This window comes from Balaenoptera physalus (assembly GCF_965194825.1).
Source record: "Balaenoptera physalus genome assembly, chromosome: X".
Classification (NCBI taxonomy): Eukaryota; Metazoa; Chordata; class Mammalia; order Artiodactyla; family Balaenopteridae; genus Balaenoptera; species Balaenoptera physalus.
Genome location: NC_138903.1, coordinates 37,188,975 through 37,442,811, shown reverse-complemented (window position 1 = coordinate 37,442,811; position 253,837 = coordinate 37,188,975). Strand labels below are relative to the sequence as shown.

At 39.8% G+C, this 253,837-nt stretch overlaps 2 protein-coding genes, 2 long non-coding RNA genes and 2 pseudogenes across 17 annotated transcripts; 3 read left to right on the top strand and 3 right to left on the bottom strand.

Annotated features, from left to right (window-relative positions):
- Window positions 1–14,684: 14,684 nt before the first annotated feature.
- On the bottom strand, window positions 14,685–30,438 carry DDX3X (DEAD-box helicase 3 X-linked). Of its 4 annotated transcripts, none has more exons than XM_082446477.1 (17): window positions 30,282–30,438; window positions 27,462–27,519; window positions 25,449–25,496; window positions 23,364–23,496; window positions 22,265–22,423; window positions 22,086–22,200; window positions 21,502–21,637; window positions 20,290–20,375; window positions 19,983–20,081; window positions 19,713–19,873; window positions 19,148–19,292; window positions 18,925–19,069; window positions 18,553–18,734; window positions 18,345–18,462; window positions 17,859–18,012; window positions 17,456–17,595; window positions 14,685–17,255 (listed from the first exon to the last, which is right to left on the bottom strand). In XM_082446477.1, the coding sequence occupies exons 1-17, from the start codon at window positions 30,324–30,326 to the stop codon at window positions 17,176–17,178; spliced, it is 2,004 nt and encodes a 667-aa protein (XP_082302603.1). In that variant the 5' UTR covers window positions 30,327–30,438; the 3' UTR covers window positions 14,685–17,175. The 4 variants fall into 4 exon arrangements, with proteins under 4 accessions (XP_082302603.1, XP_082302604.1, XP_082302605.1 ...); XM_082446478.1 differs by having other exon boundaries at window positions 17,456–17,592; XM_082446479.1 differs by having other exon boundaries at window positions 22,086–22,185.
- On the top strand, window positions 25,503–27,261 carry LOC309652660. The gene is made up of 2 exons (XR_014258862.1): window positions 25,503–26,116; window positions 26,166–27,261. It is a non-coding gene; the product is annotated as an uncharacterized lncRNA (long non-coding RNA).
- A 57,573-nt stretch (window positions 30,439–88,011) lies between the features above and the next one.
- LOC309652630 (GTP-binding nuclear protein Ran-like) lies at window positions 88,012–94,132 on the bottom strand (annotated as a pseudogene). Its single transcript has 2 exons — window positions 88,204–94,132; window positions 88,012–88,090 (listed from the first exon to the last, which is right to left on the bottom strand). The product of its transcript is annotated as a GTP-binding nuclear protein Ran-like (transcript).
- A 153-nt stretch (window positions 94,133–94,285) lies between these two features.
- Window positions 94,286–125,073, top strand: LOC309652641. 2 transcript variants are annotated; one of them, XR_014258835.1, is made up of 3 exons: window positions 94,286–94,664; window positions 96,445–96,549; window positions 117,865–125,073. It is a non-coding gene; the product is annotated as an uncharacterized lncRNA (long non-coding RNA). The 2 variants fall into 2 exon arrangements; XR_014258836.1 differs by having other exon boundaries at window positions 94,286–96,549.
- A 242-nt stretch (window positions 125,074–125,315) lies between these two features.
- Window positions 125,316–245,560, bottom strand: USP9X (ubiquitin specific peptidase 9 X-linked). 8 transcript variants are annotated; one of them, XM_082446323.1, is made up of 47 exons: window positions 244,937–245,559; window positions 243,879–243,925; window positions 242,731–242,931; window positions 214,948–215,201; window positions 210,751–210,896; window positions 208,111–208,190; window positions 205,928–206,040; window positions 204,086–204,304; window positions 201,377–201,492; window positions 200,672–200,923; window positions 200,457–200,595; window positions 197,696–197,848; window positions 196,679–196,783; window positions 192,351–192,557; window positions 190,824–190,960; window positions 189,504–189,652; window positions 183,546–183,633; window positions 180,501–180,843; window positions 178,479–178,574; window positions 177,439–177,650; window positions 175,253–175,493; window positions 174,741–174,890; window positions 173,825–173,945; window positions 166,027–166,157; window positions 165,549–165,827; window positions 161,847–161,972; window positions 160,758–160,883; window positions 159,534–159,700; window positions 154,185–154,293; window positions 153,808–153,954; window positions 153,072–153,218; window positions 152,054–152,276; window positions 149,546–149,766; window positions 146,785–146,975; window positions 143,014–143,187; window positions 140,167–140,308; window positions 138,163–138,916; window positions 137,645–137,768; window positions 136,557–136,782; window positions 135,918–136,047; window positions 133,041–133,226; window positions 132,376–132,596; window positions 132,056–132,144; window positions 128,431–128,587; window positions 127,932–128,192; window positions 127,519–127,614; window positions 125,316–125,688 (listed from the first exon to the last, which is right to left on the bottom strand). In XM_082446323.1, exons 4-47 carry the CDS (start codon window positions 215,041–215,043, stop codon window positions 125,551–125,553), a joined length of 7,728 nt encoding a protein of 2,575 aa, XP_082302449.1. In that variant the 5' UTR covers window positions 215,044–215,201; window positions 242,731–242,931; window positions 243,879–243,925; window positions 244,937–245,559; the 3' UTR covers window positions 125,316–125,550. The 8 variants fall into 8 exon arrangements, with proteins under 8 accessions (XP_082302449.1, XP_082302451.1, XP_082302450.1 ...); XM_082446325.1 differs by lacking the exon at window positions 242,731–242,931; XM_082446324.1 differs by lacking the exon at window positions 243,879–243,925.
- On the top strand, window positions 150,804–152,040 carry LOC309652721 (large ribosomal subunit protein eL33 pseudogene; annotated as a pseudogene). Its single transcript has one exon. The product of its transcript is annotated as a large ribosomal subunit protein eL33 pseudogene (transcript).
- Window positions 245,561–253,837: the final 8,277 nt, after the last annotated feature.

The following is a 253,837-nucleotide window of genomic DNA, read 5'->3' as shown; positions in this document are numbered from 1 at the left end:
GTGAACTTAAAGTGAACAATAAGTTTAGTGAACATCCATCATCTCATAAAGACACAAAAATAAAAGAAAAAGAAAAAATTTTTTGTCCTTGTGATGAGAAAATTCGCCCTTTTAAAGTATACAAGTCAGTGGTTTTCAGTACTTTCACAGTTTTGCAAGTATCACCACTAGCTAATTTTAGAACATTTTCATCACCCCCAAAGGAAATTCCATACCCATTAGTAGTCACTGCCATCCCCCACCTTCCTCCAGCCCCTGGCAACCACTAAGCCACTCTCTGTCTCTATGGATTTGCTTATTCTGGAAAATTTCCTTTAAATAAAATCATATGATATGTGGTCCTCTGTGACTGGCTTCTGCACTCAGCATGATGTTTTTAAGGCTCATCTATGTTGTAGCAGGTGTTAGTACTTCATTCCTTTAAATTGCTGAATGATATTCCACTGTAGGGATAGACCACGTTTTGTTTCCATTTATCTTTTGCTGGATATTTGGGCTGTTTCCACTTTTTGACTATTATGAATAATGCTGCTGTGAACATTCGTGTACAAATTTTTGTGTGGACATAAGTTCTCACTTCTTGTGGGTAGATACCTAGTAGTAGAATTGCTGGGTCGTGGGATAACTCTCTGTTTAACCTTTTGAGAAACCACCAAAGTGTTTTCCCCAGCAGCTGCACCATAGAACAATCCCACCAGCAATGAACGAGGGTTTCCAGTTTTCTCCACATCCTTGCCATATGTATTTTTAACATGCTCCACAGGTATGACACAGTTTGAGCATCCCTGTGCTAAATTCTGGAAGCCCTGCTTGTGTACGTCCTGAGAATTACCTGGGACTACTCCGAGGTGTTGGGTGACCCTGGGTTTGGATGACCTTCTGAGACAGGAGGGAATAGGGCAGGACACAACCTTTAAGAGAATGACATAGCCGTTTAGGATACGACATAAACTGGTTAGAACCGGCTAGGTCCAAAATGGCGGAAGATTCAACTTCCAGTGGACCTTGAGCCTCATTATACCCTCATTGTAAATATATTAGCATATGCTAAATGACACGCCCACAGGCACCATGACAGTTCGGAGGCCGGCCATAAAAGGCCAAAAAGTGGGTGGTGGCCAAATCCTGGAAATCCCCACCCCTTCCCCAAAATAGTTGGAATAATCCACTCATTGGGCCTGTGAAATTACACAGCCCATAAAACTAACCACCTCCACAACCCCCAGGCCTCTCCCTTTCCAAGATGGCCCACACGCTGTCTATGGAGTACGTAACTCTCTCAATAAATCTACTTACCTATCACTTTGCCTCTCGCTGAATTCCTCCTGTGCCGAGACCTAAAGAACCTGAACTTAATGCATTAAGTCCTGAGATGAGGTGTGCGGTTTCAGCTGGGAGATTGTGGGTTCGAGTCCCCCACTAAGCCAGAGACTGTGGGTTCGAATCCCAATCTGGGGTGTGCGGTTTCACTTCCACAGAGATCCCCAAGTGCGGGTGGTGGAAATGCCGTGACTATGAGTGTGAGCATTGCAGCCCAGGTGCTAAAACTAAAGGCCCAAGAAACTGAGTGCTTAGAGATATTTAGGCGGAAGTAGCTGGGCTAGGGGGAGGGCCTGAGACCAAGCCAGTTCCTGACTCAGCCTTTGAGTTGCTGTTTGTGTGTGATTGGGTCACTTAGCCTCCTGGGAGGCCTCTATTATGTAAAAAAAAAAAAATGAGGATGGTATCTGCTCCCCCATCCCCACCCCCACCCCGAGAAGAACGTTGTAAGGTTAAAATTGGTTAATCGAAAGCATACGGGGAGCTTCCCTGGTGGCGCAGTAGTTAAGAATCCACCTGCCAATGCTAGAGGACATGGGTTTGAGCTCTGGTCCGGGAAGATCCCCCATGCCACGGAGCAACTAAGCCCGTGTGCCACAGCTACTGAGCCTGCGCTCCAGAGCCCACGAGCCACAACTCCTGAAGCCCGCGCGCCTAGAGCCCGTGCTCCGCAATAAGAAAAGCCACCGCAATGAGAAGCCCGCGCACCGCAACGAAGAGTAGCCCCGATCGCCGCAACTAGAGAAAGCCCGCGCGCAGCAACGAAGACCCAACGCAGCCAAAAATAAAATATATATATAAATTTTTTTAAAAAAAAGGAAAAAAGAAAGCATATGGTGCAAGTTCTGGTCACTCCTTTGCGTGATTATGCTATTATCTCCGTTTTGTCCTCAGGTGGGAACGCGAGGGCGTGGTCGATGGGCCAGGCAACGCCACAATTTTCTGGACTGACCTAGGTGTTCTGATTCCTTCCCAGTGCCACAGCCATGGTTTAAATCCCCGCCCCCGGGGCTTTAAAGGACTAAAATAAACAGGAAGTTTCCATTTCACCTCGACCTCACTGAGGCTTGGGCGGCGTGTGACTTTTGCTGTCCAGTTCCTTATCTCTCTGGAAGGACCTGTCAGGCTGAGCTGTGGCTCCTTTGTACTCACAGCAAAGCGTCAGCTTTTTTGTTCGTTTTGGGGTTGTTTTGTTTTGCTTGTTTCTTTGCCTGTATAACTTCCTGTCCAGAAGTGATTCTAGGCCCCCCCCACACACACGCTTTTACAACATCGAGGGGACATGTGCTGAAGTCACAGGGTTAGAATTCATAGCAAAGGCCCCCACCCCAGATCTTGCTGCAAATCCAGACGAAGCTATTTGTGTGGGACGCGGACAGTTGCTACTCAGAAGCTCAGTTCCTGGCAACAGGAAGAGTGAAACCTTAGTCCCTGGAACAACTGAAGGCTGTTTTCTTGCCTTGCCGGGACAGACTCCCTGTGAGGTCGGTCAGAGTCCGTTGAGACCCAGCTTTTCTTTGTCCCTGGGCTTGTCATCGAGTCCCAGGCAGGACTGAGCGAGGGTCACCACGTGTCAGTCAAAGGGCGGAGGAAGGGGTGGGTGACTGCTGTATGCGGGCATCGGGGGTTTTGTTTCGTCTCTGCCATGTAAAGGACAGCAGATCCCTGCAATGGGTCTACGTGGAAATAGTCGTTGAGAATAAACAGCTGTTCACAGCTGACAGCCATCACTGATCAGCCTCCCTTCTCCTGCTTCCTGGAATTGTATTCCTTGGCTGGGAGATGAGCAGATGGTGTAAGTTCATTTGCGGCTATGGAATGAAGGCTTTCCCCTACCCCTTTTTAAATAGAAAAACAAATGGATTCCACATGGGCTGCTGCCCAAGTCTTTGCTAAATTTTATGGAGCCTCTGTATGTTTCTCATGTTGCCTCATCATCCGGATCTCAGTCATAAATAAATAAGCCCATCGGAACGTCTGATACTTTCCTTACCAGAAATCAGATGAGTCACCCAGCTCCTCAGCCTCCCTCTTGCAGAAGCCAGTGAGAGTGGAGCTAAAGGGGACTCTGCCCTGAGGGAAAAGCAGGTGAGGCCTTTGCCCCCTGCCTACTCGGCAGTCTTCTAGCTTTTGGAAAACAGTTCCAGTCCCAGGGGGTGGTGGGGGAACTCTGTTCATGACTGGAAGAGTCAAGACAGCTTCTCCTACGTAGGCTGAGAAAATTCCCAGAGCTCTGAGGAAGAGCGAGCAAGGTCACCCCTGAGGAACCGAGGCCACGCAGGTGCTCGGGCTATGTCCCCAGGGCCATGTCCTAGGGATAGAGGCTGTTTGAGATAAGGCTTTGAACTGGAGGGAGAAATCCATGGGAGAGCTCAGGGCATACCTTCTATTCACTCTAGCTTGCTTAGGGTCAGCCCTCCAACCTCATCCAGCCCCAGGCCAGGATTGGGGGACAGTGAGAATTTGGACTCTGAATGCACCCACACTGACCTTCCAGAAGCTTCGGCTGGAGTCACGTTCCAGACCTTGCTCCTCTGCAGCATCAGTGGATTGGAGCTGCCTTGTTCCTCACCAGGCACACTGCCCACCCAGTTTGATGGGTTGGGGGCCACTGCGTCCCCGGGGGGCAGTTTCTAGCCTGGCACTAGCATCCCCACACCTGGCACTGACAACCCTCAGACTCCAGGGCATCGTCCAGAATGTTGATGGTTGGGAGATGGCTCTGGAAAATGACCAAAGTTTAAAAGTAACTAAACAGTGCCTCCCAACCCACCACTCTGACTCCCTGCCTGGCTGTGTGGAAAGGGGGACAGAGCCTCCTTTTCCAGGAGCTCAATTCATTGGCTAATGATGCAAGGTCAAGATGGAGGGCCTCTCAGCCATCCCTCCGCCATGAGGGCAGCCAGGTCTTTGTCTCTCAGGCTGATGTTCCTCAGTGGTTACAGGGCCAAATAACAGCTCTGCTAGCCTGAGGTTGTCAATGAAGATAAAAGGAGATAATGTGGGGGAACTCTCAGGAGTGCTGGAATGTTCTATATATAGCTTGATCTACCCAAGTGTATACACATGGCAGAATTCACTGTGCTGGTCACTTAGGATTTATGCACTTTGCTGCATATAAATAATATCTCTCAAAAAAGTACTGTTGGAGTGAAAAAGAGCGAAAAATGAGATAATAGATGTGCAAAGGCACTTTGTACCCTGTAAACCATCTGTTTCATAGATTTTTTAAAAAATTTTTTTAAAAAGAGAAGCCACCACAATGAGAAGCCACGCACCACAATGAAGAGTAGCCCCCGCTCGCTGTAACAAAAGACCCAACGCAGACAAAAAAAAAAAAAAAAAGGAAAACATAGAGGAATTCTTTGATAACATGTTGGAGTAGGAAAAAAACTAGGGCTCAATATTCAGAAGTCCTAAAAGAAAAGATTGATGAAACAAACTACACAGAAAAAAAAAAGCTCTCTGCATAGCTGAGAAACAAAACTATGATGTGAAAGTGAAAATACAAATGACAAAGTGTTAAAAAAAATTGGCTACTCGTATAACAAAGAACTAATCTTCCTAATATAGAGAGCTTCTACAAATCCATAAGAAATAGACCACTAACACAAAAGAAAAATAAGCAAGAGATATTTGTGGATAATTCACAGAAAAAGAAATGCAAATAGCCCTTAAACATACGGGAAGGTGTTTAAGCTCACTCAGAAGAGAACTATTCATTAAAACCATACAGGTAAAAAATAGAATCAGTCACACTGGCCAAAATACAAGTTTGTCACTGTGTTCACAGACAAAGCTATGGGAAAAGAAGCACTCTGGTGCATTGCTGGTGGAAGTGCAAATTGATTCAACTCCTGTGGGGAACAACTTGTTCACATGTACCCAAATTTCCATAGACATACTTATGTGTACAAAGTTAATCATTGGTAATAGCAAATGATGGAAAACTACCTATATGGTCATCAATAGGAGGATAGTTGGATAATTATGGTATAGCCACACAATAGAATATTCTGATTATACAAATGTAAAGAAGAATGGACTCTTTCTGTGTAGTGATATGTAAAAATCTCCAGTATATACTGTATAGTAGGAAAAAGATATGGAACAATGTTTATAGTGTGCTTTCATGTAAAATGAGGAGAAAGTATATTCATACATTGCTACTTTTGTATATGGACACTCTGGAAGGATATACAAGTAACTAATATGTGGTTACTAGTTGGGATGGGGCAGGTGGAAATAAAACTTCACTGTATAACTTCATATATCACGTGAAATAAGTGGATGTATTATCTACATAAAACATTAAATAATTAAAAGAGATGATAGCCAAGGCCATAAAGATGGATGAAAGCACTTAGGGAGAGACTGGAGACAGAGGCTGATTAATGACTGAACCCTGGGGCCCTCCAATATTAAAGAGTTGGGAAGGAGGAAGAGGACTCAGCACGAGAGACTGAAGGAGGAGGAAAACCAGGTAAGTGTGAGCTTGTGGGAGCCTTAGGACAAAAGGGTCAACGAGACAGTGCTCAGTGTCAGCGCTGGCTGCTGAAAGGCCTAGTAAGATGAGGAAGAAGAGGTGACTGTGACTTCAGTAAGAGCCACTTCAGTGGAATGATGGAGAAGAAAAGCTGATTAGAGTAAAAGAAAAATACAAGAGGTAAGGAAGTAGATGCAGTGAATTTGAGGTTTTGTGGAGACAGGCCGGGGTGGGGGGGAGAAAAATGGAGTAGCAAGCAGGAGAGGGATATGAGATCAAGAGAGGGCTTTGAGATGGGAGATAATAAAGGAATGATCTGAGAGAGAGGGCAATATGGATGATGCATTAATAGATGAGAGAGTACCACAGCGCTAGGTTCTTGAGAAAGGCACAAATAGAAGATTGGGCCTTAAACAGGAACCCTCCATGCTTCCTTCACTAGGAAGGAAAACATGTGAGAGGAGAAAAAGCATGATAGGGCCAGGGGTGATGATGCTAGTTCCTTTCTTAAGCTTTTAAACGGGGCTGTTACCCAAACATAGCCTTATCTTCTGGTACTACACACCTTTAAAAACACCTTTATTTTGGCTGCTTGATCATTAAAACATAGTAAGCCTGTAGCTATGTCCACCTTACTGACACTACCATTCAAAACAAATCTCATTAGTTGTTTGATCTCCCCTAGTAGATAACACATTCATAGGAACCATCCAGGACTGAGCTTCTGGAAAGCCACAAGACAGGACGATAAACCCAACTTCCCTCTAGAGATAAAACCTGAAGAGTTGTATCCTACCCAAGTCCTAAGCAGGAAATGAATAAGATTACTTGAGTTGCTGTGCTGACAAATTTTAGGAAAAATTTTTTTAATTCTTAAAAGTAATTTTTATTATCATCATTAAATCTAAATTCCTGTCCTCAAGATATTCCTTCTTGTTTGGTAAGAAACCAAAACAATACACTAAAAAAAAAAATAGTGCTAAGTTTCATTTTATATATTTATACCTTATCTCTAAAATTTGGAGGCAACTTATAAATGTCCATGCAAGAAAATGAAAAAAAGCTGGAAAAGAAAAAATGAGTAGGTGAAGATTCAACCAGGGGTATCGTCAGTAAATGCCATAGACCTAGGGCTCGGGGGTGGTGAGGGGGAGGTGGAGAGTGAAATCATGTACAGTTTCCACAGTGTTCCGAAGAGAAAAACATGTTTCTTAGAAGCAAAGCCTATCTGTTACACTAATACCAAGATAAATTTATCCCACAGGTCCTCTTACAAGATAAACTGTTAACACTGTAGATATCTTTGAAATCCACAGAATGAACAGGAGTGTGAATTGCACATGGCAGCTCCTGTGCCCCTTGTGAAAGAGAAGGCTCTGCCTGAGTGTATGCCAACTAAAGAACTCCTACGGGAAGTCTCCACAGTACATTCCAAGGACACAGTTCCTTGATGAAAACTGCCATTAAAATTTTGTGTTATTAAAATTCTGGAACATTATGGTAATTAAGTTTGAAGCATGCTGAGAATTAATATTCAAGTAAGACTCCAAAGTACTCTCAAAATAATGAGTTTTAAGAAGATGAAACTGAAAAGGTGTAAGGTTTCTTCCAAGTTTGGGATTAGCTGAATATTGCAATTTCTGCACAGGCAGTTACTAACTTACTTAATTGGCTATTGGGAGACCTCTGTCTCTCTCCCTAACAGGAACCCTTCCAGAAGGTGCTTACTGGCTCAGAATAGGGATGACTGACAGCATGAAATTTACACTTGCATTTTTATGGTAATCTTCAGCAGGAGGGTTGGTCTGAAATACCCAGGCTGCCATGACTAGCAGCTGGACTCCTTAATATTCCTGCATGAACTTTCTCCACAAAATGTGGCCTTTCATGGAGACACTTGCACCATGGACATGCTCCAAAAGAGAAGCATGATCCTAGGATGAATAAATGGGAGTGTTCCATGTGAAAAGTACCAGATAATCTCCCTGTTGGCTGGATATAAGTTTTAGCACTAATTCAAAAACATACATAGGGCTTCCCTGGTGGCGCAGTGGTTGAGAGTCTGCCTGCCAACGCAGGGGACACAGGTTTGAGCCCTGGTCTGGGAAGATCCCACATGCCGCAGAGCGACTAGGCCCGTGAGCCACAACTACTGAGCCTGCGTGTCTGGAGCCTGTGCTCCGCAACAAGAGAGGCCGTGATAGTGAGAGGCCTGCGCACTGCGATGAAGAGTGGCCCCCACTTGCCGCAACTAGAGAAAGCCCTCGCACAGAAACGAAGACCCAACACAGCCATAAATAAATAAATAAATAAATAAAATTTAAAAAAAAAGATACATGCACCCTGATGTTCATAGCAGCATTATTTACAATTGCCAAGATAGGGAAGCAACCTAAGTGTCCATTAACAGATGAATGGACAAAGAAGATGTGGTACATATATACAATGGAATACTACTCAGCCATAAAAAAGAATGAAATTTTGCCAGTTGCAAAAATATGGATGGACTTGGAGGGCATTATGCTAAGTGAAATTAGTCAGAGAGAGAAAGACAAATAGTGTATGATATCACCTATAGGTAGAATCTAAAAAATAAAACAAACTAGTGAATATAACAAAAAAGAAACAGACTCACAGATATAGAAAACAAACTAGTGGTTACCAGTGGGGAGAGGGAGGAGGGGGCAAGAAAGGGGTAGGGGATTAAGAGGAACAAACTACTATGTATAAAATAAATAAGCTACAAGGATATATTGTACAACACAACCAATATTTTATAATAACTATAAATGGAATAGAACCTTTAAAAAGTGTGAATCACTGTTGTACACCTAAAACATATAATACTGTACATCAATTATACCTCAATTCAAAATATATATATATATGTTTTAGACACAGCATAGTAAAGATGTCAGTTCTCTCCCAAATTGATCTATAAGTTCAGGACAATAACCATCAAAATCCCAGCAAAATTTTTTGTAGATGTAGAAAAGCTTATTCTAAAATTAATATGGAAAGGCAAAAACTAGAATAGCTAAAACAGTTCTGAAAAAGAACGAAGTGGGAGAAATCACTCTAGCCAATTTTAAGACTTACTATATAGCTAGAAACATAATTGAAACTCTGGTATTTGTGGAAGGATAGACACATAGATCAATGAAACAGAACAGAGAGCCCAGAAATAGACCCACACAGGGATAAACAACTGATTTTTGACAAAGTTGCAAAAGCAATTCAATGGAGGAAGGATAGTCTTTTCAACAAATGGAGAAAGAACAATTGGACATTCATAGATAAAAAAGTAAATCTCAATCTAAACCTCACACAGTAAAAACTGAGTCAAAATAGATCATCAATTTAAATGTAAAACAATAAAATTATCAGAAAAAATAGTAGAAAATCTTTAGGACCTAGGACTAAGTGAAGAGTTCTTAGACATGACACCAAAAACAAGACCTACAAAAGGAAATATTGATAAATTGGGCTGCATCAAAATTTTAAACGTTTTAAAAAAATTAAAAGTGTTCTACAAAAGACCCTGTTAAGAAGATGAAGGGACTTCCCTGGTGGCACAGTGGTTAAGAATCCGCCTGCCAATGCAGGGGACACGGGTTCGAGCCCTGGTCCAGGAAGATCCCACGTGCCGCGGAGCCATTAAGCCCGTGCGCCACAACTGCTGAGCCTGCGCTCTAGAGCCCGCGAGCCACAACTACTGAAGCCCGTGCGCCTAGAGCCCACGCTCCACAACAAGAGAAGCCACCACAATGAGAAGCCCGTGCACCACAACGAAGGGTAGCCCCCACTCGCCGCAACTAGAGAAAGCCCGCGCGCAGCAACGAAGACCCAATGCAGCCAAAACTAAATAAATACATTTTAAAAAAATAAATTAATTAAAAAAAAAAAGCCCGTGCGCTCTAGGGCCGGCGTGCCCCAACTATTGAGCCCGCATGCTGCAACAACGGAAGCCCTCACGCCTTTAGAGCCTGTGCTCCACAACAAGAGAAGCACCGAAATGAGAAGCCCACGCATCACAACGAAGAGTAGCCCCCGCTCGCCGCAACTAGAGGAAGCTTGGCGCAGCAACAAAGACCCAACGCAGCTGAAGGAAAAAAAGACAACGAAAAGACGCGCTATAGACTGGGAGAAAATCTTTGCAAATCCAATATCTGACAAAGGACTTGTATCTATGATATATAAAAACTCTCAAAACTCAACAGTGAAAAACAATAATTAAAAAACGGGCAAAAGACACGAACATGTATTTTACCAAAGAGAATATAAAGATGGCAAATAAGCACATGAAAAGATGTTCAACATCACTAGCCATTAGGGAAATGCAGATTAAGGCCACTATGAGATATCACTTCACACCAATTAGAACAGCCAAAATAAAATGTGAAAATACCAAATGCTGGCGAGGACACAGAGAAACTGGATCTCTCATATGCATTGCTGGTGGGAATGTAAAATGGTACAGCCACTCTGGAAAATGGTTTGATGGGTTGTTAAACTAAACATAACTTACCATACAATCTAGCAATTGCACTCCTGGGCATTTATGCCAGAAAAGTGAAAACTTATGTCCACACAAAAACCGGTACACAAATGCTCACAGCAGCTTTAATTTGTAACAGTCAAAAATGGGAAACAAGCCAAATGTCCTTCAATGGCTGAGTGGATAAACAAACCATGGAACATCCATACTACTCAGCAATAAAAAGGAACAAATTATTTGCAAAAACCTGGATGGCTCTCAAGGGCCTAATGCTGAGTGACAAAAAACCCCAGTCTCAAAAGGTCACATACTGAGCAATTCCATTTACACAACAATTTTGAAATGACATTTTAGAGATGGAAAGCAGGTGAGTATTTGCCAGGGGTTGGTGACAGGGTGGGGAGGCAGGAAGGGGACAGGTGTGACTACAAAGAGGTAGCATGAGGGAGATCTTGGTGATGATGGAACACAAATCAACACATGATAAAACTGCATAGAATTATATAAATCCATGTAAAACTGATGACATCTGAATAAGGTCTGTGGATTGTACCACCATCAATTTCCTGGTTTTGATGTTGTGTTACAGTTATGCCGGATGTAACCATTGGGGAAACTTGGGGAAGGGTACTCAGGACTTCTCTGTACTATTTTTGAAACTTCCTGTGAATCTGTAATCATTTTAAACTAAAAAAAATTTTAAAACCTAAGTTTTGGGAGTTCCCTGGCAGTCCAGTGGTTTGGACTCAGCACTTTCACTGCCATGGCCCCCAGTTCAATTCCTGGTCGGGGAATTAAGATCCTGCAAGCCATGCAGTGTGGTGAAAAAAAAAAGAATAAACAAAAACCAAAAAACTAAGTTTTATTAGAATATATATTCTAGGGCTTCCCTGGTGGCGCAGCGGTTAAGAATCCGCCTGCCAATGCAGGGGACACGGGTTTGAGCCCTGGTCCAGGAAGATCCCACATGCCACGGAGCAACTAAGTCCGTGCGCCACAACTACTGAGCCTGCGCTCTACAGCCCATGCTCCGCAACAAGAGAAGCCACTGCAAGGAGAAGCCCGCGCACCGCAACAGATTATCCCCCGCTCGCCACAACTAGAGAAAGCCCACGCACAGCAACGAAGACCCAACGCAGCCAAAAATAAATAAAATTTTTTAAAAAGTATATTCTAATTATATAAAATTTGTTCAATAAGAAGCAACAGAAAATCTTTTAGTCAGAAGCAAGTATTGTCATTATTTTAGCATTCCCTTCTATGTATTTTCAAAATAGTTGAGATCATTCTACACTAATTGTAACCTGCCCTTTCTTCCACCCATTAGAGAAATTATTTTCTCCACATCCGTTATAACTGTAAATGGCAGCTTAATATTCTGAGTACAATACATAAAATTATCTTAAACATTAATATAGCTCCAATTCCAGCTAGAAGGAACAGGGTGAACAAAAACTAAGTCAGAGGCAGAGTGTGGGACGCACCTGGACAACAGCATATTCGGCTACTGTTTAAGGCATGAGAAATAAAAGCTGCAAAGGTAGACTAGTACCACACCATAGGGGCCACTTAATAGACTGCCATTAATTTGGTTGTATTATAATTTGGAATATAGAGATGATTCTGCCATGAACTACCTGAAGCATGATAATGGTATTTGGAACAAATGATAAAGGGTAGAGAACAGTAGACTCCATTCTAATTTTGCTGCATCAGCATTACCTAGGGAGCTTTAGGAACAAAAAAGCAAAAGCAAAACACAAGATCCCTGAGGGAACCCCAGAAATTTTATTAGGACAGTTGCCCCAGAATCACTTCCCAGGTACTTCTGTTGCAACCCAGCTGGGAAACCACAAAAGAAAAACTAGGTTCCAAGAGGACAAGGACTACACCTGAGTTCACTGTTACATTCCCCAATGCCCAATACTCAGCAGACCCCAAATCAGTTTTTGAATGAAACTTAAATCAACCTTTGCCTTGCAAATGTCTACTAAATAACCTATCAGGTGACTGGGTCAGAAGTTGAGGCTCCGAGACCTTTTGGCATACCATTAATCAACTGGTGTTAGGTAAATGAGATGGACTGTTGAAACCCTAGGTGTGGAGTGCACCCATATTAGGATGAGTGGAAAATGAAGAATGAGAATTTCCAGCCCAAGATGGAAGAGGTATTTTTTATTCTACTTTTCTCTTTTAAAAATGTCATCTTCAGTGTTACAAGGAAAAGAGGGGCAACCCCAATTATAAACCATGACTATATCTGCAAAATACAATAAAATCAGAACTGAAACAGGGCATTCATCCACAGAAAACCCAAGTGTCACAGGGCTAACAGGCCCACCTAGTGATCCTTTGAAGAGGAAGGAAATTAGGGATGTGGTTGGGTGCCCAGAGGATAGAGATAACATCAGTACTTTATTCTTCATCCATCCACCAGTTCACTAGCATTTGGGTTGTTTCCACTTTTGGGTTGTGAATAATGCTACGAACATTCACATGCAAGCCTAAGCTGTAGATTCTTTCTCCTGGGTAGAATTCTCCTAGGAGTAGAACTGCTGAATCATATAATTCTGTTTAAAAAAAACCCCAAAACATCCATGTTTAACTTTTGTTTTGAGACACCTCCTCTTAATGTGTTGACCTGTTGTTTCCTCCCATAATAAACGTTTCCATGTCATGAAATTTTCTTCCACAATACAGCTAAACATAGTGCTGTATCAAAATAATCTTATTTCTGGAATTACTCTAAACACAACCCAGTCAGATGTAGGTAGGGAAAATGGAGATAAAAATGAATCAGAAAGAAATGGAGAAGTCACTAGAGGAGAGCCGCATTAGAATCAGACTAAACATGCTGAAAAGTAGACTATAAACTGACATGAGAAGCAGCAGCAAAGCAGTTTAAAACATGCCCAGAATCGTGTTCAATGAGAACAGAAATGTTGAGGAAAAAAAAAAAAATCCCAAACTGAACCCGTAACTGCAGTGAATGAAATCTCTGCAATCTGGTGGAGAGGGGGATTAAGAGCAGTCAACACCCAGATATCTTCAGTTACTGAACTTCAGAATGCACCTGTGACCACTTCAACCAGGTCACTTAAAAAGGGCAAGAAAAAAAGCCATCGGAACAAATTTATATCTAAGCATCAAGACACTGGATATTTTCAAACATGACCCCTGTAAATCGTTTTTTGAAAAATATTATGATGTTGAAATTCAGCTGAGAGATGGAACGAACCCAGGAACACTTTAAAAGTGGGGAAATAATGAATTTATGTATTTAAGTATCTACAGAAATGTTAATAAACTTGGGTAAACATCTGCTAGACTAGAAATAATCTCAAGAATTTAGGCAGTTCCTCCAGAGCAGTTATCTTAAGTGTTCACTCCTCATAATTTACATAAAAGGGCCAGTGAACCACGCTTAGAATCCAATTTCACTCTATTTGAACCACCTTCAGCCATTTGACTCTTTTCCATCTTGCCATTCTAAGGCAACCTCTTTCCACGCTTTCGTTAAGTTGACTCAACTACCTTTCTATCTCCAAAATCAGTATAGCATATTATGCTCCAAAATTCTGCCCTACAAATTTAGGCTTCCTGCTCTGAAATTACAACTGATAAGCTCCGAAAATATAACTATCCAGAACCAAGTATGTCTTTACAATGCAAAAAAGTTCTTAATCATACTGTAAAACTAGAACTCAAAACTGCAACAAAAGGTGAATACATGTACTTTCATTAAGTGAAGCCATACCAAATTGCCAACATTTGACCATTTTTGACCCCCAAAACCAGAATAACCGTTTAATTTGGTTCATCACAACTTGTTAGAAGTTATCCAGTTAAGGCTCTTGTATCATCTCCAGTTAACTGGCAGCAGCTGCCTGCAGCAATGTGTGGTGAAACTGGATGTCAGCAAATAAAACTAAAGGTAGACAAGGCACACCCAGGCCATCTCTATCAACCTGACCCCAAATACATTCTTATCCCTAAGTACTTACCACACTTGTTAGATTACTAATACATTTGATTTTTACCCAATTCATTTTTCCACTGTTCAACCATCCTTTGTATCAAGTGCTTCCAAGAACAGAGATTCCCCCCCCCATAAATTTCAAACTATAATCAATAAGGTGTATAATAAGGACCTTTTAGATTTCCATCTATTACAAAAATCCTTTTTTCACTCTACTCCAAACACACACCATCTTCATCATTTATTAAAATTGCACCAGAGTAATTCTGTATCCAAGAGGCATTTCAAAATCAGCACTGGATGGCAACCCAAAAAATTACATCTTACAACTAACTCTTCAGGCAAGAGCACAACTTTATTTTCACCTCTAATAATAAACCACAATTGACAACAACAAAAGAAACTGTGCAGTTCAACTTTTTATTTTAATAAAATCAGAATATGCACAGCACATGCAGTGCTAGCATCTAAACTAATACAATAAGCAATTACTAAAGCTACAGTGACTTGAGGTTCAATCTTCACATTCAGCAAGTTTAAATCCATCTTATGTGATTTTTGAAACCTTATAACTGAAAATATTGCTTGCTGATAAAACTTGCTCAAATGCTATCACTGAATGTACAAGTCACTGATTATGCCAATACAACAAAGATAACCACATGTTTGAGGATTGCAATGAGCCAGACATTCACTGAAAAAAAAAAAATACACACAACGAAACAAAACTCACACAATATCTGAGAATCTGGACACTTCGTATCAGTGTTTTGAAGTGTTTCATTAATATCTTAAGACAAGTGTATCAAAACCTTGGCATGATTCAATTTAAAGTCGCCAATTTTATTTTTACTAACATCAGAAAGTTATGGCTACACTGCCAATGCCGGGTCTGCTTAATTTGACTTAAGAGTTTAATATGACTTAACATTAAAAGCTCACACTACCCCGAAATATATAATTTCACGCATACGGTGACATTCAACATTCAAGTGCCAGTGTTTTTGTACTGTCTTTTGGTCAAGTTTCTTTAAACTTTCAAAGAATCACTTTTAGGCTTACAAAAATAAATATTTGTCAAAATGTTCAATAAATATTACATAAAACTAGCAGCAAAAAGTATCTAGAAATCTGTCGTGTGCAAATAGTTTTCTTCCCAACTATCATTCCCATGGTCCCAAATAAGTTTTAGAATCTAGTCCCATCCCCTTCCTAGACAAGCTGCGTTCAACAATCTCCAAGAGACAAAATAAGATTGGAAGTATAAGGACACGCACACAAGACATATATATAAAATTCTCTGAATGTGCAATAAAAGAAGTACTTTGTAAAAAGTTATGGGCAAAATGTACAAGGGCCTAAACCTAGACTAATTGAAATAGCACCATAACAAATGACCTCAATACTGTCAAGTGCACCTACTTAATAAAAGTTTTAGAACAAGGCACAATACACTTGAAAATCTATTGCACTTTAGGAAATTTTTGCCATCTTCCTATGCCACTGTAAAAAGATTGAGCGTTTTGATCACCGCATTCTGGCCACAAAATTAGCACAGAATTCAAAGTGGCAGAGGCATTTTAGTGGTGGACAATGCTCATCTTTGGCCAGATTTAGCATAAACAGACTATAAATACAATGGAAACCTATGCAACTAAAACTGACTAAAACTGCACTGTATAGCAGAATTGACACCTTGTGCAGTTATGTACATATTTCCAACCTGTGTGATCTCAAAGATTTCAGTTTGTTACTCTTCTGGAGCCATTTTTACAAAGTCTATAGTAAGCCAGTTTAACATCTCAACGCAGCTTGAACAGAGTAATGTAAATCGGCATTTAAAATAAAGCCTGCTGCATTAATTCTTCCTGTTCATACCCTCTTGACCAAAAAACATCAACACTAGCATGCGTTATTAGACCAAAAATCATCCAGGGCCCTAATGAGGGCTGGTCATTGCTGTGGTCAGCCATTCTACCATTTCAGTTTCATTTATGGCAGGCATTTAAAAAGTCTAAGTAGATGAATTCTCCTAAAAACCTATCTCAAGTTATCAGACCTTTAAACTTTCCCTGTAATAGTATGCCCACATCTGGCTAGCTCATAATTAATGATCTGCCTAAACATTGAAAGAGGAATTGCTGTATTTACTTGCATTAACTTTGAAAACAGTGCTTTGAATGTATGCATGTATTCATACATCACCTCATCATGACTGGAATGGCTTGTTTAAAGACTATCAGGTTCTAAATACCTATCCAGGATAGAGTGAGCAAATCAGAACTTTAACTTAATACAGTTTGCCACATTAGAAACTAATTCCATTAATATGCTTCAAGACGTTTGTTGTTTGTTTTCCCCCAATCTGCAAGTATCAAAAAGCCCTAATGCAGGCTACCGCATAAGTTTTTTCCTTATAATATTTATGGATGAATCGATGATTCCTGTTAAGTTGTATCACACCTGTGTGCCAAGGTTTGATTTTAGCCCAAGTTCAGTATATTTATTTTGTCAAAACAATTGGTATCTTGAGCATTACTGAGCCAACAGGACATCAAAATAAAAAGTTGTCTAAAGTTAAAGGCACAGTACATTAACAAACAAATGATCCTCAGTCACAAAATTATAAATGCAGTTTGGGATGGGGGTTGGGAGGGGAGTTAATCCAAACTACAGCAATGAAGTCTTCAAACCACCTTCTGAACAGGGCTGCTGATTGTTCCTTTCAACTCTTCATGTGACCTTGAGCTCCCTTAAAAAAAAAATTTCAGTGGAGAATCACAGCTGGTAATGTACTGCGAGTTCTTGAAGCTACACAAGGTATAGTCTGGCTAAGTTACATGTGGTTTCCATATTAGCTTGTTTGGCAGGGTGACCTACTGCAAAGCAGGTTCAGTTACCCCACCAGTCAACCCCCTGGGAGTTATAATTTCCTCCATATCCATCACTGTTGTAAAAGCCTCCATAGCCACCTAATGAAAGATTTAAAAAAGAGAAAAATTAATTAAGTCATCCACTATTTAATACAATCTTTCCTTCTTTATTTTTGATGCAAAATTACAGAAAGCAATCTACAGGGCCGAACTTCCCAATATTTTAAATTATGCTTTGAAAAAGATGGAAAAGAAAAAAAACCCCTTCCCAAAGATATGAGGTTAAAAATAAACATTACCTCCACCAAACCCTCTGCTGCTGCCATGGCCGCCTCCACCACTGCGGCTGCTGCTGGCGCGGCTGCTGCCAAAGCTGGAACTGCTGGGACCACTACTCTGTCGATAGTCTCTGGCACCAAATCCTCCACTGAATCTACTACTACAAGGACAAAATGTGTTAGAGTTCACATAAAGATGAAATTTCGACCAGATAACCCAAATCTTGTTAAAACTTCCCAATGACCAATATCTGATTTTCCAATTCAAACAATTCCATCCAGCCCTATCTTCCCTAATAGTGATTTTTAAAAGGCCTTAGCTGTGAAAAGGCTGACACCAACTTAATGTCACTTAAATAACCTTGAAAAGTTAACCTTGGACATAGCACCCATCCCCATCATTATACACCATTTGTTAACTCACCTTTTGGATCGTCCACGACTGCTACCCTTGTAGTGGTGTTCATAAGCCATGTTTTCTAACCAAGATGGCACTTCTTGTTTAGCTTCAACAAGAAGATCCAACAAATCCTTGGTAATATTTATGTTCCTCTCATTAAAGAATGAGGTGGCAAGGCCTAAAACAGTTCCAAAAAGTACATAAATTAAGGTCTTCCAAAAAGTACATAAATTAAGGTCTTCCATAAAGTAGCACAGTATTACTTTCATATTAGAGTACTAAGTAGAATACTAAAAAAACAGCACTATAAAAAAGCGCTACTATTTGCTATTTAACCAACTCAAAGTTCTTTGAACAAACCCTGACTTTTCCTTCCACTTCTGCTAAGATATATCTTAATCGCATTCCTTGAAAATAGGAGTTCTTCTAATAAGATCCTGAAAGTTCTTTGCTGCAAGAACCACACTGAAAATCAGAAACCACCACACCATCAAGTAACCACACACTTACCAAGGTTTCCTACACGTCCTGTACGGCCAATGCGATGTACATATTCTTCAATATCACTGGGCAAGTCAAAATTGATAACATGTTTCACATTTGAAATGTCCAGTCCTCTTGCTGCTACCTAGAAAATAACTTGTTACATATGGTCCATTTAAAAGAAAGCAAATAGTTGAACATGGCGACCTTGAGAATAAGATTATATTATACATACTGCTGTAGCCACTAGAATCGGGCTTTTTCCTGAGCGGAACTGGTGAAGAGCCTCTTCTCTATCTCTCTGAGATCGGTCTCCATGGATACTCGTACAGGCATATCCTTCATGGTACAAGAAATCCTCTAGAGAATCTGCACCCTTTTTGGTCTCCACAAACACTAAGGTCAGTGAATCTTTGCCTGAAGTTAAAATATTACAAGGTTTCTGTCACTAAGAGTGGCTTGGTTCTCTTTGCACTTAATAAACTTGCAAATAGAGGCAATTAAAATAGACCGTTTCAACAGAATGTTTTGGATGAGGAGGAAAAGCAATAAAGGTGATCCAAATGGATTTATTACCTAAACCACCAAAGTGATGCTAAAATTATACCTGTTGCATTTAGAAGGTCAAGCAGAAATGACCGTTTGTCTGACTCTTCCACCCAGACTACTTTCTGTGTGATGTTCTCAGAGGTAGAGCCAACTCTTCCTACGGCCAGAAAGATATACTCATCCAAGAAATCACGAGCAAGCATCTGAAAGAAAAAAAATTTTATTATCTATTGAGATAAACAAATTCCTAACGAAATAAGATTTGCAGCATCAAACAATACCTGTATTTCCTTCGGGAAAGTAGCACTAAACATCATAGTGTGGCGAACTCCCTTTGGTGGCATAGTATCTTGTTCAACGATTCTACGTATTTGAGGCTCAAACCCCATATCCAACATCCGATCAGCTTCATCTAACACCAAGTATCTGCCATGAAAAAAAAAAAATCCAGTTTAGAATTTGAGGACAAAAGACAGTTTTAATACAGCTGTTTCTATAAGCACAATTAATTATTCATTCAGGTAGTTAAATTCCTCACACCACACAATTTGACCCATGTACGTGAGACAAAGCACAGGATGTTTGCCACTAAATAAATGGTCCAAGATAGTACACCCAAATTAGCTCTTATACTTGACTCTGGTCCCAAAGTCTGGTCATTCTCAGACTCTACTAAAATGTCACTGATTTTTCAACATTAAAATTACAATGAGCAAACTTTCTGGAAAAGCTGGAAGACTAAAATAAATCTCTTCTCCATCTTAAAATTTATGGACAAATTCCACAAAACTAATGGCCAGTAATTTTTTAAATTAATGCATTCCACACATTTAAAAATTAACATACTTGCAGAAGTCTAATCCAATCTTCCCTCTTTCCATCATATCCACTAGACGTCCTGGAGTGGCTACTAACAAGTGGCATCCACGTTCTAAGTCTCGAATTTGCTGACCAATATCAGCACCCCCATAAACCACGCAAGGACGAACTCTAGATCGGTATGAAAACTGTAAGCAAAGAAATTTTATCAACTTTAAGGCCAAGATTTTTACGTGGTCATAGAACACTGCATCAGAATCAATGAGAAAGCCGATGATCTCTGAAATGCATACTTACTTTCCTGGCTTCCTCGTAGATCTGTACAGCCAATTCTCTAGTTGGTGCTAACACCAAGGAGATTGGGTATTGTTTGCGGCGCCCATACCGTCCATTTTCCTAAGAAATAATTTATAAGTTAAACTCTTAACATCCTTTTTTAAAGGTTCATTACACATAATTCCCTTCTGTAATTCACGGATTATATGTAAAAACTGTTTCTAATTATATAGGTTAGAATACAAGTCTTACTGTCATTTAGAAAGCTTTCTCAACAGCTACCTACAAGGTTCTACAATCATTTCCCATTTTATACAGAAATATTTACCTTCATGGCCCTCAAAGCCTCGCCTGGACCATCAGAATAAATCTGACTCAAGATGGGCAAAAGAAATGCTGCAGTTTTTCCAGACCCTGTTTAAAAGAAAGCATATTCATTTAACCACAGAAAAACCTGCTTATTATTTTTGAATATATATTGGTAGATGACAGTGTTTTTTTTTAACTGCCCAACAACTTAACAATTAATTAGCAATTTTACTTTATTCCCAAATTAATTTTCTAAAAATTAATGGCTAATTAAAAAAATACCAAGTGACAACTGATCAATCTGTAATAGGAGTTAGCAAACTAAGGCCCAACCTGTATCTTTGTAAATAAAGCTTTACTGGAATATAGCTGTGACCAATAATTTTACATATCATCTATGGCTGCCTTCATACAACAGCAGAGCTGAATAGTTGCAACAGAGACCACATGGTCCATAATCCAAAAAAATATTTTGTTCATTTACAGAAAATGTATACCAAACTCTGGTCACTCACAATGTAGTAGTATTCACTTCTTCGCATTTGTGCAAAGAGAGCAGGAATTCTGTCTCAAAACTGGTGTCAATTTCAATTTTTTTTTTAACACTTCCTTGAAGGTACTGTACATACTGATAATGTATAAAGGATGACATTCTCACTCTTCCATAGGGAAAGAAAGATACCAAATTATTCAAGTGCCATATATTTTTATTGGGAGAATCTTGTCACTCTTTCAAACTGGCCAAACTCACACAGATATAATAAAGCCTGTTCTCAATTCAGAGGCTATAACTACCCCCATTCCCAAAAGATGGGAGGTAAGGACCCTTTTCCCTTGGCCACATTCCCATGGATCGCAAGCTATTCTCTAATCTTATCCTTCTTATCCCAGATACAATAATGTTATAGTGCTAACTTTCCCACCACTGCAATCACAATAACCTACCTATCCCTGTTGCAGCAATATCAGGGTCATGACTTTCTATAGGCTATCCCCAAGACACCCTAATGGAAACACTAGAGGTAATACAGGATCCAAAGGGCTAAGACAAAAGAGATACCATCCAGCTACTCCTTATCTATATCAAAGTATACTAGTCAGGCTACAAACAGGACTCGAGCTTCCTCATGAAACTTAGATACTTCATGCGTATTTTTTTGGTATTGGTTTTATGAGAGCAAGCAGAGTTAAGGTATCCTGGACAACTTTTTACTTTACCAAGTCTGCTTACCTGTTTGGGCACAAGCCATCAAGTCTCTCTTCTCTTTGATAATAGGAATAGCATGCTTTTGCACTGGAGTCGGACGAGTGTAGCGAGTAAGCTCAATGTTTCCCATAATAATTTCTCCCATCTCAACATCACTGAACTGTCAAGAAATTCATCAGGGTTAAATAGGTAGAAATGCTACCTGGAGCCATTTTGCTTCATACAAATACAATGGGGGAAAAAACCCCTATCAACCAACTTGTACTTTAGTTTACAGCTGCTTTAAATAAAAGTTATCGTGTTACATTTTGAGGGGCAGGGGGAAAAAACAACAACAACAACCCCCTAAGCTTAACCTACACTGGAAAAGTTTTGGGTTCCTCCCATGTCTGACCTATTTTCTATTTCAAATTTTAGTAATGGTAACATTGAACTCAATCTCCCCCTTTCCACAAACCAACGAGGCAGGCTTTTAGAGTAACTTTAAAAGATTGTTAACACAAAGCAGGCATGGTCTATATAGGCCTTTAGGAAGCCCATCTCATCTTGATGTGCTGTGAAAATACTTATACTTCCCTCTGTCTTAAAGGTCAAGCAAAAATACTTACACTTTCAATGTGTGGAGGACAGTTGTTGCCTGTTGCCTCAACTGGAATGTCATCGTATTTTTCAAAGTTAATCCCGGTGTTGCCTCCAGAAAAAAGTTCTCTGAAATCAGAAGATCTGTAAGTTTGTTATACTAGCCAATAAGGCTTCATCACAATTAACATACATTTCAAAAACTTACTGTTCCAAGCGTTCACTTGGCGGGAGTGGTTTTGACCAATCATCTTCATCTGATTTGTCACACCAGCGACTATTTCCGCCACGTTCATATTTTCCAAAGCCACCTCTTTCACCACGGCTGCCAATGCTGTCATAGTCACCTCGTCCACGATCATCAAACCTGAACAGCACAAGCAATTAATCAGAATCTTATCATTTAACCATTATCAGATTCCTACCACTACTCTAGAACTGTGCCTGAAGAGAGTTCATTATGACTAATTTCAAGGATGTCAACAGCCCAGCTCAGGCTTACTCTTATTTGACAAATAAGGCCCTCTAACCAGATTGTATCATTTACATATTTTCTAAATTCAGTATCCTTCTTTATTCTTATTACACAGCCTACACAGGCGTCATACATGTTGAAATTGAATCACGTCTTTATACTTGAAACTAATAGAGTATTGTAAATCAACTGTAGTTCAATAAAAACAAACAAACTACGTTTGGGAGGGGCGGGGGGAGAAGAATCAGTCTTATACACATGAAACCAGCATATAACTTACACCTTTAAATGTTCTCATCCAAATATTTCTAGTGGTAGGGAAAAGAGGAAAGTATCACACCAAATATCAATTGTCCCAGTTATATCAGGATGCTACTTAAAGGACAATTCACCTGTGTGACAAACTTTGGATAAAAAGGTAGAAAATAATCCTTACCTGAATTAAGATGTTTTTAGTTTTAGGCCTGTTTTCGAAAAATCAGGACACAGAGGACTAACCACAGCTATTAGGCGCATGAGGTCAGTTCACCACACTTGTGTAATCAAAAATATAAGGTGTTTAAAAATCGTCATATAGAATATCCACGAAAATGTCAACCAAATTAGGCCATTCACTAAAACTCTTTTAAGTAGAATATGTAAAACTAGAGAAATATAAAAATAACTGATTTCATTATGCCAAAAAGCATGTTCTTCTAATTCTTGAATAACAAGTTCAATTTAGTAGACCTCTTACAGTTAATACATAAATATGATTAAACAGACATAATACCAATTTCTAAATTGTTGTATTGTACATGTAAAAAAGGCAAGAAAATAAGAAATCACTCACCTTCCCCTTGATCCACTTCCACGATCACTGAAGAAACTAGACTTCCCTCTTGAATCACTACGGCAACCAAAACTGCTGTATGCATCCTTATCTTTACTAGAACTCCACCCTGAACTGTCTTTATCATAGAATCCTTCAAAACAAAAAAAAAAAAAGCAAACCCATTTTATTATATTATTTAGAAAATGACAATACTTTAAAACATGTTTCCGAATCTGAAGCCCTCTAACTGACTATCCCATCTCTGGACCAGAGGGACAATGGAAATATTCCTACCACGGCACTAGAATATACTGTGCACTAAACAAAGCAATCGACAGTCTGAAAATGTTCTGAATGAATACCACTTCTAAAAGGTCAATAGCTTTGCCTGTAACACAATGATTATGGTATTGTTACATGACCATCACAATTTAACTTCCATTCATTTTATAAGTGTGAATGAGTTTACTAGGAGTTACCATTATTTCAATGTCTCTTAAAAGTGACATTCATTTAAAACATTAAGAATGTCAGTTTACTTGGATTAATACAGTATTTCTTAGTTTCAACAGTAAAAAGTTTAAGAACAGTGCTCTGTTCACATGAAGTACATACTACCAGATGAGAATTAGGAATATATAGAAAAAAGGAAAATCCTCATCCCTACACAACTCAGTGTAGACAGGTTCCTAGGGTACAGCTATAAACATTCAGTAAGAGCGGATGACAAAGGTGTAAATTACCCCAACAGGTAGACGGTTTAAAGACAAGTAGAGGGTTTAACTAGCTTCAGTGACACTTTATTAAACAGTCAGAGATAGTTTATAAGTTAAGTTACTTTCCTTCCACCTCCTGCCTCTACCAGCCAGGTGATCAACAGTCTTAGCTACCAATAAAGAGCTGAGTTAGATTTCTAAGATCTCTTTCAGCTCTAACTCCTATATGATACTGCCTCTCTCCCTGCTGATTCCTGTCATTGCAACAAAGGGAGAAAAGCACTAAATATACATAGGAGTCAATTTCAGCTACTGCATTCTAAGAAATGAGCACCCATGACGATAAAGACTCTACAGTAAATAAAAGCAATGATATGATATCTGTAAAACAGGACTGATGATAAATATCAGATGGTTTGTTATAAAGATTAAATAAGATGGTGTATTAATAGCATTTGATATAGGGTTTATCTTACAGTAGACAAAGTGAATGCTGGCTACAAATAAATACCTATGGAATCCAAAAAAAAAGCAATGATATGATAGCTAAGAAATTATAATACACATTTTATATTCCATGTATTGCCAGGGAAAGTGAAGCTAACACGGACTACCTATGGATATGGAGAAACGACAGCAAACCATGTGCTTCTGTGGACTCTCCACCCTTCCAATCCTGCCTTCCTTATCCACTATCTTCCCTCTTCTTGACCTTCAGTTTTCCTGACCTTCCCCCTTTCCTCCAAATCTCAGATCACCTATTTTATGGAATACACAGCACCCAAACAATTGTCCAATTGTCCCATAATATGAGCCATATACTAGTTCTCTGTCACTTATTTACAAAGTTAATGGGAAAAGACCAGCTGTTGTTGATACCTTTTAGACAAGACCCTTCAAATGAAGCAGTTAAGGCAAGGAGATAAAGCCAGAGAATCACTCCCATCTATTGGGAGCGTGCCCAATGCTTGTTAACTATTCCCCAATAACCCCATCTTCATTTTGGCACCTCTGCAAGACAGAAATAACTGGGTTGTCATCACTATGCAGCAGTTTGGTTTACACAGTAATGGGTGCCCAATCACCTTTTTCAAATTGAAATCATGCTGTGAATGATTACAAACACAGGTTAAGCACAAGACTAGTGAAATTGTACAAAACCATGCCCTTGGCCTCAGAAGAGTTTGACATAGGAAATGCAGTTTTCCACTGTCTGACATTAGATGAGTTTTTCCAAAATGAGTAAACCCTAATATCTGAAATAGTTCTGCCAGTAGCAGAGGTGAGGCACAATGTTTACAGACTTCTCCAGGTGTCTCATTTTCCCTAGGCTCCAACTTCTAAATGCAGCAAGAATTAGGTATACCAAGTTGTTCAAAGGACTTACCTTTAGTAGCTTCTCTGTTCCTTAAGTGAGGAGGAATATAGCGCCCTTCTAAAAGAAATTAACAAAGTTAAACTTCATATTCCATAAAACTTTAAGTTAAAGCTTTTTGGCCAAAATTTGTGCTATTAAAAAACAGTCCTGGAAAGAAATTTTTTAAATCTATAGTCCTCCAGTCTGACTATGTACTTGGAAATTGAGAAGTGGGGGAAAAAAATCTACTTTTATTTTAAATGGGTTATTGCGTTAATAAGTAGAATTTTAAAAGGGAAAGGAGAAACTTTCCCTTTCCCTAGGTTTGACTTGGAACCTAATAGTTGAAATCTACAAATACATAAATTTAACTTGTCACTAGTGGTTAATTTAACACAATATTTTAAAAGGCCTGCTATGATTTCAGAGAATTGTCACAAACTAACAAAAGAGTTACAACGTTAAGTATTACTACAACAACCTAAAAAACATGTAACAAACATTAATAAATCATTTAACATGTAGCAGAAGTGTTACTATAACAACCCAAAAGTAATAAACATGTAACTAGCCACTAAGAGGCTTTTTTGTTTCTACCCTGGTTAAGTTCCAAGACATAGAATACATATGTAACAGGAAAGTTGCAAGAGGGGGAATGATTTCAAGGAACTGTGAATTTTAATTCGAGACTAGCAGAGGTTTAAGGAAAGTCAACTGTTTTTCTGTATGCACAAGAATACAGCCTAGACAATGGATGAGAATCAAAAGCAAATAATGTATATATCCACCAAGTAAAGTCAACTTGCTTTATTACTAGTTAATCTGCAATTTAACTTTTTCACTTCTGGGTTGAATTAATTATTAAAGATCTCTATTAGAATGATCAAGTCCTAAATGATTCTTAGCATGCCAAATAAAGTGAAATTTAAAACAAATACCAAGTAACTGAGCCCAGTGAGGCCCTCCTTGCCTAAAAATGAACACCTGCCCTTTACTATGCAACAAAGAGAGCTTGAAGAAATGGTGCTTTCAGACCTTACATACAGCCGATACACATTTTTTTTCTCTTTTTGGTTAATAGGGTAGGAAGAGACCTGAGCCAAAGCAGGTCTATTGCCAATAATAAACGACCAAGATCCCCTACACCTTAATACTAATCTCTACCAAGTATCCAAAAAACCCTTTTAAGAAAAAAAAAATTAAATAAAACTTCTATATCTAACTTTTCAAAAGAATACAACAATTCAGCATTTAAAATCCTAACCACCACCCCAAGATTCATTATGGCCTTGTTCTATTATTTTTTTTTAAAATATTTATTTATTTGGCCGCACCAGGTCTTAGTTACAACATGCGGGATTCTTTAGTTGTGGCATGCAGGATCTAGTTCCCTGACCAGGGATCGAACCCGGGCCCCCTGCATTGGGAGTGCAGAGTCTTAACCACTGCGCCAGCAGGGAAGTCCCTAGCCTTGTTCTATTATTAAGTCTCATGTTCTTCATGGGAAAGGGATAGCTGTAGCTGAAGAATGTGAATGTTCCCTTTATTCAGTTTAATTCTGGTAGATTCACTCTAATAGTGATATACACATTCCCATCACCTTTAAGCTGGGCTCAGGATTCATAATGGACATAATCAAACCCTTCTAGAGATCATTTGTGTTTTGTATAAGGTCCTTAATGATTGTTTTCATTCAAGAAAACTATTCCGTTTTGTTATAAAAAGACCACAAAGCGGGACTTCCACTGCAAGGGGCATGGGTTGTACCCCTGGTCGGGGAACTAAGATCCTGCATGCTGCGCGGTATGGCCAAAAAGAAAAAAAAAACAAAACAAAAAAACCCCAATGCTACCCACCTAATTCTTTACACAGTAAAAATTGGCAGAGAAATTCTTAAATTTTAAACAAATCCAACGAAATATTAAGGTATTAAAGCTCTAATACTCAGTAACACAGCATTGTAAATCAACTATATTTCAATGAAATAATTTTTTTTTAAAAAGCCCTAATATTCACAGTAAATCCATAAAATGTTTTACTTACTGCTGGCGGTACTTCCTCCACTCTGATTATCAGAAGAGTTCAGGTCTAGGCCAGCAAACTAGAAAAGAGTTAAACTTTGGTTAGCAGCCCATGTGCAGAAATATTACACTAAGAGAAAACTAGTCTTGCTCTCTAGCATTTACTAGCACTAGTTGCCCTGTCTGCCTCACCGGGGATGTGAAACTCTTAAGGAGAATGTGACTAGGAATGTGCTTCGGAGACAATTAGGTTGTAAGCAAATGCAAAATACTTTACTACAGTACTACTGTATATACTGCAGAAGGCACCACACCAAGATGGTGGTGCTATCCAGGAGAAACTGGGTCCAAATTTAAGTCATTCATTCAAAATGAATCTTCCCTGTAACGTTTTCCATAGTAAAAGTTCAAGAAATTTAAATTATTTAAAAATGTCAAATAGTCATTGGATTCATTTTAGCTCCAAACATTTGGAAACAAATGTTTTCAATGCCCCCAGCTTTCTACTTGGAATTATTTTAAACCTACAAAGCACACCTGAAGAATGTCAGAACAAAAATTTTATCGACCATTTCGTAGTTCCTTTATCCCTAAATACTGCACAAATATTTTAAATTAGAGTAGCCCTCTTCAGAACAAAAATTAATATAACCACCACTTACTGAGCACTACTAAGCACAACCCTATGAAGTAGGTACCTACTTGTTCTCCCACTTTCACAGTTAAGTTCAGAACACTTCGGACATAAATGGCACAACTGGCATTTAGTGTCCTTAATGAGTAGGACACATTTTACTGCCTTTATCTCCACGTCTACCCGTCCCTTTACACTGGTAGCTCAAAGCCTCAACATTCTAAAAAAGAGATCTATCTTCGTCGCATTCTGTAATAACTAAGCAAACTATTTACAAGCAATAGGGGGAAAACTATATGTGCCAAAAGCAGTGTTTCATTTTTTTAATGTACCCAGTCACAGCACTATTGCCACCTGTTTGCAAAGGTGATACGCTATACCATAACGTTTAAGTTCTCTGTTAAAAGCTCAAGATTATACTGTCAAATTGCAAGCATCATCAATGGAGGCACCGAAAATTGGAAGCAGATGCTAAATCTTGAAAAAAAAAAATGAGTATGGTAAGGCAGCTCATTTCCTAATTTCTATCAGCAAAAATGCTGTCATGTTTTCTCGGCACTAGTTATCTCAGCAACAGACTGATACTTTAACGCACAATAGGAACAAACTTTCTTTTTGCACTTGTTGCAGTACGTTTTGTTACGGCAAATGTTAAAACTGGGAACAGTCTATGCTCTTGATAAGAGATTTTTTATGTCTCTGCTCCATTTAACATATGACGCGTCAGCAATTTGGAGAATTCAAACTGATTCATTAATGGAAAAAATGCTCCCCCCAAAACAGGTCACTAAGTCCTTAAAAACATATTACACACGACTACATTAAAGTCTACTGACAATTCATTTGCGTCACTCGACTTCGTTTCAGAATTTCGGAGCTCGTGGTAGGCAGAAGTTTACTTAAAGGCAACAAACATCGCACTGAAGAGCTTCTCTGAAGCGCGGTGCCACTGTTGCTGAGGGATGCAGACTTCCTGCCACCTCAGCCCAGAACCTCTCCTCTACCTCTAAACCCTTAGAAGAGGGCGTTCCGGTTAAGACGACAGACCCGGAGCCTCTGACCTATTTCAAAATTTCAGTCCACAAGCAGCAACAAGTCAACAACAAAATTGTTTATTTCTCCCCAAACCACATTCCGGGTGTTTTCCTCTGGCCGAGTCCCTAATCAAACGCCCGCATCAAAGTGGCCTAACCCTGAGGACACTCGTACACTCCGTGGCACCCCCTCCCCCCAAACGACGCGCGGCCCTGGGCTAAATCGCCACACAGTGACTACCGTGAGCATGTGAAGCGGGGCGGCCGCAAACCCCCCTGACGTCTCCCCACCGCGTTCAACCTCGAACTCTAGAGCCCGGCGCCACCGCGCACGCAGCGGCCCATTCTTCCCTCCCTCCCTCCCTCCCTCCCTTCCCCCTCTCCCCTCCTCCCCCCCTCCCCCCCTAATCTTCTGCGTCACAAAACTTTCCACTCCGGAAACGCGGCCTCACGGGCCGTGGCTCCCGGCCTGCGGAAGCCGGGCTGGAGCGAAAAAGGCCTGCGGAAGGAAGCCCGGGAGGAACAAGATGCCCATCCATCCCCGTTTCCGGGCCCTCGGCGGCCCGGCCTCTCCCGCTCGTGGGCCGCAGCGCCGCCCAGCCACCCGACACCACACAAAGGAGGCCGCCGCCATTACCCCGCGCGAAGGCCACCCCCCGCGCCGCCCCCTCCCACATTCCAGGGCCGCGTTCCTCCTCCCGCTCACACGCGCGTGCACACACACACGCCAACGCCGCTCGGCTCTGACGGGAATCCCAGCCGCGCACGCCGCGAGCGCCGGAGCCCTCAGGACCAAAAAGGTCCCCATTCGTGAACCGCCGCGCCACCCCCCCCCCCCGTGGGTCACTAGTCAGTCGAGGTTCGCGCGTGCGCGCCTCCGCGAGAGCGCGCGCCCCCTCCCCCTCCGCCCGCCTGCGCCCGCACACACAAAAGCCGCCATTGTGCTCAGGCCGGGGACAATACCGCGAGCCAAGCAGGGGCCCCAGCGACAGCTACAAGTAGCATTCCTGTCACCTTCCCGTTCCCCCACAGCCCTGGGGCATTCACACTCACCAGCCCGAGGGACCCAGCAAATGGGAACTGAGGATACCAGCTAGCACTGCGCCACAAACCAGGTTAAGTGAGGGGAGGGAATTCATGCGGCAACAACCCTGGTAGGCTCCTTGCGGCTCACCTGCTGGTCCAGCCCGAGCGCATTTTCCACCGCCACATGACTCATCCCTGAAGAGTACCGAGAACTCGGAGTCTTCCGCTGCTGAGCTAATGTGTTTGGCTCACCGCAAAGGCCCTCTCACGGGAGAACTGCGGCTCTGAGGCGCACGGCGCGGCCACGGATCTAATATACCCGCTGGAACGGCTGCTACGTCAGCACGTAAGACGTGTGCCCTCCCTCTCACACCCGCACTCCTCCCGCCGCTACGACTTCTGCCTAGCTACTGCGCTCTCGTTTAGTCCTAACCTCGCGGGATTTCCTAGTCGGTCGCGTCCCCGGCTCGTCGTCCTACCTTGGCAGTGAGAGCGCCAAATGCTGTCCTAGTTCGCTTGAGTTCCACTTCCCCTGTCCTCCGCTATTACCCTAGCCAAGTCTAGGTCTCGAGATCTCGCGAGAATTCCTCACCTCCCGCTTTCCGCCAGCTGGGAAACCTTAAAATCTAATACAGGCCTTTTCCCCCTTTCTTTCCGTAACGTCCCCGGTTTTCGCAGTTCCATTGTTTCTTGGGAGCGCTCTCTCCTTTCTCTCTCAGTCCCCCGGACTTGGAGATGTTGTGAGATTTCTCCAAACTAATTGGCCCTAGCGTTTTCGCGGGCAGACTCCCCGAAATCGGAGTTAGGCCAAGAGAGGCCCAAAGCCCAGGGGGTGGCGGGTCACGTGACTGCAGGTGTCGAACGCGGAGGCCATTTTGTGGAGCAGGAAACTGGTTTTAAATAGAGTGCTCGGAATCGGGGGAGGAGAGGGGAAAGAGGGAGGGAGGAGGCGGGAAGAGGGGGGAGAGGAGGAGGGGAAAAAAGAGGAAGGAGGAGGGAAGAGGGCGGGATGGTGACCAGGGGACGGGGGAGAGGAGTGGAGGGGAGCCGGCGGCGCGCGCAGGTGGTGAGACGCTTTACCGCGCGGTTGCCTAGGCAGCGGGGGCACCGCCTAGGAAAGCCAGAGCCCTTCAGGTTCCCTACAGTCCGCCAACCCCGCGCCCCCCCAAACGAGAGCGCTCTGTCGCGCGCGTCCCCGCCCCCCGCGGTGAGGAAACAATGAGACAGTCACGCGCTGAACTAGAGTGGGTGGTAGCGCACCCTCCTGAGACCCCAGCCCTCCGCCAGCACGACCGCTGAATTAGGCCCCTAGTTTCCTCCTGCGGGGTGTCCAGCGGCTGAGGGCCGATGGCCACCGGCGTGGTGCTGCCTGCCTCAAAGCCAGAGGACCCTGGGGATGGAGAACGGCTCTCCTAGGGAGTCGGGGGTGTTTGTGGCTGGGCGCAATCTGGGCGTGACTAAGGAAGTCTACAGCATTATCGGCCTGGGTTCGGGGTGACCCTCGGGCCACCGCGGTGGATGGGGAATGGGAGGAAATGGGGTTTTGCCATCGGAGGAACCCCTTCTTCTGATCCCCTCCTAAGGAAGTGACCCCTAGTCCCAGCCTCGGTGCTACAGAACCTTAAATAGAAGATGTGTTGACTAGTGGATCCGTGGCTTTAAGCGAGCGGCCTCACAAACGTGGTTCTTAAAAACGTTTTCCCCCCTCTCCTCTGACCCTCAGCCTGACAGAAATAATATACAGAGTTTTCCACCATCCCCCAAAGGATCATTCTGCTGCCAGAATTCAGATAGCTAGTTCTCATTACGTGATCTACCACTTAACTTTTCTCCCTTTCCAATTTTTAAAATTGAAACTGAAATTCTAACGAGATAGGGAGATAATATAACATTTGTGTCCTGGGCAAGTTGCTTAACTGCTTTGGGTCTCAATTTCCTCATCTATAAAAGGAGCTGGACTACATGACCCTGTGAAAGACCCAACTCCTTTTTATAACGAGTATTTTGTAATGCACCCTTTAACCATACTGAAATAACAAATCATAGATAATATAACCTAAACTTAACAACACACACTTTAAAAAAACAGGACCTAACTGGAGAATAAAAGCAATTATAATAAAGCGATGTATTTTATGTGAATGCTCCCACACAAGGACACTGAATGATGATATCTCCCCAGTGCAGTCACAAATGCAAACTGAAAAAGTGTGTTTTCACAACTCAAGTACCGTAAGCAACGTCTCCATTGGTGACCTTATTTTCCAAAATGGCGAATTCTTGGTAATGTTTGAAACAAAACACAATAGTCTTCCCTCAGTTGATACAGTAGTTACATTCCTAGAGAATTCAGTGTATTTATATCGAAACTGGGTAAAAATACTTTTGTTTATATGTAAAATAGTGTTAGTTCTAGGCTTATATCATGATGAACTAGTTTTTCACTTAATGTGAGTATCTGGCGGGTCAATTCTTCGCTGTATGGTACTGTCCAGGATTGTAGAATATCTAGTATGCCTGGTCTCGCTCACTAACTTCCCGTAGCCCTTGCCAGCCATGGCAACAACGAAAAAAACATTTCCACAGTGCCCCCTTGAGAACTATTAAGCTTAATGATCATTAAGATCCGTTTCAGCCCTAAGATTCATGGATTCTTATAGAGCACGGGTGAGGTGTGTTTTTGCTTGGTTTTGCTTCCCTTTCATATAGACCAGGGTAAACATTCTAAAGCTGTGAGTTCCGACAGTTCAAACCGCATATAGCAACGATGGGATGTACCGAGGACCCAGGTTCTGGGCTTTATTTTGCTTTTGAGTAGAGCCGGTTTACAGGGTACTGCCATGGGAGTACCTAAAAAAATTAAAATACATAGCCGTTTCCTATTTTCAGTTACCCCCTGCTCATAGGCTTACTCAGTTCAAACCACCGGGGTGTTTTGTTATTTTGTTATAATTGGAATATCAATTTGGAAAGGAAGCAGGGTAACGTAAAGCTTTGTCTTCAAACACATTCATTCTGAAAAAGATTGGGCGCACTTGAAGTAGCTAAATGAGCCAACTTTCACAGAGCTCCGAATGACGTTACATGCCACTAAGCAGTCATTTGTATATCTTTTCCACAAGGCTCGCCTTTGCAAATTTTATTTGAAGGGACCTAAAAAGAAGAAAAGCTGAAACCAGGGAAACTCTTTTCACATGCTCCTTTTCTTACATTCCCAGGCATTGTTAAGCTGAGCACCCACGTTGAAGCAAATATGCTATTTGCACCACCCCCATTCCCATCTTCACCCCACCCCTCCATCAAGAGCTTACCAGAACCTAGGAACTGTAGATCCTTGAACTAGCAGTTCAAATCACTGCTCTACTGCTTACAAGCTGTGTGACTGGGGGGCAACTTATTTGACATCTTAGGGCCTCAGGTTCCTCGTCTATAAAGTTAGAGTAAAAATATTTTCTGCATGGTTGGGATTCAAGGGCTCATGCATGAAAGGAGTGAGACTTTAGTACATGGTGGATATACTTGCACGTCTATCTCCCCATCGTTTCAACTTCCCCAGCAAGGTGGGTTGCTCTGGCACTGGACTCCCAGAGCACTCGCTGTTCAAGTCTCCCCTGTAACACTCACTGTGTTATACTGCAGTTCTGTGTGAGCCCACGGAGGGAAGGGAACTTGTCCCACCCCAGGACTGTACAAGGTGTGGCACACAGAGGTCCAGTAGATGTTGAAGATGAGTGAATAATGCAGATGCCCGGCCTCTGCAAGTTGTAATGTGGGGCATGTTAACAGGTCTAGATCCATTATTTTGCTTCCACACGTGGCTTTAAGTAAATTTCATCACCACTCTCTGCGACTAAAATAGACTGAAATCACATTATCGTGATGCAAATAATGTGTCCAAGTAGCCTAAAAGCTTGTAGAAAGATAATTATACTAGTCTGCAACTTGAAGAAAAGCAGTAATAAGAGGAATTCCAAGAGACAGAAACCTCAGAGCCTTTAATCAACTTCATGATTGCCAGTCATTTTTCTGCAAGGTCCAGGGAGCCTTCTGGGTTCAACTGACCCACACTTCCCTTTAGTGTGGATAGGGGATAAAGTTCAGGGAGGGCGGAACTCCCCTGTAATCAGAACGATAATTATAGGTGTGGAGGTAAAAGCAGTTGCCTACTGAGTCTCCTTTTATGTTTTAAAGTGTAATTGCCTTTTTGAGTGTTTGTTTGTTTGTTTGTGACTTCAGATACAGCAGGTTAGGCTTCCAATGCCAGGTAATTTACAGTAATTAGGAAGATGTTACTATGAAGGCTGATAAAAGTTCTAAAGAGAAAAGAGGAGTCTTAGGCACTAGGATATTGCTGTACACTTTTATTCTCCAAGGACAAGAGCTGGTACATACAAAACCAGGTTTGTTTTAGACAATTATTATACTCCCAAATAGCAGATCTGGCCTGGAGTCTGCTTTCCTCTCACAAAGATGGCAAGGTGAAAAACAAAATTATATTGGAGGGCATCTTCTCTACCGCTAACGTTGCTAAAAATATTTTCAGACAATAATCCAGTGTCCTTCTGCCTTCGTTCATGCAAAGTGACTGGGCAGTACAAGGAATAAATAACAGGGAAGCCTTGGGTAGAGGCTCTGAACTGGAGGGAATGGGGCAAGGAGGCTGCCTTGCTTTGGGAGAGAAGACAAAGAATCTTGGAAATAACAGCAAAGGGGGTCACATACTTTCAAGATTCCATGCTGTGTCTTAGGTAATAGGGGCATTTTTAGCAGTTTCTCTCTCAGGTGATGTAGAACTTGGCCATGACCTCACAGATACGGCTGAGTAGCAGTCCTTGTGTTGGAATTACAGTTGTCCCTCTGTATCCAGGGGGAATTGGTTCCAGGACCATGCTCAAATACCAAAATCCTCAGATGCTCAAGTCCCTTATATAAAATGGCATAGTATTTGCATATAACCTACACACATCCTCCCGTATACAGGCAGACTTCGGAGGTATTTCGGGTTCGGTTCCAGGGCACCGCGATAAAGCGAATATTGCAATAACACAAGTCACAAATTTTTTACTTTCTCAGTGCATATAAAAGTTATGTTGGGAATTCCCTGGCAGTCCAGTGGTTAGGATTCTGCGCTTTCACTGCTGAGGGCCCGGGTTCAATCCCTGGTCGGTGGTCAGGGAACTAAGATTCTACAAGCCGCGCGGTGCTGCCAAAAAAAAAAAAAGTTATGTTTCCACTATACTTACACTGTAGTGTATTAAGTGTGCAATAGCATTATGTCTAAAAAAACAATGGACATACCTTAATTTGAAAATACTTTATTACTAAAAAATGTTAACCATCATCTGAGCCTTCAGAGAGTCATAATCTTTTTGCAATAGTAACATCAGAGATCACAGATCACCATAACAAATAATGAAAAAGTTAGAAATATTGTGAGAATTACCAAAATATGACACAGAGACACAAAGCGAGCAAATGCTGTTGGAAAAAAGACGCCCATAGACTTGCTCGATGCGGGGTTGCCACAAACCTTCAATTTGTAAAAAACGAAATATCCTGGAAGCACAATAAAAAGAGGTATGCCTGTGCTTTAAACCATCTCTAGATTACTTATAAAACCTAATACAATATAAAGGCTATGTAAGTGGTTGTAAATACAATGTAAATGATATGTAAATAGTTGCTGGCACAGGGCGAATTCAAGTTTTGCCTCGGGAAACTTTATGGAATTTTTTTTCCCAAATGTTTTCCATCCTGGGATACAGAACTCAGATATGGAGGGCCGACTGTACGTACTCTGAGCTTCCTAAAATTAATTCACTCTTTCCCCTACACCTTCCTAAAAATTAATTCACTCTTTCTCCTACACCTTCCTTCTTAGTGATTATTACTGTCATTGTCTTATAGACCTTGAGAGCTGCTAGGTTTAATCATTTTTAAAGTTTTTAAAATCTTTTCAATGTTTTAATTTTTATTTCTCCAAAGACATCTAGTTTTGACTGTAATCTTGTGATTTATCATAAATATATACAGTATTTGGTCTTTGACCCTGTTCCCGGCACAGAGCTCCTAAAACCCTAGGAATTTCCTGTGACGAGAGTGATTAAAGGTCTTTTGTTATGTTAATGAGGTGGCTTTTGGACGGCAGCTAAGGATGGGAGCTGGTTGCCAGAGGAGCCAACCACGTGATTAGAGGGTGGGAACTTTCAATCCCACACCCTCGCCTCTAGGGAGGGGAGAGAGGCTGGGATTGAGTTCAGTCACCAACGGCCAATGATTTAATCCATCATGCCTACATAATGAAACCTCCATAAACACCCAAAAAGATGGGGTTCAAAGAGCTTCCAGGCTGGCGTGGAAGCTCGTGCCCTTTTCCCATAACTTACCCTATGCATCTCTCCCATCTGGCTGTTCCTGAGTTATATCCTTTTATAATAAATTGGTAATCTACTAAGTAAAATGTTTCTCTGAGTTCTGTGAGCTGCTCTAGCAAATTAATTGAACCCAGCGTTGGGGGGTGGAGAGGTTGAAACCTCCATTCTATAGCTGGTTGGTCAGAAGCAGAGGTGACACCTGGATTTGCGATTGGCTTCTGAAGTGGAGGAGGGGCAGTCTAGTGGGGCTGAGCCCCTTAGCCTGTGGGACCTGATTCTCCAGGTAGATAGTGTCAGAATTGAGTTGAGTTGTAGGACACCCAGCTGGTGTCAGAGAATTGCTCGGTGGTATGGGAAAAAACATACATTGTAATTAGAGCCAGAATCCTACTGTCCAACCCAGTGTTCTCTATTAAGAAATATGGAATTGAGTTCTTAGGTAGAACCCCAGACCTTCTATGTATTCTTCCTTCAAATTGGCCATTCTAATGTTATGAAGCAAAAGACAGGGAAGATTCATCCTGGAAATACAGTTTAATTACAGACAGTCTGTGAGTGTCACCAGGCACACAGGGCAGGTGCCCCCTCCTGGGATGTGGAGACCAGAAGGGAAGGTGCTTTGGAACTCTTCTTGACATTCTCTGGGAAGATGAAGAGCTGCATCTTCAACTGTTTCCTGTGTCTATTTAGAAGCACTATTTTAAGTACTTCAGACGTATTAGCTCGTCTAATCCTTACAGCAGCCCTAGAAGGAAGGTACCGTTCCCCCCAGTATACAGATGGGAGGCCCCAGGACTTGCTGTGGTTCACACATAAGGCTAGTGAGGCTAGTGAGTGGTGGGACCGAGTGAAGCCAGGGCCACGCTGTTAACCAAGGCGTCTCAGACCCCTCAAGCTCAGCCAGTCCTAAACAGGATTCCTCATCTCCCAGAATGACTTCCTCCTCTGGTCTTTATCTCGGATAATAGCGTCATCATTTCTCACACCCAAACTTAGCACCTCTGATTTCTTGACTGCGTCTCTTTCTCTCCTCCCCGCTATCCATAAACAGTACCTTCCTCCTTCCCACCTTATGCCTCTCAAATTGGTCTCCTTGTCTCACTGCCAAGTTCAGGCCTTTTTTTACCTCCACATCAGTAGTGAGCACCCTTTTTTTTTTTTTTTTTTTTGCATGAGTGTCAATTTAAGAACAATATACATGTTTATAAGCTGTCTTCTCCTACGTAGAAAAAAAACTGTATATTCACCCTGATAATTCGAGCATTGCTCAAGCCTGCTCTTTTTTGTTTTTTTTTATAAATTTATTTATTTATTTTTGGCTGCATTGGGTCTTTGTTGCTGGGTGCGGGCTTTCTCTAGTTGCGGCGAGCGGGGGCCACTCTTCGTTGTGGTGCGCGGGCTTCTCATTGCAGTGGTCTCTCTTGTTGTGGTGCATGGGCTCCAGGCACGCAGGCTTCAGCAGTTGTGGCTCACGGGCTTAGTTGCTCCACGGCATGTGGGATCTTCCTGGACCAGGGCTCGAACCCGTGTCCCCTGCATTGGCAGGCAGATTCTTAACCACTGTGCCACCAGGGAAGTCCCTCAAGCCTGCTCTTCATTATCCCAGGAACTTCCTCACTGCCTTTCCTGCCTCCCTCTTTCCCCCTTTACCCCACCCTTTACATGTCTGCCAGAGTTTTCTTCTTAAAAGAGTCCTAATGTGCCACTTCCCTCCTCAGAAACTTTTGACACCTCCCTTTGCATCCAAGGTCATTCCCGACCTAGCTCCCATCAAGCTCTCCAATTACATTTTCTCCCTTTCCGCACCATTCCCCACCCCACCTGCGCACCTTGCCCCCCTGCCGCGCGCCCCAGCACCTTCACCGATCAGTACTCTGCACAGACTCAGACTCAGTTTTCTCCACTTCTGTTCCTTCTGTTCACAACGTTCCCTCCACACGAAATGTTCTTCCCCCGTGCTTCCACCTCTCAGATTCCTACCTGAACCTTCACATGCACACACGCACACCCGCCCACACCCATGCAGCCTGCGATGTGTCCACTTGGCTAGGCCATGGTACACAGATATTTGGTCAAATCCAGTCTAGATGTTGCTGTGAAGGTATTTTTCAGATGAGAATAACTTTTAGGTCAGTAGACTTTGAATAAAGCAGGTAACCCTCCATAATGTACGTGGGTCGCATCCAATCAGTTGAAAGCCTTTAGAGAAAAAGACAGAGGTCCCCCAAGAAAGAGGGAATTCTGCTAGCAGAAAAGAAGGCCTTTGGACTCGAGCTGCAATAGCAGCTCCGTCCTGGGTCTCCAGCCTCTCAGCCCACCCTGTAGATTTCAGACTTGGCAGCCCCTACATCACATGAGCCAATTCCCTAAAATCCATCTCTTGATAGACAGAAGTATAGATACACACACACACACACACACACACACACACACACAGAACCCTATTGGTTCTGTTTCTCTGGAAAACCCTGACTAACACACAGTTTCTCCCTGTTCTGTGCTCCTGCAACCCTTTCTCTGTTTCCATTGCTGCCTGTCTTGTGTAATATGCAATCGTACACAGGTCAGTACCTCCGTGGTTACACGTCCACTGAGGGCAGAGACAGTTTCTTTCTTTTTTTTTGGGGGGGGGGTGCAAGTAGTTTATTTTATTTGGAAGCAGAAATGAGACAGTTGGGAGAGGGATGGAGGACATATGACTGTGTGTTACAGAAGTCACGTCTGCAGGCAATGGGGGCCTCTATAGAGGCTTACTTCTACAGAGATCTCTCTGGAGCACACAGAATTCCTCTCTAATTTGCCTGTCAAAAAGACAAGACAGGGACTTCCCTGGCGGTCCAGTGGTTGGGACTTCCCCTTCCAGTGCAGGGGGTGCGGGTTCGATCCCTGGTCGGGGAGCTAGGATCCCACGTGCCTTGCAGCCAAGAAGCCAAGACATAGAACAGAAGCAATATTGTAACAAATTCAATAAAGACTTTAAAAAAAAAAAAAAAAAAAAAAGACAAGACAGAGACACTTTCTTATCTGTACATCTCCATAGAGCCCAGTGCCTCTTAAAGGTCCTGCTTCACCCAGAAAAGAGGTGCCCCAAAGCAGAGACAGGAGAACTGGGGAAACGGAGGGCTTGAACAGTGCAAAAGGGGAGAAAACCAACCCAGAAAGGAAACACATGTGCCAGGGGTTATGAACTCAGATGCCTCGGGGCCACACAGGTCCTGTGGATGAAGGAAGGCAGCCAGATAGCAGACACGGGGTAGGACGTGGTGAACTGGAGGGGCGACCCCACGCAGGGCCAACCAATTATTTCCCTAGGGGAATGCAGGCCCAATGGTGCCAGGTTTTTCAAGAGAAGCTGGCCATCCAGATTTTTGTGTGAAATGCCCCAATTTTTAACTCTTGGCAGCTCATTCAGATTATTTCATGTACTGTGTGTGCCTAGAAGGTTTCAGGGCTATTGGTACTGTTCCATTTGTTAAGCTGGGTTGATGGGTACATGAGGGTTTGTTTTTCTTGATTCTTCTTGCCTCATAGATGTTATAAATATCCCTTTCTGTGCATTCCAAATTAAACTGAAAAATCTGTAAACCCTTTATGTGAGTTCACTTGTGCCAGCAGACCACCCATCTGCATCCTCTGCTGTATGTTAGTTTGTTGTTTTGCAAAACTCGCAGATTAAATGAAGGCTTGTGGTTATATACCTTCTCTTGAATAATGATTGGATTAGTTAAGTGTTACTTTGTGCTGAAAATAGAAAAAGGCAGCAATGCTGTGTCTTCCACAAGAATTGTTCTGTGAAAGGAAAAATGTTGCAGCTCACCAGCTGCCACCCACTCTTTCCTCTCTGGAATGTTTTTGAATCTATCATATGTTACCTTTCATACAACTTGATCTTGAATAGAAGGATATTAATTATACTGCGCAAACCAAACTCTGACTCCGAACATATACATGTTCCTCTTTGCAATTTTGATGAAGTCTGTATGTGTGTGAAATGGGGCACAATTTGTACTCAGCATCTAAGAGAGATATCTAAATACTGGCACCATGGAGATCGCGCTGTCTTTGGTTCCAAAACTGTTCAACCTCTATTTTGAATGAAGCAACCATGACCCACTTACAGCCTGGAACAAGTTACTTCACCATTCTGTGTCTCAGTTACCTCATTGATAAAATAAGGATGATGAGAACCATCTCCTAAGTATCATGTATAGGTGATTGGAAATTATTTTATCTGGGTGGAGGAAGAAAACCACGGAGAGGGGAAAATATTAAATCAAATTATTATTTTAATCATTCTGTTACCAAACCAAACTTGGGTCTGCTCCCCTGCACCAGGTTATGGTGAAGGAAAGTGCAGCGTTTATTGTAAGGAGCCATATAAGTCATCTGGGCCAGCTAGTGCTGAAAAAACCTGAACTCCCTGATGGGTTTCAGGAAAGTATTTTTAAAGGACAGGTGAGGGAGGGAGGTCGCAGGGTATGTGATCTGCTTGTGCACGATTCTCTGATTGGTTGATGGTGAGGTAACAGGGAGGTGTCACAGGGGTTAACATTATCAATTCTTAGGCTCCAGTAGGCCTTGGGGGACTATGTGCTCATGGTCATCACGTAGTTAACATATTCCATTTGGTGGGGAGTTTTCACATCTGTAAAACAACTCAGATATTATTATCTAGGTATCACCTCCCAAAGGCCCCACCTCCTTCAGAGAGGAGCTAAAGCTAAGGATATGGGGGAGGGGCCTGCCCCAGGAAGGCCGCATAGGGTCCTGCTCGCTTACAAAAGATGTTTGTTGAACACCTTGATAAGAGCTGGGGGTGAGGGGGAGACAAATAAGTTTAAAACATGGCCTCTGCCATCACAGAACTGGGGAGACAACACATAAGCACAAAAAGTCATTGACCCGGACTTCCCTGGTGGTGCAGTAGTTAAGAATCCACCTGCCAATGCAGGGAACACGGGATCGAGCCCTGGTCCGGGGAGATCCCACATGCCGCGGAGCAACTAAGCCCGTGCGCCACAACTACTGAGCCTGCGCTCTAGAGCCCGCGAGCTACAGCTACTGAGACCCCGTGCCACAACTACTGAAGCCCACGTGCCTAGAGCCCATGCTCCGCTACAAGAGAAGCCACCACAATGAGAAGCCCGCGCACCGCAACAAAGAGTAGCCTCCACTCACCTCAACTAGAGAAGGCCGGCACGCAGCAACAAAGACCGAATGCAGCCAAAAATAAATAAACAAATTAATTAATTTTAAAAAAAGTCATTGACCCAACATGAGGCAGTATGTGGTAAATACCATCTACACTGTGAGCTCCTCTACTGCAGGGCGTGCATTCTGTTCATCTTGTTAAATGTGGAAGGAATGAATGAGTGGTGCCAAAAGTGCAATAGCTCTTCTAAGGAGGAAGATACCATGGTGGGCTAGGAAGTTCCAGAAGCCTTCAAAGTTGGAGCTTGAGTCAAACCTGGAGACATGGATAGGATTCAGATTATCAGAGTGGAGGGGAAAGGCTGTTTCTGGTGCGGGTAGCTGTGGGGATGAGGGAGAAGACACCTAGTATGTGGAAACTTGTGGGCTGGGGTGTAGGAATGGCCAGGGAATTTTTGGAAACAGTGAGTTTTAGAAACAATTGGAGGGGACGGTTTGTTCGTTCACTCAACAAAACCCACAAAGCAGGAATACAGTGATGAATGAGCAAGACTACAGTCCTTGACGTCATGGAGCTGGCCATCTGTTGACTACGGTGTTTAAATGGGTGTTTAGAAAAATAGGGGGAGATTAAAAGGTAAGTAGAAAAAAGGTAAGAAGAAAAAAAGAAGGGTAGATTGAGGCTGATTGTGGAGAATGAAGCATTTGGACTTTATTTTGTAAGTGGTGGAGAGCAACTAAAGATTTCTAAGCAGGGGAGTGACAGGAGGAAGTACTGCATTTGAGATGTAAATCTATTGTTGTTGCTATCTTAGCTGGCACTGCTATCACAGAATGCCACAGACTGGGTAGCTTATGAACAACACACATTTACTTCTTGTAGGTGCTGGAAGCTGAAGGTTCAAGATCAAGGCACCAGCAGATTTGGTGTATGGTAAGGGTCCACTTTCTGGTTCTTAGAAGAGGCCTTCTCACCATGCCTTCACATGGTGGAAGAGACAAGGGAGCTCTCGGGTTTCTTTTATAAGGGCACTGATCCCATTCATGAGGGCTCCACCCCCAGGACCTAATCACCTCCCAAAGGCCCCACCTCTTAATGCCATCACATTGGGGATTAGGCTTCAACATATGAATTTGGGAGGACACAAACTTTCAGTCTAGAGTGTAAAGGATGGGTTGGGGCAGAGAAGCTGAAGCTGGGCAGCTGGATGTCAAGTGTCCCCATACCAAACTGCGGTAGGAATAAGAAGGGAGAATATAAGGGAGCAACTTCCCCAAGGGAGAATTAAGAGAATGAAGTATTGATTAGACATAAGAACAGAAAGCATTCTCACGTTTTGAGCCTCAAGTATTTGTTATAATGATAATTTGATCAGGCCTTCTACTTAAAAAATTCTTGGGGGAAAACTGTGGCCTAAACCACTGGTTCAATCCTCTCTTCTCACTTAAGAATCACTAGGTTCCTCCCAAATGTGTCACTGGACATACTCTTCTAGGTACCTGGGTAGGGAACATAATACTTTACTTGGAATATAGGCCACTGCATTTCTTCGAAGAGTCAGTGCAAAATGAGGCAGCTTGTCATGTGAGTCAAGTCCTTTAAGCTTCTCGGATGAATGTTGCTATATTAAGACCAAGGACTGTTATGCAACAAGACCCAGCTACACCTTTCCTTGATGCCTGAACTTCTCAGTGAAGACCACCTGTTGAACTAACAGGTGTCATTTTATTTTTGAAAAATGTTCACATCCAGGGGTGAATTCTCCGTTAATCTCATAGGATCTCAGTTTGAGTATTAGTCACTGGGGGATGTAGAAAGAATAGTCTAGAAAATGAACCAGTGGTAATTTTCACGAGAAAAATGCATGGAAATGTTTTTACAAAATACACTATGACCTGTATATAGCTAGAATAATAGTAGGATTTCAACTGGTCCATAAGTGACAGTCCCTCAAAAACTGTATGAAAGAGGCATGCAAGGATCAGCTTTCCCACCTCCCCCGGCCAGAGCACATGCTCTATCTTGGGCTCCCACAGCCTGCTTTCCATCCCTTACCACATGTCGATGGAAGGCATGTGCTCCATGTCCCCATCCCCACTAGACTGTGAACACTTGAGGGGCAACTGTACTTTATTCCTTTTCAGATCACTAGTACCTGGCACTGAACCTGAAACATAGTAGGTGCTCAATAAAAACATTGGATGGATGGATGGTTGGATAGACAGATGGATGAAATATGTACATGCCCTTATTTGGCATGGAATTCAGGGCAGGCCAGGAGATCACTATATATTTTTTTTAACTTTAAAATGAAACCACATCAAAATTTCAAACTTTGCTCTGCCAAAGACCCTGGTAAGAAGAAAAAGAGACAAGTTAACAACTGGGAGAAAATATTTACAAATCATACATCTGACAAAGTACTTGTATCTACAATATAAAGAACTCTCAAAACTTAATGATAATAAATAATCCAATCAGAAAGTAGACAAAAGACATGAACAGATATTTCACTGAAGAGAGTATACAGATGGCAAATGAGCACATGAAAAGTTGTCCAACATCATTATCCATTACAGAAATACACATTAAAACCACAATGAGATAGTACCACACACCTATCAGAATGGCTGGGGGCTTCCCTGGTGGTGCAGTGGTTGGGAATCCGCCTGACAATGCAGGAGACACAGGTTCGAGCCCTGGACTGGGAAGATCCCATGTGCCGCAGAGCAACTAAGCTTATGCACCACAGCTACTGAGCCTGTGCTCTGGAGCCCACGAGCCACAACTACTGAAGCCTGCGAGCCTAGAGCTCGTGCTCCGCAATAAGAGAAGCCACTGCAATGAGAAGCCCGTGCACCGCAACAGAGAATAGCCCCCGCTTGCTTCAACTAGAGAAAGCCCGCACGTAGCAACGAAGACCCAACGCAGCCAAAAATAAATAAATAAATTTACAAAAAAGCTTATGTATCAGGATGGCTGAAATTTAAAAAATCATCACAACACCAAATGCTGGAGAGGATGCAGAGAAACGGAATCTCTCTTATGTTGCTGGTGGGAATGTAAAATGATGCAGCCACTCTGGAAAACAGTTGGGCAGGTCCTTTTAAAACTAAAAATGGGACTTCCGTGGTGGTCCAGTGGTTAAGACTCTGCGCTTCCACTGCAGGGGGCACGGGTTCTATCCCTGGTCAGGGAAGTTCCACATGCTGTGTGGTGTAGCCAAAAATTAAAAAAATAATTTAAAAAATTAAAAAAATAAAAAACTAAAAATGGACTTACCGTACAACCCAGCCCTTGCACTCAGGCATTTTTCCCAGAGAAATGAAAACTTGTTTTCACACAGAAACTTCTACACAAACATCATAGCAGCTTTATTTGTAATAGTCAAAGACTGAAAGCTACCCAAATGTCTTTCAATGGGTGACTGGTTAAACTATGGTACATCCATACCATGGAATACTACTCAACAATAAAAACAACAAACTATTGAATTATGGACTCAATGTTTGTGTCCCCCCCCACCCCGCAAAGTTGATATGTTGAAGTCCTAGTCCCCACCCCCCGCCCCACCCCACGGTGAGATGATGTTTGGAGGTGGGGCCTTTGGGAGGTCATTAGGTTTAGATGAGGTTTTGAGGGTGGGACCCTCATGATGGGATTGGTGCCCTTATAAAAAGAACAAGAGACACCAGAGTGTGCTTGCGCTCCCTGTCCTTCTCTCTCCCTCCCTTCCCTGCCATCCTACACACAGACGAAAGGCCATGTGAGGACATAGCAAGAAGGCAGCTGTCTGCAAGCCAGGAAAAGGGCCTTCACCAAGAACTGAATCTGCCATATCTTGATCTTGGACTTCCAGCCTCCAGAACTGTGAGAAATAAATGTCTATTGTTTAAGCCACCCAGTCTGTTGTATTTTGTTACAGCCACCTAAGCTAAGGCATATTGGACATACCACAACTAGATGGACATATCTTCAGGGAATTATGTTGAGTGAAAAAAAAAAAAGCCAATCTCAAAAGGATACATACTGCATGGTTCCATTTGTGGAACCTTAATGGACCTTAATGGAATAACATAATTCTAGAGATGGAGAATGGCTTAGTATTGCCAGGGGGTTGGGATGGGAGAGGTAAGAGGGATGGGTGTGGCAATAAAGGAATAACCTGAGGGAGCCTTGTGGAGATGGTAGAGCTCAGTGTCTTGATCTCAGTGGTGGTTACACAAAGCTACACATGTGATAGCTTTGCACAGAGCCATACACACACATACACACACACACATGCACACACAAAAATGAGTGCATGTAAAACTCATGAAATCTGAATAAAATCTGTGGATTTTACATTTCCTGATTTTCATTTTGTAGTGTTATGTAATTCCCTGTGAATCTATTAATTATTTCAAAATTAAAAGTTTTTATGCACCTGAAACTAATATAAAATTGTAAGTCAAACTATACTTCAATTTAAAATTTTATTCTAATTTAAAAAAGATTGTTCTCTAAAAAAGAAACCAGTTAGCATTTCTGACTTGCAACTTTGTTTTTTCTTTATGTACTCCCTCTCTTTTAAATACTGCTTCTTATGTGTGATTTGTGAGAACCTTGAGGCAATTAAAATATATCTAGAGGCTTCAAAGGTGTCTTTAAAGATGTAATCCTTTTGTTATTGTTTTGTGGTGGTAAAGGTGGGAGCCGATTTCTTTTAAAGGCCTAATACCAATCCCCTCTCCTTTCCTTTCTTCCTGGTTAGTGAAATCATCATCGCCTTCCTCCTTGGTAAACTTTTCTGACAAATGTTGGGTGAAGTGTTTTCTGAGGATCCTGGAAGATGAATAGAGAGTGTCCAGAAATGTAAACTAGTCAGTAACATACGTGCTGAACTTTCCTCTTGTCATTTCCCCCAAAGGTTTATTGGACAATCATGCTCTTCAGTTAACCTAACTTTAATAGCAGGCTGGGCTCCTTACTTGGTGGTTAATTAACCATCACAAGTTTGTATTATTTCTTGACCTCATCACAAGGACAGCTGGAGAACTGTCTTAGTCCTTTCAGGCTGCTATAACAAAATACCACAGACTGGGTGACATAAACAACAGACATTTATTTCTCACAGTTCTGGAGCCTGGAAGTCCAAGATCAAGGCGCTGGCAGATTCAGTGTCTGGTGAGAACCCATTTCTTAGTTCCTAGAAGATCATCTTCTTGCTGTGTCCTCACTTGACGCAAGGGGCTAGGGAGCTCTCTGGGGTCTCTTTTTACAAGGGCACTAATCCCATTCATAAGGGCTCTGCCCTCATGACCTAATCAGCTCCCAAAGGCCCCAGCTCCTAATTTCATCACCTTGGGAGTTGGGATTTCAACATTAGGAGGAACATTTCTCCTAGGTCCTCCAGTTGAGGGGACGCAGCAGCGGTTGGATGGGGAAGCAGAGAGAAAAGAAAGGCAAGTCCCCTTAGGGAAAATGTTTCTCGAGAAAGATCTGGGAGTCTGTGGCTGTGGGGGTGGGATCAGGCCTCTTCTTGTTCTGCTTCTGGTTTCCCTGCCATCGGCCATTGGGCCTCCAGCCCGACACTGCTGGGGAAGGACTGGAGCCATGTAAACCCTTCCTAGTGGGCTTCTGTCTGCCGGCTTCTCTGGCTGCCTGCTTATACCCTCGTCATGCCCTTGGGAGCCCAAGAGAAACCAGCTGTCACAATCCAGCTCACAAGCAAGCACCTTTGTCACTTCTGAGTCTCTACTCTGTGCGAGGCCCCTTGGCGGTGCTGACAATACGGTTTATGCCGCACAGGGTTTTGAACAAAGCCTTCCAACACACAAAAAAGATTTGTTACATCCTCTGAGATCAAACCAGTAAAAGATCAGAAATGTTTGGTGTTAATATACAGGGCATCCATGAAGTCTGGAAACAAAGACGCTTTTTTTTTTTCCTGATGATGTCCTGATGACATTCTATATTTTTGCTTGTTTCCATCCTGGTTGAATACCCTGTATAATTAGCTAGGGTGTGACTCAATTACAGTGTGAATGGAGCTGTTTTCAGTCCGGCTATTTATAGTATCCCTGTGGGTTACCTGACTCCAAGCTACTCAGTTTCAGGACTTCTAAGTCATAGATTCATTCATTAGGCAGACATTTTTGAGTACCATCTGTGTTTCATGACAGCATTCCAGGTAGAAGGAGGAAAGCAACTCTTGTTGATTACCTACCCTGTGGGGGACGCTGACCCCTGGACAAATTCTTTGTGTCTTATCAGCTCCACTAACGTAATCACGTTTCGTTTGTTCTTCTGAGAGGAGGGAATTGGTGAAGCTGGGATCTCTCAGTCAGCTCGATGACTGTGTTGTCCTGACTGCCTTCATTTGTGTAATTGTTCAACGATGAGTGTGCCAGCCTCGTCATCAAAAACAACAACCCAGTGAAAACTCAGCAAGAAAATGACTGCTCTGCTAAAGTCATTTCCGTAGCTCAAGGAATCTCAGGCAGTGTGCCCAGCTGGTCTTTCTTTACTCAGTTCCTTAAGCCAGTATCTGAAAAACACATGTACTGCTCTATGTCTCCAGAAGGACCCAGTTCTTAGAAAGAGATCCTGGAGAAACATGATTTTAACTAATAGCGGTGAAATTGTAGCAACAGGAAACTGTTTTTCCCGTCAGCTCTGGAACATTGGCCCAGAGTTACTTCCGGGGTTCCACCAAGGCTGCCCTACCAGAATGCTACCAGTAGCTAATGTTACCTTTATTCATTCAAGAGGTTCATGGTTGTTATTACTTAATTTATTTTCCTTAACTGTAATCGCAAGAATTCCAGCCTAGCAAAGGGCCCACGAGTAAGATCTAAGGAGAAACTAATTGAGGTCTAAAAGCTGAGGTATAAATGCTGGGGAGATTCTTGATGTTCCCTTGTGCTTAGCATGTGGAAGGATGAGTCAGCACATCCTCATGGGAGGAGACAGTAGTTTGGAACTGAAATGTTGGTGCACTTTGTAGGAAAGCAAGTTTTGGGCTTAATCTGGGTTCTGATTATCTATTGCTGTGTAAAAGATACCCCAAAACTGAGTGGCTTAAAACAACCATTTATTTATTATTCCACGCAGTTCTGGGGGATGATAACAGGCTCAGCTGTTCGGTGCTTCCTTGAGGTTCTGAGTTTGGTTGCAGTCAGATGATGGATAAGGCTGGACTTATCTGAATCTTATTCACGCACGTCTGGCCCCTGGGCCGGAGTCGCTGGAAAGCAGCTGTGAGCTTCCTTACAGCATGACAGTCTCCAAGTACTAGAGCTTCCTGAAGCCAGCATGGCAGCCGGCTTTTCCCAGAGCACATGTTCCAAGAGACCCAGGTGGCAGCTGCAAGACTTCCTAGGACCTAGCCTCGGAAGTCACGCAGTGTCATTCCACAGCATTCTGTTAGCCAAAAAGCAAGTCCCAGGGTCAGCCGGGATCTGAGAGCATGAATACCAGTCCATTGCAGCACTACGGAGCAGGCGTACTCTCGGTTTCAACCAGTATTAAAGCAGGTCTTATTTGTGAGTGGTGGGATATACATGGTGCCTTCCATGCCTTTCCCAACGCCAGGTACAGCACCCAAGCTCTCAGGCCCTGAGGAGCCATTCTGTAGACGAGGGCACTGGCGGACCCAAGCTTTCTTTCCCTCACCATTCTTTTTTCTCACCGCTATCCATTACCATGCCGCACAAAATAATTCCACCTCAGACTATCTTTTTTCACTTATGTCCTCCCTCACCTTTTACCTAGAGCTTCTTTCCTACTAGTACATAGTTCAGTAACATCTCTCCCTCTTTTAATTCCATGTACTAGCCCAAACCCCACCTAACCACGGCTGATGTTAAACCATAGCAGTTTTAGGGCTATGATTGTACTGAAAAAAGAAAAAGCCATAAATTGTGAACTAAAATTAGACAAAAAGAACCAGTGACTTCAAGTCCTTAAACCCTTTGAAAGTTCCCAGAAGCACCTATTAAAATCTTCCTAAAAGTTAATGGCTTCTTTCCTACTTCCTATTAAGTCTGTTTTTTGTTTTGTTTTTTTTAAAGTACTAGTGATTCAGATGAATAAAACCTGTCCTATTTTCTGTTCTGAAATTGTTTGTTCTTTGTTTTTTTAAAACAATTATTATTGTAAAATGACATTTTGTTCCCTAATAATTTTTAATTATAAGATATGGGTATTTCAGCCATAATATGACTTATATAGAAGTTTGAGGTCTAGCCTAGAAATCTAACGACCATTTTAAACATTGCTTTGTTTTCCTCTGGGAAAAAGCATTCCAAACTTGAAACCACAAACTTCAAAATGGCATTTTGTGGACACGCCCCATTTATTTCTGACCTCTGCCTGCTCATTTGCTTCTTTCCATGGAGTTATATCATGAACTTGGATTTGGTTATATTACATTAAGATACTGAAAAGCAGGGCTTCCCTGGTGGCGCAGTGGTTAAGAATCCGCCTGCCAATGCAGGGGACACGGGTTCGAGCCCTGGTCCGGGAAGATCCCACATGCCACGGCGCAACTAAGCCCGTGTGCCACAACTACTGAGCCTGCGCTCTAGAGCCCGCGCGCCTAGAGCCCGTGCTCTGCAACAAGAGAAGCCACTGCAGCGAGAAGCCTGCGCACTGCAACATAGAGTAGCCTGCGCTCGCCGCAACTATAGAAAGCCTGTGTGCAGCAATAAAGACCCAACGCAGTCAAAAATAAATAAATTAAAAAAAAAAAGATACCGAAAAGCAAAGTTGATAGGGGAATTTTAAAAATATTCTGTCTTGGTTCAGGAACAAGTTGCTCATCTTCATGCCATGCTGTCTCCATCCGTCGAAACCTTTAGCCTTACTGTGAACCAGAGAAGTGCAGGAATTTCCTTTTGGGAACAATTTTCCATTTAAACAGACTGCCAGGGTCTGCAGGGAGCGTGGGTTCGACCCCTGGTCAGGGAACTAATACCCCACATCCCACATGCCGTGCAACGTGACCAAAAAAACAAAAAAAAACAAAATAACTAAACAAAACAAAAAAACGGCCGGTTAACATTGCTGGCCAGTTTTAGGATAGTACTGTCTGGGATGGTGACATCTGGGGTCATTTTCCACATTTATCTGCTTTCCCTCAGCTGTGCCCTTCCAGCTGCTGGTACCCAGAGGTTGAGAAGACAGTGGGAACACTTGTGACAGCAGCAGTGGCCCCAGCAGGAAGGAGGGACAGTAGTAGACCCAGCCTGTCAGGGACCCTGCTACACTCCTCAATAAGCCCAAGGCACAGGACTGAGACCCAAAACTAAAAGCAGAATCCTTCCCACAGGTCCTAGCACAATGTTGTTCACACATTAGGCTCCTGGTAAGTGAACTGACTAAGTGACTTGCAGCCCTCCAGCTAGACAAAAATGTGGATTTGCAACAAATGTTTTTATTTACTTTACAAAGAGAATCACCCTGGGCAATCCTAGAGAAATTAGAAATAGGATTTCAGCTACACACAAGTTTCTGGAATCCCAACATGTCTGTTACATAAAATAAGAAATGCCTTTATGCAGATGTTTGTTAATTATGGATGGTTTTTATTTAGACATACTTATTTTTCCTCAAATTACTCAAAAATTGGTGCATGCCAGGGGGACTTTGGGATGAGCCACAGTTTTTTAAAATTTACTTATTTTTTATTGAAGTACTGTTAACTTACAATATTATATTAGTTTTAGGTATACAACATAGTAATTTGACATTTTTATAGATTATACTCCAATTTTTATAAAATATCGGCTATATTCTCTGTGCTGTACATAACATCCTTGTAACTTATTTATTTTATACCTAGTAGTTTAATCACCTTCACCTATTTTGCCCCTCCCTCCACCCCTCTCCCACCAGTAACCACTACTTTGTTCTCTGTATCTGCATGTCTGTTTCTGTTTTGTTATATTTGTTTGTTTTATTTTTTAGATTCCACATATAAGTGAAAACATACAGTATTTGTCTTTCTCTGTCTGACTTATTTCACTAAGCATGATACCCTCCAGGTCCATCCATGTCGTCACAAATGGCAAAATTTCATTCTTTTTTTGGGGCTGAGTAATATACCACATCTTCTTTATCCATTCATCTGTTGATGGACATTTAGGTTGCTTCCATACCTTGGCAATTGTAAATAATGCTGCTATAAACATTGGGGGTGCAGATATCCTTTTGAGTTAGTCTTTACATTTTCTTCTGATAAATACCCAAGAGAAGAATGCTAGATCATATGGAAGTTCTATTTTTAATTTTTTGAGGAATCTCCATACTGTTTTCCATAGTGGCTGTACCAGTTTACATTCCCACAGTGCACTACAGTTCCTTTTTCTCCACATCCTCTCCAACACTTTTTATTTCTTGCCTTTTTGACAATAGCCAATAGTTCTTAACTGACAGGTAAGAGGCGATATCTCACTGTGGTTTTGATTTACATTTCCCTAATGATTAGTGATGTTGAGCATCTTTTCTTGTGCCTGTTGGCCATCTGTATTTCTTCTTTGGAAAAATGACCATTCAGCTCATCTGCCCATTTTTCTTTTCTTTCTTGCTTTTTTTTTTTTTTTTATTTTGACCATGCCATGTGGCTTGCAGGGATCTTAAATCCCCGACCAGGGATCAAACCTGTGTCCCCTGCAGTGGAAGTGTGGAGACCTAACCACTGGACCGCCAGGGAATTCCCTCATCTGCCCTTTTTTTTTTTTTTTAAACATCTTTATTGGAGTATAATTGCTTTACAATGGTGTGTTAGTTTCTGCTTTATAACAAAGTGCATCAGTTATACATATACATATGTCCCCATATCTCTTCCCTCTTGCGTCTCCCTCCCTCCCACCCTCCCTATCCCACCCCTCTAGGTGGTCACAAAGCACCAAGCTGATCTCCCTGTGCTATGCGACTGCTTCCCACTAGCTATCTATTTTACGTTTGGTAGTGTATATATGTCCATGCCAGTCTCTCACTTCGTCCCAGCTTACCCTTCCCCCTCCCTGTGTCCTCAAGTCCATTCTCTAGTAGGTCTGCATCTTTATTCCCGTCTTGCCCCTAGGTTCTTCATGACCATTTTTTTTTTTTTTTAGATTCCGTATATATGTGTTAGCATACTGTATTTGTTTTTCTCTTTCTGACTTACTTCACTCTGTATGACAGACTCTAGGTCCATCCACCTCACTACAAATAACTCAATTTCGTTTCTTTTTATGGATGAGTAATATTCCATTATATATATGTACCACATCTTCTTTATCCATTCATCTGTTGCTGGACATTTAGGTTGCTTCCATGACCTGGCTATTGTAAATAGTGCTGTAGTGAACATTGGGGTGCATGTGTCTTTTTGAATTATGGCTTTCTCTGGGTATAGGCCCAGTAGTGGGATTGCTGGTTCATATGGTAATTCTATCTTTAGTTTTTTAAGGAACCTCTATACTGTCCTCCATAGTGGCTGTATCAATTTACATTCCCACCAACAGTGCAAGAGGGTTCCCTTTTCTCCACACCCTCTCCAGCATTTATTGTTTGTAGATTTTTTGATGATGGCCATTCTGACTGGTGTGAGGTGATATACCTCATTGTAGTTTTGATTTGCATTTCTCTAATGATTAGTGATGTTGAGCATTCTTTCATGTGTTTGTTGGCAATCTGTATATCTTCTTTGGATAAATGTCTATTTAGGTCTTCTGCCCATTTTTGGATTGGGTTGTTTGATTTTTTTTCTTTTTTTTTTAATAAATAAATTTATTTACTTATTTATTTTTGGCTGCGTTGGGTCTTCGTTGAGGTGCGCAGGCTTCTCATTGCGGTGGCTTCTCTTGTTGCGGAGCACAGGCTCTAGGCACATGGGCTTCAGTAGTTGTGGCACATGGGCTCAGTAGTTGTGGCGCATGGGCTTAGTTGCTCCGCGGCATGTGGGATCTTCCCGGACCAGGGCTCGAACCCATGTCCCCTGCATTGGCAGGCGGATTCTTAACCACTGCGCCACCAGGGAAGTCCCCAGGATATCTTAAGTAGAAAGAAGCAGGTCTTCTTTCTACTTAAGGAAGATCTTGCCCAGATTTAGAGGGATAATATGTGTTTACGTTTGCACCAAAATGTCAACATGGTTATCTCTGGATGCTGGAATCAAGGGTGATTTTAGAGTCTTCTTTGTGCCCTTCTTATTTTCCAATTTTACAATGAATATGGATTACTTATATAATCAGGAAGAAACATATTCTAACAAAAAATGGTTCTGTAAGGCCCCTTGTGCTCCTTTTCTGAACCTCATTTGTGTCGCAAATCCCTTTGAGAATCTAATGAAAATTGTCAAATTTCTCCCCAAAAATGCAAGTACCCATTCTCAGATTTTTTTTTTTTGAGGTATGCTCGGTTATCAATAGTATTTTTAAAAATTAATTAATTAATTAATTAATTTTCAGCTGCATTGGGTCTTTGTTGCTGCACGTGGGCTTTCTCTAGTTGGGGCAAGCGGGAACTACTCTTCGTTGTGATGCATGGGCTTAGTTGCTCCGCGGCACGTGGGATCTTCACAGACCAGGGCTCGAACCCGTGTCCCCTGCATTGGCAGGCAGATTCTTAACCACTGCGCCACCAGGGAAATCCCATCATCAGATTTTACGAAACATTTCTGGGGATTTACCACCTACAGGTTCATAGGTCCCAAGTTAAGAACTGTCCACCCACAGTCTGAGTGGCTTCCACCCTGTGGATTTAGTCACTCCAGTGGTGCCAGGGTCTCCTCAGTCACTCCAAGAGCAGGCTGGGCATGCCCATCAGCCTCCGTGGGTTCATGGACCCAAGCAGGTACTTTGAAAGCGCCCCAGGATAGTCTCTCTGGGCGACATTAACAACTGAGAGGTGTGGGTGGAGAAGATCACAGTGTTCCGGGATCCTGCCCGCGAAGCCAGGGTGCTAAGAGTGGAGCACGCAGGCCCCTTGTGTGGCTTCCTAATGAGCCTTGGCCACTTGATGTTCCCAGGGGATTGGGGACTATGTACTCAGATGACTGTTATTTGGATGCAGCCAACATGATCCTGAGTCTCTGCAAATTAAGAGCAAGGAGTCATCGTTGAGAAACCTGTCTCCATAAAGGAATAAAATGATGAGAGCAAAAAGTAATGACTGAGGACTGGAAAACCATAGTCACCAGGTTACTGTCAGAGATCGGGATTCAGGGATTTGGTGGCTGAAGTGAAGAGGGACATAGAGCTTCAAACCACAATCTCACTGGACTTTGGAGGAAGATCTCGTATGTGGGCCTCACACACAGGCACAGGCTGAGGCTGAGGAAGGCTGTTAAGGCCGGTTTGTGAAGACTTGGATCTCTTGCTCCTGAATCGAAAGCTTGCTGACTGGGGCTTCCCTGGTGGCGCAGTGGTTGAGAATCTGCCTGCCAATGCAGGGGACATGGGTTCGATCGCTGGTCCGGGAAGATCCCACATGCCGCGGAGCAACTAAGCCCGTGCACCACAACTACTGAGCCTGTGCTCTAGAGCCCGTGAGCCACAACTACTGAGCCTGCGTGCCACAACTACTGAAGCCCGTGCGCCTAGAGCCCGTGCTCCGCAACAAGAGAAGCCACCGCAATGAGAAGCCCGCACACCGCAACGAGGAGTAGATCCCACTCGCCGCAACTAGAGAAAGCCCGCAGGCAGCAACAAAGACCGAATGCAGCCAAAAATAAATATAAATAAAATAAATAAATTCATTAAAAAAAAAAAGCTTGCTGATCATCTGGCCAATGAAAAGGCCACAAAAGTTTCTATCCCCAAAAGTGACAAGACCTGAGTCGACTTGCAGAAAGATAACTAGAGAAGGGAGGTCAGAGGAGGCAGTGGGGATGGAGAGATACTTGAGGCCCAGAACACAGAGTATTTGGGATGGATGCGATCAGATGGGGAGGGGAGGAGGAGTCAGAGCCCTTAGGAAAGTCTCCGAGGTGGCTAGCCTGGGGTGACTCCATCCACCGAGACCACAAATACATGAGGCGGAGCTAAGTGGGAGGGCATGATGGTGATGACCTGCTGCGGACTTGTTGATCTGAGGAGCCTGCAGGCATCCGAGTGGAAATTGACCAGTGGGCATTAGCAAATAGGGAGTGGGAGCTAACTAAGTAGCCAGAAGATGTGGCTGCTAAAACAGACACAATATTAGGTTGCATTTATAGCTGCACAGTATTTCGGCAGAGGCTGTTTGCCAGTCAGATCTTAGGTTGAGTGCGCCTCATTTGTGTCACTAGCAGTGGGAAGGGAGTGGGCAGAGTTTCAGACTGACGTTGGTACCCCAGCTCAGAACAGGTCTGGGTGTGGTGAGGGCTGGAGGCGACCAGGATGGTAGAAGAAGTGGAAATCGTGGTCTACACACTACAGAAAACTAGATGTCATTGTCTTCCGGAAAAGGAACTCTGGGTTGAGTGATTAGTGTGTAGCAGGATATGAAAATGGAAGCTTCTACAGACACCAAGAGACAGTAAATGTGAACTTACAGACTGAGGTTCCAAATTGGCATATATCACCATAGACAGATTTACAGAAGAAACGGTTCCTGAACCTGCTCAGTGACTCTGGGGATCAAAGATAGGAAAGGTCTGAGAGTGGGAAGGGGAAAATAGATGAAGAGATTTGAGGTGAAGGGGGGTAGTAGTTGCCGTGTCTGAGACCCCACCTACCCCCTAAAAATGAGAGGTCATATGGGGAAGGAGGTACGTGGGGAGGTGACGCCTTTTAACCCAAAGCTAAATGAGGCGTCTGTCTGAGCCTGTGTCCTCAGCGACCCCCGAAAGCAGAGCCTGAGCAAAGGGGTTCTGTGCGTAGTTGTTTTGTGGAATGGTCCCAAGGAACAGGAATGAGGGACAGGGAAGAGGGAAACAGGGAAGGAGGGAATGCCAGTCCAAGTTCATCATTATTGTAGCGAACTGGGGCCTCATATCACTGGGGACTTTCTGAGGAGCCACGTAAAAGGTGCCTCAGGATTGTCTGCCTGAGGGATTGAAGAAGACAGTATTTATGCCTGGCTCCAAGCCTGAATAGGTCAAGGGTTGCACTTAGGGTGTTTGCACCGGTGTAGAATGCCACAGTGGGTTCCCCCAACCTCCACCCAGCCACAAAGAAGCCCAGGGCCAGAGGAGAGGTGCTACTACAGCAGAGGGACACACTGCTGCCTGGGGCCCTAGGGGGCCCTGTCAGCTCCATACCTGAGAAAGCTAAAGCGGGCTGTAGACTGGGGTCTGTTCCCACCCCGGACATCTAAAGGGCAAATGGCAGGCTCACTGCCTTGGTGGCCAAGACAGGGGAGCGCTGCCATTTTGGATCAGCCTACCCTGTGTTGGGAGAGAGGTTGTCTGGGTGTTTCCTGGGCCCTGAAAGGAGACAGCCTCCTTAGGGTTGTCTTAGAGACTACCCAAGAGGACTTCTGGGGTGGGAAGTGAGGAGACCTCTGCTCAAAGAAGCTGGAGGGTACTGCCCAATGCCCAGGGCAGAGGGAGGCGACGCTCTTGCCTGTGTATCCTTGACTTTGGGAGAGGACCCCAACAGTGAGAGTCTTTGAAAGAGACCATGAACACTCCCGAGGAAGAGAGAATCAGCTCTAGACACCTGCCAGGCCCAGAGAGAGAAGCAGGTCAAGAGACAGCACTCCTCCCCCTACTCCACCCTCCCCCTGAGGAGCTGGAGGTGGGGGAGGGAAGCGGAAGTGCAAGGTGGAGAAACAGACAGGAAGTCAGCCACACAGACTTACTGCTGGAGGGTTTCAACTGGAAGCAGGCCTGAGCTGGGGGAGGGGAGAAGTTATGAAGATTATCTTGGGCTGGATATTCTAATTATGGAGGAAGGGCTGTATTGGTTACTTTGAGGGACTCAAAGGCTCTATGTTACCTAAGACTGAGCTGAAAAGTCATGAGGTCCATTGGAGTATTTATCTAGTAATGGCATTTATTTATTCAGTGTGTTTGTCAGGGTTCCCCAGAGAAACGGAACCAATAGGATGTGTGTATACATGTATATATATAGAGAGAAAGAGATTTATTATTAGGAATCAGCTCATGCTCTTGTGGAGGCTGACAAGTCCCAAGATCGGCAGTCGGCACGCTGGAGACCCACATAGCTGATAATGTAGTCCCAGTTCAAGTGACAGCAGTCTCAAGACCCAGGAAGAGCTGACGTTTCAGTTCCAGTCTGAAAGCTGGAAAAAAACAATGTACCAGTTCAAAGGCAGTCAGGCAGGAGGTGTTCCCGCTTACTCAGCCTTTTTATTCTATTCAGGCCTTCAACTGATTGGAAGAGGCCCACCCACATGCAGGAGGGCAATCTGCTTAGTCTACAGATTCAAATGTTAACCTCATCCAAAAATGCCGTCACAGGGGAATTCCCTGGTGGTCTACTGGTTAGGACTTGGCGCTTTCTCTCACGGGTTTGATTCCTGGTTGGGGAACTAAGATCCCGCAAGCCGTGCAGCATGGCTAAAAAACCAAAACAAACAAAAAACCCCAAAACACCCTCACACATACACCCAGAATAATGTTTGACCAAATATCTGGGCCTCCGTGGTCCAGTCAAGTTGATGCATAAAATAAACCATCGCATTCAGGTGATGTCACTGAATGGATTTTAAAGGAGACTCAATAAAAGTTCGTGTTTTCCTTATATGCAAGTCAAGCATAGACAACATTTCAGTTACATCCTTAGAACTAGCTCAGGACCTCCTGTGGGGCCTGCTGAACCTGACCATGACCCTTGGCTACCCTGTCCCCTTCTGCCTTCCTCCTCTGTCTTGACACATGGTTAGTAGCTGCCTGGCTTTCAGTTTTGGGCTCCGTCCTCTGAACTGCAGGCAACACCCTGTATTTGTAAGCCTAATGAACTCACTGTTAGACGTGGTCTCAGAATCATCCAAAAGATGATTCCCCCCCACTTGTTGAGACTTGCAACACTCTCTTCCAAGACAGGCTGGTGATTTAACATGCAGGCAGGTGTCACCCAGAGAAGTCCCCAAGCTGAATTCTAGCAGCCTAGCTCGTTTGGGATAATCCACAGGAACCATGTCTTCCCCCCCGCCCCGCCCCCCACTTCTCCTACATAGCTCAGAACAAAGGTGTCAAATGGCTTCCTTTGTAGCCTAGTATCTCTGGCACTTGCAAATCCTCTCCAGCGTACACTTTAAGCCATGATCATTTTGGTTTCAACCATTCCAGTTTGGGTGGAGGAAACAAATATTTATGAGACGTGGTCTCTGCCTCCGGGAGAAATAAACCCACAATTACTACACTGTGTTCTGAGGCTGACAATGGAGAGGAACAAACAGCGTGTGCGCATGCGTGAGGGAAGCAGGCGAGGAGAGGAGAAGCCCAGCCAGGACGTGCTTTCAGAAGTCTGGCTTCAGCCTAATCCGGAGGCAGTCTTGGAGCATATGTGATATCTCAGAATCTGTCGTCCTGCCCTGAGGTAACGGAAAGGAGCTTTTATGTGTCTATACCAGTCAGTCCTTGAGATGCCTAACTCTGAGGAACTTCTGGCCTGAGTGGCTCCAATCACCTGAGGGCCAGCAGGTGAAGGCTGCAGGTGTGGACCATTAGCAGCAGCCCCTGGAGCTGTTAGGGAACTGGCCTGAGGAACCGGTTTCAGAGATGGGGGGTGGGGGCGCGGGTCTGGGCGGGGCTCCCAGTTCTTCGCAGTGGACCGACAGTCTGAGTTGGGTTTTCAAGAAGCAGATGGAATTTGCGGGGCAAAGACGCTAGGGAGAGAGGGTTCCAGGCCTGTGCAAAGGCTCAGAGACATGATGTGTCAGCCTGGGTTGAAGGAGAGTACAAAGCAGACGTAAAGGACAGCTGGAGAGGGCTGTGCGTGCAGGAGAGAGAGGCAGGTTGTACGGGCCTTGAATGCCGTGCTGAGGAAGGCGGACTCCATTATGAGAGACAGAGGCAAACTAGAATGGGTTGAGAGGAGCGTGCCTGGGATGGCCCGGAAATGCACGCTGTGTCTTGACTCCGTTGCCAAGGATTGGATTGAGTGTTGGTGAGGCCACACTGGGGGTGAGGGGACAGGTCAGTACCTCCTAGAAACAGCAGCCAAGAGCCGGCCTATCTCCCACCCTCCCTTGAGCCTCCTCTCAGCTCGCCTCTCCCTACTTAGTCTGTAGAATTCCCTTCCCACAGCTGCTCCTCTCTTCTCTTACCTCTTCTCATCATCCCAGCTTCTCTTTTCTTTCTCTCTTTTGCCAAGTAGCTGACAGCCTACCTACAGTGAGCTTGCTGTGCTGGGACCATCCTTGATCCATCTCCTCTTGTTTTTCCTGTGGGTTCCCTGGATTCAGTCCTGTGTTAAATGTGGTGCAACAAGGAAGGCAGTTGGACATATCTATGCATACATTTTTATTTTAAAATGCTGAAAAATTTTTTATAAAAAAAAGTCCATGAAAAATTTCAACATATACCCAAGCAGAGAAAATCCTATAATAAAATCCTTTGTACTCAATCACCCAGTTTCGAAAATTATCAATTCACAGCCAATCTTAACATCTTCTATAGTTTTGCCTACTTCCCCACCCCCAGAACGCTTTGAAGCAAATCCCAGACATCATATCATTTTATCTACAGATTTCTCAATATATATCTCTAAGAGTTAAGGACTTTTATAAAAGAACATAACTACAATACAATTAACACTCCCCATAACAATAATTACACCATATTATCAATTATCTTGTCAATATTCACATTTCCCCAATTGTCTTTTTTTTTTAAAGATTGGGGACTGCTGATTTTTTTTAAATTTATTTATTTTTGGCTGAGTTGGGTCTTCATTGCTATGTGTGGGCTTTCTCTAGTTGTGGTGAGCAGGGGCTACTCTTTGTTGCGGTGCGTGGACTTCTCATTGCGGTGGCTTCTCTTGTTGCGGAGCACGGGCTCTAGGCGCACAGGCTTCAGTAGTTGTAGCACGTGGGCTCAGTAGTTGTGGTGCATGGGCTTAGTTGCTCTGCGGCATGTGGGATCTTCCTGGACCAGAGATCGAACCCGTGTCCTCTGCGTTGGCAGGTGGACCACTGTGCCACCAGGGAAGTCCATCCCCAATTGTCTTGATACGATTTTTTAAAATTATTATTATTTTAATATGATTTTAATAGTTTGTTTGAATCGAGGTACAAATAAATCCATACATTGCATTTGGCTGACATGCTTCTTAAGTCTGTTAATCTATAGGTTTACGCTCCACTCATTTTTTTTTCTTGCAATTTTTTGTCATTGTTGAAAAAAACTGGATAATTTGTCCATAAGAGTTTCCTATAGCCTGAATATTGCTTAGTGCATCCTCATGGTATGATTCGACATGTTCCTCTGTCCTCTGTATTCCCTGTAAATTGGTAGTTAGAGCTAGGCCAGCACTGTCCAATAGAACATTCTGCAGTGACAGAAAACTTCTATATGTGCACTGTCCAATATGGTAGCCGCTAGCCACATGTGGATATTGAGCACCTGAGATGTGGCCAGTGTGACTGAGGAACTAGAGCTTTAGTTTTATGTAATTTTAATTCATTTAAATATAAATAGCTACATGTGGCTAGTGACTACTGTAGTGGACAATGCAGATCTAGAGGCTTGATCAGATTCAGTTTTATTTTATTATCAAAACTACTTCGGGTACTTCCATCATCCACCACTGTATTTAGTCCAAATTTATTTCTTCTTGTCTGTAATCAGTCTACTCTAGCTGTGTCTAAGCCTTTTACACATTTCGCAGCAGGCCACAGGGTGGCACTGTGGATCTGATCTCTTCTGAGGAGCCCACCAGCACCACGGACACAATTAGCCAGGACCCAGCTACACAGCAGTTTTTCCCTTCCTGTTTTGTTTGACTCCATCATGTTTCTTTCACACAGCTTATAAAATCATGGAATTAGAACATTTCTTCATTTTACAGGTGAAGAAAATGGAGCAGGGAGAGGAGTAGGCTGCTTCTCAAAGCTGTGCTCCCCTCCTCAGTGAAGAGCCCTTCCTGAGAACCCCTTTGGAAGTGGGAGGGAAGGAGGCAAAAGGTTATACAGCTGGTTAATGGCAGAACAGAGATAGAACTTAAGTCTGTCTCCTGATGCCCACCTCAAGAGTTCTTTCTTCTTTCTTCTGTCAACACTGAATTCCATATTACCTTTGCTGATGTTGAACCATCCTTGCATTCCTGCAATAACTCTGCTTGGCCATGTGTTTTAGCATCTTATACACCACTGGATTCAACTTGCTATTTTTTTCAGGATTTTTGAATTTGTGTTCGTAAGTAAGTTTAGTCAATTTTTTTTTCTTGTTATTGTACTTGTCTGATTTGGATTTCAAGATCCTAACAGCCCCATAAAATAAGTTGGTCAGCTTTTCTTCTTCGCTATTTTATGTAACAGTTTATATAAGGTAGGATTTCCTATTTTTTGAAGATTGGGTAAAACACGTCCATAAAAGTGTCTAAACTGGGTTCTCTTCTTTCCTTCCTTCCTTCCTTCTGTCCTTCCTTCCTTCCCTCTTTCCTCTTTCTTCCTTTCTCTTTCTTTCTTTCTTTTGTGGAGGGTAGAGTGAGGACTTTGGGAAAGATTTTTGACTTTCTTTTTCATTTTTTTAAAGGTTATTGGTTTATTCTGATATTCTATTTCTTATTGAATTGATTTTGTTATTTTACATCTACAAGATTGTCTCTTTCATCTAATTTTCCAAATTTATTGGCACAAAGTTGTTCATAGTGATTGCATATGATTTTCAATCTCTTCCAGCATACTTTTCTCTCCACCCTGCTTACTCCTGTCCAGTCCTGTGCCACAAGGCCTGCATAATGACTTTGTAGTCATGATTCTGAATGCCAAACCCAAATGTGCAGTAAATGTATATTGTCCATATTTGATGAGATGGGGGGTATTAACCAACTATGGAGAGAAAGCCACAGTTCTTAGGGCTTATAAAGTACATTTAGTTTAGTTTAAGTTTTTCCCCCATGGGAAACACAAATCTGCATAAAATACTGCTTGGTTTTGTCACTGCCGTACTTAAAAGAATGTCCCCCAGTACTGAGTCTAACTTGTTTGGCCAGGCTCTCAGGATCCTATGGCATCAGCCCTCCATAAATGACTGTGCCCAGTATTGAACTTAGGGCCAGGGAGAATATAGAGACAACAACCACATCTTCAAGTGGTGCCTACAATTAGTTGGGAAGTCATAATAACACAAACAAGAGGTAAATTATGTGGTAATCTGTAAAGTGCTGATGTGGAGACGAACAGCAGGTGTCATTGGATGAGGGGAGAGTTGGACTAGTTGGGAAAGCCAAGTAGGGATTGGCTAGGCAGGGGGAGCACAGAGAGAGTTTTAGGCAATAGAAACTCTTAAAAGATTAAGGACATGGAAGGAGAGAAGGCATGCCTGCTGATCTCTTCTGTGTAAAAACTAGATTGGGGTGGGAGAGAGAATCAACGGGATTAACTGATGTTCTTTTATATAAGAATATCTTTTATATATAAGAATACATTCTTGTGGAAACAACCCAAATGTCCATCAATGGATGAATGGATAAACAAAATGTGGTATAGCCATACAATGGAATATCATTCAGCCTTAAAAAGGAAGGGAATTCTGACACATGCTACAACATGTATGAAACTTGAAGACATCCTACTAAGTGAAATAAGCCAGGCACAAAAGGACAAATATTATATGATTCCACTTATATGAGGTTACTAGAGTAGCCAAACTTATAAGGCAGAAAGTAGAATGGTGGTTGCTAGGGGTTAGGGGGAGGAGGAAATGGGCAGTTAGTTTTTAAGTGGTATAGAATTTCAGTTTGGGAAGATGAAAAAGTTCTGGAAATGGATGGTGGCGATAGCTGCACAACAATGCGAATGTACTTAATGCCTCTGAACTATACACTTTAAAATGATTAAGATGGTAAATTAAGATTTTTATTTTAAATTTCATAAAATTTATTTATTTTTAAAAATATTTTATTTATTTATTTTTGGCTTCGTTGGGTCTTCGTTGCTGTGCGCGGGCTTCCTCTAGTTGCAGTGAGTGGGGGCTAGTCTTCGTTGCGGTGCATGGGATTCTCACTGTGGTGGCTTCTCTTGTTGCAGAGCACAGGCTCTAGGCACGTGGGCTTCAGTAGTTGTGGCACGCGGGCTCAGTAGTTGTGGTGCACGGGCTTAGTTGCTCCGTGGCATGTGGGATCTTCCTGGATCAGGGCTCAAACCTGTGTCCCCTGCATTGGCAGGCGGATTCCTAACCACTGCACTACCAGGGAAGCCCCTCCATACATTCTTATATATAAGAATATATGTATATCTCCTGAGGAATATAGACCAGGGTGAGCAGGGGTTGTTTCTGGAAGGTGGAAGCACAGAGAATATTCTCTATTATATACTTCCACATTGTTTGAATGTCTTCCAAGGAGCATATAATTTTGTAATCACCAGATAATTAAAGATGAAAAACTCCAGTGGAGGAGGATGTAATGTGATGGATGACCATGAAAAGTCCATGTCATGTAACTCTGGCTGAAAATCATCTCATGGGAAGGTTTTCCTTCTTTAGAGGAGGGAGGGGTCCACTTTAGCTTAAATCCCTCGGAATGACTGAGAAGGAGGTGAACAGACAAAAGGTTAGGGCTCTGGAGGAAGCTGACCCCCCAGGAACTTGTGATGATTTTCCTCCTTGAGCAGAAGGGACTTGGAGGCTGGCAGTCTGTCAGCAGAGTAAATGCACACCCCCAACCTGGGCCCTGGCCAGGGATCTGAGGTGGTCAAGTGCACAGCAGCTGAGAGACCAACAAGCAGAGGCCCCAAGACCTAGGCATCTGGCTAGAGGGCTCGGGCCAGGCCTCAGGGGCTGCACAGCAGCCTCCCCACCCACCAGAGACAGGCTCATGCAGATATTCTGTATGGCTGGCCTGCCCTGTGGGAGAAGCTGGCACGGTCCAGGGGGCTGGGAGGGAACTGGCACTTGAAATGTTTGTTCTTCTGCTTTGCTCCCAGGTTGCTAGGGTGAAATTCATAAACACACTGACTGGCTTCATTGCTGATTAATGAGCCCCAGCTTTAGGTCTGACAATCCTTGGACTTGAACCAGGTGGCTCCCTGCTCCTCTTAACAGCAAATTCCAAGCCTTGTGCTTCTCCCCCCAGCCTCAGTCTCCCCCAGCACAGTCCAGGCAGATAACTGGTCCTTCCTTCTCCACCGAGGCCTGCTGAACCCTCAGCTCCTGTCTCCATTTGCCTATTAAGTCCCTCCTGATTCAGAGACTGGCTGAGTTGCTGTGCCCCTTCGTGCGGCTGACACAGCACTCGTGCCCTTGAACTCTTCCATATCTGAGACCTTCTCATCCATATCTGAGACTTTTCACAATTTCCCTACTCTTATGTATTCTCCTTCTCTTGAACTAGACTTCATCTTCACAGGCTGTACATATGATCCATATTTCCCCTGTCCTTGAAAAAATAAAACCCAAATCGTGGCCTTAGTGCAGCCTCTGTCCCAGGCCATACCGCATCTCTGGTCTCTCCTTCCTGCCCCCGAACCACTGCAAGCCGTTGTCTAGGTCCCAGGCACCTCCCATGTGTTCTGTATACTATTTTGTTTTTAGTCTTTTTTTTTTAAGTTTATTTATTTATTTATCTATTTTTGGCTGCGTTGGGTCTTTGTTGCTGCACATAGGCTTTCTCTATTTGTGGTGAGCGGGGGCTACTCTTCGTTGCGGTGCGTGGGCTGCTCATTGCGGTGGCTTCTTCTGTTGCAGAGCACAGGCTCTAGGTGCACGGTGTTCAGTAGTTGTGGCACACAGGCTTCAGTAGTTGTGGCTCGCGGGCTCTAGAGCACAGGCTCAGTAGTTGTGGCGCACGGGCTTAGTTGCTCCAGAGCATGTGGGATCTTCCCGGACCAGGGCTCGAACCCGTATCCCCTGCACTGGCAGGCAGATTCTTAACCACTGCGCCACCAGGGAAGTCCTGTATACTTTTTTAAAAACCAGTTTTGGGACTTCCCTGGTGGCACAGTGGTTAAGAATCCGCCTGCCAGTGCAGGGGACACAGGTTCAATCCCTGGTCCGGGAAGATCCCACATGCCGCGGAGCAACTAAACCTGTGCGCCACAACTACTGAGCCTGCGCTCTAGAGCCCACGAGCCACATCTACTGAGCCCGCATGCCACAACTACTGAAGTCCACGTGCCTAGAGCCCGGGCTCTGCAACAAAAGAAGCCACCACAATGAGAAGCACATGCACCGCAACAAAGAGTAGCCCCCACTCGCCGCAACTAGAGAAAGCCCGCGTGCAACAACGAAGACCCAACACAGCCAAAAAAAAAATAATAATAATAAATAAATAAATAAACAGTTTTATTAAAGTATACTTTACATATAATCAAAGAACCAATTTTAAGTGTACATTTTGATGAGTTTTGACAAATGATAGTGTAACCACTATCACAGTCAAGGTATAAAAGATATTATTACCCTAAAAAGTTCCACTGTGTCCCTTCTCAGGCAACCACTGATCCTCTTTCTGTCACTCCAGATGACTTGTCTTTCTAAACTTCCACGTAAGTGGAATCATACAGTATGTATCCTTTTGCATCTTGCTTTTTTTGCTCAGCATGTTTTTTGAGATTCATCCATGTTGTTGCATGTGTCAGTAGTTAACTCCTTTTTATTGATGGGTAGTATTCCATTGTGTGGATGTACCATAATTTGTTTATCCATTTACCTGTTGATGGATATTTGTGCTCTTTCCAATCTTTTAAAAGATATTATGAATAGAGATGCCATGAACATTTTGTATATGAGTTGTTGTGTGGACATATGTTTTCATTCCTTTTGGGTAAATATCTAAGAGTAAAATGGTTGAGTCTTATGGTAATTCTATGTTTATGTTGATAATGAAGTATCAAACCATTTTCCAGAGTTGCTGTAACATTTGACATTCCCACCAGCAGTGTATGAGAGTTCCAGTTGCTCCACATCCTTGTCAGCACTTGATATTGTCAGTCTTGTTAATTTTAGCCATTCTAACTGGTGTATAGTAGCACTCTCTTTTCTTTTAGATTTTTATCATGACATATTTTCAGCATTTGAAATATTAAGAGAGAATAATATAATGAATACCCATGTACCCAGTGCCTAGCTTTGTCAGATGTTAACATTTTTCCATAATTGCTTCAGACCTAATTTCTTTCTATGCAGAGAGTCTACTGAGAATTCCATGTACTGCACAATCATGTCTACATTATATTTGAGGAGAGGATTTAGCTTTGACCTTAGAAATAATTTTATTAAGCCTACCATTGACAATAAATTGCAGTAAATTTTAGTGACTATCAACATCAATATTTGTTTATCTTGATTAATATTTTTCCAAATGAGCACATTTTTTAAAATCAGAATAGTTCAGTGTATAAAGTATGAAGTGGTGAAGCATTTTCTTCTTTTTAAGCAGCTTCATTAAGATGTAATTTATACACCATACAATTATTCACCCACTTTTAATTATTTATTTTTGGCTGTGTTGGGTCTTCGTTTCTGTGTGAGGGCTTTTCTTTCTAGTTGCGGCAAGCGGGGGCCACTCTTCATCGCCGTGCGCGGGCCTCTCACTATTGCGGCCTCTCTTGTTGCGGAGCACAGGCTCCAGACACGCAGGCTCAGTAGTTGTGGCTCACGGGCCTAGTTGCTCCGCGGCATGTGGGATCTTCCCAGACCAGGGCTCGAACCTGTGTCCCCTGCATTGGCAGGCAGATTCTCAACCACTGCACCACCAAGGAAGCCCACACCCACTTTTATTCTTTTATTTTTTATTTTTATTTTTTGGCTGCATCACGTGGCTTACAAGATCTTAGTTTCCCAACCAGGGACTGAACCTGGGCCCCTGGCAGTGGAAGCATGGAGTCCTAACCACTGGACCGCCAGGGAATTCCCTCACCCATTTAAAGTGTACAATTCAGTGCTTTTTAGTATAGTCACAGATATGTGCAACCATGAGCCCTCTGAGTTCTTTTTATTTTCATACATTTGTTGAAAATTGGACACTTCAAATAATATGTGACAACTCTGGAAATCAGAGTCTCCCCCGTTCCAAGGTTAGTTGTCGTTGCTGCTTGTTTATTCTTATTGTTTGTTTCTGAACTAAATCTGTAAAGTGTATTCTTTTTTATGAGTGGCCACTGAAGTCTCTGCTCATTAGCTTAGTGGTCAGCTAATGAATGGGTAGAGAAGTCCTTAAGTGACTGGAACTAATAAGTCTCTCAGTCATTGCTGGAGGGCTCTGTGTGTATGTTGTTCAACACTCAGCCAGGCAATTGACAACTCTGCCATAGCCTTCACTTCCTGCTTGCACAGAGCCTCAAGGTCATTCAGAGCTGAGAGATGAGGACTTTTTCAGGTCTCTCCCCGGCATGTGCACAGCCCTATGCATGCAGGTTGCCTTCTAGATTCCCAGGAATATGTTGAAACTTTTCAAAGACCTCTATGGACATCTCCTTCCTCAGCTCCTCCTCCTCTTGTTGTCCCTCTCTCTGTTGACAGTATCTCCAGTTTAATTGGGACTTTTTAGATATTTTTTTATAAATTTATCTATTTATTTATTATTTTTGGCTGTGTTGGGTCTTTGTTGCTGCATGAGGGCTTTCTCTAGTTGCGGTGAGTGGGGGCTACTCTTCTTTGTGGTACATGGGCTTCTCATTGCGGTGGCTTCCCTTGTTGCGGAGCATGGGCTCTAGGCGTGTGGGCCTCAGCAGTTGTGGCACACGGGCTCAGTAGTTGTGGCTTGCAGGCTCTAGAGCGTGGGCTCAGTAGTTGTGGCGCACAGGCTTAGTTGCTCCATGGCATGTGGGATCTTCCTGGACCAGTGCTCGAACCCGTGTCCCCTGCATTGGCAGGCAGATTCTTAACCACTGTGCCACCAGGGAAGTCTGGGACTTTTTTTTTTTTTTTTTTTTTTTTTTCGGGACTTTTTAAATTTTAGAAAACAGTTCCTCCTCAGGAAGGTCAACTGTAGGTCCCATGTGTGGAAATCAGGGAGACAGGCCTCAGGGCCTCATCAGGCCACAAAAGGCAGAAAGGAGCCAAGGCAGCAAGAGCCTGAGACTCCTCCAGGCCGCCCTCTCATCACATCTCCCCCACTCTTGGGCAATCTGCTGTCTTCTCTCCCTGATGATCACATCCTCTGCTTACTCATGCATCCTTTCTGTTCCCTCATAACCTCTGCTGACTCAGGGCCTACCCACATTGTGACCTTTTAGCTTCTGCTCCCATGGTTAACTGATGAGTTCCTCAGCGTGTCCTAGTTTTAATCGCCAAGTGAGAGGAAATCTTCTCTGGGCCTGTGGATTTTTTTTGTCTCAGGTTAAGTGCTCACCCTGGTCCCATCAGCTTTTGCAAGTGGGTGGAGTCAGGTGTTCCATTGAAAACACCTTCCAACGGGCCATGGGTGGAACAGTCTCACTCAGAAGGTGCTGGGGATTGGCAGACGTCATGAATGACATCTCTAGGACTGTCACGTGCCATGGCGGAGCATAATGATTAAGCGTACAGTGTCTGAAGCTAAACTGCCTCAATTTGCATCCCAGCTCCTCCACTTACCAGTTATGTGTCCTTAGGCAAGTTAACTTCTTGGGGCCCAGTTTTCTTATCTGTAAAATTAGAATGGTTGTAATAATCATACCTAGTGCAGGAGCATTAAATGAATTAGTGCATGTGAAGCACTTAGAACAATGTCAGGTATATATAGTACTCAATTAATGCTTGAAATCATTATCCGGCCACTAAAGGTAGAAAATGCAGATTCACTTTTCCCTCTCTTTATATCTCCCACTTACAACATCACATTCTATCAGTTTTATAACCAAATTCCCTTAAAGGTACCATCTAGACTGCCTCATTGTTTCTCTTTGAGAACCTGGCAGGCACCTCCCAACTGGTGTCCTTGCTTTCACGTCTCCCTAGTCCAGTCCAATCTCCCCACTGCCTCCAGAATTATCTTTCTAAAATGTACATCTGGTCATGTCACATTACTTCTTCTTTTTTTTAATTTATGGGAAGGCAAGAACTTTTTTTTTTCTGTTTTATTTTTTAAATTTTATTTATTTATTAAAAAAATTTTAATTTAATTTAATTTATTTTTTATACAGCAGGCTCTTATTAGTCATCCATTTTATACACATCAGTGTATGCATGTCAGTCCCAATCTCCCAATTCATCACACCCCCACCCCCACCCCCTGCTGTTTTTTTTTAAGTATAGTTTTTAGCGCTTGTTATCATCGGTGGATTTGTTTTTTGGTTTGGTTGCTCTCTCTTTCTTTCTTTTTTTATTACTTTTATAATTATTCATTTTTAATAATATGTTTTAAAATTTTTTAATTTTTAATTTTAATAACTTTATTTTATATTTATTTATTTTTTTCTTTCTTTCTTTCTTTTTTTTTTTCCCTCCCTTTTCTTCTGAGCCGTGTGGCTGACAGGGTCTTGGTGCTCCAGCCGGGCATCAGGCCTGAGCCTCTGAGGGGGTAAGAGCCGAGTTCAGGACACTGGTCCACCAAAGACCTCCCAGCCCCACATAATATCAAACGGCGAAAGCTCTCTCAGAGAGCTCCATCTCAACGCTAAGACCCAGCTCCACTCAATGTCCAGCAAGCTACAGTGCTGGACACCCTATGCCAAACAACTAACAAGACAGGGACACAACCCTGCCCATTAGCAGAGAGGCTGCCTAAAATCATAATACGGTCACAGACACCCCAAAACACACCACCGGATGCAGTCCTGCACACCAGAAAGACAAGATCCAGCCCCACCCACCAGAACACAGGCACCAGTCCCCTCCACCAGGAAGCCTACACAACCCACTCAACCAACCTTACCCACTGGGGGCAGACACCAAAAACAATGGGAACTACGAACCTGCTGCCTGCAAAAAGGAGACCCCAAATGTAGTAAGTTAAGCAAAATGAGAAGACAGAGAAATACACAGCAGATGAAGGAGCAAGGTAAAAACCCACCAGACCAAACACATGAAGAGGAAATAGGCAGTCTACCTGAAAAAGAATTCAGAGTAATGATAGTAAAGATGATCCAAAATCTTGGAAATAGAATAGAGAAAAATACAAGAAACACTTAACAAGGACCTAGAAGAGCTAAAGAGCAAACAATGATGAACAACACAATAAATGAAATTAAAAATTCTCTAGAAGGAATCAATAGCAGAATAACTGAGGCAGAAGAACAGATAAGTGACCTGGAAGATAAAATAGTGGAAATAACTACTGCAGAGCAGAATAAAGAAAAAAGAATGAGAAGAATTGAGGACAGTCTCAGAGACCTCTGGGACAACATTAAACACACCAACATTCGAATTATAGGGGTCCCAGAAGAAGGAGAGAAAAAGAAAGGGACTGAGAAAATATTTGAAGAGATTATAGTTGAAAACTTCCCTAATATGGGAAAGGAAATAGTTAATCAAGTCCAGGAAGCACAGAGAGTCTCATACAGGATAAATCCAAGGAGAAACACGCCAAGGCCATTTCTTCCAGATTGTCCATTTTATTGGCATAGAGTTGCTTGTAGTAGTCTCTTATGATGCTTTGTATTTCTGTGGTGTCTGTTGTCACTTCTCCTTTTTCATTTCTAATTTTAATGATTTGAGTCCTCTCCCTCTTTTTCTTGATGAGTCTGGCTAAAGGTTTATCAATTTTGTTTATCTTCTCAAAGAACCAACTTTTAGTTTTATTGATCTTTGCTATTGTTTTCTTTGTTTCTATTTCATTTTTCTGCTCTGATCTTTATGATTTCTTTCCTTCTACTAACTTTGGGTGTTGTTTGTTCTTCTTTCTCTAGTTCCTTTAGGTGTAAGGTTAGATTGTTTATTTGAGATTTTTCTTGTTTTTTTTTTTTTGAAGATTTGGGAGAGGAGTTTGATTTTCAAGTTGCTTGGATTGATCTGACCCATAATTTTCTTCTTTCTTGAGGTAGGCTTGTATTGCTATAAACTTCCCTCTTAGAAGTGCTTTTGCTGCATCCCACAGGTTTTGGATTGTCGTGTTTTCGTTGTCATTTCTCTCTAGGTATTTTTTGATTTCCTCTTTGATTTCTTCAGTGATCTCTTGGTTATTTAGCAACGTATTGTTTAGCCTCCATGTGTTTGTGTTTTTTACGTTTTTTCCCCTGTAATTGATTTCTAATCTCATAGCGTTGTGGTCGGAAAACATGCTTGATATGATTTCAATTTTCTTAAATTTACCAAGGCTTGATTTGTGACCCACGATGTGATCTATCCTGATGAATGTTCCGTGTGCATTTGAGAAGCAAGTGTAATCTGCTGTTTTTGGATGGAATGGCCTATAGATGTCAATTAAATCTATCTGGTCTATTGTGTCATTTAAAGCTTGTGTTTCCTTATTAATTTTCTGTCTGGATGATCTGTCCATTGGTGTAAGTGAGGTGTTAAGGTCCCCCACTATTACTGTGTTACTGTCAGTTTCCTCTTTTATAGCTGTTAACAGTTGCCTTATGTATTGAGGTGCTCTTATGTTGGGTGTGTATATACTTATAATTGTTATATCTTCTTCTTGGATTGATCCCTTGATCATTATGTAGTGTCCTTCCTTGTCTCTTGTAACATTCTTTATTTTAAAGTCTATTTTATCTGATATGAATGTTGCTACTCCAGCTTTCTTTTGATTTCCATTTGCATGGAATATCTTTCCATCCCCTCACTTTAGTCTGTATGTGTCCCTAGGTCTGAAGTGGCTGCCTTGTAGACGGCATATATATGGGTCTTGTTTTTGTATCCATTCAGCGAACCTGTGTCTTCTGGTTGGAGCATTTAATCCATTCATGTTTAAGGCAATTATCGATATGTATGTTCCTATGACCATTTTCTTAATTGTTATGGGTTTGTTTTTGTAGGTCCTTTTCTTCTCTTGTGTTTCCCACTTAGAGAAGTTCCTTTAGCATTTGTTGTAGAGCTGGTTTGGTGGTGCTGAATTCTCTTAGCTTTTGCTTGTCTGTAAAGCTTTTGATTTCTCTGTTGAATCTGAATGAGATCCTTGCTGGGTAGAGTAATCTTGGTTGTAGGTTCTTCCCTTTCATCACTTTAAATATATCATGCCACTCCCTTCTGGCTTGTAGAGTTTCTGCTGAGAAATCAGCTGTTAACCTTATGGGAGTTCCCTCATATGTTATTTGTCGTTTTTCCTTTGTTGCTTTCAACAATTTTTCTTTATCTTTAATTTTTGTCAGTTTGATTACTATGTGTCTTGGCGTGTTTCTCCTTGGGTTTATCCTGTATGGGACTCTCTGTGTTTCCTGGACTTGGGTGGCTATTTCCTTTCCCATGTTAGGGAAGTTTTCGACTATAATCTCTTCAAATATTTTCTCGGGTCCTTTCCCTCTCTCTTCCCCTTCTGGGACCCCTATAATGTGAATGTTGTTGTGTTTCATGTTGTCCCAGAGGTCTCTTAGGCTGTCTTCATTTCTTTTCATTCTTTTTTCTTTATTCTGTTCCGTGGCAGTGAATTCCACCATTCTGCCTTCCAGGTCACTTATCCGTTCTTCTGCCTCAGTTATTCTGCTATTGATTCCTTCTAGTGTATTTTTCATTTTAGTTATTGTATTGTTCATCTCTGTTTGTTTGTCTTTAATTCTTCTAGGTGTTTGTTCTTTAATTCTTCTAGGTCTTTGTTAAACATTTCTTGCATCTTCTCGATCTTTGCCTCCATTCTTTTTCTGAGGTCCTGGATCATCTTCACTATCATTATTCTGAATTCTTTTTCTGGAAGGTTGCCTATCTCCACTTCATTTAGTTGTTTTTATGGGGCTTTATCTTGTCCCTTCATCTGCTAAAAAGTCCTCTGCCTTTTCATTTTGTCTATCTTTCTGTGAATGTGGTTTTCCTTCCACAGGCTGCAGAATTGTAGTTCTTGCTTCTGCTGTCTGCCCTCTGGTGGATGAGGCTATCTAAGAGGCTTGTGCAAGCTTCCTGATGGGAGGTACTGGTGGTCGGTAGAGCTGGGTGTTGCTTTGGTGGGCAGAGCTAAGTTAAACTTTAATCTGCTTGTCTGCTGTTAGGTGGGGCTGAGTTCCCTCCCTGTTGGTTGTTTGGCCTGAGGCAACCCAGCACTGGAGCCTACCCAGCTCTTTGGTAGGGCTAATGGCAGACTCTGCGGGGGCTCACGCCAAGGAGTAGTTCCCAGAACTTCTGCTGCCAGTATCCTTGTCCCCATGGTGAGCCACAGCCTCCCCTGCCTCTGCAGGAGACCCTCCAACACTAGCAGGTAGGCCTGGTTCAGTCTCCTATGGGGTCACTGCTTTTTACCCTGGGTCCCGATGCACACACTACTTTGTGTGTGCCCTCCAAGAGTGGAGTCTCTGTTTCCCCCAGTCCTGTCGAAGTCCTGCAATCAAATCCCGCTAGCCTTCGAAGTCTGATTCTCTAGGAATTCCTCCTCCCGTTGCCAGACCCCCAGGTTGGGAAGCCTGATGTGGGTCTCAGAACCTTCCCTCCAGTGGGTGGACTTCTGTGGTATAAGTGTTCTCCAGTTTGTGAGTCACCCACCCAGCAGTTATGGGGTTTGATTTTATTGTGATTGCACCCCTCCTACCATCTCATTGCGGCTTCTCCTTTGTCTTTGGATGTGGGGTATCCTTTTTGGTGAGTTCCAGTGTCTTCCTGTCGATGATTGTTCAGCAGTTAGTTGTGATTCCGGTGTTCTCGAAAGAGGGAGTGAGCACATGTCCTTCTACTCCGCCATCTTGAACCAATCTCTACTCCACTTTACTTCTTGAAAAAAGCTCCAGTAGCTTCTGATGCCTGCAGAATAAAGTTTAAGGTCCTTAGCATTCCAAGGGTGGTCCCAACTGATCACTCACGGCAGGATGAAGTATTGAACTAGTCTTTTATATGCTTTTTGGGCAGGCCTGGTCAGGCATGTGTAGTTCCTTGCCCTAGGGCCTCTGGAGGGTCAAAACTGAGCAGCTCGCACTATTTACAATAGCCAAGACATGGAAGCAACCTAAATGTCCATCGACTGATGAATGGATAAAGAAGATGTGGTATATATATACAGTGGAATATTACTCAGCTGAAAAAGAATAAAATAGGGGTAGAGTGAAGATAGCAGAGTAGGAGGACGTGGAGTTCGTGTCTCATCACAACTAGGGCACCTACCAGGTGCTGGTGGGGGACCTCGGACACGTAAGGGGATGGGAGGAACCCCTGCATGACTGGGTGGGATGTGTGGGGGAGGGAGTGGGGGAGAAGTGGAGGTGGGACAGGACCAGTGCCCCTGAGGGGCGGCTGGGGGAGGGGAGGGGTTCCCACTCCCAGAGGGGCCCACTCACGGTGAGGGGATCAGTGGGGATGGGGAGAGACCTTCGGGGGATCCGGGGATAGGAAAGGGAATGCAACTAGCATTTCCCCTGCCTGCTTGGACCCCAGTGAGCCTGCTGGGGTCCCGGGCCTGAACCACCACCCTCAAGGGCCCCCTCCGGCCACGTGGGTCCTGGGGGCATGGGAGGGAGGGGGGAGGAAAAGTAGAGGCGAGATGGGACCAGTGGCTGGGGGAGGGGAGGGGTTCTCACGCTCGGAGGGGCCCACTCACAGTGAGGTGGCTGGGGGAGGGTATGAAACTGTGATTAAAAATCTTCCAGCAAACAAAAGTCCAGGACCAGATGGCTTCACATCTGAATTCTATCAAACATTTAGAGAAGAGCTAACACCCATCCTTCTCAAACTCTTCCAAAAAATTGCAGAAGGAGGAACACTCCCAATCTCGTTCTACGAGGCCACCATCACCCTGATACCAAAACCAGACAAAAATATCACAAAAAAAGAAAATTACAGTCCAGTATAACTGATGAACATAGATGCAAAAGTCCTCAACAAAATACTAGCAAACAGAATCCAACAACACATTAAAAGGATCACACACCATGATCAAGTGGGATTTATCCCAGGGATGCAAGGATTCTTCAGTATATGCAAATCAATCAATGTGATACACCATATTAACAAATTGAAGGAGAAAAACCATATGATCATCTCAATAGATGCAGGAAAAGCTTTTGAGAAAATTCAACACCCGTTTATGATAAAAACTCTCCAGAAAGTGGGCAGAGAGGGAAACTACCTCAACATAATAAAGGCCATATACGACAAACCCACAGCAAACATCATTCTCAATGGTGAAAAACTGAAAGCATTTTCTCTAAGATCAGGAACAAGACAAGGATGTCCACCCCCACCACTATTATTCAACATAGTTTGGGAAGTCCTAGCCATGGCAATCAGAGAAGAAAAAGAAATAAAAGGAATACAAATTGGAAAAGAAGAAAAACTGTCACTGTTTGCAGATGACATGATACCATACATAGAGAATCCTAAAGATGCCACCAGAAAACTACTAGAGCTAATCAATGAGTTTGGTAAAGTTGCAGGATACAAAATTAATGCACAGAAATCTCTTGCATTCCTATACACTAATGATGAAAAATCTGAAAGAGAAATTAAGGAAACACTCCCATTTACCATTGCAACAAAAAGAATAAAATACCTAGGAATAAACCTACCTAAGGAGGCAAAATACCTGTACTCTGAAAACTATAAGATGCTGATGAAAGAAATCAAAGAAGACCCAAACAGATGGAAAGATATACCATGTTTGTGGGGTGGAAGAATCAATATTTTCAAAATGGCTATACTACCCAAGGCAATCTACAGATTCAATGCAATCCCTGTCAAATTAGCAATGGCATTTTTCACAGAACTAGAACAAAAAATCTTAAAATTTGTATGGAGACACAAGAGACCCTGAATAGCCAAAGCAATCCTGAGAAAGAAAAACGGAGCTGGAGGTATCAGGCTCCCTCGGTGCTCTGTGATGACCTAGATGGGTGGGATGGGGGCGGTGGGAGGGAGGTCCAAGAGGGAGGGGATATTTATATACATGTAGCTGATTCACTTCATTATACAGCAGAAACTAACACAACATTGTAAAGCAATTATATTCCAATAAAAAAAAGAATAAAATAATGCCATTTGCAGCAACATGGATGGACCTAGAGATTATACTAAGTGAAGTAAGTCAGAAAGAGAAAGACAAATACTATATGATATCACTTATATGTGGAATCTAAAATATGACACATACGAACTTATTTACAGAACAGAAACAAACTCACACACATAGAAAACAAACTTATGTTTACCAAAGGGGATAGTGGGGTGGAAGAGGGATAAATTAGGAGCTTGAGATTAGCAGATACAAACTACTATATATAAAATAAACAACAAGGTCCTACTGCATAGTACAGGGAACTATATTCAATACCCTGTAATAAACCATAATGGAAAAGAATATGAAAAATAATATATATATATAAATATAAGTGAAGCACTTTGCTGTACCCCAGAAACTAACACAACATTGTAAATCAACTATACTTCAATCAAAACAAAACAAAGCAAAACAAAACAAACAAAAAAAACTGAGCTGCTCAAGGCAAGTCCTCTTTCCAGTCTTTAGGGAAAGCCTGTGTTGATCGAAGAGGTCCTGCTGGGTGACAAGGGAAGAACAGGAGGGGAGAGACATCCCTCAGAGTGGGCGGGAAGGGGTAGAGAATCCCGAGGATAGAGGTGGGGATAGAGGTTGGCAACCCTGCAAGCACTGGGGATGCCCTGCTCCGTGGCAGTGCCCTGGGAAGGTGGCCAGATCCAAGAGAACCAGCTGGCTGGCACTCCTGAGGGCCCGGACTCCAGGCTCCAGGACTGCCAACCTGAAAAAGATTCCTAGCCCCTGAAAATCAATTCAAGCACTGTCTTGGAATATCCAAAGGCCCCAAACTGATATGTAATCTGGGTACCACTGTACCGACTTAAAGAAGGACATGTTCCTTTACTCTGAACATAAGTTTACATGGATCAGAAATACCCATGTTCCCCATTAAGAGCCCCCCTGCTCTGAATAAAGGAATCTGGGAAACCAAATTATTTTGCGGAAAGCTCACTTAGCAAAAGTGGTAGACATGTGTACCCAGTCCCCTTTCTTCCCTTCTCTATTACCAACAGTACCCCTATATTATTGGGGGTAGCGATGTGCCCGATAGAAAATGATTGCATCTAAGGATGACCATTGAGATGTAAGTGGAAGTTGGTGGTGAGATCTCTAGGAGAGGTCTTTTGTCCCTTGCCCTTCCCCTACTTCCTGCCTGGAATGTGGGTGTGATTATAGACTTCCAGCAACCATTTTGTGACCTGAAGGATAGAAGCCATGCCCTAAGGATGAAGGAGTAGAAAGATAGAAAGAACCTGGGCCCCAGATGCCTGTGGAGCCACCATATCAGCCTTGGTCTGTTTATCTCTGGACTTCTTTCAAATGAAAGAGAAATAGACTTATTTTTTGTTTTTTGGGTTTTTTTTTTACTGGAGTATAATTGCTTTACAATGTTGTGTTAGTTTCTGCTGTACAATGAAGTGAATTAGCTATATGTATACATATATCCCCTCCCTCTTGGACCTCCCTCCCCACCCCCATCCTACCCATCTAGGTCATCATAGAGCACAGAGCTGAGATCCCTGTGCTATACAGCAGGTTCTCACTAGCTATCTATTTTACACAAGGTAGTGTATTTATGTCAAACCTAATCTCCCAATTCATCCCACCCTCCCCTTCCGCCCATGTCCACACATCCATTCTCTACATCTTCGTCTCTATTCCTGTCCTGCAAATAGGTTCATCTGTACCATTTTTCTAGATTCCACATATATGCATTAATATATATTTGTTTTTCTCTTTCTGACTTACTTCACTCTGTATGACAGACTCTAGGTCCATCCACATCTCTATAAATGACCCAATTTCATTCCTTTTTATGGCTGAGTAGTATTCCATTATATATATGTACCACATCTTCTTTATCCATTCATCTTATATCTTGTTTAAACCACTTATTTATTTTCTGTTTTACTAGCCACACCTAATCCTAACTGGTAAAGCAAGCACAGAATCAGAGCTTAGGAAAGAGAATAGCCCAGAGGGATAGTTCACAGAGGCCAGAGTATGAGTGCAGAGCCCTAGCTATCCACCCCAGAGACCACCTGTGGCAGGAGCCTCAAAGGTGGCCCCAATGATCCTCACCTCTGAGTGTTCACTGTCTTGTGTACATCCCTCCCACAATGAGTAGGGCTGGCCTGTCTAGCCAATAGGATACCACAGAAGTAACAGTGTGTGACTTCTGAGGGCCGTAAGAGACACTGTAGCATTCGCCTTGCTGTCTCTTGATTCAGTCCTGGGGAGAGCCAGATGCCGTTTGTGAGGACACTCTCGCAGCCCTATGGAGAGGTGTGAGGAACAGGTGAGGAACAGGGACCGCCTGTCAACAGCCAGCCACGTGAGTCAACCATCTTGGAAGTCAAGTCCCCGGAGACTGCAGCCCAGGCTGGACTGCACCTCATGAGAGAACCTGAGTCAGAACTACTCCCAGACTCCTGACCCACAGACACCATGAGATAATAAGTGCTCATTGTTGTTTTAAGCTAAGTTTGGTTATACATCTGTAGCTAACCAATACACTACCACATGGGGACCTCTCAGCCAGCTTGTTTCTTGCTTCTGGTAGGTGGAACACAGCCAGATTCCTGCTCTGTGGGCCATGGGCTCTGAAGCAGAGCCTCCCAGCCAGAGTGTCATGGCTCTCTAGGTGCTGGGAATGGGCTGCAGTCCTCCCCTAGAACTGATGGTTGTACATTTTAATTTGAATTTTATACAAATTCCATATTTTATTATTACCATAACTATATACTATAAAGGGAATGTAATAGTTTTTTCATTTTTTTAAACCGAGGCTCTTATAGGCACCCTCAAATGAATAATACAAATGTTATCATTTTTGGTGTGTGGGAAGGTTAGGAAGTCCTGGTGTAGACTCCTTACTGACCATGCCCTTCTGTAACATATTCTTTCTTTGAGTGGGGTCATCATGTAGTTAGCGAGGGAACCCCCTTCCTGGATGCACACTTGTTACCGAACCGAACTTGGGTCTGCTCACACACTGCATAGCAAAGCCATATCTACTGACACCGGGTTGTGGTCAAGGAAAGTACAGCATTTATTGCATGGCGCCAAGCAAGGTGTATGGGCGGCTAATGCTCAAAAAACCCAAATTCCCCAATGGCTTTCAGGGAAGGCTTTTTAAAGGTAACATTTGGGGTGAGGGTTGCAGCTTGTGGACTTTCTTCTGATTGGTTGGTGGTGAGGTAACAGTGTGGTGTTTCGGGAAACTTTAAAAAAAATTTTTATTGGGGTATAGTTGATTTACAATGTTGTGTTAGTTTCAGGTGTACAGCAAAGTGAATCTGTTATACATATACATATGTCCACTCTTTTTTAGATTCTTCTCCCATATAGGCCATTGCAGAATATTGAGTAGAGTTCCCTGTGCTATACAGTAGGTCCTTATTAGTTATCTTTTATATATAGTACTGTGTGTATGTCAATCCCAATCTTCCAGTTTATCCCTCCCCCCGACACCCTGGTAACCATAAATTTACTTTCTACATCTGTAATTCTATTTCTGTTTTGTAGATAAATTCCTTTGTACCCCTTTTTTTAGATTCCACATATAAGCACTATCATATGATATTTGTTTTTCTCTGTCTGACTTACTTCACTCAGTATGACAATCTCTAGGTCCATCCATGTTGCTGCAAATGGCATTATTTTGTTCTTTTTTATGGCTGAGTAATTTCCCATTGTATATATGTACCACATCTTCTTTGTCCATTTGTCTGCCGATGGGCATTTAGGTTGCTTTCATGTCTTGGCTATTGTAAATAGTGCTGCAATGAACACTGGGGTGCATGTATCTTTTTGAATTATGGTTTTCTCCAGATATGTGCCCAGGAGTGGGATTGCTGGATCATATGGTAGCTCCATTTTTAGTTTTTTAAAGAACCTCCATGCTGTTTCAGGAAACAGTCATCAACCTTCTGGTTCCAACCAGTCTGGGGTCTACCTGCTTGTGGTCAGCATGTAGTCACCCTCCTCCACCTGGGTGGGGGTCTTAGTTTCTGCAGAACAACTCAAAGACATGTGTCAGATTGTTATGGATATCCCTAGAGGAGGAACTAGGACTCTGTTTTATTGCTGAACTATTGTCATTACTTTTCTTATTTAACTGCTTTTCCTTTGTTTCTGAGGTCCCTCACTCCCCTAATTAGTAACTGCTTGAGTCTGCTCTTTGGAACTCAGGGAAGGCCTAGGAGATTAAAGCCTTTTCTCTACAAACAAGAAATGGGGGACATGGAGGGGCTTTTGTACCCAGGAGGATCCTGCAGGGTTCTGCTCGGTTTTACACTCATGTTTCCCTGAGACTACCACTCTAGTGAACATGGCTATGGCCCAAATTTCTCAGCTGAAAGCTCAGACCATCACCTCTTGCACAAGATGGAGGGTGGGGCTGGCTGCAGAAGCTGTATGTTGATGTCTCCAAGTCCAGAGATCTTCCCTTCACAAAGCTTCCTCCATTGTCTGTGGGATTAGCTCCACTAATGAGGCTACCTGGTTAGACCCAGCCGGGGCTGAGGTTTCTTCTGGAACCTGGGATCGCCCTGGGGGAGGAAAGCTTGCTAATCAGAAATGGCAGTAACCATACTTCTCTTCCTCCTCCTTTGTAGCACCAGTGGTTCTCAAGGTGAGCTTCTGGGACCACCCAGAAGCAGCAGCACCCGGGGAACTTGTTAGAAATGCAAATTCTCTGGCTTCATTTTAGACCTATTGAATCAGAAACTCTGGGGGAGGGGTCCAGCACTCTGTGCTTTAATGAGCTCTCCAGGGCATTGGGATGCAGCTCAAGTGTGAGAATTTGCTAAGCTCTTTTAAGTCTTTCCGGGGATTTGATTAGAGTGCATCTTTCCTCCACACTAAGTCACTCAGCAGGGGTAGGTGTTGACCAGAGCAGCCTCCACAGAGTCTCCACAGAGGCTGGTGGGGCCTCTGCGATCAGCTCTTCTGGGTTTGGGAGGATTGGGGGGTGAGGGACCCTAATCCCTTAGGAAACTGGTTAGATGGAGACAGACTCCTAAACATCGTAAAGAAGTCAAGTTCTACAGTGGTCCATCTGAATGGTGAGATCACAAGCAGAGCTTTTTTGTATCTTTTTTTTAACCTCAGGTGCAGAGGGTCAAATTAATAACACTCCTTTGTGGTATATTAACAACATGGATCCACATAAGGCCTGTCTCGTGTGTGTGTGTGTGTGTGTGTGTGTGTGTGTGTATTTCGTTTGATCTCCGTTCTCCACTCCCCTTCCCCCATAGACAATCATTTTTAATGTGTATCTTTTCCTTTATACAGGCTCTTGAAAAATGGGTACTGATGTTTTCCATGAACGTATTTTTGGTTTTAATGTAAATTGTCTAGCCATGTAACATACATACAGAAAAATGCACACATCACAAGTGCACAGCTGGATGAATTTTCACAAAATGAACAAACACAGCTGTGTAACCAGCTCCCAGCCCAAGAAAGAGAACATGATAAGTGTTCCAGAAGCACCTTAGCCTCCTCGAGTCACCACCTCTCCGAGGGTAATTTGTATCCGGACTTCTAACAGCATAGATTAGGGTTCCTGTTTTTGCAGTTTAGATGAATGGCACCTGTATGCATATATTTTGAATTTATATTAATGGTATTGGGTTATATAATTCATCCTGTTTCTTACCTTTTTTCACTAAGGACTAAGTTTTTCAGATGCACTCCTGATACTACGTGTACATATAATCCATTGCTTCTAATTGCTGCATGCTAGCTCTCTGCTGTCACTTCTAGAGCAGGTTTTAGGTTTTTCTGAGGGCATGGTCTTTTTCGGTTTAGCTCCCCTTCACACCTGTGGTAGCCAGCCTCCAAGATGGCCTCTGGTGATCTCTGCTTCCTGGTGTTCACGCCTTTGTGTAATCCTCTCCTGTTGAGTGTGGGTTGGACTTAGTGAGTAGAATAAGGCAGGAGTGATGATGGGTGACCAGGAGACTAGGTCATCAAAGGCAGAGTGGCTCATCTCTCAATCTCTCTCTCCCTCCCTATGCTGTGGGAAAGCTTGTCTGGAGCAGCCCTATAGAGAGGCCCCACGTGGCAAGGCACTGAGGCCTCCTGCCAACAGCAGATCCTCTAGGCCCAGTCAAGTCTTGGGAGACCACAGTCCTGGCCGACAGCTTGACTATAGCTTCCCCTGAGCACCCAGATTCCCGACCCTCAGAAACTATGTGTGATAATACCTGTCCATTGTTTTAAGCCGCCAAGTTTCAGACTAATTTGTTAAGCAGCAGTGTGTAACCAATATCTTCCCCATCACAGTGTAGCGGTTAACAGCTGAACTCTGAATCTGGACTGTCTGGACTTAAATCCTGGTTAGGCTACTTTGAGGCTGTGTGACCTTGAGCATCTAACTTAATCTTTCTGTGCCTCAGCTTCCTCAGTTATAAAATGGGGGATACTACTGTTACCTACCTCATAAGGTTGTGAGGATTAAGTACATACATAAAAAGGGCTTAGCAAGGTGCCTGGCATATAATTAGCAGTCGGTAAATGTCAATTGCTATTTTTGTTGTTACGATTCTGGCTGATGCAGAGACAGTGTGGGGATGAAGTGAGGCAAACACCTGCCAGTAGCACCATGATCATGACCTCCAGAGAAGTAAGGGGGGATGAGTATTTGCAAATCCTGAAACAGGCCCCCGTGGTTTTGCCTCCAAGTAGAGCATAACCGGGCTCTGCATACTGCAGGTGGGACCACGCTGCCGGGTGAAGAGAGGCAGCCTTCACGATGGTTCCGTGGATGCCAAGGCCTCAGGTCATGCCCATCCCTGGGTGATGCAGCCACGATTCTGAGCATGCGCCCCTGGATTGTAACATCCCTGATCTGGAAGATGGTCAGAGAACGCTTTAGAAAGCTTGGACTGCGCCTGAAACTGGAAACGCTGGAATTTCTGGTTTCCAGTATGCAGGAAGTGTGAGTTTCCCTTTTCCCAAAAGAAAAACATTTGATTCCAATTGATTTGTAGGCCTGGAATAAGCTTTTTTCCTCAACTGGAAGGTATTATGGACTGTGTACGCTAAAGGAGAGAAGGGTTAGGAAAATGTAAGCAAGAAACTTTTACCATAAAAGTAAAATACATTACTAAGTGAAAGAAACCAGTCTGAAAAGGCTTACATACTGCATGATTCCAACTATACGATATTCTGGAAATCACAAAACTACGGACACAGTAAAAGGATCAGTGGTTGCTGGAGGTGGGGGAGGGTGAATAGGATGGGCACAGAGGATTTTTAGGGCAGTGGCACTACCCTGAAATGTTGGATACGTGTCATTATACATTTGTCCAAACCCATACAACACCAAGAGTGAACCATAATGTAAACTATGGACTTTGGGTGATGATGATGTGTCAGTGTAGGTTCATCAATTACAGCAAACATAGCACTCTATGGGGCATGTTGATTATGCAGGAGGCTCTGCATGTGTCGGGGCAGGGGCTATGTGAGAAATCTCTGCACCTTCCTCTCAAGTTTGCTGTGAACCCAAAACTGCTCTAAAAAATAAAATCTATTTTTTAAAAAAGTAAAGTGAGAAAGAGCGCTTTGATTTGAGGGCATATCATTTAGAACTCCGTTGAGTACAAGTACCAGAAGTTGCAAGCTTACTGAACCTCCGAAGAAGGTTATAGGTCATAGGTGTCTGATGAATCAGAAGACAGAGATTTTTGTTCTGGAAGATGGGAGGGTGCTGCAGTGGGCCGCAGAAAGGCCTGGAAGGCAGCAGGGAACACAGGCAGAGGCAGAACTGCCGTGGCCTGCCCCTCTCTATTCCAGCATCTCTTTATTCTCTCTCTCCCTCTGTCCTCCTCAGCCTTTTGTCCCCCCACATAGCTTGCCTCCTCAGGCCTACAGCATCCCACAGCCCCCCTACTTACACAGAATGGCTTTCTGGCTCTTCATAAACACTGTTTTCTTTTTCTCCATCCCAATCCTAAATTCCTGGGCAAGGGGATTCTTGGTGGCCCCGTACCTTGGGGCCGGTGTCTGCTCCCTGGGCCAGCAACTCTGGCCATGGGGCGGGGGTGGGAGCATCTTACAAATGAAGCTGTCTGGAGCCCATCCCTGCAAAATAGCGAATGGGTGTATCAGGAGCTGTGCAGGGCTGGTGACTTTTAGCTGGGCCCAGTTCTGTGACCTGTAACAGTCGTCCCCCAGAAGCAGGCTATCATGTTAGCTGCTGGCAGAAATCTGCCCCACTTTCTGTGCTTGGCGGCTGGTGCCTGCTTTCCCTTTTGATTTAAGGCTGGCTGGGCCTGCTTTCCCTTTTGATTTAAGGCCGGTGCAGGGGCTTGGATTTGGAGCGTGGCATTGGAGGAACTCTTTAACGCCAACTAGCCTTAATTCCTCCTTCTTATATAACTAAATGGCAACTGAGAGGATATTTGGATTCCGCTTGCTTTTTTTTTTTTCGTTGCAGTAGTTTAGTTATTAATTAGTGTGCAAAAAAAAAATGAAAAGGAAGTAATAAAATATCCTTGTTTATGTTCTAGTCCGCGGGTCTGTGTGCTCATTAGTTTGCAGCCTGGCGTGGGGATCGGGAACGCTGGGCCCCCGGGGAGTGGGCCGGACCGAGGGTGTCAGCGTCTTCCGTTGCGGAGGCATGGGCCAATGCAATTCGTTCCTCTTCCTCCCTCCCTATCTCCCCCACCCCTCCCCTCCCCTTCCTCCCTCCCCCCTCCCTCCTCCCTCCCCCCACCTTCCTCCCTCCCTTCCCCCTCACCACCTTCCTCCCTCCCCCACTCACCACCTTCCTCCCTTCCCCTCCACCCTCCCTCGTCCCCTCCCCCCGCGGGATCTGGGCGTCCTTGCAAGGAAAGGGCTTCCTGAGAGGGTGGCTTCGAGGCCAGAGAACTCGCAGTCATTCTTTAAGGAAGCGGGGACGGGATCAACAAGGCAGTTGAAACCCGGTTCTAGGCGGCCTCCGGTGGTGCCCCCCGCGGGGCCCAAGCCGCCCCACCTCCCCGACTGCCCGGAGCCCCGCTGCGGACTGTGCTGGCTGCCGCCACCCGGCCTTCCGTGCTGCACCCCTTCACTTCGGGGTGGATCGGAGCCGGGGATGCGGGGGCTCCCGGAGAGTGTGACTCAGAGGGGCAGAGGTCCCCCAATCCGCGAAGCCTGCGAGCCCCAGGGCGACCCTTAGCCCCAGGGCAGCGCGCTTGTCCCCTTGCAAGGATGGACTGCGGGGGTGGGGGGGGCCCGATTGGTGAAAGGGGTTTCTGGCCCCTCCCTGGAGGACTTGGAGGGTTGTAATTCAGGCTGGCCCGCCTTTTCCAGCCCCTCTCAGCTCCATTCCCCCCCCCGCCCACCCCGCCTCCATCCACCCCCTCACCCCGAGCCGGAGCCCCAGCCGTCGGGCAGGTCCGGCAGGCTGTCCTGGGCAGTCTTGACCTGATGCGGCAGGTAGGAGGGCAGGAGGGCTGAGCACTTCTTATCGCCCCCTCCCACCCGGGGCTGGGGGGCTGGGGGCTCCTGCCCCGCTGGAGCTGGGCCGGCTGGGGGCGCCAGCTGCCTTGGGAGCCGGTTTTGAAGGTGGGGTCAGGCCGGGCTCTTAGTCCTTGTTCACCTCATGACACACCCAGAAATTTTATATAATATCTCTAAGACATTCAGGGGGGAACTGGAGAGTATTTGGAGAGTCAAAATGTGGCCTGCTGGAAAAAAAAAAAAGTATTTCATTCTGTGTATTATGTAATCATGTAAAAAAATTAAGTGTGTTGAATATCAAGTATGTATATACATTCTTCTAATGAAATCTTTCCAACCCACCCTTTTATTTTTTACTTTTACTATGGAAAATTTCAAACATATACAAAAATAGATGAGTAGATAATCCCCAGCTTCAATAATTATCAAGGTAGGGCCAATTTTGTTTCCTCTCTACACCCACCCACTTCCCCCTCCTGTTATATCTTTTCAATTTTTAATGATAAGTTGAGCTTGCGTTTTAATTAGCCTTTGCTGTGTAACAAGCCACCCCAAGGAATAGTGGCTGAAAAACAACAATATTTTGATTTGTCATGATTTGGTTGGCTGGGTACTTCCTCTTGCCAGTTATTTTTTTTTTTTAAGTTTTTAATCTTTTATTTATTTATTTATTTATGTCTGTGTTGGGTCTTCCTTTCTGTGCGAGGGCTTTCTCTAGTTGCGGCAAGCGGGGGCCACTCCTCATCGGGGTGCGCGGGCTTCTCACTATCGCGGCCTCTCTTGTTGCGGAGCACAGGCTCCAGACGCGCAGGCTCAGTAATTGTGGCTCACGGGCCCAGTTGCTCCGCGGCATGTGGGATCCTCCCAGACCAGGGCTCGAACCCGTGTCCCCTGCATTTGGCAGGCAGATTCTCAACCACTGTGCCACCAGGGAAGCCCCTCTTGCCAGTTTTAACTGGACTCACTCAAGAGGGAGGATCAGCTGGGCTGGAAGGTTCCAGATGGCCTGACTCACATGTCTAGCTGTGGACTAGGACTCCTCAGGTCTCCTCTCCTCCATGGCTTCTCGTGTCCTAGTAGGCTAAGTGGACTTCTTTATATGGCAACCAGAACCTTCTGGGAGAATCAAGGCAGAAGCCTCAAGCTTCCTGAGCTAACTGTGGGAGTCTCAAGTCACTTCCACCCACTTCTGTTGGCCAAAGCAGGTCACAAGGCCAGTCCAGACTCTGGGATAGGAGGGTAGAGAAATAGACCCACCCTTGGATGGGAGGAACAAAGTGCAGTGACACATTGCAAAGTGAATACTAGCATGTGAGGGATTGGTGGTCTTTAACCAATCTAGTACACAGTTAGCTTTTATCAACATAACTTTTTACATGAGGTTTTATGCTTGCAATGGCCACACACAATTCCTGATCTAGACTTTTTAATGATAAACAAAATGCTTGATAGCTACCATCAAGGAGAAACTTTGTTAGTACAGGTAAAGCAATTGACATTTTTTATCATCCATTTAAAATTGTACAACAATTGAAATTATATTTAAAGAATCTGGCAGCTCTTCCTTTAGTGGGCAGAGGAAAAGTTGATATTTCTCATGGTAATGCAAATGAATGTTTGACTCCAAACATCTCTCCCTATAGACACTTGAAAATGAAGATGAAGGTCTTATTTGAAGGAGGCATGTGCGTTATGAGAGCAGTAGACCTGCAGTTGGCGTGGACACCATAAAATTACACATCAGCCACAAAAGGATAAAGGTGTCTGATACATGTGGAGATGGGGTTTCAGGGCACGCTGCGGGGACCCTGCTCTGCCAGCCTCATATTACACTGCCAAGGCTCGGTCCATGACAACCTCTTGTGGGGCAAGAACAGGCATGGCAATGAACTCCAAGTTAGGGGCTCTAATTAGTTGTTGTTGTTGTTTTTTTAATTGAGGTATGGTTGATTTACAATGTTGTGTTAGTTTCTGCTGTACAGTAAAGTAATTCAGTTCTTTTCCATTATGGTTTATTACAGGATATTGAATATAGTTCCCTGTGATCCAATTAGTTTTTGAACAAGCCAAAGGAAAGGCTCTTCCGAGTTGTAGTTACTCTTAGCAGAACTGTCATAGTACTGAAGATTCTTCTTTTATGGAAGATGATGGATTTTGCCTTAACTTTCTTGTCCTTAATAGCCACCTTGTTGCCACACAACATAATGAGGTTGTTTTCACATACTTGTACCAGATCTCTATGCCAGTTAGGCACATTCCTGTAAGCTCTCGATGTTACATCAAACATTAGAATTCTACATTGGGTTTGGATATAATAGCCATCTCTCCATCCACCAAATTTCTCCTGACCAGCTCAATATATCCCATACGTTGACCTTAATAGGTCCTCTGCTGGTGTGGAACACAAGGGAATGGACCTCAACCTCGAACATGGCTATGTTCTTCTCCAGTCACCAGTCAGTGACGTTTCATGAATGTAGTTTTTCCATCACCAACCAATACAAGTTTGAACGGAGCTTGTGATTCTCCTTGGGCAGCCATCATGATGTTTCTTCCAGAAGCATCTCCATGCTGAGGGTGCTATGACCATTATTCTTGCATTTACTATTAACATGTTAGCATGCCCCATCTGTGTACCCCCTTTGTAAAATTAGGCAACAGTCTTCAAGACTACTCTCACTTCTGACACCAACTGCAGGGTTCAGGGGTCCCCAAGACCACCCTCAGGTCTGATTATTTGCTAGAAAGACTCACAGAACTCACTGAATGCTTTTATACTCATGGTTACAGTTTATCACTGTGAAAGGATACGGATTGAAATCAGTCAAGGGAAGAGACGCAGGGGGGCAGGGTCCAGAGAGGTCCAAACACAGAGCTTCCATTTGTCCTCTCCCAGTGGCGTCATGCATAGTGCTAACTCCTCCTAGCAACTATGTTGTGACAATATGCGTGGAGTATTGAGCTGATACCATGTGACCCAAAGCCCCTACTGTAAATCAAGTTGTTCTCCTATCTGGCCGTGGCCTAAGGCCCCCGGGTAAACAAAGATACTCTTATCAGGCAAGACATTCTAAGGGTTTAGAGATCACCTTCCAGGAACCAAGGCAAAGGCCAGGCCTTTCTTTGGGCAAGGTTCATTCTTCACTGCACACCCTCATTCTGCTTTTTCTCTCTCTTCCTTTCTCCACATCTTTTCCCTTCCACCTCTCCTCTGTCCTAGGCTGGGCGGTCACGCTGTTATCATAGGGAGTTTGAAGGTCAATGAAAGGGATGGGACACCTCAGTAGTTCCCTCCCCAGGTCTCCACAGCTTTGTGTCCAGGGCGCTGTGTGGCAGAGGCCAACCATGTTGCTGTCTGCCAGGAGAGCCCTGGGAGATGGCAGGTGAGTGTGGAGAGGGCAATGGGTCTGGGCAGCTAGTTGAGCTCCTGATCCCCCACGACCTGGTCACCTGGGGCATGTTCAAGGCGTCACGTCTACTCCCTGGAGTGTGAGGGAACTGACACCAAAGGGACAGAGAGAGGCGCCTGGGCAGGTCTGTGCTAAGTTGCCTGTGGCACTGATCACCACTCCCAAGTTCAAGTTGAACCCTGAACTTCAGGTAGAGGAAGATCTTCCACCACCACACCCTAGGAGACCAGGCGTCTTGGAGATTACATGTGATTCTGGGAAGGATGGCTATGCCCAGAATGTGGGACAGAAGTGGGTGATGAAGACTTTGGAGTCCCAGAAACCTACCTGTTCCTAAGAGTAGGCGGTGACAGATTGTTTGCAAAAATGGCCACAATTCCACTTATGAGAGATATCGAGAATAGTCAAATTCATAGAGACAGAAAGGAGAATAGAGGCTACCAGGGGCTGGGGAAGGGGGAAAAGGGCAGTTATTGTTCAATGGGTCCAGAGTTTCAGTTTGGGATGATGAAAATGTTCTGGGGTTGACAACACCTCATGCTGGCAAGGATGCGGCACAACAGGAACGCTCATTCATCGCCTGTGGGAATGCAAAATGGTTCAGCCACTTTGGAAAATCATTTGGCGGTTTCTTAGAAAACTAAACATACACTTACCATACGATCCACTACTTGTGCTTCTTGGTATTCACCCAAAGGAGTTGAAAACTTATGTCCACACAAAAACATGCATATAGATGTTTATAGCCACTTTATTCATAACTGCCAAAGCTTGGAAGCAACGAAGATGTCCTTCAGTAGGTGAGTGGATAAACTGTGGTCCATCCAGACAATGGAATATGATTCAGTGCTAAAAAGAAGTGAGCTATCCAGCCATGGTGGAACCTTAAATGCATATTACTAAGTGACAGAAGCCCATCAGAAAAGGCTGCAAACTGTATGATTCCAACTATATGACATCTGGAAAAGGCAAAACTATGGAGACATTAAAAAGATCAGTGGTTGCCAGGGGCTGGGGAGAGGGAGGCAGGAAAAGGAGGAGCACAGAGGATTTTTGAGGCACTGAAAAGAAATGGTCTTGTACTAACTGTAAAAATACTAAATGAATGAAAGGTAGGATTTTTGAAAAAGTCTATTAAAATACAGTGCTGGAAATGGATGGTGGTGATGGTTGTACAACAATGTGAATGTATTCTTTTTTTCTTGGCTACGCCGAGCGGCATGTGAGGTCTTAGTTCCCTGACCAGGGATCAAACCCATGCCCCCTGCAGTGGAAGCGCCGAGTCTTAACCACTGGACCACCAGGGAAGTCCCACAGTGTGAATGTATTTAATGCCACTGAACTGTACACCTGGTTAAAATGGTCAATTTTATGCATGGATAAAGTCTCTTTCTAGACTTTCTCTGATCTATTCCACTGATTTCTTTTCTATTCACGTACCAGTACTACACTGTTTTCATTCTAGAGGCTTTACAGTATTTTTAATATCTGTTGGAAAAAATTATGAAATTTATGCCAACAAATTTGACAACTTAGGTGAAATGGAAAAAGTCCTTGAAAGACATAAACTATCAAAGCTCAATTAAGAAGAAAGAGATAACCTGTTTAGCCTTATATCTATTAAAGAAATTGAATTTGTTGAAAACATTTCTACACAGAAAACTCCAGGCCCAGCTGGCTTCATGGGAGTATTCCAATAAATATTTAAGGACAAAATGAGTCAATTCTCCATAAACTCTTCCAGGAAATTCAAGAGGAGAGACTATTTTCCAAATCATTCATGAGGTGGTCGGCATTACCCCATACCAAAATCAAACAAAAATATTATAAGAAAAGAAAACTATATACCAATGTACTTCAGGAACATTAATGCAAAAGTTCTTAACAAAATTTGAGCAAATCAAATCCAATAATACATAATAAGAAAAATACATCATATCTGAATGGGTTTTATCCTAAGAACGTGAGGCTGGTTCAACATTCAAAAATTGATCAGTGCAGTTCGCTATATCAATGACAAGAGAAGCCATATGATCATGAATGGATAAAGAAGATGTGATATATATATATATATCACATCCATGTGACAACATGGATGGACCTTGAGGGTATTATGCTAAGTGAAATAAGTCAGTCGAAGAAAGACAAATACTGTGTGATTTCACTCATATGTGGAATATAAAAAACAAAACAAAAACAAATGAACAAACCAAAGGAAACAAAAACAAACATGTAGATACAGAGGACAGAGTAGTGGCTACCTGTATGGCTGGTAGCATAACTGATGCCATCTTGGGCCCTTACAGTTCTTCCATCCTTTCACTGACCCTACCCAGGACTGTACTATGCAGTGAAGCACTTCTGTCATCAAGGGTTTTGTAGTAATAGATATTGTTTAATAATCATTAGGACCTGGCAGGCTCTATGCTCCATTAGGCCCCAAACAATGGTGAAAACCTTTTGTGACGTATTCCCAGCACCCGTGTGACTAGTTACCCATTCATAAATCTTAATTTAGGAATGCATGGCCCATTTCCAAGCAACTACACCCATACCCTAGATTAACTATAAAATTGTCCCAATGGTCCCTCAGTGGTACGGAGTGCAGCTACCAATGCTGCTGACTTGCTGTCCACCAGATCCAGATCCCATCCTGTGAGTAAGTTACCCTATAATAAACTGATCCATTGATTATATGGAGCTGCTTGCCTCGATTTTTGGTCTCAAGATGCCTTCTCAGTTTCATGGGCACATTTCGTTCCCTCAGTCCCACAATATTACCAGAGGGGAAGGAAGGAGGGGGAGGGCAAAATGGGTAAAGGGGATCAACTGTATGTTGATGGATGAAAACTAAATTTTTGGTGGTGAGCATGTTGTAGTGTATAAACAAGTAGAAATATGGGAACTCCCCGGCGGTCCAGTGGTTAGGACTCCGCGCTTTCACTGCTGAGGGCCCAGGTTGAATCCCTGGTCGGGGAACTAAGATCCCACAAGCTGAAATAGAAATATAATGTTGTACACATGAAACTTATATAAACGAATGTTACCTCAATTAAAAAAATTAAAAAAAAAAAGAAAAAGTGGCCACAGTTATTATCCTTTCTGTACCTGCATCCATTTTCAATGCAGAGTAGCTGCTCCCATCAAGAGCTGCAGCCCTTGAACCTGGGCTGGTCTTGGGACTTGCTCTGACCAATTGAATACAAAACGTTATTCCTGGTCCAGGCCTATCTCAAGAGGCCGTGAGCATTTTTGCTGTTTCAGCCTGATCTCCTGCAACTCAGCCACCTCCCTGTGAACAAACCCAGGCTAGCCTGCTGGGATATGCAAGACCACACAGAAGAAAGACAACCTGACCAGCAGAGGCCATCTCAGACCAGCCTATCCCCAGCCAACCTGGCAGCAGATATGACAGACGCGGGTGTGAGCCAAGTGCATCAGTGGGGCTCAGCCCAGATCACCAGTCTGCAGAATCCAGAGCTAAATCAAGAGTTGGTGCCTTAAGGCACTAAGCTTTGTGGTTGGTTGTTTTGTAGCAACAGCTAACTGACTCTGAGTATGGCAATGGAGATAAATAAGGATTTTTTTTTGATGAGGAGCCTAACCCTCTCAGATGCTGGTTTCCCTTAAGTTGGAGAGTTTGAGGGACACCGTTTGGTAACGTAACCAAGCAGGACCCTATTGAGCCTTCCCAGGACAGACCACCCCCCATGTCCTCCACCTGCCTCTTGTCTATAGGAAAACTTTAGCCTCCTAGGCCTTCCCTGAGTTCCAAAGAATATATTTAATATATTTAATCAGAGAAATGAGAAAATGCAGAAACAAAGGAAAACAGTCAAACAAGACAAAATAATAGTTTGGCCATTAAACAAAGTCAGGACCTTTAGTTCCTCCTCAAGGGCTATAGATAATCTTCAGAGCCAAATCCTTTGAGCTGTTTTGCAGACACTGAAGCCCCCACCAGGTGGAAGAAGTTAACTGTCTGCTGCCCACAAGCACGCAGACCCCAGACCAGCTGGAACCAGAAGGTTGATGTTGACTCCTGATTACCTCACCACCAACCAATCAGAAGAATGTCCACCAGCTGATCACGTACCCAGCAACCCTCTCCCTCACCCTGTCTTTAAAAACCTTCCCCTGAAAGCCATCAGGAGTTCGGGCCTTTTGAGCATTAGGTGCCTGGACTCCTTGCTTGGGGCCCTGCAGTACACGCTGCACTTCCCTTCACCACGACCCAGTGTCAATAGATTGGCTTTACTGCGCCAGCGAGGCGAGCGGACCCAAGTTTGGTTCAGTAACACTAATGGTTTGGGGAAAACTTGGACGTGGCCGTTACCTTCAATAACGCTGAAGAAGCCTAGGACTGCTTGGAGGTCACGTTTCCAGCCTTACCGGCTTAAGTTTCCAGCCTTACCCGTTCTTGGACATCAGAATCCAATATGAAGGAGATGTGGGTGAGTCAGCACCTGGCTGAGGACTTTCAGTGCGGTGATGGTGGGGCATGGGAATAGGAAGGGGTGGGGAGCCAGGCTGGCCCTCCAAGAAGCAGGCCCACTGGCTCCCCCATGTGCCTCCAGCATCCTTTGCAGGCAGCCCTGCAACACTCCCCCTGGCCCTCTCCCCCCCAACTCCTCCCCCATCCCCCCTCGCCCTCCTCCCCCCCCAAGGCTTGCGGGCCCACCCTGCTTCACCTGGTGGGAGGTTCATACAGGCTAAGATTAACCGTAAATGTGGAGGTTGTTACTCAGAGCTGGGTTTCACACCTTCTGGCATTCAGTGCTAGCCTAGTTTTTAATAAAAACAACACTATTTTGGTGCCGTAAACCTATTTTTCACCATCTGGCGTACCCTTATGCCTCTTATGTTTCTTCTAGTACAGCCTGACAGGAAAAAACCATCGTGGATCTAGAAGCTCTCCACCAAAGAGGATATTATTGTACATTCAAATGGATAAGGCACCTCTCTGCAGGTTGGAGCTGCTTAACTCTGAGCAACAGACTTTCAAAAAATCCTCTTTCTACAAATGTCAGTAGAACAAGATGAAAGAAGTTTACCTCATGAAACATTAAGGTAAAAAATGAAAGTTTGGTGGGGTTTTCTGCATAACAGATGATGACAATCTTAAAATACCCAAGAGACTAACGAGGAAGAAAACCCACCCCTTCTGTCTGAGGGAATGGTGACAGGATGGCCCCAAGCTGTCCTCTGCAATTTCCTTGGGGGTGGCACTAAAGGGAATGGAAGGCTCCGGGGGAACCAACAGCAAAAGTAGCTTAACTGAGTAAAGTCATTCTCATTGGATCAAGCTTTTAATAACTCTGTGGTAATTTTGTGATTCTCTGAATTTTCTGGAATGGAAGTCAGCTGTTGCACTTATGTTCACCAGCACCTTTTTACTGATAAAAAGAGCTGCTCCAAAGCACACACATGTCTCTAGAAAAGGGGTCTTGTGCCTCTCTTTACTTATAGCCTATAGTTCTTGATTCTCATGTATGTGATGAGTGGGTGTGTGTGGGTGTCCATATGAGGTGGCTCCAGGTTTTGTGGGTTTTTGAAGATTATATAATTTGGGGGGAGTTAAAAAACCCAGCAAATTAGGAATACAGAATTAGGAAAGGAATGTTCTTTAGAATCAGAAAGAAAACACAGTACATAACATTTTAAAAGCTGAGAAATACCTCAAATCTCACATAATTCAGAAAACTGACATAACGTTTTGTTAACTGCCTGACAAACCTCTATAACACTTTTTTCCCTACGATTTTTGTCTGCAGATGCTTTGCTTGCCTTTTCATATGACAACAATCTTGTAATATCATTTTCTAGCAAGAGGATAGAAAGATAATTCATTGTGATTTTCTTTTAGCATGGTTGATGGAAATTTGGTTTTCATTATTGATACTGTAGAAAAATTTCAGCTTTGCGATTTGTTATTACAAACAAATATTGTGTACGTTTTTAGGACTGCTGTCAAATTGGGGGAAACCTCTATCAAGTTTCTTTCATATAAAAGCTGTAAATTTTCTGGGCATATCAAGGTTTCATGTTCAGAGACCCATCTTAAATACTCTGAATTGACAATACTCAGGCAACCTGACCTCAGTGTCTTGTAGAGATCTATTATGAGATTTGTGTTATTTTTGTCAATATCAGTATTTTGGTCAAGTCAGCAAGACATTTAATTTTTTTCCCAGTGTGTTCATATACTTCACTTCTTCTCATTAAGTATATTATTAATCCCCAAACCCATATATTGTCTCTTTTCAGATTTTATCTCTCTCTTTTGGTATAATCTGAAAAAAAATTTGTTACAATTTACTTCTCCATGCCAGAATCATTTCTGTTGGTGACAGATGGGCATACTTGAAAAATAATTTCATTTTATAGGGAGTTTGCAATTATATTCACTGCATTTTTTCCCCCACTGCATTATTGATAATACACTTAACAAGAAAAACTTCCGTTTTGAGCTGCTCGCGTAAGTTTAGGCATTTGATGATTGGAAGAATTTCCCACAGATCAGCTTCCGGCTCTGTACATTTCAAACCTTGTTTCTCCTCCGCCTCCTCCCACATCCCAGCTGCTCTAGTGCTCAGTGTCATGATGCCAGGTGGGCAGTGGGGATTATTCCTGGAAGTCATTCCTGCCCCAGGATGGTCAATAATAACTATGTAAACAGATCCCATGAAGGTCACAGTAAAATGTGTCCCCAACTCAACTTCCTCTTAGGCAGCTTCTAATGCTTCAGGACCCGAGGGGAAGTGTGACAGAATCAGGGTGGGGAGAGAGCCATCTTAACCAATTACAATTCAATACAGATCTTAAACTAATTTACAGTTCACTTCTGCAGATTGTACCAACACGTCTGACCAGGCGAATCCATTTCTGAGGGCCCTGCCAAGAGTCTTCTGCAAATGAGCGGCCCTGCCGCTTAAGCTTCATCAGCTCTGTATAGGTACGAGCCTGTGAGGGGTTTTTGTTTGTTTCTTTGAATTGACAAGCGGCAGCGAAATACCAAAGGGGCGACTCCGGAAGGCTTGGATCTGTGTTTCCCCGTGACCTTGAACAGATCGTGCCCCTCTCTGTTCGCCTTGGTTCCTCACCGCCCAGCCTCCCACGCACGAAGGGCCCCCTAGCGCCCGCCCAGTCCGGGTCCCCCGCCGTGTCAGCACGCGGCCTCTAGAGGGCACCACACCCCCGTCCCGGAGCCGCGGCGGCCGCGGGACTGGGGGCTGGGTTGCCAAGGCGACGGCAGCGGCAGTCTAGCTGCTGCTGGCCAGTCTCCCAGGGCTGTAGATACTTTGTGCGACAATCACGAATCGTGCTCCATGGGAAACGTCGACACCCACAGAAAACTGATAAACCAGGCAGGGCCTTGTGCAGAACCCGCTTGGGTCTTGAATGGCCGCTCGTGATGGGACAGGAGCCTCAGAGAGCTAGCCGGTTCCCTACTGATGGGCAAAGGGCCGTGACCCCTGCCGTGGCCTGGGAGGGGCCCTCCCTGCTACCAGGCCTCCCCTGGGGACTTTGCCATCCCTCAGGCTCCTGAAGTGCATGGGACACTCCTTGATTTGAGGTGTCTGGGACGGGGAGGGGGTGTTCACTAAGTGATCTTGGGGTGCTTGTGACGGGCGGGACCACCAGCTAGAGAATAAGGCTCAGGGCCTCCCAGGCTGCTGCTCTTCCGGCTCCAGTCCTGGAGGGCCTGTGTTGGTGACACCGCCCTGGGCTGGGTGGCAGGATCTGATGGGGTCCGCAGAGCCCACTGGTCCCTGACCAATGCCAGTCACCCTCTAAGGGGGCCACAGGGCAGGATGGGCTCCTCTCCCGCTGCATGGCCTGACCTCCAAATGGGGGCTCTGTGGACCCCATCAGATCAGCATGGGCTCAAACCCATGTCCCCTGCCTTAGCAGGCGGATTCCCCTGCTCCACCAGGGAAGTCCTCCAGAAAATTTTAAAGCATACAGTTCAGTAGCATTTAATACGTTCACAGCGTTGTGCAACCATCAACATTCTCTAGTTCCAGAACATTTTCATCATCCCAAAAGGAAACCCACACCCATTAGCGGTCACTCCCTATTCCCCCCAGCCCCTGGCAACCAATAATCTACTTTCTGTCCCTGTGAATTTGCCTATTCTGGACATTTCACTTAGATGCAATCATACAATGTGTGGTCTTTGTGTCTGGCTTTCGCTCAGCACAATGTTTCTGAAGTTCATCCATGTTGTAGCAGGTATTTAGTACTTCATTCATCTTTATGGCCAAATAATATTCCATTGTGTTGATAGTCCACATTTTGTGTATCCATTCAGCTGTTTATGAGCACTTGGGCTGTTTTCACATTTTGGTGATTGTGAACAGAAGCATATGTACCTTTACGTCTGCATCTTGCTGTCATCTGTGGGTCCCTCTGAGGGCGGCTCTCTGCGAATGTTGGGCTGTGAGCAGGTCTTCCGGCATCTACCCCACCTCCCAACCCACCCCAGCCCAGGGAACCTTTGTGTGGTCTGGGGGGGCTTGGACTCATCAGTCACCACCTCAAACAGAGAGGGTCTACTGGAGTTATTTTGTTTCCTCTCAGGGGCTAGGCCTTTACAACTCAGACACCAGAATCTGTTCCTTTTTCTCTGTTTTCTGCTAATACATCCGTAAGGCAGAGAACAAGACTGGTCTGGTTGCTGCCACGATGAGAGGGTGGACGAGCCAGGGACGACGGAAGACACTAGAAGATGGGGGACATGAGGGAACAAAGGTGACAGTTCGAAAATATGAGCCTACATACTTTCATTTTTACTTATTCTCTTGATGACAACTTGTACACATGATTGGAGGGTGGGACAACGTGGGACATGGAAGCCACGGCCCAGGAAAATGCGGAGGGGAGATCGGGAGGGGCCCTCTTCCCCCTCATCAGGGCCAGTCTGCCCAGGCCCTGATATGAAGCAGGAAGGGGGGAGGCAGTGTGTGTATGTGGAGCAGGGGGGCAACCCCGCTTAGACAAGCAGACCCAGGTGGTCCTTCTTTACCAAGGGAGATGGGCAAATTGTGATCGCCAGTTCTGGAAGAGGTAGCCAGTGGGCCTTGGCAGGGGAAATCTCTCCCCAAATCTGCAAAAATCCACATGCAGGGACTCCTCCATAAGCCTGTGGATCAACGAACAAGCTATGTCAAGGTAGGATTTTAATGGCCTGGGATCCTTTGATCCATCGAGTCCTCTAGTTACAGAAAAGAAACCCTCCGCTCTCCTCTCTGACCCACCCTGCCCTTTGCTAGAGTCTAAATCGGCTGTTCCAGTCAACACATGCAGCCCCACCCAACTCACCGCATTTGGGATTCAGCATTTACTGAGATGTCCTGGATGAGCTGCTCTCAGATTCCCTGGTTTCACTTCTTTTTTTTTTAAAGATTTTTTTGGATAAATTTATTTACTTATTTAGGCTGCATTGGGTCTTCGTTGCTGCGTGCGGGCTTTCTCTAGTTGTGGCGAGCGGGGGCTATTCTTTGTTGTAGGTTGCAGAGCACGGGCTCTAGGCGCACGGGCTTCAGTAGTTGTGACTTGTGGGCTCTAGAGCACAGGCTCAGTAGTTGTGGTGCACGGGCTTAGTTGCTCTGCGGCATGTGGGATCTTCCCGGACCAGGGCTCAAACCCGCGTCCCCTGCATTGGCAGGCGGATTCTCAACCACTGCGCCACCAGGGAAGTCCCTCACTTCTTTTTTTTTTTTTTTTTAAAGGGGACCAACATTGGTTTGCCAACTTTGTTTTGTTTTTTCTTCTTTAGATCCTTTTTTTTTTTTAATTGAAGTACAGTTGATTTACGATGTTGTGTTAGTTTCTGGTGTACAGCAAAGTGATTTAGTTATATATACATATATATGTATTTCTTTTTCAGGTTCTTTTTCATTATAGTTTATTATAAGATATTGAATATAGTTCCCTGTGCTATACAGTAGGACCTTGTTGTTTATCTATTTTATCAATATATATTGTAGTGTGTGTATATTAATCCCAAATTCCTAATTTATCCCTCCCTCCTCCCCCTTCCCCCTTTGGTAACCATAAGTTTGTTTTCTCTGACTGGGGGTCTGTTTCTGTTTTGTAAATAAGTTCACTTGTATCATTTTTTAGATTCCACATATAAGTGATATATTTGTCTTACTTCACTTAGTATGATAATCTCTAGGTCCATCCATGTTTCTGCAAATGGCATTATTTCATTCTTTTTTATGGCTGAATAGTCCATTGTATATATGTACCACATCTTTACCCATTCATCTGTTGATGGACATTCAGGTTATTTCCATGTCTTGGCTATTGTAAATAGTGCTGGTATGAACATTGGGGTGCATGTGTCTTTTTGAGTTAGAGTTTTCTCCAGGTATTTGCCCAGGAGTGGGATTGCTGGATCATATGGTAAATCTATTTTTAGTTTTTTAAGGAACCTCCCTACTGTTTTCCATAGTGCCTGCACCAATTTACATTCCCACCAACAGTGTAGGAGGGTTCCATTTTCTCCATGCCCTCTCCAGCATTTATTTTTTGTAGACTTTTTTTTTAATATTTATGTATTTATTTGGTTGCCCTGGGTCTTAGTTATGGCACGTGGGCTCCTTAGTTGCAGCAGGCAGTCTCCTTAGTTGTGGCATGTGAACTCTTAGTTGCAGCATGCATGTGGGATCTAGTTCCCTGACCAGGGATCGAACCTGGGCCCCCTGCATTGGGAGCACAGAGTCTTATCCACTGCACCACCAGGGAAGTCCCTGTAGACCTTTTTTTTTTTTTTTTTGATCTAACTAAAATGATGAACTGTTTTTTATCTTTTTTTAAATTGGAGTATAATTGCTTTACAATGTTGTATTAGTTTCTGCTGTACAATGAAGTGAATCAGCTATATGTATACCTATATCCCCTCCCTCTTGGAAAGCCCTCCCACCCACCCCCCCATCCCATCCATCTAGGTCGTCACAGAGCACTGAGCTGAGCTCCCTGTGCTATACAGCAGGTTCCCACTAGCTATCTATTTTACACATGGTAGTGTATTTATGTCAAACCTAATCTCCCAATTCATCCCACACTCCCCTTCCCCCACTGTGTCCACATGTCCATTCTCTACATCTACGTCTCTATTCCTACCCTGCAAATAGGTTCATCTGTACCATTATTCTAGGTTCCACATATATGCGTTAATATACGATATTTGTTTTTCTCTTTCTGGGTTACTTCACTCTGTATGACAGACTCAACAAATGACCCAATTTTGTTCCTTTTTAATGGCTGAGTAATATTCCATTGTATATATGTACCACATCTTCTTTATCCATTCATCTCTTGTTGAACATTTAGGTTGTTTCCATGTCCTGGCTATTGTAAATAGTGCTGCAATGAACACTGGGGTACATGTGTCCTTTTGAATTATGGTTTTCTTGGGGTATATGCCCAGTAGTGGGATTGCTGGGTCATAGGGTAGTTCTATTTTTAGTTTTTTAAGGAACCTCCATACTGTTCTCCGGAGTGGCTGTACCAATTTACATTCCCACTAACAGTGTAGGAGGGTCCCCTTTTCTCCACACCCTCTCTAGCATTTATTGTTTGTAGATTTTTTGATGATGGCCATTCTGACTGGTGTGAGGTGATACCTCATTGTAGTTTTTTTTTTTTTTTAAATATTTATTTGTTTGCACCAGGTCTTATTTATTTATTTATTTTTATATTTATTTTTGGCTGTGTTGGGTCTTCCTTTCTGTGCGAGGGCTTTCTCCAGTTGCGGCAAGCGAGGGCCACTCATCATCGTGGTGCGCGGGCCTCTTCACTATCGCGGCCTCTCTTGTTGCGGAGCACAGGCTCCAGACGCGCAGGCTCAGTAGCTGTGGCTCACGGGCCCAGTTGCTCTGCGGCATGTGGGATCTTCCCAGACCAGCGCTCGAACCCGTGTCCCCTGCATTAGCAGGCAGATTCTCAACCACTGCGTCACCAGGGAAGCCCTCATTGTAGTTTTGATTTGCATTTCTCTAATGGTGATGTTGAGCATCTTTTCATGTGCTTCTTGGCCATTTGTACGTCTTCTTTGGTGAAATGTCTATTTAGGTTTTCCACCCATTTTTTAATTGGGTTGTTTGTTTTTTTGATATTGAGCTCCATGAGCTGTTTGCATATTTTGGAGATTAATCCTTTGTCCGTTGCTTTGTTTGCAAATATTTTCTCCCATTCTGAGGGTTGTCTTTTCATCTTGTTTATGGATTCCTTTGCTGTGCAAAAGCTTTTAAGTTTAATTAGGTCCCATTTGTTTATTTTTTGTTTTTCTTTTCATTACTCTAGGATGTGGGTCAAAAAAGATCTTGCAAAAAAAAAAAAAAAAGATCTTGCTGTGGTTTATGACAAAGAGTGTTTTTCCTATGTTTTCCTCTAAGAGTTTTATAGTATCCGGTCTTACATTTAAGTCTTTAATCCATTTTGAGTTTATTTTTGTGTATGGTGTTAGAGAATGTTTTAGTTTCATTCTGTTAATATAGCTGTTCAGTTTCCCTAGCACCACTTATTGAAGAGGCTGTCTTTTCTCCATTGTATGTTCTTGCCTCCTTTGTCATAAATTAGGTGACCATATGTGCTTGGGTTTATCTCTGAGCTTTCTATCCTGTACCATTGATTTATATTTCTGTTTTTGTGCCAGGACCATACTGTCTTGATTGCTGTAGCTTTGTAGTATAGTATAAAGTCAGGGAGCCTGATCCCTCCAGCTCCGTTTTTCTTTCTCAAGATTGCTTTGTCTATTCGGGGTTTTTTGTGTTTCCATACAAATTGTAAAAATCTTTTTTCTAATTCTGTGAAGAATGCCATTGGTAATTTGATAGGGATTGCATTGAATCTGTAGATTGCTTTGGGCAGTATGGTCATTTTCACAATATTGATTCTTCCAATCCAAGAACATGGTGTATTTCTCCATCTGTTTATGTCATCTTTGATTTCTTTCATCAGTGTTTTATAGTTTTCTGAGTACAAGTCTTTTGCCTCCTTAGGTAGGTTTATTCCTAGGTATTTTATTCTTTTTATTGTGATGGTGAATGTGATTGTTTCCTTAATTTTACTTTCTGATTTTTCATTGTTAGTGTATAGGAATGCAAGAGATTTCTGTGCATTAATTTTGTATCCTGCAACCTTACCAAATTCATTGATTGGTTCTAGTAGTTTTCTAATGGCATCTTTAGGATTTCCTATGTATAGTATCATGTCATCTGCAAACAGTGACAGTTTTACTTCTTTTCCAATTTGTATTCCTTTTATTTCTTTTTCTTCTCTGATTGCCGTGGCTAGGACTTCCAAAACTATGTTGAATAAGAGTGGTGAAAATGGACATCCTTGTCTTGTTCCTGATCTTAGTGGAAATGCTTTCAGTTTTTCAGCATTGAGAATGATGTTTGCTGTGGGTTTGTCATGTATGACTTTTATTATGTTGAGGTAGGGTCTCTCTATGCCCATTTTCTGGAGAGTTTTTATCATAAATGGGTATTGAATTTTGTCAAAAGCTATTTCTGTATCTATTGAGATGATCATATGGTTTTTATTCCTTAATTTGTTAATATGGTGTATCCATTGATTGGTTTGCATATATTGAAGAATCCTTGCATCCCTGGGATAAATCCCACTTGATCATGGTGTGTGATCCTTTTAATGTGTTGTTGGATTCTGTTTGCTAGTATTTTGTTGAGGATTTTTGTATCTATGTTAATCAGTGATATTGGTTGGTAATTTTCTTTTTTGTGATATCTTTGTCTTGTTTTGTATCAGGGTGATGGTGGCGTCATAGAACGAGTTTGGGAGTGTTCCTCCCTCTGCAATTTTTTGGAAGAGTTTGAGAAGGATAGGTGTTAGCTCTTCTCTAAATGTTTGATAGAATTCGCTGGTGAAGTCATCTGGTCCTGGACTTTTATTAGTGGGAAGATCTTTTATTACAGTTTCAATTTCATTACTTGTGATAGGTCTGTTTATTTTTTAAAATTTATTTTATTTTTGGCTGCGTTGGGTCTTCATTGTTGTGCATGGGCTTTCTCTAGTTGCTGCGAGCGGGGGCTGTTCTTCATTGCGGTGTGTGGGCTTCTCATTGCGGTGGCTTCTCCTGTTGTGGAGCATGGGCTCTAGGCATGCGGCTTCAGTAGTTGTGGCGCGTGGGCTTAGTTGCTCCACATCATGTGGGATCTTCCCAGACCAGGGATTGAACCCATGTCCCCTGCAGTGGCAGGCAGATTCTTAACCACTGTGCCACCAGGGAAGTCCTCATGGGTCTGTTTATATTTTCTAATTTTTCCTGGTTCAGTCTTGGAAAGTTGTACCTTTCTAAGAATTTGTCCATTTCTTCCAGGTTGTCCATTTTATTGGCATAGAGTTGCTTGTAGTAGTCTCTTAGGATGCTTTGTATTTCTGCTATGTCTGTTGTAACTTCTCCTTTTTCATTTCTAATTTTATTGATTTGAGTCCCCTCCCTCTTTTTCTTGAAGAGTCTGGCTAATGGTTTATCAATTTTGTTTATCAAAGAACCAGCTTTTAGTTTCATTGATCTTTGCTATTGTTTTTTTTGTTTCTGTTTCATTTTTCCGCTCTGATCTTTATGATTTCTTTCCTTCTACTAACTTTGGGTTTTGTTTGTTCTTCTTTCTCTAGTTCCTTTAGGTGTAAGGTTAAATTGTTTATTTGAGATGTTTGTTGTTTCTTGAGGTAGGATTGTATTGCTATAAACTTCCCTCTTAGAACTGCTTTTGCTGCATCCCATAGGTTTTGGATCGTCGTGTTTTCATTGTCATTTGTCTCTAGGTATTTTTTGATTTCCTCTTTGATTTCTTCAGTGATCTCTTGGTTATTTAGTAATGTATTGTTTAGCCACGATGTGTTTGTGTTTTTTACGTTTTTTTCCCTGTAATTCATTTCTAATCTCATAGCGTTGTGGTCAGAAAAGATGCTTGGTATGATTTCAATTTTCTTAAATTTACTGAGGCTTGATTTGTGACCCAAGATGTGATCTATCCTGGAGAATGTTCCATGCGCACTTGAGAAGAAAGTGTAATCTGCCGTTTTTGGATAGAATGGCCTGTAAATATCAATTAAATCTATCTGGTCTGTTGTATCATTTAAAGCTTGTGTTTCCTTATTAATTTTCTGTCTGGATGATCTGTCCATTGGTGTAAGTGAGGTGTTAAAGTCCCCCACTATTATTGTGTTATGTAGATTTCCTCTTGTATAGCTGTTAGCAGTTGCCTTATATATTGAGGTGCTCCTATGTTGGGTACATATATATTTATAATTGTTATATCTTCTTTTTGGATTGATCCCTTGATCATTATGTAGTGTCCTTCCTTGTCTCTTGTAACATTCTTTATTTTAAAGTCTATTTTATCTGATATGAGTATTGCTACTCCAGCTTTCTTTTGATTTCCATTTGCATGGAATATCTTTTTCCATCCCTTCTCTTTCAGTTTGTATGTGTCTCTAGGTCTGAAGTGGGTCTCTTATAGACAGCATGTATATGGGTCTTGTTTTTGTATCCATTCAGCGAGCCTGTGTCTTTTGGTTGGAGCATTTAATCCATTCAGGTTTAAGATAATTATCGATATGTATGTTCCTATTACCATTTTCTTAATTGTTTTGGGTTTGATTTTGTAGGTCGTTTTCTTCTCTTGTGTTTCCCACTTAGAGAAGTTCCTTTAGCATTTGTTGTAGAGCTGGTTTGGTGGTGCTGAATTCTCTTAGCTTTTGCTTGTCTGTAAAGCTTTTGATTTCTCCATCGAATCTGAATGAGATCCTTGCCGGGTAAAGTAACATTGGTTGTAGGTTCTTCCCTTTCATCACTTTAAATATATCATGCCACTCCCTTCTGGCTTGTAGAGTTTCTGCTGAGAAAGCAGCTGTTAACCTTATGGGAGTTCCCTTGTATGTTATTTGTCATTTTTCCCTTGCTGCTTTCAATAATTTTTCTTTGTCTTTAATTTTTGTCAATTTGATTACCATGTGTCTCGGCATGTTTCTCCTTGGGTTTATCCTGTATGGGACTCTTTGTGCTTCCTGGACTTGGGTGGCTATTTCCTTTCCCATTTTAGGGAAGTTTTCGACTATAATCTCTTCAAATATTTTCTCGGGTCCTTTCCCTCTCTCTTCTCCTTCTGGGACCCCTATAGTGTGAATGTTGTTGTGTTTAATGCTGTCCCAGAGGTCTCTTAGGCTGTCTTCATTTCTTTTCATTCTTTTTTCTTTATTCTGTTCTGCGGCAGTGAATTCCACCACTCTGTCTTCCAAGTCACTTATTCGTTCTTCTGCCTCAGTTATTCTGCTATTGATTCCTTCTAGTGTATTTTTCATTTCAGTTATTATATTGCTCATCTCTGTTTGTTTGTTCTTTAATTCTTCTAGGTGTTTGTTCTTTAATTCTTCTAGGTCTTTGTTAAACATTTCTTGCATCTTCTCGATCTTTGCCTCCATTCATTTTCCGAGGTCCTGGATCATCTTCACTGTCATTATTCTGAAATCTTTTTCTGGAAGGTTGCCTATCTCCACTTCATTTAGTTGTTTTTCTGGGGTTTTTTCTTGTTCCTTCATCTGGTACATAGCCCTCTGCCTTTTCTTCTTGTCTATCTTTCTGTGAATGTGGTTTTTGTTCCACAGGCTGCAGGATTGTAGTTCTTCTTGCTTCTGCTGTCTGCCCTCTGGTGAATGAGGCTATCTAAGAGGCTTGTGCAAGGTTCCTGATGGGAGGGACTGGTGACAGGTAGAGCTGGGTGTTGCTCTGGTGGGCAGAGCTCAGTAAAACTTTAATCTGCTTCTCTGCTGCTGGGTGGGGCTGGGTTCCCTCCCTGTTGGTTGTTTGGCCTGAGGTTACCCAACACTGGAGCCTACCCGGGCTCTTTGGTGGGGCTCATGGCAGACTCTGGGATGGCTCATGCCAAGGAGTACTTCCCAGAACTTCTGCTGCCAGTATCCTTGTCCTCATGGTGAGACACAGCCACCCCCCCACCTCTGCAGGAGACCTTCCAACACTAGCAGGTAGGTATGGTTCAGTCTCCTATGGGATCACTGCTCCTTCTCCTGGGTCCCGATGTGCACACTACTTTGTGTGTGCCCTCCAAGAGTGGAGTCTATGTCTCCCCGAGTCCTGTTGAAGTCCTGCAATCAAATCCCACTAGCCTTCAAAGTCTGATTCTCTAGGAATTCCTCCTCCTGTTGCCAGACCCCCAGTTTGGAATGCCTGACGTGGGGCTCAGAACCTTCACTCCAGTGGGTGGACTTCTGTGGTATAAGTGTTCTCCAGTTTGTGAGTCACCCACCCAGCAGTTATGGGATTTTATTTTATTTTGATTGCGCCCCTCCTACCGTCTCATTATGGCTTCTCCTTTGTCTTTGGATGTGGGGGATCTTTTTTGGTGAGTTCCAGTGTCTTCCTGTCGATGATTGTTCAGCAGTTAGTTGTGATTCCGGTGCTCTCGCAAGAGGGAGTGAGAGCGTGTCCTTCTACTCTGCCATCTTGAACCAATATAGCTCCTTCAGTATTTTTATAACCTCCTTTTTGAACTCAGGATCTAGTAGACTGGAGAGGTCTGTTTCACTGTTTTTTCTTTCAGAGGATTTCTCTTGTTCTTTTAATTGGGAGTGGTCCTCTGCTTCATTTTACTTATATTTGTCTGACTATGAATTTAGGAGAAACAGTTATTTACTGTCATCTCGAAGGTGTTTGCCAACTTTGTGTTGAACCAATTAGAGAATTAAAAAACAAAAAAAAACCCAGAAAAACACAACCACCCACTACTATCTTCACCATATAAGGATGGAGATTTAAATTTCAAAAGATCCATCTATATAAAATTGATAACAAACACGGACCTACTCTATAGCACAGAGAAATACATTCAACATCTTGTAGTAACGTATAATGGAAGAGAATGTAAAAAAGGAATATATATAGATATAGATATATACACACACACATACACATTTCAATAAAAATTTAAAATAAATAAAAAAATAATTACCAAAAAAAGATCCAAAGATCCTATAATCTCATAGGGCAGTCTTTCAAATGGAGCAAATTCAGTCTTATGAAAATCTTAGTATGTTGTCCCGATTTCTCTCATTCTTCCTCAGTTTGACCAGAGAAGTGCTCAGAGTATGAGGTTTGGGGACCAGCCCAGGGTTTAGAAACCTCCTCCCTGACCTCCCCACCAGGACCCCTGGAATCTTCTCATCTGGTTATCTTGTTTCCTTCTTCAAGTATTATTCCCAGTTTGCTTTTAAATTTTTTAATTTATCTTTTTAATTTAATTTTTGTTTTATATTGGAGTATAGTTGATTTACAATGTTGTGTTAGTTTCAGGTATACAGCAAAGTGATTCAGTTATGCATATACATATATTCATTCTTTTTCAGATTCTTTTCCCATATAGGTTATTACAGAATACTGAGTAGAGTTCCCTGTGCTATACAGTAGGTCCTTGTTGATTATCTATTTTATATATAGTAGTGTGTATATGTTAATCCCAATCTCCTAATTTATCCTTCCCCCCACATTTCCCTTTTGGTAACCATAAATTTGTTTTCAAAGTTTGTGAGTCTATTTCTGTTTTGTAAATAAGTTCATTTGTACCTTTTTTTTCTTAGATTCCACATATAAGTGATACCATATGATATTTGTCTTTCTCTGTGTGACTTCACTTAGTATGATCATCTCTAGGTCCATCCATGTTGCTGCAAATGGTATTATTTCATTCTTTTTTGTGGCTGAGTGATATTCCATTGTATATGTGTACCACATCATTTTTTTTTTTTTCTTTTTTGGCCGTGCCCTCAGCAGTGAGAGCACAGAGTCCTAACCACTGGACCACCAGGGAATTCCCTGTACCACATCTTTTGTATCCATTCCTCTGTTGATGGACATTCAGGTTGCTTTCATATCTTGGCTATTGTAAATAGTGCTGCTATGAATGTTGGGGTGCATGTATCTTTTCAAATTAGAGTTTTCTCCAGATATATGCCCAGGAGTAGGATTGCTGGATCATATGATAGTTTTGTTTTTGTTTTTTCCAAAGAATTTTTTTTAGCAGTTTTTAAATTTTTATTTATTTATTTATTTAAAAAATTTTATTTAGTTTTGTCTTCGTTGGGTCTTCGCTGCAGCACACAGGATCTTTGTTGAGGCATGCGTGATCTTTCGTTGCGGCGCGTGGGCTCTTCATTGTGGTGCGTGGGCTTCTCTCTAGTTGTGGCATGCAGATTTTCTCTTGTTGTGGCACACAGGCTCCAGGGCGCATGGGCTCTGTAGTTGTGGTGCATGGGTTCCAGAGCACGTGGGCTCTGTAGTTCACAGCGTGTGAGCTCAGTAGTTGTGGCACGTGGGCTTAGTTGTCCTGCAGCATGTGGGATCTTAGTTCCCTGACCAGGGATCAAACCCACGTCCCCTGCATTGTAAGGCAGATTCTTTACCACTGGACCACCAGGTAAGTCCCCATATGGTAGTTCTATTTTAGTTTTCTAAGGAACCTCCATACTGTTCTCCATAGTGGTTGTACTAATTTACATTTCCACCAACAGTGTAGGAGGGTTCCCTTTTCTCCACACTCTCTCCACAATTTATTGTTTGTAGATTTTGTGATGATGGCCATTCTGACTGGTGTGAAGCGATATCTCATCGTAGTTTTGATTTGCATTTCTCTAATAATTAGTGATGTTGAGCATCTTTTCATGTGTCTTTTGGCCATCTGTATGTCTTCTTTGGAGAAATGTCTACTTTGATCTTCTGCCCATTTTTTGATTGGGTTGTTTGTTTTTTTGATATTGAGCTGCATGAGCTGTTTGTCTGTTTTGGAGATTAATCTCTTGTCAGTTGCTTCATTTGCAAATGTTTTCTCCCATTCTGTGGGTTGTCTTTTCATTTTGTTTATGGTTTTCTTTGCTGTGCAAAAGCTTTTAAGTTTAATTAGGTCCCATTTTTTTATTTTTGTTTTTACTCTAGGAGGTGGATCCAAAGAGATATTGCTGCGATTTATGTCAACGAGTGTTCTGCCTATGTTTGCTTCTAAGAGTTTTATAGTATCCTGGCCTTACATTTAGGTCTTTAATCCATTTTGAGTTTATTTTTGTGTATGGTATTAGAGAATGTTCTAATTTTATTCTTTTACATGTAGCTGTCTAGTTTTCCTAGCACCACTTATTGAAGAGACTGTCTTTCCTCCATTGTATATTCTTGCCTCCTTTGTCATAGATTAATTGACCATAGGTGCATGGGTTTATTTCTGGGCTTTCTGTCCTGTTCCATTGATCTGTATTTCTGTTCTTGTTCCAGTACCATACTGTTCTGATTACTGTGGCTTTGTAGTATAGTCTGAAGTCAGGGAGCCTGATTCCTCCAGCTCCGTTTTTCTTTCTTAGGATTGCTTTGGCTATTCCAGGGTCTTTTGTGTTTCCATACAAATTAAAAATTTTTTTGTTATAGTTCTGTGAAAAATGCCATTGGTAATTTGATAGGGATTGCATTGGATCTGTACATTGCCTTGGTATTCCCAGTTTGCTTTTTTTCAAATTGAAGTATAGATGATTTCCAGTTTGCTTAAAAAAAACTTTATTGAGGAATAATTGACAAATATAATTGTATTTAAAGTGTACAACATGATTATTTGATATACATACACATTATAGAATGATTACCAAGATCAAGATAATTAACACATCCATCACCTCACATAGTTAACATAGTTAACTCTTTTTGGGTATGTGTGTGGTGAGAATGCTTACAATCTACTCTCGCTGACTTTCAAGTATCCAGTACTGTATTATTAGCTACAGTCAGCATGCTGTACATTACAGCCTCCAAACTTATTCTTCTTGTAGCTGCAAATTTGTACCCTTTGACCTACAGCACCCCCTACCCTCCTTCCGCCCAGTTTTCTTTGTCAGGCATTCATAGGGTCTTTGGCTAATTAGAAATCATACTGCTCAAATTAGAACGTCTTATAGCTTCTAGAAATCTCTACATTAGTATATTTGCGTGAGCCACCTTTATTTTCCCCTGCAAGAGCCAATTTAGGGGGAAAAATAATGCTTAGGGGCTGCCTGTATTTGCATTCCAAATGAGAATAACTTTGAGTCCTGTGAGGGGAATATGTATTTCCTTCCAGGGGAGCATGCCTGTGCAATCAAGTAGATTTATGCTAATGAGCAACCGGTGCTACTTGCCAGTTACTAAAATGTTAATATCGGCAGAATTGAAAACTAGTCACATAGAGGCAGCTTTCTAATTTTTTTATCCTAAAATTATTTGATAGGCTGAAGGTATAGATAAATAGAAGAGCATAAAACCATTTATTACAAGCAGTAGGCTTCATCTCTCCCCCTTTGATCAATCAGTTAGATTTGTTTTGATGCACTACAGGAAACCAGCTTATTAAGAATTCTGCTTGTTGTTAATACATTGCAAACTGTACATTTCAGTCAGAACTCAGATGGTTTCTAGGGTGTAGCCATAAAGGCCAGTGATCAAAACAGCTGCTGTCCCCAGGGAGTGAGGGCTTCGTAAGAGGTCCTTAAGGGACCCCAGAGTGAATCTACTGGAATCATTCTTTTTGGAGGCTTTAAAAAAATATATTACAAAAATAAGTGCTTATGTGTTATCAGGCAGATTTTTACATCCAGATCATAACTTAAATTACTGTGTGGTTGACACTTCTATTAACTAAATCACTTATGTCCTAGATGACTAAAGCTATGATACAAGGAATTTGATTCCTTTTATTCTTAGGTGCCTGAGTTTGCATCTGGAGTCAAACTGCCGAGGTTGGAACCCCTGAGAAAGCACTGTTAACTAACAGTGGTAACTGTTAGTTACCACTCTGTTCTGGCTACTAGTACAGAGGGACTTACAAAAAGGACCAGAGGAGGGTAAGGGGGTTAGCAAGATGTCAAATATGGGAACTTACTAATGATTCAGCAGAGGAGGAACAGACACAGGGTACAGAAAACTTGGAGAAACCACATGATCTAGGAGATGCTTCAGAATTCATTTCCTTATGTTTGTTGTTTCAGGCGAGAATATTCCTTACCATAGCAAGACTAAGTACAATTGTCTGCCAGGCCTTAATTCTTAAATGGGTTTTCGTTGTTAAAAAATGACTTAAAAAAGTCTGAGTGGTGCTTTCTGTGGAATCTGCAGCATTGCAGAGCCCATTTATTAGAGGCCATGAAAGCTACAGAAGTTCTCCTTATCTTATTTTCTGCATTTCTAGTTTTATGCAATTTCATTAGACTTTTCTGCTTTGGTAGTGAATTTAGAAGGGAGAAGGGAAAAAATCACATATTTAAAAATACAACCCTTATTACAATTTACTCGCCAATAATTAATAACTTTAATCCCTGCAGCACAGTTTTTCTAACTGCAATATATCTAACACATAACGTTGTGCAAATTTAAAGCTCAATTTTTCCTTTGTTTCCTTTGAAGATAGTGTAACCTGTTTCTAGACAAAAACATCTTCAATATTCTCTCCTCTGGGTATGTAGCATTAATCTCGTGGGGATAGAATTGGTTAACAAATAGTATTCGGCACAGCCATGTAACGCCAGTGATCTCTTCAAAGAAATAAAACCATGTATTTTTGTCCCCAGTTCTGCAGATGAAACATTTCATTGTTAAACGCTGACGGATTACACAGTCAACAGTCACGACACAGGAGCCAAAGCCATCAGTACCGTTCATAAACCATGGAGTACGTTTGAAATGCTACCTCCTGTTTATTTATTTGACCAATAGTTTAATACAAAGAAGGCAATTTCTCATTTTTCTCTCTCCCTGCTGAGCAACCCCAGAAAAGTCATTTAAGCTCTTTGAGCTGAAATTTCTTCATGTGTATGATGAGGATAGTCTGTCTACCTCATATGATTATGAGGATTAGGGCTGTCCTGCTTGCTGAGGTTGAAATACCCAATCTTTTCATGTCTTCCTATTCTGTAGAAGAGAGCAAATAAATATAATACTATCTTGTGATATCACTTAGCAAATCAACAGGGAAAAATCCCCACAGGATTTTATGCAAACATAAAACTGGATTTTTATGTTTGTTATGCAAATGTAGAGCAAAGCTAACTGCCATTGGTCCTCCATGAAAATCGTCCGTCAAGTGTTACCAAGAATCGCTTGGTGAACTAGTTAGGCCGATGTTCCAGAAGATCCTTTCTGCTAATTTCAGCAACAAAGCCAAATTTAAACATAAAAGCACACCCTCAAAGTTGTGACACCCCCGTGTTTTCTTTGCTTTTCTTCAAAAAGGAGGGGTGCCTAAGCAACACCAGAGCACACTGCATTTGTTGCTCGAAAGCAAACTACATGTTCCCAAAACACCTTGGCTAAATATAAATTAAGTTGTGTTTCTTTCTGAGATGGAAATTGCTTTTGGCTGCTTACCCAACCATGCTTTTTGCTAAACTCTGGGCTTTGTTTTTGCTTTTTATTGAAGCAGGTTTATAAACACCAGAGGCAAAATGCACCAACTCGAACAGATGGCTAAAGTGCTATTTCGTTTGTCATTATTTGTTCGGGGAATATTGCAAAGTCGGGCTGCTGGGATTGCAGCCTTACGGCTAGAGGAATTGTCTTGGGCAGAAACAAAGCCCCTAGTTGCAAAGCTGGGGCTCAGTACTTTCCTAGTAAAAAGGAACATTCAGCAAAGAAACCATCCTCTTCTTGCCCATGGGACTCTTCCCACAGGTGAGAAAAATCAGATGACTAGAAATCTTGTTTCTACAAATGGGGGAAGGCAGTGTTGACAAAAATAACCAATAAACAATCTATAATAGGAATAGAAAAGAGTTTTATTTGAGCCAAACTGAGGACTATAGCCTAGGAGACAGCCTCTCAGATAACTCCAGAGGAGCATGGTTTTCAGCATAGTTTTATATCTTGTCAGAACAAAGAACATTAAACGAGTCAGGGATACATTCCTTCAAGGTTTAAAAAAAAAAAAAACAGATCAGCACATACACAGCAAGTCAGTATGGCGTCAGCACCTGGGAAGGGAGTCTTATCAACGAAGGAGTACCAGCATGAACGTCCCAGGAAGGGTGGCCTTGAATCTTTATTTTTAACATGGACTTTCTTTACTTCTGGTCAATGTGCCCTTCTCCGTAATAATTAAAGCAGATGTACAATGTATGTTTCATAAGCCACAAACAGGCTGTTAAATCGTGTATAAGCCAGAATGACTTCCCCATACCTCAATGTGTGAAACCTTCTTCCATCAGCAGTCATGTCATATCCCACATCCATGGAGAAGAAAACCATTTCTAACCCAGAACCCTGTGACCACTGGAGAAACACTGTCAATTCCTTTGGACCTCTGACACCTTTGCCTAGAAAATACTACACTATGGTCGTTTTGCTCACACAATGCGTTGTCGATGTTCCTGAATTTACCAAATCTTTTTCTTTTTTCGTGGGGTTCTTTAAGTAAGATCCTCCTGCTCCTTCTCTGGAGAAACCCGACTTCCGCTTTTCCCTGTGAAATGCCCAGTGTCAGGTTGCTGCGGCTCCTGCACTGGCCACCTGGCAGCGGGGCTGGGCACCATCACAAACGGAGCCTGAAGGACGTGCGCTGAGTCACGACCGTGGTGGCTTCTGAAGCGGGGGACGGGAATGGGGCTGAGGATCGGGGGGAAACGGGGGCTTTATTGTAGTACCTGATTTCTTTTTTTTAATGTATTTATTATTTTATATTTATTTTTGGTTGCGTTGGGTCTTTGTTGCTGCGCGCGGGTTTTCTCTAGTTGCGGCGAGCGGGGGCTACTCTTCGTTGCAGTGCGCAGGCTTCTCATTGCGGTGGCTTCTCTTGTTGCGGAACACGGGCTCTAGGCGCGCAGGCTTCAGTAGCTGTGGCTCGTGGGCTCTGGAGCGCAGGCTCAGTAGTTGTGGCGCACGGGCTTAGTTGCTCTGCAGCATGTGGGCTCTTCCCGGACCAGGGCTCGAACCCATGTCTCCTGCACTGGCAGGCGGATTCTTAACCACTGCGCCACCAGGGAAGTCCAGTATCTGATTTCTTTTAACGAAAATAATACTTGAAGCAAATATGCCAGTTCTGGGTAATAGGTACCTGGGTGTTTGTCTACTTCTCTATAAAGTTTGGCAAACCACCACCCCTCCTTTTTTTAAGAACAGCAGTGCACTATGGAAATGGTTTTCAAACCTGACTGCAGTTACATGTGGAACTTTAAAAAATGTTTCAGATTCCTGGGCCTGCCACACCTGTACTCAGTTTCCAAGAGTGGGACCCAGAAACTGGCTTTCTTAAAAAGCTCCCCAGATGTTCCTCATTCAGCCAGTCTGGTGTCAGCCCTCAGCTTTGAAGCACCGCTACCTTGCAAAAGTCATTCTGTGTATACTTATAAGTATTATAATACAATCCTATGGATAACCCCAAACTGTGTTAACTTACACTGCTGGGTTGTTGGGGTTTTTTTAGTCTTTTTTGTGAAAACTGGGTCAAAACTCATTTGACAACATATAGACTAGGATCCTTGTGCAGTTTTAGAGCTAAAGTTTTAAACGTTAATAGCTTAGATTACAACACAATCTGTAAATGGCCTTTCAATATAAATGGAATTTCCTTTTCAATCTGTAGCTTTGATTCTGCCAGGTTTAGGCCAGTTCAATTTGACAATAGCATCTTTTTCATGGTAGGATTGGATATTATCGAATTGTACACAAGATTTCTTTTGATTGTCCTCGTTTTTAGCTGTAAGTTTCTTTTCCAATGTTCACTCAGTTTTTAATTTTTATTTCTTTTATTAATTTTATTTATTTATTTTTTGGCTGCGCAGCTTGTGGGATCTTAGTTCCCTGACCAGGGATCAAACCCAGGCCCGCAGTAGAAGTGCAGAGTCCTAACCCCTGGACCACAAGGGAATTCCCCCATGTTCACTCAAAATGATTGTTTTGAAGGTAATGAGTTTAAGTCCACATATGCATACTTACATTTACATGTGCACAGTCATTCCTTGGCACTGATGCCCCAGTGGCACACGTGAAGTCCCTCACTTACTTTTTGCTTATTATTATTATTACTACAATTATTATTATTATTTTGCCATTACCCCCATCCTCCATGAGATGGTAAGCAAACAAAACAAGGAAGTGAAATTAAATAGTTCTCTTTGCTGTTTGACAGCAGCTTGGTAGCAGGTACCTAAACCTAATAAATCAAAACCAGGACAATTCTATGACCACCTATGGCTTTCTAGCAAGCATTTTTTTTTTTTTTTAACATCTTTATTGGAGTATAATTGCTTTACAATGGTGTGTTAGTTTCTGCTTTATAACAAAGTGAATCAGCTAGACGTATACATATACCCCCCTATCTCCTCCCTTTAGCAAGCATATGTTATGGTTTGCTTCCATCATGACAGCTAAGACTAGGCTGTATTTTTCTCCTTCTTTAAAATTTAAGATTGATTCGCTAACAGGTGAGAAGAACTTCCGGGTTGGAAGGGCCCTTCGGCCCCAGCTATCAGGACTGTGCTCGGGACGAGTGTGACGGTGAGGCTGGCCCGCTTCAGGCTGGGCAGATTCTTCGCCCAACTCAGTAGGAATCATCAGGTGCTCCTGGGACCCGTGTCACGTTCCAGTGTCCTACATCCATATTCCTGGGATACCTGTCACATGTCCAACAATGTCATACGTACATTTCAGTAAATAGCAAAAATTGAGAAGATTCCCCTCTTCTCAATGTAAAATTCTCTTATCCTCTGACTTGTTTACAGATTTACTGATATGGAAAGGCTTATTATAAGAGCAGAGCCGGAGACCTAGTGACCAGCTGTACTCATGTGAGGTGTCTCTGCTCTTTTTGGCCGGCTCCAGGCCTTTCTTAAGGGCCACTGCAGCCCTTGCTGGTTCCTTGATTTTATAACATTAGAAAAAGGAAAGCAAGTTCAAGTCTACGGGAGCACTGGAATAGCAAAGAGTTCAATCTTTTCTTTCTTTCTTTCTTTCTTTTTTGTGCTGCACCACGTGGCATGTGGGATCTTAGTTCCCCAACCAGGGATCAAACCTTGTACCCCCTGCAGTGGAAGAGTGGAGTTTTAACCACTGGACCACCAGGGAAATTCCTCAGTCATTTTCACTGAAAATTAATACAAACAAATACAAAGAAAAGTAGACAAAGTTGGACAAAATAATATTCCTTGAATGTGTTTATGTTCAAAATCTGAATAAGATATTAAAAAGTAAATACGAACAAGCAACTAAAAAGCCAACAATACAAACAAACCATTTTGGGCTGTATCAACCTATCCAGGTAACCACGCTCAACGTAAGATTTTATTTACAGAAATCCTAAACTTAACACTTTTTCGATTTTAATTCGAAGCTGAAAGATTTGACTGGTTGCCTTTCTTAAAACATGGAGGTTGCATTGTCTGTAAAGAAAACTGGCTTTTCTTATAAAAGACACAAATACATCTGAAAACCCCCAGCAAGGACATGCTGACCCTAGCATTTTTCTGGACCGAACACAAATGACTTTACACAGGATTAACGACTATGCACTTAGTGACAGAGACCAGAGCTTTCCAGAGGTGCAGTTGGGACCGAATCCCCCATATCAAGAGAGCAACTGAGACAATGCAATTTAAGGCATTATCGAAAGAGTTTGCGTTTGAGTGAGAAGTGTGCTTGACACGCAGAACTTGTGCTCTGTTCGTTCTGATAACCGCCCTCACCTCCTTAATTGGCTACATTCATTTATTTCTTCAGGGCCCATAACATGTTTGCTAAGTACTATTTCGGAATGACTGTTACAGCAAAATTAACTTCTGATGAAAACTCATTTTAACAAAGAAAGACCAGAGTGAAATGCAAATGAGAAAAATCCCTGGTCTGAGGCTACCCATGTGCAGTTTGAATTCAGACCATTCCAGAAAGGGTTATAAGGAGGTGCGTCTTTAATCAAAATTACCATGGTTGGGTTTAATATGAATAAACAAGCTTTTTATTTTTTAATGGAGGAAAACATTCATAGTTGAGATCCAACTTAAAAACCATATACAAAGACTGTTCTATTAGCTCTAGGCATTGCCATTTGACTGGGCAAGAACACAGCTCACAGGCCACCTCTTCTGTTTGGTGTTGGACTGAAGTCACCCACTGGGGCCCATGGCATCCATACTTTAGAGCTGCCGAGGACATGGCAGGGAGTGGTGCTGGGTCAGGGTACATCCTGCTGTCACTTGGAAATATGAGTTGCCATTTTCTTTTCCCCAGGGACCTACGTTTTTTGAAGAGAACGTTAGCATCTTTTCTTCTCATTCCAAGAATTGGCTACAAGAAACCTCTCATCTGAGCTACTAGAAATGTGTGAGTATAGCTTTTCAAAATGTACTTATTTTCAAATCAGAGCTAAGAAAGAGTAAAAGGCATATTTCAGTTCTCAAAGTTGTAACTCCACGTCAAATTCTTAACTAAAGCTGTTCCTCGATGGGAGCTCACACTAAATGCATGGCAAAGGTCTACCTACAGTTAATGTAGAGCATAATTTAAAATACAGGATATTATTTTAGGCAGCTGTATTTCCTCTTTTAACCTAGACTCAAAATGTAACACTATGTTTCAGATTTAATACATCTGTAAACAAATTCAGAACACACAAAAAAGCCTTATTTTTTTTTCCTTATTCACCAGCCAAATTTAGAAGGTCACGTTTTAACAACTGCTTTTAAACCAACCTAACATTGAACCTCAGTATTTAGGAGATTCAGGTATGACATTTATGTCTTCCTTTGGTTCTAGCTTTGTATTTTCAGTTCATTCTTGACTTTAAAGAAAGCATTTAAATGTAAACATTCTGGAGTTAAATCGGCTTCTCTCTTACTCTTCTTTTCGGCCTCAAACTGATTTTATAATGACTGTTGCCCGTCACACTTCGGCACAGGGGAACAGCTATTAAAAACTTAAATGTGAAAAAAAAAATGGTCATGAAGAACCTAGGGGCAAGACGGGAATAAAGACGCAGACCTACTGGAGAATGGACTTGAGGACACAGGGAGGGGGAAGGGTAAGCTGGGACGAAGTGAGAGACTGGCATGGACATATATACACTACCAAATGTAAAATAGCTAGCTAGTGGGAAGCAGTCACATAGCACAGGGAGATCAGCTCCGTGCTTTGTGACCCACCTAGAGGGGTGGGCTAGGGAGGGTGAGAGGGAGGGAGACGCGAGAGGGAAGAGCTACGGGGGATATATGTATATGTATAACTGACTCGCTTTGTTATAAAGCAGAAACTAACACACCATTGTAAAGCAATTATACTCCAATAAAAATGTTAAAAAGCATACAGTCTAATTTTTTAAGTTGTTGTAAATTAAGGCTGATTCTGTAAACAATACTTAAGAAACACTAAGCCTTTATAATTAAATAATTTTAATAAAATAAAAACATTTCCTTTCAAACAAAACCAAAAAAAAAAAAAGACTTAAATGTGAATTGCATATTGGTAAGTTATCACTGCTGAAAGCACCTGAAAATATAACTGCTGCTCTTGGTTACTTGGCATCATGCTTTTCTAAAGACAAAAACACAGTGAGAGGGACATCCTGTAGCCATTTCTCGTTTATCATCATGAGTGTAAGGTTTTTTCCAGCACTCACTACATTCTACTCTAGCCTGCACTCCTTCCAAAACAGTGTGTTGGATTCTTTTCCCTGTAAGAATGGAGTATCTGCTAACCTCAGTGTAAGAAGCCTATCTCAAGTGTCTAATGCTGTGTGGATAAGTGCTAAACAAAAACTCAACATCCAGTTTATCTAAGCACTTACATTACTAGTGACAGTTAAGTAAACCAAGCTTCAGTAAATTAGAAAGGCAAATCTTTTCATATTTTACTGCAAATCTGAATTTTTGGTTTTTAATTAAAAAATCCCAACCTTGGGGCAATACAGAAGGCTACCTACAACCTAAGAGCTTGGTATTTAAAACTGACTTAGTAACTTAAGCTTTTAAGTCTCTTTAGTACATTCACGGTCTTGGCCTTTGACCCAGTCAGACTTCCTAAGGAAGATATGGTTAACACAGCCTAATGGGAATCTGCATAAGGCCCATTTTGCTGAGAAAGGATTTATACTAAATGCTTAAATAAGACATTATGAAAGTAGATGGCTGAAAGAACTAACTACTAGTACTACTGATTAATATTTCCAGTAAGGGAAGGTACTCACCAACTTTAAGCAGTCACCATCTAGATTTCTGATTTTAAACACACAGCTTGAAAAAGCTGTTTCCCCATTCACCCAACAGAACACAGTAATTTACATCCCCTTGAGGGACACATCCTAAACGTAGAGGAGACCTTTGGGAAAAAAAAGGATTACGAAGGGCTCTTCCTCAACACACACTGAGCCCTAGGCATTGACCTATTTCCTTGGCATCCCGCAGACACTCTTCCTTGCTGACAGTTGCGGTTCTTAAGTAAGTCAGAAGGGAAGGACATTCCGAACCTTCACGATACGAATACTTACTTCTCCCCGGTCCCACCTAAAGCACCAGATTTAAGGCTCCAAAGTTATCTTTACTTCTGAATTCCAAAGAAGGTGCACCCAGTGTTTTAATGGGTAGGGAAAAATTAAATGGGAACTCTAAGAATACATTTCGACTCCTCACGCAGGTGAATCCCTCCGCAGGACTCACTCATGGAAAAACTTTCCAGTGTCCAAAGCAACCGTTTTGAATATTCTTACATCTATACAATTGAAGAGAAATAGAAAATGAGTAACTTCTATCTTGCAGGGTGGCCTCCGCTGGGCTCCCTCTGGGGCAGGAGGGTGGCGAAGGGAAGGCAGCGAGGCCGGGGCAGCTGGAGAATACGCACGGGGTGGGGGTGGGGGTGGGGGGCGGGGGCCGCCAGAAAGTCGGCCCGGTGTCTGGAAAGTCATGTACGTGAAAAGGGAACTGCAAGCCATGACACAGAAACGTCTCAAAGGTCTGCCCCTACTGGACAGTACCGACAACTCCTCAAAGGTTCAGTTCCATCAAGCCTTTTCTTCATACAAGTGCCCAATTTACAAGTTTATCACTAATTACACATAAAAATAGGGTTTTTATATTTCGGCAGGTTAATGGAAAAATAAGCAACTCGAGAAAAGCCCACCACAATGAAAAACTTCTATTTCTAGATAAATGTTGATGGAGCCCAAGGAGACGACCTTGTTTTCAGATGACAACTAAAAGCATTTCCATTTTACTCTTGAGCTGTGTACATCTCAGTGGAATGTCTTTAAAACAATTAACTGATTTTTGTATGGGTCTGTAATTTGTTTTGTGGAGGAAAGTTTTAGTGTGGTTTAAGAACATTTCCCTTGAGACTTTACAACCTAAGAAGATGAGTTATTAAAACCTTTGATATAACCCCAACTTTAAACTTTGAGGTATAAAAACTGTCAATTTTCTACCTACCTGTAAATTATCAGATTACCATGAAGCAGTTCAAAATATTAGTGGCCATATTTTCATTGTTGTGTTCACGTGGCTAAAAATACTTAAAATTCAAACGGTTTAATCCAACTGGAGTTTTCCAAACTGCAGAACACTAGTTTATTAATCTTCTGGTTCTCTTAAAAAAATAAGAGTTTGAGGAAAAAGAGTATGTCTCTTTCTTTAGCAGTAATCCTTGCAGTAACCCAACTGTAGGGAAGCACCAACAGGTTTCTATGGAAGTCTTATTTCTTTGGAACATGGCAACAAATAATTACTTCTCAGATACCCAAAAGCAGAGCAGATGGAATTTGCTAGAGAATTAAATGAATTTTCACTTCTATCACTCCCGTCAAATACGTGACCTGCTTTATTTCTGATTTAAATGAACTTTGAAACACCAAAGGGTTTCACAAATCTTGGTCTTAGAATGAACGGTTAAGCCAGCAATTAGATCACAATCCCATTTTTGAAAGGCTTAGATATGAATATAGAAAATAAGGGCTGAATCCCTCTACTTGTAAACATTTCCCCTTTAAAGTTCCCTTTAAATCGATTACACCTCTAATTTACTTTCCGTTTAGAAATCTTATTTTAATAAATAAAAGGGGAAACCAAAATTTAATTTATAAAGTTTTATTTCTGTATATGTGCTAAATCTTAGGAACTGTGGACAATCTTCAGTCAGTCTGTTGGCTTGTAAAAGGCTGAGAAGTATGTGATCTGGGTGGTGAAATTTCGTCTTGGGAATCTGGATTTCAAAATGAAAAAAAATTTTCACTCATTTGCAAGTTTAAAACATGGTGCACCTTTCCCCCTTTTTTTCTTACACCTAATAAATACGGAGGAAAAGTGCTACATTTCTGCAAACGTAAAATAATCTAAAATAATCGTTGTAAATACAATCGGCAGCAAGTTCTTAATACATTTAGCACTTCTGTAGTGATTTACCACACCCAAAACCTTATTTTCAAACACTAAACACTCACATAGGTGCAGGACCAATTTTGGTTGAGCCCTGCTAGGAAACCAGTACTGAATGGTTTTTCTCAGTAACACAAGAACTGGGGGGAGGGGAGGGGTGTTTTACTTTCTCGGCAGTATGTAGTACCTTCAAACTAGAGACCAAAATTGGGCACTTATGAAAAGGCAATTTTTTAAAAAATCCAGTTATAATTCTAAATAAGGCAGGATATATCCACCAAAGTAACCACAAAATTCAGCAAAGTAAGAGTTCACGGGAGAACATATGCTGGAAAAATACTAAGAAAAAACGGAAAGGAACTATTTTGGAGTAGTCATCTGAGTATTCACAGACTTGCTTTCATTTACAAACGTAATTCAAATAAAAAAGGCTCCTCATCTTTTTAACCCACTACTAGGATTAAATACTTAAGTTGTTATCATTCACTAATAAAAGTTAATCATGAAAAAAATATAAAACATTTTAATTCTAAATTTGTACATGTAACAGCTAAAAGAGACAAGGTTGGGAAATTATCATTGAGCAAAAAATGAACCAAGACAAAAACCCCAAATATGATTATGTTCTTATTTCTGCCTCTACAATGCTGAACATGAAAATTTGGTTGGTGGAGGGCTTAGAAACAGCAGCAATATGGTTTTAACCAAGTTGTGCACTGAAATACTTAGCTCCAATAGGGCAAAGCCCTTGTTCACACAGATTAACAATGAAAATATCTTCAGTCTTTTTGTTAACAGATTCTACTGTCTTCTATAAAGTATAATCATGCCATTTAGAATTCCAGGGGTACTTCTTTGAAAGGAAGACTAGTGATTCCGCAACAAACATGTAAAGTAGGAAATATATATATGGCTCAAGAAATCAGTTGAGGGAGAATTAAATAATCTTTAGGCACTTTGAAGACTTGGAAGTTTAAAATGTGCCATTTATGTTCAGAAAAAGACCTCAAAATCCACCACTATGTTGCTCTTACAATAACATGCATCTTAAAATTTTCAGTTAATACATTAATGCTTGCTTAAGAGTTAAATATAGAAAATAATTTGCACAAACAAACAAAAATAACTCTCTCCATTCACCTCTCCTAGATCCTGGTCACAACACAGACCATTCTTCCTCAGATGGAGGGGGAAAGGATTCACAAGCCCTCACCTGGCACTAGGGGACTTGTAAATTCAAAGCAACGAAGGTGGGATCCCCCTCCAAGGAGAAAAATTCACAGCCTTTTAAAATGTCAGGTTTTTCGTGTCTAGGAAGTCATTCGTTTTAAAATTAAGTATATTACATACTTTTGTTAAGGACCAGGAAACACAAAAATCATCTCAGATGGTTAGATGGTGTATTTAATGACAGCAACTTGTCCAAATAAATTTAGCCTATTCTGCTCATTGTTAAGGAGGCTTGGAATTGAGGAACTTCTAAATTAAAATTACCAACTGGAATTGCAGACAGTGTGTATGACTCTGGCTCACACTTAACAAACTCAGATGTAATATACTTAAGGCAAAAACAGGATCTATCTGGTGTCAAAATTTCCTAATATTACAGAAAACCTAGAAGCACAGATTGACTACAGAGTACTGCAAATAAGATACCCAAAGCTTTATCTTAAATACCTGCCCCTTTTAATCACAAAATAACACAATTCTCAATTTTGTTTCTGCTTTGTTCAATTCCAACTATAGCCTTTTTGACAAAACATTTGCCTATTAACTGAACTGTAAAAAATACAACCAAGCTTGTGCTCATTAAATATACATGTATATAAAAAACATACAAAAAGTACAAGATTGATTATGTTAGGAAACTTTTACAGTGTCAACAATCCTGTTTTTCTCTAAATCTGTTAGTAAAGGGCCAAAGGTCAAATCTTTCTGTGCACAAAAACTCAATGTGACTGAACTCCTGAATTCAGTGTCATGCCTAGGCATGCTATGCACAGAATTATTTTTAATGTGCAGTCCTTAAAAAACAAACAAACAAAAAAAGACAAAAAATTAACCAAAAAACCAAAACACACCACAGGACAAAAAGTTCTTCTTAAATCAAATTCTATTTGTGAATTCAGCAAAATAATTTCTATAAAATAAAACAGCAAAATATTTAAATAGAATAGGGTGGACTGTATCTGTTTGCAGGGGTATTTGGTTTTTAGACAGGTTCCAAAAAATTACACACATTCAAGTTACCAATTCTTTTAAATACAGTATTAATTCATGAGTTCCTTACCTTTAATTAAATGCTTATTCTGAAATTATACCTCAATTATATTAACTAACCAGTTTCCTTTTTAATTAGACCCTGCTTCAAATGTTAAAACTTTCGGAATAATGGAAAAGGAGCTAGGACAATTCTTGCTTTCAAGTAAAACTGTGACTGAGCAGAAGCTCAGCCAGACATCTTGGTGCAGTGGTACTCCAAGCACTGTGGGATTCTGATGACTTCCACTTCACTGGGATCCAGCAGAAGGAAAGTTTTAAAAGGTTTTCCTAATAAGCTCTACCAAAGAAACAGAACAAGCACACCAAATACAGTCTTCTATTATGCTCCAAGCATCCTGGCATAGCAAATTTTTGCATATTTGTTTTAAATCTTTTAAAATTCCCATTACTGATACTTAAGTTTCCTTATCCCACCCAGAGGTTGAACTGTCAAACATTAGATGTAAGCAACATATGTGTAACTGAAAACCACCTGTTTATCACATTTCTCCCCTTGTTTTGTATTTTATATTCTAGGTGTAAGACGGAAAAGCTCTGAGCAATACAGCTGTCGCACTGGGACAACTGCTGTCATTATGGTAATTTTTTCCTCATTGGCTACACTAACCTGGTGTGAAGCCATGCTACATGTTACAGCGTAACTATAGCTTCAAAGTGATTAACCTAACCTCAGAATAAAAAGGCAATGAAAAAGATCTAGAAACAATGTTACATCACCAAATTTTCCACATCAACCAAATAATTTAAAGGTTACCAGCCTTTCACTGCTCATAATAAAACTGACTCCAGTGGCAAAGAATTAACATGAAACTATTGGTGTGGTTGAAATGGATGGGCTCTGGTTTGTTGCTGTTGGTTTATTTTTTGTTTTTGTAAAGGAGTTGATCCAACTGCCGTTAAGGCAGGCAACACTGGTTGCAGAGTGCAATGGGTATAACAAGGAAATTAACTTCTGTAGGTTTTGTAGATCTGTGAGTCTCATCAAGAAAAAAGTTTCTTGCTTAAGAATTAACAGTCAAACATTAATATACTATATACACCTTTGCCATTTACACGTTAGCATCAGGCCATTTATTACAAAACACTATACACTTTCCACTGCAGGCGGGTTATATATTGACAGCAAATTTCTGCAGGTAAGACAGTGAATAAACTTTCCACTCCATGTTGATTAGGAATAGTTTTTCTAGTTTTAAATATTAGCCAGACACAGAAAAAGGTTGGACTGTAAGGCCTGGGTGCACAGTCTTGATGGAACCAGTTAATCATGTGCATTTCACTGATCCTTCGTCTGAGGTGGGGATACTTCTTCACTGCCTTCATAATTTTCTTGTGCTCGTTGGCCAGTTCTCTGAGGGTTGTTCATGTGATGTGCTGCTGGGCCTGTATACGGCTGTCCATGCACATGGTTATTCTGGGAGGGGAGAAGAGATCTGCATGTTAAAACTTTTCATATATTAAACTTCATCTTTAAAGATCACAGGCTGAAGTTTGTGGAAATGTAAACATTTCTTTTATTCCTAGGACTGACAAAGAGTAAATACACTTGGGCTAATGATGGAAAAGAAAAAAAAAAAAGTGGTTTGAAAGAGAAAAGGTAGCCTAAATTCAAACCCCAAAGCCCCAAATAAGAGCAGTGTAGGTCTGTTTAATTCTTTGGCCAAAGTGATTTTAAGTGCCAAAAATTATTTAGATTCAAGTCTGACAAATAAGGGATAACACAGCCCATTATTGCTCGTGGTAAAAAATATTCATGAAAAGTATCTGTGAGCTGGAACACATCTATCCTCACTCTTCTGAGCACCTTGAAACTCCCATATGAGAAATCTGATTGAATGATCATATGAGGTCTGCATGAGCAACAATCCGGAACACAGGACGATGTTAATGAAAACAAAACAACACTGAAGACAGTGGATTAACCGGGCATGATTAATATATGAGTTTTCTCAGGGCCGAGGAAAGTAACTCTTCTCCTTGTGGATTTGGGTCCTTAATGTTTTAAACCCCTGAACTCTCATTTTTCTGTACGTTCCCCACCAGTCAAGCCAAGAAGATTATAGGCTTTAACTTTCTATAATTTCTATTACGAAAATTATGAATATGCATTTTCCAGTCATATTCAACATTTCTAGTCAGCATGCTTCCATTTTCACCCTGAAATATAAGACAGAATGCTTAAATAATGGTTCTGAAAGCATGGTTCCTAGACCAGTAGCAGCAGCAGCTGGGAACTCGTTAGAAATGTACTGAGGGGGCTTCCCTGGTGGCGCAGTGGTTGAGAATCTGCCTGCCAATGCAGGGGACACGGGTTCGAGCCCTGGTCTGGGAGGATCCCACATGCCGCGGAGCAACTAGGCCCGTGAGCCACAATTACTGAGCCTGCGCGTCTGGAGCCTGTGCTCCGCAACAAGAGAGGCCGCGATAGTGAGAGGCCCGCGCACCGCGATGAAGAGTGGCCCCCACTGGCCGCAACTAGAGAAAGCCCTCGCACGGAAACGAAGACCCAACACAGCCATACATACATACATATACATACATACATACATACATACATACATACAAAATAAATAAATTAAAAAAAAGAAATGTACTGAATGAGAAACGCTGGGGTGGGGCCTAGCACTCTGCTGCAACAGCCGACCAGGGGATTCCCATGCTTGTGCAAGTTTAAGGACCACTGCCTCAAAAGATCTGAATTAGTCACATCTGGGGTTTAGAAAGTCACATCTCATTTAGAACGTTTCTTCATCTAAATTTATTTAGTTATTGATTTCACAGAAAAATTCATGGAAATCTGTCAAATCCCTGATTTTTTCCCAACAATTTTTACTGTCATTGTCTTGGTTACGCTAAGTAATAAGCAAACACTTCTTCCTTCACTGCCATATCTTAGTGCCTTCAAAATCCACTCGCACACTTAGCCTAACAGGAAATGTCGTCTTAATCCATTATACTAAATATTGATTATCATTTTATATTGACGTGAATAATCATAGTTTTACGAACTTCATCTACTAGTACAAGAGGGGCACATATCTGACCAGGAAAACACCACAGGGGCAAGCTCAAACATGCCACATTGTGACCCCATGCCAACCATTCCTCTTTTGATCATGCCCCCAAAGCTAGTCTAGATAATCCCTCGATTACTTTACAGTCACAACAAAAAACTTAGCCATCCTTTAAATAAAGCATAAAGATTGGTTCCAGGGAATAAAAACACGAGCCAAGCCCAATATACCTGCTGATACTGAGATCCAGGTGAATGGGGGTATAACGGGGCGTCTTCAGGTGGAGGCGACTCATGCTCATCGGGGGCATCTTGGTCATCTGGCTCCTGATTTTAAGTATTTAAAGATAAAGAATTATGTAGCCAAATTCAAGTTTATTTTTAATTTTTTTTCTATTTGAAATAAACTCTTTAAAATCTAAAAAACTGACCCACTAACAACTTTTCTTTTACTACAGATAAACAAAGTAAACTGAAAGGAACCTGATTTGGGTTCTCTTAGAAATACTAGATTCAGGCAATTTCACAAATATTTCTCTAAAAGAAGGCTCCCTCATTAAGACCACATATAAATAAAACTTCAACCTAATTTTCCCCCCATTATCATTAATACATAAACACTGGCCTATAAAGTAAAGAATTACTTTGCTTTCTTCCATTTCTATCTGCTGCACACTGGTGGCTTTTTTTACCTCCTCTGGACAGAGTTCACAAGCTTTTGCAAGTGTCATCCTAGCACTATGGGATCTCTCCAAGAAATAACCATTTGATGTTTCATTGCTTTGCACCGGAGGAGACCAATTGTTGTAAGTGTACTGAGGATTGCCAGTGTATGGTCGTCTTTCAAGTTCATCTCCAAGCCATTCCACTGCCCAGGTCCACTTTCTTTTAAGATCTCCATTGCCCTTCAAAAGAAAATAAAACTATATATGTAAAAGGTTTTGGAATGCTTTTCAAAGGTAACTTTAAACGACAACTCCAAATTCTCATAATTCTCTTCTTTTAAAACAGAATCCTTAATTCTGATTCAGATTTCTACAAAATTATATGTGTGTGTGTATATATATACACATATATATATATATATATAGAGAGAGAGAGAGAGAGAGAGCGCGAGAGAGAGAGAGGGAGAGAGACCCTCACCTGCAGAATCTGGTAAGCAACAGGACAATTGCTAAAGAGAGCTACCATACATTTTATACACTGGTATGCTCTTTTTTGATAGTGATTCTTAGAGCGCTGGATTGTGTCAAAGAGCCCATCTCGGTCATCTGGGATTCCTTTAAGTGCATTATGAATTCTGAAAGAGAACCAGATAAATAAAAACTTCTAAAATCAAATAGCAGCTAACATTACTGAGTGCCTACTATGTGCCATTCAATAAATGTCTTTGATGTACTCATGTAATCTAATGCTAGACGGTAAGTCCTCTTCTTAAACCCTTGAACACAGATAAGAAAAATAGAGAGGTTAAAAGGCTTGCAACCCAAGGTCATATGGCCGCCTGGTACCAACTTATTACCAATCCAAAATGACAAATATCATATGATTCCAGTTATATGAGGTATTTAGAGAATAGGCAAAAATCAGAGAAAGCAAGAATAATGGGTACAGAGTTTCAGTTTGGGATGATGAAAAAGTTCTGGAGATGGATAGTGGTGATGGTTAACACAATATTGTGAACGTACTTAATTCCACCAAATTGTACACTTAAAAATGGTTAAAATGGTAAATTTTGTTATGAATATTTTACAATTTTTCAAAAAATATTTTAAAATTTACCTGCCTGCAATTCTACTCTAAGCTATATATCCAAGAGAATTGAAAACAGGTGTTTAAAAAGAAATACAAAACTTGTACATGAATGTTCACAACAGTATTATTCACAGCAGCCAAAAGGTGGAAACAACCCAAATATCTACCAACAGATGAACGAATATACAAAATGTAATGTACCCATACAATGGAATATTATTCAGCCATAAAAAGCAATGAAGTACAGATATGTACTCTAACATGGATGAATTTGAAAACATTATGCCAAGTGAAAAAAGCCAGATACAAAAGAACACATTGTATGATTCCATTCATATGAGATGTCCAGGCAAGTCCTGGATATTTTGCCTATGGACAGACCAATTCATAGAGGTAGAAAGCAGATTAGTGGTTGTCAGGGGCTGGGGGATGGGAGGACTAGGGAGTGACTGCTTAACTGGGTTTGGATTTTCCTTTTGGAGTGATGGAAATGTTCTGGAATTAGACAGTGGTAATGGTTGCACAACATTGTGAATGTACTAAAAGCCACTGAATTGTATGCTTTAAAATGGTTAAAATAGTGAATCTTATGTTAAGTGAATTTTACCTCAATAAAGAAACATTACGTAAAAAACCTTTTGTATACCTTATATTTTACTTAATAGAACGTTCCAAATCAAAATTCAAGTTTGCTTTGTTTTTTTGTATTACATGCATTTATAAAATCTGTTTTGTTTGGAAATCATGACTTCGTAATTTTGCAAAGTTTAATCATTTCAGACCACACAATCAACCATGTACAGGCTTCCTGCTATTTAATCTGAAACACTGCAGTGTATATTCTGTTTTTACCTTCAGTTTTGTCAAGTGATAATGAATCAACTGCTTTCAAATGCCATTTTTATCAATATTATCTTTCCCTCCCTTGTTCCCCAATGCTTAACGGTGCCAGGCCCACGGGAGATGCTCCATAAATACACACTGCTTACTAAATGACCTAAAAGCCCACTATGAGAAAATTATTTTCAAGCTTGGTGCCAGGGACTCGTAACAACAATCTTATCATTACACAAAAGTCAAATTCCCATGTTTAATCCTGCACACATGCCTTTAGCATTATTACTTGCTCTAATGAAACAAGAGAACTAAGATGTGGCTAATTGGCTTAAAGCTATAAATGCATACAATATTTTCAAAAGAAAATAATGAAAAGTTAGATTCCATTTCAACCAACTCTTAAGTTTCAGATCCTTTGATCATATTGAGAAGAGTAGTGGTAGTATTCAAAATAAGCGGCTATAGTTTTAGAACTACTAAATTTTGTGTTTAATGAAAATTGATCTCTGGTTTAATGCTATTTTTACAATATTCATTCAACTGTTGGAACTCTATGATGGTAATTCTGGTGAATAATTTGAAAATATTATTTCATGAATTCTGGCATTTGCAATCCCCACTAAGACTCAAGATTTTAATTTCTCTTTAAGCATTTTGTTGTTATAAAACTTGTTTTCATGTTTCTGTTATTGATTGATTGATTCTGTGGCCGTGCCGTGCAGCATGTGGGATCTTAGTTCCCCGACCAAGGATTGAACCCTTGCCCCCTGTAATGGAAGCGAAGAGTCTTAACAACTGGACTGCCAGGGAAGTCCCAGGTTTCTGTTTTAATTATTACACTGACAGACAGGAGGCAGTCTGTTATATGGATTCTCAATTGTTTCCCAACATAAACTCTTACACTACTGTCCATGTAGGGAGGGAAGTTACACAATCTGGCAAAGTTGCCAACCAATTCCATAGTTCATCATCATCTGTATTGCTCTTGGGATTAAGGATAATGTATTAAGCTTTTACGTAAAAAGAGGAATTCTGGAGGAACCTTGAGGGACAGCTAAGCTGGATAACCTTGGTCCTAAATTAATAAATATTAAAAATAAAATTTAAAAATTAAATAATAAAATACAAATAAATAAAAAATTGCTAACTCCTAAACCTCTCGTACGTATATTGAAAAACTAGTTACGATTCATGCTCATTTATTCACGGATTCCATATCTGCAGTTTTGCCTACTTGCTAAACTTTATCTGTAATGGCAAAAATCAACTCTTTGCACTTGCAGTCACATGCAGAGTAGCAAAAACAACTGAGTTGCGCAACACACGTTCCCATCTGAAGTGGAACAAAGTGATATTCGGCCTTGTTTTAGCTCATACTGTAAACAAGTATCCTTTTTCCCATCTATTTCAGTGACAGCTTTTCACATTTTTGTGCTTTGTGTTATCTCACTGTTTAGAAAGGGCCTCAAATGTGTAGTGCTAAAGTGCTGTCTAATGTTCCTAAGCCCAAAAAGGCTGTGATGTGCTTTGCAGAGAAAATATGTGTCAGATAAGCTTTGTTCAGACCCGATTTATTGTGAGTTCAACGTTAATAAGTCAGCAATATATATTAAATAACGTGTCTTTAAACAGAAACACACATTAAAAACAGGTTATGTACTGATTGGTTGAAAAAAAAAGTAACCAGAGACTGGCAAGAACCTAACCCTGTTTTTTCCCCAGGAGCAATGATTTAGTATTTGCTCATTCAGTGTTCACAGTGACTTTCAGACCGTTAACTACCATGAATAATGGGAACTGACTGTACTTACTGAAGGCACTATTTTTAGATAACCAAGTGTTATCTCATGTAATTCTAAAACTAACGTAATCTAATCCTAAAATAACCCTAGAGCATCATTAATGAAATTGAAACATTTACAAAAAAATCCCCCCAAACAAAAAACACAACAATTGAAAGAAAAAGGTTAGTATATTAAGTACGCAACTTGGGCAATGAGAGCAAAAAATAAAAAATGAAATAAAACTGTGAGGAAGGGGGGACCTTTTTATTCATTCTTATGTTTTGTTTAAGATAAAACATTTATTAGATCTTCAAGAGGTAAACAAAAATATGTGCCGACTGGTAATTTCAGTTACTCTAAAAGCTGGGCAAGGAACAAAAAAGGGCATCTACCTGTGAGTCTGCCAGGAGTCCTCAATCAGTAAGATCTGCAAAAGCAGATCCAAATAGGGCCGGAGTTCATAAGTATAGGAATATGCAACCTAAAAACAGGTAAGACATGGTGAAGAACTTATTTAAAGCAGCAACAGTGGTGATCCTTTCGTAATGTGTAATGTATAAAAATATCAAATCACTATGTTGCACACCTAAAACTAATATAATTGTAAAGTCAATTATACTTTAAAAAAAAACTATTTAAAAAAATAAAAATATAAAATAAAGGAATAACAAATCAAATTATAGAGACATATGAATGTATATTTTCCTTTAACCTGCCAGAGAAGTTCACTGAGGACAGTAGATGAGAACTGAGGATTCTCCCAGCAGCAAAAACGAAGCAATTTGACGGTTTCCTCTGAGTTACTGCAGTCCTCAATGATTTTCTTCACATAACTTGTCCTCACAAATAAAATGTCTGCCACATTCTGCTGAATTGGCATTATAGGTTGTGATAAATTAGGATCACCAAAAGGATTGGGAAGAGGAGGATTACCTAGAATACAGATTTGTCATCAATGAAAAACGAATCGGCTTCTCCACAGAAAATAGCTTATGAATTTTTTATTTTACGCAAATAATATTTTAAATCAAGTTTCCTGAGTACAACAAAGAAAGTAATATTAAGCATTATAATGATCACATATATCAAGATGATAAAATGTAAAACTGAAATGGCAACACTGGCGTTTTCTTTATATAAAAGTTAATTCTTAAACTACTTTATAAACAAGGTACCAACCTCAGTAACAAGTAGACAGAAAGATTCCCTTTAAATATGAGAAAAAGGTGCAGGACTCAAAATATTATAAAATATTCCAAGCATGGACTTTCACTCTCGTTTTATTTTTAAACATCTTTGGAATTACTTTGAATCAGGTACTATATATGGCCAGCAGTACTTTAAAACCAATGTAAAGAATGGAGTATTTGACTTTACCGTTGATTGAAGACTGCATTCTTGACGAGACATTGCAGCATCGGATTAGCTGTGACACTACTGAGTATAATTTGCCTAATTCAGCATACTGATACTTGATTGGAGGACCTGGACCTTCATCTAAAGACACAAGCATAAAGGTAGCAGGTACACTCAATTTCAGAAGCTGTGTCTTCTCCGCCACACCTACAATAAAGAAGGGAGAAGCAGGAAGAGAGGCGAAGAATTATATGAGAGGAAAGAACTGGGACGGAAGGGCTTCATAATAAAATATTTTTCTACAACTTTTATGATCAGAAGATCACTTTTGCTTAGCATTTACTTACTTCAGCAATCAGAACCAAAAATCTACTGAGTTAGTATAACTGGATTTAAGTATTAAAATGGTTAAACAGTGACTATGACATTCCAATCCTACTGGGCATAAGGAAGAGAAACACTTTCTATGGCCTGGGGAGTCTCGAGAACTAGCCTAGTCTGCAATCCTCATCATTAGGTGAATGACGAAAACTGAGAAATAAGAATTCTTTTATGAATTGCCTTTCTTCCTCAGCCAAGCTTCTTGAAAGACGCCTAAACTCGTTCCCTCTACTTTCTCGTCTTCCCAGTCCTCAACCCATGCCTATCTGGCTTCTGCCCCCTTTTCTGGTTTAAAGCTAAGGAACAGTTCTCAAACCATAACCATTTCCTCCTTTCCTGGGTTCCTCTCTTATTTTCTTTCTACCTCTTCTTATTCTTTTTTTTTGTTTGTTTTTTCTTATTCTTATTTGTGAGTCCTCCTTCCTCTCTTCAAAAGTGATGGTCCTCAAAGTTCCCACGTCAGGCTATCTTCTCACACCGTATACCGTATGCCTTCCCTGGACGATCAAACCCACTCTAATGGCTTCAAGTTCCAGCTATTTTCATTCAGCTGATTCCAAAATATTTCCAGACAAATAGACCACCACTCTACTGGACATCTCTATTTGGGTGTCACAAAGACTCAAATTCCCTGTCCACGTTCTTCCTCCTGGGTTTCCCCTCTCAGTACATGGCACTACTACCTGCTCAGTTTGTCAAGTTGGAATTCTGGGCATCATTCTTAACATCTCTTCTGTGTTCCCCTTCCCTGAATACCCAAACACCAAATCCTACTGTCCTTATCTCCAATAAAAAGCACCAGAATCTGACTACTTGTATCCCACTCACTGCCAGTTCCTCAGTATAAGCCACAACGATTTTCTATCTATAGATGACTTTAACAATCTCTAGTCTTACTCCCCAATAATCCATTCCACACTGCAGCCTGGATCTTTCTAGAAGCCATGTCTATTCAAAACTCTACAATGGCTCATCAATGCCCTCAGGATAAAGTCCAGAATCTCTCACAAGGCTTGACAGAATAGCACAATTAGAGAATTCTACTCACCACTCCTGCCATCCTCATATTACATCAATTCTAGTCAGACTGAATAACTTTCATTTCCTCCAATGAGCCATGCTGAATTTATTCCAAGTCTCTGCACCTGCTGTTCACTCTGGATGGAAAAACTCAACCGACCAATTCCTACATCTTCTCCACTAAGTCCCTCACACTCCCCCTATGATGTACTTCCATAGCACTTTGTATTTTCCCCATTATAGCCATAAACATATTTTATGGCAAGTACCTTTTAATTTGCTTCTATACCCCATTAGAAAATAGGTGTTTTATTTATTGCCATGTTCCAAGAAGTATAATAAATACAGGTCCACAAATCCCTTATCTGAAATCCTGAGATTCAAACAGCTCTTAACATCAATATAAACAAAGTTCATTCATAAAGTTGCTGTGAAAATCTGGCCTGAACTGACAAGAGGCTATTTACATCTTCAATCATCCCCTCCCAGTGTGAATATTCACGTGTATGATTACAAAGTGCTGTTTTGGACCCTGCTCTAGGGATGTTACATAATTCAGGGCATATGGGCTATTTTACCTTTCTTAAAACCAAACAGTTCTGAACCACAAAGCATATCTGGTCCTAAGGATTTCGTATTAAAGTTTATAGACCCATATTTGCTTTTAGCAGGGAAATTTTAATTAGATTAGATTATGGACCAACGATGCATGTTTTCTGAACAGGGAATACCTAAAAAGGGAGTTGAACAGAGTGAGATTTTTATAAATACCTAAGATTTGGCATTTCTAAGTGTGAAATACAGATTCCCCTTATGCTTGTTTGCATAAATATTCTTTTCAACTACAAATATGCAAGCATCTCCAGTATGGGAAGGTAAGGGAAAAGACGACAAACGCAAAGTAGAATGTTGCTTATGTTAAAAGGGCCATGGATCAACTGACGATTGGTAAGTTCATGCACAAAAAACCTGGAATGACAGGGATGTTTGGGTTTAGAACTTAACATAAATAACAGGTAATTTAAGTGAATATTTCTATTATCCCCGATTTTAGTTTAGTTTACGTCAACAAAAACTTACGTACAGACTAAGTCCTTTACCCAAACTTGGTGAGTATTACACATCCATCTGGGACCTTTTGAAAATGTGGATTCCTTGTGTTAGCTCTGAGAATTCTTATTCAGTTGGTTTGGGATGGGGCCTAGGCATCAGTATTAAAAAAAAAATAGGTCTAGCACCACTACTTTAGGAGATAAAAATATGATTAAGATACAGATTTTGACCTTTGTCTGGTGCAGAGATAAGACACATGCATAAATAATGATAAAATACAAGGAGAAAAGTGCAGTGTAAAAAAAAAAAAGCTTCAGATAAAATTCACAATAGGTTTTATGGAACACTGTTTCTATTTTAGACCAGGTTATATTTCATCATGTGACTTACATGACTTCATTACTTAATACATTAAAAGAGAATTATGAAAACTTAAATTCTTACCTAAATTGGCATACATTACAAACAGGTTGAAATACTGCTGTAAATGACGCCCATGCTCTGAAACTTCTCTTCTCAGTAGATTTAGTACTGCTCTTAGTAAGTGATCACTCAGGCTTAAGTTGTCATAAGCCTGTAAAGGATAAAACATTGGTTGTTTTTCAGCAACAAGGTGCACGTATGATATAATTCTCTTTGCATGAAAAAGGGACATGCACATATACATGTTAAATATAGGCAGAAATTTCTGGAAGGACTGATCACACAAGAAATTATTAAAAAGGGTTGCTTTTTAGGAAAGGGGATGAAGACCCAATGTAGATTTCATCATAGAGGCTTCATACTGTTCTAAGTCTTAACAAATGGAAGTCCATTTAAATTTATATAACAGTAAGTGTATAACTAAGCCACTGAATGTAACTGAATTAACAGAAAATTCCGTTATGTTTTAAAGAGCCAATAGTCACTATTCACTGCTGGGAAGTACTTTAAATGCAACTCATATAAACATTGAGGCATCGGACTCTATGGTTATTACGTGCTCATGCACGTTTGTTAGGTAAACGTATCAAACAGATGCACATATATCTGTGACTTCAACTTCCAGGAAACAGAATTTATTTCTGTTAACTGGGCAATTACCTGACTAGAAGGTCCTGGAGATGCAAAAGGTGAAGGACATGGCCCATCTTGCAAGGAAAAATGTGCAATAAAAACTATAAGTTTTGCAAATGCACCTCTCACTTCTGCACTAGGGCACTCCAGAAGGTATTCAGAGAAGCGATTTGAAACATTAAAAAGGACATTGTGAGCAAACCAAAAACGTACATTCTTGCTGTGACGAAGGAGAATACATAATGCATCATACCTAAGACAAAACCAAACAAAAATCTATGAATATCGATTCAGTAACATGTTTCCTATAGTACAGGGATGGGTCTCTATGAACCAAACAAACAAAAAAAAAATCAAAGAACTTCTTTTACTACTGGAGGGAGAGAACCAGCAATGGTAGCTTCTAGCACTAATATTAAAAAGATAAATACTATGACTTGGTCTATTTTCACAGAGTGACAAAATAAATAGACGAAAACTTACACAGTCCTCTACAAATCCATGACCAAACTCTTCCTAGGTTCAATGACAAAACAATAATCCCCATTCCCTTAACATCTTACTACTAGAATAGTAAGTAAATATTGTTGAATCGAGGTATTATAATGGCCTCTAAATTTATACAGTTAAAAACTTAAACTCATTTTAAGTTTCTACCTTTTTAATCTATGGCTGAATTTAATCTAGGGAAGCTAAAATGTTAATACTTTTGTGATTAGATAGCTTAGACTTTTAAGTATCATCCTGTAATGTTTTGTACAGAGATGTCAAAGATATGATACAAGGTAACAGAAGCAGAAGCCAACTTCTGAATAATAAAAGGCGGTATTTAATCTCAGTAATTATTTTTTAAATTTATTTTCTATACAGGTTCTTATTAGTTATCTATTTTATACATATTAATGTATATATGTCAATCTCCCAATCTCCCAATTCATCCCACCACTCAGTAATTATTTAAATATGATTTCTCTCACTATCGCTACCAAGATTTTTTAAATTCTGCATTCCAAATCTGAAATGAGATTATCATGGCTTGGAAAAAATAAAGCAGTATATTAAAGAACCAAACTAAATGCCAGTAATAATAGGAATGAAAATTCAAAGCAATGTACCAATCACTGGCAGAGCCACGGACTACTTTCTTGGTGTGAAATCCTGTGGTAAAGAGGAACCTAGCGGCAAGCTGAATACTAATCATAGTGATTTCTTCTGCTTCAGGCAACAGGTGATCTTGCCCTAAAAATAAAATGTAGATTAAAAAATAGTCAAACAAATTTCTGTGCTCAAGCCCCATTTTCATTTTCAAAAACAAATCTGCATTATCAACAATTTTCCAAGTCCTAACTATGTTAAAACCCCTGGGCTACTTATGAAATAATTCTTAGTAGTTCAGTAAAGCACCCTTCAACTAATGCTTGAGTAAAAAAACCAAACTGTTGTAACAAACAAAAGCTCCTCTGTCTCTAAATGGCAAGACAACATATAAAGCTCAAAGGTAACAGTCATCTGAAACACGACTTTAAAACAACCAAAAAGAGAGAAAACAAACACGTTGATGCCTGCTAAGAAACCCTGCAAGTAAAAGAAGAGGTATGCTTTATTACTAAGAAGCTAAATTCTTGATACTTACCTGGAAGAGGATTTAAGTAAACACCATTACATGTAAGCAGTTTTTTCATAAACTGAAAATATTCCGTACTGTACTGCATTCGGTTATGCATGAATTGCACATTCTGTTTCCGTACACTTCTCTCAATGGCTGATGGCATAATGATCTGATGGGGTCTTGTGGTGATAGCAAGCTCTGATATATACCTTATCAACTCATCATCTTGGTCTATTGTGTCCAATCGTTCATAAAAAAGTATATAAGCATTCCACCACCTTTTCTGGCGCCTGTATGACATGCGCTTCATCATGTGATCGAATACTTCTCCCATGTACTCTCCACCAAAACACTGGTTTTTCATTTCTTCATCGTCATCCATTTTACATTCAGTTACATCTCCATCATCAAATTTATACCAGCGATTTCTCTCGCCATCTCCTCCGTTCCTCTGTATGATGTAAGAGTAGTAATGTCCCCCGCTCGCCTGACCGCTGTGTACAAGCACCCCCACAAGTCTGTATTTCGTGCTTCCTGCTGGCTCACTGTCAGACTGCTCATTCTGTTGTATCAACTGACTCTCTGGGTTTACGTTATCTCCTTCCAGCTTTGCAACACCAGCAACTGTGTAAGGTTCCATGTCCAGTTCGCGAGGAAATTCAAAGTAATCATTAAACTTGATTGCACATTCTCTTTCCCAGTCATAGTCGAATCGTTTTAGTTGGATAGCGAGAACAGGAGGTAATTTTTTAATAAGCAAGCGCTTTACAGTATCAACCTAAAATGAACAGAGCAAATTACTAGATGTTCTCTTATAATCCACTGCAAAAAACCCCCAAACTTAAAACTCTACTATTAAATTCTCAGGATTAATCTGAAATTTTAAGTATAAACAAATATATGATAATGAACATAATCAGAGCATTTCTGTCAGTTGATATTTTAAAAATGTTCACTAAAACTAATACGAAGTAGCTGATGCCTTTTGCTACAACTTGCAAAAATTAGTGATATAGACATTATTCGCTGTCTGATTTCTATATTGGAAGTGCTATCTAACCATTATTACTTGTTTGATATTTACTGTTATTTTAATGAAGTCTGCTGTGAACAAACTACAGAAATATAATAATAGCAGCTAATATTTATTGGGCAATTAGGTGCCAAGTTATATGATGGTAAGTGCTGTCCAAGTAGTAACATGTTTAATCCTCACAACCCTCCCAACCCTGAAACTTAGGGATGAGACTTAGGAGTACTAGAGAGATAACTTGCCTCAAGTCTTAGAGCTGTGAGAGGCATGGAGTATGGCTTTACAGCTCATGATCTCAACCTCTAGATTTTAATACCTCTCTAAGTGGTATGTAAAGTCAAAACAATACAGGTGACTTAGAGGTAAGAGGGCTTGGGAGCCCAGAAAGATACACATTATTTACCATATGTATGCGTAAATTGTCTCTCCTAAAGAACTGTTAAATGCCCACAGACAAAAACCAATCAAGTGAGTCTAAAAATCTGATCCAAGTGGTTTAAAAAACACAGGTGGTAGAAGAAATCTTTTGTGGCTAAATAAAGTAATTAACAGTTTGGCTTCAGCAAACTTCTTGGTCTTGGGTAGCAACTCTGGACATGAGAGGAGAAATGTTTTCCTCTATGAGCTCTGTAGCTTCGAGGAGTTCAAGAGCAGGTTGGTTGAATATGGATGAAAAGTGCCTGTGTAACTCAGACAAGAGACTGATATTAAGCTACTATGACCTCTGAAGTGATTCACTCTTATCTTTACCTGTTTTCCCTAGCCCTTCTGGCACTATTTTCTCTCAATTGTCTTCACCTGACAAACCTTTCTCTCAATCATCTTTACCTGACAGACCCTTAAGTCAGTTATCTTAACTACCTCTCTGTTACCACTATAACAAAGCAGGGTAGGGAATAAAGAGGGTGAATTTTGAGAACAAACAAAAACAACCATTCTTCCAAACCCATTAAATGTAATCATAATTATTTTAAACAAAACTGGGCAATTCATACCTTTTTATTGCATTTTTCACAATGATAAGCATTTGCACCTTCTAATAAATCTCCTTTGACATATTGTTCCAAAGAATCAAGAAGATTTTGGTGATTTCTAATGTCTACATTCAAAGTCGTAAAAGATTCTTCACACTCGTATCTAAAGATATTATTTAGGAAATGATCAAAGAGAATTTATTCCTTAGTTTTCTAAACATCTTATTTAGTTATGGACTCAATGAAAACTACTTTTGCAATTTTTATAACATAACACAAAACCCATAAGTCATAAAATGTTACCAATAAATGACAGTTACCATTTATGAGTCACTTATCCTCTGCTGGGCATACATTAGGTTGTTTACACACTACACATAACAGGTGCTTTGTCTTCATGACAAATATTTCTCTATCACCATCTCCACGTCAGAGATGAGGGAAGTGGGGTTCAGAATGTGAATTTGGTCAAGATTACTAGGTGAAATGGTGTTTTCAAGCTAGGTCTGTCTGGCTTCACAGCTCAATCTCTTTAGAGTCTACCATGCTGCTTCTGCCATCATCTGTTTAGATCTATTAATGAGCTGAATTTTTAAATGTTTCTCCTCTTCTGTAATGGAAACCTTACTAAAGCACAAGTTTGAACACACAAATGAATATGGGATAAGCAATCTGAATAGGAGCCACAATCCCACCTTGTGGCAATTTTCTACCAAAGGAATTTTCAGATTTCTGATGAGACATTTTCATACATTTAGAACATGGGATGTGAGGAATTCATTCTCAACCATTAAATTCATTCACTCAACAAATACACTGAGTGCCTACCATGTTTAAAGCCCTGTGGGATAGTCAATGTTTAAGACAGTCCCTCATATTTAGGGCTTTTCAATTTAGTTAGGGGAAAAAGGTACACAAATAAAGGCATTTATGAGTGACATGAATGGAATATGAAGTATTAAGCAAACTGTTACTATAACTGGGGAACAGCCCATAGAAGAGAAAAGAGAAATTAGATTTTATGATTCCAGTTAAAAATTAGGACATTTGAAGCTGAGAAGTCAGCAAAGTTTTTCTGTAAAAGGCCAGATAGTAAATATTACAGGCTTTTTGGGGCCATGAGGTCCCTATGGCAACTACTCAACTCTGCTGTTATAGTGAAAGCGGTCACACAGTAAGTAAAGGAGTGGGTATGTTCCAATAAAACTTTACAAAAACAGATGCAGGGCTGGATTTGACCTATGGTCCACAGTTTGTTAACCCCTGCTCTTGATAAATAAATACCCTAAAACAGATTGTCTCAGGACCCTTTATGTAATCTTCCAGCATATAACAAGACTAATTTAGTTGTGGAATAGGTATTTGAACTTTAGGGATTTTACTTAAAGACCATGCTCTCTGGACATTTTCACTTGGCAAAGAAAATCAATAATTTCCAAATAATTTTGAAAACTGTCTAAAACAAACCAAGAAAAACTGACCAAAACAGATGACCACAAAATTTTATCTTTATCAGTAATTAAAAACAGGAGGTTAAAATGACAATTTTATTGTCCACCTAATGCACAAGATCTTTCAAAAGGAACAAAAGTTGCCCAGTCTCAAGATGGGAATAAAGACACAGACCTACTAGAGAATGGACTTGAGGATACAGGGAGGGGGAAGGGTAAGCTGGGACGAAGTGAGAGAGTGGCATGGACATATATACACTATCAAACGTAAAACAGATAGCTAGTGGGAAGCAGCCGCATAGCACAGGGAGATCAGCTCGGTGCTTTGTGACCACCTAGAGGGGTGGGATAGGGAGGGTGGGAGGGAGACGCAAGAGGGAGGGGATATGGGGATATATGTATACGTATAGCTGATTTACTTTGTTACACAGCAGAAACTAACATACCATTGTAAAGCAATTATACTCCAATAAAGACGTTAAAAAAAAAAAAAGTTGCCCAGTCTATGCAAACAATTTTATGGCCTCATTCAGAATGAGTAGTTTAACATTTACATATAGTATTAGCACTTCCTCAATCATTTCCCTGTGTTCAAAAATAAAGCACATACACACACAACCTATGACTGTATATAATGCTGTTTAGCCTTGCAGAAAATACTATCCTACTGTGATAGTCTGGTGAGAAGGGATTTCAAACCAACATTAATTGACAACATACAGGAGAAGTTCCAAAGTAAAACTTCCATACAATAGGCATAAACGTGTATCTATCAGTAATGAACTTTAATAGTTAACTATTTTCAACAAGAGCCCTTAATCAACTTCCCCTTTAAGAAAACCAAAAACCAAAAAACACCAAAACCCAATTTGTTTAGTCAGCTTTTGCTATAAAGATTTTGTGTGGGAAACATACCTTAAAGACAATGACAGTAATCAATGTTATTTTCAAAAAGTCAGTATTTCATTTGTATAGGAAATAGTGCTCCATGCCTGTCATCTTCTAAACTTAACATATTTACAATATTATAAGTATTTTAATTCTAAGATAAAGGGCAAATTCATAAGTGATACCTGTAGCTATGCAAAATACCATTTTATTTTCTTAGGCATGATCACACATAAGAACATGTGAGAGTATGAAATAGTAAGAGCTTAGGTGGAGTTAAAGGAACCAAGTATTATTTGACAAAAACAAACAGACCCATAAAGGTCATGAGACTTTTCTGTACTGTTAAACTTCATTGTAATAAAATGAGAAAACAAACAAAACCCCCCCACAGTAGTAAGGTATGCGCAATATGTAATTCATCCAGCCTCAGGTATTTAGTAATCGGTAGCGTACTTCACTTTTGTACATAACTAATAGTAAAAATAAACAGTACAACATACACTTCAAGTATGAAATTAGCACTTACCTATGTGGGCAGCCTTGGCAAATCTTCTGATCAGCAAAGGAACCTCCTAAAACTTTACTTAGCATAGCTGGGTGTCCTAAGGCTTTCAAAGCTTCATCTAAACTATCCACCAATGAATTAAAAAATTCTAAAGCATCATGTTGTTCACGAAGATTAACAGGCTCACCCCAAAGCCTAAGAAATGAATGGAGTAAAATATGTAATGTGCGACACTCCCAGAACAATATATACAATATATTTTTCAGGAAAAAAGCAATACAACCATAAATGACACCACAAAAACTGAGATTTTATTCCTCAACTACAGGAAATAGAAAAAAACAAATGCCGTTTATGTTATCGATTGCTGTGGGGAAGAAAGTGAGATTCATAGTAAAAGTGGCACTTCACTGGGGAAGAAATACCATGAAACTACTGGTGTGGCTGGATGGACAGTAGAGCTCCAGGAAGGATGGTTTCTGTAGGTAATATAGTAGAAGCATGCATTTTGAATCCAACTGAAGACACTGTTAAAATTGGGTGGCTGATCTTACTCTTACGTAGATAATTACTACTTCATTTCTTTCATTTTGCTTAAATTTTGGGTTACAGATACAGTGCAAAGATAAAATTTACTCTTAATTAAATTGACTTTTCCGATCGAAAAGAGAAAGGTTTGACTTGTTTTACAATTCATCTCTTTTGAATAATCTGAGGATTTAAATTAGGTAAATCAATCCTGAGAAAAGAAAATATCAATTATGTGAATGACAAAATTAAGAAGTGATACTAATAAAACCTAGGCACTGCTGGAAACTATGACATCTAATTTTGTATTTATAGAGTAATATACATAGAGAATATAAGTGAATTCATTCTAAGCAACAGATATGACAAATGTATTTTAAGTATGCAAGAGGAACTAATTGTCTTTTAATAAACTCCTTTGTAACACTTCTACTATGTAGCAAATAATCTCACCCTAATTATATTTCAGCTGTTAAATTTGCATATAGTGAGTTAGAAATCAAATATATCACTTGTTAAGAGATATTTTACAATGGAGAGATTTGTTAAGACACCAAGGGATCAAAGCTAACATCACCAATAATCAGATAAACTGATATCATGTGCCTCTGAATGCAATGCAATGAGAAGCATATAATAACATCACCTATGTAGTTATCTTGCCAAAAAGCTTAACTTGAATCTAATCATGGGGAAATAATCACACAAATCAAGAAAGTACCATAAAAGTCATGACAAGTTAGGGAGATTATTTTAGAGAAGACTAAAGAGGTAACAACCAAATACTTGTGATTCCTTCTAGGATACCAGTCTGGAATTGGAAAAAAAAAGTCAGAAAGAATACTTTGGGGAAATTGAAATACATATTGATGAATATCAGGCATTACTAAATATTAAATTTCATGCATGTGATAACTGTATTAAACATTACATAGAAAAATGTCCTTATTCTTAGAGGATACATGTTGAAACATGTAGGGGGGTTAAAGTGTCATATTTGCAACTATCAACTCGTTTAGAAAAAACAAACAAAAACCAAAACCCAAGTATACATATAAGCAAATATGGCAAAATGTTAACAACTGGTGAATCTGGGTAAAGAGTATATATCATAAAGGTGATTATTATACTACTTTACCTTTTCTGTTGGTTTGAAATTCTTCAATATAAAAAATCGGGGGTGGGAAATGTGGTTAACTAACCCACATGTATCTAGAGTATATTATGTGTCTAAAGTGTAGATAATCCAAAAGTGCTAGTCTAGACAAACTGCGAGCTCCACTAGCATAGGGAGTAATTAATTAAGAAGTCAAAAATGCAAGTGCATTATAAGATAAGCAATAACTGTAACTGAATGACAAATTTTAAGACAAAAGCTCAAAAAGCTTGAGAGTAATTTGGAAGAGGAGGAACAGAAATGCTAAAAGCCTTATGGCAGAGACGAGACAAGCTAGAGAAAGAATGAGAACCAGAATAGTCAGAGAGGAAGACGAGAGGTGTTGAGAGGTGATGGGACCAAAAGAGCAAAAGCAGAGCTGGGAAGGAGGGTGGTGCATGCAAGCCAATAAGTATGGATTAAGTAGGGGGCCTAGTTAGAGGAATCGGAAGAATTTATGCGGTGAGTCATAGGGAGGTCATTGTATTATAAAGCAGTGGTTTCAAAAGAAATCTAAGTAGTATCCTTGTAGGTAAAAGGGGAGCTGCTCTGATTGAAGCAGGGAACGTGGATGAGAGCGAGAGCGGCAGTGTCAGGTGACCCTTCGCTTCTCTTGCTCTCAGCTGTCTGGGAGATACCTTGAAGGGATTCTAAGGAGTATTATTTAAGGGAATTCCCTGGCGGTCCAGTGGTTAGGACTCCATGCTTTCACTGCAAAGGGCTCAGGTTCAATCCCTGGTTGGGGAACTAAGATCCCACAGGCCGTGCAGTGTGGCCAAAAAACAGAAAAAAAAAAAAAAAAAAAAAAAAAAGTAGTATTATTTAAAAAATCCAATGCTATGAAGGATTATAGCATTCTCATACACAGTACAGATATGTGGTTGTACTACAGTATTTTAGCACAGTGCACGACATGATAGGCGATGATAAAAAAAACAAATGAAATAAATGAAGCCAGAGAAATAAGATCAAGACATAATCGAAGATTTAAAAAAAATTAACAACAACAACAAAACCCAACGTATTTATCGCACCTTTCCTATAAAATTGTACATTAGAATAGCCAAAGAGTTGCTATGGGGAAGTTTTCCTTTATAGATCTCCTCTAGCTAATAAATGAAAGAATGATAAAATTAGAATGTTGCCATTTTGTAATCCTGATGAAATGCTGCATTTAGGCAATGATGATCAATGGCTGTTATAAGACAGAGACAGACAGACAGACATTATGTACTTCTCCTCATTGAGGTCATCGTTATCACCTACGAAGCAAGCCTTATCTATCCACTCCAGAAAAAGAAAAATCACACCTGAATTTGATCAAGCCTCTACATCTCACTACCTATTTATATGACATACAGGGGACTGAGGAAAACAGAAAACACCACAGGGATCCCATCAATAAAATCCAGATGGGAAAATTTACAGAGCTAACTACCTGTTTGTTTTTTTTCCTCCCTAACAAATAACTACAAGGGTGAAAAAAGATTAGAAGAGACTAAAGAGTCATGTCAACATCTGCAGCATATGGACTTCACTTGGATCATGATTTCAAAAAATTTATAGTAAAAAACAATTATGAGGTAATTGGGTAAAAGCAGACATTGACAAGGATATTAAGGAATTTTTATAAGACATGATAATAGTATCATGGTCATGTTAAAAAAAAAAAAGACGTTAGAGATACACACTGACATATTTATGGATGAAATTATGTATTTGCTTCAAAACAATCTAAAAAGAAGTAGATGGCAGTGTAGATGAAATAAGATTGGCCACGAGTTGACAACTGTTGAAGCTGAGTGATGAATACATAAGGGATCATACTCTTCTCCCTACTTATGTAAATATTAGAAGCTTTCAAAATAAAAAATTATTAACATCTTAAGAGACTAAAGAATGCTGCCTCTTACTATTACACTTTCTACCTCCTTTGGGGACAATGAGAAAACTAACCTAACTATGAAGTAAAGTTTGATTATTACTACTGCTTAAATATTAAACATAAAAGTGCCTTCCAGTATAGGTTTTAGAAGTTTAATGTTAGTGTCATGAGATAGTCATAAAGGTTTAAGCAGTATCCCAATTACTATTCATCCATAGTTTACCTGAACTGTTTCCAAAATCCTCTGGGCACATAGTACTGTAGTCGAGAAGCAGCTAAATGACCAAAGATGACCTGAAGGTGTCTTAGAACACCAATATTGTACTCTTTCCTATCTTCTGTTTTACTTAATGCTGGTTTCTCTTCAAATTGTTGAGGGTATCCAAATACATCATCTCTGGGATCAACATTGCTCTAGAAACCAAAAGTTATCATTAATGAGCTAATCTAACTTCAAAGTATAGTAAAAATATGTTGAGACAAATGCTAAACGATTAGTGAACAAATCACCTGTACTTCTATTTATTTCCAAAGCACTTAACTTTCAATTTATAAATTTTAGTTTACAATATCAGTGTTTATATCCCCACCCCTTTCACATAAGAGTTTTCATAAAGGAATAACCCTCACTAAGTATCGTAGAGGTAGGTAATATAGCAAAATACAGTAAAAGTGATTAACTTAGGCTGAACTGGACACAAATGCAGGCTTTGCTACTTATAAGCTAAGTAACTTTGAGCAATTAAGTGCCTCATGTGTAAATGGGTTAACACATTCTTCATGTAGCTGTTGTGAGGATTATATGAGATAATGTATATAGAGTGCTCAGACTTGTAAACATTCAATACAATATACATATTAAGATTAGTAGTACTCTTCAAAAAATGGTGCTGGAAAAACTAGATATCCATAGGCAAAGGAATAAGGTTGGACTTTTCCCTAACACTATACACAAAAATTTACTCAATAGAGATCAAAGATTTGAATGTAAGAGCTAAAACTATGAAACTCCTAAAACATAGAGCAAAAACTTCACGACATTGGATTTGACAATGATTTATCGGATATGACACCAAATGCACAGGCAACGAAAGAATAGAGACATACTGGACCTCATGAAAATGAAAAAGTTCTGTGCAAAGAAATTGGAACCCTTGCACACTGTTGGTGGGAAATGTAAAATGGTGCAGCCACTGTAGAAAACAGTTCCTAAAAAAATTAAAAATAAAACTATCAAATGACCCAGCAATTCCACTTCTGGGTAAAACACCCAAAAGAACTGCAAGAAAGGTCCTGAAGAGATATTTGTATACCCATGTTCAGAGCAGCATTATTCACAATTTTGAATTCCACCAAAAGGTGGAATCAGGGACTTCCCTGGCGGTCCAGTGGTTAAGACTCTGTGCTCCCAATGCAGGGGAAGCGGGTTCGATCCCTGGTCGGGAACTAAGATCCCGCAGGCCGCGCCGTGTGCACCACCCCCCACAAAAAGGTGGAAGCAACCCAAATGTCCACTGATGAATAAATGGATAAACAAAGTGTGGTATATACATTCAAAGGAATGTTATTCAGCCTTTAAAAGAAAGGAAATTCTGACACATGCTATGAAATGGTCGTTACATTAAGTCAAACAAGCCTGTCACAAAAAAACAAATATGGTATGATTCCACTTATATGAGGTACCTAGAATAGTCAAATTCATAGAGATGGAAAGAGAATGGTGGCTGCAGAACTCTGTGTGGGACCTGGATGTAGAAATAGACAATGTCCAGTCCCTGCCCACGAGAAACTTAGTCTAGGGAAGGAAAAAAGCACACAGGCAAAAAACCAAAACCAAAACACCCCACAGTGCAATGGGGTGCCGAGACAACACAGAGCAGAGGGTACCATGAGAGCAAAGTTGAGACACCTTATTTGAACTGTATCATACTTTGTTTGCTGGTACAATTAGCTATCTCTACTGTGCTTAACTCAACAACCTAGAGATGTGATGAATCACAGAACTAGAATCTGAACTCCAATTTTCACCCAGAGCAGTGGTTCTTAACCCGGTATATGGTGTGAGCAATGCCTATGAAGCTTCTTAAAAAAGTAAAAACGCTCAGACCCCAATCCCTGGATGATGCGGTTCAGCAGACCTAGGGAAGAGTTGGGGTCTAGTGTATGTTTCAGAAACCCTCCCTGTAAGTAATAAACTACCTCAGAGCAAATAGTTCGGTGACTGAAGAGAGGGAATGAGAAAAGAACCATTTAAGATATTTACTGCAATCAGAGCATGCTCTGGCTTCTCTCTTCAGCTCTCACCAACACAACACCATGAGTGGGAAAAGGTCACATAAAAACAAAGAAATACAGGGTGGACGCAAACATGACCACAGCTTATTAAGTCTGGCCACAGTCTCTTCTTTAAAGAACCATGCCATAGTTATGTCAACTCTGATCCACCACTACAACCTAATTTTTTCACAGCTTTATTCTGCATTGGATACTTGGTAGGAGCCTAAATTTTGTCACAAGTAGAAGTTTGTTTCCTAAGCAAAAATAGTTATGATCTGGGAGAAATGCGAAAGTAATCTAAAAGTAAGCACAGACAATGAAACTGGCATAGCACATTATCTTGGCATAAATAAATGGAGATACATAATTAAAATATCAAACAGAAAAGTAAAAATATAATTTAGACTATTATTAAAAATGAAGATTCTTATCATTATACAAACTCTAAATTATACCAAACCCCCAAAAGTGAGTACATTAACTGTTGCTTTAAAACATATAAACTATCATAAAAATTAACTGTAGTTGCAAGTCTGGTAGGTAGTGAGCACTATGTCGAGGTAGCAGTCTGTGCTGGGAGATTCTAGCTTTATTTTCAAATATTTGCCAACAGGTCCAGTGAAAGTCTAACGCTTTCTAAGCGAGAACAACAGCATCTCGTATCAGAACTTCAAACACAGAAAACAAAAATGCTAAATAAAATTTACCTCGTTGTCCTGCTTCTCATCCCCAGACATATCATCATCTACATCGCTACCTGTGCCTTCAATTGCAAGAATACCATTTCTAATGGACGGAATCATGTAGAGTTGCTGAATCACAGAATTCATATAACAAGTAGCACCAGCGTTTTTCAGCCCCACAAATCCTTTTGGTGGGCGGGGTCCAACAGGTGGCAGATATTCCCACTCAGTAAGTGCTTCACAAGCTGAGAGAAGACAAAAGATTCTTGTAGCACGAATAAAAACATTTTGTCCACTTTAGACATTATTAAGCTGATAAATTAACATTACCAACAATTCCACTACTCCTATAGCCACCTGAAATAGTGCTCTAGGTATGCATTTCACCCTCAACAAATCGAAGATACACAGCAACACGTACCACTATATAGATTCTTACCCCACCATCTATGAACCCATGCTTTATCTGATGTTGCTTCTATGGCAGTCTCAGCAGTCTCACAAGATGGTACAAGGCTAATTTCTACATGTTAACTTTACTTTTAACTTTATTATAATTTAGTCATTATGAACTTTAACTTTTTTTACTTTTATATGTTTTTTCAAGTGCCTTCAAACTCATTCTGGCATGAAATGTTATACAAATATATCAACATATGATAGCTTACTAAGTTTTAAATAATCCTAAGATATCACCTGGGTTCACATCCAGGTTCTGATGCTTACCAACTCTTTCATCTTCAGGCAAGCCTCTGTTTCCTTCTTAATAAATGTAGTAATAAGAGTAACACGTGCTTTGCCTATAATCACAATGTTATTTTGAGGAGCAAACAAGATAGTGGATTTGAGTTCTGTGAGAACTGTAAATCACTGCCTACCTCCCTCTACCTAGTATAAACCTGGAAACAATGTACATATCATCAACTATAAGACCAGTTATATAAATTATATAGTATATTGAACTGAAAGGTAGAAAGGTATATAGCTAATAAATGGATTTAGATAAATATTTATGTGTTGATAGGAAATGATCACAGATATATTAAGGGGAAAACAAAGTGAAGAACACTGTGCACTCCAGACCAATCTGTGGTTAAAAAACTAAACAAACAAACAAAAAAAGATTTTGTATGTGGATTTTGCATACTCAGAGATTCTGGGAGGATAGACATGAACTGAAGATATCGGTTACAGCTATCAAAGGGGACCAGGGGAATGGAATGGGCAGGAAAAATGTTTTAGAATACATCCTTCTCTGGTACTTGACATTTTTGCCACACAAATGTACTACTTAAGAACAAGCGGCCTTTCTCTTTCTGCCATCCTGGAGCCTGTGGAGGAGTGCTGGGAACAGGACTTCTAAAACAGCAAATAGGTCTGGAAGGCTGTGGTCCAAGGCTCTATTTTTGCTGGCTATAAGCAGGGTCCTGTGAAACCAGAGGGTTCCTCTTCTTAAAATTGAAGGTGTTTATGCCCAAGATGAAACTGAATTCTACCTGGGCAAGAGACGTGCTCATGTGTACAAAGCAAAGAACAACAGTGACTCCTGGTGGCAAACTGAACAAAACCAGAAGAATCTGGGGAAAGGTAACTTGTGCTCATGGAAACACTGGCTTGGTTCGTGTCAAATTCCAAAGCAACCTTCCTGCTAAGGCCACTGGCCACAGAATCTGTGTGCTGCTGTACCCCTTGAGGGTTTAAACTTATTGAAAACTAAATAAATAAAAGTGTGGATTTGTTTAAAAACAAACAAAAACCCCCACCCTACTATATACAAATTTGATAGAATAACTGTCTAACCTTTAAGAACTTTAATCAGAATCTCCTAAAATGTTATTAAAAAGTCCTTATATTCTAAAATACAACATATCAAAAAATAATCTGACATGTTCTTAAAGATTTACTATCATCAATTATATTCTTAAGCTTTGTAGATAAATGGTTTTCTCCTAAAACAGAACAGCCTCCATTGTGGTTTGCTTTCTTATTTCTGCTGTCTCAGTCATTTTATATTGCCCTCATCCCTTTTGAGCTTCAGTTCTATATCAGTAAGATCTACAGTCTACAGTCTGTTTCATGGGCTTCATGTGAGCAGTAACTGAGGACCAAGGGCACTAAAATGTTATCTTCTCACATTCTAATCTTTAAAACCAGATTTTCTTAGAACTCATATGAAAATAACATTAAAGAGCTTCTAAAGTGAGGGCCTGAAAGGTTTTCCAATGCATGTAATTTGAATTTTTAAGTTTGAACTCTGAAATTTGACTATTATTCTGGAGTTTGGATTTTAGTCCAGATTTGACTGAAATGAAATTTATTTTGTTGCTCAATACTTGCATCACTTACAGGAAGACATTTAACAAACATTTGAAAACTTTTCTACATTAAGACTCATTGCTTGTAATGGTCTTAAATGTTAAACTAGTTGCTGAAAGAAAGGAAAACATGAGTTGAAGATGTTTACTAAAAGGAAAACAGAATTTGAACACATGAGAGAACTGCCATCAGAACTTTGTATTTTAAAATACTTACTAGTTATTGCTGTGCCAATGTAGTACATTTCAGTCAAAGAATCTACTATCTGTTTGAGGTTCCTCACACAGCCAACAGCTAATGCTACAAGTAACTCAAAGCCTGCATTAATGGTAGCTGGTGAACTACAGACTGGAATAGCCTGTTCAGCTGGCAGTTCTCCATTTCTCATATACTGTAGGTAAACATTGGATGCAGGGAAGATGAAATCATCAATTAATTCCTACAAAGTTGAAAAACGGATTATGTATTAGCAATGATACATATTTATATAAAAATACATGTAAAGTCATATATGCGTATGTGTATGTATTTTTTTTTAAAGAAAGAAATGTCTCTTGGAAGGAAATAATGTTAAATTAATTGTCAGAATTCAAGATTTCATTGCATGTCAGAAAACTTACTTGGATTTTCTAATAAAAAGATCCCACTTCAAAACACTATTTACTACAATTAACAAACCAACCCGATTTCTCAGGTTAAAAACTCATCAAGAATGAGTTGACTGTAGCACTTAACAAAAATTCACATTAAGTAAATTTACTCTTTTAATCACATGTATACCAAAGTTCATTTTGAATAAAAATTAAATGTCCTAAAATGATACTTTTTGTTTCCTTGAGTTACCACGTATGTGAAAAAACTCATCAAAGAAACACGGTAAATATGCACAGTCTTACATAATAGAGGTTTGTCTCATTCTAAATAAAGTAAAAAGTTGATGAAGTAAAAAGTCTGTGATAAGTAAAAAGTCTGATGAAGTAAAAAGTTCAGATTTTCTAAATAGAAAAATTAAATAGTGCTTACTTTACACAGTACTGAAATTTTATTCATGTACAAAATTTAGAAACGATATTTTAAAAGTTACTGTAACCTCTATATTCTTTAAAAGTAGAAAAGAGAAATGATCAAGAAAATACACCAAAGACATGATACCATAAATTAACCAGATAGATTTGGTAACAAACATGTAGAACGTTAATGATACATAGCTTAGGACCAAGCCGACAAAACTTACCTTAATAAGATTAGCACCTCCTTTTTCACAACCAATATGATATTTTTTCTCAGGGGTTTGAAAGGCCAGTAACTCTTTTGTTACCCCAAGGTGGCCTTCCAAGATTGTCTCTTCAACACCCGTTTCACCTGTTCTTTTAACATCATCCTGCCAAAGAAAAATATCAAATGCCTAACTTACGAAAGGGTGGTGAGATGTCAGAACAAGAGTGAGCTAGACAGAGGCAATTCCTTCAAACCTTTCCATTCTAAGCGATTTTTTCTCTTCAGAACTTTCTAGAAGTAGGCTTTACAAACTAGCAGAAGAAATGCTAATCTGAAGGCTAAAAGCTACCAATCTCTTCAGAAATAAATTCTCATACAACTCTAAGTAAGAAGTATCAGGTGTTAAGATCAAAAGTTAAATTAAGTGCTAGTCTATCAGACTCATTTTTTGATGAAAACAATTCAAGAATACTTTTTAAAAGATGAAAATTTGCAAAATGGGCCCATTTTAAAATGGAAGAAGCTGAATATCAGTGTTTCAAGTTTTAAGTAAAGCAAGGCATTTGACAAAACTACTTAACGCATTCATTCTGTGAATCATGAGTTAGTAATATCCACTAACACAGCGTATATTCTTTGGTCCTTTTTATTACTCTTTGTTGTTTTTCATTTAACCAAAATGCTCAAAACTATAAACTACTAATAAAATATCTTATTTATTGATGATAAACACAGTATTAAATGCAACTTACCCTAATTCTTTTAAGCCAATCAATTTCATTATTGAGAAGAACTTCAGCATTGGGTATATTAATATTACTATTGTAAGCATAATTAAGAAGGTGCCTTAAAAGAGTAAAGTAGTCGCCTGAATGTTTAGCTCTCTCTCTGGCTGTGCTCTGAAACAATAAAGTAGAATAATATGAATTTACATGTCCATGCTCAGAATCCACTTTTTAAAAACCCAGAATTAACTAGAGTAAATGACTAACATAGGATGGGAAATTACTAATATTTTAAAAATAAATATAGACTGCTCTAACTTTAATACAAGCTAAAACCATGAATTCTTGACTGTTCCATGTACAAGAATGAATCACAATGATAAGTATATTAAAAAATGTCTCACCCCCAAAACGGTGAAGAGCAGAGTAATGAAGAAAAGTAAAGGCCTGTGTCCCATGCAACATCTGGTGCACATTAAAAAGAACTGCTCCTGTGCCACCTGGCGAACAGTTCTGAAATAAAAATGTTTTACATTTCATATATTATCTTCATGAAGAAAAAGAAAAAAGATTCCAACACTGTCTCTCGGGGTGGGGGTGGGGTGTTAAGGGGTAGGTAAATTAAAAGTAAAAATACAAGAATACGTAACACCCCTTTTAAGCAGCAACGTTTAACAGATGAACTTAGGCTGTGTGTCAAGAACTAAAACCTCAAATTGTCACTGAAGAGTTCAAGGGATACCTTCTAACACCCCTTTCTTGGAACAGGCTGGAAATGTTCCTCTAGGTACAAGAGTTGTACGGTAAGCCTTAAGCATCTTTTGGGCATTCCATAGAATTATTCCATTGTGCTCTGGAGCGAACAACTCTGTAGAAATTCTGTTGCAATTACACAATAAGGATGTTGCTGCAGATGTCCCTGATATCATACTAGTGATTCCCAAAGCATGTTACCCAGATCAGCAGCATCAGCAGCATCTGAGAACTTATTAAAAATGCAATTTCTCAGGCCCCAGCAACCTGCGTTTTAATAAAGCCTTCAGGTGATTCTAACGTGTGCTAAAGACTGAGAACCACCGTATAATACAATTCTATGATTACCCATGGGAAAAACTTGTCTCTGGTCACAGTACTGGGACTTTTACCTGAGCATCATGGGTCTCTTAAAAAATATGTATACCATACAGATCTCACTAGAATAAATGCTCCAAGAGGGCAAAGACATCATCTATTTAGTTTACTACTGTGCCTCCAGAATGAAGAATGATGCCTGGCATATAACAGGTGCTAAGAACCAGTTACCAGATGTATAAATACTGTTTGTTTACAAGATGGAGGTCTGTCTCCATTAGAAAGTAAGCTCTTTCAGGACAGGGCTTTGCTTTGTTGAAGCATGAGTTCCTGGCACCTAGAACAACATCTGACATATGGAAGATGCTCAAAAAGTATCTGCTAATGAAGCATTTGTCTATCGTACAGACATTACAAACTACATTTGGTGAATAACTATGTTTCTGCCAATGTGCTAGCTGATAAACAGCTTACAAACAAATGTTTAGTTCAATGTAAGAACTTGACAGTATACATTCTGTGTACTAACCTCCCTCCTGGATATTTTTTAGGTTTCTGAAACCTGTACATGGTCCTTTAAACCATAGGGACCTTTAGAAGCTTTGTGGGTTAGGTTTAGTGGAATTCAAATAAACTGACATCAGGAGTACTTGGTTTTGTTGGGGAGAAGGTCCATAACTTTTACCAGATTTTCAGAGGTATATGTCATTCATACTGCCCTAGTTTATTTTTTAAAAAGTTAGGTATGCGGCCCAAATAGAGTGAGGGTCTATAAAGAGTTGATGCTTGTCAGTTCCTGATGAACCCTCCCTCACACATGCGGACTTTGGTAATGCTTCAAAAGAAACACATCTACTAAAAAATCCTGTTGCCTGTATCTTCACAACATACTCAAAATCTGATCATTTCTCACCACTTCTACTATTGCCATACTTCCAGACTCTCTCATCTTTTATTTGAATTAATGAAATAGTCTAAGTGCCTTTCCTGCAAAGCAACCAGAATAATCTTAAAATGTTAACTCAGAGCATATCATTCTTCTGCTCAAAACCCTCCAATGGGGGACTTCCCTGGTGGTCCAGTAGTTAAGACTCTGTGCTCCCAATGCAGGGGACACAGGTTTGATCCCTGGTCAAGGAACTAAGATCCCGCATGCCGCAGCAAAAAAACCAAAAAAAAAAAAACCCCAATGGATTCCCATCTCACTTAGGGTAAAAGTTAATGTCTTTACAATGATCTATAAAATCCTTACAGGCTGCTTATTGCCTCTCTGGCCTCACTCCTACAACTCCCCCACCTCTGCTGTTCCAGACACACCCGGCTCCATGTTTTTCTTTACATGTCAGGCATGTTCCTGCCTTGGGACATTTGCATCTGTTGTTTCTTCTGCTTAAAACACACTTCCCCGGGGGGGGGGGTGGGGGGGTGGAGGGGGATAAAGTTGGAATTTGGGATTAACAGACTACTACATATAAAATAGATAAACAACAAGGACCTACTATATAATACAGGAAATACAGTATTTCGTAATAATCTATGATTGAAAAGAATCTGAAAAAAAAAATATATGTATAACTGAATCACTGTGCTGTACACCTGAAACACTGTAAAGCAGCTATATATACCTAAATTAAAAAATAAAAATTAAAATATATATATATTTGGTCATTCAGATGACCAAAATGTATTTCTCATATAAAAAATAAAATAAAATTTAAAATGAAATATGATGGAGGTGTTAGCTAACCTTAGGCTATGGTGGTAATCATACTGCAAGATATGACTGTATCAAATCAACACTTTGTACACCTTAAAGTTACACAGTTATATGCTGATTATATCTCAATAAAGCTGAACAAAAAAAATACAATTTAAAATGAAAAACAAAACGCAAAAAACCCCCACCCAAAAACCCAACACACTTCCCCCATTAACTGCATGGATCACTACCTCACTCTTTCAGAGCTCTGTTTAAAAGGTCACCCTTCTCTGGGAAGTCTTCTCTGACTATCCTACATAAAACTGAACTCCAACGACCCTGCCTCCCCACTCATCCCCATTCCTGATTTATTTCTCTCGATAGCATTTATTAATATAACATACTATATATTTTCCCATGTGTCTTCCTTTCCCACTCCCCATCCCCTTTAGTACAGACTCCAAAAAGGCTGACATTTTGTCTGTTTTGTTTACTGCTATATTCCCAGTAGCTAGAACACTGCCTGGTGCATAATGGGTACTTGATAAATTATTCATCGGTGAGACTGCCTACAATATTAAAATCTAACACTACTTGGATCTCAGCATCAAAGGCCTTCTGTAAACTGATGCCTACTAATCTCCTTTTCTGCATTATCCCTTTCTCTTCTTCTACCAGAATACTCAGCTGTGCCTTGAAAGCACTATGCCAGGAGTGGCAAACTCAAATGCCTCCATGGATCATCAAGGTAACATAAAGGAGTTAAACAGGCAGAGTATAAAAGCAACAGGTGCTGGAGGAGGCTTAAAAAAAAACCACGACAAATCCACTTAAAGGAATTCAAATCCAATTACGAGCAATTACAACAAAATATCAGTGTTGTTATGTGGAAGCAGACCTCTTCTAATAGGAACAGAGGTCTAGGAGGCCTCTAGGGATAAGGAAAACTTATTGGAAAATGTGGCCCTGAAGTTGAAATTTTCGAGTGCGTAGAAGCAAGAGCCAAATTGTGGAGTGCTTATAAACCAAATTTAAATGTTTACACTTAATTCAAAGACAATGGGAAGACATGGAAAGATTTTAAGCAGGAAAACAACACGATCATATTTTGCAAGATATACTCTGCAAGTATCGAAGCCCGGTACTCTGATATTTATAATATGATGATTTAAAACTGCAGGGCAGGGCTTCCCTGGTGGTGCAGTGGTTAAGAATCCGCCTGCCAATGCAGGGGACACGGGTTCGAGCTCTGGTCCGGGAAGATCCCGGGTTCGAGCCCTGGTCTGGGAAGATCCCACAGGCCGCGGAACAACTAAGCCCGTGCGCCCCAACTACTGAGCCTGAGCTCTAGAACCCACGAGCCACAACTACTGAAGCCCGCGTGCCTAGAGCCCGTGCTCCGCAATAAGAGAAGCCACCGCGATGAGAAGCCTGCTCACGCAACGAAGAACCAAAGCAGCCAAAAATAAAAATAAATAAATAAATACATACATACATAACTAAAACTGCAGGGCAGGGTGAGAGTCAGTACTAGGGAAGAAAATCAGATACCTAAAGCTCAAAAAAGATCTTAACCTTAGAAGACACCCCTTGTTGTCAAAGACAAAATAACAAGAGGCATGAGAAGAAGTGCTGTGTACGGTACTTTTCACTTCATTGTGCACAAGTTTCAGGGAGAAGAGGAGTCAAATAGTTCTAACTTCCTATAATGGGGATTTTCGTAAAAAGTAGAGGGCAGAAACCTTATTAAACGAAGTTCCTTGATACTTAGTAGCAAAGAAAGTGACATAAGTTCCTAATTTAGTTTAAGATATTAAAAAATCAACACAGATTAAGAAATTTGTACCTCCAGGTCTGACTTCATCAAAACTCATGGCTAATCATCTTTCCTCTCCTCCAGACTTATTCAACCTATTTATCTTTCTTAACATACACAGTTGTCCAACGATGATAAAGTTTTCTCAAAGAGATAGCAAGCTCAAGCTTATTTGGGGGGTGGGGATTCCATCAAAGAACTTTCTGAATAGGCTGAACTAGATGTCTTCAAGGAAATTACCAAGGAACTTCTAAAATAATAGAGATTCCCACTTGAGACCACTAAATTACTTTACAGCATCCCCTGGAGTGAGTTGAACCTACTACTCCATCACACCATGTACACTTAAAAAAACAAACAAACAAAAAACAAAAAAACTTTACCACTAGGCTTCATGTCAGCAAAGTGCTTATTTTGACTTTACACTAACTTTTCATCAGTGATTTTTGTCATCGCTGAATGGAATGTGAAAGAATAAACAAAGTGAACATTTCCTGGGTCTTTTTGCAAAATGTATGTGAGATAGATTAATTACATATAACAGTGATATTGATTAGAGCTCAAGTTTAAAAAGTTACCTTATGAAGGTCAAGATTAGATTGACATAAGAGGATGGAAAACCTACATTTTCTACAAATTTGATTGACCTGCACAAAAAGAAGCCCAAAACAAAATTAATGCCACTGAATAAATGCTCTTAAAATGAAAAACTAGGACTTTATAATTGGTCTTTATTCTCAGTGTAAAATGCAAAAGTTCTTACCATAACCATGCCTTGTGAATTCCACATTGACTTAACAACTTCACTAAAAAAAACACTTGGCTCTAGGTATCTAAGAAAGGAAGCTAAATGTCCTATTTAATTTAAATCTTGTAAACCAGATTTTTTAAATGGGCTAAAATACATACCTCTTAGGTGAAACTAAATTCTGGAATTACAGAAAAATTAATTTTACTTTGAGAATTAATGTTCACATTTTGTAGACAGTAAAACCAAACAAATTCAGGTCTAGGCAAAACACAGTTAAATAAAAATTTCCTAAACATTAGTGTGCTATAGAGACAATAAATATTTGATTCCTGGGATAAATTCTGCCAACACAAATTAATTCATTTCTGCTTAAAAAAAATAAGATCAAATTTCTTACAATTAAAAAAGACACTTACTTGCTGTGACAGTGCAACAGTAAATCAATAATGAATGTCTGCCAAGCCTTTTCTTTACTAAGAGCATCTAAGGCTGTCGGAATCAAGGCAAAACATAACGTCATCACCTCCAATGCTTCACAGCAAACCTGTTCATCTTCCAAATCTGGCTCATTGCCTGCATTGGTCTGTAAAATTATAGTCAGGGACAAATTACCTAGAGATGTATTTAAGAAAAATCTCATACAAACTTCAAGTTAGTGCTTAAAACTTACCTAGTCACTTAAACCACTTGGCCTCAGCTTCTTTACCTACAACTCTTGAGGCCCCTTTGAAATAGCACGGAAATGAGTATAAACAGATGATAAAGTCTAATTCTATTCTTTTGCTACGTCCCAAGGATGGCTGAAGGAGCACACTGAGCATATTACCTGCTTCTTTGTCCCCCAGGCTCCTAGAGACCTTCTGAGTTGTGTACTTCTGCACCAACAATCATTCCTTCCTCAAGAACCACTCTGGCACTGCAGTCAGAGTACCCAACTTCTGACTAGTCCCATTATGTAGCTTACCTACAGTGCCACTGTATTCAAAAGCAATTGTCTCAGACAACCGTTCAGGAAAGGTTTGAAGGTTTTACGACCTAAAATATGCTTGAGTAGGTAGCTAATAAATTCTAACCTGAAGTTATCAATAAGTAATATTTATAGTACATGCCTGAAGAAGAACAGGCATTCAAATATTAGCTGAGCGAGTAACCAACAGTACAGGACATCAACATATATCCCAGGCAAATCACGGTTATGTTGGCCATAAAAGGGAAGCTCCTATAACTTAATTTCCCCTTCTAAATAAGCAGCAGTGGCTCTCAGGGGCAGATATATAAAACAGAAAATCAAAGAGTCAAACACAGTCTCTCTTCTGCAAATAACTTGATTAATCTAATGGAAGATCAAGGATGATACCTAATTGGCTGACACTCTTGAATGCTTTAAGAGAGTCAAAAATACGTAAATGCCATGATATCACAACTGACAGTTACCTAAACCAAAATACAGAGGACAGAAAGATGATGAAAGAAGAATAAAGAGGATAGGAGAAAGCAAATTCAGTATGAAATAATTATACCTGACTTTAGTGAGAAGTAGAAAAAGACAGTTTCACATTAAGATGGCAGACAGAATAATTCAGCCTCATGCACAATTAAACATTGCCTTAAAGGTAATATATTTCTGCGATAATTCTTACCTTCTCATAAATTTTAGTGATTTCTTCATTTGGGCTAAATACTAGCTGTAATGCCCCACATCCTGATGCCCAGATAATTTTTTGTATAGCTCTAATTACACAAATATCAGGCATGTATCTTGAAGCCTGCAAGATAATGAGTAATTAAAACAGTTGACACAGTATTAGAGTGGAATAATCACTAGAAAAGCAAAAATGTTTCTCCCTGTAAAGGAAACAGGAATGGCTGTGAAGTAGTACCACTGTCTTTAGGTTCCCAAGTTGCCTTTGTCCCATTATTTCGTTTAACAGCAATACCACAAAGTATGCTCTCCAAGTTATTATCTGGCTCTACTCTACTTTCAGAAGAACCTTAAAAAGACTACAGAGGTGATCAAACCATTCCACTCCTAGTTTTTTACCCAAAAGAAATAAAAACTTAGGTCCACACAAACACTTGTACAGACTGTTTACAGCAGCTTTATTCACAGCTAAGAAAGAGAATGTCCTTTACCAAGTATATGGATAAACACAATGTGGAATATTCATAATGGGATATTACTCAGCAATAAAAAGGAATGGACTAATGGTCCACACCACACAGATAATTCTCAAAGTCATTATTCTGAGTGACAGAAGCCAGACATAAAAGAACACACACTGTATGATTCCACTTGTGTAAAATTCTAGAAAATGAAAACTACTATATAGTAACAAAAGATCAGTGGTTATCTGAGGCCAGGGGTAGACAGGGAAGAAGAAGAGACTTCAAAGGGGCATATGGAAAGAGTGATGGAGACATTCTGTGTCTTGACTATGGTGGACGTGTGACACACATATGTATTTGTCAAATTTCACCTAATTATATGCTTTAAAAGGATGCTGTTCATTGTACATAAAGGTGATTAAAACCAGAAAGTACTAATATTATCATTAGGTAAAATTCATGTTAAGGGAACTTTATCTAGACTGAGTCAGTGATTAAAATGAGTGGGCCTAGGAAAATTAAGCCCCAAAATGTGATAAGGGTTACTTCTACATAAAGAGAGGGTCAAAAGTGAAAGAAATGAACCTTCCAGAATTTCAGAGCTTTACAAATTTAATACTAACCTCATCAGATATTTGCTGAGCAAGACGCATTGACACATTTCTAAGCATGCATTCAGATGATGGATTAGGAATGCTCTGAAGGGCACTTTGTAGCACCACTGCTTGATCATGAGTAACTTGGTTGACCTGAAAAAAGATAAATATTTTACTTTAATACTGCGTACATAACCAAATCCAATCATTTACTCCTCACTCAGCACCACTCCCTCAGGATGACCTCCCTTCTGTATATATTCAATACACTGTAGAACCCGTGTGACTTACACAAAAAGTTCTTTGCATTGCCAACAATGTGGGCTTCCTCTTTTTCTTGTGTAGTGGAGTGCCACATATCCCTCTGCAAACCCCCATTCTAGATCAATCCAACTTGTGTCTCTACATCTGCATTCAGCACAATTTGCAGAGGTGAGTGATAAACTGAACTGACTGGTCGCAGTCCCAACTAGAAACTCAGTGAAGTACTTCACATGCATGCTCCTGGGCAGACCCTGCTCCCCATTCACCCTGGTCATCAAACTCTTTTTAGAAAAGAAAAAGTAAGGAATATCAATAACAGAAGAAAAATACTGATGTATAAAAGGTACCAGACCAAATTTTTAAGCCCATAAAGAAAAAAGATTACTTTTAAGTAGTTATTAGCCAGGCAATTCTGACTGCCTTTCAAGTTCTAACTCTTCTCCATATTGTAAGTATTTCTACAACAGTATTTAAGACAAGTCTGTTTTTACTAATTTTGCCTTTACCGCCCTATTGACTGTGAGCTCCTTGAGATTAGAGGCTATTATGTACCTCTGTATACACAGTGGCACATTTTCTGAATAAAAGAGAGACGTGAAAGAGGGGAGCATTTATATTTTCTGTGTACTTCATTAAGCTCCTGTGTCAGGGATTATGGTAAGAATCTGTTTTTATCTTAAGAAGAACACCACTTTAAAAAAATCCTAGTAAGCGTGGTACCTTTAATGCAAAACAATTTAAGACTTGGGCCACTTTTTTTCATTACCCTTTTTAATGAAAATTTCTAACATATATGAAAGTGGAGAGAAAAGGATTATGAACTCACATGTACCCACCGCCCAGCTTCAACAATTATGAACAAAGGACCAAAATTACTTTGTCTAACCACTCCCCTCACTTTCCATCCCTGCCCCACCCCAGGATTATTTTGAAGCAAATCCTAAATATCATATAATTTCATCTGTAAATACTTCAACAATTTTTTCTTAAAAGAGGGGGCTCTTCCTTTTAAACATAACCACAGTATCATCATCACACCTAAAACAATTATAAATGCTATTATCTCAATTATATGTGATTATTATAGTATCACATATCTAATCAATATTCTAATCTCAAGGCCTAAGCCATTCTTAAAATAGAACATCTATATTCCTGAAGCTTTTATCTTCTATTGGTAACTTAGTAAACCATCACTTATGATGCATATAAAACAAGTCAAATGCGTAGTTTGACTTCTCATAAATAGGCATCGAATTCTGGCATGTCTTGAGAACCTTTGGTAAAATGGATCAAGGCAAAAACAGAGTCAAAATAAGTTCAGAATTGGAGGTTAAGCCTGTCAAGGTGGGAAGAGAGGCTGGCAACAGGCTAAATCAATTACAGTTGATCCTTGAACAGCATGGGGGTTAGGAGTATAGACATTCTAGGAGTCGAAAATCTGCACAAAACTTTACAGTCGGCCCTGGGTATCTGTGGTTCCAATCAATTTAGGATCGTGTAGTACTGTAGTACTTACTGAAAAATCCATGTATAAGCAGACTCGAGCAGTTCACACCTGTGTTGTACAAGGGTCAACATCTTTTTTATTGCCATCTCTGTGTGTGTGTGTGTGTGTGTATATATATATATATATATATATATATGCCAGATACGAGCTAGGAAGAGATTCATATGGAGTTTTTAGTAGGTTTAAAATAATTGAAAGAAGGACTTCCCTGGCGGTCCAGTGGTTAGGACTCTGTGCTTTCACTGCCAAGGGCCTGGGTTCAATCCCTGGTCGGGGAACTAGGATCCCTCAAGTGGTGCAGTGAGGCCAAAAAATAAAATAAAATAATTAAAAGACTATTTGGGGTTTTTAGCGGTTCCATACAAATTTTAGGATTATCTGTTCTAGTTCTGTGAAAAATGTCACAAGTTTTGATAGCGATTGAATTAAATCTATACATTGCATTAGGTATGAACATTTTAACATTAATTCTTCCAATCCATGAACACAGGATAACTTTCCATTTCTTCGTATCGTATTACAATTTCCTTTTATCAACGTTTTATAGTTTTCAGAGTATAGGTCTTTCACTTCCTTGGTTAAATTTATTGCCAGGTGTTTTTTTTTGATGTGATTGCATCCTTGATTTCTCTGATAGTTCATTATTAGTGTATAGAAATGCAACAGAGTTCTGTATATCAATCTTGTGTCCTGCAGCTTTACTGAATTCACTTATTAGTTCTAATAGTTTTTTGGTGGAGTCTTTAGGGTTCTATACGTATAGAATAGTACCATGATCATCTGCAAACAGTGATCCAGCAATTCCAGTCCTGGGTATATATCTGAAGAACATGAAAACACTAATTTGAAAAGATATATGCACCTCAGTGTTCACAGCAGCATTATTCACAATAGCCAAGATATGGAAGCAACGTAAGTGTCCATCAACAGATGAATGGATAAAAAAGATGTGGGGTGTGTGTATGCAATGGAATATTATATTATTCAACCATAAAAAGAATGAAATAAGTCCGACAAAGAAAAGACAAATACTGTATATTTTCACGTATACGTGGAATCTAAAAAATAAAACAAACAAATATAACTAAACAGGAACAGAACCACAGATACAGAAAACAAACTAGTGGTTACCAGAGGGGAGAGAGGCAAAATAGGTGAAGGGATTTAAGAGGTACAAACTACTAGGTATAAAAATAAGTGAGCTATAAGGATGTAAGGCGGGGACTTCCCTGGTGGTGCAGTGGTTAAGAATCCGCCTGCCAATGCAGGGGACATGGGTTCGAGTCCTGGTCCGGGAAGATCCCACATGCCGTGGAACAACTAAGCCCGTGCACCACAACTACTAAGCCTATGCTCTAGAGCCCGTGAGCCACAACTACTGAAGCCCGTGCGCCTAGAGCCCGTGCTCCGCAACAAGAGAAGACACCGCAATGAGAAGCCCACGCACCGCAACGAAGAGTAGATCCCACTCGTCGCAACTAGAAAAAGCCCGCGCGTAGCAGCAAAGACCCAATGCAGCCAAAAATAAATAAATAAACAAATTAAAAAAAGGATGTAAGGTACAACACAGGGAATATAGCCAATATTTTATAATAACTATATGGAGTATAATCCATAAAAATATCAAATCACTTTGTTGCACACCTGAAACTAATATTGTAAGTCAACTACACATCAAAAAAAAAAAAAAAGTATTAATCAAAAGTCAAACAGGATTTAAGGGAACAGGGAAGAACTGCCCTCTCAGAGTAGAGTCAGTGAAAAGCATTTGTAATTTTAATACAAATATAATTTAATAGAAGGAAACCATTAAAATGAGGAACCACTGGAAAGGAACTGAAAACATTTTGAATCAACTCTGAACTCTATAAGCAACTCTTAAGAGTTTCTAAGAAGTTTAACTTTAAAAGTTGCCATCTATTATTACAAAAATATTTTTAAAAAGTCTGTATTACCGACGCCATGGGATTCACGCCTTCCACACCTGGCTGACAAGCTTCCGCCACAGCTCGAACGTGGCCATAGCCAATGGCAGTTAGCAACAGCTTGGCTATTTTAAGAGCATTGAGGTAGGCACCCCTTCGAGTTTCCATATCTGCATTTGGTAGGAAGTTATTTCTGGTTAGCATACTCAGGACAAGGGGTAGGCCACCACTTTTCAAGAAGTGAAATTGAAAATCAGAGGAATCATCAGCCAGAGGTGCACCAGCAGGCATTAACAAGGCATAGACTACCTGGAAAAAAGTAGAAGAACTGTATTAAAAGGTTTTAAGATAATTTCTTATTTTCCTCATCATCATTAGTTTAAAATTTTCCCATATTTTGAAATTCTTTCAAAAATATTTCATTACAATTTTATCCATGTTCTTCACATTATCATATAAAAGGTCAAATTTCAAGAACATGGAATAAATTCAAAAAGTAAAAACCAACCTCTGTTAGGTATAGCACTTGTGAGGCTGAAGGACCAAAGAAAAGCGAGTCAAGAGATGGACTAAGGCTGCTTTCTCCAAGTTTGGCGTGGTCTAAACAAATAGCTCTTAATTTTTCTATTGTTGTGCTATCTGTAAGAAAAAAAGATACATAGTCTAAAACAAAACATAATTCATGCATTCATAGTATTTTACTTTTGATATTCTGAAGACTACTTTAGTATGGAATAAGAATCAATTCAGCTGAGTTACAGGCTCAAACTTCACAAGACATAACCAGATCTGGATTGGTTTAAAAAAAAAAAAAAAAAAAGTCACAATCAACCAGGGCTCTTTAATCACTCAACCCAAACACGAAGGAAGCAGTCTCCTCCTACTCAGAGACCTCAAATCAACATGTCTTCCTCAGGCACTAGAGACCAAAAAACTGCAACACACTTCAAAAGGAAGTAGTTCTTATTGAAAATTAAAAAAACGGAAATATGACAAGCTCTTCCTTCCAACTTATGTTAGCCTCCACGACACTGTGTATTAACTCAGCAGTCTCCAACCTTCTTGGCACCAGGCACCAGTTTCGTGGAAGACAATTTTTCCACAGACTGGGGTGGGGGGGATGGTTTCGGGATGATTCAAGTGCATTATATTTATTGTGCACTTTATTTCTATTATTATTACATTGTAATATATAATGAAATAATTATACAACTCACCATAATGCAGAATCAGCGGGACACTCACTGATAGGGTTTTGATATGAGTCTGCAAGCAATTGATTTATTATGGTCTCTATGCAGTCAAACCTCTCTGCTAATGATAATCTGTATCTGCAGCCGCTCCCCAGCACTAGCATCACCGCCTCAGCTCCACCTCAGATCAGGCATTAGATTCTCATAAGGAGCCCTCAACCTAGATCCCTTGCATGCACAGTTCAAAGTAGGGTTACGAGCTCCTATGAGAATCTAATGCTGCCGCTAATCTGACAGGAGGCGGAGCTCAGGCAGTAATGAGAGTGATGGGGAGCAGCTGTGAATACAGATGAAGCTTCGTTCGCTCACTGGTCCTCACTGGTCCGGCCTGCTGCTCACCCCCTGCTGTGTGGCCAGGTTCCTAACAGGCCACAGACCAGTAGCAGTCGGTGGCTCGGGGGTTGGGGGCCCCTGTACGAACTGGTTTGTTACAATGAAAGAAGCTTACTGGTATCCTTGGAAACTGAACCTTAAAAAGCAAACATTTAAAAAAAAAAAAAAGGGAACAGTGCCTAATGTGCACATCAAGTAAGATTTTTTTGATAATATTAAAAGATGAGTTTCACTTAAATCACACTAAAAAGATACGGTAAAAAAGAAAGAAACAATCCCATTATTAGCTACCAAACACTCAAATTTACTTCAGAAAGTACTTCAATAATCAAATTATTTCCAAGGTAAATGCCCTATGATTAAAATACCACTCGATAAATAAGATTTTCTTGAAGAATAAAGATAACTGAAAATTACTATAATTTCCTTAGGGTAAGCTAATTTTTACAGGCCTGGAAATATCTTATCAAAAAAACTTCAATTTGTGTTAAAACTGTTGGCTTTCCCTATTCTGAAAGGAGAGTGACATTATAACTAAAGGAAATATTCAGTTTTAATAATAAAACATTTGTGAGTATCTTCTCCTGTCATTAAATATTCATCCCCTATATCATTTTATATTAATGATTAAAATGACATGTCCTTTTGCCAGTACACTAGTTTAATCTCTAACACTGGGTATTTAGGTTTTCTCAATTTTTTTTTAAACAATAAAGATCCAAGTTACTCTCTAAAAAGAAACCAATTCATATGCTGTACCTGAAAATACCTTGCTTAGTTTAAAAATATTCTGAGTGAAGGAGGAAGGGCAAAGGGAATAGGAGAAAAGAAACAAGAGCTCTAAGAAAAGGAAGCACTGAATTTTAAGCAAATCATTTAATGTTGTTGGATTATAGTTTATTCATTTGAGGGATCTGAACCAAATGATCACTAGTGGCCATTCCAGCTTTAGCATTCATGAACCTAAATAATCTTAGGTCCCCAATTATGCACATGCTCATTTAACAAAATATGGAAAATAGAGACAACAAATTTAAACTGCCCATAATCCTGGATTTTAGTTTCTTTCTTTCTAGTCTGTTGAAGAGATACCTAAATAAGCCTAATCAATTATATGATTATAGCAACATAGTATAAAAAAGTCTAGAAAACGTTGAGCAGTAACACACAGGTTAACAGTACAAACTTTGGAGCCCAACTGCATGCATTATCTTAGAACTGCCTTTAAGCTCCGTGTCTCTGGTCAAAAGGAACAATCTCTCGGTGCCTCAGTTTCCCCATCTTTAAAATATAAATAAAAATAGTAATTCCCTCCCTAGGAATGTTGTGAGGTTTAAATGAGTTAACAAGTGTGAAGTGCTCATAACAGATTTTGCCATATTTTAAGATATTAGTTAGACCAAACTCCTGGGAAAAAGGAAGCTCTGAAGAGGAAAAGCAACTCATTCTGCTTAGTAAAGCATTATACATTTTAATTTCTCTGTATCAAGCAAGAACCTGTTTTCCTGATGCGTATAAAGGTCACAGGAACTCCTGAGGAGTTTAAATTACAAGAGTTTAAATTACCTACAGAGACTGCTGTAGAAATTCTAAGTTTAACAGCAAATCATAATGGAGGCACTGGACTTTAGGCAAAGATTCAGAATAAACAAAAGTAAAGTCAATGACTAATAAAAAAGCTTCTAATTCCATCTTGTTTTTTTCCTCCTTTTAAAATACATGCATGTGTGCACAAACACTAAATGATTACCCAAATGTTAGAAACAGAATTTATAACTACTTCCTCTTCTTAGAGCTCCTGCTTCCTATCTTAAAGAAGAATGTGTCTGCGCACACGCCCGTGTGTGTAACAACCACAGTGACAAAGAGTAGGTTAACATTTGTTGAAGAGTGATTAAATACCCGCCACTAGGCTAGGGGTTTTCCATACATGACCCCATTTAATCCATGCAATTCTATGAAATAGTTATTATTAGCTCAGTTTTACAGATAAGGAAGCTCTGAAGAAAACTCATGTCTAAGGCCGTGGAGTAGCAACTTGAAGAAGCAGGACTTGAACTCAAGTCCATTTGAGTCCAAAGCCTATGATTTGTCTACTGTCATACAATCATTACTGGCATTTTCGAAGCTGGCTATTTCAAATTTAGGTACTATACTTCAATTATATAAAATAAGATAAAAGCACCCTCGTAAGTTTCCTGCTTGAGCTGCTCGGCAAGAGCTCCCTCCCGCCATCTAGTGGCACTATGCTCAAATCACAAGGTCAGGGATTATGAGATGGGTTTTCCTTTTCAAATGTTGAATCTGTGTACATAAAGCAACAACAGCTGTTACTCAGATACTAGTAAGTAAAACAATACAAATTCTAAACTACACAACAGATAAGGATCAAATTAAATTAAATCATTAAGAAAAGCCTTAACAGAGCAAATAAAAACTCAATTAGAAAGAAAAAAAAAGAAAAGCCTTATTTAAGAATCTAATTAACATCTGAATCGATTCTGTACCATATGACTCAGAAAGTGAGATCGGATGGGAAAGGTCAGCAGGGTGCCTACTTTAGAAAAAGGAGATAATGTAAACACAACAGTTTTTTTTTTTTTTTTAATTTATTTATTTATGGCTGTGTTGGGTCTTCGTCTCTGTGCGAGGGTCTTCTCCAGTTGCGGCACGCGGGGGCCACTCTTCATCGCGTGTGCGCGGGCCTCTCACTATCACGGCCTCTCTTGTTGCGGAGCACAGGCTCCAGACGCGCAGGCTCAGCAGCTGTGGCTCATGGGCCCAGCTGCTCCGCGGCATGTGGGATCTTCCCGGACCAAGGCTCGAACCCGTGTCCCCTGCATTGGCAGGCGGAGTCTTAACCACTGCGCCACCAGGGAAGCCCAACACAACAGTTTTAAAAATTATCTGGGCCAATTATTGAACTGCATTTGTCAGCAATGCATCCATAAACCCCACTAAAATGACAATAAATTAATATAAAATACATAAACTCAGAAGGATAAAGAAGTTAAAAGCTGAAGGAACATTAGAGATGTCAGCAAATTACTGAAGGTGTAGAGGGGATGGAAGATAGCTGGCTTAGCTGAACCCAAGAAGTGCTTCTTGGGGGGATAAGAGGAAGAGGGAGAGGGTACCTATAAATCAGCACTCCACCAAGTCCTAGAAAAGTTAAGGATATGAAAACAAAACATAATTGAGAAGGTACAGATGAATCAAAGACTTAAAAACAGAGTGCCTGAAATCTGCCTAAGAGGCAAATTTCTACTCTACCTCCCTCCCCAATAGACTGATGAAGCTGGGAAGCAGATATCTCACTAATGTAGAGAACAGATACAAATATGGAATGCAAAAGACTAAAAAGCTGGATTAGTACCAGTATGAACCCATGTTTGTTTTTTGATATAAATGTGTTTACATATATGTGTGTGTGTGTGTGTTTAAGTGTGTATTACTTCCTAAGTCCAATGAAAATGCCTAGACCACAAGGAACACCCCAGTAGTAATGAGCACAATTTAGCCCTCACATTCTGGTTTCTAAATATCTTCCCTCACTAAAAGGAGAAATGTCTGATTCTAGGGCTGGAATAGAGAAAGTACTAGACGAACTTTAAATATCTTATGCCAGAAAGTAAAAAGTACTCAAAAGATGATGAAGCTATGTTAAAAAAAAGCACTGGGTTCATGTAAAAAAGACAGTTGGGTACACATCCACTGACCATACCTGGGACAACTGAGCATCAAAATAAATAATGACTATAATGGCTATAACCCAATGGATAAAATAAGAATCCATGAGTAAACAGTGATAACATATAATTAATAGGGGAGAAGGCAAAGCTCTACTTTATAGTAGAATGCCAATATCCTTGCTTGTTGGAAATACACAATAAAGTATTTAAGGATGATGGGACATCAGACCAGCAGCAAATTACTCTCAAATGGTTCTTGAAGTCCTTGAATTATACTTCAAACTTTTCTGTAAGGTTGTAAATGTTTCCAAAAAACATTAAAAAAAATTGTTTTAAGTTGTATAGGATTGAATGATCTGATCGAATTCTCTCTTTCCACAAGCTCTGTTATTTTTAGTGCATAACTGTAGAACGTTAGGTTTTAGAGGAAAACACATATATTAGAGCAGAAACACTGAAATGTGCTCATGAAAAAATCCTATGGAAAAGGATCACTTGGAGGAAGGTCTTGAAAATTTAACACTAGAATATCTGGGGGCAAAAAGTCAACAAAAGAGCTGGAAAAAGTAAGGATACCACCCAAAGCTGGAATAAAATTAATGAGAGGAGAAAGGAAAGGTAAGAAAATCAGATTTAGTAGATTCAACACCACAGTCAAAGACATTTCAAAGATCCACAAAAAGCAAAACATGGAGAAGTAAATTAGCAAAGAAAGAACAGAAATCTCTCACAAATTAGGAATCTCCAGGCCCACTGAAAACTCATCACAAAGCAGACCTATACCAAGCAAGGCATTTCATCAGGAAAGTTCTAAACTCAATGATAAAACCAAAATTTCCAGAAACAAAGATCAAAAGCAAAGGAGTGTCTTGCACTGTTGGTGGGAATGTAAATTGATATAGCCACTATGGAGAGCAGTATGGAGGTTCCTTAAAAAACTAAAAATAGAACTACCATACCATCCAGCAATCCCACTACTGGGCATATACCCTGAGAAAACCATAATTCAAAAAGAGTCATGTACCACAATGTTCACTGCAGCTCTATTTACAATAGCCAGGACATGGAAGTAACCTAAGTGTCCATCGACAGATGAATGGATAAAGATGTGGCACAAATATACAATGGAATCTTACTCAGCCATAAAAAGAAACGAAATTGAGTTATTTGTAGCAAGGTGGATGGATCTAGAGACTGTCATACAGAGTGAAGTCAGTCAGAAAGAGAAAAACAAATACCGTATGCTAACACATATATATAGAATCAAAAAAATGGTTCTGAAGAACCTAGGGGCAGGACAGGAATAAAGACGCAGATGTAGAGAATGGACTTGAGGACACAGGGAGGGGGAAGGGTAAGCTGGGACAAAGTGAGAGAGTAGCATGGACATATATACACTACCAAATGTAAAACAGAGAGCTAGTGGGAAGCAGCCACATAGCACAGGGAGATCAGCTCAGTGCTTTGTGACCACCTAGAGGGGTGGAATAGGGAGGATGGGAGGGAGACGCAAGACGGAGGAGATATGCGGATATACGTATATGTATAGCTGATTCACTTTGTTATAAAGCAGAAACTAACACACCATTGTAAAGCAATTATACTCCAATAAAGGTGTTAAAAAAAGAAAAAAGCATATGTAACTATTAAAAAAAAAAAAAAAAAAAAAAAGCAAAGGAATAGAACTCAGGAGAGCTTTGGTCTTCACACAAGCAACATTACCAGCTAGACAGCTGAGTAAATTTTCAAGCTAGAATTCAATACCCAAACTACTAATCAAATGTGAAGGTTAAGCATTCAGATTAGCAATGTTTCAGAAACAAAAAACAAAACCACCTCCCACGTACCCTTTCTGAAATAAGTGCAGGAGGGTGTGCTTCAGCAAAATGAGAGAGCCCCTCAAGAAAGGCTCAAGACATAGGAGCCAGTGAACAGGGATCCACCATAGGAAAGCTGAAGAAAGAAGTCCCCAAATGGTAGCTGTGTAGCGAACAACAACCAGATGAGAGGAGGCAGAAGAAAAGTTCCAGGACAACAGTGGAGCCGACAGATTATATAATACACATAATAATGGAAAATTATTTTAAGAGGTTACTAGAGAATATGTGGAAAGAATTAGTAATAGGTGTATAGAAAATCAAGAAAATAAAAAGGGGAAATTATTAAACCCTGAAAAAAAAAGTTGCCATTAATCCAGCAAACTACTTTTCACACACTCTTGAAAAAACAAATGCTGAATATGAATTTAAGAAAAAACTGGAAGAGGGACTTCCCTGGCAGCCCAGTGGTTAAGACTCCACGCTTCCACTGCAGGGGGGCGCGGGTTTGATCCCTGGTCGGGGAACTAAGATCCCACATGCCACATGGTGTGGCAAAAAAAAGAAAAGTAAAAAGAAAAAATTGGAAGAATGTGGAAGTAAGAGTTAAGTTTTCATTTACACAACAGAAAATCAGTAGGCATCTAAAACTGACAAACAGTTTTATTTACAGATAGTATAGACATAGATAAGAATAAGAGCTACCAATTGAAAGTGGTTGTTTCCCAGGAATAAAAAAGGAACAATGCTATAGATGACACATGACCCAAAACCCAGTCCAGGGGCCAGAAAATTTTTTCTGTAAAGGGTCAGATAGTAAATATTTAAGGCTTTGCAGGCGATATGGTCTCTGCCACAACTGCTGCTGTGCTAAGACAAAAGCAGCTAAGACGGCGTGTACATGAATGAGCATGGCTTGTACACCAATAAAACTTCGTTTATGGACACCAAAATTTAAATTTCATATAATTTTCATTAAGTGACAAAATATTATTCTTTTGATTTTTTCTTCAGCAATTAGAAAATGTAAAAACCATCCTTAGCTCTTGGGCTGTACCAAAAACAGACAGTGGGTTGGATTTGGCCAGTGAGCTATATAGTTTGCCAACTCCTGTTATTTTCCATCTAGGGAGAGAATTTGCTAACATACCCCTTTACTGTCCAACATGTACTTTATCAACATTATTATCATTTAAAAAGAAATTTCTTACCTGGTGGCATAAGTTTCATAAGTATTCTTGCTCCATCTCTAAGAGGGGGCATATTTAGGCTGCTACCCAAGTCTGCAACTTGCCAAAGGAAAGAGATGTATCTGGGATGCAGTGACATTATCTAGAATACAAAATATTTACCTGTAAATTACACCTCCCCAAAAGAAGAGTTCCCAAATAAATGTGTTGATTAATCTCCACAGTTTTGCTTATGTCATTTCTATCCTGAAATGGTCTGCCTACCCCATCATCTCACTTTTAGAAATCCTTCATAATGTAGACTGGATACATTATCCAAGCCACCTCCAGTACTTTGTGTGTGACAGCTTTTTTACTGTTTTGTTAAACTATTCCTCTTGTACATACAAGTCAGACTCTGTATAAACAAACGGCTGCCATGCCCACTAACAGTTAAATTCCTAATCCAACTGTTGTAGAGAGCCAATCCTTCTGACACTGGAGTGGCTGGTATTATTGTAGCCATTAAAATTTTTGTGGGGAGGTAAGGAAGGAATCACTTTCTTTAGAAACAAGATATGTTACTGACAATCTAAGAAAGACTGCAGATATTTTCCTACAGAAACAGTTCTGAAGAATTCATTTTTGTGGTACAAATACAAAATACAGTGGTTATTTTGCTCAATAAGCTCAACAGTTATAATTAAGTTGTATAATGGGCTAGTTTTATGTAAATATAACAACACTATATCTATACAAAATGTGGTTTTAAATTTCAACCAAGTTACAATCACCTTTCAAAGGGATCCATTCTGAAGTTGATGGTTAAATGTACAGTTATTTGATATTTTGCCTAATGTAATTGTAAGTTCAAGAAAAAAGAACTATTCTGTATACTTTATTCTTAAATAACCTAGCAAAATGCCTTGCATACAATAGCTCAAAACTATCTACTCACCACCCCGGGCAAACAGCTTTCCACTTCTGGATTGGGACCATCACTGTAATGATTACCATGGTTTCCAGGAGATCCAGTTGAGGAATCAGAAGAACTATCAGGGCTTGAAGGCATATTGGAACTTATTTGTGTAAGTTTGGCTGTAATTAGCTGAAAATGATATACTATGTTAGTACCAAAGACAAGGAAAAATACACAAAACAGAAGTTAGTGACATATCAACAAAAAACAAAAAACTACACACTATATTTTTAGAAATATAATTTATAACTGTTGTCTAACATAACCACTTAAAACAGTTTTGTTTTTAGAAATCTTTTCCTCTACTATATTATAGGTACCATAATGCCTGTCTTATTTAGTGTTACAATTCAAACACCTAATACAGAAAATACAGAGCCTCACACATAACAGATGCTCCATTAACATTTATTGAGTGAAATGTTGACTACAAAAATGAAAGAGTCCCCGGTTTGATTTTCTTGAAAAGTTTGGTAATTATAGATACTTACTGATTTATCCTTTAAGTTTAACTGTCCAATCAACTTTCTATCATCTGCAGGATCTATCAGTTCACCGCCTACAAAGAGCTCAATTTTTGTATGAGCTACATTGGCTTTGATACGATTGAGAATACATCGTCGTACTGAACCGATTGTATCATTTGTATGAGACCATACGTCCAAGTCATCAACCTGTCTGCCCTGGTTTGGAAATCGAACTATAAAAGAAAGGTGTTTACCACGGAAAGCTCTGGGGGAAAAAAAAGGGAAAACATCATCATATTCAGCAGATTTTCAAATCTTGCAAAGAAAATAAAGCTAGCAATTTAAAATTGAATATTTTCTTACTAAACAAGAGAAAGTGAGTTAAAGACACATTATTTTTAGGATCTTGAAAATATTTACTGCTCCTTTTAACTACAAATATTATAAGTAATCTTCAAAACACAACAATCATATTTCACTGTTGTTACTCTTGGACCTATAGTTTACAGGTATCTAGTTACAAGACATTAAAACAGAGACATGAGTAACATTTCATTTATTTTTAATGCTATAAAAGCCCAACTAATATCAAAAGTCATCCCCAAAATGATATTTATGTTGGCATATTATCTTCCTGCAGGTAAGATACAAAAAAATAAAAAACATATTCAAGGAGCAATTTTAATAATTTCATGGTTAAAAAGAGAACTCAAATACTAATGGCTCACATTCTATAAATATCTCTAAATTATACATATTATTTGAGCATACTAAATGGTGAAATCTTAAGAGAAACGTTAATAGACCCGAAGATGAGGGAATTAGGTAACGGAAGTTTTAAGAGCTACAAACTTCCAGTTACAAAATAAATGAGTCATGGGATGACAGGTGGTAACTAATCATGGTGATCATTTTGTAATGGAAAGAAATATTCAGGCACTATGTTGTGTACCAGGAACTAACATAGTATTGTAGGTCAATTATATTTCAAAATCAAACAAACTCACAGAAAAAGAGATCAGATTTGTGATTACTGGGCTCGGGGGCAGGACAGGGGAGGAAGAATTGGATGAAGGTGGTTAAAAGGTACAAACTTCCAGTTATAAGATAACTGAGTACTAGAGATGTAATGCTCAACATGATTAATATAATTAACACTGCTCTATGTTATATATGAAAGCTGTTAAGAGAATAAATCCTGAGTTCTTGTCACAAGGGAAGAGTATTTTTTCCTTTTTCTTTCTTTTGTATTTATATGAGATGATGGATGTTCACTAAACTTATTGTGGTAATCATTTCATGATGTACCAAGTCAAATTATTATAAACTTATAAAGGCTGTATGTCAATTATATCTCAATAAAACTGGAAGAAAAAAAAAGAGAAATGTTAGTAGACCATTTAAAAATATTTCTTGCTATACTGGCTATCTGTCAAAGCAGCTTTTAAGAGTTCTCTCCAATTACTCTGCAACCAGACTATGCTATTATTTTTAACAGTGGAAATAAATGGCATCAAAGCACTTCAACGGCAAAATACCCCTGGCAACACTTAATGGGCAACAAAGTCAATGGCAAAACAAACAAACAAACAAACAAAAAAAGACCAACCAGAATAAAAAGAAGAAACTAGAGGGCTTCCCTGGTGGCGCAGTGGTTAAGAATCCACTTGCCATTGCAGGGAACACGGGTTCGAGCCCTGGTCTGGGAAGATCCCACATGCCACGGAGCAACTAAGCCCGTGCGCCAAAACTACTGAGCCTGTGCTCTAGAGCCCGCGTGCCTAGAGCCCGTGCTCCGCAACAAGAGAAGCCACTGCAATGAGAAGTCCCCGCACCGCAACGAAGAGCAGCCCCCGCTTGCCGCAACTAGAGAAAGCCCACGCACAGCAATGAAGACCCAACGCAGCCAAAAAAAAAAAAAAAAAAAAAGCCATTAAGTTAAAAAAAAAAAAGAAGAAACTAGATTTAATTGAGAATGCCCTAAACAAAAACAAGCAAAAAACAGATCCTGAAAACAAAACAAAAAAGGTCTACTATTAAAAAAAAAAAAATTCTGTAAGACACAAATACTGTTTTTAAGCAAGACACTAACGTTTTCAAAAAATGAAAAATTTCCTTTCTTCCTGTACATCATCACTTCTTAAAATTAAATGGCTAGGAAAATGTCAAATAATTAAGAAGTAGCACTAGTAGATCAGTTATTCACAAACCTTGACATAGGTAGAATTGTTCTTTCCTCATGATAATCACTGTCACATTCATTTATATACTCCCGTAACACAGTTAGTACTCGAACCATTCGAACAGCTTCCTGTCTTGCACAATTAATACTGTCTTTGTCACCATCCAAAACACACAGTGTGTCATAGGAGGCTTTCAAACGATCAAAGCAAGACTGAATGAAGTCTTCATGGATTACCACCTACAAATAATGGGCCAAATAAAGACAGTTCAAGTTTTATATGTATATAAAGTGTTTCATATATATATTAATAAAACATTAATCTAATTAAAGATGGTAACAATTTAAAGGTAGATCTCATTTAACCATGATCCTATTTAACGAGAGAATCTATATTGATAATTGATAATAAAATATGTTTGAGAACAGACTTGTGGCTGCCAAGGGGGAGAGAGGGTGGGGGACGGATGGATTGGGAGTTTGGGATTAGCACATGCAAACTATTATATATAGAATGGATAAAAATCAAGGTCCTACTGTATAGCACAGGTAACTATATTCAATGTCCTTTGATAAACCATAATGGAAAAGAATATAAACAAAGAATGTATATGTATGTATAACTGAATCACTTAGCTGTGCAGCAGAAATTAACACAACATTGTAAAATCTACTATACATCAATAAAATAGAAACAATAATAATAAACACACACTATGTTTTGTCAAAGGAAGCTAACGTTATTTAAGTTAACAAGTATAAACTAGATACATAAAAAATGAACTTCAGGATTAGGTGTCAGAATGGAAAGAAATTCGGCCGAAATCTCCTACCATAACTATACTCAAAATAATCACTTCAAGATAATTATATCAAGATGAGACTCATTTAGACAGCATTTTGTAGGAGAGAAATGTGGACTAAATATTTTAGGTATGTTTTTATAATACGAATTGAAACAAAAACAATTTCTAGTTAATCTTGAAGTAAAGAAAAAAATTCTTATTAGCAAGAGTTCTTCAATCAGAATTCAAATTTGTGGAAGTTTTAATACATGTCAATCCTCACCTGATTGACCTGTAGCCTTGGACCAAGGTTCGTGTATATCTCTTTAAGGAGATCTATAGCTCTGCTGGCAATATCATCATTACTCTGAATCACCACCTAGGTTCAAAAAGATTCAAGTGTAAATACCTTTCAAGAAATATTTTAGTTGGGCATTTCCATTCAAACCATACCTTCAGTTATTTTAAATACAGCATTCAATAATTTAAAAGGGAATATCGACTTTGATAATCAAGTAAAATTAAAGTGAGAAAACAGACCAAAAATATAACAAATGCGAAACTCAAGTCTTTGAATAAATCAAGTTAAGAAAGAAAGACACATTTTACTAAGAATAAAATATGCTGTCATTAGTATTATTTAACCCTGCAATTCAACACCCTGGTAACCAAGCAGTGAGATATTAAGGAAGGAATTCCAATTAGTTAAAGGAAACAAAGATTATATGAAATACACCTTACCATAAAAGGTTACCCACCCCTACCCCATTTGTATAGATCTTCATCACTCATCTAATCATATCAGTGGTTTTCAAACTATGTATAGAACTCTAGGAGTGATGACGAGTTTTAGGGATGAACCCTATAATAGGCTTGGGAGGGGGAAGGGAGTGAAGCATAGGGAGACTGAGTCGCAAGAAAAAAATCACGCTTTCCTTTCTCACTTCAACTAGTTGTACATTTTGGAGTATTATCTAAATTTTGACTTTTAAAAAGGGTCTCTGCTGTTTAAAAATCTTGAAAACCACGCACCTAAAGTCTGAATAATCAAATACCAAAGTAAACAACTTGGTCTGTCTGCAGAAAAACATTTCAGATCCAGAAAACAATATAAACTGCTGTGAATAGATCAGATTTTTAAAGACAGGAATAATATATTAATACTCTATTACAAAAACATGGATGGAACTTGAGGGCATTATGATAAGTGCTAATAAGTCAGAGAGAGAGAGACAAATACTGTGTGATCTCACTTATATGTGGAATCTAAAAAAATAAAAAACACAAACAAAAAATTGAACTCATAGATACAGAGAACAGATTAATGGTTGCCAAATGGTGAACAGGTTCAAAAGGTACAAACTTCCAGTTATAAAATAAATAAGTCCTGGGGATGTAATGCAGAGCACAGTGACTACAGGTAATAATACTGTACTGCATATTTGAAAGAGTGAATGGTAAGAGAGTAAATTTTTTTTTTTGCCGAGCCACACAGCTTTCGGGACCTTAGTTCCCCAACCAGGGACTGAACCCGGGCCACAGCAGTGAAAGCACCGAGTCCTAACCACTGGACCACCAGGGAATTCTCGAGTAAATCTTAAAAGTTCTCATTACAAGAAAAAAAAATGTAACTGTGTAGTGATAGATGTTAACTAGACTTATTGTGATCATTTTGCAGTACGTACACATCAAATCATTATGCTGTATACCTGAAACTAATGTAGTGTTGTATGTCAATTATATCTCAACTAAAATATATATATATATATACATATATATATATATATATATATATATATACTATAAAGGTGCAAAGGTGGAAAAATTAGCTTTAACTAGATAATATTTTACTCAGGTATCTAAAAATATCACAAGTTAAACAGTGCTGATAAAGTATACATTCATAATCCTTTCTAAATAAAGTCTTTTTTTCTGCCCTCTATTTTAGCATTAAATGGATAAGCTAAAATTAATGTTGAAGAAGAAACAGAGGTCTACATTAAACTAAAAAAGGGAAGAAAATAACTTTCATGGAGGGGCATGAAAGATCTGTATGGTTAGTGCATTTACTTCTAAACACATCTGGGACAGACAGATTCTAAGCCAAGACAAAAGGAACATCAGTGGCAGAAGGAGGGGGAGGTGGAGGGAGGGAGAAAAGTAAGGTAAAGATGAACTATCACTACCTCCTGCGACAAGCATCAGAGCAGCATACATACATATAATTCATTTGTACAAATGTGATTTCTTACCTATTTGAAAAACATCAGATACACTGCTTACAAAGTTCCTACTTTTCACTTACCCTCCAAAGGTAGTCTAATCCTATTAACTCCAAATCATCCATCATATATGCTCTCCTTTTTGCTACTAGTTTTCCTTCTCGACAATTCACAGCTTTGAAGAATCGCTCAAAACATTTCATTCCATTTTCAGTCAGTAGAGAAGGATCAAGCTGAAGTACATTGCTTTCAAAGAAGTCCTTATTAATATCAGGATCCAAGTCTGGTTCATCGCCCATCAACTTGGAATACCACTTAAAACAGGCTTCACGATCACAAAGGTAAACTGCGTTCTCTGCTAAGCATTTCCATATTTGCTTTGCCTGAGGAGCGCAGAGCCACAGTTGGCCATCCTTCAATAAAAATCTTGAAAGACATAAAAAATTAGCAATTAGATCTATATAATTTTTTATCCTGAAAGGCAATCTGTCTCTATATATGGGAAATAATCCATTTATCACAATTATATTTTAACTACAGGTAAAAAGATGTCAGTTTTTTATCAACATCTTAAAATAACTTATTTCTTAATTTTTATCTATTACTAAAAAATACTAGATATTAATTCATTCAACAAGCACATATTAAGCACCTACAATGTGCCAGGAACTCTGCTACATCACTGGACCTAAACTGAAAAAAAGATTTGTTCCCTGTATACGTGAAACACTGTAAATCAACTATACTTCAATAAAAATAAAATAAAAGGATACACATTGGGAGAAAAAAAGATCTGTTCCCTGAACTTAAACAGTTTCATCTTTGAAACCAGCCATTTTGAAAGTATGTTTACTAGGTTACCTGAGTTTTAGCATTGTGCTTATATGGTATCATTGGAGAAAGAGGTATGCTATTATGTGACTTTATAGATAACCAACTCATCAACGCTGAAGAGTTAAAATTGCTTAAATTTTAATATTTGATGATGATCTAATATTCATCACTCAGTACTTGGCCACATTGAACAGAATAACCGACATATTTTAAACTTTTTAATGTCAAAACTCAACAGGATGCTTATTAATTATTCAGTGGCATTCTCGAGGGTCTTTTTAGTTTTGGGACTATAGGTTTAGTTCAAGTGAATTCTGTTTCAACTAGTTTCTTCTGTTAGCTTCCTTTTTCTTTTAGCATTCATCCACCCACCCTGTCGGCCATATCTCTGAATGACAAGAGAATGAACATCTCGTTTTATTCTGAAGAACTTAACACAATCTTTAGCTAATGTAATGGTGGCTCCATTCCCAATTACATAGTAAGGTGAATGTATTTAAGGTTCCCTCTTCATTTCAAAGCATTTTGAGTTATCAATTCTAGTGTCTTTGATATTTTCATAGTATTGCTGAGCTTAAAGAGGGCTTCTAGCACCTGTCCTACCTAACCCTGTCAGCTCTAATTTACAGATAGGAAACTGAGGTCCAATATGATAAAATACAGTTGTTTTCAGTTTTGAGTTGTGTTTTGGTTTGGTTTGGTTTGGTTTTTAAAAACAGCAGCAGAAAACTTTCTTCAAGCAAAAATTCCGTTTGGAAGGCCAATGTATAAAAATAAAAGCAGAGCTGTTTCAATTGTTGGGAAGAGGAGGAAAGAAGTGAGAAATGGGGATAAAACCTCTACTGCTTGTCCAGAAATCTTGGAGGAAGCTCCTCAGAAGCCCTAAGGCTCCAAGGTAGGTTTGAAAAATCACTGGTCTAATAGAAAAAGCACAGACTTAAGTCAGATACACCTAGTTGAGTAGTGCAGCACTATGATATACTGGCTGTGTGATTTCAAACAAGCTAGTTTAAGCCATGCGAATCTCAGTTTTCTTATTAATCAAACTGGGATAATACCTGCCTCCCTGCACTGCTATGAGAATTAAATGTAAAGCATTTAACACAGGTCAAATACAGAGTGAGTAAAGTTCAGTTCCCGTCCCTTGAGAGAATTGCTGTAGGTCATACAGATAGGTACTAATAGAGCAAGGACTAAAAACAAGTCCTCTGATCCCAAACTTTAATTTAGCAAAAGAGCTGATAACCACTCTTCTGTTCTAGGCAATCTAAAAGATACAACACACACCAATCAATAACAATGGCTCACTACGGCAATGATTCTCAATCTGGGGAGGAAGGTCCTTCCATCCAGATGGTTGAAAAACAAAACACACACAAAACCACTTCACTTTAAACAAATGCCAAATTTCTTAAAATCTGGTGTCTATAGAGTTTTCCCTCAAGTTAAAATCTTAATGTAACTACTTATGTCAGTGTTTCCAAGTAAGCACATAATTCAATAAACGTAAGCCTATAATTAATGTAGCCCAGGAGAAAATTCCCCAGTGTATCAAAATAATAAATGCAATAGATTTTCTGAGGCACTCATAATCTGGGCATTTCCCTCAGCATGCTTATGATCTGAATAAGCTCTTCTGCTATATGATGTGGTTTCTGAATTCACAAGAAACCTCTCATCATGAAAAATTTTAACAATTTCATATCTACAAGTGTATAATCATTAAAAGCTAAACATCAATGAGTAAATCAAGCCTTGGACTACATTTAACTTTGGCTTAAGGGAATAAACCTCTTTTCCTCATCCCTATCAGAATAATGTTATTAACCCATGACCCCAGACTGCCTTTGTCAGCCACTGTTAGGATAAACGAGGCACCAAAGAACTCAAATCACTCTTTTGGGGTGCTGGTCCAACAGCCTTTTCTCCCCATTTCCTTAGTGTCTATGATATCATTAAGGTCAATATGGTTCTCTAGCTGCTTCTGTCAAAATATGGAAATCTCTTCTTTAAAAATAAATATAAACAAATATGAAGACCAGAATTCTATACAAAAGGTTTAAATGTGTTCTCTTCAAATACTGCAAAGAAGAAAAGTTAAAACTCAGCCAATAATTTAAAAATATTTAATAATAAACACATAGGGAAATGTCCTGTGACTTTCATGTAATGATTTCCACATGGGGAAATAAAATGTGGCAAGAGCCACCTAACAAAGACCTAGTCATATAGCATATCAACTTGGTATTCTTTATCTGTCTTAAAAAGAGCAACACTAATTGTTTAAAACAAACCTAAGGAAGTTAAGCCGCTCTTGAACTTCTTGAACATGACTATATCTACTTCCCAGCCTCACAGTTTGTGGGTCATAGTCTTCATGGTCTGCAAATTAAGAAAAATCTTGCATTATACACATGGTTATCCATATCATTGCTGACTTTAATCAAAGGAAGATAAGTCAGTTAAAAAGTCGTTAATCCTTTATCACTAAAAGGCAACATGAAATTTACTAATTACTGGTAGTTTCTACCCATCTCCTTTTTTCCCAACCAAAATAACCTTTCCTTTCACATAACCAAAAGAAAATAGTCTGTTAAATGTGCTGTCAAAAATAATTCTTCATACAACCCCTTTGCCCAATTTTCATACATAATGAAGTAATTTCTGATTACAGCCTAAGACTGACCTGAGTGGTCTATGTTATAAAAAACTATATTGCTAACCTCTATCTAGGTAGGAAGTTATAGTTAACGCAAGATGCTACTCTACATAATGAAGTTATCATACCATAATCACTGCCAGCATGTTATGAAAGCCTTGAACATTCTCAGATAAACTTAAGAAAACCTACCCTCTATCACGGCACGACGATGGGTATATGTTGGTCACTAGGCCTAGCTTAATTTGGAAATTCCTTAAAAAAATTTTAATAAAATAAAGCTAGTAAACCCTTTGGTTTTACTTTCATTAGAGTATACCCTACAATGGAAGAAAAAAGTCTCAGTGTTGGTAATGAAAGACCAGAGCAAAAAAAACCTTTAAAAGCACCTCCGGTCCTAAAAACACATTGGACAGTGTTTGTTTTTATTTTATTGGAAAAAGCCATATATGATCTGGAAATGGTCAAGTTAATTTGTGGCTTAGAGCAGAAGAAAGCTGAAGTAAATGTTCTGAACAAGTGCTTTCAACTGCTTGGGAATCAGTGACATTTCTTCCAGAAAGTTGAGGCAAGTTATGCAGGAATAAGAAATTATGTAATTTTTTTTTTTTTTTAGAAATTGTATAATTTAATTAGCATTAATTATTGGTATTTTCATACCCTGGATCTTATGGTATGTGTATGCTACTGCCAAAGAATTCTGATTGTGAGAGACCCTTTAGACATAGTAATGGTAATCAATGTCTTCATTTTTTTTTTTTAAATTTATTTATTTTTGGCTGCATTGGGTCTTCGTTGCTGCACGTGGGCTTTCTCTAGTTGCGGAGAGCGGGGGCTACTCTTCATCGCGGTGCACGGGCTTCTCATTGCGGTGGCTTCTCTTTGTTGCAGATCATGGACTCTAGGCACACAGGCTTCAGCAGTTGTGGCGCACGGGCTTAGCTGCTCCGTGGCATGTGGGATCTTCCCAGACCAGGGCTCAAACCCGTGTCCCCTGCATTGGCAGGTGGATTCTTAAGCACTGTGCCACCAGGGAAGTCCAGGAGCACAGAGTCTTAACCACTGGACCACCAGGGAAGTTCCTGTATATTGATCTTAATTCCTGCAATCTAGGGGAACTCATTTATTAGTTTTAATAGATTTTAACAGATTCTTTAGAATTTTCTGTATATGAGATGGTGTTATCTATTAGACATAATTTACAATTTCTTTTCCAATCTGGATGCTTTTTCTTTCTTTTTCATGTCTAGTTGATCTCGCTAGCATCTCCAGTAGAATGTTAAATAGAAGGGACTAGAGTGGACATCCTTGTCTCATTTCTAATCCTAAGAGAAAAGCAGCCAATCTTTCACCATTAAGTATGATGTTAGCTGTAGGTTTTTTGAGATGCCCTTTATCAGGTTGAGGAAACTTCCTTCTATTCCTGGTTTGTTGAATGTTTTTATAATGAAAGGTGTTGGATTTTGTCAAATGCTTTTTCTGCATCTACTGAGATGATCTCATAGTTTTGGCCCTTTATTCTATTAATATGGTATATTACAATTGACTTGGGGTGTCAAATCAACATTGTGTTACAGGGATACATTCCATTTGGCCCTGGTGCATAATCCTTTTTATATGTTGCTGGATTCTGTTTGCTTGTTTTTTTGATAACTTTTGACTATATCACAAGGTATACTGATCTGCCATTTTCTTTTGATGTCTTTGTATTATTTTGGTAGCAGGATAATAATGGCTTCATACTATGAGCCTGGAAGTATTCCTCTTTTTGAAAGAATATGTGAAGGACTGGTGTTAATTCTTCTTTAAATATTCAGTAAATTCACTAATTCACTAATGAAATTCACTAATGACCTGGTTCTGGGCTTTTCTTTGTGGGAAGTTTTTTGATTACTAATTCAATCTTTTTACTTGTTATACATCTATTCAAATTTTCAATTGATTCTTGAGTCAGTTTCAGTAATCTGGCATTCTCTTATTTTTTAAATTTTTGTTAAGGTTAGTGGTGATGGTCTCTCCTTTTTGACTTTCACAACTGAGCCTAACTAAAGGTTTGTAAATTTTGCTGATCTTTTTCAAAGAACCAACTTTCAGTTTCATTGATTTTCTCTTCTCTATTTCACTTATTTCTGCTCTAATCTTTATTAATTCCTTTTTGTTTTCAGGTTAGTTTTCTCTATTCTACTTTTTGAAGGTGAAATGTGACTGATTTGCTATCTTTCTTCTTTAATACAGGAATTCTGCAGTATAAATTTCCTCTAAGCACTGATTTAGCAACACTCCATAAGTTTTGACATTTTATGTTCTTTTTCATTCATCTCAGCATATTCTCATTTCACTTGGCATTTCATCTTTGACCCACTGGTTAGTAAAGAATGTATACTTTCCATACACCTGTGAAATTCCCAAATTTACTCTTTAATTTATAATTTAATTCCACTGCGTACAAAAAACCTACTTGTATAATTTCAATGCTTTTAAAGTTAATAACGCTTGCTTATAGCCTAGAGTATGGTCTGTCCTGGAGGATATTCTGTGTATACGTGAGAAGAACGTACATTCTGCTGTTTTCGGGTGGAGTAGTCTACAGACATCTTTTAGGTATAGTTTATGGGTTTATAGTGTTCAGGTCTTCTATTCCGCTCCCCCCCGCCCCCCGTGGCTTTGAATTACTGTCTGCTGTCAGTTGCTTTCAGCCTAATTACTTCCTTTAGTATTTCTCCAAAGGCAAGTTGGCTAGCAACAAATTATCGCAACGTTTGAGAATGTCTTTACTTTGCCTTCATTTCTGAAAGACAGTTTTGATGAATGTAAGGTTCTTAGTTGTCAGGTCCCTCCCCTGCCCCTGGCACTTTGAATAGGTTGTCCTACTGCCTTCTGGCCTTCAATGTTCTGATAAATCAGTTGTTAATTTTATTGGAGTTTCCTTGTATATGAGGAGGTTAACTGAAAGTGGCAGTCCTCAGAAGACAGAATGCAAAAATGTGATCTACAATAAAGACAAGTCCTCCAACTCTATCCAGAAACCAGGAAAAATGGTAAATAAAACTTTTATAAGTGTTCAAGTCAGTACAAAGTCTATCCTACCAATAAGGTAAACCTTAATTGAAAACTGAGAGATGGTTTTATACTGTGTTGTATGCATATAAAAAACTTTTAAAAAATGACTTGGTAAGCACCAATGCTTGAAGGCAATAAGAACACATGAGTAAATACTGAAGATAATTTTAGTAAGTTCATTACTTTATCTAAATAATGTTAAAACAGGAGGCAGAATCAGCTGACCATGCTACTGAGGAAATGTCGTCACCCCTCCTGCCAAAGCTTAAGATACTAGTACAGATGAAACATGGGCAGGACAAATAATACTGGTGAAATACTTAACAGAAATTGAGAATATCAGTAAACTAGAAGCCTGATGTTATCCTGCTGCATAATGTCTCATACCTAATGGGATCCATGCAACATTTTATTATATAGAGGCTAAAACATAATTTATTTTTGAATTGCAAATTTGGAAACTGGTGGTTGATCGATTTCCAAATGGTGTGAAAAGTTTGTTTTAACAGGAGAATTTTACTAGCTTTAAAAATTACTTTCTCTCCATATTTAAGTATCTGGAGACTGATCAGTATTAATCAGAAGATTACTACAATAGAGGAAGAAAAGGTATCAAAGTTAGTTAGGACGAACAGAAGGTATGGTGTCAATAAAGTCAGGGGACCATATCAGTAGCAACAAGAATTCAAGGGCTTACTATGTACCAGGCATTATTCTAGCATAAATAACTTGTTCAAGGTCATACACCTAATATGTTAGGTCATGTTTCAAAATCTAGGCAATCTTACTATGCAGATTCACATCGCTTACTTTGTGAAGACACAGACAATATAAGAAGGGGAAACTGAAGCCTGAAGACATTCAGTCCATGAAATTGAGATGAAGCAATGACTCATGTAGAATTTGACTACAAAGGAAAAGAAAACCCTAGTGAGGCTGAACTGTACGTGTATCATCTCCTGATAGCCTCGAGAGCAGGATTCTCAACCTCTGACAATGAAATTAAATGAAATACGACATGCAAATAAATTAAGTAAAGATTAGCAATGCAACACATGTGGTTTATATTAAGGCTTCATTTGGGGGGAAGGCCTGCATTGGCATCTGTGAGGGCTTTGTACCATCAAGAAGAGGTGACATCATAACAGAATGTGAGTTACATTAAACTGAGCCGAGATGTTTGAATGCTTGGGAGTACTACATGCAAACCTCTTTTGCCTCTCTCAGATTTTGTTTGCATTTGGTATATAACATAAATCATATGGTTGCATGCCTATGTTGTCCTGATTATTCTATCATGCTACTTAGATGAACTTAGGACTGAAATGATAAAAGATTATTGCCTGGTGCCTATCAGTTGCCTGATGCTTAAACTGGCTATGCAATCTATTAACTAGGAGGACTCAGCTGGCCCAGAGTGGTAAATGGAAGAACAGAGTCAACAAAATCAGTTCAGGTATCTTGAGAGCTGCTTAGTTTTTCAGTTATGTTTATCTGAGTTTTATATGGGAATGTATGTATGTACCTTAAGTGTTAAGCAAAAACCTTGTGATTTATAAGCACCTTGGTTGGAATTTTATTCAACAATGCCAAGAATCTACTCTAACTCTTCAAATAATGAGTATTAGAAATATCCTCATTTTTAATATATATATTGGCTTCTGCAGACTCTACTATAACATGTTAAAGGAGTGGTATGTTCAAGTAACCATTATGTTCAATCCTATCTCTGTGGTAATATAAAGTTTTCTTTCTATGGCAATGTGAAGAAACTTAAACCTACAAGATAGTTCTGGGGTTTATTTTGGGGCCTACGAGTTTGGCATAAGACAGAGGAATATGTACTAAGAACCCATCTGTACCCTAGCACACAGACTCAGACAACTGTCAGAGGGCAAAAGCACATTGAAACAGAGCTCCACATATGGCAGGCGCTTAAAAACGGACTGTTAACACCACAGAAATCTTTACCTTAACATGTTAAAACAAATTCACACTTTGAAACCAATGTAAACATGTGGATTCTAGTAGCCTCGGATCTCTTTCTTATAAACTTTTAATTCATAAAGTCTGAAGAACTTATGAAACATGGACTTAGGATTACAAAAGAACTATAGTATTTGCAAGAACAGACTTAGACAAAAGGTTTCTTGAAAAGATAAGGGTGGTGGTAGTAAGGAAACAAAGGATGAAAATGAGTCAGGTACATACCTAGGAAGGTAACAACCAATTGTAGTATAGGCAGGCAGAGCTCCCAGGCAGGGAAGAAAAAGAAATCAATTTAACAAGGAGAGTGGGTAAGGCAAGCACTTAGTAAAGAGCCTTGAAATGCTGGCCTGGAGTTTAGAATGTGTAAGATTTGGGAGTAAAAGTGGATCACAGGTTCATAAAGGAACACAGTTTATAAAATCAACTACCTCGCATCTTTAAAAATACATTTGTTGTCACTTCTAAGGTGACTGATAAAAAAAAAAATGCTGGTAAGGGAAACTGCTGTTATTTTTCATAGTTCATGTTAGCTTACAATACATACCTCTAGCATATAGTCTCATGCTTTCCATATAAGTTGCAAGGTTTTCTGCTACCAAAGTAACTAGGGCATGATTGTGCTGAAGTTGATTGATTAAGTCATGGCGATAGAATACATGGGGACTTCGCTGAGTTTGACTGAAACGAGAAGAACTTAACAATATAATTAGGCAATTAAACTCTGTTGTAATCGAAAGAGCTTATACAATCTAAATTCTGAGATACTAATTTAAACACTTAAAATGGTTTCCTTCACAACAGAATTAACTTTGGGCCATTTATTTTCTTTAATGACAATATTAAGCTATTTAAAAGAAAATAATCAATACCTCAAAAACAAGACATTCATTCCACTATTCTTACTTCATACAAAAACTATGCATTAATATTCTCCAATTTCACACTATGGGAAAATCAATGACTGATTTCTTCTGCCATTCTACAGTAGTACCAAAGCACTTACAAGTTTACATGATTATTTCCAGAATTATAAAATAGAAACATTTCTTGTAACATTAGCACCACAAAGATTATGTTGTAAATGTAGTGGAGAATTTAATCAAAGAAAGTGCTTTCGTTAAAATTTTATTTATTAGGCATTCAAAGTACAGAATTATCTCTTATTTCCATCAAGTATGCCAGATAATTTCAGTGGCATGTGTTGTATCTATTAATCTCATTCCTCACTGCATTTTATCCTTCCTGCTTTGTTTCCCTTTTTGCCTGTACCTACCCTAATCCGTATTATATATTTCTTACAGACATTATATTTCCGTAATTGGTTTACTTTGCAATGTTTTAACGTTTTATTAACTTTGAAATGTCATACTACAGAAGTTTTCACAGTAAAATAAACCTATTGGCTTTTTAAATAGTTTTTAAAGTTAATTTCAAACATTAGATTTCAGGTATGTTCAAATGATGAAAGATGACAGGTATAGTTTAAAAATACTTTTTTCTGATTTATTTTAGCTAAATTTCTGTTAAATAGCCGACTTCAAATATCTTACATGCCAAACTTCAGTTACTGGAATAATTTGTTCTTGTACTTTCTGGTTGTAAGAGTTGGAACAGATAACATGAAAGCAATATTATCATCTTTATTCTGATACTTATCACTAAACTGTGTCTGACTTCCTCATCAACAAAAGAGGTGGATATGATAAAGGAATCCTCTTTTGTTCAAATTTAATCCATGTGTAAGCGTCCTGTCACCCCACTGTAATTTTCTTTTTTAAAACTTGCTTTCACCAACTGACAATGCCGTTTCTTTTCAATAAAATACATAAATAAAAATATTGAAATTTTCTGTTAAAAGCCTTACCTCAAATTTTGAGGTGCTTCGCCAAACAAACTACAAATTTCTCTAATTTGTTTCAGTGCAGGAATTACCCATTTGTCATTTGTACGAAGTTCTTCTATAAAGCGATCTATCCACTGTATCTTCTGTGTGTCACGGTCCTTAAAAAACAATTTCAATGTTTTATATAGGTCAATACTCAGGAGAATTCCACCTTCAAATTAGTTTGAGAATTACAAAATAGAGCTTTTCTTATAAGATTAGCATCATACACATTATGCTGTAACTGCAGTGAAGAATTTAATAATAATAAAAAGCTGCTTTTAAGTACATTTTTATTCCACATATACTACCAAAACTCCCAAAAGTAAAACACTATTATAAAAACTCAACATGACACAGATTCAGACATATCTACAGAAAGGTATTAAGCACACTGAAAAGTTTGATTTTAAAAGTTGCCAGGAGGTAGACATTTAGCTTTACCCAATGTATTAATTAAGAGATTCTACCACATAATAAAATCCAGCAATAACATGCAACTCCGATTGTTACTCTGTATGGGTTTGTTTTTAGCATAGTAAGGAACATTGAAAATTTATATTTTACCAAGAAAATAGTATGGCAACTGAGTGAAAAAAATTCACCAATAATAAATTCACACACAAGGAGAGAAAGAGACAGAAACAGGTATAAGCAATTAAAAATTAATGTTATAAAATCAAAATTACTTCAGATATATTTTACTTCTCATACTTTATTTACTTTACTCCTTCCCTGAGTCAATAATAATCAGAAATGTAGGTTTGTGTACCTAACAATTTTAAGTACAGATTATTTTTATTTTGTGTTTGTGTCTCTCTTTAATGAAATAATTTAAACTCAAGGTTCTTAATACTATTTGGTATACTACATACTTAATGAACTACTAGTACAAGTGTAGTAAAAAAACAAAAAACAAAAAACAAAACACCTACACTTACGTGAGCTTATTAGTTCTTATATAAATTTCAGTTCATTAGTATAGGAAATTAGTTATTCAGCAATATTCATTTTACCATGAATTAAAAAGATACACATGCTACAAGTTAGAATGCAGGGAAGTTGTTGTGTGATCTGCTCATAGGGAAGGCACTAAATGTTTTAGTGTTTAGGAAGTTCTACTAATTTTTCTTAACTTCCGTAAGAAGCAAAGAAAACCTAACTTCTCTTACCTCTAAAGTCCATAATCAACTTTAATATCTTATATGATCTATTGATATTTGAAACTGGTATTTCAGCACCATACATCTGACACTACCACCAGTATATTACTTGTTTTGTTTATACCGTCTTTCTACTAAGAAGACTAAACTGCTTTTAGATGATGCACGAAACTTAGACGTAGAGACCTAAGAGGAAGGTGGACTTAACATGAACAAAGTATGTCAATTCTTGAAGATCACTTCAAAAATAACAATGTCAGAAAAACCTGGAACTATTCTATATCTAAGCCATTCTCATGGTGAAGGAGAAGGGTCACAAAAAGTGAGCAAGGCAGCACAACCTCACCTGGGAGCAACTATAATCTAGTATTTTTATGTGGGCACTGAGTGCCAGGTCCATGATGTCTACAGGCACATCATCACTATGGGCCAGATTCCACAGGAGGTTCAACACTTTGTGTGCCATCACACCATCTTTATCATCTTCTGCAAGACGACGTATCAGCTCAAGTAGCTTTTCTCGCTGCTTTTTACTTGCATTTGTCCAACTGGCCTAGAAAATTTTTTAAAAATGATATGGAAACAACACATATTTATTGGTCACTGCTTAAAATTGTCACTGGATAAACTATATTCATCAGAAAAACAACACAGCTGAGCACAGCATTATTCAAGTGGTATCTGAGCGATAAGATAGGACAGATTTAAACTCCAGGAAAACCAAAAGAATCTCCATTTACAGTTAAATACCGCAGATCAGAGTTTCTCAACCTTGGTACTACAAACATTCTGGACCGGAAAACTCTTTTTCCAGTTTTGTGGGGGGCTGTCACGTGCATTGTAGGAAGTTTAACAGCACCCCTGGCCTCTACCCCACTAGAAGCCAGTAGCAACTCCTCCTCCTAGCTGTGACAACGAAAAATATCTCCAGGTATTGCCAAGCATCTCTGGGAAGCAGAACAGCCGCCTGTGGAAAACTACTGCCTTAGATTCAGTCTGTCATTTGCGCCTTTAAAATTATATTAAAAGATGTTAAAGACAACTTGATATACAAAGATTTTCATAATAAATGAAAAAAGCCTTTTATAGAGCAATGTGCATTACACGCATTTAAAAACAGAAGTCTATAACAAAGTCTGTTATTATCCAAGACTTACACAGAAATGATACAATGCTATTTCAATTTAGAAGACAGAATACCCATTTAAAAACTCTAAAATGGAAAACAAAACAAACAAACAAACAAACAAAAACCCCTCTCTAAAATGGTACTTTTTAAATGCCCAGTTTATACAATGGGGTATGTGTGCAGGCTGGTGGCATCTGGTGGGTAGAGGTCAGGGATGTTGCTAAACAAGATGAGGAAAGGTGTATGTATAAAGTTGATAATCAGTGTTTATTGGAAAATAAACTGAAATCAACCTAATGGCAAATAGCAGAAGGATGATTAAGTAAACTACAGAGGATCCTTTCAATGGAATTATTACTCAGACATTTACAATGTGATAAATACAGGATATGTCATAAGTCAACTGGAGCGCACACTTCTAATTCCTCCTAGACCCCTTAAAATTATGAAAGGAATAAGATAAAGCTGCTAGGAATATAAGAAAAGACTGAAATATTAGACTATATTACAATTAAGAACATTTTAAAGAGAGAGACCAGCAAGCATTATGTGCCTCCTAAAGAAGAGCACATAACCACCTATGATATATTCTAGCAAAACAACAACAACAAAGGCTCTGTATCATACTTTTGATATACAGCAAAGCAATAATCAATCCAGTTTCCTCAACAAATAATTTACAAGGAAAAAGTAAAGAAAAAGGGGGGAACTGTAGATTCAAAGAGACTTAAAAGACATATGCAACTGATTACAAACTATGGAGCCTAGCTCAAACTCCAAAAATAAGGTATAATCTGAGGCAACTGAAGTTTCATCACTATTTGACAGTATTAAGGAATTATTAGTTTTTAGGTATGATAACGATATTGTGAAGTTTTTCTTCATGTACTTATCTCTAACAGACATATACTAAAATCATTAAATATGGAAAGGAGAATCCATTAAGAACATTTGTTCAGGGCTTCCCTGGTGGCACAGTGGTTAAGAATCCACCTGCTAATGCAGGGGACATGGGTTCGAGCCCTCGTCCGGGAAGATCCCACATGCCGTGGAGCAACTAAGCCCGTGCACCACAACTCCTGAGCCTGCGCTCTAGAGCCCATGAGCCACAACTACTGAGCCCACATGCCACAACTACTGAAGCCTGCACGCCTAGAGCCCGTGCTCCACAACAAGAGAAGCCACCACAATGAGAAGCCCGCGCACCGCAATGAAGAGTAGCCCCCGCTTGCCACTAGAGAAAGCCCACGCACAGCAACAAAGACCCAACGCAGCCAAATAAATAAATAAATAAAAATTCCTTCCTTAAAAAAATAAAGAACATTTGTTCATCCAAAGCCACCATGAGTAAAAAAAAAAAAAAAAAAAAAAAACCCACAATTTGCAACGCTTGAACTGATAAAGATGACTAGTGTTCAGAATATCTCAAGAATTCCTAAGAATCAGTAAGAAAAGTACAAACAACTCAAAAGGGAAAAATTAGGCAAAAGACTTGAATAGGCTTTTCACACACACACAAAAGGAGAATAGAAACATATGAAAAGATGTTCAACTTCATTAGTGATCAAGGATATAAAAACCAATACGACAATGAAGTAACATTTCATACCAAGCAGACTGTCAAAAATCCCAAATTCTGACAAAAACAAGTGCTGGCAAGGATGTGAAAATCTCGATGGGACTGTAAACTGGTATAACCACTTAGAAGAACGAAGACTTAATTAGAACTCAAACACTGAAAAACTAGACCAGCTAGACCAGGCAAGTACATAAGTCTAATCAATAAGCTTTGAAATCATTTGGTTGCACTCTATAAAGAACTGCAAAGTGACCTGGACTTCATGCTTCTTTTGAATCATCTTTAGTAGAAAGTTTCAAGACACACTCCATAAGAACGTTAGTTTTACCAACACCTCAAAAAACAGTGCTTGCTACCAAATAGTAAGCGCTCAATAAACATCTATTAATCCAAAGGGGGGGGGAGCATAGATGATGGAATTATTTTTATATTTAGACTATTATTGTATTTAGACCACTCTTAGAAGAGGGGGTGGAGGGTCCAGAGAATGTAATAACAATCAACCTCTTCTTTCTCCTCCCATCACGGTCATCACTGGTCATGTACCATCATTTCATAAGTCATCTCAAAATTAAAAATGAATGGCAATTAACTTTAGAGTACCCACCGTAACTGATTCTGTTATTTCTTTAGCTGCCTTTGTTGTACTTCAAACTTAATTTTTCCATAAGGCAGTGATTTACAACTTTAATGTACTTAAGATTCATCTGAGAATCTTGCTTAAAATACAGACTCCCAGGCCCCATTCCTAGCAACTCAGAGTTAATTGGTCTTGGGTAGAAGCCAGTAATTGGTATTATTTTTTCTTCAATTGTGAAATACACATCAAGAAAGGTACAAACATACACATTATACTACATAATGTAAACACCTATGTAACTATTACCCAGGTCAAAAATAATATGGTAAGCAGCACTCCAGAAGCTAGCTGGGTCTATTTCTGAAGTTTATTATGTTAATGCAATCAAGGTATATGGAATTCTTGTGTGCCTTCATTCCTTTCTTCAACCTTCTGTTTATTAGACTCACCCTTGTGGTTGAGCTGCTCAAATCTGCTCATTCTCATTGTTATGTTTCATTATATGAACATTCCACAATTTATCCATCTTACATAGCAATTTTTAGCTATTATTAATAATTCTGCCACAAATGTTGACTGTGTATACTGGTGTACATATGCATGAGTTTCTCTACAGTATATATTCAGAAGTCAAACCGATTAAGTCATGAAAATCTTACACTTTTCCAGAAACACCAAACTATTCTCCTAAGTGGTTGTAGGAACTTATGTTCCCACCAGCAGTCAGTATAACTGTTATAACTGTTATTTTTAACAAGATATCTTCGTGATCTAATGCCAGTTGTTAACAGAATGCCCCTCTGTGAACACTGCCATAACATCTTGTGTTCTTAATCCACAAATTCACCAAACACTTGGCTTTTACAAACCCAGCACTAGTAACTGGAGAGAGACCACTACACAATATGGCTTTAAAAAGTGCATGATGGCACCAATGCAGATATGACTGTAGGAGCTCTTGGGCTACCTTTTGAATTACATTTCCATTAAGTCCATGAATTACATTTCCAATTTGCCTGTGCATATCACCCCAGACTATTAAGGTATTGGTAGTCCTTGCTGTTGATTCTTTATTTTTCATTGCAACCAATTAATCCTTCCCTGCAGTCCTACAGTTCACTTGAACCTATAATAAAAACACAAACTGCTAGGGGAAAGGAATTCAAATTGACAACTGAATTAAAAAAAAAAATTCCTTATTTATGAGGACTATTATTATAAAAATGAACATCAAGATCTCATTGAAAAAGAAAACAATGGTCAATTCCTTTACACTAGAAACTGTTTAATGATTTCCATTTAAGTACTTATTGGGTAAGAACCATTCATAGATTTAATGAATTAATTCTATTAAAAATGAAACTGTACTACTATGTTAACTATTACCTTAAAGCAATCAAAAAGATGATCAAGTTGCTCAGGAGAAAAATCCCATGCCAACTTTGCCAGTAGATCATGTACATTCTTCACAATGGCTTCATGCTTCCCCGCCTATTGAAAAAACCGAAGAAAATCAGAGCATACTAAAATTTGAACAGCAATAAGTAGCATACACTGTCTGTGGAAAACTATTAATTAATAAAGTATTCCCATCTCTGACTAACTGTGTAACCTAAGAAAATTCCTAACATTTTACATGTTTTAGAACTGCCATCTAAAACCTGACAACTCAATTTCTTGACATACATGGTTAATATAGACTTTGGGAATTCATGTGAACTTTTATTACAGTTTATTGAATTTAACATGCCAGTTCTAACATTGCAAATAGGAGAATAAGGCCCACCAGTGGTGTTGTTTCAAAACTGGAACCTTAAGCAGTCAAAGGCAAAACTGAATGCTTTCTTGGTTTCTACAGACTCAGTAAACAAAGCTTTGTAATCTAGAACTCATCAATACTTCCCAAGTGATCCATGAATAGAAACTTGTCATTAGGATAATCAAAGGAATCACATAGTTTCTATCTCTGAGAGCAAAGGTTACTTATCCTTCTAAAAGCTATTGATTCTTCGGATTATTACAGGTTTTTGTAAATAATCTAGTGATTTAACTTTCCTGACATTGTTCTTTGTTTTAAGTATATGAAGAAACCAATTATGGATGTCTTATACTCTTTCAATAGACATTTCTTATTATTTTACTGTTTGCCTCTTATTTAAAACCTACAAATTGCCAACCTTTACCACATACATACAGTAGACGTTGGAATATTTTTATTTTAAAAATATTACTGGCCATCTCAAAAGGATTCTTGACAGGACTTCTGTAAACAATAAGCATTTACTTATACTGAAAGTCAAACAGTGTAAGTCTTCATCCCATTTAACTACAACTACTACCATTTCTTTAGTTTTTAGTACATTTCTTTTACAAACCAAAGAGCCACCATCTTAAATTCCTTACCTGCGCTGCCCAGATATTATCAAGATCTTGTAAGGTCAGGGCCTTTTCTTTGATGACAAAACGAAGAATCTTCTCTAGCTTTTCTACATACTGTGGTTGATGAAGACTATCTCGCAAGACTATGGATAAAATATTGTTCTGCTGTATCCACTCCTAAATAGAATTCAAACACTTGTTTCAAAGCTTCTAAAAATATATACATAAAGTATTGTTCACACTTTTAGCTTCCAGGGTTTATTTTCTTTCTTTCTTTCTTTATTTTTAGTTGCAGCATGCATGTGGGATTTAGTTCCCCAACCAGGGATCGAACCAGGGCCCCCTGAATTGGGAGCACAGTCTTGCCCACTGAACCACCAGGGAAGTCCCTTGTTCACGCTTTTAAACATTAGGAGGAATTTAAAAACTCAAAATATAATGCACTAATGTAACATGGTTATGTGTTCTTTTGATACAGAATTATGAAAAATCACAATAATTTCATGGAACTTAATTTTGCACATACAGAAATGTTTCCATAATTAGAAACAGTGAAATCATTAAAAAGATTTTACTCCAGCATTTACTCATAAAATTATTATTTAAATGTAGCAATTGGGCTTCCCTGGTGGCAGCACAGTGGTTAAGAATCTGCCTGCCAATGCAGGGGACACGGGTTCGCGCCCTGGTCTGGGAAGATCCCACATACCACTGAGCAACTAAGCCCGTGCGCCACAACTACTGAGCCTGTGCTCTAGAGCCCACGAGCCACAACTACTGAAGCCTGCTCACCTAGAGCCAGTGCTCCACAACAAGAGAAGCCACTGCAATGAGAAGCCCACGCACCGCAACAAAGAGTAGCCCCTGCTCGCCACAACTAGAGAAAGCCTGCGCACAGCAACGAAGACCCAACGCAGCCAAAAATAAATAAATAAAATAAATTTTAAAATAAATAAATAAATAAATGTAGTGATCACCATGGTTTAGGTATGGTGGGTTATAGGACCCATTTTAGGATCTTTAGATTTTTTTATACCAGTTTTGATTTGGGTGAAAAGGTACTTTTTTTTTTTTACTTTTATTTATTAACCAATTACACTATTATTGCTTATCCATTAGCTTTTTAATCTTCTAAACAATCCTAATGAGGGCTGTATTACCCTATTACAGAAAAGTAAACAGGCTCAGAAGTGTTGGAACCAGAATCTGAATCAAGGCTGAAAGCTTCCCAAGTCTGTGTTTCTCTAACACTATGCTATATTGCTTGACAGGTATTTATTTAATATTTAAATCAACAAAAGAAAACTAACTCATGATACAATACAAAGGTAACAGACCACACTGTATGATTTTACACTATTCAATTTAATGAGAATAAGAAGTATTTAGCCCCAAAATGTGCTAGAGAAAAGAAGTACACTTCTCAGCTGGTAAAGGTCCTTTTTTACTTCTAATCTATTACAGACAGGTATTTTTGTAGAATACAATTAAAATGTGGCAATATCAAATTGCTACAGAAGTTTCTAAACACTCAATGCCATCTGCCATATTCATCTAGCCTTGGCAACAGCTCAAGGACCAGAACCAGACCTCAGACCACACTGAGTAGCTCTGTGCTCGACTTTCCACAAGGTGAACAGACAAACCAGATACACAAAACTAGATAACTACCACCTGACCCCTAACACAGGGCCAATGTGTCTAGGCATCCTCCACATACCTTTTATCACATTCTAATCACTGTTTTCCCTATTAAACTGAGGCCTCCTTGAGGTCAAGGACAGTTCTTTTACAGATGTCTCCTCAGTACTGTCAGACAGTATGCGCTAAAGTTATTCAACCAATATTTAAGTAGCATTCTTATTCATTTTTTTAAAAAATGGATTCACTTATGTCAAGGGTTTTTTGGGTTTTTTAAAAAAGATTTATTTATTTATTGATTGATTGACTGACTGCTATGTTGGGTCTTCATTTCTGTGCTAGGGCTTTCTCTAGCTGCGGCAAGTGGGGGCCACTCTTCATCGCAGTGCGCGGGCCTCTCACTATCGTGGCCTCTCTTGTTGCAGAGCATAGGCTCCAGACGCGCAGGCTCAGTAGTTGTGGCTCACGGGCCTAGTTGCTCCACGGCATGTGGGATCTTCCCAGACCAGGGCTCGAACCCATGTCCCCTGCATTAGCAGGCAGATTCTCAACCACTGCACCACCAGGGAAGCCCTCTTATTCATTTTTAAACTATAATATATGCAAATTACCTAGGGTAAATAAAGTTTCCTAAACTTTCAACATCAAAATGATGTAAATATAAGTGCTTAAGCGAAGTCCTTACAATGATAACAAAACATTAACTCATGTGTATCTTATTCTAATAATTATATTTCCTATTTTAAAATCTTTAAGTGGAATTCGTCAAATGAATAGGCCACTTCATTCAACAGCTACCAGATACTACCCAATCTATTCTCCAAATCACCTTTATTTACTCAATTTCAACCCCCACCTGACAAGCTAATAATTACTTCAGAACACCTACATTCAGCAGTAAGCTTATCAAAGATGTGCTAAGCTATCCATTATCATCAAACAATTATATATCACCAAATATACCAAAAAATAAACCATGTTATCACAAAAAGTTCTCAGGATTAACAGAGTTGTAAATCAATCCAAACACCTCCCAATTTCAAAGTTTTCTTTAAAATGTTAATATTACTAACTTTAAGTAGAGCTATTCTGATTTTTGCCTTAGATAGATTATTATTCATGAAAGTAGAATCAAAGGACTTACCGCCATTCGTTCAGCTGTGAGCCATTCTTCCTCCTCAGGATTACCATGCCGATGAGTGTAGTACGATACACTAGATATCACCTTATTAACTTCATTAAGTGCATTCATCTTTCCATTAAAAGAAGAAATTTGCAATAATCTGTAAGAGAAATTCAGTGCTAAATACGATTCTAAACATTCACATAAGTAATTATTTCAAGAGGTAAATATCTTACCTAAGTATCATTTTTAACCTAAATATTTCTAAATTTTTTACAGTTTCTTCTTGTCCTGGAACCCTTGAAGCTAAATTTTTCAAGGATTTAATAATCATTGAAAGAGCATCATTTTTGGCTTCATTCTTTGCTTCTTTTTTCAGTTCTTCATCAGTTAAGTTTTCTAAAAACTGTGGAACCATTTCTATTACTGGAAGGAAGTACTTTTTCACCGTATGAAGAGTGAGAAACTCATAGCATTGTCCAAATGGTCTGAAACAAGAAAGACAAAAATCTCTTTTAATATTCAATCTCTTACAATTCAACCAGGACTGAACTCAGACTGTACCTATTACTTTAAAACAATCTGGGGACTTCCCTGGTGGTCCAGTGGTTAAGACTCCGCACTCCCAATGCAGGGAGTGCGGGTTCAATGCCTGATTGGGGAACTAGATCCTGCACGCTGCAACTAAGAGCCCACATGCTGCAACCAAAGATCCCGCGTGCCGCAACAAAGACCCGGCACAGCCAAATAAATATTTTTTTAAAATAATAATAAAAAATAAAAATAAAATAAACCAGAGTAATTTCCGTTAAAAAAAATAAAAAATGCAAGTTACCAGCTAAAGAGAAGAAACCACATTTGAAAAACGAAACAATTTTTATCAAGCAATTAAGTAGCAATTTCTATAATGCACTGAAGATTAATTTTAAAACATAACTTACTTAATAAGGGCTGCAATTATTTGAACATTTAATGCTGATCCATTAATAAAACGATCATGCAAAATCTGAAACCCATTTAAAGTGCCGAATTTGTTGAGAAGATCCACGAGCCAACCCTGCAACAATACAGTTAATAAAAAAGTTAACTTCCTGCTTTTGGGGGGAGGGAAATGCTATCTGAAGTAATTTCTTGATTGAAACATACTAGAAACAGGAAATTCAATAAAAGAAAATTATTATGTAAAACCATCTTTGAAAAAAGACACGAAATATTGCATATTGTTCACAGTAATCCTGTCTGTGAGAAAAGCATAAGTAGTAGTATAGATCACTAGGGCACAGCTGTTTGTTTGTAACGATATAGCTGGTGAACAGGAATTAGAAGCCACGCTTCTATCTCAGAGATCCCACCATATGAGAATACCTTATTATCTGAAGGTCTATTTTAAAAAATTTAAGGGGGTAAAAAGACTCTAAAAAAAAAAGGTATTTGGTAACCTAAGATATTGTTTGAATTTATTTTTTGTTGTAGTTGTGAATAACTACAAACACCCTAGAAATACAATAATCTTAAAGCCAAAGAGTGACCTATCCATTAAAAACTAATCCCTGGTATTCTATTTTTTGTTCCTAACTAGAACATGCTGGTTGATGCTTTGTGCTGACTCATGTGAATACACCCAGTTCTCATCTTAGAGGTACCACAATACAATAGTAAGAATTATCTTTCAACCTCTTCTCTAAGGGATAGCAAGTAACTCACAAGTACAGTGCAGCTGGGATAGGCAAATTAAAAAGGAATCAAAAGCTTATATAGATAAAAGAATCAAATGTATCTAAAAAGTCATGTACTTAAGACAACCTTTAATTCCTCGCCTTCTTCTAAAAGGCCACATTTTGGAAGTCACTGAAGGAAGAAAAACAAGAGGGGGACAAAGGGGCACTTTCTCTACTTAAGTCTTAAGCAAAAGTAGTTTCTACAGCTATTCAAAAAAAAAACAACAAAAAGCAGTGTTCAGGACAATGGGAAAACACTAAGTAAAAGGTAACTGCTTTAAAGAGACACTATGGTAGTTCTGATATGATTTTTATGAGACTCTAAATCAATTAAATTCTCAAATAAATCAACTACCGTATTTCTATGTAAGTTCATTATAATGTTTTCCTTTTTATTTGGTCTTAAAAGGCTAAATCAAAACAATTAAAACTCTGATTCTTACAAAGAAATCTGTTGAGATAAAGTCAGATACAAAAGAATTTATGTCAATTTAATTTTCATAAGGTATTTTAAATAGACAAAACTAAACTACCGGGATTATGGACATGTGCTTGAGTCCAGCTATAAAGAAAAGCAAGGAAATGATTTTATTAGTCAGGACATTACTTAAAGTTAGGAAGGCCGGAGGGGGCAATGATTGGGAGGCAGTGTGGAAGGGGGCCTCCGGGGAGTGACAATGTACTATTTCTTGACCATTTCTTGACCTGAGTGGGTTACATGGATGCTCATTTTGCAATAAATCATTAAGCTATTTAAAAAGAAATTAAAAATCTGAGCATTTAATTCACCAGCTCCCTTTTGGCATTCAGCAATTCTAAGAAAGTACATACTTATTATGTAATGTATTTTTATTTCTCCAGTAACTGGAATGAGACAACTAGGCTGATAAACTCAACAGTTATGTATATATAACACAGTATATATATGTGCACAAAGAAAGTCTAAAGCTAATCTCATGTTTTCAGCTGCAATGTACACTTACGCAATTAGGAATACTCAAAAATTAGTAATACTCAAGAAAAGCTAGGCTTCAAAGAAAGATATATAAAAATGTCTTCAACCAGAAACCATCCTAAATCAACTTGTTCCCATCGAGACTCTTACAGATTACTATTGACCTATAGAGCAAAAAATTAAGTAAAATTTTTAAAAAAATACAGGTATATTTTAGAGATTGCCATTATTTAAATATTAACTTGATTTACTCAAACAAAAAAAGTCTGAAGTGGCAAGAACAGGAACCTTGGGAAATACCAGAAACTCTCAGCTCTAAGTTCAATAACTTTTGATGATTTCCACTTTTAACAGAATAAACCAAACAATATATATATATATATTCAAATTTTCCTGTTTTTTTAAAAAAAATAAGGTCATCAATATTTAAAAAGTCTTCCTAAATTCTAAAATTTAAAAATTATATATGGTTAATTATTTAATATTTATTAAAAGAAGTACAGCTCAGGGATACATTTTTTAATGTACATTCTGTTTATGCTGGCATAGAAAATTTACATTGGAGAACTTTTAAGTTTATGTATGCTATATATATTTCATTGATATTTGTAAGTTTTGCTATTTTGCTTTCATTTGTAATTTCTATAGTTTTATGACACATTAGCCAGGCCTTGGTCAAAGACGTAATCTCCTACTCTACTCTTATTTAAAAGGAAAAATATGCTCTGTTTCATACCAACCCAAATTATGACTATTTCCCAAGAGGCTGGGCAGAAGACAATGGGGACTAACTACATGGAGAAAGCCAAAAATATTTTTAAATTAAAAAAAAAAAATTACAAAATAATGCAAAATCCCTTTAAGAGCAATGTGAAATTACCCTCCTCCATGTTAACAGTAGGTTCAGATCATTTAAAGTTCTATAGCAGAGCAAAACAACTGTAATATTTAACTTTGAAAATAACAAACCAACACACTTTTGGTGATCGAGGGTCTGGAGAACGAGCAAAGAGTTCATCTTCAGGCAACTGAACATTTGAGGAAACGGATTCACATGGACGTGTACCATTGTAGATATGGAATTTGCAATGAGGATTTAAGGCCATGGAGAGAAGTTCTAGAAGTGGAAACCAGTCTTGGGACAACTTGGCCACACATAGCTCCACCAGGCGATGAGTATTGTTGATAATACACCTCTGTTATATAAAGAATAATTAATGAGATCAAACCATTCCGAACAGAAATATCTTCCAATCTTGATTAATTATATCTTAATAATGACCTCTCAACTGTGCTATACCGATCATTTGAGTTATGTTTAATTTTACTAATATTGGGATCAAATTGATGTATCAAAAAAGAAATTAGCATTTACTTTATAATTTATAAAGTACCTACTTTCAAAGGTTATTTGCAATGACTTACAAAATGAAGTAGGCACTGCTCCATGTCCCCAGACAAGATGCAAATTACCACTGCTTTCTCTATGCAATTTTCCGACTAGAGGCAACAATTCTAAAATCTAAACAATGTATCATCAAATATCCCAGACGGAGTAGGTTTGCTATCTACGCCTCAATACAAAAGTCTGGGGCTTCCCTGGTGGCGCAGTGGTTGAGAGTCTGCCTGCCAATGCAGGGGGACACGGGTTCGAGCCCTGGTCTGGGAAGATCCCACATGCCGCGGAGCAACTAGGCCCGTGAGCCACAACTACTGAGCCTGCGCGTCTGGAGCCTGTGCTCCGCAACAAGAGAGGCCGCGGCAGTGATAGGCCCACGCACCGCGGTGAGGCATGGCCCCCGCTTGCCACAACTAGAGAAAGCCCTCGCACAGAAACGAAGACCCAACACAGCTAAAAATAAATAAATAATAAAAATAAAGGAATTTCTTTAAAAAAAAAAAAAAAAGTCTGATACCACTCCCAAAGTTTCCATTCTATACTTAAAAACTTACATGTTGAATTAGAAGATGTTGGTATTTTTATGCTATGGTTATATTTGAGAAATAGTTCACAGGGCATAAAAATATGCCCTGCTTCACAATTTATAACCATATTTCCATAATATAAACAAGAACAGAGACTTGGAGTAATTATGGTACTTCAATCTAAAAATGCACATTTCTTTTCACTTTTTAAGATCTCTGGAATCTGATTGTATCACATAATCAATGCATAGTGCATTTACCTAGACTGAAGGTATTTGTAGAGATCTGTCTTGGTTTCTGCCAGTCATCTGGGGACACCACCAACCTGAGACCACTTTAAGTTCCCCATTTGATATTTTTTGTACCACAACTCTGATTTGAATTCAGCCTTCAAAACGGTTTGAATACTGGCTTGTGGTTTAAGTTTTTAAGAGATTTTTTTCTCCCTCTACCAGGTGCCAAAGTTGAAATGTGCAGGTTTCTTTGGTGTTTCTTTCTGTATGTTAAGTTTATTTCTCTGCATTGACCCTTTGTGTCTCAGATAATAGATTCCCCATCTTGGGTGTTTTCCTTCCTCAGTGGTACATAAAGTAAGTGAGTGGTGCATTTCACAACTGTCATATTTTCAGTGAAATATGGTCACTTGTCAAAAGTCACAAGGCACTTGAGAACCAAGGAGACAGATTAAACCAATGTTTTCTAACTCTAAATCTCACACTCATTCTAAATGATCATGCTTCTTTCAACAGAAATCATAACTCATAAAAAGTATTTTTAAAGTTTCTCATTTTAAAATCCTTTAATGGATCAAATATATAACCAAATATACTATATAAGAAAACACACTCATCACTATATAAATCTGATTTTTTAAATTCAAATGAAAGACTCACATGAATTTCAAACTTCCAGCCACTCACTGCCTCGTCTGTAAGGATTTTAGTGAAAGATACTGTTAGCCCATCTCGAAAAAATCGCTGACATGCTTCACTTTTAACATCAAGGCCTAAGAAAAGGAGAGAAAAATTAATGTAAACAAAATATTTCTCTGGTTGTCTTACAATGTCCAATTATATGATAAAAAGTAATAACTGTAAAATACAGCTAACAAATGCCGACTAGCTTTGGAAAAAAACTCACAGCATTATGTATAAGAGGTCAAAAAGGTAACAGATTCAGAAACAAAAATAATCTTCAATGAATTTCAAAAATACTTAACTGTATAAAAGTACATTAATACAAGTAATATTAAGATGAATCGAAACTATTTCAAATTATGACACTGGACCGACCTTAAATACAAAATGGTTATGAGTACCATGTGATAGGGGATTTAAATATACTTCACAGTATTTTACTCTCTGACAACAAATCTTAAAATTTTTAAAATGACGTTTCTCGGGGACTTCCCTGGTGGCGCAGTGGTTAAGAATCCGCCTGCCAATGCAGGGGACATGGATACAAGCCCTGGTCCGGGAAGTTCCCACATGCCACGGAGCAACTAATCCCGTGCACCACAACTACTGAGCCCATGTGCCACAACTACTGAAGCTCGCATGCCTAGAGCCCGTGCTCCACAACAAGAGAAGCCACCGCAACGAGAAGCCTGCGCACCGCAATGAAGAGTAACCCCCGCTCACAACTAGAGAAAGCCCGTGCGCAGCAATGAAGACCCAACGCAGACAAAAATAAATAAAATTAATAAAAATTTTTTTTAAAATGACGTTTCTCAACTATTTTTAAAATCTCATTTTGGTTGTACATTATCCATTTGACATCAAATACTATTCTACTATTCTCCAGAAGAGTTTAATCGATTAAAGATAAATTATCATCTTCCGTATTAGTCTCTTCCACTGGCTCAACATCTACGCTTCTTTATATCTTTCTTTTAATTTCACCGGATTTCAGAAAGGCAGCAGAGCTACGTGCCCCCAGACACACAAAATAATCTTTAACTCTTGATGACAAAATGAAAAGCCATTCAATTTGAACATAAGAGTATTATACGATTTTGGATGTACAAAAGACATGACATTTAAGCCCAGTACTGTAGTTTAAAAAATCTGAACCTTGTCTAAAATTAAAATAAACCATGGTCCCAAAGAAATATGGGGAGGAGGAGGGGATTGCATGTCCAATGAATGTCAATGATATTAAATGAAATACCACTGTGTGTTTTTACCTATCACTGTACAGTCAGGACCTAAAACATGTCTAGGACAGAAGTCTTCAAAAATTTGCTGAACTGATGAGTAAATGTGTAAATGAACAAAAGAAATTTGAGTGGTGAAAACAATGGTAATCTGATAATGCATTTTCATAGCTCATTAGATTGGTTTTCTAAGATTAATAAGGTGTAAAGACACGTTCCTTAAATGAAGGAGGGTAATTACTCTAAGACAAAGGAAATTTTACCCTTGCCGTGGCATGAGACAGACTTAAGCAAGGTACTAAAGACAATAATTTTTACAACATTTAATTTCAATTGTGATAATTCCTATTGATAATTAGAACACATCCATGGCTACCCTATTTCAGAAATTGAAATGTTACTGCTGTTTATTTTAATCTCCAATGCCTTAAAGATGAGTAGATATTACAATAGTAGCCCTTTACTAAGAGAATTCAATTGCACCTAAAGAAAACTAGTCACTGAAAAAAATAATGATTAATTCCAAAATTAAGCTTTTACTTCTAGACAAGAATAACAGCATGACTCCTTTTTATTGGGTTATTTTTTTTAAAAAACACAGGACCTCATCTTTCGGTCTTTTTTTTCTTTTAGAGAAAATCCAAACCTTTTCTGTGTATTAAAGAATAATCAACACATAAGCTAGACAGTTTAAATATGAATATATACAAATTTTATGTATAACTTCAGAGAGTTCACAAACATCCTTGAAGGCTGTCCAAAGGATATGAACCCTTGCTCTAGGGACAAATCATAAGACATAGCAAGAAAACTTAGTTAAATGTTCTAGTCTAGGAATACACAGAAAAAGTCTTCAGGCATGAAGTGAAACTATTAGCTAGTAGCATACATTATGGAAAGCATAAGACCATTTAAACTTACCTTTTTTACTAAGATCAATAGCAGCTTCTAAAAGCACTTCTAATTCCCCTTTCGGCAAAACTGGAACCACCCATCGAGGCCTAAGGGTTTTAATAATATAAAAAGATGTTTATTGGTTGAACACTGAAAGAGGCACTATAAATGAGTTACTAATTACAACTACTCAGCTCACCATGAAAATATTAAAATGAAACTAAAATATTAAAACCACAAGGTTGGCAGAACATCTGCTTTGTGGGACTAAGCATCATCTGTCGTCTCTACAAACAAAAATTTTTTAAGGAACTGTCAAACAAAAGATATAGCAATGAGAGAAGGGGGAAAATAAAATTATTTTAATAACACAGAATATAAAACTACTATAATAATCAAGTATCACTAGAATATAAAACTACTATAATAATCAAGTATCACGTAAATGGATACCTATTTGTTAGAGTTCATAGGAAAGTGCTCTTTCAGGCTTCAGGTTAAAGGAGACATGATGAACCTCTTAGTTGTCATCCACTTCCTCACAAAGAAGAAAATATCTAGGTGGCAAATGACTAATTTCTGCCTCATCAACTTTTTCCTGAAGGTTAAGTTAGACGCAGGTCTCCAAGTCTTTATGCCTCCACAGGCACCCTCCTCCCTCAAACAACGATGCAGCAGACACCCAGGTGGTGCTTTCTCTGCTCCCAGTGCCAGCGGCCCAACCATATGGGAGTCCATCCTCTTCCTACCCCTTCATCCCTCACTACCACCCAACTTACCCAGTGCTCCAAAAACCCCCATTTTGATAAAAAGTGCTCCATGACCACATAATCTATTAGAAACAAATGTATACCACCCTTTCTCATTGTTTTTATTTACATAAAAAAACATCACTTGTGTTTCTCTCCCCCTGCAGATTTGCTAACATGCAACTTTGCCCTTGAGTGAGCATAAGAAGTACACTTTATCGTCAGCAACCACCAGACAAAAATTGAAAAGCAGCAGTACAACTTTTTGCTATCATAACTCTGCTACAGAGAATGGGCAGGGACATTACAACTTTATACAACTGTTTGTTTGACTAATTCATTATATACCATTACTATAGGCATCTGCCAGAAGAATGACATTTAATGTGTTCTTTCAAATATACCTCTAAAAACAATGAGTTAAATGTATATTTATTAATAGGAAAAATATTTAAAATAAATGAAGTGAGGAAAACAAATTATAAAATGATATTATAGTAAGAATTCCATATTTGTACAGAAAGCAGCACATATGATAATAAACACAAAGACAACCTGGAAGAATGTACACCTTATTGTTAGTAGTAACTTTTGGTTGGGAGGTGTGTATCTACGGAGGAAATTACAAAGAACATTATTGACATAATATATTTCTATGTTTAACAAGATGTACTTACATTATATTACTTATGTAATCAGAATGTTTTTTTAAAAACGCAAAGAGTTTCTATTTCCCCTGACATTATATATGTAATGGTGTTAACTGATTTTTAAAAAGTAAACTTACTGGGGCTTCCCTGGTGGTGCAGTGGTTGAGAATCTGCCTGCCAATGCAGGGGACACGGGTTCGAGCCCTGGTCTGGGAAGATCCCACATGCCGCGGAGCAGTTAGGCCCGTGAGCCACAGCTACTGAGCCTGCGCGTCTGGAGCCTGTGCTCCGCAACAAGAGAGGCCGCGATAATGAGAGGCCCGCGCACCGCGATGAAGAGTGGCCCCCACTTGCCGCAACTAGAGAAAGCCCTCGCACAGAAACGAAGACCCGACACAGCCATAAATAAATAAATACATAAATACATAAATAAATAAATAAACAAATAAACAAACCCAAAGTTTAAAAAAAAAAAAAGAAACTTACTAAGGCAAGTAAGTGCCTATAAGTGTATTTTCCTTACTCTTCTTTTGGGGGGTTGGAGGGATGTGTCACACCTCCCTAGGACTCACTTGTTGAGCTCACAGCCTGGTGAAGACCACAGACATGCAGGATGGTTCCCTGAAACGTTCTTCCCATATCTTCCTTAAATCTTTTCCTTCCCATACATACAAGCTTAAGCTTTCACTCTCTCAAGAGTCTTACTCCAAATAATCAAAGCGTGGGGCGGGGGAGGTGGGTGTGGGTGAATGTTTGTGCTATGAGTATGAAAATGCATACTCTGAACCACTCCCCTGAGATGAAGATCAGGAGAAACAAATAGCTGAGATGGTTAAATGTCTCAAACTAATCAAGGGTTCACAAGGGGGCAGGCTCTGAGGATCTCAATCTTCTTATGACCTGGTTTACCTCAGGGCCACGCAAGAAGTATTAAAGTCATCCAGTAACCCACATGCCAATAAGAAAAAAAAAAACGGGAAATCACACATACGGTTCTACTTCAGTAACACACCAGCTAGGGTGATCATCAGTAATCTGAACACTTTATTGACACTGTTACTTCCTTTCATTTTTTAAATCCATTAAGAACCATGGGTTGCAAAGTACGTGGCAATGACTAAGATGTTAAGGCTATTTAAGGAGGCAGTATGGTTACTGGGATATTCCTATCCACTCTTTCTCTTTTCTTAGTACTAATCACTGTGCTGAAATACTTTTGTTTTTCCTCTGTATGACACACATTAAAAAGCAAAACAAAATCAACTCACCTATTGATCATGTCATCCAACTTTGCCAGGTCAGTATGTGGAAATGCAGGTTCCTCATCTTCAAGCTGTGGTGGGGCATCAACTTGACCTTGTTCATCTGGGGGAGTTGCCGGGGAATTTTCATTGGAAGAATCAGGCGATGAAGTCTTAATTAAATTCAAACACCAACACAGATTAGGGGGAAATAATGTAAACTTTTAAAGAAGATATGATCATTGTAAGTTTATGATGTTTCAGGCAGTCTCTGTGCTACTATGCTTTAAAATAATTTCATTTAATCCTCAACAGCCTAAGGAAGTATTCTTCTGCCACTTAACAGATGAAAAAAACAAACTCAGACAATAAGTAATTAGCCCTAGGTCACACAGCTCCAATTCTGTGGTCAGGATCTGAATCCAGGTCTAATTCTAAAGTTTGAGCTCTTATCCACAGTGTATGCTGCTTCTCCGCCTACATTTCCCATTATATGAGCCCTTCATGATAGAAATTATCGTACACATTTTGCAGATTAAAAAGTTTCTGACATAACATTTATTTTTCATTTTGAAGAGAAAAAATAAATTTTATTCCACAATTCCCCTAGTCTCCAACTATTATCCAAACAATTAAAACTTCATTGTGGTTTCTAAATAAGTCACATCATTTTCAACTAATAAGGCTAATTTTATTCTTTCATTCTTCATTCTTAGTGCTTCTTTTTCTTTCCCCCCATATTTTAGCTGTGTACAATATTTCCACAATTAAGTGAATGAACTTTTATGACCCTTAATAATTTTGAAAGCAGATGGTATTTTTCTCTTTCAAATTGAGACTAATCTAAATTTTAAGCTGACTTTTACTCGTATATTCTTGAATTTTCTACCTACTGTAGGTTGACGGCCCTTTTAGAGAAGAAGGCCCCTTTCCCTATCATTTTAGCATTTATTGAACAGATGCATAAATAAGTACTTGTATTGAAGACAGGTGGGTATACCACCATTAATATATTCTACTTACAAAGTTTATGTATGAACTCATACAGCCAATTTGCAAGTAAACAGCAAACTTTTACTTAAGATGGCGAACACTACGCAGGTGCTATAGGGCTAGTTTCAAGGCAAAAATCTACAGAACAGAATTCAAGTTTTAGAAGCCCAACAGAAATATTTGCATCTCAAGTATGTAACTTAGGAAGTCTGCTTCATTACTTTTTAAAAAGGCCCATTTCCCCTAGTATATATGTATTATATACATGCTCACAGAAATCCTAGACAAAAATAACAATTAAGATACCTGCAATACCACACCAACAGATAAGCACCAATGACATTTTCAATTATTTCCTTGCAATTTTTCTTCTATGTGACCCCCCCAAATCCTGTCTATATATATGTATAAGTTTTCAATAAAATTGGGATTATACTTGCTTAAGTCTGTGTCCTTTTCCATTCAACATTTGAGTATTTTCCCACATCATAAACAATCTTTTTTAAAGAGCTGATTAATGGCCACATAGTATTAAATTAATTAAACAAAATTAAGGGACATTTAGCATTCTGCAATTTTTATTGCTAACATAAAACAAAACTATACTGAATCTTTTATATATAAATCTTTGTGTTGAACTTCAATTTTTCCTTAGGACAGAACGCTGGAAATATAATTACTACAACAGTATAAATTATTTCTTTTAGGGCTACTGACATATATTTTACTAAATTCCATTCCAGAAAGTCTGCACCCTCCCATGAACATCTCCCAAGAGTGTTCATCCCATAGGGCCTTTGCCAAGGCTGTTTCATTTATCACTGAGCTTTATTATATATACTAGAGCCTAAAATTCTCTCCTATGGGAACACCCTTTTAAAAACTATTATAGATTAAGTGAAAAATCTGATTGGTTTTAGAAATTCCCTTTATGCCAATATGAAAAAAGCATTTTCAAAGTAAGCCGTAAGCTGGGTAGTGATTAATGAATGCTATGGTTGCTTCCTCTTGGTCCAGTAAGTGTCAAATCTTCTTCTGAAATAACTAAAATCCTAACATTAAAAAGTAAAGAATAAGAAAGTGAAAGAGGGATTCTACAGATAGTTAAGAATGCAATTTGTGGGAATTCCCTGGCGGTCCAGTGGTTAGGACTCCGTGCTCTCACTGAGGGCCTGGGTTCAATCCCTGGTTGGGGAACTAAGTTCCCACAAGCCGAGTGGTGCGGCCCAAAAAAACAATTTGTTTGTTCCTTTGTTTGTTTTAATTATCATTCATCCTCAAAAATGTAAAGAGCTATTTAAAGGAAGAGGACATAATGCAGATACATAATATTAAGCTGAGTATCACAAACCCAAGAGCTCTTAGAATTATCAAGTACACCTTAAAATAAAAGTAAGGTTGGAGATTTAATTTCTGTCTAAAGCCATGCAAACCACAAACACTGCAGAAGAAGTTAAAAGTCCATGCACGATGCAGGTATGAAACAGAAAAGAGAGAGCAAAAGATACTGGAACTCAAACTACAAGCTCCTGGTTTAAAAATGTAAATCTCTGGCATCCAACATAAACTTCAGACTATGTTTAAAGAAACATGAGTACTGGCTAACAAATTTATGACACAGGAAAGACTTAACGACTCTGTCCAAGACTTGTGACCATATACTTAAGTATTACATGTCCTAAAAGTGGGAACTGGAGAGGAAAAAGGAATAAAGTTGACATTTATTTGGAAAAAAACCATTAAAACCTGACTTGCTCACTTCTCTAAAATGGCAGAGGGAGAGGATGAAAGGGGGGAAGGGGGGAGGGAGGGAAAGTGCCCCAGCGCACGTGCACACACACACACATGCAGCTCTTTCCTATCATACCTGTAATAGAGAGAATACGTAATCTATAATAGCTGGACAATAAGAACTTAATCACAAATGACAAATGTAAGTACTCTACAATAACAGTACTTTTGCCTAAAAACTTATCCATACAGAATTCTACACAAACATGTACCAACTGTAAGCAGCAAGTCTGTGATTCACATGCATGCACCTCAGCTACAAATTCACCTCTAAGTACTGTTTGAGCTGCATATCACAAGTTTTAATGTTTGTCTTATTCGGTTTAATATGTCCCAGTATAAAACTGCATACAGTAGAAGGCTGAAAATTAATTATCTAAACTTACATTTCAAGAAATGAGAAAAAGAGCAGCAATCCAAACCCAAAAGAAGTAAAGGGAACAAGAAATAAGAGTTAAAAGCATGTAAGTGGGAAGGGTGGAGAGAGTTAAAGCCAAAAACTGGTTTTGGGGAAGGTTTGATGAAATTGATAATTCCTTTAGGAAAGAGTAATCAGGAGAATACAAATTAGCAGTATCAGAGATGAAAAAGGAGATGTTACCACAGACCCTAAGACATTAAAAAGAATAAAAAAGGATATTATAAAGTTTTACTCCAATAATTTGACAATCTAGATGAAGTGGACAAATTCCTTGAAAAACACATTACCAAAAGCCACCAAAAAAAAAAAAAAATCAGAAAATTCCCCTATTTTAAAAAAAAGTTGGATCTGCAATTACAACCTTTCCACAAATAAAGCCCCAGGCCAGATGGTTTCACCAGTAAAATCTAAATAATTAATGAAGAAATAACTGAAGTCTTACACAAATTCATCCAGAGAATAGAAGAAGAAAGAATATTATGAGTTTTGAGGCCAGCATAAAAATCTAGATACCAAAATCTATTTTAAGCTCTTTGCAAACATTATTTCATTTGATCCTCTTAATGATCCTACGAAGTAGTTATACTATTGTTATCCTTATTTTATAGCTAAAAAACTGAGGCGTAAAGGTCATATAATTTACCCAAAGTCACAAAGCTAGCATGATGCAAAGGTAAAATTTGAACACAAACAATATGACTTGAGTCCATACTCTAACCATAGGCTACATCAAATGATTTAATGCTTTGCTCTGGAACTGACACAGGGCTTAAATACTTGATTTTAATGATTATTGATAGTATAAGACACCAGGAAATAAAAAGGGGGGGGGACCTGCGTACCCAAGCATCACTATCTACAGCACTTGAGTTTCTTGTTACTGTGTAAGACCTATGCTTATATTTCTTAAAATAACAGTTTTATGGTTACTTCACAAATTATTCAGAACATGCTCCATTATTTAATATCCCATAATAGACACACCAATGTAGCTTTAACTAGTATCTTAAACGTCCTACCTGATTCTGTTGGAGGGGGGGCTGAGACTGTCCATCAGGAGCCTGGCCCTGGTTGTCATTCCCTCCTACAGGAGAGCCACGAGTCGTGGCTGTCATACTCGACACAGGGCAGATCTTTGCAATTTTGTCTGCTTATGTAGTTGTCTTGAAAAAAGAAATTATAGTCCACTTATAGAAGATGAAGTACCAGCATTTGTCAGTCTTAAAAAGCTCCAATTCAAGAATAAACCATCTTGCAGAGACCATTGCATAACCTACAAGTAGAAGAAAAAAAGCACATTGTTTTAGACATAAAAAACATGAACTAAGGAATTGTTCGAATTTAATATTACCAGTGAATCTAGTCAGGTTATATAAATGAGAGAGAGGACAAAGCTGAAAAGCTCGTTTCATTAATACTATATTTAACTTAATAAACTGATAACAGTACATCAGCAGTTATGTCAAGAAAACATGCAAGTATAGCCTTATAATATTTCAGTTTCTTCCTGGGATTCCAAAGACATTATCAAGGTATTTACTTAGTTGTCATTTCGATTCAATTATGGAGTGGCAAAACTGTCTTCAATTTGCTAATGCCTTGAATATACACATTCCTACAATGTATTTAAGACATAAACCAAGTAATAAAATCTGATTGTTAACTGTATACTACTCCTCCAATACGACCTATTTTGTCAAATGACCTTGACTCTCCCCTTTTGGGAAGGTTTTGGCCACAGGCACTCCCAGGGCCATGACAGGGCTACAGACCCAAACTGTTTAACAATGGAATTCCTCTTTGCAGAAATCTGGCAAAGGTGTATAGAGGAATACCACCAAACCCTCAATTCTATATTCTTAGCTGTGTAGTAAAATCATCCAAAGTGCTTTTAAAAACACCGACGTCCAAACCCCTCTCCAGATTGAATAAATTACAATATTCAGGAGTTAAGCCTAGGCATCAGTACTTTTCAAAAAATCTCCCCCATGACTGATTCTAATGTACCACGAGATTGAGAACCTCAGCTGACTGATTTATAGATATTTGGTTATAAGGCAACCACACTTCCATTTAGTCCATGGTATTTACTTCAAGCTTAAATATAATCACTTAACCCAGAGATGGCATTCTAACAAGATTTTGTTTCACTTACCAAATTGGCATAATAAAAAGCTTAAGACTGATAACATCGGGTACTGGGGAGGCTAAAAACAGAAAAATCTTTAATACATAAAGTGGAAAAACAATTAAAAGATAACATGGCTGAACAGCCTCCCTTTCACTTTTGTTTTCCATTTTTATACAACCTACATACACTAACAAAGAATTTTATGTGAAGTAGACAATTTTAAAACCCAGAAGAACCCACCTATCATTTTCTTCAGCCACTTTGGGTTGGCTGGCAAATTGTTTAAATTTTTTTTTCTTACCACTCAAAATATCAGCTAACCAATTCAACTTCATTCTCTCTACTTCAAATCTGCTCCAATCTCTTTCTTTTGATCCCACTGCTCACGATCCCCAATGAATGATGCTCCCTCAATCTTTTCCTGGAAACCTTGTTCTTAGCCTATAAATATGCTTGAATCTTTGTTACTGAAATGAAAAATCACCAACCTCTGTCCTTCCCTTTCCCCCCAAATCTTAAAACAGAATGCCTCTGCTTCTCCCTTCCCTTTCACTTCTTCCATTCTCTCTCAGCATCTAGCTGTATCTAAGCTATCAAAACTGTTTTAAGCCACTGGGTCTTAACTAAGGTCTATGGATGGGTTTGAGGATTAACGCCCCTAAAATTACATGCAAAACTTTGTAAATATGTACATTTGGGGGTGGGGGAGGTCTGGTTCACAGATCATCAATGCTCTACTAATTGACAATTAACTGATAATCAGATGACTGCCCCTCGCCGTTCACCCTGTTTGCCCTCTTCTCAACGTTAGCCACAACTGGCTGCCACTACCCCCACCTCCCTTGAGGCTGAGCTTTCTTGGCTTATACAATCCTGGACTCAAATTTCCTTTCCTTTCTACTTCTTTTCAAAGGGGAGGGTAGAGAATAGTAGGTAGCAGTGATGGCAGTGACAAATACAGTTTTCGACACTGAAACAGAGGTGAAAACATCCACTAGACAATTGACTCTATAAGTCAGGAATTGAAGGAGAACTTGGGGGTCTTGAACAGAACGCTAATGTTCACAAGAGTGGGAGACGGATTCATTAGCATCATCTGGGAGCCCCCCAAATACACACTTCCTTCTGAAAGTGAGGAGGTCACAATCTTGGGGGGTGGGAAGAAATAGCATAATATATTCCCAAGTGTCGGGCAAGTTGGGGAGGGGGGACGAACCCTGAGGCACACCAAAATTAAAGTGGTGTTTTTAAAGTAAATCCTTACACTTTACATAGAATGTGGCATTTTCCTATAAATTAGAAAACCACAGCTCTAAGAAGTGACTTGACCAAAGCACAGATAGAAAGTAAGTCTAAAAAATTAATTCTATTACTTTGTCCACTAAACCAATGCTATCGCTCTTCAAAAATTATTTCCGGGAAGCAACCCAAGGATGAATGGATAAACAACATTTGGTATATACATACAATGTAATAGTATTCAGTGCTAAAAAGGAAGGAAATTCTGACTTGGATGAACCTTGAGGATGTAATGCTAAGTGAAATAAACCAGTCACAAAGGGGCAGATATTCCATGACTCCACTTATATGAGGTACCTACAGTCAGAGAAGGAAAGTAGAAGGGTGGTTACCAGGGGTTGGGAAGAGCAGGAAATGGGGAATTATTGTTTAATGGGTACAGAGTTGCAGTTTGGGAAGATGAAAAGTTCTGGAGATGGATGGTGGTGATGGTTGCACAACGTTAATGCACTTAATGCCACTGAACTATACTTAATAATGGTTAAAATTGTAAATTGGTTATATATTTTTCCCACAATAAAAAACATGCACATACACACACACACACACACAGCACTAACTGCTCTCTTGCTTTGCACTCCTTTAACGTTAGATTATTTGAGTTAAAACATCTTAAAATTATATTCTTGTGTTGTTTTGTTTATGCTCAACACTGTCCCATCTACATGCATCCCAATAACTCTCCATCCACAGACAAATCAAAAATATCTGGCAAAAATCAGAGGACAAATTATTCTAGACAAAAGCATTCTGTGGATAACTAAGGGACTGTCCCTTTCAACAAAATAACATTAAGGTAAATGGAAAAGGTGGCAGTCTGAATGAAACCTCTCCCCAAACAAAATACCTTTCTCTCAGACCACAGAACTAAATCACCTTCTGCTTCTTGCACAGTATTCCATTGGCAAAGCCTCAAGATGCTTGCCATCCCTATCCCTTATATACTCTCACCTTTCTGTCTCTTGGTTTCTCAGTTTCTTCTACCTCTAAGTTCTCCATATTTCTAGATTTCCAACGCTGCTGGCCAGGTACAGCAGGTCTCAGCATAGCATACTCTGCTCTATTCTGCTGTTTTCAACAGCCATCTCTCTACCATCACATAAGAATTGAATACTTTTTCCTTAATGTGCTAGGTTGATTAAGAGCAAGACAGAGGAATGGAGCAAGTAAAAATAACTTCTGGATTCAAACATAACTCTTATTCAAAATCCCACCTCTGCCACTTACAAGCTGCCCTATCTTAAAGGCCAGTAACAACTACTCTCACTCATTTTCCAGGTCTTTAAAACTGGAACAATGTTACCCACAAAAATGCCATGAGGGGACTTCCCTGGCAGTCCAGTGGTTAAGCCTCCAAGCTCCCAATGCAGGGGGCACGGGTTCGATCCCTGGCTGGGGAATTAAGATCCCACGTGCAGCACAGTGCAGCCAAAAAAACCACCAGAAGTTAAAATGGTAAATTTTATATTATGTACATTTTACCACCCAAAAAAGGGGAGAACAGATAACAAGTGTTGGCGAGGATGTGGAGAAAGTGGGACCTTCATACACTGTTAGCAAGAACGCAAAATGGTACAGCCCCTTTGAAAAGCAGTTTGGCAATTTCTCAAAAAGTTAAACACAGAATTAACAAATGACCCAGTCATTCCACTCCTATGTACATATTCAAGAGAAATAACATACATCCACACCAAAAACATGTACACAAATATTTACAGCAGCATTAATCATACTAGCCAAAATGTGGAAACAACCCAAATGTTCATCAACCAATGAAAGAACAAAATGTGGTGTATCCATACAAAAGAATATTTTTCAGTCATAAAAAGAAATACAGTTCTGATACATGCTACAACATGGATAAGCCTTGAAAACACCATGCTAAGTGAATTAAACCACATACAAAAGGACAAATACTGTATGGTTCCACTTACATGAATATCTAGAATAGGCAAATTCATAGACAGAAATTAGAGGTTACCAGGGGCTGGGGGAAAAGGAAGATGAAGAATTATTGGAGAACGGTTACAAAATTTCTGCTTCGGGTGATGAACAAGTTTTGGAAATAGTTGTGATGGTTGTATAACATTGTGAATGTAAATAATGCCACTAAATTGTACACTTAAAATGGTTAAAGTAACAAGTTTTGTGATATATATATATATATATATATATATATATATATATTTCAACACAATTTTTAAAAATTGATAGGACAAAAACCATTGAATTGTACACTTTAAATGGATGAATTGTATGGTATGTGAATGTCTCAATAAATCTGTTAAAAGAATATTAACAAAAAACATAGTGGAAAAAATGATTAAAAGGAATTAAAATGCATTAGAAAACATTCACTTAAGGCAAAAGAAATCAGTAAAGGAAGAAGAAAGGAACAAAAAAGCCATGAGATATAGAAAACAAAGTAAAATGGCAAATGTAAATCCACCTATATCAATAATGACATTAAATGTGAATGGCTCATAAAATCCAATCAAAACACAGAGATAGACTGGATTTAAAAAGAAAGATCCAGGGACTTCCATGGTGGTCTAGTGGGTAAGACTCTGCATTCCCAATGCAGGGGGGGCCTGGGTTCAACCCTGGTGGGGGAACTAAATCCCGCATGCATGCCACAACTAAGAGTCCGCATGCCACAACTAAAAGAAGATCCCGCATGCTGCAACTAAAAGATCACACATGTCACAACGAAGATCCCGCATGCCACAACTAAGGCCCAGTGTAGCCAAAATAAATAAATTTTTTTTTTAAAAAAAGAAAGATCCAACCACATGCTGTCAATTGGAGACAGATCTTGGATTCAAGGATATAAACTGGTTGAAAGTAAAAGGATGGAAAAATACGCATCATGCAAAACAGCAACCATAAGAAAGCTGGAGTGGCTATATGTTTATCAGAAAAAAAAGACTGTAAGACAAAAAAATATTACTAAAGATAAAGAGGAACATTTTACAATAATAAAAGGGTCCATTCATCAAGAAAATATGACAATTATATATATGCATATATATATATATATATATATATATATATATATATATATATATATATGTGCACAACCTAACAGAGCCTCAAAACATATGAAGCAAAAAATGACAGAGGAGAGAGAAACAGACAATCCAACAATAATAGTTAAAGATTTCAGGGCCTTCCCTGGCAGTCCAGTGGTTAAGACTCTGCACTCCCACTGCAGGGGGTGCGGGTTCGATCCCTGGTTGGGGAACTAAGATCCCACATGCTGCACGGTGCGGGCCAAAAAAAAAAGAGAAGACTTCAACTCCCCACTTTCAATAATGGATAGAACTAAGCAGAAGATCACCAAGTAAACAGAAAACTTTAACAACTATATACCAACTAGATCATACAGGCATCTATAGAACACTCTACCCAACAACAAGAATATACAGTCTTCTTGAGTACACATGAACATCCTCCAGGACTGACCATATGCTAGGCTGTAAATTAAGTCTCAATAAACTTAAGGGACTGAAAGTTAAGTATATTCTTTGAACACAGTGGAATGAAATTAGAGTTCATCCAAAGGAAGTTTCACAAGCATGTGAAAATTAAATAGATTTATTTTGCCATGGTAATCGTATTTAAATCACTTACTAGCTCCTCAGTTGATTTTCCTGGTATAAAACCCTGCCATCTACAAATAATAAAAATTCTGAATTCTCCTTAAAGATAAAACTAAGGTAAGATGTTGTCACTGAAATATACCGTAACACTATTTCTCTTCTTGCTTAATGTTAAAAAACTTCGGCACACAAAAAGGTTAGACTAAAATAGCTGCACAGCACTTACCTTAAGAAACAAAACAAGTCCTCACAATCACTATTTTTTAAAACTGTCCAGCCCTACAAACAGACGTCCAAACATATTCACCCAAAACATCAATGAAAACTTAGGAAGTGATGGAAACATCAATAGTCATAAGTACAATCTATATTTAATCTATTTCAAATCAATGATATGAAGAGATAGGAAGGGTAAGAGAGAAATGAGGAAAACGGTATAGAATTACAGTAGAAAAAGAACGAACCAAAAAGGAAACGAGAGAAGCAATGAGGAGTGACAAACAGTTAACATCTATTGGGCAGTCACCGTGTGCCAGGTACCATTTAAAAGTTTTGATCTATTAACTCACTTAACACTCAATCTCAAGAGGTAAGTACTCATTATTACCATTTTACAGACAAAAAACTGAGGTACATAAAGATAATCTGACTAAAATGAAATAACTAATAGGGAACAAAGCTAGCAAATCAAATTTCAAATCTAGATACCTTGGTACCAACAGTTCTGCTTATCCCCTTGCTATGCTACATTGCTCTTTCTATTTCAGTGCTATAGGAGGAGAGACCATAGCGGGGAGAAACAGAGGTACTTCATCAATCCTATTAAGTGTGTTAGTCAACCACTCTTGTTAAAGATCTCAAACTTATCTTGCCAGAGGCAGTGTGGCATACAAAAGCAATTTTCTAACCAGAAATATATGAACTTAAATTTCTACTCTAGTACTTAACTGTGTGACCTTAGGCAGAGTTCCCAAACCTCTTTGGGACTTAGTCTCCTCACCTGAGGACACAAGGCGATGGTTGTTGATGATTAAATGAGGTAATGATTATCTTTAAATGTCAGACAGAGCTGTCCAGTTAAGTATTAGTTCTCTTTCCTCTCAAATAACATTCCACTGGAGGGGAGACACTTTAAAGACAACTATTTGTAATTTAGTACTGAGGATGGAACATGTGTGAGGGTTTTGGAGTGAAAAAAGACTTGGTAAATATGAAGTCTGTTCTGCTACAAAACATGTACAGGCATACCTTGGAGATACTGTGGGTTCAGTTCCAGACCACCACAATAAAGCAAATATCACAAAGCGAGTCACACGAAGTTTTTGGTTTCCCAGTACACATACAAATTATGTTGATAGTATACTGTAGTCTATTAAGTGTGCAACAGCATCATGTCTAAAAACACAATGTACATACCTTAATTCAAAAATACTTTATTGCTAAAAATGCTAACCATCACTTTAGCCTTCAGCAAGTCAAAATCTTCTTGCAGCAGTAACAAAGATCACTGATCACAGATAAGCATAACAAATATAATAATGAAAAAGCTTCAAACATTGTGAGAATTACCAAAGTGACAGATACAAAGTGAGCAAATGCTGTTGGAAAAATGGCACCAACAGACTTGCTCGATGCAAGGTGGCCACAAACAAACCTTCAATTTGCAAAAAAACACATTATCTGCCGAGAGCATTAAGCGAAACGCAATAAAGTAAGGTATACCTGTAGTTTTGTAATGGTATTTAGCTCACTGGTAAATGCAAGTAAACACACCTGCAAATCATGTTACTTCATAAGCAATTTTCCCCTCAACACATTAATGTTTTGCACCAAGTAACAGCAGCTGAATGCAGCATGAGGGTTGGGGATAAAGGTCTGGACCAGATAGCCATCACCCTACATTTTTCTTGGCTCAGTCTGGCCGCATGCTCTGTCTTGTAAGTACGTATACTGTTCCTCCTGACCTTTGTGCATTTTAATTTTATTTCAGCCTTGTGTCCCTAACTCAGTAACCTCAACCATTCCCTATATGGAAGGGTTCTATTAGGTTACCTTAAAAAAAAAAAAAAAAGTCCTATATTTACCATAGTTTGTCAGGAGTTTAGGATCTTTTAAACTGTGCTGTTTATTTTATTGAAATTCTTATTGTTTTTGTTAGTGCTTAATTACAAAATTACATAGCTTCTGAGTGATCAGTTTGCTCTCAATCCTATTTCCCCCATAAGCCCTGTTACTTTTTGGTGCATGATTTTTGCAGAACATGAGGCTTTTCAGCAATTGAAATATAACAGATATACCTATAACAGATCATATTTAATCTCCAAGTATCTTCTTCTCTCTTTCAAGGTGGCTAATACCTTCAGAGATTGCTGGGAAGCTTTAATGGAAGAATGTATGTGAAGTGCCACGTACACAGAAGGCACACAACAAATAGTAGATGTTCTAACAACTGCTGGTTATTTCTCCCTTGAAATGCTAATTAGATTACTATGTACGCTTGACAATTCTTATTCCCAGGTGCCCTGTCACCCTATGAATATGATCTCCAAATCAGTCCAGAGGAAAAGTATTCTCCCAATTATAAATTACCAGGATTCTATGCTCCTGACATACATATTATACTTGCACAAGTTGAACTTTAAAATGAACAGCCTCAATAGTTTTATTAATATAGCTTTTATTATTCTGTTACATTAACACAGAATCCTACCATATCTCAAAAGTTTGCCCTACTTTTAAAAAGGTTTCAACTCAAATCTTACCATCTGTAAGACAATTCACAGCACAGCGTTCATATCAGAATTTGTGCTGGCTCTAAAGAAAACGTGACAATAGAAAGACTAAAGAAACCAGTAGGGACTTCCCTGGTGGCGCAGTGGTTAAGAATCTGCCTGCCAATGCAGGGCACACGGGTTCGAGCCCTGCTCCGGGAAGATCCCACATGCCGTGGAGCAACTAAGCCCGTGCACCACAACTACTGAGCCTGCGCTCTAGAGCCCGCGAGCCACAACTAGTGAAGCCCGCGCGCCTAGAGCCCATGCTCCGCAACGAGAAGCCCACGCACCGCAACAAAGAGTAGCCCCCGCTCACCGCAACTAGACAAAGCCCGCGCACAGCAACGAAGACCCAATGCAGCCAAAAATAAATAAATTAAAAAAAAAAAACAGTAACAAAGAGACATCAAAATTATGCAGTGCTACACAGTAAGTAAACTAATTATCTGTTGAGTAAAAGAATGGACAAATGAACCACCCTTTTAGGTAGAAATACAAGTATATTTTTCATTCAAGAAATAGGGAAATAACCTGGTAAATATGGAATTGGAGTCCCGGTTCCAGTCATCTGACTCCAAGCATCAGGTTTCTATCAACAATATACTAAGCTGGCTCAAGTTTGCCAAATCTGGTTCTACCTTAACAGCATTTTAAAAAATTAAATTACTTTCTATTTTAATGCTGCTTAAATATGTGCATAAATGAAATCAGAATTCAACTCCTTTTGCTTATTGCTCTTCTACAAATTTGCAAACTAAATACAAACAAAACTATTAATATTAATAATATGTGACAGATGGCAGCATACTGCTGACTGCTAAGGCATAGGTTCCTTTGAGTTTTGCACGGCTATCCTACTACTATCATGTACCATGTGGGAAACACAGCTTTCCTACTTGAATTACTACAACACTCTGTACACATGGTTTGCCATGACATCATTTTTCCTTCACACCAACACATCATTTATGTGTTAAGTCTGCTTCTGTTGCTCTCATCTGACAAATTAAATTGTACAACTGAGCATCAACGTGTTAAAAACACAAAGCTAACATCAGTGGCTGAAATGGTGTGGCGGTTCCTGATTATGAGACAATCATCCAGGTACTCAAAAACACATGTACTAACGTTTAAGAGTATCATAAAAATGAAAAGACTTGTTTTAAAAAGAAAATACTTGTTCTAACTTGAGCACAAAAAGGGCACCAATGAGATACTTTGAAGGCTAGAACCTTGCAGGGAATCAGGGAGAGGTGTTCAAAGACTATTAAGATTTGGAAATTAACTGCTCCAATTGTAGGAAATTCTACATTTAAATCTTCCCTTTAAAGGTTTTTGGTTACAACACTGTGAAGCTCATTGCTATCAGCAAGAAGGTCTCTCTTTTACTGAGTCTAAAGTCTATTTCCCTTGTCACTGATACCTATAGTTTATAGTTCTGCCCACAGAAACAAAAGTTAATATTCACCACTTTTAAAATTATAATCCTTCAAAATACTGAGATTTATAGTGTACACACACCCAGGTCACTTTTCAAGAAAACATATACTTTTACTTAAATATTCCTTTATTTACTAAATCCTTACAAAGGGTGCAAGGTCTCAATAAATTCTAGTCCCTAAACAAAGCAACCTACTCATAAAAAGCAAGTGAGCAACGTTGACTTAAAATATTAGACACAGTCACATACCAAATGTCACAGAAGGTATGCCTACTTATCAGTCTACTCTTTGTTAAAGGACAGATTAAGATAAACAACTCAGTTATTTATTAATAGCTCTTACCAATCTTTATCAAAATTAGTTAACACTTTTGGAAGTTAACTAATCCAATCATGAAATGCTGATCCAACACACTGAAGAGACTTCATTTCATTTAGTCAAAATTTTAAGCAAGGCAGACACATTATTGATAATTACCATTTTCAATGTGCATCCAGTAGGTACTCTTTTTGCCTGAAACTTCCACAAGGAGATTGAATCACAAATGTAAAGAATTTGAAAAGGAAACCAAGAATTTGAAATTCCTTCTAGTCGTTGAGATTACCTTCACTATGTTTGAAGTTACATATTATAGTTTTTAAATAAGTCTTGAAATATAATTCACATACTATATAAAACACTCTAAGTGTACCATTCAACTGTTTTTAGTTTATTCAGAGCTGTACAGCTATCACCACAATCAATTTTAGAATATTTTCATCACCCCAAAAAGAAACCCCATACCTATTAGCAGCAATCACTCCCCCTTCCCTCCTCCCTCACCCCCAGCCCTAAGCTAACCTACTTTTTGTCTTTATAGATTTGCCTATTCTGAACACTTCATATAAATGGTATCATACAACATGGAGTCTTTTGTGACTGGCTTCTTTCACTTAGCATGATTGTTTTCAAGGCTCATCCAAATTGTACCATGTATCAGTACACTTCATTTCTCTTTATAGTTGAAAAATATTCCATTGTATGGTACACATTTTATTTAGGCATTCATTATTTGGACATTTACATTATTCTGCAATATGATTTTACATATGTAGACTCCATTAAGAAAGATGTATGAAAAAAAAGCTATCCTTTCAACTCTGTATGTCTGTGTACAATTAATCCTAAAGGTTCAAAATAACACTCTGCAGTATACCATGAAGGCTAATACTCAAATCAAAAGTGAAAGCTATATGAACTTACTGAAAATGAAAACATTAAAAACTTTAAATGTGGTGTATATAGGGACTTCCTGGTGGCACAGTGGTTAAGAATCTGCCTGCCAATGCAGGGGACACGGGTTCGAGCCCTGGTCCGGGAAGATCCCACATGCCGTGGAGCAACAAAGCCCATGCACCACGACTACTGAGCCTGCACTCTACAGCCTGTGAGCCAAACTACTGAGCCCGCGCTCCGCAACAAGAGAAGCCACAGCAATGAGAAGCCCGTGCACCACAACGAAGAGTAGCTCCCACTCGCCAATGCAACTACAGAAAGCCGGCCAACGCAACTAGAGAAAGCCGGCGCAGCAACGAAGGCGGGCGGGAGGGAGGGAGGCAGGGAGGCAGGGAGGCAGGGAGGGAGGGAAAGGAAATAAATAAACTGTTTTTTTAAAATGTGGTATATAAAATATAAAACTAAAACATTCTAATTCAATTATGGCACCCCTCCTTAGTATATTGAGACACTACTAAAAAAAAAAAGAGGCTAGACATCAGCAGTATTTTTGACAGATCACAAATGAAATGAGAAGCAGAAGTGCTAACGGCAAGGGAACCTCGTTTTTAAAATGGGAGAGCTGCATGCTAGGTCGCTTTAGCTATGTTTTATGAAAAAGCAATTAATGTCTACGTGCTGTTGGCAAATGCAAGGCAAAAGAAGGCCGAATTAATAAGGGGAAAATGCTAACAGAACTCATTTACTCAGACATTATACAGGGTAGTGGTTAATAAGAGTACAGAATGAAGATAAACTGCCTCAGTTTGAATTCCTGTTCTGCCACTTACTAGGTGTCCAAGCTGGACAAGTTCCTTAACATCCGTATCTTGTTTTCCTTATATATAAAATGAGGGAAATAGCAGCTACCTTTTCAAGATTGCTGTAAGAATATAAAGAATTTATGCATATATAATATATATAGGCACCAAGTATTAGCTATTGCTCTGAGAGGTTTACAAAGTAGAACACAAGAATATCTAAGAACTAAATTAAAAACCTATAATTTACAACACAGAAGGGCAATGTGAGCACCAAGGAAAAACATCTAAATTAAACTGGAATATACTAAAATATTTAAGATGAAATCCTGCCTGGGATTTGCTTCAAAATGGAGGGGGTACATAAAAAGAATAGCCATGAATTGAAGCCAGTTGATGGGAGTTTATCTACATCTATGTATGTTTGATTTTTCCTTAATAAAAAGTTTGGGAAGGTTGGAAAATAAATTAGTTGAGGGTAGAGAATATCTACAAAAGCTTCTTAGAAGAACGATATCTGAGCTGCATCGTACAGAATAAAGATGAGTAGTACGCCAAGTTAATGTGTGTAAGGATGGAGCAAAAAGGGCATAAGAAACAGCATGGAATAGCCTAATGCAGTCAATGTGACAGTAGTTCAAAATAACAAAAGACCAGCACCAATTACCAAGTAAGGCTGATGGCATGCAAAACTGGGTGGCATCCATAACCTTGGTTCTCCCACCTCTGGCACTGTAATTATTTTTTGGTGGGGAGGGGGGTGCTGCACTGCATGTGGGATCTTAGATCTTAGTTCCCTGACCAGGGATTGAACCCATGCCCCCTGGAGTGGAAGCACGGAGTCTTAACCACTGGACCGCCAGGGAAGTCCCTAGGTGTAAAATTTTAACAAAGAAAATTTGGCCTAGGGGCTTCCCTGGTGGCGCTATGGTTGAGAATCCGCCTGCCAATGCAGGGGACACGGGTTCGAGCCCTGGTCCGGGAAGATCCCACATGTCGCGGAGCAACTGGGCCCGTGTGCCACAACTACTGAGCCTGCGCTCTAGAGCCTTCAAGCCACAACTACTGAAGCCCGTGCGCCTAGAGCCCGTGCTCCACAACAAGAGAGGCCACCGCAATGAGAGGCCTGCGCACCGCAACGAGGAGTAGCCCCCGTGGGCCGCAGCTAGAGAAAGACCGTGCGTAGCAACAAAGACCCAATGCAGCCAAAAATAAATAAATAAATAAATAAATTTATATATACATATTAAAAAAATTTGGCCTATACAAAAAGTTCACTGGTGGTAAAACATATGCAATCTTATTAAAACAAATCAGATATTCTTAAGGGTATTCAAGAGTTATCTCTATCCTTGCCCATCCCTTAAAGCATGTTTATATAGGTGAAATCTGGTTAAATAATTAAAGGTAGGGTAAAAAAAAAAAAAAAAATCTATGGAAACCTGTTTATCTTGGTGACATTATAGAATACCGACTCTGCACCAGACCCTGAAAAGACAGAACAGTAAACAACACTCAGTTTCTGCCCTTAAGGAATTCACCAGTCTAGCCCCCTCACCACCAAAGGAACAGAATAGCAAGTAAATTCTTTAAAGTGTATTTCATAACCATGAATTTCACACAAAAAAGAATGATAGCTAAGCTTAGAGACATTTGTTGGGATACATAAAAAAAGTCCTGGAGAGTGGAACGAATGTAGAATGGAATAAGCTTCCTGGTTTATATCTTTTTTGATAATGAACGTATTACTTTTTTTTTTTTTTTACCTTTTGACCCACTTCACCCATTTCTCCCACTCCACCCCCTACCTCTGTCAATCACCACTCTGTTCTCTGTATCTATGAGCTTGGGTTGGTTTGTTTAAGATTCCACATACAAGAGAGATCATATTTGTCTTTATGTCTATGAAGTCCATCCATGTTGTCGCAAATGGCAAAATTTCATTCTTTTTCATGGCCGAGTAACATATACACACATACCACAATCTCTTTATCCATTCATCTTTCAATGGACACTTAGGTTGTTTTGGCTATTGTAAATAATGCTGCAATGAACATGGGCGTGCATATGTCTTTTCAAGTTAGTGTTTTCCCTTTCTTAGGACAAATACCAGAAGTGGAATTGATAGATCATACCAGTTTCTTTCTTTCTTTTTTTTTTTTAAACTTATTTATTTTTGGCTGCGTTGGGTCTTCGTTGCTGCATGCGGGCTTTCTCTAGTTGCCGCAAGCGGGGGCTACTCTTCGTTGCAGTGCGCGGGCTTCTCACTGCAGTGGCTTTTCTTGTTGCAGAGCACGGGCTCTAGGCACGTGGGCTTCAGTAGTTGTGGCACGCGGACCCAGAAGTTGTGGCTTGCACACTCTAGAGCGCAGGCTCAGTAGTTGTGGCGCACGGGCCCAGTTGCTCCGTGGCATGTGGGATCTTCCCAGACCTGGGCTCAAACCCGTGTCCCCTGCATTGGCAGGCAGATTCTTAACCACTGCGCCATCAGGGAAGCCCCGTAGCTTCTATTTTTAATTTGAGGAACCTCCATACTGTTTTCCACAGTGGCTGCACCAATTTACACCCCAGCAACACTGCACAAAGGTTCCCTTTTCTCCATACCCTCTCACCAACACTTGTTATTTCTTGTCTTCTTGGTTTATTTCTAAAGGCCATATTTTAATTTGAAGTACTGAATCTCTCAAGCGCAATGATCTTTCCAGATGTATTCTAAAGCCAAAGATGCATAATTATTTTTTAAATTATCACAGGAATGTTTATCCTCTTTGTCACTACTAGATCAATTAAGTTCATTTTAAAGAATCTCTTATTTCAGAGAATTCACTCAACTAGTGATTTTGAGCTGCAAGGGACTTTCAAGTCATCTACTGGCCAAACTTCAGATTTTATAGGTAAGCTAGAGTTCAATGGACCAATAAATAGAGTTTAAAAGACCAATAAGCATATGAAAAGGTTCTAACGGCATTAAACACAGGCAAATGGATATTTAAGCCACAATTAGATATTCCTAAATCTCCACCCAAATGGCTAAACTTAAAAGGACCAACAATACTAAATGCTGCTAAGGAAGAATGACATCAACTACAGGGCTGATAGGATTCTAAACTAATATAACCAACTATTCCGGGAAATCTGTTTGGTAGCATCTACTAAAGCTAAACACACATATACCCTATAACCCAGCAATTTCACTTCTGGGTGTATACCAAAGAGACCATCAAAAGACACATACTGGACTTCCCTGGAGGTCCAGTGGTTAAGACTCCGAGCTTCCAATGCAGGAGGCACAGGTATGAACCCTGGTCAGGGAACTAAGATCCCGCATGCCACACAGTGCGGCCAAAAAACTAACAATTAAAAAAAAGACACATACTAAAACAATCATGGCAACACTTTATAATTAGTGAAAACACTGTAAACAATCTGAATGTCCACCAACAGTAGAATGTATAGACAAATAATGGTATATTTCAAATAATGACATCTTAATGAAAAAGAAGAAAGTAATCAATCATGTGTTGGGCAAAAGAAGCCAGAAGCAGAGTGCATATTGTATTATTCTGTTCATATGAAATTCAAAAACAGGCATGACTAATTCATTGAAAGATATGGGTCAGAATATTGGGGGGCAGGGGGTTGGAGGAGTAGACACATAAGGGAGTCTTCTAGGATTCTGGAAATGTTCTATATGTTGATCTGAATGATAGTTATACAGATGTATACATTTGTAAAATTTTATCAAGCCACACACTTAAGATTTGTGGACTTAAACTGTATGTTATATTTCAATTAAAAACCAAAACTGGGGACTTCCCTGGTGATCCAGTGGTTAAAGACTCTGTGCTGCCAATGCAGGGGGTACAGGTTCAAACTAAGTCGGGAAACTAAGATCCCGCATTCAGCACGGCCCAGCAAAAAAAAAAAAAAAAAAGTAAAACTGTGTAGTAGGTAAGCCGCTCAAAAGATAATGTCAAACTTCCCTTGGGAGCCTAAGGCACTGGTTCTCAAAGTGTGGTCCACTAAGACCCTTGCAGCAGATCCAAGAGATTATGTTTTCATAATAGTAAGACATTATTTGCCATTTTCACTGTCATTCTCTCTCAGGTATACAGTGGAGTTCTTCCAGAGGCTACATGATGTATTATTATATCACAACAGACTGAAGGAAGGAGACAGAGAATCCACCTGTTTTTCATTAAGTCAGATACAAGATATTTGCAAAAATGTAAAACAATGTCACTCTTCTCACTAACTTTCGTTTTGGAAGTTATTTTTCATAAAAGTATTATTTACATTAACTTGCAATGAGTTTTATTTTTAAACACACACATAAAAATTTTAAATGTCTGTTTTAGTTTCTAATATAGTAATAAATATCAATGGATAGAACCCCACGTTAACAAAAGCTCTTTGAGGTCCTCAATAATTATAAAGAAGTCCTGAGACCAGTAAGTTTAAGAATGACTGGCCTACTGATACACAATAAAAATGATAGGCTTCTTTTGCTACTTCTCTTACAGTGATGAAAAACGAGGTTATCAACATTTTCTCTGAAACCATCTGTGCCAGACAAAAATCACTGCTACTCTATTTATCTGCATACTTTCATTCTCAATTCAGAAAAAAACAATTTCCCCTAAACATTATTTCCCCTGCAGGCTACATCACCTTTTAACAGCAGTACGTTCTTAAAGCTTAATCTAGACTTCAGATGAAAACTTAACCAAACTTTAAGCTGCTCTGCCAGCCAAGAAATTTTACCACCGGCTACCAAGTCTGTAGTCCCTAAATTCACACTGCAAGCTGTTGGGCAAACACAATTAACCCACAGGATACTAAATAAAATAAAGCCCTATACACACACACACACACACACACACACACACACACACACGAAAAACAAGGGAGACATTCAAATTACATTATCCCTCCCTTTATTTGTCAATCCAACACTAACTCCTAAGCCTATGAACCCTTTTTAAAACCTTTCCTATGTTCCTTTACTTGAAAATGTCTCTTCTCTAGACTCCAGTTTTTTCCACATCTTTAGGGATAGATAGAAAATTTACTAACTTTAAAAGGAAAAAAAAAAAAAGTACCTTAAGTCATCTCTCATCCAACATCTTGGTTTTACAGGTAACTAATAACCTTTTGGGTCCTCACTGTTAAGTGACTTAACAGAGGGCAGGATTCTAAATCTAAAACACAGCCCTTTTGACTCCAAGTTCAGTACACTTCCACTGACTATGTTATTTTCACTTCAAATATAAGCAGTTTTTTAAAACAAACAAAAAACCCCTCCAAAATAGAAGCCAATGGGATTACTGCAACTATTTAATAAACAATAACATTATTCATCTATTTTTGTGTATCAGTCTATTTCAAAAGCTGTAAAATATCACCTATACAAACCATGGCGAGCCTACAGTTAACATTCAACTGGATGCCAGATTGTAGTTCCCTACATGTTGGGGGAGGGGGTGGTTAAAAAAAAAAAAGGCATGTGCTTTGATAATCCACTGTTTAAGTAGTGGAGCCACATTGGGAAAACAGTCATTCTATAACCCAGATTCCTTTCTCCTGATGACCTTTCAATAGATCTCAACAGACAGAAGCTCTTGGTGGGGAGAAAGAGTTGAAGGGGAAGATAATAAAGGTGTTCGGCTTTTTAGTTAAGTACAACATTCAGTGACAGAGAAGCCAAAGTCAAATTAGCAGCACTATCCTCATACAAGTGGAGTGTCCCAGGTACCTCATTCCTTTACTCCATTCCCTAAACCATTCTCTTATCTTTCAGCGAAACCCTTACAAATACTGTCTCAATTCCCTTGCTACCCAACTTTCCAACATGTCCACCATGCCGCCATCAGAATTATCTTTCAGAAATAAACAACAGATCTAATTATCTCTACCTTTCACTTAAACTTGAAGGCCCATCTCATTACCCCCAAAACAAAAGTGCCCTAACTTGGCACTAAGGTCGCCCCTTGTGCTCTAGCTTTGCTCAAATTACCTTTCTAGTCTCATATCCCCAAATCCCCCTCCCCTCCCAATATCTCCAGTGTTTCTTCTACATTCTACTACTAGTTTTTCTCTAAAAACATTACACTTTCACACTTCCATTCCTCCATTTCAAGTAGTGGTGCTCAAATACTGCCCCCAGGGCACATTTGGCAACGTCTGGAGATACTTCTAGTTGTCACAGCTGAGGGGGTGATGTACTACTGGCATTACGTGGGTAGAGATCAGGGAGGAACAGGAGAGCACCCCCACAACAAAGAATTATATGGCCCAAGCTATCAACAGTGTTGAGGTTAAAAACCCTGATCTCAAGTTGCTTTCTCTGCCCAGAAGTCTCTGCTCTAATTCACAGGGCCACCAAAATAGTACACCTTTGAAAACCAACAAACCTCACTCAATACCAAACTAGAATGAGTTTTGTTTCTCTTATTTATTTATTTTTATTTATTTATTTTGGCTGCGTTGGGTCTTCGTTGCTGCATGCGGGCTTTCTCTAGTTGTGGCGAGCGGGTGCTACTCTTTGTGGCGGTGCGCGGGCTTCTCATTGCGGTGGCTTCTCTTGTTGCGGAGCACGGGCTCTAGGCGCGCAGGCTTCAGTACTTGCAGCACGTGGGCTCAATAGCTGTGGCACATGGGCTTAGTTGCTCCGCGGCATGCGGGATCTTCCCGGACTAGGGCTCAAACCCGTGTCCCCTGCACTGGCAGACGGATTCTTAACCACTGCGCCACCAGGGAAGTCCCTCTTCATCTCTTTTACCATTCTATTTTCCACACCACTATTTAGTACAGCACTTATCACACTGTATAGTCTGGCCCAACAGACGTTAGAGCCTAAGAGATAAGGATTTATCTTTATATCCCCTTGTGCCAGAATAGTATAAAATGAGTTCAATTTAATCGTTATAAGATAGCAGTCACCCAGTCCAAATCCTTCATTTTACAATTTCATCTAGGTTAAATAATTTGCTCACTAACTGGCAGTAGTTACAATCATAACCCAAGCCCTTTGACCGAGATTAGAGCTCTTTACTACCAACTACACTTTCTCAATCAGGCTGAGAGAGGTTCTGACCACCTACAAAGGACAGTTCACATTTAGACACTATCAACTGAGCCTCAGGAAACTTCTCAGAGCCACCTTCCCAGAGGCTGTTTTTGAAGAAACATAAAGAAACAAAAAAAGTGGAATGCCAAGGGGCTTCCCTGGTGGCGCAATGGTTAAGAATCTGCCTGCCAGTGCAGGGGACATGAGTTTCGAGCCCTGGTCCAGGAAGATCCCACATGCCACGGAGCAACTAAGCCCATGTGCCACAACTACCGAGCCTGTGCTCTAGAGCCCGCAAGCCGCCAACTACCGAGCCCGTGTGCCACAATTACTGAAGCCCGCGTGCCTAGAGCCCATGCTCTGCAACAAGAGAAGCCACCGCAATGAGTAGCCCGTGCACCGCAACGAAGAGTAGCGCCTGCTCACCGCAACCAGAGAAAAGCCCGCACGCAGCAACGAAGACCCAACGCAGCCAAATAAATTAATTAATTAAAAAATAAAAAGTGGAATGCCAAAAGAAAAGCATGGGGGGGGTGGTACACGCTACCAGAGTTCGGAGAAACTAACGACCACTTCCAACTGGAGAGAATCAGAAAACAGTTCATGAAGATGGCATGTGAGCTAGGTGGCACTGGTAGGCTAGCCACAAAAGGGAGACAGAGTTCCAAGAGTAAAGCCACGGGAATAGGAAAGACTGGAGCATCCACATCAACTATGGATAATTTGATTACATGAGAGAACAAAAAATCACCTCAGAAAAGTAGACCAGAATTACATCAAAATGACCTAGTTTGGGTAGAGCTGACATGGTAAGAGCTTTCAGCAGTATTTGGGAAGACAGCAGGAAGAGAAATAGAGGTACTCGAAGAATCTGATTTTTGTGGTTGTGTAGATGAGCAGAAGCCAAAGAATCCTTCCATTAGTCTCCTTTCACTGACGTGATTCTTCTTCCCATGATGCACTGAGGATAACTAAGATAATCCTCAAGTAGGAGTAATTCGAGATAGCTGACATATGGCTCAGATAATGACATCCGTTATGAGACAAGAAATACACCTACAAGCACTCCATTAGGCTTCTCCAACCCTCAGTCTAGACCCACAATCCCTCTCACCCCAGTTCAGCATGCTCCAAGTCAAAAACTCTCAAGAATTTCGGATAACTATATTGTACACTCGATACTGATACTGTATATCAACTATAGTCAATAAAAAAAGAATTTTGGATAACTGATATCTATGTACGATGAACACAGTAAACAGATATATACAGACAGATTAAGTAAATGAGACTTTCTGTAGTCATTTCCACAAGAGTCTAGGCAAACACTGTACATAGGCAGTACCTTCCTTTCACACATAACGCATTCCTGAAAATGTGATAGAAGACAAATATTTCAAAGCCAAACGATAGATTCACATGTTTCTAGGGGTTTTTCCAACTCTCAGAGTGAAGGAAAGTATTATAAAATCCCTAATTACACCTCACCTTTCACATACAAGCTTTATTACATACTCGCCATACTTAATTTCCTGTTTCGTTCTAATTATTTCACTCACCGCTGAACAAAGTCAACCAACATAACCAATGAGCACAACCTAACCCAGTAAGGTTAAAGATTCATATCCCCAATCAGTCCCGTCTCAAAGATATTAGGTTTGAGCTCCCCAGCTGATGCACGTTTGTTTTCCCACTCATTTTATAAAAGGGCAAAATACAACTGAACTTACAAATTAACACAAAAGACAGTGCTGTACAAATACAGCAAAACTGCTGAAACAGAACAGTTCTCAGGCAGGCAATACCACCCTGCAATAAAAAGACACTTGCTTCATCAGCTAATGGACAGAAGTCTGAACTTGACTTAAAGAAGTCAAGTGTATTAATAGTGTATTAAGTGTATTTATAGCATATTAAAGTATTGATTATACAAAAATCAAATATATCACAGCTGAGGACTAACATGTTTCAAGTGGAAAAGGTACAGAAATAAGAATCAGAGCTCAAAGTTCTTGTAAGAAATCCTCCCTCTTTATATAGACACAATTATAATATACAACTCTTACCTCCTTTCCCAGTCCACAGAACGTTTTTGGGGGTGGGGGGTGGGGTGGGGTGGGGTGGGGAGGATTAGACTGGAACCACAACTCACAACAGTGAAAATAAAGATTATCGAGAAAATGAGATAGCTAAGAAAAAACAAAAACACAAAAACATCAATTCAAAAAAGTCTGGGGCCGGGACTTCCCTGGTGGTCCAGTGGTTAAGAATCCGTCTTCCAATGCAGGAGACGCGGGTTTGATCCCTGGTCGGGGAACATGTTCGATCCCACATGCCACGGGGCAACTAAGCCCGCACACCACAGCTAGAGAGAAGCCCACTTGCCGCAATGAAAGATCCCGCGTGCCGTAACAAAGACCCCGAGTGCCGCAATGAAGACTCGACGCAGCCAAATAAATGAAAATAAATTAATTAATTAAAACAAAAAAAGTCTGGGGCCTTTTAGTATATATGTGAACCATCCTTAAACCTCAATAGCCACCAAAGAAGAAAAGCAACAAATGCATAAAATGAAACAGGCCAAAGAACAGTTAAGTTATACTCTCGATGTTACTGCCACTGGCAAAGAACAGGAAGCCCCTTTGGAGACTGAAGAAACAAAGCAACAGAAGTGGGAAAGCACAGGAAGTGTATGGAGAATCCCGAGTCAAGTGAATGGAGAACAGGGGAAAAGAAAATTTTAAACAGTGGGAAAGTCGGAAAGTTATGTTAAAACCAACTTCATGATGAGATTTTTGAACAGTATTTACCAAAGCAGTATCTAAAAAAGGAACAGTGGAGTGAGGAAGGACCCCAAAACAGTGTCTTTAGGCAGGATGAACAAACGGCACACTCTGAAGTCCTGAAGCAGAAGTGGAGGCAGAGGACATGAGGAAACATGACTTAGTAAATTGATTAACTGATAAGAATCTTTGATCTAACACACACCTAACATCTAATAATACTTTTACATGATGGAATTATTAGGGGTGGGGTTTGTGTGTTTTGCTCTTTGCTTTTATTCCCTTATGCTACCCAAACTTTTTCTTAATCGAATAGATTACAATAATCTCATAATCAGACAGAAGTTATAAAGGAAAAGTATATAACATCTTTAGAAAGCTTTCTATCAAATAATAAATTGGTTTAAGTATTTAAAAGCAAGCTTTGGTGTTCTGAAAAGTTCATTTATACAGAACTTTACTCCCTAAGACATCAAATTAATGAAATAGTTTGATAATGCCTCTTTCCAATTTAGCTTTCCTTTAACATGAGTATCAAACACCACTGCACTGCTTTCCAAATGGTGCTCTTTGTCCCCAGACTCTAGCTCTAAAGGGTTTGTGGAAATTAATTTTTAAGCTCCGTCTAACCAGTATGTATGACAGGGACAATTGTGTTTTGCTCACCTTGTGTATCTCTGTTACCTGGTATAATACCTAGCATGTAACAGGCATTTAACATGTAATTGTTGAATTTAAAACAAAGTACAAAATAAAGATTCAAGAAAAATTAAACAAAGTGATCAGCCTGATAAAAAATAGGATATGCTGGATTTCATCTCTAAACTGGTAATTCTCCAAGGGTAGATCCATGCTTGGGAACTTGTTAGAAATGCACATTCTTGGGCCCCATTCCATACTTAATGAATCAAACTCTGGGGGCAAGAGCCAGCAATCTGTTTTAACAAGCCCTCCAGGTTTGAGAACCACTGCTCTAAACCAGGGCTGCCAAACTATGGTCACAGATTAAATCTAGCCTCCTGTTTTTGTACAGCCCACAAAACTGAGAATGGATTTCACACGGCGTCATTTACAATCAACTTGATGACAGGGAATATGAACTTTAAACCCCAAATAGGCAAAATACTGTATTATTAGCCTTCCCCCCAATTCTCTTCTTCTCATTAGACCTAAATTACAATTAATTGTACTCAACTATCATTATATTATGAATTTCATCAACAAAAAATTTACCTAATAGCCTTGATTTTGCCTCTTAAGAACGCAAAGCCTAAAGCCTATAATATTTACAATCTGGCCCTGTACAAGAAAAAGTTTGCTGATCCCTGCTCTGAACCCCGACAGTGTTATCAAGGAGAGCAACCAAATCTTTCTACACTACCTTGATCAGGGACAAAATACTCTGTTAGGCAGAACATGGGTCTAATACCATATAATCTCCCTGTCCAAGTTAATCGAGTAGACTTATGTAGAAGTTCTAAGTAACCAGCTAAGAAAAAAGACCAGAAAAGAGAGATGCAACCAACAACCTAAACTTACAACTCTCAGTAACCACCAAAGTCAGTAGGAAGGAAATGAACATAATAGGACAGGAAGAAGAGGTTTCTCCTACTCCTTTTTCTCTTCCTAAATTTTCTTCTTCCCACTTCACAGGTAGGTAGCTGAAGATGGGATCCAAGACTTACCAGCTCAAAACTGTCCCAAGGAAAATAATTCCTTCAATAACGGTTGGCCAATATGGGTCTAAAGTGTTCAAACCATACATGATTGATCAGTTACAGAAAGGATAAACAGAAAGGGGCTATAATATTATGATACATCAATTTTGTACAAGCTGTTATAGATATTAGAAGTCGAACATTCCCCCACATTTTGCCTTTGAGGCAAAGTTATTGTTTACAATGTTATCGTGGGTTTTTTTTGTTGTTGTTTTGGCCGCACCGCACGGCATATGGGATCTTAGCTACGTGACCAGGGATGGAACCCATGCCCCCTGCAGTGTAAGCGTGGAGTCTTAACCACTGGACCGCCAAGAAAGTCCCAGTAAACAATGTTATTCTATGCGCTCTGTAATACGTAAAGGTAAAGGACAGAATCCCTGACCTTATTTATCCATTATTAGGAAGAGATTTAAGTGTGAATTTTATGAGTGACTACAAAGGTCATGGAATTCAAAGAATTTAATAATTAACGTGACTTGTTAGATATGGAAATAGCTTCACACAGAAGGTAATCTATGTACACTATCTTAGTGAAGTTACCTCACCTCGTTGAGCCACGTTCCTCATCTGAAAAACAAGGAATTTGACTAGATCTAAGATTCCTTCCAGGACTGCTCATCATAAAAGGATTATTAGGTCAAGTTAAGTGACTCCAAGTAATAAAGAGAATTAGAAAAAAAAACCAAAAAAACACACCAAAGACGTAGAGAAATCATACTAAGAAAATGATGAACTGAACATCCAACAAATAATTATTGAATGTCTATGTGCCAGGCACTTTCTAGGTGCTAGGGATGTCAGTGACTTAGGATCTTGAGTCTGCCCAGACGGATGCCACCAACCTAGAAGAATCTGGAGAACAAATTTAATCAAAGCATCTGAACAAAATAAGTAAAACAGGCAAAAAACACACAAGCAGTGCAGAGATAACTGACAGAGAACCAATACAGAAAAGGAATGGCAGGAGGAACAGGTGACACCAGAGTATGTAGTTACTGGCCCAAAATTAAAAGCATCCTAAGTATGGCTATTTCTAAAGCCAATACTAAAAGAATCCATTTCTACTGTACTTGACATTTGGGCTCACTAGAGAAGGTTGGCGTTCATAAGGAAATTCTATTTAACTTATTTAAAAAAGATGAAAGGTAAAAGGAAAGTTCCATCAGCTTATACCAAAACTAGTACATTTCTTATAACAACTTAATTCAGTCCCCTTCTATGAAGCACAATAAGGACTGACAAAATTAGAGCTAGGAAGGACTTTATAGAGACCAGCTAGTCCAATGGCCCTCACTTCATATAACATAAGCTTCTAGACAATAGTCATCTCTAGGACAGTGCCTGGCACAGGGTAGATACCCAATAAATATTTGATAAAAAGGAAACTAATGCCTGCCTTAACAGATATTAATAATGTTAGTATTAGAGCTGGAACCCTAACTCTAAGAAGATGCTCAGTAAGAGATAATAAATAAATGTGTGTGTGTATAAACTCAGAATCTCAGATCTTTTTCTAAAATAAATTGCCAAAAAATAACCTAGCTGCTCATCAGAATCATATTTTGAGTTTTTTAAATGCCCAGTTCCCACCCCAAACCTACTCAATTATAATCTCCCCAGAGTAAGACCTAAGCAAATACATTTTGAAAAAGCTGCACAGGTGATTCTCATACACAGCTGAACTAGAAAATTACTGTTAGACAGTGACTGAAAATAGAATTAGAAACCCACTGGCTATAAAATGCATGTAGAGCGTGAGAGTGTACCGAAGCCCAAAAGGTTAGCACAGGCACACTGAAGAATAAATTTAGGTGAGATATCTCGTCTTAATAGTATGCCTTTTCACACCTTATTCCTTAAAAGCATATTACATTGATCATTACTTTACACTCAACAGTAATAACTGAATGATAAATTCAAACTCCAATATACACAAATATCAGGCGTTTCATGACTTCTTTTTTCCTTATGATAGACTTTATAACATAGAAAATAGGACAGTGATCATTAATTTAACAGAAAGATCTCTGACAAATCTTGTGCCACATTAAGAATGCTCATAGATTCTACATTAGCAGCCCCCCCATATAGAATTTAGCACAACAGACCAAAGAAATTAAGAGAAACAAACACCAAATAAAGATGTTATTACTATTTCATTCATTCCATAAAATTACCAATATTGCAAAAATGCAAAACAAAACCTTTCATTTTGAAAACTTTTTGTGAAAATTACACTGATTTTAAACTAAGCTAAGTAAAACTCAGAATTCTCAAATTGAGTTAATAAAAATTCACATGATACTAAGTGTTCACTTATGGGATGATTTAAATAGATCACTGGGAGAGAAATGCCTAGATTTTGCATCTTTTAGGAATGTTAAGTTGCCTTACGTTATTTTAGTCATAAACAGACCCACCAATTAAACTATCAACCTGAACATGTTGGAAGATATATGGAAGGGGAAGAACCGTTTGCTGAGAAGTTTTAGCATCTCCCTTGGTCAATCAAGATATTTCCCAAATTGCAGACTATTACATTTTTATTAAAATTTTAATCTAAAGCCTCTCTGGTACAGGAAACAAAGCAAAAGTTCCAATTTTTTAAAAAAATAGTAATCAGTGTCATTTCACTAACATGGCAGAGCAGTCGAAGCACCACTGGTTGAACCTGACAGACCTTAGTCCTTTATCTGTTTAATGGAAATAACATGATCCACATACAGTGATAAATGGAGTGTTTAACATAGTGCTGGCACATAATTAAGTCAACAAATGACAACTGTAGTGATAACTGAAAACAGCTGAAGAAAAAACCATCTTCTTATTTACCCACTGCAAAGTTCAATAAGAACATGCTAACAGCAATAACAATGGTTTTCAACCCGACTGCATGAGAATCACCCATAATCCCTTTATTTTTAAAATTTTTTAAAAAACATCTTTATTGGAGTATAACTGCTTTACAATGTTGTGTTAGTTTCTGCTGTATAACAAGGTGAATCAGCTATATGTATACATATGTCCCCATATCCCCTCCTTCTTGCGTCTCCCTCCCACCCTCCCCATCCCACCCCTCTAGGTGGTCACAAAGCACCGAGCTGATCTCCCTGTGCTATGCAGCTGCTTCCCACTAGCTATCTATTTTACATTTGGTAGTGTATATATGTCCATGCCACTCTCTCACTTTGTCCCAGCTTACCCTTCCCCCTCCCCGTGTCCTCAAGTCCATTCTCTATGTCTGCATCTTTATTCCTGTCCTGCCCCTAGGTTCGTCAGAACCATTTTTTTTTTTAGATTCATATATATGTGTCAGCATACAGTATTTGTTTTTCTCTTCCTGACTTACTTCACTCTGTATGACAGAGTCTAGGTCCATCCACCTCACTTCAAGTAACTCAATTTTGTTTCTTTTTATGGCTGAGTAATATTCCACTGTATGTATGTGCCACATCTTCTTTACCCATTCATCTGTCAGTGGACACTTAGGTTGCTTCCCTGTCCTGGCTACTGTAAACAGTGCTGCAATGAACACTGCGGTACGTAACTCTCATAATCCTTTTAAAATACACCGCTGCCCAGGGCCCATACCAGACCAATTAATAAGTCTCCAGGAATGGAACCCGGGCACCAGTATATATTTTTTTAACCCCCACCCCCGCGCAGTGATTCTAATGTGCAGTCAGGGTTGAGGTCCAACACGTTAACCCTTTCACAAATACTAATGTTAGACTCTATGTTTAAATTAGAAACAAAGTTAGCAATAAATACGATACCTTTCAAAGGTACAGATCCTCAAAGAACTAAATGGAAACTAAAACCCTGTTATCCAATTTTTTTGGGAAAAAAATTTCAAGATTCAGAAAACATACCACCAATAGGGGAAATATAACCTGATTTAAACAAAGTTTGGTTCAATATTAAAATTCTGAAACTTAAGTACAAAAACAATGCTTTAAAATTGACCTTATGAAACAAAAAATAAGCTAAAAGAATGCTTGCTTGTGTCCAACTAATCAAGAACTTGATGACTAGCAAATTCATGAGAAACATCCATTTTCAAAAACTAAGCAGCATTATTAATATCATGTCAGAAAAATTATCTTTCAGGAGACATTCATAAAACCTCTCGTCTTCTTGAGATGTCAGAAATTTTATTTCAAGAGCCTGGGAGAAAAAAGATCCAAAGTAAATCCTACTGAAGCATTCCACTGATAAAACAAGAAAACTATGGAACACCAAGAGATTCCAATAATTTGGTGAAAGGTAAAATCTGCCCTTCATAGCTACTTTCTAAGGAATTTAGATTTTCACATGTACGGTTCTTGGTGTTATTTAATCCCTCTAGAAATTTTCCCTCTCAGAAATTACCAAGGTCAGCAAATAAAAGGAAGAAAAGGCATGAAAACATTAAAATAACGCGTTAAGAATTGCAAATTAAGTGTTCATGCAAAAAATATACAAAAAAAGGCAGAAAAAATACATATAGTTCAAAAGTCTTATTTTTAAATGAGAGAAAACAAAACATAACATGCTATCAAAAACATTTTGAGTTCGCCCTTGATACACCAATCTCAAATATTTCTGGTTTTCACTCAAATCCAAACACTGTTACAAGTATGACAAAGCACATGGGTTATAAAATTGAGAAAACAAATGTTGACATCTCTGTATATTTAACACGTAAATCTTTCAGAACTAGGAAGGCATTTGCTGAAACCAAAATGGCAGCCCACTGAATCAGTAGACCAATGAGATCTAAAAGAGTTTGTAGTCTCTATTTTTAAGTTCAAGTATACGGATTAAAAAAGCCAAGCTAGTCACGGCTAACGAGTCCTTACCATATAATCACTAAGAATAGATAATGAGCTCCAGGAGGTTAACTATCTGCTGAAAAGCTTCCTAATCTAAAGACCCCCGAATTCTTCCTCAAAAGTTAAGGTTTACGAACGTTATATAGACTTAGGGAGACTCATGGGTTTCCATGAAACTCATGGGTTTCATGGGGACTCATGGCTACAAATATATTTCCCTCCCCTCAAAATAAAGCATGAAAATTTAATCTAGAACTCGGTCAGTTAAATTCAAAAACTGTCTGAAGAAATTACACACACCTGTAAACTGCACGACGGAAAATCCAATTAACGTTATAACGATGGACCTTGCAAAAAAAATAACAAGCTTAATTTAAGCAGCTGCTGTTGAAGATCTTAAAAATCCCCGTGTAAGTTCCAGTCGCCCCAGAAATCCATACAAATATTGCAAAACACGTATACACCTGCTCCATAACTCTTTAACTTAATATTTCACAATGAATGAAAAATAAACCGTTTCTCAAACCCGAAGCGTCACATCACAAGAATCTTAAGGTTTTATCATTAACAAACTCGTACATGCTAATATTCTTTGCAGAAACAGTTAAAAATAGAAAGGTGGTCGGTCCAAGCTCGCTTGGAAGCGATTTCTGCCTCAAAACATCTTTCGCGGCTTTGGCCCTCCGTAAATAAAAGAGGGCGAAGGAAGTGGAGGAGGCCGATAACCCGGCTCCGGCTCCCAGACCACAGGGCCCAGGAGAAGCTGCGGGTTATCGCAGGAGGGCGGGGGGAGGCGGACAAGTCGTCGGGCCCGATAGCCAGGCGTAGCCGAGGCCTAGCTCTACGGCTCCAAATCACTCCACCTCAGTAATGGCGTTTGGTGTCAAGTGGAACGAGACCGGGAAGGAAACCGGCCGCGAGCCCGCCGAGCGCCGGGCTGCAAACCCCGGGACCTGGGGGCGACGAGCCCCCGGCGCCGACCCGGCCCCGGGCTGCGGATGCGGGGGCTGCACGCCGCGCCCGGAGACTCCATCCTCCGACTCGGCCCCAGACAGGACGGAAAGGGGGAGGAGGAGGAGGGACGGAGCCGTCAGCCATTTTCCCTTACAGTCCAAAACACACCGACACACTCCCGGGACGCCGGCTGGGCATGGAACGGAGCCCCGCGCCCAGACCCGCGCCGCGCGCGCCCGCCCCGCCCGGGGCCCAGGCGGGAGAGCCGGGAAGCCCCCAGCCCGGCCCGCGGCCGCCGCGGGAGGAACCGCGCGCACGCACACCCCCCTCGCCCTCTTCCCCTCCCCTCGATCCAGCTGTTGGCCCCGGAAAAGCGCGTAGTCCCGGCGTGGCTAGCTACTCACCGCACGACACAGGCGTCTTCTCTTCACAAGCAGAACACGCGGAAGCGGCAGCAAGGCTCAGTCCCGGGACAAGGCCGACCGTGGGTGCATCCCAGGCCCAAGGGTGACGGGTGACAAAGTGTGTCGAGAGGCTGCAGGCGTAAGGACCAGGGGGCTGCACAGCGACGCCGGAATTCGCTGCTCGCCGCGCCCGCCCTGCAGCAGCGGTGGCTGCGGCCGCCTCCTCCTCCTCCTTAGCCGGCGGCGGCCCTCTTCCCCCTTCTCGCCTCGGGCTGGGGCTCTCTCTGAGCGCAGACGGGCTCCGGGCGGTGCGTTTCTCCTGCGTCACCTCCTCCTGCTCCTCCTCCCGCAGTGGCGGCTTCACCTTCCACTGATCGCCGCCTCTGTCCCCGCTCCGGGCCTGATCGCTTTGCGGCGGCTTGCTCCTCGCTCCCGGCGCCGAGCAAAGCACCGGGCGCTGAGGCGGCCGCCTCCCGCGAGGCCTGTGAGCTGAACGAGGCGGGGAGGGGCTCCGCGCGGCAGAGGCCTGGACGGGCCGGGTGCGGGGAGGCTGCGGCTCCGGCGACGGCGGAGACTAGCTTCCGCAGCCGCGGTTGCCCGTCCTCTTCAATATGGCGGATCCGGCAAACCAAAAAAAAAAAAAAAAAAAAAAAAAAAAAAACCGCTCGGCCAGTGGCGGCGGCGGTAGCGGTAGCAGCAGCAGTGGCGGCGGCGGCGGCGGAGGCAGCAGCGAGACGGCGCAGACTCCCACCACCCCCAGCACCGCCCAAGGCCCTGAGGTTCCACGCCCCGCAGGAGGCCCGCCCCGTACGAGGCCCGCCCCTCAGCCCTCCTCCTCCATCCCACTCCCCTTCTCCCTCAATTGCTCCTTCTGCTCTCTCTGGTCCCCCTCCACCCGGGGCCGTCTTACGCCAGGGAAGAGTGGCGCGTGCGTCCGGGAAAGCCGGGCCAGGCGTGAGACGCTTGGAATTCGGGGAGCTGGGGTGGGGGAAGGGACGAAAATGCGGTAAAGATTTTTCAAGCAGTACTGTTTCTTTCGGCCGGCCCCTACAGGGTCGCACTACGGCCCGGAACTATACCCCTCGCCTCTGGAGCAATGTGAGGGCAGAGGCGGCACCAGGACGGGCAGAAGTGGGGGAGGGGAGGCCCGAAAGGATCTGGCACACAACGCCGGGGAAGGAGCTGGGAGGTCGGGATTGGAAGGTTGCGTGGCCAGGACAGAGTTAATCGCGCGAGCCACAGTCGCGTCGCTCAGAGTTTGACTTGGGCCGCTTGTTTTTGTTCCATTGTGAACCGAGGCCGCGCCGCCGAGTGCCCGGATGATGACGTCACCAGCCTCCCCTTTTTCCGGGATTGTGGGGGGAGGGGTATCGGATCTCGAGGCCACGCGCTGGGCGGTCGCACCCGCGGTGGCTGGGGGTCCCGGCGGCAGAGCCGACCCTCGTCACGTGTCCTGTGAGCCGGCCAGGCCGATGGGGCGGGTACCTTGGGGGGGTGGGCAGCGGTGCGAGGTGCTGAGGGCCGGCCACCTGCTCCTTGCCGATAAGGAGAAGGTGTGGCTATCTCTTGCGGCGGGAGGGGGGAGTTGGGAGTGGGGTGCCTTCCCCCCCACACACAAAGAAGCAGGTGCTCTGAGAAATTCATTCACGTGGTTCTGCAGCACCCGTGCCTGAAAGCACTTGGGCTCCTTCACAGCCTGTGACCGACCACCCTTTGGCCATAAGAGCCTTAAAACACAGCAGCAAAGAAAAAATTATAAGGTGCCACTGATGGCATAGCCACTAGGCAGTACTAAATGTACCAAGATTAGCCTCTTTTTGCCAAATCATTAACACAATTCAGTGTTAGAACCCGGAAGGGCTTTATGAACCCATGACATCCATTATGTCATGGACTATTTTCTACATGTTTATATTCCAACGTGAAGCCTATCAGGCTAATCTCAAATAAATGGAGTGCAAGGAACAATACAGTGTATCTCGGCTGCCCAAATGAAGAGAAAAGAAATGCAACTCCTAATTTAAGCACAGATATCCTTTTGACATAAAAATGCTTGTGGACACCAAATTGCATGCAAAATCATAGCAAAACCCTATAAAACATTTTGTGTGGAACAGAGTTGGATTTAGTTACGCTATAATTATGTTACTTTGTAGTACAAAGTTGTTAAAATGGAATCCAAACTAGTTTAGGGTGACACTGGGAGAGCACAATGATACCAGTATCTTAAATTTTGAAACCATTTCCCTATATAGTAGTAGACTATACAAAGTTTTCACCATAAAAATCACCTAATAAGGTGTCCAAGACACAAAATTCATAGGCCTAATAATTCACACCACATTTTATCTTGTTTTTGTAATTATTTCCATGAATGGCTTGTCTTCTCCACTAGCTTATGAGCTCCTAAAAAGTAGACTACCATCCATGTACACTGTAAGTTTGCTAAGTGCATGGTGGTTTTATTTAATCCTCAGAACCCGCCCGGTGAGATAGCCAGAACATATATTGCTATCACTGAGTCTAGATAACAGAAAGGGTAAATGATTTGCCCATGGTCACCAGACAGGATTGGTAAATGTTGAACATAGGTCTTTTAACCCTATCAAAAATGCACCTTTAAAAGGATGTCCCCTCTCACCAATTCTATTCAAGATTGTACTTGTGGCTCACATGAGGGAAAGAAAAAGAACTATAAGGCATTCAGGTAAGAAAGGAACGATTAAACTACTTCTATTGGCAGATGACATGATCTTGTATATAGAAAATCCTGGGGAATCCAGTATAAAAAACTATTAGAGCTAATAAATGAGTTTAGCAAGGTTGCAGGATATAAGGTCAATATTTAAAAAATCAATTATATTTTTATGTACCAGCAATAAACAATCTGAAAATGAAATTAAGAAAACAATTCTACTTCCAATAGCATCAAAAAGAATAAAATACTAATGAATGAATTTAAGTGAAGGACAAGATCTGTATACTGAATACTACAAAACATCATTGAAAGAAATTAAAGACCAAAATAAATGGAAAAACAGCCCATGTTCAAGGATTAGAAGACTTAATATTGTTAAGATAGGAGTACTCCCCAAATATATCTACAGCCAGCCCAATCCCTACCAAAATCCCAGCTGGCTTTTTTGCAATAAGCACATGAAAAGATGATTTACATCACTAGTCATTAGGGAAGTGCAAATCAAAACCACGATGAGATGCCACTTCACACCCATTAGGATGGCTATTATCAAAAAATGGAAAATAACAAGTGTTGGCAAGGATGTGGAGAAATTGGAACTCTTGTACACTGCTGGTGGTGAATGTAAAATGATGCAGCCACTGTGGAAAAGTTTGGCAGTTCCTCAAAGAGCTAAACTTAAATCATCATATGACCCAGCAATTCCACTCCAAAGTATATACCCACAAGAATTGAAAGCAGGGACTCAAACAGATACTTGGTCACCCATATTCTTAGCAGCATTGTTCACAATAGCCAAAATGTGGAAACAATCCAAATGTTCATCAACAGATGAGTGGAAAAACAAAATATGGTATAAACATATAATGGACTATTAGTCAGACTTAAAAAGGAATGAAATTCCAATACCTGCTACAACATGGATGGACCTTGAAAACATTATGCTAAGTGAAAGAAGCCAGACATAAAAGGTCACATATCATATGATTCCACTAAATGAGGTACCTATAATAAACAAATTCATAGAGACAACAAGTAGGATAGAGGTTACCACGGTTGGGGGGAGGAGAGAATGAAGAGTAATTGTTTAACAGGTACACTGTTTGTTTGGGGTGATGAAAAGTTCTGGAAATGGAAAGTGGTGGTGGTTGCACAGCGCTGTGAATGTCCTTTAAGCCAATGAATGGTACACTTTAACATTTCACGTTATATATATTTTACTACAATTTTTTTTTACAGTGGGAAAATAATCAGTTTCATATGCTTTAGCCTATAAGCTATACCCCCACCAGTAGTTCTAGGGGGACTTAGTCTATCAAGTCAAGCTCACCAGCAACTCATTCCTTCCTATGCTCTGTGGAGCTACCCATTGTGCACCGTGGCTCCCAGGGTGGGTGTGGCCTACAGGACTGCCCATTTTTGACACCTTCCACTCAGTTAATGGGATAAGAAATGAACAGTTCTAAGTTTAAAGAATAGGTTCAATGTTACAGTGCAGCTCCTTAAAATCCATATAGTCCAGGCCTTCCTTCTTATGTCTTTTGTTTTGGTTTCTCTTTTCTAACACCTGTCCTTTAGCTTTAAAACTAATTTTTTACTTCCTCGTTCTGACTCGGTAGAGCAAAGCCTTATTATATTACATTTCCTCATAAAATTTCCCAATGCACTCTTATTCTTCCCCGCAGAAAAGCTTGAAAGTATACTCATTTTTTACGAGTATACTTACCTTAAAGAATAGACAGAATTTCCTGGATAAGTTGTTATTATTTAATACTTTCAGGGCTACACATTTCAAAGTTCTAAAGACAGTGTTAGATGCTTCATACCTGCAGAGACGTCTTCTGGGTTAATGGCCAAGCTAATATAAAAGAGGAGGGAGCTTTGATAATATGTCCCCTAGAGAAGGCTTTGTGGTTTGAATGGAATGAGGAAAGTCCACAATGACTATTTTTAACATAAAAATATGAGAACTAAGAATCTGAGGAGATGGTCCCATTTCATCTTCCTTCATGACAACAGGCAGAGGATGTAGCTAGGGAGAACAAGGTACAACATAAAAGATCTCAGCTGATAATATGCTAGTGCTCAAGGATATTCAATTGAATTTTAGACACCAGTGCCTAGAACAGACATGCTTAAAAATAGCCTGTCCATCCTGCTCCGGGAGGATCTCTCTGAAACGGACTTATTCCCAGCTAAGGACTTGGACACAGTCCAGGGTATTATTTCACTTATTTTACTCTAGAGCTTTTCGATCTCTTGGGTTTTATTTAAATTTTGAAGGTTTCTATTTCATATATTTTATGTAAACCACCACAGTGCAAAATAATCTGATCCTTTTAATTTGTTTTTACTAGCACAGTCTTGCTTATTTCATCTAGGCCAAAGAAGTACATATTTTCCCTGTTGGAGAGTAACAACCATGCCTCTGGAGAAGACAGGTGAATTGCTTTAGCGTGACTTAGGGCTGCTAATTATGCCTCACTCCTGCCCTTATGCTAGCTCTAATAAACTCAGAGCTCCTGACAGTGGTATAGCTCAGCTCTGTCCACGTGTCTGTCCAGAAGATTCCAAATTTTCCAAGTCTTACTTAGCTAAAATATATGATTTAAATATGGACCTGCAAAGTCAGCCTGATTTTCTCAACCATTTTCACAATCAAAACTGCACTGCAGTCACCCAGCTCAACCATTTGGTAATTCAAGTCAGACAGCAAGTTAAATTCTTACTACATGCAGCCTGGTGAAACTTCAGCTCCAGTCTTGCTTTCTGCCTTAGCACACCTTCCAAATCTCTCAGCCAGCCTGGAAGTTTTGTAAAAAGGCAATTTTTCAACCAACTCTTCCTTTTGCTTGTGTTTCTTCGAAGTCTACTCTAGTTTGGAAATATTATTGCTTATCCCAGAAAAAAGTCAACACTGTTAAGCTCTAAGGCTCTGATCACCAATTTCAACATGTATGGGGGTGGGGGGAGGGTCTTTCCCCACATCACCAACTAACAGTTCTCCGACACCAACTGGGTGTCCTACCATTCAACCCAATTCTGACACTATCCATCCAGAGACAGCATCAGATCCCACAGGTTAAGGGCTCAGTCCCACAAGACTGCCTTCCACCTCAGATGCCAATTGCAAGTCCAGGTTGTCACATGTGCTTCTTCTGACCAACCAGCTACAGACTGGAGGTTCCAACGACCCCCTATTTGGGTTACAGGTTAAGGGCTCAGTCCTACAAGACTGTCTTCTCCCCCCACTTCAGAAGCCAATCAACAAATCCAGAATGTCACCTGTGCTTCTGAGGTAATGGCTATAAATCACAGAGGTTCCCACAACACCCTCCTTGGGTTTGATTAATTTGCTAGAGCAGCTCACAGAACTCAGAGAAACATTTTACTTATTACATCACTGGTTTATTATAAAAGGACAAAACTCAGGGACAGCCAGATGGAAGAGATGCTTAGGATAAGGTATGGGAAAGGAGCATGGCATTTCTATGCCCTCTCCAAGCGTGCCATTCTCCCCGAATCTCTGCATGTTCATCAACATGGAAACTCTCTGAACCCTCTTTTTCGGGGAGGATTCATACCATAGGCGTGATTGATTAGCTTAATGGCCACTGGCAATCTATTCATTTCCAGTACCTCCCCATCTCAGGAGGTTAAGGGGTGGGACTGAAAGTTCCAATCCTCTAATCACATGGTTGGTTTCCCTGGCAGCCCCCATCTTTAGGTGCTTTCCAAAAGTCACCTCATTAACATAAGCCCAGTTGTGGTGGAAAGGGGCTTGTTATGAATAACAAGACACCCATTTTACCTTTATGGCTCGGAAGCAATAAAGTTTCAGGAACTGAGGACAAGAGACCAAATATTATGACAAAAGATGCTCCCATTGCTCTTATGGCTCAGGGAATTCCAAGGATTTTGAAAGCTGTGAGCCAGGAACCATGGACAACAACCAAATATATAAGAGAAATATATTTTGGTCATCTGAGCAACAAAATATATATTTCTTATAAATCACAATGTCACAGGCTTATAAACAAATATGCTCATTTGCTACTAATTCATATACTACAGCATTATTAATCTGAATCTTACCAAATTAAAACATGGTATTCAGACAGAAACTGTCTAGAATTTTATGCTTGCCCTGTCATTGGAGGAATGAAAAAAAGGCATTAGTGACATCAACAGTATAAACAAAATTATGAGATAATTATCTACAATCTAGTCTCTCTACACTACAGTTGTTCTGAACATTTTAGAAAATTCTGTTGAAATACTAAACTCCTAAATCATTCTTACTTATTAAAGTAGCTTCTCTAAGGCATTTGAAACCAACATAGGAATGACCTGAATGTTCTGTTCCACACAGATCTTTCTAGAATCAAGAATGTAAGGGCAAGTTAAAGAGGGGCCCCTGGGTGACTGTACTGCAAGCTACCGAAGTTTGAGATTCACTTCCTTTAGGACTTCTAAGACAGAATTCATCTGTTAAGAACGATAATATATATTCTAGTATATAATTATATTATATTAAATATATAATATAATAAAAATGCCATTTCTCGAAATATATTCTGCAAATCAAACTTTTCACAAACACACAAAGAGGCTTACTTTCAACCAAAATTGGTGAGGTTTTTAGTTTTTTGTTTTTGCTTATTTATTTTTGTATTTTAAACATTGTATTTTTGACTGCTAGAAACAGCTATTTTTTTTCTTGGCTCTTAGGTATATTTTTTTCCACATTCTTTTAGATAAGATTTATTCTTTTTAGAATGCAAACAATGATTTGTCAACTACTGAGCATCGATTCTTTCCCTTCTCAATATTTTTAGGCTCATTTCAGGACTTCTTGCTTCTTTTTTTTTTTAAATTAACTAATTAATTTATTTTTTGTTTTTGGCTGCGTCGGGTCTTAGTCGCAGCATGTGGGATCTTCGTTGAGGCATGTGGGATCTTTCACTGCGGTGTGCAGGCTCTGCGTGGCGGTGCGCAGGCTTCTCTCTAGTTCTGGTGTGCGGGTTTTTCTCTATCTAGTTGTGGCATGCAGGCTCCAGGGCGCGTGGGCTCTGTAGTTTGCGGCACAGAGGCTCTCTAGTTGAGGTGCGCAAGCTCAGTAGTTGCGGTGCGCGGGCTTAGTTGCCCTGCGGCATGTGGGATCTTACTTCCCTGACCAGGGATCAAACCCGTGTACCCTGCATTGTAAGGCGGATTCTTTACCACTGGACCACCAGGGAAACCTCTTCTTTTTTTTATTGTAATTAAAGTATAGTTGATTTACAATGTCGTGTTAGTTTCAGGTGTACGGCATAGTGATTCAGTCATATATATATATATATATATATATATATATATATATATATATAGAATCTGAAAAGATTCTTTTCCCTTATAGGTTATTACAAAATATTGAGTATAGTCCCCTGTGCTATACAGTAGGTCCTTGTTAATTATTTATTTTATATATAGTAGTGTGTATATGTTAAGGACTTCTTACTTCTTTCGGGGGTTGACCTACATAGTGCAGAGGACATCACGGCTCTGGTCTTGGGATTGCAGACTCAAAATAACTGTTTGCAGAAGGTGCTACTGTTTGAGGCTGTGTTGCTCACTCAGTTTGCTCAAGGACTGGAGAGAAAAACTGCACTGTTTCCAAATCAGCCAGTCTTTTCTGCTTGGTCAAGTCCTTCAACAAACTTGGGATTGCATATCAAAATAGTGATTTATGATAGCTTTTAAACGTGTGCTAAAAATGGTAGTGTAATAGGTGGTATAACCAAAAGAAGCAGGCCTGGTCCAAGCATTGTTCTTTAAAAGGGCTTTTCACTTAGTTTACCTAATCTAGACACCAGAAGCTTAAACCAAACAAAACCTGCATGTGTGTCACAAACAACAAACATTACTGTAAATGTAATATGATGACATTACAAAATGTCTGACAGACGGGAGAAATTTGCCTTACTTCCATCACCAAAACCATTGACCGCTATTATTTTTTAGTATTTCCTTCTAGATTTTTCTGTATGAAGTGGTTTTTTTTAAATTATAGAAATAATGTAACTAAATTAAAGGAGTTTGGAAAATTGAGAAACAAATAAAAATAACCCCCATAATGCTAAAATGTGATTACTATAATTTTGGTGTATTTTCCACTAATCTTTTTTTTTTTATAAATTTATTTCTTTATTTTTGGCTACATT

What these genes read in the sequence shown, in the direction of transcription:
- DDX3X (XM_082446477.1), bottom strand. Translation starts at nt 30,326, where the DNA reads ATGAGTCATGTGGCGGTGGAAAATGCGCTCGGGCTGGACCAGCAG. An exon ending in CGCTCGGGCTGGACCAGCAG is followed by an intron (nt 27,520 to 30,281) that starts GTGAGCCGCAAG and finishes ACTCTTTTCTAG; the next exon opens with TTTGCTGGCCTAGACCTGAA. An exon ending in GGAAGTGGATCAAGGGGAAG is followed by an intron (nt 22,424 to 23,363) that starts GTGAGTGATTTC and finishes TGTGCTGTTCAG; the next exon opens with GTTTGATGATCGTGGACGAG.
- USP9X (XM_082446323.1), bottom strand. Translation starts at nt 215,043, where the DNA reads ATGACAGCCACGACTCGTGGCTCTCCTGTAGGAGGGAATGACAACCAG. An exon ending in ACAATTCTACCTATGTCAAG is followed by an intron (nt 175,494 to 177,438) that starts GTTTGTGAATAA and finishes TTTTTCCCCCAG; the next exon opens with AGCTTTCCGTGGTAAACACC. An exon ending in TTACTTAAATCCTCTTCCAG is followed by an intron (nt 137,769 to 138,162) that starts GTAAGTATCAAG and finishes TTTTATTTTTAG; the next exon opens with GGCAAGATCACCTGTTGCCT.